Here is a 288,358-nt window from a genome sequence, read left to right on the forward strand (position 1 = left end):
ATAGAGTATAAAGCAACAATGAAAGAGGAAAATATTCATTTTTTAATAACATAATCTTCTAGGAAATCTAAGGATAAAAGGGTACCAAACTATTTAGATAACTTTCAACTCTTTAGGGAAACTTTTCCCATATAAACTATATCTATTTTCACTTTTGGTAGTTATAATAGAAACAAAACAACACATATAACAATAACAAAACAAAATTAAATTCTTCAATGATGATGTAAAACCAATCAACACATTGTGCTTTTGTTTATGTCAAATCATTGAGACATATATCATTGTAAATAATATTACAAAATAACATATGTTGTTGAAAATGAAATTTAGAAATTGCACAAGTTTTGGACAGCTGAAAACTTCATTAATAAGTTCAAGAAGAATTTTCTATACATATTATAACCTTCTCTCAAGTATAGTACAAACCGCTAGCTCTCCAAAACCCTGGCCAAGGAAAATAATGAAAACCCTTGCTCAACGAAGGAGCTACAATATGCAAGAATCACTCCAACAAGTCGTTCAAGGAAAAGTACCATCTTCTTTTCTTCTTCTTTACTAAATACATCCTAGGGTTTTATCACAAAACCCCAATCTCAAACCTCCATGTGATAAATCCTAAATCTAGACTTCTAAGATGCTCTAAGATATTGTAATAAGACTAGGATATTGTTGATGGTGTTCGACCCGCAAACATTAAGAGGATCACCCTGATATGAAGTCCCAACTAGACCTCACACCATTTGGAGTAGGAGTCCCAACAGTGGGTGGTAATGTTATGCCTTGACTGTGAAAACATGCAGAGTGAAGTATGGTAACTTTGGGTGAGAGCAAGTGTGTGACCCTGCAGAGAGTCAAGTGCGATGCATGAAGGTTCTAACACACGAAGGGAAAAGGAAGTGTGCCCTTGGAAGCCAGTAATAGTACACAACTATAAATGAATGCATGAGCATAATGACATCACAAGATAAGATGTGGAATAGTCCACAAGTTAAAGTGATGAATTAATACAACAACACGCATTCAACAAGATTCATACAAATGCAAACGAAATAGTTCATAAGCATAAGCGTAAGTTAAATAACATACATTGAAAATACAACAAGAATAGTCTTACTATATTCACAACATATGCATGAAAGCGTGTTGACTCTAGATTTATTATTATAAGTGAAAGTCACGTTCATATATACAATGTTGACGGACCATTAGCCCCAATAGTGGAACATTAAATTCAGGAACACCTGCTCCTCCAAAGAAGTATACTCGCCCTACGCTACAGAGAAGCCAAGGCTCTTTACAATACTCCCAAGCTCCTTCTAAGCCTAAGCCTAGCCAAAGGTTGGCTCCCAAAAGCCCCTTACATGAGTTATGAGGTTCTATTTATAACAAGAGGGGGTGACTCTTCAACTCCCCTCTGTGACCCTTGGACTACCCTCATGACTCTTCAACTTCTTTACAAAAATGACTCATCACATTACATAATGACTCTTCATATTCCAATATTGACACTTGGAATTTCACTTACAACATAATTACAAATAATATTACATTTTACACTTGTGCCCATATAAGACAACATAGGGTAGAGACAACTTGATAGCCTAACAAGACACAACTTGATAGCCTAACAAGACACAACACTATGATGCTTGAGTTTGGGAGAAATCTAGCTCAGCAACCTCCACTTGCTTCTTCTCGGTCACATATTGGTGCCAAGCTTGATACTGTGTGATGATGTCCCCAAACTGCGTGATGGTGTCTGGCTGGAAGCAAACTCTAGCCTCCATGGCATCCAGGTACAATGTCTTGGAACCAATTTTGAGTTCATTCTGAAGCATGAGCAACATTGTTCTGATTTGGACAGGACCACTGATGTAATTCTACATGTTCTATTTGTTCAGCTGTAAATCCTCCTTGGTGGCATTCTATCTTAGCTACTCCAAGTACTCATCGATCTCTTGTCGGACTTGTTTCCTAGATTTTGCTTTGGTGAGTGAGCCAACTGATGAAATTTGGTGTGTTCTCACCAAGACATCCAAACTGTTGAACAACCGTACATATGATGCTTGAATGCTACCAATAAATAAGGCAAGCTACTTGTTGTTCTATATCAACATCCGAACTTTTGCTTTCTCCAGCTCTTCCTATGGCTTCATTTTCTTCACTAAGTCAAGTGGTGCCCCTTTGTATCACATTGTCCACTCTTGCACATAGGTAATGGCAGCTTGTATGTTCTTAAGAGTTTTAACAAACTCTTTGCTCTACTTATGTAAGCCATGCAAATAGACATCTGCTTTATGTATGGTGATAAACCCCTCATAGAGCTTCTGCATGGTTTCTCCGAGTGTTGATACTTCAACAAGTATCGTTTCTCTCATCTACTCTAAGTAAACCTGTGCAGAAACTACATTCTCTGTTGTTGCGTGAAATTGTTATGCCTCTTGCTTGTAGCCTACAAGTTCTATGCCAATTACTCATTCTCGATCCTCAAACACTGAATGTTTGATCTTGTTGCTCACGCATACTCCAAGTTGGCTTCACCAATGGCATTTGGATGCTTCCTAGTGTCTAACATTATCACCCTTTCTCTAACGAATGCATCTGATGTGTGATCATCCAAAAAATTCTTTCTCTGTGCTTGTACAATCCTCTTTTAGAACTCATCAAATGACAGATTGTACACATCCATTAACGGATCAACATCCAGGGGAACAACACCCCCTTCTTCGCTTAGGGCTAGCGCTGTTGCTGGAGGTGGTGGAGATTGAGTGATTACCTGTGGTGCGCTCGACATTAGATCAACATCTTCATTCTGTTGCTCCTGTTCCATCTCCATGTATGTTACTTCAATCAAGTTCTCAATCTACTGAGCAAGATCTCGATCCTGCATCTGTTCACCTTCCTCCTCAGCTACTAGTTAGTTTTGTTCCTAGTCTTCTACCTATATTGGCATTGTTTCCTCTGTCATTACGCCTTTCCTTTGTTCTTCTACCTGCCTCTGCTTCTCTTCTTGTTCTCTCCTCCTTAACTCCTATTCTTCCTTCAGTTTCTGCTTTGCCTTGTGCAACTTCAGTTCTACTTCCTGCAACCTCTGTTTTTCTCTCTTCCTCTGCTCTGCTCTTTATATCCTCCTCTTCCTCTTTGCTTCTGCTACCAAAGCTTCTTTCATGATAATAGGATATGCTTTCATCTTGAAGCTTTGTTCTCCCTCTATACTGTCAGTAATCTCCCTCTTTCCCTTGTCTTGCATGGGATTTTTGCTTTATGTTGATGTTTCTTCCGAATTTGTTGTCGTCTGTGGAGCAGCCTGTGAAATCCCTTCTAAACTAACTCGCTCACAGAGTTTGGAGGCATTGTAGCAATTCCTCCATGGGTCCTCCTTTGCCAATGGAATTCCCCGTCGATCCACAGAAAGTAAACTCTCACACATTGGTCTTTACAAATACAACGGGGATCATACAGATTAAAGTCCCGAGTACCAAATTCAAACTTCACTATTTCCTTCGGCATCTGCAAATTTAAAGTTCTTTGTCTCGCATAATCTAATTTGCAAAGGAAGAGTGGGCCATGTTGCTTTCTTATTCGTTTGCAACATCGCTGACAATCCTGTGGCGAGGTGATACAACACTTCTTGCATGACAAGATTGTCGGTGGCATACCTTGGTAAAACATGTGGAGGCTTCTCTCCACCAAACACTCTAAGGAAGGTGCCACCTAGTGAGGCATACTAATATGCGATGTCTTGCTATCACCTCCATTGCTCCTCATGACATGTAAGGTGGATCTTCTTCAAAGATGAGCTTGTACAACGGGATGATGAAGTGGTTAGTTAGTTGTGCTATTACTCCTCGATAACTGCAATCTAAAAGCAACTTGCAATAGATATGTATGACAAGTTCTCATGGTGTCCATGTCCAGTTCATGCAAGGAACTATTGTTGTGCACATATTGCATCCAGTAAATATGCAGACATATAAAACTTTGCTCACTCACCATCAAGAGGACTCCGAGCCTGTGCTACATGGGCCTGCAATTATCAAGCCAATAGATATGACCAGTTAAATGACTTCCCCTCATTCACCACCTGGTCCAATAAGACTACTCACCCTTTAGGAAAGGTTTATGTGCTCTACTAACCATGGATCCTGCAAGCTAAGATAACCAAGAGTTGGTAGGCCTTCCTAAGGGACTTTTTCTTGTATACATGGGTGGGTGTCTGTCGAAACTTCGATGGCTCTTTCACCCAACCTTTGACAATGTATCTTGTGTTCACATAGTTGTGGGTCGCATAGAAAAGTGAGTCCATGAGATTCATTGGCTCAGGAAAGTGATACATGTGCTGATAGTCTTCTGCCCGAAAGGTAGCAAGCCTCTATCTGTTGGCACTGCTCAATGTCATAGTCTTATCATCAATGTGCGTGACAATCCAACTGATGACATCTACGCACGAGAAGGTTGGATACCGGCATGAAACCTTGTATATTATTGATTATCAGATGCTGAGATACACACATCGATCCTCTAAGTCTGCCTCAAAATCCTTTTCAAAAGCATCTTTAACCTACTGCCATGTCAGTGATGATCCCTTTTCTATAAACAACTGAGTGTCTACATATGCTGGTAAATCCACTGGTGTTTTATTAACTACTTCCCTAGTACTGCTTCCAGTGGTATCTTTTGAAGCAACTCTCTTTGGTGCCATGGTAATAGTGACTACTGGAGAGGTGCTTAACAACAGTTGTCCCTGTAGGACAAAAAAGACACTCATGGAAAGCAAACATCAATCTTTAGCAAATCTACTTTCAAGGCATGTTCAAGCAACAAACCGGGAATATGATGGGGAGGATTGCATAATTATCATTGACAAGAGGGACTAGCTTCCTGTGGGAATTGCACACTGCATAGTCCCAACAGCTAGAGTTCAATCTTGTGGCTTGAAACTGCATAATGAATAATTCGGCCTAGGCAGTGGTTTGGGGGAGACTGCGCATTACGCAGTCTCAGTGGCTAAGATGACAGGTTGGCTCCTGGAACTGTGCAGTGCGCAGTTGGGGCCAGCCAATATTGTGCACTGCGTAATTCCGAAGGCCAAGCTTGTGGCTTGAGCCTTAGGATTGCGCAATGCCCAGCTGGGTAAAGTGAAAATCGGCGAAGGAAAGTACAGATATGCCCAAAGGAAGTGTGGAAAATGAGTAGATCTAAGAGATAGCGTGAGCTTGAGTGTAGATTTGACTAAGTATGAGTAAATGCATGTAGATCAAGTTTAGTAATTAATGAAACAAAATAAAATCAAGTATGTGAGGGGAGTCGCTGCAACGACGACCATTGGTGCAAAAACAGGAAAATCAATGCGACACTTGTGAAAGGAAAACTAAAACTTAAAACAACACTTCTACAAGTTAAAATAAGTTGAAACGCCAACAACTATGAAGAGAAATAAGTAAAACAACACTCACACAAGCGAAACGATAAAAAGCAATAAAAGATTAAAAAAGCGAAACTCACCCAAAAAAGCAACAACACCACACCGAAGGTTCCTTGATCTCCTCGAGAATGCTATAGCTCCAAGATCGAATGTGAAAATGAGCTCTAGAGGCATCAATTAAATAGATTTGAGTGAAATAGAGTTTATGATGCACATGCCTCAAATCAAGGAAAAAGTGACACTTGGCAAAAGTTTCTAAAAATAACAAAAGTGCCTCCTTCAGGATACTTATGGATTATTTTTGCTTTTTTATAGCTTTTTCAGGAAAACTTTCCATGCACATTGTCGCAAAACACTGTGCAGTTCCGGGGAACTGGGCAACTTTCCGACTGAGTGCACTACACAGTTTCTGAGCTCAGTGATGGATTGTGCAATTTCTGGGCTCAATGTTGGGCTGCCTTCCATGACTACACAATTTATGAGCTCAAGGCTAATTTCTAGTCAAAATTGTGCAACTCCCATCATTAAGGATGCTTGTTTTGAAGGATTGCGCAGTTTCTGGAGGCAAGCCCGGAACTGCTGTGAGACCAATTTGGGAGATCAACTTATGACTTAGAAGGATTAGCTAAGTGTAAAAGTAAGAAAGCACAAGCAAAAATGAAAATATAAGTCTCAGTCGAAGCATGAATACTTGGATCAATGCAAGATGAGCTCGTGGATAAGAAGGAAGGCTCCAAAATTGAAGCATAGGCAAAATTTTGGAGGGTAGCTGCTACAACAGATACCCAAGTGACTCTGAGAGAGAGAGAGAGTACAAGTGAATACTAAGATAGATAGAGAGAAAGAGAGTACAGGTGAAGACTAAGATAAAGAGAGAGAGAGAAGACTAGTGCATACTCTTCTTTACGTCACATCTCAACTTAGGAGTGAATATAAAACTAAACATTGTGATATAAATGAGGACTCTCTCCTCCCTCTAATTTATGATAGGTAAGGGAGGCCAACAATATAATGCCAACCATAGCCCTTACAAGTAGGTTACAATGAGCACTTGTACACTAACACAAGTGAAAAGCTCCACTTTCAAGTATAAGTGTCATGCTCCAAGGTGGCACCATACATAATAAGGGCTCCAAGATGATGTAGCTACACAAGGCATGTCCACATCTCCCTATCCTAAGCTCACACAGATTTTGTTGTTCCTCACAAGTCACATACTCCTCTGGAATTGCCACTGCAAGAACACTATTGTAGCCAAGGTGTCCACGAGGCAACTTCAAGCCTTCAAATAAGAATTCAAGCAACCTCATATCAGCTAGGGCCCGAGGCCCTCCTACAATGTGCACAATGCCTCCTCCCAAGTGGGGTGTTCTCTAAGAAAGTGAACCTCTCCATGTATACAAAATGAAGGACATTCACGAAGTTTTCAAGAGAAATCCAATGCTCAAGGCAAGAATACCAAGCCAACACCTAATCAAGGTAATCAATGATTGAGAACATTGCCTCCATTATGCAAGTATATCATGGACCATCTCCCATGCACCAATCCATATCGAACCATCTAGGGGATGAACATACACTATGTACCCCAAATTTCATGAAGCACCCCAAAAATGGTGTAAACACTTTTAGAGTAACCTCAAAAGATAACGAGTTTGGTATGTTATCGCCCATAGATGTGAAGCATAAATTTTGGGGATGTTAGTTTGTTAAACATTGTTGGAGATATTTTAAGGACCAATATTCAACTTTACTTCAAGGCAAGACAAATTGGTGTTTTACATTGTTTGGACACTATTGTTCCCTTGTTCACATTGCTTTCTCTGGGATATGGTAGCAATTTAATATTTTGACATTATTCATTCTCTAAAAGATAAGGGGTAAGTCTATTTTTTAGAGTGAGGATAGGTCATTTTTTGCCTTTTGTTTTATGCGGAGATACACCAATAACTTGTAACATCCCAATTTATCTCCGTGGAAAAAAAATATTGTATTTAAGCTTGTTTAAAAGTATTCATTGATATTTTATTTTTTGTTATATTAATCACCATGTATACCTTAATATTGTAAACATTGTAAAATTTTTACTTTTGCAGTTAATAAAATGATGATGACCAAGACTAGTAGAACATTAGCGTCTATATGGCTATGATACCACAAGTGGGGAAAGGTAAAGGGGTCTAAAGGAATTCTCTATTATTCCTCTATCTATTCTACCTTATCATTTTCAACTTATTAGAGCTATGATTAGTGGAGAAAACTAATTCCTAAGTTAAGTCATTACTCATATACTTTAGTAAGGTGTTTCCTACATTCCTAGAACAAGAAAAAGTAGCGGGGGAGCTTCTTGTTAGGGGATAATGCATGGGAAAATTCAAATAAGAGAGAATAGACTAGGAGAAAAGGGAATATAAAAGAGTTCTAGAGATGAGAAGAGTGGAAAACAAAGTGCCATGAACATATAAACTAGACTAGCCATGAAAAGAAGCAAATATACTCATGGAAAGTACTAGAAAACTAGGAAAATCTACAAGAAGTTTTGTGAAATCATCTAGACCATTATATGCCTTCTTTAAAAATTACATGAAGAAGAGACTTGTGAGTGACTGAGAAGAAGAGAAGGAATTCCTTGTGTAATGAAAGACAGGTGGGACTGAGAAGTAGTGAAGGAAGTCCTTTTATGTAGTGAGAGATAGGTGGTACTGAGAAGTAGTGAAGGAAGTCCTTTTGTGTAGCGAGAGATAGGTAATGTGGGGTGCTTGTAGTTGCTTTTGCCTTGGAAAAACTTTGCTATGGAAGTCATCTTGGCTAAATTTCTTGTGGGCACGACTTAGAGCCATTTTTCCTACTTCACTTTAGTGGTATCATAGCCTGGATAAGGGGTGGAATTTTATAGTATAACTGCTTGGGTGGAAATTACTCAGTCTGTAGGCTTTTGCTTACTCTTATCATATTCAAATAATTTCTACTTTTACCGTTGTTAATTCATTATATTATTTTGGTTATCAATTTTAAGTACTTTATGCGTAAATAATTAGAGAATTTACTGGTTATAATTAGAATAATTAAGTTTGTCATTTTTGTTACGTCATGAGCGAAATAATGTTCATTTTATAACTTTATATTTCCTTCTTTGTATTCTCTATGGAATTGAGGAAATTATAATCAATATTTTAGCATAACGTTCTAGGTTTCTTCTCTTGTTGGTATGATAATTACTGAATTTGGGTATTTTTATTCTTGGTAGTTCCAACAAGTTTTGTTCCCTTCCCTGTGATTTGGTAAATATTATTTGAGGAGTGGTTGATTACATAAATAAGAGTGATTGTAGTCTATAAGCCTTTGAATATTATTAATGTGTATAAGTATTCTTTTGTGACTTGTTATTAATCTTAGAATTGGTAATGATTTTTGAAAAATTGGGTATTGGACTTTTAAGCCTTGACCACTGGTCAAATGGGCCAAATATGGGGTTGTGACCAAGAATTGGAGAGACAATGGGGCTAAAGGAGGTGGAAGTACGGAAGTTGGGACATTCAAAAAACTTTATGTGTCTTTTTTTTTTTTTAACCTTGGATGTTATATGGTGGAACCTACATACAATATAACCTAGAGTTGATGGAAATTTTGACATCAAGTGCCACAGGCCGGGCATCGATAGTTTTCATTTGATAGATACCAAGCACTGACAGACATCTAGAAAATATATATTTGAGGGACTTAATTAAAAATTCAGATCTAGATGTTGGAAAATAACTATTTTTATGTTAGTTACCAAGATTCTTTCTATTAGTTGACGGTACGTTAACCAACTTGGACCAAGTCAGAAAGGGGATGCGTTATGTATTCTATTGGTTTAGTTAATGAGAGTGTATATTGATAGAATTCAGATGTTAGTAGGTAGGAAACGTGGAACCATGTAACCTATGACATGGCATATGATGTAACTAATGACTTGTCACCAAAGACGTGGTAGATTGGACAAGGTTTGATGATGTTGATGTGGTGTACCAACATGATGTGCTTACATAGTGCCTACATGCCGAGGATGACATGGAGCATATGAAATGGGAACCAAAATTCGAAAATTTGACATATTGGGAAAATGACTTTTAATATTTTTTCCAGATCGAGATGTGATTGATAAAATTTGGATAAGAATCGGTTAGTTGCTTGATCAGCTGATCAATTTTAAGCTCAAAAATGAAAGTTACCAAAAATTCTTGAAACTAGTGCCAATTCGAAGTGCTCATCATTCTCAATCCAAGAACGTTCATTGTACCTCAATCTGACATGGTATGCTCAAGTTATTGCGTATTGACCGTTTGGTGAAACAACTAAAATTTGAGTAGGGCAGCGAATTGGGATTCCATACTACTGAGTCAGCAAGGTAAGCTCCAATGACAGGCTGACACTTGGTAGGTTCTGGTTCATTGGTTTTAGGTCACATTTGATTGGTTGTGCTTGTTTGAAGTGAACCTATGAATGAGAGCCACATGGCCCAATGGGAGGCCACCACGTGGCATCTCGGGGTTAGTTGGTTTTAGGGTGCATTTGATTAGTTGTGCTTGTTTGAAGTGGACCTATGAATGGGAGCCACGTGGCCCAATGGGAGGTTGCTATGTGGCATCCCGAAGTTAGTATAAAATTTTGGTTCATGACTGAACTAACCTCCATAGGAATCAAACTCATGACCTCCAAGTTTGCAGCACATCGCTTTACCGCAGCGCCATAGGTGTTCCTTGTTAAACTATAGTCACAAACTTATATTTAAAATTTTCACATTTTGTTGTTGGGGAACAGGGTTGGGGCTAAGCCCTGGGCCTCGGTCACCTCACCGCCTACATGATCGCAGGTAAGTGGGAGCCAAGGGCTCAGGCTTAGCCCCGACCCAAGGTTTCGACACCACAATTATTAACCACCGGACCAACGCCAATAGACAAGGGCGGAAGAATGGGACCAACCCACAGTTTCGGCATAACACATATGACTAGTGGCATCACAACGAAGGTGTTATGAAGTGGGAGCTAGCCTTGGGGTCACATGCCGCCCACAAGGCCACGCGCCAACATAATGGGGGCTACGATAGTTAGGGAAGATAGTTGGCTTGGCCCTTTGACCCATGGCTCCCCACATGACCACGTGCCAAAAATTTAAGGGCTTAACCAACAAGGGGTGGGTGTTAAGGCCCAACCCTCAGCCCTATGTGGCCCATATGGCCATAATTTTCGGACTTATGGGGTCATTGGGAAATTTAATCATCCAACAAAATGCACTGATAGAGGGAAAATTTGTCACTCAGTTAGCGAATTTCAGGGCAGATTTGTAGGACCGATAGACAAAAGGTCGAATTTGTAGGATGATTAACAATCAAGTTCATGGGAGAGCTTAGGAGCTCATAGATTTTGGAGTTTTTGACCAAATTGAGCTCAGAAAGAGTGCACTTAGGGGTTTTTGGATGTTTTGAATCCATTGGTGACCTCTAATTTCTTATCTGAGCACATCTAGATAGCCTTTTGTAGGTTTGAGACTAAAGGTGTGAGACTAAAGGTGTATGGATCAGTCAGGGTTTGGAAGCAGTTCTAGAAGGTATTTGGGCATGGAGAAGACTTTATAGGGGCATTCTCAACTTCAGAAGTCTACTGCAGCGACTATAACTTTTAGGGTTCAACTCAGGTTTAACTTTTCTTAATATGAAGTTTTGTTTATGTGCTTCAATGTGGAATTGAAGTGTTCACATATTTTTAGCTCATTTCAGTTGGAGTATGTCATGTTTGTAGGATATGCTTTGAGTTGTTGCTGTTTGTGAGAGTTCTTTATAGGAGAACATTACCTTGTAGGGGTAATACCCACATGTTTACCTACAAAAAACATTCACGTACTTCATTTGATACTGAATATATGAGTGGTCTAGTCATGTTGACAAGCCCAAAGATGTAGCGAAGGAGGGGTGAACTCTGTCAACAAACCTAGTGTTATGCTCTTTATTATGCCTGCATGGATTATATGTTGTTATGCTCATTATGTTAAGTTACATATGAAGACTAATTCATGATTTGAAGAGACGTTGGAAAAACATGTTGTTTCAAGACCCATTTTTACCTTGCAAAGTGTTGACATGGTCCTATTTTTGTTTTTATTTGATTTTGGAAAAGAGGAAGAAATCACCTAATCCAATTTTAGATCAGTTTGGTATTAGAGCACCAGTTGACCAAGTTGCAAGAATGGGCAGCAAAAAGAGTCTCCAAGAGCTAGAGGAGCAAAATTTGGCTCTTCGTATGGAGAACATAGAGTTGAGAAGGATGTTAGAGATAACTGAAGAGGAGAAGATGCACATGTGCTTTGTATTGCAATAAGTGCTTGATGAGAAAGTTGTAGAAAGTTCTACTCCTGTACCAACAAGAGAAACCTCCAGAATGAAGCCAGTATGTGGTCATGGTTCAAATAGTGGTTTTGGACCATATGTGGAAGATGTTGCATGTGCATTTTTCAAACATCTTCAAGAAGCACACCATATGCTAGTGGATAAGAGTGGGTGGCTAGAGTCATCTACAAGTTGGCCATCATCGTCATCATCAAAAGCTAAAAAGATGAATGACAAGTTTAAGGAGGTAATTAGCATCTCAAGTACCACTCCTTTCGTTATGTGCATAACACTTATTTTGCAGCGTTTGAGCAACATACCAAAGCCATAGGTATGATTTTGCTTTCAAAGATGGGTTATGAAGGTGGAGGCCTTGACATAAATGGCCAAGATATTACCAATCCAATTACGGTTGAGGAGAAATCGAAGTATATGGGATTGGGATATGGTCGAAGGGAGTTTGGAGAATGCTCCAAATGACTTGAGGCACATCAACCATCTCAGGATGAGATGTCACCACCTTGTGGCAACCATCAAAGCTGCAGCCCTAGAAACAGATATAACTCTCAAGAGTGTTTTCCAATCCATGGAGATTTTGAGTACTTATGGAATAAGTACCCTTGTACATTTTGTGATGCATTTGACTATTGCGTGGCTATATGTGAGCAATGTATGATAATGGTTAAAAGAATGAACCAAATTTTAGGCATCAAGCATAACGACTCTCTTTTGAATGAGAGAACTTCTATATCAACAAACAAGAGGAAGTTCTTCTGTACTCATTGCAAGGTACATGGATATGGCACTGAACGATGTTGGAAGTTACATCCAGAGCTTCGTTCAAAGAAAGTTAAAGAAATTGTGCTACATAATTCAAGGGAAACAAGAGGTGGCAAAAATGATTTGCAACAATCCTAAGCGACCTTCAAGAGAAAGATGATGCAAGAAGAGAACCCATAAGCCTAGGAGAGGCAAAGTTTGGGTAGACTTATTGTAAAGTTGTTTTGTAAAATTTTGTAATTACTTGTTGTCATTACATGTTTAGGTACTTTTGTAAAGTGAACAATCATTGTCACTATGTTCAACAAGTAGATGTTTTTCATTGATGTATGTATTGGCTCATTATAGTCCACATGTTTAAGGACTTTTGTGAATATACAAGATTGTCGTTCAAAGTTGTCTACAAGTTTGTCATATGTTCACTAATACAAGTATTCGATTTGAAACTTGTGTGAATAGAATATTTGTTTTCAAGATTGTATAAGATGACTATGTTTTGTAGGCAAGGCCAATCATATCATGGAAAAATTTGCAGTAGTGTACTTTTTATGTACAAGCTCAACTTAAAGACGTTAAAGCAAGTTTATTTTGCTTATGAATTCCAAGATGGAGTCAAATTTGTCTTCAACATTTTAACTTTAAGATGAAGTGTTTTTGAGTCGTGTAAAGATGAGAGTAAAGAGAATGTTTAGATTCCACCCATCATTATTTTTGTTCCTGCAACATTGATAAGAATGTTGGCTCAATTCTTTTATGGACAACAATTCTTCACGTAGAAGAAAGGTGAAGTACCTTGATTGGGGCTTGAAGGGCACCAATTGAAAATTATGCATTTTAGATTGAGCTTTTGGGTATTTTTGAGTTCTAGCCTCTTTATATTGACTAGGGAAGTAAAATTTTGGAGTCCAAAAGTTCCTAGTGGGGAGGTGTGATCAAGGATCAAATTTAAGCTCAAAAATGAAAGTGCCCAAAAATTCTTGAAACCAACACCAAATTGAAGTGCTCGTCGTTTTGAATCCAACAATGTTCGTTTCACCTCAATCCGACACCGTATGCTCAAGTTATCGCATGTTGACCATTTGGCGAAACAACTAAAATTTGAGCACGACAGTTGACTAGGATTTTGTACTACTGATTCAGCAGGGTGATTGTGCAGGGTATGAACTAATGGAAGGCTGACACTTAGCAGGTTCCATTTCATTGGTTTTGGGGTGCATTTGATTGGTTGTGCTTGTTTGAAATGGATCTATGAATGGGAGCCATGTGGCCCGATGGAAGGCTACCACGTGGCATCCCAGGGTTAGTGTAAAAATTTGGTTCATGATCAAACTAACCTCCATAGGAATCGAACTCGTGACCTCCAAGTTCGTAACACAACACTCTACCGCAATGCCACAAGTTTTCCTTATTAAGTCGCAGTCGCAAACATATATTTAAGTTTTTCACATTTTGTTGTTGGGGGATGGGGCCAGGGCTAAGCCATGGTCCCTGGTCACCTCATCGCCCACAGGACCATAGGCAAGTGGGAGCCGAGGGCTTGGGCTTCGCCTCAGCCAAAGGTTCTGACACCACAGTTATCAACCACCAGACCAATTCCAATAGACGGGGGCAGAGGAATGGGACCAACCCATGGTTTCGGCATAACACATACGACTAGTGGCATCACAACAAAGGTGCTACGAAGTGGAGGCCAGCCCTGGGGTCACATGCCATCCACAAGACCATGTGCCAGTGGAACGGGAGCTCCGACGATTAGGGTGGGCTGTTGGACCAACCCTTGGACCCGTGGCACCCCATATGACCACGTGCCTAAGATTTAAGGGCTTAACCGGCGGGGGAGGGCGTTAAGGCCCAACCCTTGGCCCTATGTGGCCCATATGACCATAATTTTCGGACTTACGGGGTCATTGGGCAATTTAATCATCCAACTGAATGCGCCAATGGAGGGAAAATTTATCACTCAGTTAGCGAATTTTGAAGTAGATTTGTAGGACCGATAGACAGAAGGTCGAATTTGTAGGATGATTAACAATCAAGTTCATAAGAGAGCTTAGGAGCTCATAACTTTTGGAGTTTTCGACCAAATTGAGCTCAGGAACAGTGCACTTAGGGGTTTTTGGATGTTTTGAATCCATTGGTGACCTCTAATTTATGATTTGAGCACATCTACAGAGCCTCTTTTTTTTGGTTCAGGTTTGAGACTAAAGGTGTATGGATTAGTCAAGGTTTGGAAGTAGTTTTGGATGGTATTTGGGCATGGAGAAGACCTTGTAGGGGTATTCTCATCTTTAGAAGTCTATTGCAACAACTGTAACTTGCAGGGTTCAACCCCGGTTTAACTTTTCTTAACATCAAGTTTTGTTTATGTGCTTCAATGTGGAATTGAAGTGTTCACGTGCTCTTTTTAGCTCATTTCAGTTAGAGTATGTCATCTTTGTAGGAGATGCTTTGAGTTTCTGCTGTTTGTGAGAGTTCTTTGTAGGAGAACATTACCTTGTAGGGGTAATATCCACATGTTTCCTGCAACAAACGTTTATATACTTCATTTTATACTGAATATATGAGTGGTCTAGTCATGTTGACAGACTCAAAGATGTAGCCCATGAGGGTGAACTCTGTCAACAAACCTATTGTTATGCTCTTCATATGCCTGCATGGATTATATGTTGTTATGTTCATTATGTTAAGTTACATACAAAAACTAATTCATGATTTGAAGAGACACTAGAAAAACCTGCTGTTTCAAGGCCCATTTTTACCTTGCAAAGTGTCGACACAATCCTTTTTTTTTTAATTTGATTTTGGAAAAGAGGAAGAAATCACCTAATCTGGAGAGTTCATATCTTTTGACCAAATTGGGATCCAAAGTCCATGAATATGGAAATCCAACTTTTTGGAGAATTGAATTATTAGGATTTTCCCATATCCAGACCTATTAGTTGTCATTTTTGTTGGGGTGTTTCCATCTCCTTAGGAAAGTCAAATCCATAATCTTTTAATCCAAAAATCTGGCTTTTTGGAAAACAATCTTTTAAGATTTTCTTTGGTTCTAGATGTGGTTGAGTAGTTGACATGCCTACCTTACGGAGGTGGCACAAGGTGATGACAACACATAGACACATAACCATCATGTGTTAGCCACATGTCATATGTCATGGCATAATATGGTGAAAACACATGAACGAGCTACCACATGTCAACCATGTGTCAAATGTCGACATGACATAAGATACTGAAACTTCTGAAGGCCATAGCTTTGTGTCTAGAGCTCATATTTAGATGAAGTTTATATTGTTGGAAAACTCTCGATGAGGAAAACACGAGGTTGATCTCATAAAAAAAAGTTTAAAGTGATTGAAAGAAGAGGAATTTTGATAACCCCATATCCTTAGGGTAAAGGATTGAGATCTAAATAGAACAAGAATACCATAACAAACAAATCGTGTACCAAGTTATGTATATTGTCATTCCTTGCTTTAAATTCGGTTATAATTAAGGTGTGTTACATAGCTCCTAACTTTATTCGTCAAAGATGCCCAATCTCTTGATCCCATTTTTTACTCTCATTCTTTCTCGATTTCAGTAGTCATATGGAAGATGTTACAATGTCCATAACATATACATTTCCCCCCCCCCACACACACACACATCAAATTACAAAGATAAACCCCTAAAAAATATGGTGTAGTCTAACTACTAGGTAAAATGGCCTTTCCCCTAGAATCGAGGATACAATTTCAGGCGAGATTGTGATTTGTTGTTATTTAAAATGTATTTTTGAATGCATAAATGGACTCGACACCTGAAAAACCCCTGTGTATTTGAACTTTGCAAATTAAATAATTTAAACTTACAATTCTTAAAAATCTCTATTGGATTGTGGCAAAATGAACTTGAAAAAAATACTTGACAAAAAAGCCATTTTATCTATTAATTAGACAATGCCAAAAAATAAGCTAATCATTAATTTTCTTTCTTAATTTGAGTGAAAATTAATCAAAAATATATAACAAAAAATTCACAAATATATTAAAATTAGCCTAAATCAATCTTAGAATAAAAACTAAAATATATGTAATTTTATTTTAATCTTTAATTTCATATCCTCTCCAAAACATATAACACAAAATTCACAAATATATTAAAACTAACCTAAATCCATTTTACATTTTATTTATCAATTTTATTAATATATAATTATTTATTTATTTATAATATTTAACTCCATATCCTATATTAATTTTTTCATATTTTATTGCTATCGGAATAAGTTTGCAAATTCGCATATTCACTTTATGCACCCTATTTTGATAATATATATATATATATATCACCTTATTCAAACTCTTTATTTATATAAACAATAGTATCATTCCTGCTCATTGGATTTTAAAAGTAATCCTCTTAGGGATTTGAAAGTCTTTAATGCCTTTTTAACGAGACAATCTAATTAACCTCTAGCCTTTAGGAAATGGAGAAGTTATATTTTTCACTATCACACCTTATTCAAGCACTTTGTTTATCATCACTGCCAATTGCTTTCTAAAAGTAATCTCCATAGGGATTTGAAAGTCTTTAATGCATTTTTAAACCAGGCAATCGCAATTAACAATTTTACCAAGAAAAAGGAGAAAATATAATTTTCATTGTCTGGTAACCTTTTCGAAGCTCAAGCAAGTTTGTGAAAGTTTTGTTGTTTTAAATGGCTGATACTCTTTTTCTCAAACTCTGTCCACAGCCAAGGGTACAATGAACGACAGTGCCTGTTATACATATATATGTTCTGAGGTGCAGTTGGAGACCTAAAGACACCAAGTTGTGGTCAGCCAATCAAAAATATATTTACCACTGCAAGTTAAGCGTGTATGTAGAATACGTGGTAACAGTGCGTTTGGATCCTTGGTCAACCTGGACCATTAACCCTCCATGCAAAAACTCATTGAAAGAAATCATCTCAGATAAGTGAAACCTGGCCCCACATATTGTTAACAGTTTCTGCTGAATCATGAGAGCTTCCGACCAAATATGCCATGGGGTGCACTCATAATAAATCTGTTGTCACTTGTGAATGTAACTTCGTACAAATGGTAAACTAAATGTACTACATATTATTGGTAATGCCTATTAAATTAGCAGGAAATTTCGCACTGACCTGTCCTCTTATGTGTGGGACAAATATCATATCCTCTACTGTGTCTCGGGCCTCGTTACCTCCCAATTCAATACCAATTTCACAACTTCAGCCTTTTGTCCTATTCAGCTTGCCAGCCCATGTGTGTAAATTCATTTGACTGGAAGATGAAGATGGATGCTTTAGTTTTTCCCATTTTCTTCTTCATGCATCGCCATCAATATTCTTTTTCTTATTGATGAAGAAGAGATGCAGAGTGAGCTGAGAACAGATACTGGGCGATGTCATTGGTGTGCGGAATCCCCTTGCTGGAATGTGTGTATTGCCTAGCCTGTGCGCGATGGGCGTGGAAGCGGTGCCTGCATACCGGCGAGCAAGACAGCGAGCGATGGGGCTATGCGAGGCGGGAGGAGTTCGAACCTGTGCCCCGTCTCTGCCGCCTCATCCTTTCCGTATACGAAGACGACATAAGGAAACCCAAGTGGGCTCCTCCGGGAGGTTACGGGATCAATCCGGAGTGGATCCTCAAGAAAGTCACTTACGAGCAGACTGGGGGCCGAGCTCCTCCTTATGTTATCTACTTGGATCATGAAAATTGCGACATTGTGCTGGCAATCCGAGGCCTGAACATGGCGATGGAAAGCGATTATGCCATGCTCTGGGACAACAAGCTCGGCCAGAAGATGTTCGACGGGGGTTTTGTTCATAATGGGCTCTTGAAATCCGCTGCCTGGCTTATCGACAATGAGGGCGATACGATTAAAGAATTGATCAAGGAATACCCGAATTACACTCTCACTTTTACTGGGCACTCGCTTGGGTCCGGTATAGCGGCTCTGCTGGCTTTGATCGTGGTCAACAACAGGGACTTGTTGGGTGAAATACCTAGGAATCAGATTAGATGTTTTGCGTTTGCTCCGGCCAGATGCATGTCTCTCAACTTGGCTGTCAGATATGCTGACATTGTCAACTCTGTTGTGTTACAGGTATGGTTTAATTTTTTCTTTTACTTGCATTATTTTTTGGTTTCAAACTATAATCACAATTATGCCTTCTCTGCCAGTGACAATCTGGAAGATGGTTTCTGGATGCAAGTTCTCGGGTTTGAATCTTGATGCGATATCATCTTCCATGGCTTGAGATGCGTATGTGCTTTGTAGGTTCCTTCCTTTTGATTGTTGTCTTTGTAATACCACCTTAATTGCAAGCTTACAGAAAAATCGAAGTGGCATATTCTATGTTGCAGATTGTTGTCTTTGTAATGCCACCTTAATTGCAAGCTTGCAATAAAAATCAAAGTGGCATATGCTCTGTTTCAGATTTGGTTCCACAGCCTAGATTAGATTTCATTCACCTTTGAGGTTATTGCCTATGTTGTATTCTGTGCGCATCCCCAAAAATAAAATCAATGGTATTTGGAAGAAGATCAGTTATTCTCATGCTCTACTCTGTGTGCACCCCCCAACACAAAATAAAATTAATGGTATCTGGAATAACTTATAAGTTCAGCTGATTCATGAGATCGAAACCCAATTTACCCATATTAAACTATAGCCACATTTACACGATCTCTTAATCGACCTAGATTGGGTCGTCCATGCATGGGATTATGGCGTATGCTGTATTTTATTGGAACCCAAAAAAAAATAATCATGATATTTTGAATATGATTAGCTGTTGTCGCTGACGAGATCAAAACCCATTTCCTCCAATATAATCTAAAACCACACTTGACACCGTCTGCCTCCTATAATGTATTTTGTGTGCACCCTCCTCCCCACAAAAGAACTCATGTTATTTGGAACAAGATCAGTTGTTATCAATCAAAAACCAGTTCATCCAAATTCACAGAATTTGACAAGTTCTTGTCTCTAGATTCTACAGCTATTCAATGCTCAGCACAGCTGAAGTTAGGAGATAGTTCTCAATGTGTCATGCTATTTGCTTTAATTTTCTTTACTTGGATTGGGTTTTGGTTTCCAGAAATCAATGCTACATTAAACTATAACCCCCATCACTCTGTAGGCCTCGATTGGGTTGCATCTACTTGTCTATTGTGGCGTGTGCTTTTTTCTTTTGTGCACCCCCAAAAAGCGTTCATGGTATTTGGGATAAAATCAGTTTTTATCCATGAAAGTCACTAAAATCGGTCAGTTTTTATCAGGCTTCTGGAGCAATCCAATGGGCAGGTGATTTAAGTTGCTCATGAATTAATAGTCACGTGACCTAAGTTGTTCAAGAAAAGTTGTGTAGGAGTCAGATCTCACGCTCTTGCGCTACTTTCTTGGATAGGTAGGAGAAGGCTATGGATGTAATAATTTCCATGTGTTCTATGAAGAGAAGACAATTGTTTTCCTTCAAGTAATATAACTATTGTTTTTATTTTTTAAAGGGGAAAAAGACCAGTGCATCCACTTGTGATATTATGAGCTACGCCGTATTTGTGTGCACTACCCTCCACAGAAAAAAAAATGTCAAAAAGAAAAAGGAGGAGGAGGATGAAGTCATGGTCTTTGGAATAACAATAGTTGTTGTTACGAACAAGATCCAAAACCCAACTTATCCTGAAAAATTACTAGAATAAAACAGTTCTCATCTAGATTCCTTAGCTGTTTAATGGTCAGCTCATTTGAGTTCTTTAGGAAAGGTTAGATGTAGGAGCTAGATCTCATGCTCTTGCCCTACTTGCTAGGGTAAGGAGTGTTGAAGGAAATGTAACTAGGTTCGGCCTTCATAAATGTACTTTTGATATTTGTATTTATCCAAGAAAATAAATATTACTCTTATAATATATGTCAATGAGTTTCTTGCTCATTGAAATAGGTCTAGCACTAGTTAAAGTGCTATAGGTAAGTTAAATAGTCAAAAGAAAAGGTTGAAGACCTTAAGGGCTTGTTACACCATGCAATAATATGTATTAGGGTCATACGAAGACCTCCACGTAAAGTCATAAGCCTCCTCCAAGCAATGGCACCATCAAAAGAAGCAATCTGAATTATATCAAGCAAGTCGGCCTGAAGTCTTCATGTTGGCCTCTAGTCGGCCTAAAAGGAGACAGATTCCTATATAAGGAGCCATTCGATCTCCTCAAAGGACAACGATATCATCTCTGAAATCAGCGAGAAAGAGGACGAGTAAAGGGTACGGAAAAGTCAAGGAAAGAGGTCTCCAAGTATAGCGAAGAAGGAGGAAGAAATACTGAAGCTTTGGAAGTCTGTTCTAGGGCTAAAAGACAGTCACACGTGCAAAGAAGGAGAGGGTCTCTCTGCTGTCATAGCAGCCCTCTATCACATTCACACAAACTTCATTATTTGGGCTAATATCATAGGCCTAAAGGGCCTCCCACTCAAGCGAAGAAGCAAGGAAGAATAAGCGAAGTTAATAGGGCTGATCTGAAGCATACTACAGTCACACGTGTGAAGGCAAAGAAGGCTATTCTGTTATCATATCGAACTCTCCTATTGCAGTGATAAAGGAGAAGTGTTTGGGCTAGAAAAGAGTACCTATAAGGTCACCCACTCAAGCAAGGAAAAATGATATACAAGCAAAGGAAGAAAAGGTCAAGATTCATCCTAGAGCATACAATCTAAGGTCTCTACAGTTGCTGGAAGAAGTGCTGAAAGGAGGAAGACAAAGTGCTTGAAGGAGAAGGACGAAGTGTTGCAAGAGGAGGTAATCTTGAAAGGACTTGACTTGTGCTTGGAGGATCTTCTTATCAAGGGTCTAGGGTTTGGCATTGATCAATAGAAGCTTCAATAAGAGAAATTCATGAAAGGGTTTTCCTCTCAAGAGAAGAGAGGTTTTGGCCCTGACAGAGAGCCAATATCTTGTGTTCTTGTTCTTATGTTTTGGTAGCAGTTTGATGAAGTACACACACATGCATTAATAATAATAAGAAGAAGATTAAGCTAACAAGAAAAAGTAAAAGGACTCCACAAATTGTTATCAAGTAACAAAGAATCACACTACACTTATTTGCCCTAGATTCTTCAACATGGTATCACAGGGAAGGTGAGACATCAGGGAAAGGGAAACTCAAGAACACTCATCAAGGAAAGTCATCTACAAGGTTGAAGCATCAAGCCAAATCTACTCAAGGAAAAGAAGGCCTATCACCTATCATTCACCAAGGAAGACTACAAAGCAAGAAGAGGAGCCTTACACAAAGGCACCTACAAGGAAGAGCTGATCAAAGAGGGACCTACCTCATCTACAAGTCACCAAGCAAATCTCATCACCAAGCAAGTCCAGTTGGAAAAGGCAACTTGAAGAACATCAAGATCCAAGGAAGGCAAGCCATCAAGTCTTCAAGGAGGAAGCAAATGCATTACATCTCAAAAATCTATCAAGTAAGTATATGCCCCCTTCTGAATATACATCGATATCTTTTTGCAAGGAAAGCAACAAATTGGTAGGTACCAATAACTTTCTTGCATGGAAGAAGCGAACTAATCTACTTCTCGAGGAGAATGAACTTCTAGAACATATCAAAGGGAATATCACTATCCCTGCTAAGGAACAAACTCAAGCCTTAGCTAAGTACAATAAAGATGAGACAAGAGCTCAAAGGATTCTAATAGAATCAATCAAAGGCTCTCTCATTCCTTATGTCTCCAAATTTGAAACATCGAAAGAAATTTATGATAAGTTAGTAGAGCTATTCTCGGTATCCACAACCGGAGAAGTAATATCTCTAAGGAATGAATTGTACAAGATGAAGATAACAAAGGAAGGAATAGCTCCCTACTTCATGAAAATCTCTGAAATGAGAGATCAACTTCAAGAACTTGGGGAGGTCATGTCTAACAGAGAGATGACAACTATAGTAGTCAATGCTCTACCTGAGGATTGGGGCAACTTCACATCAAGCATATATGCCAAGAAGGAAGCAACCACACTCAGTGAAATGTGGTCTCTATGCAGGACAGAGGAAACCAGAGTTAAAACAAAGGAAGATGTGGGATCAAAGGAGCAAGCATTTGCTACCATGGCCAAGAGAAAGGGAAAATTTGGTCCACAAAGAACGAACAACAAAGACATGTCCAAAATCCAATGTTTTGGATGCCAAGTGTTGTACCTTAAGAAACCAATTTCCTGGCTGTGGAGAAATTGTGCTTAAGACATTAATGATTATTGTTTGTTGTCACTTTATTGTTTGTTGTATTCTTAAATGAAGGACCTGGAAAACTTGGTCCCTAACCCTTAATACATATGTGATCCGAAAATCTCAGAATGCCATTTGTTGCTAGATATAAATGATGAATGAAGAAAGCTTGAAGGAGAAGTTAAAGATAATATGCTGCTTAAACACAAAACCTACTATCCGTCACTTAGAAGAATTATGAAAATGAGAACTGAATCATAGACAATATGCTGCTTGACATAGAAACTATTGTCTGTGACCCTTGGAGAAATTAAAGATAATATGCTGCCTTACACAGAAACTATTATCTATAACTTAGAAAGGAAGGTGAAAACTTCAAGTATAGGAGCGATCTTTTAAGGGATTTTAACTTTATTTACATAAGCAAATAAAGACCTGTAGCTTCATTACTATACTTGAAAGAAGAAAACATAAGATGACACATGACAGAGAAGTTACAAAATTATACCCAACAATTCATGGAAACTTCTGATTTTTTCATTAATCAACAGCTATACCAGGAATACAGTGGCTTAGTTTCCAGGTTCTCCAAAATTCGAATCTCTTCTTTGTAAATTTTCATTTTTTTATATATTGTGGAACAATTGTTGATTTATGAAACTGTCAAATTATTTAACTGCTTCTCTAACTATCTGAAGTAAAAACTATTACAAAATTTTACAGAGGGTAAAAGGCACCTCAAAGAACATGAAATAACAAGAAAATAACTGAATTTACAAGAGGACGATAACTGCTGGCTTGCTTTGTTAATCCGCTGCCGAGTTCCTTTGTATATGCCTTAATGATGTTTAATTCGTTTTAGCTGTAATGAAATGTGTTTGACTTGTGTAAACTTGGGCTTACATATGCATCGGGCGTTTTGATTGGCCAAAATACAAAGAAAACATACCCAATTTCCTTTCTCTTCAGATTTGGCTCTAACACTGATTTTCCTCTTTGCACAGCGAAATCAACGCAAACCTTTGATTAATACGGAACTAAAAAAGAATTAATCTTGCTTCATAAATCCGGCGGATCCGCTCGTTTAACGCTCCATTGACTTTGCGTCGCAAATCGCAGTCGGCCCTTTCAAATGTTATATCAATGTAAACCTTTACAATACGCGATAAGACGGACGCGCCGGAGTATTAAACATAATGTATATAATATCGGGTCTGGAATCTCCATCGCAAATCGCAATTGGTGAATGAACCAACACATATGCATAAGACGCTTTGCGGACCCGCCAGAGTTATTAAATGCAATATATATATTTTCGGGTCCAGCCAAGGGTGATTTCATATAAGTACTGCTGCATTTTGCGATTGCGATTTAATCGCATTGTTAACACATATATATATCAGGTCCATTCTCCACCGTAGATTTCAACCCTAGGATCCGACGGCTGATATCAATTTCGGGTGGACTACTTGCACGAGAGTTACTTGGCCGATATGAGCGGTTTTTCTCTCTCTTCTAGTTGCTACGTGTCAACCATTGAATGGAATTGGGCGCTTTCCTCTAAATACCATTTACCATTTTGCATCCGCCCGAAATCCCACTTATAGTTTTAAATCCGCCCTTTGTCTTGGTTAACGCCTGGACTTGTTTGTGCCCGATGACCGTAGATCTTCGACCATGGACGACGATGATGCACCTTCGGATTTCTCTTCCACCAGCGCTTCTGGTAATCTTCGCCGTTCATTCCTTGATTCCAATCTACATGATTTAGTCTGGATCGTTCATTCCCTTCGACCTCATCCGTTGATCTCCAAGATCCAACGGTTCCTGTGCGTTCATTCTTCATCTATCCACTCACTTTGACTTTGCACCATTTCTTCAGTATTTTGTGGTTTTGGGGTTTTCTTCAGGGTTTTGGCCTTTCATTTTCCCGCTGCTCAACTCTCTTAGAGCTTGACTTCTGCAGATTCTCACTTTGCTGTTATCCTTGGGCTTTACAGCATAGTATATATATATTTCGGTTATGGCTTTGTATAACCATTTATATTATGATTTAACTTGATTGCATGGGTATACTGGTAACGATTCTTTTACACTTGTTTCTTTTAGCGATTTCAATATGTAGTTACCACATTCTCTTTTGAAATATATCAAGTAACCTTGAACTATAATAGATGCTACAACACCAAGAATATGGACACTACAAAAGGAATTGTCCTAAGCTTAAGCAGGACAACAACAACAAAATCAAGAGGGAAGAAGCTCACATGACTCAAGAGGTGAAAGAAGAAGAAAATAAGCAAAAGAAGAAAGATCCTTCGGATCTCTGCTATGACTAGGTCAAACTCTTTACTTCAAGACTTCTTTCAAGGATTTGAGTAGGATAGGAGCATGTAGGAATAAAACAAAATTGCATGACTAGAAACATCTTCTAGAATCTAGAAGCATGAAGTACATAGAGTTCTAGATACTCATGAAGATGTAGCATTTATAATGAGAATAAAAATGCATGGGTAGAAATATCTTCTAAAATATAGGAGCATGGTAGATATAGCTCAATATATTCATATAGAAGGAGCATACCTAGTATAGGACCTCATCCATGATAAAAGAAGATTGATCATGATTAAGAATCTTAAAAGACCTCCATCATCAAAAGAAAAGAAACTTTTGCAAGGCAAGGGTCTTTAAGATCCTATAATGGAATCTTCAAAAGAAGGTTCATGAAACAAAGTAGATGTTTCATCGAGAATCCCATTCATGGGATTCAAGAAAAGGATGATATGCAGGCAAGCTAAGATGAAGCAAGAAGGGCCACACCAAGGACAATCGAATGAAGCTAAGAAGATCAAAGGAGAATCAAGATGAGGTATGTATGCATCAAAGTTTAGTCATGTTATCATTTGTATATTATTGAGTCATGGGAATAGTTCTATAACATGATCAAGTATGAAATAATCTCTTTCACCAAGAACATGCTCGAAGGCATGTACTACAATGCAATGAAGGTCAATGAAAGAATATGCTCACATAAGGAGTATAAGATTGCTGACTAAGAAGCAAGAAGAAATGCTGACTAGTCCAGGAAGCAAGCAATGAAGAAGTGCTCTCACAAGGAGCATAAGGTGGTTGACCAATCTATCTAAGAAGAAGCAAATGAAGAAAGAGATCAAGCATGTGAAGAACACCATGATCACCAAGAATCACTATCTGACAAGATACTTTGAAGATATCTCCCGAAAGAAGGTAGGACAACTCTGACAAAGGAAGGAAGGACCCTTGACACCTATGAAGGCCTTGGAGATATGAAATATGTAGATAATTGATTCTACTCTACAAAGATGTCGTGATGAAGAAGCCATCCAACAAAAGAAAAAGCAATGTTGAAGCAATATCAGGATAAAGTCATGATGGGCTACTAGGTCGAAGCATGTAAACAAGCAAATATGACAAAGCATCCATAAGAAGAGTATTCTGAAGCATGGACAGATGACAAAGGACTAGCTAGATGACAAGAAAACTTGATGTACGGTAAGAAAGACACTTTCCATGAAGGAAGCAATGACATGACAAACCAGAAAGGAAAGTGATTGATGGATGGTGCCCTACCTAGAAGAAGTTCGAACAAAGACTTCATGACATCAAAGAAAGGAAGGAGATCAAGCAGCTGAAGGACCAATGAAGAAGTTGCTAATGAATGAAAGAGTCCCTAGTTAAGAGGGAGCTCTGACAAGTCCCTGATCAAGAGGGAGTTTTGGACCACCCCTGATTAGAAAGGAGTGACAATTGTGTTTTTCCATTTCATGGGTCATGCACTAGGCCAAGACTAACATACATAAGTTTAGATGAAGGCCATTAATGGAAATGTAGACACAAGATAGACACAACATTCTTGTCTTCACTTGGGAAAAAAGAATGGGAGGATTAGGTAATCATCTGGCACCCGATACTCTTTGAGGATGTGTAGGGCATCCAAGACAAGAGTAGGCAAGAGGACTGATATTCTTTGAGGGCTAGGAACCCAAGATAAGAATAGTCCTAGAAGGTCATATGCAGAGAACACCCGCGTGGGTATGTACCTCGAGAGACAACGATGAAGGTGTCTATAAATCATTGGTCTTGCCAGCATTGTAGCTCATGATCTCATGAAGAGATGGAGCTGTTAGTCAAGGCCTTGCACTATGACAATGCTGATTAATATGATGCTATAACAGATGGATTACAAATCTGGTTTCTCTTATGTGAATTCTTCAGAGATTGATAATAGCCAAACACCTTGTAATGTTATATGAATACCTCCCTAGTTAAGAGGGAGTGTTGAAGGAAATGTAACTAGGTTCGGTCTTCATAAATGTACTTTTGATATTTGCATTTATTCCAGTGTGGAAAAAGTCCCGAAAAAATCGGGATTAATTCCTAAAAATGCGATTTTTTGGCCGAAACGATTATATCGGCCGACTTTTTGATGATTTTTTGAAAAACAAAAAAATCGCGATAAAATCGAATTAATCCCGATTTAATCGGGAGTCGATTGAAAAAATCGTTTGCATTATAAAATTTATGGCCGCGGGCATAAAAAGCCGGAAATCGTTCATTTAATTTTTCACTGTCTTTTTGCTTGTTCCGGATCCGCGCTGTGGAGAATCGAGGCCCGAGGGTTTCAACTTTGAGTTTTCGGTGTGCATTTTCCAGTTGCAATGTTGCCAACAGGAGCCCGCAAGCCTCGGCCCTCAAGGTTAAGGTATGCTCACTGCTCAGAGCCTCAGACGGTAGACCATACGCTGTTAAAAGTTAAAAGTTAAAACTTAAAATTGACGTATATTATGATTAATATATAATATATATTTCATATTTATTACATATATGGCTATGCGCAATGAGCATTGCGGCCCTGCGGGCAGCGGAAAGCCATGGCCCATTATCCAAATAACAACGTATATGTATTGTGCAATGTGTACACTGTATATTATATAACTGTTCAGTGTTCACTGTTAAGTTTCACTGATATATACCACAGTTGTGAGAGCATTTTGTCATTACATATCGTTCACATGAGCATAGGAATTTCTGTCTTATGTCACTGTTTATAATATATATATCATTGCCATACAGAACAAAATTATTGCCAAATCAAACAAGGTCAAGGTTATTGCCATGTCAAACAACGTCACTTACCATATCAAGGTACTAATATTTAGGAGTCCTGTTATCACTTAAGGTCATTCAGCCAGTGTTAACAACTTATGAGTTATAAGTTATGACCATTGTAAGATACGGTGATAACTGATACCCTCATCTCCAGATATATTAAATAGTAAATACCCAATAAATTTTCCAAAGTTTTGTGTAATCTGTCTCAGACTCCAGAGAACTTTCATCGAACAGTTTGAGTGAGGTAGGCTGTAGGTACAGTTATTAGGAACCTGGTGTTAACTCAGCAATGCAGACTCTAGCATATCAGTCCCCTTTTGGTGAAGGATATCAGTCCCACTTGAAGAATGCTAGCTCAGAAATTGAGCCCATAGTGTTAACATATAATAAATTAATAATAAATATATATGGCTTAAGTGTTCACTGTTCGAACTTCGGTGGGTCTAAAAATTTAAAAAATTAAAAATTAAAATTTAAAATCACTGTAAATTTGTAATTTAAATTTTAAATTTATTAATTTGTTTCTAAATTGAAAATTCTGAGTGCAATACAAATTACTAATTATATTTTGCTGATTTGAATTTGTTTCAATTTTTTTTGTGCCCAGGTTTAAACTTTAAATTCCAGCTCAAAGTTTAAAACAAAATGCCGAGGATTTTGGATTCTATGTGGGAGTTTGGTGAGCCTGATGCTACACCCGAAACTGGGGGGGTCAATAGAATGTATTTGACTTGCAAGTTGTGTGGCAAGCATATGTCAGGAGGCATCAACAGATTAAAATTCCACTTGGGGCAAATTCCGGGGCAAAATGTTGAACTTTGCAAAAACTCAACTCCCGAAATCATCCGACGGGCCATTCAATCATTGATGGATAAAGAGGAGGGAAAAGACACCAGGGCAGCAATAACAAAACAACTTGTAGGGGGCTCAAGAGTGGGGGGAATTGAGAGTGGCAGTGCTTCTACAACAGCATCACCTTCCTCACCCATGGGTACTCATCCTTCTATCTCATCTTTTTTTGTTCCTAGAACAACAACTGGTTCACAACCTGGGATCAGATCATCAATGAAAAAAAAGGAAAAGGCAGAAGCTGACAAGTTGGTCAGTAGGTGTCTTCTATGGAGTGATGTTCCTTTCGACATTGCCAAGACAAACCCATTCTACCAGCCTATGTTTGATGCTGTTGCTGTCGTTGGCCCGGGGTACAAAGCCCCCACCTTTGCAGAATTGAGAGGGCCTCTTCTTCAAGATGAAAAGACTGAGTGCACTGCTAGATTGGCAGAGTTTAGGGCATCATGGGAGCACACTGGATGCACAGTCATATCAGATGGTTGGAATGACCAGAAGGGTAGGACCCTTCTTAACTTCTTAGTTAGTTGTCCCAAGGGGACAATGTTTATGAAATCTGTTGATGCATCTGCACACATTAAAGATGCACGTTTATTATGTGAGTTGTTGGACCTCTTCATTCAGGAAGTAGGCCCAAGCAATGTTGTCCAAGTCATAACGGACAACGCTGCAAATTATGTTGCAGCTGGCAAGATGCTTATGGAGAGGTATCCTAACTTGTTTTGGACACATTGTGCTGCTCATTGCATTGACTTGATGTTGGAGGATATAGGTAAAATTCCTACTGTGAGGGATATTGTTGAATCAACCAAGAGCATAACAAAATTTATTTATAATCATTCATCTGTGCTTAGCTTGATGAGAAAATTCACCAACAACAAAGAGTTGGTGCGGCCTGCCATTACACGATTTGCCACTACTTTCATATCTCTTCAGTCTCTGTTGAATTCTATGTGGGAGGTGAAGAGCATGTTTCTCTCAGCGGATTGGCGTTCTTTATCTATTAGCCGCAAACCGGAGGGAGAGGGCATATGCAGACTAGTTTCATATGATCAGAGCTTTTGGGCAGGAGTAGAGGAGGTGTGTGCCATTTCAGAACCTTTGGTAAAGGTTCTTCGATTGGTTGATGGAGAGAAGCCCGCAATGGGCTACTTGTATGAGGTCATGGATAGGGCCAAAGAAGCCATCCGTGCTTATTATGCAGATAAGGGAGACGAGGGGTTAGAGAAACAACAGGTCATATGGAGAGTGATTGATCAGCGATGGAACAATACCCTCCATCGCCCCATTCATGCTGCAGGTGTCTACCTCAACCCTGCATTTTCTTATGCTTGTGGTTTCAGATTTGATGCCGAGGTGATGGATGGATTCTTCACTTGTGTTGAGAGGATGGTGTCATCTGAGCAAGAACGTGAGGAGATTTCTAAAGAAATGGAGGTCTATAGGATGAGAGGTGGCACATTTGGTTTTAACATGGCTATTAAGAATAGGACGACCAAAATGCCAGGTAAGCTTTAGTTTGTTTCAAACTTTCAAGTTTAGAATTTCAATGTTTTTTTTTTTATGTTTCTCATTTTTCTTTTAACTTGTAGATGCTTGGTGGACAAGCTATGGTGCCAGAGTACCCCATCTCCAAAAGCTTGCCATTCGAGTGGTCAGCGAAACATGCAGTTCCTCTGGGTGTGAGTGCAACTGGAGTGTATTTGACAAAATACACTCCAAAAAGCGCAACAGGTAAAAACTAAAAAGATTTCAAATTAAATTTTTTGAATTCGTTTGATTTATTTTAATATTTAAATTTTCTAAGTACTAATTTACAATCTATGACCCTAATACAGATTGGAATCCCAATGCCTCAATGACATGGTATACGTCTACTACAATCTTCGATTGTGGGTGAGACAACTTCAGAAATCTGCTGATGTGGAAGCCATCTCATTGGACAATATTGATACCACCGCTGCATGGAGAGTCGAGATTGAGAGGCCAATCTTGGACACAATCCCGGATTGGTTAGGTGTGGATCTAGAGGATGTAGCAGTTGCAGAGGAGGGAGAGCCAGAGATAGAGGAGGAGGAGGCGGAGCAACATCAGGGTCAGGAGGCAGTAGCAGAGCTGGATGAGGATGCTGAGGACGAGGTGACACCATCTAGGGTGGGCAGCAGCAGCGGCAGCGTAGCACAGAGGCCACCTCTTCCATTAGCTTCTAGAGGACGATTGAGTCCATTTCATTTTGTATCCCCAGGGGCAGGGTCTTCTTCCTCTAGAGGAAAAGGCAAAGCCATTCCCTATTCCCGTAAAAGGGGAAGAGGATCTCAGTGACTGATTAGTGATTACTTGATGACTTTTAGATGACTCATGATGTACATTTATTATATTTTTTGTTGATATTTTGACTCTTGAGAGTTGAGACTCAGACAGGACTCAAAATTCAGGAGTGGATTCACTATTTTGATATGTGATGTAGCACTAGACTTCATATACATATTATATATTAGCTTTCTTTACATGTTTATGTGGAAATGCATTTATTTGATGTTGTGGATACTCTAGATGTTAAAAAAATTTAAAAAAATGAATAATTTTGTGTTTTTTTAATTTTGCCGACTTTTTCGAAAAACTCCCGACTTTGCCGAGTTTTTCAACTTTTGGACCCTTGCCGAATTAATCTCGACTTCGACTTTTTCCACATTGATTTATTCAAGAAAACAAATATTATTCTTATAATATATGTCAATGAGTTTCTTGCTCATTGAAATAGGTCTAGCACTAGTTGAAGTGCTATAGGTGAGTCAAATAGTCAAAAGAAAAGGTTGAAGTCCTTAAGGGCTTGTTACACCATGCAATAATATGTATTAGGGTCATAAGAAGACCTCCAAGCAAAGTCATAAGCCTCCTCCAAGAAATGGCACCATCAAAAGAAGCAATTTGAATTATATCAAGCAAGTCGGCTCGCAAGTCTTCATGTCAGTCTCTAGTCGGCCTAAAAGAAGGTGACATACTCCTATATAAGGAGCCATTTGACCTCCTCAAAGGACAACGACATCATCTTTGAAATCAGTGAGAAAGAGGACGAGTAAAGGGTACGAAAAGTCAAGGAAAGAGGTTTCCAAGTATAGCGTAGAAGGTGGAAGAAATACCGAAGCTTTGGAAGTCTGTTCTAGGGCTAAAAGACAGTCACATGTGCGAAGAAAGAGAGGGCCTCTCTGCTGTCATAGCAGCGCTATATCACAGTCACACAAACTTCATTATTTGGGCTAACATCATTGGCCTAAAGGGCCTCCCACTCAAGTGAAGAAGCAAGGAAGAATAAGCGAAGTTAATAGGGCTAATCTGAAGCATACTACAGTCCCACATGCGAAGGCAAAGAAGGTTATTTTGCTCTCATATTGAACTCTCTTATTGCAGTGATAAAGGAGAAGTGTTTGGGCTAGAAAAGAGTGCCTATAAGGTCACCCACTCAAGCAAGGAAAAAGGCTATACAAGCGAAGGAAGAAAAGGTCAAGGTTCATCCTAGAGCATGCAATCTAAGGTCTCTACAGTTGCCGGAAGAAGTGCTGAAAGGAGGAAGACAAAGTGTTGGAAGGAGAAGGACGAAGTGTTGCAAGAGGACGTAATCTTGAAAGGACGTAATAGCAAGAAGAAGAGCCTTACACAAAGGCACCTACAAGGAAGAGTTGATCAAAGAGGGACCTACATCATCTACAAGTCACCAAGCAAGTCCACTTGGAAAAGGCAACTTGAAGAACATCAAGATCCAAGGAAGGCAAGCCATCAAGTCTTCAAGGAGGAAGCAAATCCATTACATTTCAAAAATCTATCAAGTATATGACCCCTTTTGAATATACATCAATGTCTTTTTGCAAGGAAAGCAACAAATTGGTAGGTACCAATAACTTGCTTGCATGGAAGAAGAGGGCTGATCTACTTCTCAAGGAGAATGATCTTCTAGAACATATCAAAGGAAATATCACTATCCCTGCTAAGGAACAAACTCAAGCCTTAGCTAAGTACAATAAGGATGAGACAAGAGCTCAAAGGATTCTAATAGAATCAATCAAAGACTCTCTCATTCCTTATGTCTCCAAATTTGAAACATCAAAAGAAATTTATGATAAGCTAGTAGAGCTATTCTCGGTATCCACAATTGGAGAAGTAATATCTCTAAGGAATGAATTGTACAAGATGAAGATAACAAAGGAAGGAATAGCTCCCTACTTCATGAAAATCTCTTAAATGAGAGATCAACTTCAAGAACTTGGGGAAGTCATGTCTGATAGAGAGATGACCACTATAGTAGTCAATACTCTACCTGAGGATTGGGGCAACTTCACATCAAGCATATATGCCAAGAAGGAAGCAACCACACTCAGTGAAATGTGGTCTCTATGCAGGACAGAGGAAACCAGACTTAAAGCAAAGGAAGATGTGGGATCAAAGGAGCAAGCATTTGCTACCATGGCCAAGAGAAATGGAAAATTTGGAAAATTTTGGTCCACAAAGAACAAACAACAAAGACATGTCCAAAATCCAATGTTTTGGATGCCAAGAATTGGACACTACAAAAGGAATTGTCCTAAGCTTAAGCAGGACAACAACAACAAAAGAAAGAGGGAAGAAGCTCACATGACTCAAGAGGTGAAACCCAAGCTTGCATCTGCCAAACCCAAGATTGCATCTGCCAACTCGTGCTCTGACCATATGCCACTGTTGGGAAGTCTCTCCCCTGGTGCATTGAGTCCCATCCAACTGTCTCAGGTGAGCTCCTTACACCCTGCTGCTTGTGCTGAGAGGGTTAAGGGATAACAACCAAATCCTCTGAGACTATGAGCAATATGAAGGAGAAATAGGCATTTGAGTCCGGATATGACCAGGAGATGCTCATTTGTGCCCTCATTGATCCTGGGTAAGCCAACCCCAATGGTACGCCTGTTGTCCCCGTTAGGAGATCTCTCTAGAGGCAACGCTCCAACAACTCGCTGTGCACTATCATACTTTGTTGCGCACAAACATGCACCCCCACACTCCTCTGCATAATACTGAACTCCTTGGCACAACTCTGTGTACCGCTGGGCACTAACGCCCATTGCCGTACTACCTAGTACCATTTGGTATCCCACATGTGCCAATACATCCACCACTCTGCTAGTGAACCTGCCATGATGTGAGCTACACCTCCTTATCTACCCTGGTAGTCCTAAGTGACCTAACTTTGCACATGCTAATGGGAATAACACTATTGTGCCGATCCTGAGTAATTGCAGTGTCCAATACACCGATGAGAGAGCACCATCTCCATACAATGCCCTGTCTGGTGGCCCGCCAATGCCACCTCCTCCTACTAGCGCGTGCTAGAGTATGCTATTCATCTTGCGACCCCACGCACCACTAACATGCCAAGACATCTCACAAGGTCTGCCTTGCCCCTGGTCAATCCAACTTGTCACTAGTACTGTTCAAGCATTTGATGAAGACCTGAAGTGTGCGTGTGATCAGGCATCGTATCCATCACGCCACTAACACCCTCACTAACCAAGTCCATGATGTGATAGGGAATCCCACTTGGATCCCAACAACAATCTGGCCTTAGAACCCCTCTGGTAATCCATGACCTCTGTTGAATTGTGACCATGGATGTATCAAAACACCTAGCCTGCTCCATGTGGTACTAGCTGATTACCTCTCGCCATCCAATCCCAAAGGAGGGAACGAATGCACAATCTCCTATGTATGTAACAAGCCCTCCATGTTGATGCTGTGCCATACTCAGTTCATGTCGCCTAATCCTGCTGACTTGGTCATCCCTTATGGTCTGTCTAGATAACTTCGCCTCTCTCTGTCCAATGCATAGAGGTGGGCTAATAATGCTGAACAGTGAAGCCCTGTTAGTGTGCCTTTGAAGCGAACTGTGCTAAAGTCCCAACATGTGCTCTCTTCGCTTCCCCTCATCAATGGCTAGCCCAAAAGATGACTGCGTATCCTCCTCCATCATGGACTCAACATGAGCTTCCAACTGCTCCTCCATAGACAACCCATCATGCAAAACATCCTCACCATTCAACTGTGTTGAAAATTGGCAGCTAAGGGATGAATTTCCTTGAATAAAAATTCTTTTATGACTATTCTAGAGTGACTTTCTAAAAATAGAAAGTCATGTCTATTATTGCAATCATGACTTTCCAAAATTAGTAAGTCACCTTGTTTCAATTGGTAATCATATATATGATGGAAAATCACTTATCTTATCCTTAATCAATCTCAATTGTTTAATTTTCACTTGAATCATCAATATATATTTTTATTATTAGCCTTATGATATTATACTATTATTAAAATGAAATTCCATGTCACCTCTCCTACCTGGCACTCAATCATGCCACTTCACATCTCTCTCTCCTTGAGGGCACATCGAACTCTCTCATTCAATGATACATTACTATGATTTGTAATAAATTTTATCATTTGTTTGCCTCTCTTATAAAAATCACCAATCCATTTGTATTGTTGGTTTTTGTTCTTAATAATATCATGCATCAAAAGGTTCATTGTGTGAACCAAACACCCATACCAAAATATGTTGGGGTATTTATCCTCAATAATTGCTCCAGGTGCCTTACAATTAGCAGCATTATCAGTGATGACTTGGATGACATTGTATGGCCCAATACGTTTAGTTGTTTCAAGTAATGGTTCTGCATTGTTGATGCCGGTCTTGAACTTATCTGAGTAATCATATGTTGAAAGGAAGATGGCACTGCACAAAAACACTTATCAATGGCTTGCCTTTTACATTCGTCCATCCATCATATACAATGGACACCCCATGCTTAGTGCAAGAATTTGTCATTTTACTCAAAGAGTGTGATATTTTTGCTTTTTCATGATCAAGTCCAATGGTTCTAACCTTGTCATACTTAGGGCTCTTGTATCCTTTGGGGGCATCATTTATGGAAAAAACCATTTCATGCCAATAAGGTGAGTGAAGAACATTGAATGGTATCCCACATGGATAGAGAAACCGGTAAATTTTTGAATCCACATCTTTCCTACACCTTTCGTCAAGGAAATCTGACATGGTTCTACACCTTAAAGAGATGTTTGTTCCCATGCCTCCATATCCACTGCCATGGGAGGATGCTGATGGAGTTCTTTGTGCATGTGATTGTTAGTTATGTTCAAAGAAACCCTTTGATTTTTTCGATTTGTATTGGGCTTCCTCCTCTTCCCTTATGTATTTGGCTTTTTCTGTTGCTGACACACTTACACAATTTTTAATTCCTATTGGTTTATCTCCATCCCATGGCCTTTTCCCACAGAGGTGCCTTCTGGCACGTGTGTATGAACCTGTGTAAATGTTGTTGCAATGGTTGCATGTAAATTTAGTGGTTCCACCCCCTTTCGCTACTTCAGACCTAGTAACATATTTCCACAATGGGGTTTGGTCTTGTTTAGTTTTTGGGGCCTCATCATGTCCACTCTCTTCCTCCTCACCAAGGTACTCCTCCCTAGGGTTTTTGTCAAATCCACTATAACCCACTTCTTCGTCATGATCAACCCTCCTTCTTCTACTCTCCAACACCATAATAACCAAAAAAGGAACCAACAACAAGAAAATGCCAAGCCATATAACCATGATGTTTGAAGTTTTGAGTCTGCAAAAAAATGGAGTATTGGGAATGGGAAATAGAGATTTTATTTATTTATTTAGCAATGAACGTATAAAAAACAAAAATGCTTGATTAGAGTGCAAATCCTACGTTATTGACCTTCAATCCCAAGCTCCAATCTCCCTTGCAAGCTCTCTCCAAGCTCCTCTCTCTTGCTCTCTCCATGCTCCTCTCTCTTGCTCTCTCCAGCTTGACAAATGGGTAAATAATGGAAGGGGAGAGGGCCTTTTTAACCTTTTCCCTTCTCCCTTTCTCTCCCTTTCCTCTCCCTTTCCGTCCGCCGGCCATTGCCTCCCTCTCCACTGCGCAACTTTTTTTCAGCATTGACAAGAGTGTTTTTTTTAAGAGAGTGAGCGGTCAGTAGTGATCGTTTGCCCTCTTAAAAATTGCTCCCGGAGCGAAGGGGAGCGGTCAAGGAGTGAACGCTCCCCTAATCGCTCCCTCAAAAACAGGGAGCAATTTTTTTTTAAAGGGAGCACATGTTGAAGAATCTAAGGCAAATGTAGTTAATGTGATTCTTCTTAGCATGATAACTATTTGTGAGGTGTTTTCAATTTTCTTCTTATTCCAATCTTCACTTATTATTATTAGAGTGTGTCTTTTTTGGTTCATCAAATAGTTATCAAAACAAAGAGACAAGAGCACAAGATGTGGGCATTCTGAAAGGCCAAAACCTCTCCCTTTTGGAGAGGAAAACCCGAACAAAATTATTCTTATAGAGATTCCAATTGACGAATACCAAGACCATGACCGTTGATCTACTAGGCCACTCCAAGACCAAGACACCAATCCTCTTCCGTGTCACTGCTGAGATCATCATCATCATTGCTATACCATGACTGCTCCTTCATTTAGACCTTCATCATTGCTGTGCCAATGCTACACCTTCATTGAGAACTTGGTGTGCCACTGCTTCACCTTCACCGAGAAGTTTATAACATCAATGAGATCTCCACTTAGAGGTATATATATATCTATATATATATATATATATATATATATATATATCTATATATATATATATATATATATATATATATATATCTATATATATATATATATATATATATATATATATATAGCTGTACCAAAATCTTCATCTTCGTTAGGATCATGACTGTTATCATGTTCACAGTAATGCCAAGGACATGCTGTGTCTAGGATATATACTACATCGAGATCCTTTCTCTATCAGGAATGCCGAGATTATGATTGTATTTTTGTCTGTACTATGATCTTCACCGAGATTGTAGCCCTGTTCTCCTTGCACCGAGGTCAAATGCAACTATACCGAGACTGTATTACAATTACCCTGTAACCAAGCCGAGATTGCAGTGAGATCACTGTACTTGTCATCGAGATTCTGTACCTTCCTTTAACCATTGGAGATTGCAGACCTGTTCAAGATTCTTGATTGTAATCATCACCAAGGCTGTACCTTCCTGCACCTCCGAAGTTACAGAGGAATCCGAAATTCTGTCTTGTCTTTTTTTGCATAAACCCTGACTAGGTATATATAGTGATTTGCCCCTGTATTTGAGCTGACATGTCCACTGAAGAGATGTGTCTCCATATGTGAGCCGACATGTCCACCGAAGAGATGTGTCTCCATATTTGAGCTGACATGTCCACCGAAGAGATGTGTCTCCATATGTGAGCCGACATGTCCACCGAAGAGATGTGTCTCCATATGTGAGACGACATGTCCATCGAAGAGATGTGTCTCCATATGTGCGCTGACTTGATGTTAATATTCATTTTGAGGCCGACTTAACTGTTCTCTTCATCATTTTGCTTGCAGTCTTCTTCGCTGGAGGATGGTGCAGCGGTGCTTGTCTTGGAGGGCTACTTGACACTAGGTTGACTCACATTCATGCTCAAGAAGAGCTCTTTAACATGACTTTGATCGTTTGACTTTCCTAGACCTATGAATGAGAAAGAAACTCATTCGAGTAATTTACAAAAATAATATTTCTTTTTCATGACAAGTACAAAGATCAAAATTACATTTACAAATACCGAACCTAGTTACACTTTTCTTCAACAACACCCTCTTGAAATTCGCTTCCTTCAGGAACGATTTCGGGAGCTCACTCCATAACCGCTCCCGAGCAGAGCGCGAATTGGGAGTGGATTCGGGCCTAGTTCTGCCTCACCTTTGGTTCTCCCTCATTAACTCTTCTAGTACTTGTCCTTGACCACCCCTTCTAGGCTGCTCATTATTCTCTTGGCTCATGTGTTCTCTTGTTTCTTGCATCACTAGGGTGTCCATAGTTTCACCAATCACTGTGCATACATGCCTAACACCTCCATGATCTTGCTAGCTTCCCCACAGTTGGCCAAGATCATGTTCTGATACCACTGAAATATTTTAAAGAGAGAATCCATACAGGTGAGTCAAATTAAATTAAAATGTTTATGGAATAACCTGTTCAGAGTTATTTAAACCCAACGTTTCAGACTTCTATGTGAGTCCATCTTCAGGGGAACGCACAGATTCTTTGAGAAGATTGGTATGGATTAGGGCAAGGAATAGGTAAGGATATATATACTGATAGATGAGGGGAATGGTTTGGAGTCGGCTGGTATAAATTTTTATTATGCTTTATAATTTTAATGCAATTCTATTAACTATAAAATTATGATATGAGAAAATTATTTCATTTAAATTAATTAATAATTAATTTTAAGTTACACTATTATCCAATGTATATATAAAATTAATGTTGAAGTGGATTGTAGAAAAGAATATAATCATTTAAAACCTAAATAATATGTATTACTTTTAATAATGATTTTGTTAATTAATTAATTAATTAATTTATTATTTATTATTATTATTATTTTTATTTTTTATTTTTTATTATTATTTTTTATACTTTTTATTTTTTATATTAAATTTACTCGTCATTTAAAATGTATCATTATTGTGAGTTGAAATGTTTGGTTTAAGTTAATATGAAATTTAATGAGATTAAATTTATTGCTAATGTTTTAAAATTATTATTGTTAGAAGTTTTGTTAAGATTAATTTATTAGGAGTTGTATTATGTGAGTAATATTTGATTATTTATAATACTCAGATTCTTACCTTTAAAGGTATGTAGTTTATATTACTTAAATATATCATCACTACTAAGTTTTAATCCTAACAAATTTACTAAAGCTAATGTGTAATAAATTTTCTCATTTAATATTATGAGTTAAAATAATAAATCTAAGTTAATATGATTAAATTTTTTATTATAAGTTAATGTTCATATTATTAGAATTGTTGTTATGAGAGGTATGGTTTATTAAGGGTTTCCACTGAAATATTTCAACTAGGAAATAACAGTGAAAATCAAGAACATGCACTAAGCTACAACAATTGATAATTTAAACATGCATGCACAATCAATAACTCAAGAAACTGGGCAAGAAGACTGAGCCATTTCATTAAAATATCTGGAAGTTGGATACATAATATAGGAAGAGAGATAGAACCTAGGCTTGCTACTGCAAGCCATGCAAAACCTAGTTTAGAAAGTGATGATTAGGTGCTGGAAATGTCTCCCTCAAATATCTGCAAATTGCATAGAAAATACCGCTGGTGGTGGTGGAGAAGAATTGGAATTTTTGCCCTCGAAACTGCTTAGAAAATTCTCCAAAATTAACTTGGAGCTCCTTACACCAAACCCATAAAAACCCAGGAAAATCTTGGGCTAATTCTAGCTGACCCGACAAGCCCCAAAAAGTGCAATAGAAAACATTGTCGTTGATGCTGCTAGCGAAGAAATGGAATTTCTACCCTCAAAACAGCTCAAAAAATTATGCAAATTAACCCGGAGCTCCTCACACCAAACCCACAAAAACCCAAAAAAATCTTGGGCTAATTCCAATTATCCGAAAAGCCCCCAAAAGTGCGAATTACCTAGAAAATATAGTTGTTGTTGCTGGAGAACTTGAATTTCTGCCCTTGAAACTACTCAAAAAAATCTGGGTGGGGGGCGGGTGCTCCCCCGCAACCCTGGTTCTGCCTCACTAACTCTTCTAGTACTTGTCCTTGACCACCCCTTCTAGGCTGCTCATTATTCTCTTGGCTCATGTGTTCTCTTGTTTCTTGCGTCGCTAGAGTGTCCATGGTTTCACCAATCATTGTGCATACATGCCTAACACCTCCATGATCTTGCTAGCTTCCCCACAGTTGGCCAAGATCATGCTCTGATACCACTGAAATATTTCGACTAGGAACTAATAGTGAAAATAAAGAACATGCACTAAGCTACAACAATTGAAAATTTAAACATGCATGCACACTCAGTAACTCAATAAACTAGGCAAGAAAACTGAGCCATTTTATTAATATTTGGAAGTTGAGTACATAATATAGCAAGAGAGATAGAACCTAGGCTTGCTACTGCAAGCTATGCAAAACCTAGGTTAGAAAGTGATGGCTTAGGTGCTGGAAATGTCTCCCCCAAATATCTGCAAATTGCCTAGAAAATACTGCTACTGCTACTGCTAGTGGAGAAGAACTGGAATAACTTGGAGCTCCTCACACCAAACCCATAAAAACCCAGGAAAATCTTGGGCTAATTCCAACTGACCCAGAAAGCCCCAAAAGGTGCGATAGAAAATACTGCCGTTGCTGTTGCTAGAGAAGAAATGGAATTTCCACCCACAAAATAACTCAAAAAATTATGCAAAATTAACCCAGAGCTCCACACACCAAACCCAAAAAAACCCAAAAAAATCTTGGGCTAATTTCAGTTGATCTGAAAAGCCCCAAAAAGTGCGAATTACCTAGAAAATACTGCTGTTGTTGCTGGAGAAGAACTTGAATTTCTGCCCTTGAAACTACTCAATTTTTTTGCAAAATTAACTTGGAGCTTCTCACACCAAACCCATAAAAACCCATAAAATCTTGGATTGATTCCAGCTGACTGGAAAGCCCCCAAATAGTGTGAATTACCTAGAAAATAGAAAAATTCGGCTCAGCAAACACCCTCCACTTCATCCCTGCAAAATGGTACTAATCTCTGCCTTCAACAAAGGGAAATACTCTTGTAAATGCCCAAAATCTCTAATCAAGGAAGCTGCTCCAATCAACTAATACGAATTGCCTTCTACGCCCAAGATAACACACAATACTAAGTGTAACTTTTGCAATTTAGCTCAAGGAAAGCATTGAATTGGACTCCCAAATTCTTCACTATGGAGACCCTCGAAGTTCTCCGAAATGAGGGTGGAATTTCCACTTGGAATTCTTGTGCTAAGCAGCACTTCTCTTCTTGTGCTCAACAACTCCAAGAGAGTTCAAGTTCTGAAGATAGATAGACAAAAGATGATCAACAAATGAGTCCATCCTCCTTTTATAATTTCTCCCCATGCTTCTAGACTCCTTATTTAATATTATTTTATTGGTGGGGGCCATTTTCCACTTAGTGACTTTTGCCGCCATTTTAATAAAATAATAATTTGCCTCCCTTTGCCAATAAAATAATGTTTTTCCATCATTTTGCAATAAAATATTATTTTGCCGCACTTTTCTAATGAAAATAACATTGCCTCATTTTTTCCAAAAATTGCCAAAACTCCTTATTGATTTTTGTACTCACAAAATTGGGAACATTACATAGCATGTTTTTCACTTTTCTTAGAATCATTTTTTCCATTTCCAATGAACATCTTTGGGTCTTGACATAAGTAATGAAACAACCCCAAGTACATAACTCAAAGCTAGTGTGGTAGTAATACGTTAGGTCGGGCTTCCTTACTTGACATATGACGTTGCGTTGATTGGTTTTGAATATTCTCAGGCTACTCACATTCTTGTTTTATTAGGAGCTTCTATTGTCTTACAATTCGACATATCAAATCTTTTAAATATTTTTTTGTGCATACCTTATTCAGGACATGAGGATCTTGCCATTGATGTGCCATACATTCAGGACATGAAGATCTTGCCTTTGATGTGCCATATATTTAGTCCTAAAAATAATTTAGTAGGCTTAACGATGTCATTTGAAGGATTTTATTCAACTCAAATTTTAGTTCCCTAATCATCTCTATATTGTTACTTGTGATGATAGATCTTTTTTTGGGAATTACCCATTTAAATTATTTATGTGCGGGTTATAAGTCTTTGTGATATTTGTGTTAGGAGGTATGTGTGTAAATATAAGTTGCATGATACAAGGAAATGAAAACGTATATCCAAAATAGAAACGTGTCCCCTCAAACATTCAGAAACAGGGAAACACGATATATACCCATTTAAATTATTTATGTGTGAGTTATAAATTTTTGTGATATTTATGTTAGGAAGTATGTATGTAAATTTAAGTTGCATGATACGAAGAAATGAAAATGTATATCGAAGATCCATCTTAATTCTGGATCTACCAAGAACTGAGAGGGATCAAATCTTTGGAGATGCAAACCTTTTTTCGAGTGAAAAGAGATTTGGTCCCTCTCGGCCCTTGGTAGATCTGGAGTTAAGATGGATCCAGGCTTGTATAAAAACATTTCAACTATGATATCAACTTAATTTATATATCAGAAATGTTTGTTGTTTTTTATTTGGATAAAATTGACCTCACACAAAAATATTTTAACTATGATATCAATTTACATATTTATATATCCAAAACACTTACTAATTTTCACTTGGATAAAATTTACCTCACACAAAAACATTTTAACTATAATATCAATTTACATAATTTATATATTTGAAATACTATTTGTTTGTGGGTCCCAGGCCCAAATTTGTTTATAGAAACACATTATACAGATTGAAGCACATTGAATGGATGCTGAAACACCCTTGAAACATGTTTCTGTCAGGGTGAAATGTGTTTTAGAAACATGAAACACTTTTCAGGGTTTTCTCACCAAAACGAGGTTGGTGGTACTGGGAGGGTGGTGGGGTGGGGGTGTCGCATTTCTTGCAACTTTGGTGTAAATGTTAAAACAAGTGTTGGATAAAGAGGACATGTGTCCTATGAGAAAGGAAGAGGCAAGGGATATCGAAGATCAAGGGTCAAGTGTCAGATAAAGAGGACAAGCGTCATATGAGAAAGGAAGATGCAAGGGATATGAAGGATCAAAGGTCAGGTTGAATGTAATATCTCAATTTATCTCCTTAGAAAAGTTTGTAATTAAATTTGTTTAAAACTACGCATGGATATTTTTATTTTCTATCATACTGATGATGATGACTTATACCATGGTGTTGTAAACATTGTAAATATTTTACTTTTGTAGTTAATAAAAGGATGATGACCAAGACCAACAGACCATGAGTGCCTATAAGGACTATGATACCACAAGTGGGGAAATGTAAGGGGGTCTAAGGGATTTCTTTATTATTCCTCCGTCTATCTTACCTTATCATCTTCACCTTATTTAATTTATGAATAGTGAAGAAAACCAATTCCTAGAGTTAAGCCATCACTCCTATACTTTAGCAAGGTGTCTCCCCTACATTCTTGGAACAAGGAGTAGTGGAATGCATGGGAAAATTCAAATAGGAGGAAATAGACTAGGAAAAAGGGAAGAAAAGAGAATATTTAGAGAGGAGCAAAAAAAAGTGTCAGGAATATATAAATCATACCAGCCATGAAAATAGGTCTATCTACCTATTGAAAGAGCGAGGAAAATTGGGAAAATCTGCAAGAAGTTTTGTGACATTAGGTAGACCATTCTATGTCTGAAAAGTACATGATGAAGAGACTTTTTGTTAATTTTCCACTATTATATGCTATTACAATCACTTAGCCCAATTCTTTCTTCTATTAGCAATTACTTTCAAATCAATTTAATCTTCCAGTAACAAATTACAATTGTAGATAGGATAGTAAGTGCAATGTACAATAGAAGACAACCAAGAGCAATAATGAGAGACACAAGATTTGGTCAAAGACCAGGGAAAAACCCCACAAGGGGGAAAACCCTTTCAAATTCTTCTTCTATTATATTGTCATCAAATATTCAGTGGAGAGATTACTATGTTTCAATTCATCAACCAAGAGTCAAAGTCAAACCTTTGACTAACCAACAAAACCAACCAATCAATATCCAAATGATGAGCCCAATAGTCAAATCTGGTCAACAAGTCAAATCTGCAATTCTGGTCAAAATCAATAGCAGCAATAGTCCCAAATGGTCAATGGTCAATTGCCTCCAAAAGAGCTCGGTCAATTGTCCAAAAATGCGGCCTTGAATGCTAGTCAAAATGCAGTTAGAACAGTGCCAAAATATTCCTCCAAAATTGCTCAAAGTTAAAGTCTATTGAAACCCTAGTTGTAGAACTACAGTCAACCAAGGTCAAAGTGCCTAGAAATATTTGTCCTCCTTGCCAAAGAATTAGGCCTAAAAAATAAATCCAAAAACTCAAGTCAAACTCTTCCCAAACACCAAAAGTCAATGCTGTTTCAAGGCTGATCAAAGACAAAGTTTGGCCCAGTCAAAGAGACTCTCTCTCCTCCTCGCACATGTGGAAAAATACCTGCAATTTCAGAATTAGTCGAACCTCCAAAGAGAAGAAGGAGATGTGTGCGATGATGTCCAAATGAGGTTGCCTTGACTTGTATTTATATGTGATTTTGGAGGTGGTTTTTCCCTGTCCAGGCTGACTTGTACTTTTGTGTCCTTGTGGGTTTCCCATTAAAAATAATATTTTTCCTTGACCAAATTAAATTCTTCCAGGGGCAACAAAGGTATTCTCTGGATGAGGAAGGCTGTCCAAAGGAGGCAATTTGTCACTGAGCTACCAAATTAACACTTTTGAGCTAAGTCACATGACACGAGGACACGAGACACGGAGGACACGTAAATACGAGTATTCTACACGACACACAACGACCCCAAAAACAAGACACGAGGGACATGTTTTATATATAGATATATAATACCGAAATATAGTGCCTGATCCATATAGATATGAATCATGATAATATCTATTTAGTATTTAGTATACACTATTTACTAGTTAGTTTATTAATTTACTACATCAATGATATTCATAGTTCAATGTTCATTGTTCATGTTATAACTTCTGTTATTAACTTCAAACAGGTTCGATCATGTTCAAACTTCACATAAGGTAGTTTATAAATTATAAGTTTATGTGTTCAAACTTCACTGTTGACCAGAGCGTTAATCGAGCTTTCCCTCCCTTTAGACCTTGAAGGTGAAGTGAGCAGTGAGCATATGACGGGGAGGTGGGATTTTTATTTCAACACACGATCTATACGTGATCACTGGTCATAAAATGTGGTCACAGGTGTATAATAAAGTTAAGTTCCATAGGCTATAACATAACTTACAGGAAATTTAAGTGCTCCAAACTCTCAGCAAAGCATGCGAACGCTCGTCTCCTGCATCTCCAAGTCCAGGTCGATGTGAAGTTGTGAACTGTGCTCTCAATGTGAAGTTGTGAGCATTTCGCTTGAATATGATGGAATTCCTCACACTGCACAACAAATTTGATTTTGGCAGCGAGCAAACTCAACTTCGGCGACAAACAATGACAAAAAAACCCAAAAATAAACCATGTTATAGGTTTTAAATTTCACTTTTGATGGGACACGTGTCTTAAGAGCCAAAAATGTTAGGGCACGTTTTTGCCACGTCCAAAACACATGTCTCGATTGGAGGATACGAAGAAAAACGTTTTCGACACGTTTTAGGGCATGTTTCGTGTCTGACACGTAAAATACGGGACACGAGACCCTGAGGGATGTGTCCTCTGACTTAGATTTTGAGGGATTTAGAAATAGAGAAGGAAGTCCTTTTCTGTTATGAGAGACAGGTAGTTTGGGAGCCTATAGCTGCCTTGTCCTTTGCAAAAATTGGTAGTGGAAGTTATTTGCAATATCCTTGTGTTGATTATGACCTTTATAAACATTTTTGTATAATTGAGAATCCCAGCGTGATATTTGATTGCTAGCAGAAATTTTGTTTTAATATAATATAATTATTAATGTTGGAATTCATTTATTTCATGATCATGGAACCAAAATGTGTGAATGCTTGTTCAATGTTAATTATGCTTTAATGCTATACCAAAATCAGAGTGATCATGTATTAATGCTTAAAATGGATTAATTAAAGATTTATGCTTTAATTAATAATATTTTTTCCACAGAAAAAAAATCTTAATTTCTCATTAACTAATGAAAATTTACATTTCGCTGATGCATGTTAATGCATTTGGTATATTTGTTTGTGGGCTATGAAGATTAGACAAAAAAACAAGCTTGTGAAGAGCCCTTAATTTATGAAAAGTTGTTCATGGCATAATTTACGTACATATTAGAGTATTAAGCTACAATGTTCATCAGATTAACATCTATAAACATTAGTCAAAGAGATATATATCAGAGAAGGCTCTGTCTATCAATTATGTGCATTGTGGATGCCATCTATATATAACCAGTGATAGAATTCCTGTATTGTATCTCTTATCTGTTCGACGATTTTCCAAATGCCGTAATTTTGTTGAGTGCCTACTTTAGATAGGGTATTAGTTGTTGTGTTCCATTTCATGTAAATATGGTGACAGGAGATCTGATCAAAAGATAGTTTCAATAGAAAAATCTCCTCAAGAATGGGTAGCAAGGTATAACGGTGACATCTTTGAGTTTGGTTGAACCAATTGACAACATTCATAGAATCTCCAAAGAACTGCAGAGAGCGAACTTATTTTTCAATAGCGAAACATAACAACAATTTTAAAGTTAACAATTCAACATAATTATTATATCCCATGCCCAGGTCCCTCTGTAGTTGGAAAGAATGATGCTCCTGTAGATAAAGAACAACCCTCCCCCGCAAACACCATTTTAAAGGGAGGCTCTGTCAAAGAAAGCCCATGGATAGGAGTGATCGATAACTTCGAAAAAAATAATTCTAGGATTGTGTATAGAGTTTGAAGATGGAATGAGGGAATAAATAGCAAGACCTTGTGCCGCATCCTTGTCAGGGGAGGAGGGCTCATCTTGAAAAATAACCTTGTTCCTAGCAAGCCAAACTCCCCAATAGATGAGAGGGGGGGAGTTCCCAAGCTATTTGACATTTGATTGGTCCCACTAAAATTTCCAAGCCTCGTTGAACGATACCCCCTGCCAATCCAAGCCACCATTAATATTGTTCATGCAAATAGCCCATACATGCCGAGTGAAGGGACAAATTCGAAACAAGTGTCTGATCGATTCCTCAGTATTCAGGGGCATTTAGCTTAAGATCCTTGGGTTAACTTGATCCCTAATCCCTACCAGGGAAGCCTCCCTTGTGTTGGATTGTGTCCTTCACTAAAGAGACAAGAGTAGTTGCTGAGGTGATAGTGGTAACACTCTTGTGTGTTGCACTTTGTCTAGGTCACGTAGTGACGCTTTGCACCTATCCATTCCACAAAGCTTGGACAAAGATAAATCAATTTTATTCCAAATCTTGGGAGTTCTTTCGCTCACACCTACAAATGGAGAATAGTAAACCCTTATATATGTTTAAACTCTATCTCCTTTTACAATAAACAAATATTTGTTGTCCTAGATCCATTTTTTTCCGAAGAAAAAAGCCGAACTTTTTTATTAGAGAAATAAAAAAGTTACAATCAGATGAGTGAACATTCAGCAAGATTCTGCTTGAGGCATAGAGAAACAGCCTCCTCTGTGTTGCCATCAACATGTCTGAAGCAAAAACTAAAAGTTCTTCTGTACCCGGCCTGAACAGCCATATCAAAAAATATAGTCAAACTGTCTCGGTGGAACTGGGTCTCCTTTTAAGGAAAACAACCCATAGAGTATGCATAAGAACAAAGATGTCTCTAGTATGCTCTTCATACAGTAAAGAGAAAAACAGAAAAGGGAAAATAAACACAGATTTTCAGATGCTCCTAGTACCAGATAAAAGACCACTGATAACTAGAGCATTACAGATGGATTCAAAATACATTAAGTGTAAGGGGGATGATTCGACACACGAATCTGGTCCTGAAACTGCTCTGTTATCCTCCACGAGCCCAAAACTTGTTGCAGACCTGCTTTAGAATACCTGTCTGCCTCTTCATTTTTATCCCTGTAAATATGATCAATGGAGAAAATATTAAAATAAAGCTTTAAATTTTGAATTTCCTCAAATAGTGGCATCAACATATAATTCTGGCATCTATATTTCCCATTGACCCAATTTACAACATTCAACGAGTCACCAAAAATCTGAACTGTGAGGATATTTTTGTGGATGAGCCAACAAAGGAGAAGTTTTAAGGCTGATAGTTCTGCAAAATTGTTTGAGCCCATCCCAAGGCCCACTGAGGCTTTTAGCGAGTGTGTGGTTGTCCTAGATCCATTAGTCCTCCAAGGAATAACAATAAATTTATAAAATAACCCTCTCAACAACTTATTAAAAGTAGCAATAACTCATTGAAATCAATGTTATCAAAACCATACCAAAGTCAACAAAACTAGCTAGTCTGGCCAATTTTGGGGCCATTCTAGTTCGGTTTGTGGTTTTGAACCATTTTTGGTCTATTCCATCCCAAACCAATTGGTTCCATACGATGTGGCTAGGGATCAGCAAAACCTAAATTATAAACAAAAAAACAATAAGTTATTTGCCAGCACATTACCTAATCCCAGGGCCCTACTAATGCTATTTAAAGAATCCATGATAAGAAAATTCCATGCAACATATAGTAAAATTCGCCCTAGTGTTACTATCAAATCTCCATCTTCATTTGGGTTGTTGTGTGCCAACCATAGGGGGTTGTCCCTAATCTTAGCAAGTGATGTGTTCACCTATAAATCTGCAACATAACATGTAAAAAGACAGCTAATGGTTGTTTGATCAACAAGGTAGTGACCAAACAATTTTATAAAGTACTTGGCGTTTTAATAAGTGGAAGATATCTAGCGATTTGCTTTTTATATGGAAAATAAAATATTAGAAAGTGTATTTAAATGGTGGATTTCACCAAAGAAAATACCTTAAAAACTTTTACCACATTGCATAAGATACCACTAGGACATTGAACAAACGTAGAGAGGTAAAAGAGATTATAACCAAGCTTTATTTTACAAAGGCCAAAAGGCTGGCTGCGCCAAGATGAAAATTATAGAACTGATGACAATAATATTCAGATACTATAAAGTAGAAGCTAGAAGAGATAAAACAAGATAATGGAGAAGGCAATATAAAAAAGAAAGAAAGAATATGGAGACAAGAGAGCAGTGTTGCTGCTTGCTGAAGACAAATCTCATTTTGGCCTCCACCTATATTTATAACCTCTCCCCCGAAGAATCCTACAACAAAATCACTAGATAATCATATGACGAGCTAGGGTTTTGTAGTGGATGAAAGAGTAAGTTCAAAACTCAGGTTCAAAAGGCCTATGGGTCAATCTAAAGGCTAGAGTTAGAGTAAGGAGTCTCAAATGGGTTATCTTAATGCATCGAATCAAGAAAACTCAAAACTACTGTAAATTAGCTTTTTAGGTCAACAAATTGTAGCAAAACAAAGCTTATAACAACAACAAATTTCGCTGTTGAAAATATGTAAAAATAATATGGAATTAAGGTTAAATTTAAGAGTAAACAAAAGATAAAATTATAACCAATTTTGATGGTTAGGAAAATATATAATAGCTAATAAAGTTTGATGTTAGCTCTAGAAAATGGCTGCAAAATGCATGAAAACTTCAAATTATATTATCGAATGCACTATCAAACAAGACTTTACCCTAGGGCATACATCAACAATTCATTAAATGCTAAAAATACAAGATTTTGTTGTAATTTAACCCTACTTTACCATAAAACAAAAAGAAAAATGTTTTTATGGTTTTAAAAAATGTCAAAAATGGGAAAGACTAGTGCCTTCTCAATCTAGGGCAAATGGAGTCTAGGATACAAGTTTTTCAAGGGTTTCCTTTGGAGTGATTCTAAATCCAAACAAAACTAGGGCAAATATACTTATCCTATTTGTAGGGATCATCCCTAAGACGCCAATTTTTTTTTAAAACCTACAGGTAATGGAGTTAAGTTTTGAAATGCAATTATAAGCAAATAAATATTTTCATTTTAAATTAAGCATTCTCTAGCAACATCCATTACGAAAATCACATGGTACTTTAAACACGCATCAATGTTGGAAACACATAGATATTAAGGCATATAGATAAATAGTCCATAATTACAATTCAATCCTCATATCATTTAATTTTACAATTTAAATAGCCTATAATTTACAATTTAAATAGCCTATAATTTACAATTCAATACTCATATCATTTAATTTTACAATTTGGTAATTATTTATACAACAATACACATGTTATAGAACTTTTATAGAAACATGAGGTACCGTTCACCAAGGGTGGAGATTCGTTCTTGGCTTTATTACTTCTTGCATTTCTTTGTTGCTATCTACGTACATGTGTGAAGAATGTTGCGTCCTAACCGAACGTCGTTGACTCACTGGTTGACCTCCCAACGTACTCCTTGGGAACTCTTCTTCCCCATGGACCCCCGAGCTGTAATGGCTCTGTACAATACAGAAAGAATACTAGCTGATGGAGGAGAGCCCTCTTAGCTCAAGAGTCCCCTCTCTAATGACCTCCGCCTCACCAAACTCACTACAGGCTTCGTAGTCACTCACAATAGCATTATGTAATCCATCCGACAATAGGGCAAAAAGTGCCCCCTCTCCTATAGCTTGCTCCTTTTATAGGAGGCTTCATAGGTGACACTTGTCGCTTCATTTTTATTAGTTTAGAAGTTTGATTATTCACCCATGCATGTGTCAACCTCTCACCAAGGCTCTCCTAAAATACTTAAATTCTTATTTAAAAATAATATTTTCCCTCACCCCAACATGACTCCCTATTTCTTCTCCTAGTTGTCTCTTGATCCCCCTTTTATACTCCTTATTTTGTGTTCATTACTGAAGTCAACTAGTAGGTCTTAGATTTGGTTCCCCAACTACACCCTAGTTTATCTCAAATTGACTCTTAGATGGAGATCCTTGTGTTGGCTCTTGCCACATGGAGGTTCTCTCATGAAACTAAATTTCTCTAATTTAAATTATTATTCTTTATTTTCATTCACCACCCTCTTTTCTTAATGAGGTTAAACTATACTAGGATTAATGTTTTTAATTAACTCTATGTCCTTTTCCCCTTTTTTGCTTATTAAAACCTCACATACTTTGGAGTTGTTTTATATGCACATTATCTACCTAAGATTTTCCAAAGGTGGGAACGGTAGAGTTCTTAATTGTTCCAATCTTTTATTTCTTTCTATTCTTCCTTTACCTCAAGGTTTACTCTTGATTTAGTTAACTTGTCCTAAACCTCACATACTTTGGAGTTGTTTTATATGCACATTATCTACCTAAGCTTTTCCAAAGGTGGGAAGGGTAGAGTTCTTAATTGTTCCAATATTTTATTTCTTCCTATTCTTCCTTTACCTCAAGGTTTACTCTTGATTTAGTTAACTTGTCCTAAACTTCACATACTTTGGAGTTGTTTTATATGCACATTATCTACCTAATATTTTCCAAAGGTGGGAAGGGTAGAGTTCTTAATTGTTCCAATCTTTTATTTCTTCCTATTCTTCCTTTACCTCAAGGTTTACTCTTGATTTAGTTAACTTGTCCTAAAATCTCACTTACTTCATTATGTGAATTAGTATGATTACCATATCTTAATTATATTTAAGTGGTTTCTTGTTGATGCCAAAGGTGCCAACTTGGTCGTGCCCTTCAAGAACTTATCTTGGAAGTTCCAAGGGTGCCACGCCAATCAGTTTCTTTTTGATGCCAAGGGTGCCAAGTCGGTCGTGCCCTTAAAGAACTTCCCTTGAAGTTCCAAGGGTGCCACGCCGCTTGCCCTTTAGGCGTCTAGTGACTATGAGGGGAAGAACTAGGTGCAACAATGGGGATTGCTATCCTCTCCTATGTAGCCCTCTATAGTGAGACTAATGGTGTCGGGGATCAAGGAATCTGCCTTGATGCGCACCCCCCATTAAAATCTTTGTGAGCGACCTAATTCGAGGTCTGTTCCCACGACATCGTGATCTTCAAGGCGAAGGTATTCCAACACCTTCCAACCTAAGTCATAGCGGGAGTGCTAGCGGGTGGAATTAGAGACACTGTCCCACCCCTCCCATGAAGTTCCATCTATCTGTACAACCCCATCACCCATTTTAAATTTAACTTTATTTTTTTTGAGACAATAGTATGTAATTCAAACCAAAATAGAGGTTGCTGGCTCATCACATGCAATTGCATTTGTGTAGTTTCCTGCCACACTCAATAATCATTAGTAATACTTGATTCATAATATTAGTCACCAATATAATTTTGTATTCTAAATCATCATCATGACATAACCATCAACATCTTCGTAATTGTGAGCAAGAACTAATGTAAACAAACACATAATGAATCCATCACATGATTAGACATAGTCATAAAACATGCACATCACAATTATTATCATCATAACCTCAAACTGGAAAAACAATTATTATCACATCACTCATAGTAAGAGTCAAATATCCGGATCCTCAACCTGAGGTCCTCAAAGAATAATGTATCAAGGATATTGTCATATCAAGGTCAATCAACTAGAATGGGGCACTACACTATGGTTTACAATTTAGGTTCCTGATTTTCTAGATGATTAAGTGAAAGAAAAACCTATCTCTATTCCTCAAATACTTGTAGGAAAGGCTTAGCTCAACAAAGGATAGTGGTGCAAATACCAAATAAACTAACTTAACACAAGGACATGCATCGCATGGAACATAAAACTGAGATAAAGCATAAAAATAACTTACTTCAACATGCATCATCCAAGATACACCATAAGCATCTATGAAAAGAGAACATCGCATCACATCATCCACCCAAGAAAGTCGCTCAACTAAGCCTCCATTGCTCCCTAGAGAGAAATATCACTAATGAAGAGTTGTAATAATCCAAGTGTGACAATGATCCTAGAGAAAATTGACTCCCTTATTTATATGAGGGTAGCCAAGTTGATTATCCTAAATTTAGACTAAAAAGCCCTAAAAATTATAAAATCCATGATACTAGGTGGATAGGTGACACACCGACCCTCAAAGATAGCCAAATCAATGAAATAACATAAAATTAAGCTTCAGTTAGCCCACAAATGTGCGCCTAATGTCCTCCAGGGGTGATGTAATCATCGAAAAAGGTGTCTCTTCATGAAAGTTGTAATGAATAACTTAAGGGATGTATCTTATCCCATCAGTCATGGATATTCACCAAAATGAGCTGGCACATCACCAACATAGCTCTCCAAAATTGACATCATCCTCCAAAAGGCTCACATCATCATCAAATGGAACTAGGATGACATCATCAAACTAGTGCATGATGTCATCATGGTAAATAGTGCATCTACCCCTCCAAAGGGATCCTAATTGATAACACCATCAATCACGATTAAGAGAAGTGCAACATCCATCAAGAAGGCACAACGCTAACCTGTGGGCACCCTAACATCTCTTGGGTACACTTGACCTCAAGGGCAATGTCCAAGCCTATATTGTCAACAACCAAGTACCTGAGGTCGAGGAAGCGTCTCAATTTGTGCTATCTTTAATAGGGACAACGTTCCTGAAAGGAGGTCCAATGTCCATCATCAAGTATCTTGTGTCATCAAGGAATGTAGCTAGACATCCTCTTCAAAGCATTGAAGAAACATCACTCATCCCTCAAGGGCTCCTAGTTGCACATGTAGGAATTGTGTAACATATACTCAAGGAATATAGTAAGATCAACATCATGGGTACAAGTACCATAAAAGCATTGAGGTGGAGCGCATTCAATGTTAAAGCCATCAAAGTACTTCTCACAAGCATCATCTTCAAATGTCCTACTAGCTTCCGATTGTGAACAAGTTACCTCACTAAGGTATGAGAAAGTTATCACATGATCTTATTAGGTGCTTCCGATCCTAACATGAGGAATAGTTCCTATGCAAGCCCTTTCAAGTGATAGGTGTTATGGCTTTGGGTTTACTTCATGAAAGGTGCCATAGTCTTATACTAGGTTATGCAAACCTTTGTTTGTGGGCATCTTTGTAGAGGGAGTGCTTAGCTACTTGAGTTACCTTCCCTCGCCTTTGTTTTTCCAAGCCCCCAAACTTTCCTTTTTATCTCTTGGTTTAACATGGTTTGTTTAACAAGATTTATTGTTTTTTCAAGTAATACTGATAATATAAGTCCCCTTTAATGATGGGCCATTTATCACTTCACTAGGGTCAAGATGTTTAGAGAGAGTTCCTTTAATTTGATAGGTGTGATATGCTTGGATACTCTCAGGGACTAGTGGCGATATAAGAGGGGGTATAACTCAAGCTAAGTTTGGTTTTGCTTGCTTTGCCATTCTTTTACATTTTGACATTTGGATCTTGCTCTTTCGTTTCTTACAATTGCATCAACCATGGGTATTTACAACCCCTACGCATAGGACAAGGCCAACAGGGAACCCATACAAGTGTTTAACAACAATCAATTGAAAGATGCAATAACGAACATTGGGGAATGATGACAAGTGTTAAGTATGAATAACATGGAGCACTACCACCATTAGAGCCTCCTATTTGTGTCCTCTTAGACAATGAAAGGAAAACCTTAATAAAGGTCACACTTGACTAGGGACACATAATAACCACCAAGGTGAAAAGTAAGGGAACAAGTACACAACCAATAACAATCTATAATTCAGTTTCAACTCGTGATCCATATTACATTGCCTTAAACATTAAATGAAAGCACTTTAATGCAAAAATGGTTAAAGTACCTCAAAATAGATGACCCATCTTCAATAGATGATTGGGCTAAATCAATGAGTGCGCTGACCAAAAAATGGATGAGAGGCATGTAAGGCTGGATATCTATTGGTTGTTGTTGGATTGCTGGTTGGCAAGTTGCAATGTAGGAGATTTTTTTTATCCTAGGGTTACCCATGTATATGGATGGGTAGCAATGCACATGTTAGGGCTTCACTCTCTCTTTGTATATAAAATATTATATATAGGTGTTTCCCTTCTTTGTATTTGATTCCCACCCATCAGTGAAATCTGCTTCTTTGTTCTACCAATAGTGATCACTTGGAGTAGTCTTTAGGGGCATTCCACCTTGGTTGTTTGTGTGACTTTGTTATATATTTTTGGTGAATGTTTTCTTGAATAATTATACATTTTTTGTTTTTGCCTTATTAGTAAACTCTATTTCTGCTTTTATTTCAATCTCATTTGTATTTGCAATAACAATGTGCCATTTTTGTATATTGACGCATTACAACCATGGCTTGTAACAAACAAATGAAAAGTACGAGGTAAACTATTAGTGTTATAGATAATCGATCAAATCCTAGTTTTCAATCTGATACCCTGCAACAATCAATGGATTCCCAGTTTCTTGAGTCCACTGAGGTGATATTCTTAGTGAAACGCTGTAATAAATTTTTCTTGAAAAATATTGAAGAACCTGTTACCGCTCAAACTAGTAGGAGACCTAAAGGGCATCCCTAAAGGGGTAAATGCTAGACCAAGGGCAACAATTGGAGACTTAGCCCACTGTCACCTCAGCGAAGGCTCCCTACTATTTACGGACTTTCAACGATGGGAGGAGACCTGGTATATATGGAGTCACAAATGAAGGATAAATCAACAAGTGGATATAGAGTGACCCAAATAATCCCTTTTCAGAAGAGGTTGAAGAATAGAGCTTGCTTGCTTTCTAAGCAAGGTACAATGTTTTTTAGGAGAAAGATGGGAGGATTTGAGGGTTAGGTTTAGGGAATATGACTTGTGAAAGAGTTTTCCAATCCCAAAAATACTTATTGAAGTTGGTATCTCAAATGGTCTTTTCAAAGGAATGGGACCACACAAGACTAGGTGGACCCAACCTAGGTTAGGAGGTAAGAGTTTAGCAACCAACGATATTCTTAACCCAGGCAAGAGGGAAAGGATCAAGGAAAGGATTTTCATTTAAAGGTATTGAATTGACCATATGAGGCACTAGCCTTGGGGATACCAGGGAAAAGTTTGATCTCAAATCTAGGGCTTGGCTTTTCTCACAACTCCACGATTGGAATGGATTCAAAATTGGAGAAGGCCTTGAGGAGACACCTGCGCAGGGGAGGCTAGGAGATTGAACTTTTTGGAGGGCTATTTTGTTGGGAAAATGATGCCCTAGGTGACCTAACTTGGATAGACCTAGGAAAAGGTGAAAAATAATTGATTTTGGGTGACCACCTCTTGGTAGATCAATGCCTTAGTCTTGGGAGAATGGAGTCTATGATAAATATGAATGAGGACTTTGTTTCTTAGTCAAGGAGGCCTTAAGACTACCTCGCTAGCCTTCTAGGGCAAAGGGAAGCAACCTTACAACTTTTATACTTCAACTTGCAAAAGGTGATGGCTTATCAAGATGAATTCATTGGCTTATCCATAGGAAATTTCATTCAAATTACATGGTCCATACATTGAGAGATGCTATATAGAGACAAAATTCTGCAATTTAAGCATTAAATGCATGCAACAATTAGCCCTAAAAATAGTGAAAATCCCAATCCAATGTATATGACAAAGTAAAACAAGAATAGCATTAAAAGCATGTACTTACATGTAATAGAACATATCCAGCCATCCACAATTTGACAATAGAGAAGCTCCAAAATAAGATAAACCAAATCCAAACATCGAAATTCATCCATAAAGCTTCAATCCATACTCCAAGAAAAAAAAGTGTGAAATTCTCAAGGGAGAGGAGATCCAATCCAAAGTGATGATGAGCAAATGAACTCATCTCACTTGTATTTATACACTAATGAGGAGTTCGAATTAGTCTCCTTGGCCTACATAAGCCCCCAAAATAAAATAATGTGCTAATAATCTAACTTTTGGTGACAAGCCCACCAAACTAGCTCACGAATGAAAGAATAAGCCTCTTAAGAGGTCAGAGGATTAATAATATATGTCGTAGGGCCCTCCAAGAGGCCTGATGAGGTCCAGAGGTGCCATAATGAAGAATAAGACCCTCAAAGTGGTGGACAAGGGGTGCTCCCAGTGGGTGTGGGGGCACAATAATAACCTCATGGGTCTCCAAATGAGTTGAAGATGCTTGTAAATCATTTGGAAGGGTTCTGATGATGGTGTAGGTGATGCCACATCATCCTACAGGTCCTGGGTTAACTGCCAAGTGTATGGTACATCTGTGGGGCTAGTTGGGCAAAGGTGAACCGAGTGCATCTTCCTCGTCCAATAGGTGAATATCGAGCAATCTTTGAACATCCTCAAGGATCCATGGGGTACTGTTTACTGCTGTGGAGGCCAATGGCTCTCAACACACACTCTACATGTGCCAATGTAGCCCTCTGGAGGATTAGTACCTCGTATAGGGAGACCAAACCCAAGATGGAGACCATCTGCAATCCTGCATAAGATCCAATGCGTCCCCTAGCCTTCCAATACAACAAGTCACTAGAGACATCAAGCAAATGAGCTTACCAACCATGGACCACAGGTGGGTACTTCACAATGGCTTGCCCTTCCATAATGGGCTTCAGGATGTGCCAATGTCTCCTAAGCTCCAAATGGGGTTAACCAAGTATCCTATTAGGTGGTTTCTACTTCTAAAGGGGATAATATGTTCAAGGGACATCCTTCAAAAGGTGGTGGCATGTGCCAAATAGGTGAATGAAGTAGGGGATGAGAAGAGGCAGCCCTGGGCCACACGCTGGGGTACAAGGGTAGCTAATAAAAGGGTAACCCACATTTGGGTTTATAATTTATAGGAGGGAGAAATCATGGTATATGAGGTGCCCCAACCTTGATTTTTCCACCCTTTTTTATATGCCTTTTGCCTTTTTATGATTTTCTTTGATTAACTGCTAGGGGCTTAAGGGGTAAGAGCATTATGCTTAAGATATAGCAATGAATACCTGCTTTTAAGGTAGGGCAATTCATTGTCCACCAAGGGTTGGGACAATCATGGGTTCCTATATGATGAAGGAGGCTCATAGAACCTGTAGGAATTAGGGTGATGGCCATGATGATGAGGTAGAGCTCATTTATTAGCTTTTGTCCATGTGCTAAATGTGTTTGTCTCGACCATCTTTTGCATTTTGTGGTACATTTTCCCATTGAATGTGGCCAAATATGCTTTTATCTTTCTTTTTAGTTGCATCAACCTTTGGGACATCATTCCAAGGTCGACCCAAGGTGCAGGCAAGGGGAAGGGGTGAGCCAACCCTATGTGGACCCAGTGGAGGAATGTGGACCCAGGTGAGAGAAATGATGAATGGGGTAATAATGAGTGGAGAGGGGCTAATATAAGCAGATAAGGGAGTGGGACCACACAACCAAAATCGAGGTTTCCCGTGAAATACCATCCCTAAAGTCAAATGGTTAATAAAAGAGATCTCACGGGACTAGAATTCAATGTTAATATCCCAGAGGGGTCTAGCGGACAAGAGCACAGACCTAGCCCATTCTTTTCACTGAATCCTCCCATTAATCCTTTCCCAGAAGTGTCCATGATAAGCAAACAACAATACACAATTACCAAATGACAAGGCATGCCTTTAGTTTCGGGAGGCCCACATTCAAACATACGATCATGGCAGATGGTTGAGGGACCACATGGCTGGCTCAAGTGGCGAAGAAGTGGCACAATGAGCTAGCTGGTGGCTATTGGCTGAGGACCATCTTGGGGATTTTTTTCCTAGGGATATCACCCACAAAATGGTGGGTAACATCTGGCTCCAACTGAGACGTGATCCCTTGTAGAAGTGGGTGAAGCTACTCGAACGAGAGGTCACGAGAACTCCAATAATCTCTTGGTTACCATAGACCTGTCACCTGCACATATAATAGATGAAAAACACGGGGCAACATGCTTTCGCAACGTCTCATGATCGCACATGCTATATGTTAGGCCATAAAATCAACAAAAAATAAAATATGCAAATATGCATCTATCTACCATGAGAAATATCATATGACGTTAATTCTAATGCAAAAATCATCATGCGATGCATCCTACTTTACCATGTGTATGATACAATGTCAAGTCTTGGGATATTAGTCCTTTAGGAGTTGTCCGTTTACGGGGAGGGGAACAGACTCTCCATCTGGAGTTTCTAAATGATATGAGTTTATTCCTACCACATCACTTATCTTGAATGGACCTATCCAAAGGTTGTCCCACTTCTTGTGCATGCCAGGTTTTTCTCTTCTTTTGTCCCACGATTGTTGATTTTTGTGTAGCTTGGGAGGTACTCCAAGCCCTAGTGTTCGAGGGTTGGAGGTCAAAGCGCCATAAGTAGGCTTGTGGGCTTAGAACCCAAGCTTGGGGTTTTTGCACCCATAGATGTTTGGTCCAAAACCGTGATGATTTTTCGACATGTGATGGATGAGGATGATAGCTCTTGGCAAGACAATTCTAACGCAACAAAAATCATTCGATTTCGAGTTGTTGTTGAGGAGGTATGAATTTTTGAAGGTTAATGATGGGTTTGCACTTGTATGTCAAGGTCGGCCTAAGGAGTTTTAGGCATGTGACAAGTTGTGGAAGCCCCTAGATCATGACGTTTTGGAGCCCCTCTCTTTAGTATAAATAGAGGGTGATGTAGAGCCTTAAAGGGTATCCATTTGTGTAACGCATTCTCAAAAGGAAGACTCGTTGGAGGAGGATTCTCTTGTGCCCTAGCCGCAACAATAAGGAGGAAGGAACAACATGGAAGGAGGGACTGTCTTAAGGGTCTAAGCTTGTTGTTTTGGGGGTTCGAGTTGCTGGTAGAGGGGTCGAGGTCCCTTGGAGGAAGGTCGAGACTACTGGGAGTATTGCAGACTGTTTTAGGGCCAGTATGGGGGTTGTTTTGGTGGGCTGTAGGAGAGCCGCAACCAGCTGAGGTAGGCCGCAGGCCTAGCCTCCCAAAACAAGCCTAAAGTTGGGTTGTTAAGGGCTGCCAATTGCCCAGAACAACAACCCACAAAGAAGGTGTACCTCCTGGCCTAGGCCGCAGCAAAGAGAGGGTTGTCAAGTCGGTTTATGAAGGGAAGTTGCAGCATGCACTTGCCCTAACCAGGACAGCAGTACAACAATATTGTAGCAATGTGGGAATGTGTGTTGGATCCACGTTCTTGGATCAGTTTGGATCAGTCTACATTGCAGATTGTTGGGAGCCATTTGTTGGAGTTGCCTTGGGCTTGAAGGAACTCCAACTAGGAGCAGATCCCGCTATGGAGTGATGTAGGTGTCCTAGTGTGGACAGAGTTGTTGCAGCTTGTGGAAGCCAAGGAGGTAGGGCTAACGTGGCATGTTAGAAGCCCTAACCAGTGGGCAGTTTCACAGTGAAGTTTGGAGCCTAGATTTGTGCAATAACTCCTCTATTGCAGAGCAAAGGGCGGACGTAGAGAAGTCTGTGGGCAACCGTGTGTAAGGGTCTCATAGGTGTCAGGATGCCCTAACTAGGTGTGGATGCTACAACGTGGACTTGGTCACTCGTGCACTGTTGGAGAGCAGCGTGAGAGTGGACCAAGTGTGAATGTGGATTAGGCACTTATGGTTTGCTGGAAGATAGCGTGATAGTGTCCAAGTTGGAGCCCGGTGAGCAACATCTTGATGGACAAAGGTAGTTGCGAGAGAGGCAGTTGATGAGCTCAAGGGTTTGATTAACCAGGAGCAGTTTGTGTGGAGAAGGACATCTATAGTAGAAGATGGGCAATCCTCTTAGTCCATGTTCATTGTGGGAGATGGATATCTTGCAGTGATAGGTGGCAGCCCTCCGTGCGCTTTGTTGGTCTTCATCGGTGCAACGCAAGAAGACCATAGTGGGCTGAAGTCCTTGAGTAGCTGAGGAGCAGTAGTGGGTAGTTGAGAGTTGTTCACAAGTGGAGCTGTGAACAACTTGACAGGAGTTTCGATGTGTTGTGGCCTTGATGGACTAAGGCACAACTAGAGAGCAGATTGGATAGCCGAGATTCAGTGGCCAGATGGACTTGGAGCTCTATGCAGATTGAGAGCCGAATAACCGGGCAGATATAGGGTATGACTGAGGGGAGCTGAGAGAGTCGACTTCATCAGCCAGATGGTTAGAGTATCTTGTTGAGGCTAGATTGGTCGTTGATGGACTGACACCAAGCCCTAGTTTGTATCTTGTACTAGTGGATGTATGAGGGCCATTATCCCTGGTACGAGAGCCTAGGAATGTTGTATTATATGTTGTTTAATATAATGAAGATGGGTTGAAAATTGTAAAAAGTTTTCTATATTTTGTGCATGTGTGATTTACTGTTGTTTATATTCCGCTATGCAAAGTAGTATCGTTGAGATTCTTGGTTTGGCAGCGTCAGAGATTTTAAGATTCTATCCTAGATCCAAGTTCGTGGAAATTCAACAACGAGTACTAGATCACCGGGTTTGAATGCTTTGTCCTGGCTATATTTAAAGGCGACTTTCATTTTGTCATGACTACAGACCATTTGGTCAAAAGCTTTCCTTCTATTTTCATCAGTTTCAATTATTTCATCGATTCAGGATTGTATGGCATCTTGTTGATTGGGGAAATCTTTTAGGCATTCGAGGATGGGTAGCTGCATTTGGATAGGTAACTTGGCCTCAGAACCATAGACTAATTGGAATGGGCTAAAACCAGTGGAAGCCTTTACAGTTGTTCGGTGGGCCCATAGGGCATACTTGATCTTGCTATCCCAATCGTTTTTATTGTTGTCAATAGTTCTTTTGATAATTTTTGTGAGGTTCTTGTTACTTGACTCCGCCTGCCCATTTCCTTGAGGGTAATAATTAGAAGAATGTGATAAGATTATGTTGTACTTGTTACACAAGGATGTTAGAGCCATGGAATCAAAAGCTTTGGCATTATTAGTGACAATCTTGGTGGGAACACCAAACCTGGTAATGATTTTATCCTCAAGGAAATCCATAACCACCTGGTCAGTTGCCTTCTTGGTTGGTATTGCTTCAACCCACTTGGTGAAATAGTCAGTCACTGTGAGGATCCATCTATACCCATTGCTAGAATTGTCTTTGAATTCACCAATAAAATATAGGCCCCATTGTTGGAAAGGTGCATCGATAGCAACGTTTTTCAATGGCATAGCCGCAAGGTGTTGCTTTCCAGCGAATAGTTGGCAAGGTTGGCATTGTTTTACAAAGTTGAGGGTGTCGGCAAAAATGGTGGGCCAGTAATAACCTACCCTCAAAATCTTATGAGTAGTGGTTCAGGCAGCATAATGTCCACCGCAAAAACCAACATGGAATTCGTTCATCAATTTTTTAGATTCTTCCTTGCTAACACATCAGAGGATCACCCCATCGGGACTTATCCATCCAAGGCCATCTTGGGTCAAGCAAAACTTAGATGCTTTCAGTCTCAAAGCCCTTCTCTTGTGATCAATGAGGTTGGGGGGGGGGCAGATGGATTGCCTAAATAATAAACAATGTCAGTCTACCAATCGTCGTTTTCGAGCTCAGTGGATGTAGCGCATAACTGCTCCCCCTCTCCTTCTTTAATGGCTTGGTTGTTACTTTTGTAAGAATTTCAGCGAACCCTTGTCCCTTGATGACCTTTTTGGGATAGATATCGAGGTCGTATTCTTGGATTTTGGACAACCATTTCCCCTAGACTCGAGACAATCAAATTGTGATAGCACATCCCTCACAACGGGGTAGGGGACATATGCATATATCTTGTTGTACCCTACATAAGCCCTAAAGTAATTAAGGGATTTAACAAGAGCATATGCTTGTTTTTCAGTGATAGTGTATCTTGTCTCGGCATCCCACAGGTCTCTCCCCTCCTTCCTCATCCTTTTGCATGAGGATACCAACAATAGTGTTCTTGGATGCGAAGGAGTATATGATAAAATCCTTGGAGTAATCGAGGCTGATGAGGATGGGAGCAGAGGAAATTCTTTCCCTAATTTCTTCAAAGGCCTCATTTGTTGGTTGGCTCCATAAGTAGGGAGTACCCTTCTTTAGGAGGTCATTCATAGGTTTGATGATTTCAGCAAAATTTGGCACAAATCTTCTTACAAAGTTTATTTTGCCGAAAAAGGATCTTAAGGCACTTTGATCCTTAGGAGGAGGGATGCTTTTGATGGCTTGAATTCTTTCATGGTCAATGCTAATCCCATCCTTAGAGACCACGTGCCCTAATAGTTTACCTTTGTCAACACCGAATATCGACTTCTTAGGATTCAGGGAGATGCTATATTGCCTACACTTCTCAAATACCTTTCTCAGGTGCTTGTAATGATCGTGTCTTTGTTTAGTGGCCACAGTCAAATCATCTTGATAGATCTCCATGATCTTTCCAATAAGGTTTCTAAATTCAAAATCCATAGCCCTTTGGAAGGTGGATCCAACATTAAGGAGGCCAAACGACATCCTAAGACACATGTATGTTCCCCATGGCATGGTGAGGGCAGTTTTGTCAGGCGATCTTCCTTTACAATGACTTGGTTATATCCCGAAAAACCATCAAGGAGTGACATCATTTGGGACCCTGTTATTCTTTGCAGGAGATTCTCCATATTGGGCAAGGGATAATTGTCCTTTAGACACACGATTGAGATCCCTAAAGTCAATACACATCCTAATGTTACCAGTCTTTTTACGGGTGATCACAGGATTAGAGATCCAGGACAAATGTCGTATAGGGGCTATTATCCCTGCATCAACCATTCTTTGAAGCTCTTCCTTGACCAAAGGTGCAAGCTTGGGGTTTATTCTTCTTAATTTTTGCTTAACAGGCTTGGCACCCTCCTTGAAAGGAATAGTATGTTGGATGACGTCAGGGCTATAGGCTTTCAAATCATCATAAGACCAAGCAAACACATCCTTGAATTCCCTTAATAATTTCTCGAGCTCACCCCTTTCTTCTTTGGATAAGTTTTTCTCGATTTTGACCTTTTGAGGAGAGGTTTCGGATCCAAGGTTGAGATCTAACATGTCAGGCGATTGTTGATGATCATTTTTAGTGGTAGTAACGTCATTCCTATCAAAGTGCTATTCACTTACCAAATCATTACCTTTCCTATTGGGATCTTCATGGTCTTGAAGGAATTTGGTTGTCTTGATCATCTTCAAAAACAGGCCAATGTTCCTCTTAGTCGGGGACGGAGGCTGGTGGATTGTGTCAACTATACACTTCCCCCTCCTGGTGATATCACTACTAATGATCGAGGATGTGGATGCAGCTATGGCTAGGGCGTTTGCCATGTCATTGAGACATCAATCAAGGGCCAAGAAGTGTAGCTCTTTAAAGCCTTTGATCATGCTAATGATTCTTTCCCTATAAGGTTTCAATTTTTCATCCTTTGTTTCGAAAGTCCCCCTTATTTGTGAGATGACAAGGTCAGAGTCTCCAATTATGATTAATTGTTGGATCTCCCTTGATCGGGCTGCCTCAAGTCCTAATAGGAGGGCTTCATACTCAGCTATATTATTGGTGCAAGTGAATTGGAGTCTCAAAGAAAACAACAAGTACTCCTCAGAAGGGGATATGATGACAATGCTAGCCCCTGATCCAACCTTAGAGTGAGCTCCATCAAAATACATTACCCATAGCCCAGGGAGAGGGGAGGTCTTGATATGCTCACTTTTGAAAATCCTCCATTCCCCAAGTTTATTATCTTCTTCTTCTAAGTCATTATCAGATTCTTGAGAGGTGGCAATCATTGGGGCAGAGAATTCTTGCCTAGGGATGGATACATAGGAGTTTTCTTTCCAAGGGAGGTATATAGTGGAGCTATCCTCACTGATGGACAAGTTAAGATCTTCAATGAGTTGCTTTGATAGAATCATACCCCATGTTGGATTTGTTTTGATAATGATAATGTTTATAGAGAATTCTTTCTCAAGGTATGTATGGAAAAAGATCTTTCTACCTTCTACCAACCCACATACCTTGAATTCTTCATAGTTTAGAATCACCTTGCCCTGACACTTCTTTGATAAGGTAATCCCAAGTTTTTTCATAATACTCAAGGGCATGATATGGATAGGGCTCCTGGAGTTTAGGATGCAATTTTTCAAAGTATGCCTGTTTATTCCCATAGTTACATAGAAAGGGTCAGTCATGCTTAAAATCAATCTTAGGGGAATTCTTGTAGTGGGGTCAGGAGGTTCCTTTGCCTTGTTGTCGATTTTTTGCAACATGGTTTCTTTGTGATAGGGTATACTTTCACTTGAGAGGGGAGGCTCATCTTCGATTTGTAGCATGTTGGTGGAATTATGCCTCATGGTTTCATCAAGGTCAAACATCATCTTTTGAGTTTGGAAGAGACTAGAGGGGTTTTTATTTTGGACATCGAACACAAACTTCCCTTTGAAGGCATTCAGGTAAGCGACCATGGCTACATCCTTTGGGGGAGACATTTCTTGAGGGATAGAGTGAATAATCATATTGAATCTTTGGTTGAACTCAACAATGGACTCATCCTCTCTTTTTTCACTAGACATGAGTCCTTTGTATATTTGGACCATGCCCTTTTTGGGGAACCACCTTCTTCTAAAAGTTTGGACAAATCTTTCCCATGTAGAGATGGATGATGAAGGAAGATTAAAATACCAATCCTAGGAGTTTCCTATCAAGGTTGTAGAAAAGGAAATCATTCGGCTATACTCATTATATAGTTCATAACATGTTCGATATTCAATTTTTAGAAGATGTTCTTGTGGGTCTTCTACCCCTATGAACATAGGCCTTTTGGGGTCTTCAGGTTTTGCACAAAAGAGAGCCTCAGTCACGGAGGAAACGTCTAAAAATGTTGTGTATCTTTTTCAATTGATTGACCTTCTTGTTAAAGAATGGAGGATGGGGTTCATCATCTCTTCTTCGATGGTAAGTCATAACCTCGGGATTTTCCATCTAGGGAAGAGAACGTGGAGTCGCCAGAGGAATGCTTTACAGATGTTGTCAATGAATCAATTCCTCAATGATTCACTAGGGAGGTAGACCTTATTCCTCCTCGACAACTACGCCAAAATGTTACCGCTCAAACTAGTAGAGGACCTAAAGGGGATCCCTAAAGGGGCAAATGCTAGACCAAGGGCAACAATTGGAGACTTAGCCCATTGTCACCTCAACTAAGGTTCCCTACTATTTATGGACATTCACTGATGGGAGGAGACCCGGTATATATGGAATTACAAATGAAGGATAAATCAACAAGTGGATATAGAGTGACCCAAATAATCCCTTTCCAGAAGAAGTTGAAGAATAGAGCTTGCTTGCTTTCTAAGCAAGGTACAATGTCTTCTAGGAGAAGGACGGGCAGATTTGAGGGTGAGGTTTAGGGAATATGAATTGTGAAAGAGTTTCCCAATCCATAAAATCCTTATTGAAATTGGTATCCTAGATGGTTCTTGAAGAATTGTCTTTTCAAAGGGATGGGACCACACGTGACCAAGTGGACCCAGCCTAGGTGAGGAGGTAAGAGTTTAGCAACCAACGATATTCTTAACCCAGACAAGGGGAAAAGGATCAAAGAAAGGATTTTCACTTAAAGGTGTTGAATTGATCCTATGAGGCACTAGCGTTGGGGTTACCAGGGCAAAGTTTGATCTCAAAGCTAGGGCTTGGCTTTTCTCACAACTCCACTGTTGGAATGGCTTCAAAATTGGAGGAAACCTTGGGGAGACACTAGCGCAGGGGAGGCTAGGAGATCGAACTTTTTGGAGGGCGATTTTGTCGGGAAAATGATGCCTTAGGTGACCCAAATTTGCTAGACCTAGGAAAAGGTGAAAAATAATTGATTTTGGATGACCACCTCTTGGTAGAGCAGTGTCTTAGTCTTGGGAGAATGGAGTCTATGATAAATATGAATGAGGACTTTGTTTCTTAGTCAAGAAGGCCTTGACTACCTTGCTAGCCTTCTAGGGCGAAGAGAAGCAACCTTACAACTTTTATTCTTCAACTTGCAAAAGGTGATGGCTTATCAAGATGAATTCGTTGATAGAATTATCCCTAGGAAATTTCATTCAAATTACATGGCCCATATATTGAGAGATGCTATATAGAGAAAAAATTCCACAATTTAAGCAGTAAATGCATGCAGCAATTAGCCCTAAAAATAGCGAAAATCCCAATCCAATGTATATGACAAAGTAAAACAAGAATAACATTAAAAGCATGTAGTTACATGTAATAGAACATATCCAGCCATCCACAATTTGATAATAGAGAAGCTCCAAGATAAGATAAACCAAATCCAAACATCAAAATTCATCCATAAAGCTTCAATTCATCCTGCAAGGAAAAAAAGTGCGAAATTCTCAAGAGAGAAAAGAGATCCAATCCAAAGTGATGATGAGCAAATGATCTCATCTCATTTGTATTTTACACTAATGAGGAGTTCGAATTAGTCTCCTTGGCCTACATAAGCCCCAAAAATAAAACAATGTGCTAATGATCTAACTTTTGGTGACAAGCCCACCAAACTAGCTCACAAATGGAAGAATAAGCCTCTTAAGAGGTTAGATGATGAATAATATATGTCGTAGGGCCCTCCAAGAGGCCTAATGAGGTCCAGAGGTACCATAATGAAGAATAAGACCCTCAAAAGTGATGGACAATGGCTTGGCCACTTGTTCTCCAAACAATAAACCCGTGGTGCTCCCAATAGGTGTGGGGGCACAATAATAACCTCATGAGTTTACAAATGAGTCGAAGATGCCTGTAGATCATCTGCAAGGGCTCTGATGATGGTGTAGGTGATGCCACATCATCCTACAGGTCCTAGGTCAGCTTCTAAGTGTATGGTACATCTATGGGGCTAGCTGGGCAAAGGTGAGCTGAGTGCATCTTCCTCGTCCAATAGGTGAATCTCAAGCAATCTCTGAACATCCTCAGGATCCATGGGGTACTGTTTACTACTGTGGAGGCCCATGGCATTCAACACACACTCTACATGTGCCAATGTAGCCCTCTGGAGGATTAGGACCTCGTATAGGGAGACCAAACTTAAGATGGAGACCATTTACAGTCTTGCATACGATCCAATGTGTCCCCTAGCCTTCCAATACAATATGTCATTAGAGACATCGAGCAAATGAGCTTACCAACCATGGACCACAGGTGGGGACTTCATAATGGCCTGCCCTTCCATAATGGGCTTTGGAATGTGCCAATGTTTCCTAAACTCCAAATGGGGTTAACGAAGTATCCTATTAGGTGGTTTCTACTTCGAAAGGGGATAATATGTTCAAGGTACATCCTTGAAAAGGTGGTGGCATGTGACAGATAGGTGAATGAAGTAGGGGATGAGAAAAGGTAGCCCTGGGCCACAGGCTAGGGTACAAGGGTAGTTAATAAAAGGGAAGCCCACATTTGGGTTTATAATGTATAAGAGGGAGCAATTGTGGCACATGAGGTACCTCGACCTTGATTTTTCCACCTTTCATTATATGCCTTTTTCCTTTTTATGATTTTCTTTGATTAACTGCTCGAGGCTCAAGGGTAAGATCATGATGCATAAGATATAGCAGTGAATACCCCCTTTTAAGGTAGGGCGGTTCATTTCCCACTAGGGTTTGGGACAATCATGGGTTTCTATATGATGAGGGAGGCTCATAGAACCTGTAGGAATCAGGGTGATGGCCATGATGATGGGGTAGAGCTCATGTATTGGCTTTTGCCCACGTGCTAAATGTGTTTGTCTCGACCATCTTTTGCATTTTGTACTACATTTTATGTTGAATGTGGCCAAATATGCTTTTATCTTTCTTTTTAGCTGCATCAACCTTCGGGGCATCATTCTAGGCCTGACACAAGGTGTGGGCAAGGGGAAGGGGTGAGCCAACCCTATGTGGACCCAATGGAGAAATGTGGACCCAGGTGAGAGAAATGATGAATGGGGTAATAATGAGTGTAAAGGGGGTAATATAAGCGGATAAGGGAGCGGGACCACGCAACCAAAATCGGGGTTTCCCATGAAATACCATCCCTAAAGCCAAATGGTCAGTTAAAGAGATCCCACGGGACTAGAATCCAAAGTTAATATCCCAGAGGTGTCTAGGGGACAAGAGCACAAACCTAGCCCATTCTTTTCGCCGAATCCTCCCATTAGTCCATGCCCAGAAGTGTCCATGATAAGCAAACTACAATACTCAATTACCAAATGACAAGGCATACCTTTAGGTTCGGGAGGCCCACCTTCAAACACACGATCATGGCAGATGGGCGAGGGACCACATGGCTGGCTCAGGTGGCCGAGAAATAGCACAATGAGCTAGTTAGCGGCTGCAAGGGGCTGGTGGCTGCCGATTGAGGACCATCTTGGAGAAATTTTTTTCTCCTAGGGATATCACCCACAAAATGGTGGGTAATAGAACCTTTGGAGAGACCCTTTTATAAAGGCCCTTATTAAACAATACTTCAATACTTTTTGAATTGAAAATCAACTTTAGAAAAGGGATACTTGAACTGAAATGTGCAACGATATGTTACCTTTATAATGTTTGACTGTAGAAAAAATTCATTTTCCTCTTACTCATTGATTTTGACGTCAAGGGTGCTTCTTTGAATACATACATTTGGTGTTGACATTGAGCGACAATGATGAAGAGAAGACTGACCTAGGAAATGACTTCAACAGTGACAAGTCACATTGTTTTTGTCACGATCCCTCCTTACCAAGGATGTGATAGGTCCACTCTTTTAAGTGACATTTATATATACACTTCTTATCTAGAATGCTTTTTTATAATTGGGCATCAGTGTTCAAGTGATGTCTCTTTCACTTCTTTGTAGCTGAATTGTTTACGCCTTTTTTGTATCTAGCATCCTTTTCAGGGGAGTGTTCTCTTCCCTTTGTTGATTTCCTTAGGTTGTGCAAAATTGACATGTTCTCCTTTGAATTGAAATAGATGTCTTCTCATTGCTATGTTTTCACAGTAATGAAACTCAAGGCACAGATTTGCTGAGAGAAAATGATAAAAAAAACAAAAGAAAAATTTACAAAGAATTGAATGAAAGAAAAGGTGTGGACTACAGACACATGCCATGTGTAGCTATTCATATTGTCACGACACACAATGCACAATCATCTTATTATATGCCATTAAACTGGGGTAGGAGTACGTGAAAACCTCTTTCCAGAACTCTGGTTACCTTGATATCGTGGAATCAAAATCACTAACCAAGTCAACTATTGTTACCAAAAATGCAATATTTTATTCACCAATATGTGGCTAGGGCATTTGACATATACCATTAATTATTCCAACACTGAAGATGTCTCATCTAGAATCAGTTTGAATTTGATGCTTTCCAGTATTCTTATCAGAATTGGTAAAAGTTTAAAACCATTTGGTCAGTCTGCTTTTGGGAGGTTTCTGGTCAGAATCAACCTTGTAAATGAAAAATGATCGGTTTTGGTCCTGAAGTGGTCTGAACCAGTAAAAAATGACTGGTTGAAGACATGACTCGTCAGAATTGGATGTGGTTTGACTAATTTTGTTCAAGTGCATTTCCTTTCCCCAAAAAAACAAAAAATAAAATTTGAAACACAAAAAAGTAAAACTCCACAACTACCCTAAAACCAGAATTAGATGTGATTTGACTGGTTTTGTACAAGTGCATTTCCTTTCCCCAAACAAACAAAAAATAAAGTTTGAAACAAAAAAAGTAAAACTCTACAACTACCCTAAAACCAGAGTTGTATGTGGTTTGACTGGAAACAAAAAATAAAATTTGAAACACAAAAAAGTAAAACTCTACAACTGAACTACCCTAAAACCAAATTTTGATCCATTTAATGATGCCTCCCTACTATCGTGAATGGATGTACTAGGGATGTCTTGCAGTGGCTTCCACCACCGCAGAGTACGGACATTGTTGTTGGATCTTCAAGGGCATTGAATCAAGATGGTAGAGAATGTAGAGAATCTAAATTTGGATGACTTCGTAGTTTGATTTGCTTGTAGATTGTTTTTGGACTTAGCAAGCATTTTAGAACCACATTGTTAAAGTACTGTGGCTGAGATGCATATTGCACTCAGTGCCTTTTTGCTATATTCACCCTTACAATGATATATCTGAATCCAACTGCTATTTCTGGGAGAAGAGGGTCTCCATCTGGAATGGGCATTACATATTCTATCAAATCCCATCTTTATGTATCATTGTGAACATGGTTATGATATTGTGGCAATTTGTGTTGGCACCATTACTTATTTTCTTTCATGTTTTACATCGCGTGCCATGGTTGAAAATTGAAATGCCCAAGGGAGGGTCATTAAGTCTAGAATGTGGTGGACATGAAAGATTATAGTGGGATGATATAGTATCCACATGGACCATCTAGAGGGTTAGCCTGCTTGTTTATTTCTAAATCAACCGTGAGTGAATAGGCTTTACACTTGGGTGTGTGTATGATGGAGACTGTATCAGTATGAATATATTTGTTACCCAGATTTACCAGGTTGGATGTAACATATAATTCCAGCTAGTTGGAGGGAAGACTCACACCCTACTTGTTATCTGCTCTCTCTAAGAAGGATGTGCAATAGGCTCGGGGGAATTAAAGAGAGCCATTTCATACCTGTGGGTTTATGGTAGACAGTAGGATATGGAGTTCATGTCAAGCTACATGCTTGTTTCTTCCACGTCTCCATTGGGCAGTTTCGGAACTGTTCCATAATGTGGAGAACCACCCACTACATGGACAATGCATTGCATGCTAAGCTCTATAATCTAGTGTTCCATAGTGACACATCCCCAAGGGTGGGTGGCACAGTCCCCATGTTTCCCATGCTCTAGTGGGGTGGGGTGGAGCGGGGTGCGGTGGGGTGCCTGGGGAAATGTTCCCCCACATCCCCCTTTTGGGGAAACTTGGGGGAAACATTTTACCTGTGTGGGGGATGCCTTTCTCCAAAAGGGTGGCGTTTGGGCATTCCCTTTGATATTTTGTTTAACAACCCTTTAAGATAGAACAAAGATTGGGGATAAACCTTTGAGGAGCTTGTGATTATGCTAATTAATGGTAATATTAAATTTCCCATGCTCTAGGGGGGGTGGGTTAGGTGGGGATTTTTGGGGGAGAGGGGGTGCCTGGGGAAATGAATGTTTCCCCAGATCCTTCTTACGGAGAAGCATTCCCCCAATGTGGGGGATGCATTTCTCTAGAAGGGTGGTTTTTGGGGATTCCCTTTGATATTTTGCGGTGTTGCGAAAATCGCGATTTTTTTGGCATGGTGATTTTTTCCAAAATGAAAAAATCGCTATAAAAATCGTAAAAATCACGATAAAATCATAAAAATCGCCAAAAAATCATAAAAATCATGGATGTTTTAGATACTTAAAAAATTGAAAAGAATTTGATTTTTTAATATTTTTTTTAATGTTGCCGATGTTTACGATTTTTTCCTTTTTTGGACTTGTTGACCCTGCCGCCTACACCTACCTACAAGTCAGTGAGAAAAGCCTTCAACCCCACAAGGTGTGGTTGGTGGCAGGGAACTAAGAGAAGGGGCTGTCACACTAATCCCGACTCTCTCCGTTTAAGCTATCTCCTAGGTGAGCTAAGGGGGGTGGTCCTTAATGAAAAATTAAGTCAAAAAGAGATGTGAGTTTCTAGGAGAATTGATTATTTCTTTAAGATTTATAAGCAAAAACTGATATGAGCAATAACCATCATAAGATAAGCATGAAATACATAAACAACCAGTGCCTTCCAAGTATTTTCTCTTTAAGAAATGAAATTGTATTTTGCTTAAAACAAAAGTAGAATGCTTCAAAAATTGAAAGCAAAGCAATCCTGAAATAGAGACAAAGATGACAGGAAATAGTCAAAATTGTAATCTACAATTAGTATACAAGAACTAGATCAAGACATGCAAGTAGAACTCCATACTTGTCTAGTTAAAACAATGCTCTAGATAGCAAATAAAATCCTTGAAAGCACAAGATATTGATCAAGAAAAATATTTAATTTAAATTTATGTGATCTTAGTAGGCTAGAGGAAAGGAAACTCCCTATTTCAAAATCGTTTGATGAGATCCTTGAGGCAAACCGATTGGGTCCTTCTATTCTTGATCTTGGGAGTTAGTTCGTCTATTGGAGAGCTACCCCACGCCCAAGTAAATCCTTCAACCAAATCTAAAGATCTCTACACACTTGGAAAAAGATGTCAGCGATCATAAGGGATTAGATTATACAATGGAGGAGAAGGCTAGAGATTTCACCAAAAATCTTCTAGTGCTTCTCTTCCTAGAGTATTTCTCTAACCCAAAAACCATACAAGATAGCTTGCATATGTTAATCCAAACAAGTGGCAAAATGATAACTAGCATAATCCAACATACATGTAGAATGTAAAGCACAACAATTGAAATAACATCACCTCAAGAAATGGAAGGAGAACACCAACACAATAGTTCCCGAAAGTCACTTTTATTATATGAAAGATGAGTACAAAATCCAGCAGAGTCTCTGTAAGCCCAATAGCTCGTTCTATGATACAATATGAGAGCCCATGGCTCTATTATATAGAGAGTTTGGAGCAAATCCCAATGAAGAATGACAATGACAAATGGCATTGGAGCCAATCCCAATGTAGATGTGATTAAACAAGTGGCATGAGGTGACAATCCCAAAGAGAACTTCGATTTTGTTGAATGGAGCTCCAATGCCAAGTGTAAAATTCGAATTCTGGCAAGTGGACATCATTTTCTTCTTCCCTAATGTGCCAAATTCGAATTTTATGATAGAATGACTAGTGTATATGGGTGGTAACCCATGTGGGAACAATTTCCCACAAAAATCTCCACCAAATATTCTCCCAAATCCTCCCAAATGTGCATTAACTTCACAAATTCGTATTTACAACTAAGCAACTTTCTCATTTAATGCTAGAAATTCGGTTTTATTTGAGCACATGTCCTTTCCTTGATTTTAGGAGTCCACATCTGAGACTTCACTTTAACCCCCCCATAATTTTGCACCTTATTTCCACAACATTTAGCATGTGTGGATATTGATTTTTCTCCATTTATTTAATTTTTGGCTTAATTAGTTGCCAGATTTCCCACTAAACTTAGGAAAAGTCGGTTTTGATGGTTCAAAACACATTTTTAACCCCTCAAAGTGTGTTAGAGTAGAAAATTGAGGGTGAGGTGAAAATTTCATTACTCATACCCCATATAACTTCTCTAGACATCACTTATTACATTACAAATACAATTTTATTAGCAATTTCTGCAGTGCGGAAAATCTAAAAATTAAAAAAAAGATTATTTAGACCTAATCAAATTCCACGAATTTTTTGTGTGATCTAGTATGGTAATATACATCAATTCTAAACACTAAGATGTATTAGGGGCTCAACCTTCAAACTGTCACCTCGGCTTTGGGGTAAAACGTGAGTGAAAAAACCCAAAAAATTATCCGCCTCTGAAAAAGAAGGGATAATTAACCAATAAAAAAAACACCCCAAGGTGTACTCGTTTGCTGATTGAGTCCCAACATCGTAGGCCTGTTACAGACTCAAAAACCCATAATTACTAGTATCACTTATTACAATTCCCCGCAGGGTGTGGAATCTGGGTACAAGAAAGATGATGAGAAGATAGAAGTAGAGTTAAAAAACTTTGTCGACTTATGATATTTGATGGTACAAGTGTCTTTGGATCATCTTTGGACGATCATCAAGTGCCATTCCAGTGATCAACATTTGGCTCCATATGGGGATGCATGCTAGATATGAAGCTATGTTGCACGAAACTTCTAGGAACCCGATGTTTCAGGGCGTACCAGTACCCGAAACTCCGAAACTTGGCTGAAACTCAGCCGAAACTCGACCATCTTGTAATCATATATGAGAGTTAATATAGGCATGTTTTTCCTTCTAAAATGTCATCTATGGGTCTTATTCTCTTTTTTCTTGCAAGATGATGTGTTATTCACTTATTTATTTCTATATATATTTTTATATATACATATATGATGTTTCAGCTAACGTTTCGACCAATGTTTCCATTTTTGGGAGGTGACGTTTCTAAACATACCCATTTCAGAAACTCCGAAATGTTTCGGCGTTTCGTGCAACTTAGATATGAAGTGATGGTGTACAAGAACCTGGCATCTGCATCCATCGACAAAAGACATATATCAGCAATATCCTTTCTAAAATATCATCAAGTACATAAATGAAGCAATGGAACTTTATTCTAAGAGCATAAATGACAATTTATTCTGAAATAAAACTAATTAAACAAAAATGACAAGAGATATGGTTAGAAATATGATACGAAAAGATGCCCCATAACATTAGATGTCCTTAATGAAGTTCTTGCTGAGAACCTGCTTACTTTCAGGCAGATCCATGGGTTGTTTTTCTGATGTGCCCTGCCCAATTTTGAATATCTGAGGACTTTGATCAATCCCAACATTGTGTTGTACATGGCCATTAGATTTACCAAATCATTTCCGCTTTTTTCTTTTCTTCTTAATAGATTGTGATGTTGATGTTGAGGTGATCAAAGTAGACCTTTTTCCTTGAACTTGAAGATTTGAAGTATCCAAGACTTCTTTGACTTGCCTTTGTCCATTTTGCTTCTGCTCTGACATGGGTGATGGATCAATCTCATAAGTATAAACCTGATTCCCCTCAGTTTCATTGCTATCCAAGTCTCCATCAATTATCCATTTTTGAATGGAGTAAATGACCTCCTCATAATGAGATGAAGATTGCTTCAGTGGACCAGGAGGCTTATGATTTGTTTCTTTGTTCTCTTCCCATTCGTCATTTAACCTAAGTTGGAATTTTTGTGCCTGTAATCTTTCCATTTCATCCAACCTATTTTGAAAAGTGACTTGATTAGCCTTCATAACACTTATTTCCTTAGCATGATTTATTTCCGTAGTGTTGATTAATTGCACTTGTTTTTATTCCATGGTGAGTAACCTACTTTGAAAAGTGGCCATTTGCTTAGAATGATTGACTTCCATGGCTTTTATTTCTTGTGCATGATTTTTCTCCATGGTCTTAATGAGTTGAACTTGGTTGAGTTGCATATCCTTAATCATTCTAGTCAACCCCTTGATGAGATCCTTATCATTCTCATTTGCTTTCGCTTTGATCTTTTTTTCATCTCCATATTTTTCTACAAAGGTGTCAGTGATTGATTCTAGAGAATCAAAATTGTTAGCAGGGAATTCTATGAACCAATCATTGCATTTCCATCTAATGAAAAGATGAAAAGTCTCATTTTGACGTCCTCATGGTTAATATCATGGCATCATTTGCTCACACATAGGTGGAAATTCCTAAGGTGAGTTTCAATACTAATGGCATTGTTACCTAGAAAACTAGGCAACTCTTCAATAGCCTCAATGGCTTCATCCGTAATGAAATTCAGATAACTTGAAATGTTAGTAAAATCACAAGGGGCGAACAATTCATTCATGATGTCATGCTCACTTGACCCTGAAAAAGCAAATGGATACCAGAGAGAGGCTCTTGTCCAAGATTAGCAAGAAATCTACAAGAAGCAAGCTTCAAGCAGAAATCCTTGCAGAAAATGAAATAAGTGGAGTCGCCACTTGAACAAGAATCTAACTCTAAAATCCAACATGCAAAAACCAAAAGTTAGTTGTATTTCCTAGGTAGAAGAAGACTTGTCCCTGACAACGGTGCCAAAGATGTTGACCTTGCCACCTACACCTACCTACAAGTCAGTGAGAAAAGCCTTCAACTTCACAAGGTGTGGTTGGTGGCAGGGAACTAAGAGAAGGGGCTGTCACACTAATCCCGACTCTCTCTGTTTAAACTATCTCCTAGGTTAGCTAAGGGGGGTGGTCTCTAATGAAAAGTTAAGTTAAAAAGAGATGTGAGTTTCTAGGAGAATTGTTAGAGTTAAATAGATTATTTCTTTAAGATTTATAAGCAAAAACTGATATGAGCAATAATCATCATAAGATAAGCATGAAATACATAAACAACCAGTGCCTTCCAAGTATTTGCTCTTTAAGAAATGAAATTGTATTTTGCTTAAAACAAAAGTAGAATGCTTCAAAAATTGAAAGCAAAGCAATCCTGAAATGGAGACAAAGATGACATGAAATAGTCAAAATGATAATCTACAATTAGTGTACAAGAACTAGATCAAGACATGCAAGTAGAACTCCATACTTGTATAGTTAAAAAAATGCTCTAGGTAGCAAATAAAATCCTTGAAAACACAAGATATTGATCAAGAAAAATATTTAATTTAAATTTATGTGATCTTAGTAGGCTAGAGGAAAGGAAACTCCCTCTTTCAAAATCGTTTGATGAGATCCTTGAGGCAAATCGATTGAGTCTTTCCATTCTTGATCTTGGGAGTTAGTTCGTCTATTGGAGAGCTACCCCACGCCCAAGTAAATTCTTCAATCGAATCTAAGGATCTTTACACACTTGGAAAAAGATGTCAGCAATCATAAGAGATTAGATTATACAATGGAGGAGAAGGCTAGAGATTTCACCAAAAATCTTCTAGTGCTCCTCTTCCTAGAGTATTTCCTTGACCCAAAAACTATACAAGATAGCTTGCATATGTTAATCCAAACAAGTGGCAAAATGATAACTAGCATAATCCAACATACATGGAGAATGTAAAGCACAACAATTGAAATAACATCACCTCAAGAAATGGAAAGAGAACGCCAACACAATAGTACCCCAAAGTCTCTTTTATTATATGAAAGATGAATACAAAATCCAGCAAAGTCTTCGTAAGCCCAATAGCTCGTTCTATGATACAATATGAGAGCCTATGGCTCTATTATATAGAGAGGTGGGAGCAAATCCCAACGAAGAATGACAATGACAAATGGAATTGGAGCCAATTCCAATGTAGAAGTGATTAAACAAGTGGCATGAGGTGACAATCCCAAAGAGAAATTCGAATTTGTTGAATGAAGCTCCAATGTCAAGTGTAAAAATAAAATTCTGGCAAGTGGACATCATTTTCTTCTTCCCTAATGTGCCAAATTCGAATTTTATGATAGAATGACAAGTGTATATGCGTGGTAACCCATGTGGGGATAATTTCCCACAAAAATCTCCACCAAATATTCTCCGAAATCCTCCCAAATGTGCATTAATTTCGCAAATTCGAATTTCCAACTAAGCATCTTTCTCATTTAATGCCAGAAATTCAGTTTTATTTGAGCACATGTCCTTTCCTTGATTTTAGGAGTCCACATCACCTTGAGACTTTACTTTAACTCCCCCATAATTTTCCACCTCATTTCCACAACATTTAGCATGTGTGGATATTTATTTTTCTCTATTTATTTAATTTATGGCTTAATTAATTGCCAGATTTCTCTCTAAACTTTGGAAATGGGTTTTGAGGGTTCAAAACACATTTTTAACCCCTCAAAGTGTGTCACAGTAGAAAGTTGAGGGTGAGGTGCAAATTTCATTACTCATACCCCGTACAACTTCTCTGGACATCACTTATTACATTACAAATACAATTTTATTAGCAATTTCCGTAGTGTGGAAAATCTAAATTTAAAAAAAAAGACTATCTAGACCTAACCAAATTCCACGGAATTTTTTGTGTGATCTAGTATGGTAATATACATCGACTCTAGACACTAAGATATATTAGGGGCTCAACCTTCATACCATCACCCCTTCTTTGGGTTAAAACGTGAATGAAAAAACCCAGAAAATTATCCGCCTTTGAAAAGAAGGGATAATTAACCAGATAAAAAAACACTCCAAGATGTACTCATTTGCTAATCGAGTCCCAACATCCTAGACATGTTACATACTCAAAAACTCATCATTACTAGTATCATTTATTGTGTGGAATTTGGGTACAAGAAAGATGACGAGAAGATAGAAGTAGAGTTAAAAAACTTTATTGACTGATGATATCTGATGGTACAGTGTCCTCTGGATCATCCTTGGGCATGGAGCCTTCATATAATCATTAGGTGCCACTCCAGTGGTCAACAGGACCCTTGTTGATTTTATCTTGATTACGATTTTCGCAACATTGATATTTTGTCCAACAACCCTTTAAGGTAGAACAAAGATAGGGGCTCTAGATAGAGCTCTGAGGAGCTTATGACTATGGTAATTATGTTGAAAATATGTAGTTGTGGTCAGTGTTTAAAGTCAATAGGTCGACTCCACCACTTGAAGGGGTTTGACCCTTGGTCAAAACCCATCTAATTGGACACATAAGTTGACTAGAAAGGCTCCTCATTTGGCATCCATCCATCACAAACATTTCGACCTATTCTAAGAAGCTCTGTTCACAAGTGTGAAGGAGAAGGAAGAGAAAGTTGACTAACAAAGTTTTACTGGACTCTTATTTTATTCGACCAATGTTGACTTTGACTTTTCTTCTACTGTTTGACCGAATCTTTGAATGAGGAAGAAGGATAAATATTTTGGAATCTTTTACTAGACATTGACTATTTTTCTTGGCAGAATCACAGAATTGATGTTCTCTGTTTTGACTGAGTTTGAACAAAGGTCAAACTAGGGAAGTTTGATCAAAATTTTTGAGTAGCAGGACCAAATTTTGGCTCCCTTTGACTGTGGTTGACCAATTGCAGCAGGGCTGAAATTAAGCCTCTTTACCATATTTGACTTTTGAGTAGATCTTTGACTCTCTCTTTTGACTTGGATTTTGTCATGGTCAATGGGATGATATGTTGACTAGATTTCATATGTACAAATTGATATGAAATAGACAATTTCTCATAAGAAAGGGTTGCTCGGTTTTTCCCTCAGTTTGGGGTTTCCCAAGGTAAACTTTGTGTCTTTGGTGCATCTTTATTTTATTGTGATCTCTACTGCCCTACTGTATTTGTGGTTAAAATTCTCTATAGTGTAATTGTTTATTGATATGAAAGTGTTAAAGAAGTAATCGTATCATTGGAAGTAATTATCTGGCATAAAATTTGTGCTTGTCTTAATTGCACTATAAAAATCTACATGGTATCAGAGCTTTAGTGAAGGAAAGGGCATTGAGATCACTCTTAAGAGACCTTCCTCTACAATCTGATTATTGTCCAAATTTGACTTATATATGACCATGAGTTCCTATACTAAGACAAAGAACAAGTTGGAAGGTGCCTCTAACTTCAAGGCTTGGAAGAAAAGGATTGATCTTATTCTTGCAGAGAATGATGTCTTGGATTATGTTAAGGGCAATGTGATTGAACCATCAAGACAATGATGGAAATGAAAGATTCAGGAAGAATGAGATCACTGCCATGAGGATCATTGTTGGGTCCCCATTAGAGATCACTTGATCCCATATATTTCAGATTTTGAAACTCCAAAAGCTATGTATGATGCTCTAATAGGATTGTCCTCCATCAAGAGCATTGGTCAGAAAATGAGCTTGAAGAATCAACTCCGAGATGTTTGAATGACAAAGGATGACACTATGGCCTCTTATTTTATATGGATCTCTCAATTAATAAACCAACTTAAAGCTCTTGAAGAACCCGTTTCTAATGTAGAGCTCATGACTACAACACTCAATGGTTTGCCTCTTTCATGGGATGCATTTGCAGTTGGTATTAGTGTAAGAAAGGAAACTCCAAGTTTTGATGAGTTATGGGCCTCTTGTACTCAAGAAGAATCTAGACTTGTCTCAAGAGGGAGGATTCAAAAACCTCAAGATGGTGATCAAGCATTTGCAACTCAATGTAGGAATGGAAAAGGAAGGAGTTTTGGAAGATTTCAATGGAGTACAGGAAAAAGGTCCACTCTAAGAAGAAGACCTCCTCCCTCTCAAGGAAGGATATGTCAAGAGTTCAATGTTTTCGTTGTCAAAAGTATGGTCACTTTCAAGACAATTATATTGAAAGGAATGATAACAAGAAGAGAAGGGGCAAGCAACATGCCTCAGCTGCAAATTTGAAGGCCAGGAACATATGAAGAAGCCAAAGAATGATGATGATAACTTTTTCTTTTATTCTTCTCTTACAACTATTGCTAACAATGATGTTTGGATGGTCAATAGTGGTGCTTCTAGGTATATGACAGTGTTAGAAATAAAAAAGGCAGAAAGATTTTCTTATGTTGACATTTACTTGTGATATTCTTATGTTCTTATTAACTTTATTATGTTCTTCTTTTATCTTTGTTCCATCAAGCAATTATCAAAAGCAAAACATGAAGACCAGGGACACTAGATTTAGGGGGACAACCAGGGCTAAAACCCCTATATAGGGGAAAACCTAGTCAAGAACTCTTCTTTCAGTAATTCAAATTGAGATGGACCAAGACCCGACACCGATAGACTTTCCTCCTCCACCAAGTCAACCTTCTTATCCAACTGCTCCAATCCAACAACAATCCATAAATTCGACTCCCCAGTTGCATAATTTCGACCCCTAGAAGCAGAATTTCGACCTCTAGCTACTACAGAATTTCGGTCCCTTTCCAGCAGCAACACAACTTCACACGAGTGGGAAAGAGAGAAAATTTCGACCTTTTATGCTTGAGAGAGACCCTCTTCTTCGCTGTCCTTCTTATCTTATTCCATGAAATTCACACCTTTTTTGGCCCCATAAGTTGCAGATCAAACTTGTTGTGAGTGAGTACCAAATGAGGTTGAGTCGCTGTCTTTATATAGTGATTCTGCTGCCCAGTTTAGGCTGACATGTCCAGTTTGAGGCCGACTTGGTGGAGGATGCCTAAATGACCTATTTAACAATAAAATAAATTTCTTCTTTGACAAATAAATCCCAAGAAGGATTCTTTTCATTATGACATGGGCAATGACACTTGACACAAACCCTGGAAGCCTTCAATGGAGGCTGACCTAAAAATAATTGACCCAAGCATGAAACCCATGATTTAGTAAGTCAATTTAATAATAATAAAATTTCATTTTTCTTTCTTTTGACAAATACATTATGTTGTGACTCAAATATATTTGTGAAGACCGAACCTAGTTACATTCTTCAACAGATAGGAAGTCATGAAAGCCTCATTGAGTTGGTGGAAAGAAGACTACAAAAAGGGTGGAGCTTGGTGACGAAGGCAAATATGCAATCGAAGGCATTGGTTCTGTTGTCGCACAGATTGTCACGACAACGCTCAGACCGGGGGCTGTCACTCTTATCCCCGATCTCTCCGTTTAAGCTTGTCTCTTGCGGCTAAGGGGGGTAGACCCTGTAGGGAAATGGATGACCAACAGTGAACCAGTTGGGTTGGAAGACATGAAAGAACAAGCACTAAAATGATTTGTTAAATAAATAGACTAGTGCCTTATAAAGTGAATGATGAAACGATTATTTATCAAATGCTGCAGAAATATGAGCTCATTAACAGTCATTTACCATCAAACGACAAAGATTAACTTTTACCACATGCGAGATAATCAATAAATGTTTAACGGCTTAATGATACTCCAGCAATTTAAAACTTCGAAAGATAAAGCTCGATGCACAACCACTTAATTTTTAAACGCTAACCAGATATCACATTCACGCAGTTAATCTTCAGATAAACATTAAATCATATTAAACACTAATTCTCACATCAAAATTTTAGCCTCAGCATAAAAGATGAAACCTAAGAAATTCCCGAGCCAAGACTGAAATTGGCAAAAAATTTCCCAAATTTTTTTTATATTTTTAAAAATTTTAAATTCAAAATAAAACGAAACTAAAAAAAATAAAGATAAAATCTAATCTAAAACTAACCTAATCTATAAACTAAAAGAACTTTTTTTATGCCTTTTTTGATTTTATAGTTTTTTTCTTTTTAATGAATTTTTAATAAAATAAAATTTAACTAAACTATAACAAAAATAAAAATTAAATCTAAATCCTAAAATAAAACTTAACTCTTTTTAATCTTTTTTGTCTTTATGAAATTTTTATTTTTTATTGATTTTTTGATTATTGTTTAAAATAAAACTAAACTCTTTTTATTTAAATTCTAAATGAAACTTAAATCTAAAAAATAAATAAAAAAACAAAAAAAAACTTTTTATGATTTTATTATTTATTTGATTTTTATGATTTTAAAATTCTAAATGAAAAGCTAAAATCTAAGTTAAAAAGAAAACAAATGGAAATCGATTTTTTAAAATCCTAAGCTAAACTTTAACCTAAATTTAAAATAACTTAAAGACTATGCGAATTCAGCTAAGCCTAACTCCCAAAAAAAAAAGAATTAAAACATCACTACATATATATCAGAAATAAACAAAAATCGAAATTTTTTTTATTTTAAATTTTTATAAACAAAAAGAAAACTTATGTTAATCCTTGCTCATGAAATGAAATCGAAAACGAAACTTACTGCTCGACACAAGGGAAGACTTGGCCCGTAAAAAAAAATTAAACGTGGTTTCTTACAGTTTGCAGGTTCTTTGGACGGCGGACGGAGGATGCTCTTCGAGTTTGCAACCTCCAGCAATTTTTTGATGGCGGAATGCTCTTTGGCGACCACAGTGGGAGAACCCTGAACCGTATTGAAACTAAAAAATTACCTGACGCCCACGAGAAACACATGATTCTTACGCCCAGCAATTTATGCGTTGATTAGATGCAGGCCAGCGGAGATTTGACGCAGGTGATGCGTGGCTCAGAGTGAAAAAGCAGAAGTCTGGAGCAGCGGACGAACGTCTTCAAAAAAAATAAGATCGAATTTTGCTTTGCCTGTTGTTTGTAGGTATGGTGATGTTTGGTAGCTGTAGATGAGTGTGAGAGGTAGCAAGAGAACATAGTGACAGTAATGGAAGAGCGAGAATGTGACTGCACGGATGGAGAAAAGGACAAAAACAGCGAGGAATGGCTGCGGAATGAGGACCAAGGAATGACAGCGTTTTATTTGCAGCAGCGAACAGGCAGTTGGCCAAGCGGCAAGGGGTTTGCCCAGGTCACAAACATTCTCGAGAAATTTCCTCCTCAAATACAATTGAAACCCTTAAGATCTGAAAACAACTGGTATTTGAAACCCTTGTACAACAAAACAGCTTGGGTAAACTCTCGGAAATCTCCAGAAAACCCTGCAACCTGTAATGAAAAGACACCCAAAAATAATATGTGCAAGGATTAAAACCTAAAACCCTAAAACCCAGCTAATTTTTTTTTTTAACAGTATTTACAGATTTTCGACTCTTTATCAGCCAAATTTGTCAATAATCCACAGTAATATTTTCAGAATATAAGTTTAATGTAAGACGCTTCAGAAAACCATGCATGCATTCATAAAAAAAATTTGGAATGATTAGCCCGGGATCAAGAACTGGCTGGGCTCTTTTAGAAAACACAATCCGGGAGTTGGCTGGTTCAGCCGAGAACTTCCCCTAACGCCTGGTAATCAGAAAAAGGGATTTCTTGCACAGCTTAAAATCAACCATTAACATAGAGGGAGAAAACAATAGTGAAACCCCGATCAAATGGAGATACCTGCCACTATATTTCAGAATCTAAACTATCATTCAAACCCCAAAGATCAGACAAGATACCCATGCCTAGATCAATCTTCATTAAGCTATCATCAATGGCTGAAAATAAAATTATGCAGAAAAAAATAGAACAATCTTACAACATTTTCAGAAGAGTAACACCAGCAAGATTTTTAACCCCAAAGTCTTCTTTATTGCACAAAAAAAAATGACTACAAGAGAGCTTTCTTTAGCACCAGACTCTCAGATCAAATCTGATCTCAAATGACCCCTAACACCCTATTTAAAGGAAAAATACCCAACAGCTAGTTCGAGTGATCCATGTCAAAATGATCTCGACTGTCGATGAGGATCAAGATATCTCTTAATCTCATCCGTCGAATTTTTAATGCATTAAAAAATTGAAATTCTGCATTTATTTACTCAAAAATATTATTATTTTATTATTTTTAGGTTTTTACTTTATTTTATTATTTTTATTTATTCTTTTAATTTTTTTTATAAATTTATTATTTATTATTTTTTAAAATTTTTATTTTTAGTTATTTTTTTAATTTTTAATTTATTTTTAAATAGATCCTCGAACTTAGCCTTTGGAAAAATCACCTAGGACCTAGGACTTATGAGGGGATTAAAACATTTTCTAACCCTCAAGACACTTTACATCATGACTTTTACAACTTTACATCTCAAGGGGGAGAACCCATTTGACATAGACCCTCATAAACCACCCAGTTGTGCGACACAACTATAATCTAGCAGATTAACATACTAGGATTCTCCTAAGATTCTAATGACAAAATCCATTCCGGCTTTGGGGTTAGGCTGAAGAAAAACTCTGCCGATCATAGATCGGTGAGACAAAAAACCTTCCGGAACGTAGATTATCACTAGGAAATTAGGTCCACCTAGGCAATTTACATACATGACTCATATCTGCTAAGATTATTTACAATTCACACATGTAGACTGGGTTTACAACAAAATATGATTAAGTTGTCGATGACTGTCGAATGGCACGGACACGTCAATCAAGCGCTATCCCTTTTGCGAAAAAGGGGGTGTACTGCTATAGATAGTTGACACGTAGTGGTCAACATCTGGCTCCACTTGGGGACATGTTGCTGCACTGCAGGAATGTGAGAATCCAGAATCTGCATCCACACAATACACAATAAAACATAAGTAGCGTCCATCCAAAAATCATGATATAACGTTAAGCACAGGAAAAATATAAGCTCTTCATTTATTACTTATCTAGTAACATGAAAAGTAAATCTAATCCTAAAACATAAATGAAAATGCTGAAAAAACAAGGAGTAAGGTTAGAAATACAGGGGATGCCCCATGGCATCAGATGTGTTCAATATAGTGTATACTGAGCATTTGCTTGCTTTGAGGCAAATCTGTCGGCTGCTTGTCGGATGTGCCATGTCCAATTCTACATATGGTAGGACTTTTTCCTATCCGAAAATCAAGCTGCTCGCAGCCGTCTGATGCATCAAATCTTCTTCTCGTTCTCTTTCTTTTGCACTTTTTCTTCCTGGCAGGCTGTATCACTGATGACATGGAACTTTCTGCTTCAAAGCTATCAGCTGAAGTATGTAAGATATGCGTGACATGTCTTTGCATCTGATCTTTATCGTTTTTAACTTTATCTGGATCACCTTCAATTAACCACCTTTCAATCGAACCAATGACCTCCTCATAATAAGATGGAGCTTGTTGCAGCAAATGAGAAGGCTCCTGATCTATTGATATTTCATGGTTTCTCTCATCCTTAATCTGCTGTTGAAATTTATGCTCCTGTATTGTAATGGCATTTATCTGGCTAGAATGTTCAACTTTCATAGCATTGATTTCCCTGGCATAATCTTCTTTATGGTCAATAACTTTTTTTGAAGACATATCTAATTAGCTTCCATATCTTTTATTACTTTATTGTCTTTTTCCTTTATGGTCATTAAGCAATGCTGCATAGAGTTTATCTCTTCCTTATGATTTGCTTGCATGGTCGTCATTTTTTCCTCTAAGCTTGATAACCTGCTTTGCATAAAACTAATTTCTGTGTCATGATTAGTCTTCATGGCCACAATTTCCTTAGTATGCTGATTTTGCATGACTTTTATCTCCCTATTACGCTTCTCCAGGTGGGTGCATAAAATTCTTACATCATTGGCGTAATTAGTTTGATTGATCTCCATATTTTTTACCAACAACATTAGATCTTGTATAATTTACTTATGATCTTCCTTTTCATTGTCAACACTGTTTTTACAATTTGTTTCTACTTTTCCACTATGATCTGCAATGGTACAAGTGGATGGCAAATTCTGATATGAAGCATTGTCTTGAAATCTTTCATCGACCGCTGAACCTTTTATAAGATTACTTTCATTCTGTTGCACGATTTTAGGGGCACAAGGCGAGCTATCTGGATCACCATATCTATCTTTAAAAGCATCGACAATGTCTTGCAAAGAAATGAAGGAATCTTCAGGACAACCATTAAACCAATTCAAAGCATCATCTTCTAAGGAAAGGACAAATAGACGCATTTTGACATCTTCATGATTATACTGAGGAGATCTACAATACATGATCATTATACGAGTAAACCAGCTTAGATGCTTTTTAACAGCGACTGAATCACCACCCGAGAACACACGTAATTTAGAAATGGCCACCTCCGGAATATCATGGCGAACACCAGTGAAATGACATGGTTTAAACGAATAATCCATGATGAATAATAAGGGATCAAATGGATGATAGAACGAGATCTCTGCTCAAGAAAATCAATAGATGAAAGAAGTGGAGTCGCCACTTGAACAATGAATCTAATTCTAAGATCCAAAAGAAACCAACAAGCAGATATGAGGAAGGCTTCTTGTCTGGGAAAAATAAGAAAATGGAGTCGCCACCCAAACAAGAAACAAACCGAAGAGAAGCTGCTGATATGACGAAAGATAAGGCGATAAAAGATCCAAATGATAACCAAAAATGTTGAATCTGCCAGCTCAAATGAGAGATGCGAAAGATGAAAGAATGATGAGAAATGAGAAGATGAATGTCGTTGAAACGCCAGGGACAGAAAAACTCTTTCCCCGGCAACGATGCCAAAAAATATTGTCGCACAGATTGTCACGACAACGCTCAGACCGGGGGCTGTCACTCTTATCCCCGATCTCTCCATTTAAGCCTGTCTCCCGCGGCTAAGGGGGGTAGACCCTGTAGGGAAATGGATGACCAACTGTGAACCAGTTGGGTTGGGAGACACGAAGGAACAAGCACTAAAATGATTTGTTAAATAAATAGACCAATGCCTTATAAAGTGAATGATGAAACGATTATCTATCAAATGCTGCAGAAATATGAGCTCATTAACAATCATTTACCATCAAACAACAAAGATTAACTTTTACCACATGCGAGATAATCAATAAATGTTTAACGGCTTAATGATACTCCAACAATTTAAAACTTCGAAAGATAAAGCTCGATGCACAACCAGTTTATTTTTAAACGCTAACCATATGTCACATTCACGCAGTTAATCTTCAAATAAACATTAAATCATATTAAACACTAATTCCCACATCAAAATTTTAGCCTCAGCATAAAAGATGAAACCTAAGAAATTCCCGAGCCAAGACTGAAATTGGCAAAAAATTTCCCAAAATATTTTTGTATTTTTTTTAAATTTTAAATTCAAAATAAAACGAAACTAAAAAAATAAAAATAAAATCTAATCTAAAACTAACCTAATCTATAAACTTGAAGAACTTTTTTATGCCTTTTTTAATTTTATAGTTTTTTTTTTTTAATGAATTTTTAATAAAATAAAATTGAACTAAACTATAACAAAAATAAAAATTAAATCTAAATCCTAAAATAAAACTTAACTCTTTTTAATCTTTTTTGTCTTTATGAAATTTTTATTTTTTATTGATTTATTGATTATTGTTTAAAATAAAACTAAACTCTTTTTATTTAATTTCTAAATGAATCTTAAATCCAAAAAATAAATAAAAAAACAAATTTTTTTTTTTATTGATTTTATTAATTATTTGATTTTTATGATTTTAAAATTCTAAATGAAAAGCTATTAAAAAAAAAACAAATGGAAATCGATTTTTTAAAATCCTAAGCTAAACTTTAACCTAAATTTAAAATAACTTAAAGACTATGCGAATTCAGCTAAGCCTAACTCCCAAAAAGAATAATAATTAAAACACCACTACATATATATCAGAAATAAACAAAAATCAATTTTTTTTTTTTTTTTTTTTTTAAATTTTTATAAACAAAAAGAAACTTACGTTAATCCTTGCTCATGAAATGAAATCGAAAACAAAACTTACTGCTTGACGCAAGGGAAGACTTGGCCGTAAAAAAATTAAACGTGGTTTCTTACAGTTTGCAGGTTCTTTGGATGACGAACAGAGGATGCTCTTCGAGTTTGCAACCTCCAGCAATTTTTTGATGGCAGAATGCTCTTTGGCGACCACAGTGGGAGAACCCTGAACCGTATTGAAACTAAAAAATTACCTGACGCCCACGAGAAACACGTGATTCTTACGCCCAACAATTTATGCGTTGATTAGATGCAGGCCAGCGGAGATTTGACGCAGATGATGCGTGGCTCAGAGTGAAAAAGCAGAAGTTTGGAGCAGCGGATGAACGTCTTCAAAAAAAATAAGATCGACTTTTGCTTTGCCTGTTGTTTGCAGGTATGGTGATGTTTGGTAGCTGTAGATGAGCGTGAGAGGTAGCAAGAGAACACAACAACAACAATGGAAGAGCGAGAATGTGACTGCACGGATGGAGAAAAGGACAAAAACAACGAGGAATGGCTGCGGAATGAGGACCAAGGAATGACAGCGTTTTATTTGCAGCAGCGAACAGGCAGTTGGCCAAGCGGCAAGGGGTTTGCCCAGGTCACAAACGTTCTCGAGAAATTTCCTCCTCAAATACAATCGAAACCCTTCAGATCTGAAAACAACCGGTATTTGAAACCCTTGTACAGCAAAACAGCTTGGATAAACTCTTGGAAATCTCCAGAAAACCCTGCAACCTGTAATGAAAAGACACCCAAAAATAATATGCGCAAGGATAAAAACCTAAAACCCTAATTTTTTTTTTTTTAAATAGTATTTACAGATTTTCGAGTCTTTATCAGCCAGATTTGTCGATAATCCACAGTAATATTTTCAGAATATAAGTTTAATGTAAGACGCTTCAGAAAACCTTGCATGCATTCATAATTTTTTTTTCGAATGATTAGCCCGGGATCAAGAACTGGCTGGGCTCTTTCAGAAAACACAATCTGGGAGTTCGCTGGTTCAGTTGAGAACTTCCCCTAACGCCCAGTAATCAGAAAAAGGGATTTCCTGCACAGCTTAAAATCAACCATTAACATAGAGGGAGAAAACAATAGTGAAACCCCGATCAAATGGAGATACCTGCCACTATATTTCAGAATCTAAACTATCATTCAAACCCCAAAGATCAGACAAGATACCTGTGCCTAGATCAATCTTCATTAAGCTATCATCAATGGCTGAAAATAAAATTATGTAGAAAAAAATAGAACAATCTTACAACATTTTCAGAAGAGTAACACCAGCAAGATTTTTAACCCCAAAGTCTTCTTTATTGCACAAAAAAAATGGCTACAAGAGAGCTTTCTTTAGCACCAGATTCTCAGATCAAATCTGATCTCAAATGACCCCTAGCACCCTATTTAAAGGAAAAATTCCCAACAGCTAGTTCGAGTGATCCATGTCAAAATGATCTCGACCGTCGATGAGGATCAAGATATCTCTTAATCTCATTCGTCGAATTTTTAATGCATTAAAAAATTGAAATTCTGCATTTATTTACTCAAAAATATTATTATTTTATTATTTTTAGGTTTTTACTTTATTTTATTATTTTTATTTATTTATTTTTAATTTATTTTATAAATTATATTATTTTTTATTTTTTAAAATTTTTATTTTTCAGTTATTTTTTTTTAATTTATTTTTAAATGGATCCTCGAACTTAGCCTTTGGAAAAATCAACTAGGACCTAGGACTTATGAGGGGATTAAAACATTTTCTAACCCTCAAGACACTTTACATCATGACTTTTACAACTTTACATCTCAAGGGGGAGAACCCATTTGACATAGACCCTCATAAACCACCCAGTTGTGCGACACAACTATAATCTAGCAGATTAACACACTAGGATTCTCCTAAGATTCTAATGACAAAATCCATTCTGGCTTTGGGGTGAGGCTGAAGGAAAACTCTGCCGATCATAGATCGGTGAGACAAGAAACCTTCCGGAACGTAGATTATCACTAGGAAATTAGGTCCACCTAGGCAATTTACATACATGACTCATAGCTGCTAAGATTATTTACAATTCACACATGCACACTGGGTTTACAACAAAATATGATCAAGTTGTCGATGACTGTCGAATGTCACGGACACGTCAATCAAGTGCTATCCCTTTTGCGAAAAAGGGGGTGTACTGCTATGGGTAGTTGACACGTAGTGGTCAACAGGTTCAACATCCTTTTCGCTGGAACCAGGAGGTAACATTTTCTTAAATGATATATTATATGTACGTTGTTTGAAAAAGAATTTGGTCTCTACTTCATACTTGGAAGATAAAGGGTATAGAATTGCCTTTGTTGATGGTCAAGTACTAGTATGGAAGAAAGGCTCAATCATAGATTCTGCTAAAGTAATTGGTGTGCGAGGAGGCTTGTATAGACTCCTGGGTCGTTCATTTCAAGCAGTGATACACAATGATACTGATCTTTCTAAATTATGGCACTGAAGATATGCACACATTCATTACAAAGCGTTGCCTAGAATGAAAGAAATTGTTACAGGTCTACTAGAATTCAAGTTTGTACATGAAGGAGTTTGGAAAGGATGTGCACATGGGAAGAATACCAAAGGTCCAAAGGAATTTTAGATCTTGTAAATTATTATGTGTGTGGGCCCATGTCTGTGAAATCCTTGGGTCACTTTCTGTACTATGTAACTTTCATTGATGATTTCACCCAAAAGACATGGATTTATTTTTTAAAGACCAAGGATGAAGTCTTTGACATGTTTCAGGAATTCAAGGCTCAAGTGGGAAATTTTACAAGAAGAATCAAAATTTTGGGGTTTGATAATGGTGGAGAATATACCTCCAAGGAAATTATTGCTTTTTGTAGGGATGCTAAAATTAAGAGGGAGTTGATAGTACCCTACAATCCACAACAAAATGGGATTGCAAAAAGGAAGAACAAAACTATTATGGAGGCTGCTAAAGCCATGATTCATGATCAAGCCCTGCTTATGTTTCTATGGGGAGAAGCCTCCAAGATTGTTGTTTATGTTCAAAATAGAAATCCTCATTGAGTATTGGGGAATAAGACTTACGAAGAAGTGTTCACAGGTGAGAAGCCGAAAGTTGGACATTTGAGTATCTTTGGTTGTCCTGTCTACATTTATGTGGCCAAGGAAAAGAGGACCAAGTTAGAACCTTCAAGGAAGAAGGGAACATTTCTTGGATAGAGTGAGACATCAAAGGCCTACAAAATTTATATTCCAAGACATTGAACACTTGAGATTAGTAGGGTTGTTACTTTTGATAAAGATGTTACCTTCCGGATATCCAAAGGATCACATTTGGATACTGATGATGAGGAACGAGAAGCTCCTAAGGATATGAGTTCAGGACCTTTGGAACAAGGACCTATGGATCATCCTCAAGATCAATAAGAAAAGTTTGAGGGACCTAATGAACCTGTGGACCCACCAAGGGTTATTGTACCAGAAAGTAGGAAGAGGCCAACATGGCTTGATAGAACATTACAGGAAGCTGAAGGACATGTAGCTCCTCATGGGAATTTCAGGGAATCCAAATGCGTCAAGAAATACTCAAACTGTGCAGCATTGATGAGAAAGATAATTGAGTTCGAGCCATCCAACTATGAAGAAGCAAGTCAACAAGTTTGGAAAGATGCTATGTTAGAAGAGTACCAATCTATTATGAAGAATGATGTATGGGAAATCGTGCTGAGACATGGAGGGAAGTTAATAGTGACTTCCAAATGGATATACAAAATAAAGCATGTAGTTGATTGCAGCATAAACAAGTACAAAGCAAGATTCGTGGCTAGAGGGTTCTCCCAAAAAGAGGGAGAAGATTATGAAGACACATTTGCTCCAATTGTCAGGTGCACTTCCATTAGATCTATTATTGCTACTTCTATTGCAGGTTGGAAAATACATCAAATGGATGTTAAAACCGCTTTCCTCAATGGATTGATTAAGGAGGAAGTGTACATAGAACAACCTCAAGGATTTGAGGTTCATGAGAGGGAGCCTCAGGTTTGCAAATTGAAGAAAGCTTTGTACGGACTTAAATAGGCACCTCAAGCATGGCACTCACATTGGTGGATATTTGATGAGTCTTGGTGTTACCAAGAGTGATGCTGATCCAAATTTATACTTCAGAGTTGTTAAAGGTGAGCCTGCGATTTCTCTATTATATGTTGATGACTTGTTTCTGACAAGAGTAGAGAAACTTATAGACCAGTGTAAGAGGGAGCTGATTTTTGAATTCGAAATGAAGGATCTTGGTTTAATGCATTATTACTTGGGACTAGAAGTATGGCAAAAGTCGGGTGAAATTTTCCTTGGTCAAGGAAAGTATATTGTTAAGATCCTTCAGAGATTTGGGATGATGGACTGCAAGTCCATGGATACTCCCATGGTGACTAATTTGAAGAAGCTGCGAGACTCTGATTCTGACTTGGTTGATCCCTCTATGTATTGCAAGCTGATTGGCTCATTAAACTATCTGGTTAACACCAGACCTGATATTTGTTATGTAGTAAACACTCTTGAGTTAGTTCTTGGTTGAGCCCAAACATGTACATTGGATTGCAACAAAACATATATTGAGATATTTGTGTGGCACTATTAATTATGGATTGAGATATGTATAAAATGGTGAATTACAATTGCATGGATTCACTGACTTTGGTTGGGATGGAAGCGCTGAAGATAGGAAGAGCACCTCATGATGTTGTTTCAGTTTGGGCTCCGTTATGATCTTATGGATGAGCAGGAAGCAAACATTTGTTGCACCAAGTACTGCAGAAGCGAAATATATTGTTGCTTGTTTGGAGAATTATGAAGCAGTGTGGCTTCGGATGTTACTCGCAGGATTGTTTGATGTTGTGTTGGAACTGACTGTGATATATTGTGACAATCAAAGTTGTATGAAGCTTTCTGAGAACACAATTTTCTATGACAGGTCGAAGCACATCAAGGTCAAGCATCACTACATATGGAGCATTATTCAAAAGTGAGTGGTGAGGCTCCAACACATCTCTATTGATGAGCAGATTGTTGATATTCTTACAAAGCCTTTGCCTCAGATAAAGTTCATATACTTCAGGGATAGGCGTGGAGTTGTTGAGAATCCCTCCATTGGTGAAAGGGAGTGTTGATGTTATAACATCTATTTGCGAAGAATCTCCCTTAGGTCATGGAGCTTTACTAGGAAACCATGGTTGATGGTTGGGGAGATTGCCCTAGACTGTTGCCTTGGGTCATGGGGTTTGACTAGGAGACCATAATTATGGTCGGGGAGATTGGCCTTATATGTATCAAAGCTTGGATTGCTTCCTTAGGTCATGGAATTTGACCGAGAGACCATAATCATGGTCAGGAAGATTGGCTCTATGAGGATCAAGCCTGGAATGCTCCCTAAGCCATGGAGTTTGGCTAGGAGATTAGCTCTATGTGTATTGAGACCTAGAATGCTCTCTTAGGTCATGGTGTTTGACCAAGAAGCCATTGCTTATGTTTGGAGAGATTGGTCCTGTGAGTATTATATTGCCATGAATTCTTTTGGCTAATGGATTGAGCTTGATGATAATGTTTTCAACCTTTTATTATGATGAAATTTTATTCATAATATGTACATCTGCGGAAGTCAAGAAGAAAATACCTCCCTGGCTAAGAGGGAGTGTTGAAAACATGTAGCCGCGGTTGGTATTTAAATTCAACAAGTCAAAATAAAATTATTATTATGATGATGTTCATGTAGGCTCCAAAGCTGGCAGGTTGGCCACACCACTTGAAGGGGTTTGACCCTTGGTCAAAACCCACTTGATTGGACACATAAATTGACAAGAAGACCTCTTTTGGCAACCAACCATCACAGCAATTCGACCTGTTCACATGTGCGAAGGAGAAGAGAAAGTTGACCAATGAAGTTTGACTAGACTCTTATCTGCTTTGACCAGTGTTGACTTTGGATTTCCTGTTGCTGTTTGACTGAATCTTTGACTGAGGAAGAAGGCTGAATATTCTGGAATCTTTGACTGGATGTTGACCATTTTTCTGGGCAGAATCACAGTGTTGACTTTCTCCGTTTTGATTTGATCGCAGGTCAAACTAGGGCAGTTTAACTGAAATTTCTAAAAAGCAGCAGGACTGAATTTCACCCCACCTTTGACCGCAGTTGACTAGGAGCTGCAGGGCCAAAATTCAGCCTCTTTAACCAGATTTGACTTGTTAGAAGATCTTTGACTTTCTCTCTCTTTTGACTTGGTTTGGCTTGGATTTTGTCATGGTCAATGGGATGATATGTTGACTGGATTTCAGATGTACAAATTGATTTGAATTGAACAATTTCTCATATGAAAGGATTGCTGGGTTTTTCCCGTGGATTGGGGTTTTCCCAGGGTAGACTTTGTGTCTCTTGTGCATCTTTATTTTATTGTGATCTCTACTGCCGTACTGTATTTGTGGTTGGAATTTTCTGAAGTGTAATTGCTTAATGATCTAAACGTGTTAATGAAGCAATAGTATCATTGGAAGTATTTATATGGCAGAAAATTTGTTTGTCTTAATTGCAGTATAAAAATCTACAAATTAATTGTATTAAATTCTTAGAGTGAAAGTGGACATTCTCCTATATTTTACCTTTCCTGTCCTTTTGACATTCTCCTTTATTTTAACTTTTCTATCCTTTTACAACAAATCTTTAACATTACCATTGATCGCTTTAGGATGTTTGGGAGTTGTTGCAACTTCATTGGATTTTATATTGAGAAAGTAGAATTTATGTCCTGCTCAAACTTTAGCAGACCTAACGATTTTCAGGATTTTAGGATTGGCGGGATTATAGCATTTCCACTGGATTGCAGAATGATGAATTTACAGGTGATGAATTGTTTTTGTTGGTATTTTATTATTATTATTTTTGTTTTATAATTTTAGAGACCGGGACCCCTATGCTAGGGACCCCTGACATCCCCCCTATCTCCCATGAATTTCCCTAAAATTTAGGGGTGCTCCCACACATCCTATGTGTGTCTTCCTGCACCCATGCACCCCTGTCCTGGATACTTGGTGGAACATTGTTAGAATCATATCCTGTTTATGATTTATCTCAGGTGTGGAGAACTGATCCTCCAACAATCTGACAGAGACACTTCCTGTTCTTCCATTTAAAGTGGCAAGGCAAACCTGCATGTGGGAATGAAAGTCTCAATAAAGTTTGTTGACATAAAAGGACAGTGTCAATAAGTTTGATGGCTGCTAGTAAGATTTCAGACTTGGAATTTGGATCATGTTTGCATTTTTCACTGGAAATGAGAAGTATGGAAAGTTGTAAATTAGCAGGGCTGTACTTCAGGCTTCAGCTGAAGTGCTAATAATGAGGCTTCCTTTCCCTACAGAAATAAGAAGACCATCATGTTGGCCTACCCTCAATTTCAATTCAATACAAGATCTATTTTCTTCAAGAAAAAGAAGATTGTAATTCAGGTTTATTCTACATGATTTCCTTACAGCATATAGATTCTGTAAGAATTTCAAGCTCTAGGTGATTAATGTCCCAATCATATCAATCAAACAAGTAGATTCCTGAAGTCAATTAATTCTGAAATTAAATTTCAGGCCATAGCATCAATCATACAGTTGCTAGAATTTAAATATGGGAAGCAAGAAAATTAGTTTCACACATACATCAGTAATTACTCCTTCAAATAAACTTTTCATTCCTTTGAAAAAACTCACAAGGAAACCTCCACACACTGCCCAAAAATGTAGTGCTGAATGGATACCAAAAACACCCTGACTGAACTTGTAAAGCTTGCTGAAAATACTAGAAACAGCATAAAACCGCTGTACGACCTGCAACACAGCCTATGCAGCTTATCAGTATGACTGTATGGAAACGTATGGTGCTGTTCATATGACAATATGGATCCATATGGTTCTGTATGTATGTGTATGGAACTGTACGGGACTGCTTGCTGTTGGAAACATCTCTTTCCTCATTGCCTGCTTGCTCTCCTCTCCCTCTCTGTCTTGCTGAACTGCCCAATGTGTTGAAACCAGTGTTGTTAAAATCGCGATAAAATCGCGATTTTATCGGAAAATCGCGATTTTTTCACCTTGCCGATCAAATCGCGATTTTTATACGAAAAAATCGCCTACTTTTTTTTTGCCGATTTTTACTGAAAAAATCGCGATTTTTTCGAAAAAAGCGGATTTTTAACGAAAAAACCGTGGGGGCTCAGGACAGCATAGTTTTATAACTTTTTTTGGGTTTTTTCATGCAATGTTTTTTGAAAGAAACAAATAATTTTTGAGTGGGATAGCTTAATGATCAAGTCTAGGCCCTAGTATGGATATGCTATTCATGGTAATGTTAAATTCTTAAAGTAAAAGGATGAAAATGAAGATTAAGGAGAGAAAATGAAGATTAAGGAGAATGTCACTTTTACTTAAATTTTTAACATTACCATGAAATGACTCAGGATGTTTGAGAGTGGTTCCAGCCTCATTGGATTTCATATGGAGAAAGTAGAATTTTAGATTTCATTTAAAATTCAGCAGACTTATCAGTTTTTCAGGATTTCAGGATTGGGAGATTGTAATGTTTCCAGGTGACACCACCTGCCCGGGCTACCCCTGCCACCAGTAGAGGACGTGGTCTACCTCCTATAGCTCCTACTTCTAGTTCTTCAACGTCTAGAGCACATCAGACTCCACTGCCATTTCCACCTGCACGGGCACCTACATCTAGAGGGAAAGGGAAAGCTGTGGCATTTTCTCGCAAGAGGGGCAGAGGAAATCAATAGGATTAGACTTTCATTTTATTGTATATGACATTATGACATGATGAGATACATTATCATATTTTTTGTTGATATTTTGAGGCTGAGTTGGGACTTAGGAGTCAGGACTTACTATTCAGGACATGATTCAATGTTATGTGTGATTTTAGCGCTAGAAATGATATTAAACATCTTATATATTAGTTTTTTTATCATATTTATGTGTCAATGTATTTATTTTATGTTGTAGATGGTTTAGATATTAAAAAAATTGAAAAAAAATGAATATTTTTGTACCAAACGATTTTTTCCCGATTTTTCCGATTTTTTCCGATTCGTTCCCCGCGCCGATTTAATCCCGATCACGCTTTTAACAACACTGGTTGAAACTTCAAAGCCTCTACCTTTCCCTGTCTTATTATTTTAGTGGAGAATCTGTTCTTAAGATTTCACCTAGTCAAAGTCATGTATGAGATACAATTTTAGACTTATTTGTTAGATATAAGACTTTCACTTTTTGACAAAAGTGAATTACAAATTGGAAATAATTTTCGAAAAATATAATTAGTTTTAAAAATATCTCGAATACTACTCACATGTTCACAATGAGCATGTGCAAAAGTTCCTGTCTGAGCTATAAATCTCAACAGATTCCATTATCTATATGCTATGCACACAGGCTAAATTCTTAAGGAAAGTTTTCTGTTGCTACATTGTTAATACTAATTAGTAACTCTAAAGGATAAACCCATTTCATTATAAGTTCTCTTATGAAAGACACTAAATAACCAGTTGGGTTTGTAGTTTGTTGGTTTTGTTTCTTACCTAAGCTTCCATTGAATACCAAAATCATACTTGGGCCATAAAAATGTGTGAGGGTATTTGTTATTGGGCATGTGGAATGCCAAATCTGAATCATATGCTCTCTTGTCTGGTTGTTGCACCCTCTAATTGACTCTTAGAGATAGCCAGAGAATGGCACTCTCAGTTTTCAGTTCTTGTGGTGATTTACTTGGAATCTCTTGGTTTCTAATAGTAATCAGTTTACATTCCTGATATTTTAGTAGTCTGAATGGTATTTGCAGTCTATGCTATAGCAACTCTTTTAGAACTATTGTTCTAAGCATAAAATGGTTTATACTTACTGTCCTCTTATTCAAGCTAATTGTTCCAGGATGACTTCTTGCCAAGGACAGCTACGCCTCTGGAAGATATTTTCAAATCAGTATTTTGGTATGAATAGTTTTGTTCTTCGGCCATTTTCTGATATGCAATCATCTTCGATTTCACTTTTCCATTCCTTGACATCTTTTATATTAATACCCTAGTAGCTGTCATATTGAATGATGATGTTGTAATCATCATACAAATTGCAACTGTTAAGAATTTTTGATGTTATTGTTCTCTATAATCAGTAGTCATGGTAAAATATTCTAATCCATTTTATTTGGCAATATTTCAAACCTGTGGCATAGATCTTTCTTTATTGGATATTAAAGGTTTGTATGCCTTTGGACAGCTTGCCTTGTTTACTCTGTGTCAAATGCATGAGTGATACATGTATACCAGAAGAAAGGATGCTTGCAGATCCACGGAGATTATATGCTCCAGGACGGTTGTACCACATTGTGGAAAGAAAACTTTGCAGGTAACTAGGCACTCTATTATAACCAATATGAAAGCACTATAATTATATGTAATGGTTGTTTCATAGGTGAAATTTTACTTTAAATGCTACTGATACTGCAGTCAACTTTTGGTGTCATAGTTAAGAACCTATGAGATGCAAGTCAACGTATGATGTATCTTGTATTGTACCTCCTTGGAATATCTTAGACTTTCCCTTTGAGTTTGTTTGGTTTTTGGTACTGTGGACTTTTGTCAAATAGTTTGTATACACATGACTGTAGGTGAACTTTTTATAATTTGTCTCAAATAAAATGAACACAGTAATATTAAGAATGTGTAGCTATGGTTGGTATTCATAATTTTCATTGTACTTGAGAAGAACAAAATTATTATTTTATTTATATTTTCAAGTGGCTCCAGTAGTGTTAAGTTGGATCACATGATGGCTAGAAACTCACTAAGTTGGATCACATGATGGCTAGTTGGCTTGCCTAGAAACTCACTCATTTGAATATATAGTGATCCGTAAACTACCGTGGATATTCCACTGGATAGTTTGTCACAACAAATCTGATAATATTATATTAATTTTTTTTTTGAGATTCTACACTATTACAATTTTATTAAACTTTAAGATCTGTAAACTTAACTATAATTAGTACATGCATGTGAATAGAAATTATGCAGAAAAGTAGAGAACGACAAAATAAACTCACACACACACACACAAGACACATATATGTTCTCTGGGAAACCCTTACGAGAGAAAACCCAACTGGAAGGTGAGGCTGCTTCGCTCTCTTTCTTTGTTTGGAAAAATATGGCTGCAAGTACAAAGAGGTAATGTTTTTGGCCCGTGGGTTGCTACAGTGCACAAATCCTCTCTATGTTCTCTACCTCCTATCTCTCTTGGCTATGGAAAAAAATGCTCTCGAAAGAATGGAATGCCTCTTCCTATTAGTGGCCCCGTTATAACACAGCCCGATAGCTAAGTTATCGGAAACGTTGCCCCCAACTCTCGAAAGTGCGTATGAAACGACATGGAAACGTTTCCGCCACGTTTCACTTTTTTGAAAATGACCAACCTGAGAAAGGAAACATTTCAAAGGAGTTTCAAGAAAATTTGATACGTTTCCAAAAAAATTGGATACATTTCTAGAAAATTTGGATACGTTTCCAGAAGATATGGATATGTTTCCAAGTTTCCAAGTTTCCAATTTTCCAAGTTTCCAATGCTCTAGGCATTTTATTGCAAGAATATATTCTAGTTTTGTTTGCCCAGAGCATGTAAATGCAGCGGAATTCTTTGCAGACCTTATATCCATTGATTACAGCTCATTTGAAAATGAACATTTATCTTGAAAAAGGATTCATGACATGATAGAGGTATTTGCCAACAAGTTTTCAACAATGCTAGATCTAAAGGATGGAAACCTGGAATTTGGAATGGAAACTTATAAGGTATCTATGAAATCAAGAAGGAAAGTTGTTACCCACAAAGTTGGCTGGTGGAAGTTGTTTCTTTGCATTAGGTTAAATTTCTTAGCGTTTCTTTACTAGTATCATACTTCACAATACCTAATTGCTTAAATTGTGGCATCTTGATTCTTGGTCATATGATCTTAGGTTGCGAATAAATAAATCTAGCTTACTTCTTTCTATGAATTTCAAAACATCTCCTGTTGTAGCTACTAGAATACAGTGCAATTTATAATGTTTACACATTGTTATTTACAATGATTAAATTTACATTATATTTGGTGACACTAAACAATATTTCTATGTCATGACTCCTTTAGAGTCTAGACCAAGATACTATGCAACATACTATTTATAAAGTAAAATTCACTATGTTGCCTCTGTGTTAGTGCTGTCAAATTCATTAGAAAAATATATAATTTCATGAAGTATGATGTGACTCTGAAAACAATCTCATATTCCTTTAAACTGTGATTGGGTTTTGACATTTTAATCAAAAGTGCTAACTTGAATGTTATAATAATCATTGATGATTATGATGACAATGTTTATACTGAATTGATGATGATGATTTGTTTATGTTGAATTCATGATGATGATTATGTATTTTTAAATATAGAATTTAGATTCTAAAGACTAAAAGATGAATGATAATATGAAAATTTTATTTTATCATATATATGCGCGCGTGTGTGTGTGTGTGTTGTTTCCTTGTCGTATCGTATTTAGATTTTTGGAAAATTTCCCGTATCCATTTCAAACCCCGTATCCGTATCCGTATCCGTATCAGTGCAACTTAGCCCAATAGCCTACTAGTGGTTAGTTTTGAGTCTTGACTACATCAACTCTTAACAAGCGTTACAATATGGACTCTTCTAGAGTCTTTTACATCATAATCACGTGGCTAGCTAATGGGGGCTAACGTGGCATCCTCCCAAACTATAGGTGTGAAAACAAGAAGGTCAACTTCCGAGTGGCATAACTTTTGCATACGGACTTCGATTGATGCACTTGCGCCGTTGGAAAGATCTCTGTGTAGAACAACGTGAAATGGTGTTGTGTTAAAGCAACAAAATTCTACCCCAAAAAATGCCGTTTGATGCCTCAAAACGCTCCTGGAAGGTTTCAAACCCCGTTTCGCCAAACTGGGTCCTGTTGGTAAAAGCGGTCCCGTGAGCTGATTCCTCCACTTTTTTCCACTCCAAATGCAACGAGATGGATGACAAACAATATAATGATCCAATCCAGATCACACCTCCCTATTTTGGGAGGCTTTTGGTCCCCAAAAGCTTCTATTGGATGAGGTGAGGAAATTTTTCCTCCACGTTCTCTCTAGTGTACCATTTAGCTTTTCCTGGAAGTTGTCCCTTCAACCCAATCTGCCAAAGGTCATGCTGCCCCTGTCTTGTAGTTCTAGACCTCTTCTGCAAAAATGTATCAATAGTCAACTCTACCTGAGCAGCTAGTGCCAAATCCTCCACAGAAAAAGCATGCCGGTCAATTTGTTGGTGCTGCCCTTCTTATACTTGACCACCAAATGAAACTGTTGTAAAAACTATAGGTTTTAACCTTGTACAGAAATTATCGGCAAACGAATTCTTAAAAATTAGAAAACATACAATGGCAAGAAACACACAACAAATACACAAAGATTTTCCCCTAGATCCTAAAACTCGGACTACCAGATTGATTTTTCATTATGTTCCTTTCAATGTTACAATATATATATATATATATATATATATATATATACATGCGGAAGCATTCATAAACCCCAATCCATTAACCCTGGATTAGAACATAACCGTAGTTCCCTTGACCGTATATACAAAATTCCATGGACAGAAAACCACCATGCCCAAAACCATGTGCGAAACCCATGCAAAAAACCATAGGTAGGTTTGCCCACCTAATGTAGGGTCCATTTTTTTTTTTTTGACGGGGCGCTGCCTCGGACCCAAGGGGGATATTGCTCCCCTACAACCCCCTCGATAGGGGGTTGTGCCCCCCTATGAACCCCCTTGCTGTGCCCATCGCAACAAATAGGGGGGACTGTCGCCCCCCTGTGCTTGCGACTAGTCGTGGAAAGAATATAACACACACTCAACAAAAACCCCATCCGCTTGTAATGCCTGGTCTATTGTAGCTTACTCTGGGCCTGTAAGTACAGTAGCTTACTTCTTCATAGCTTGCACCATGGCATAGAGCTCCTTATTGTAGGTAGGGTAGTTAAGGACTGCCCCATGAAACACTTTAGAATGGTAGCATACATGCCTTCCTCCCTGCATCAAGACAAATCCCATAGCATAACCACTTGCATCTGTCTCCACTTCAGAGTGTTGCTGCAAGTTTGGTCATGCTAGAACTGGTGCTTGACTGATCTTCTTCTTTAACTCCTTGAAAGCCCTTTGCTGACCTTTTCCCCATTGGAAACTCTTGCCACTTGCTGTTATGGCGTGGAGTGGTGCTGCTACTGCTGAAAATGAGGCTATGAATTTCCTCAGGTACTGTGCTGCCCCAATGAAACTCCTGACCTCAGAAACATTAGTAGGCACCAACCATTTCATGATGGCCTCCATCTTGGAAGGATCTATCTTTAGTTCATCTCCAATGAGAACATACCCCAGATACACCGAGGACTGTTGCGCAAACTCGCACTTGTTGAGATTTGCTAGCAGTTGGTGCTTCTTCAATGTTTCCAGCACCTGCGTCAAATGTGAAATATGTTCCGCCCAGGTAGCACTATATACCAGTATATCATCCAAATACGCAATAACAAATGAATATATAAAAGGGCGTAGTACATCATTCATTAATCTCATAAATGCTGCTGGTGCGTTACATAGGCCAAATGGCATGACTAACCACTCATACAAACCTTGCCTAGTTTTGACGACAGTCTTTCAGGTATCTTCTTCTTTGACTCGAACCTGGTGATATCCATACTTAAGTCCAGCTTGGTGAAGTATTTTGCTTGCTACAACTAATGCAACAGATCATCTATCCTGGGCAGGTTGTATCCATTCTTGAGCATGATTTTGTTCAACGCCTTGTAATCTATACACATCTGCCAAGTCTCATCCTTCTTTGGCACAATGATGATGGGTGACCCACATGGTGACGTACTTGGTCGAATGACACCCTGTTCCAATAGCTGCTGCAACTGTTTCTTCACCTCACTTGCTTCTATAACAGATTGCCGGTACAATCCAATATTTGGCAATGGGGAGTTTGACAATAGTTGGATCTCGTGCTCCACTTCTCTCTTAGGTGGTAACCCTTTAGGCTCTCGGAACACATCCTTGTATGCCTATAACAACCCCTCCAATTGTTGTTGTTTCTCAGTACACCCCTCTAGGGATGCCTTGCCTTCTATTGACTCCTCTTTAGATTGACTTTCTCTTAAAAACAATAAAACATACTTCTTGCTGGAACTGATCAATTTTTTGGCTTAGTTGGCACTTAGTAATGAAATTTTTGACTTGCCTTTGTGCGCGTTAATGATGAATGATTTTTCATCCTTGATGAGCTAGTACTGATTGCCTCTCCTCATGAATATTGCATCTCACATATACATGTATGGACTCCCAAACACGACTCCACATACATCAAGGGAAACCACATCTAGATCTACTTCATCAATAAAATCAGCGCTGGTAGCAAGTCTAATTTTGCACTGTTTAGTTACCTTCAGCTCTGCATCCTTATTTACCCATCACAATGGATATGGGTTTGGATGATCACGAACTCCCAACCCCAACTTCTTGACCAGCTCTGCTGCAATGAGATTCACCTGCGATCCTGAGTCGAATAGAGCATCAATCTTTGTCTTCTTGACCTGTATCTTTATATGGAAGAGTTTGGTCATTTTTTCTCTTCGTGTTGTTGAAGGCTACTCATATTCACCTCCTTTTGCACTGACGTATAGACGATCTTCTCATCCATGTCCGAGCTACTTTCAACTTGGTTGCTCATATCCGTGGCCATGTGATTCTTCTTGTTATCTTTCTTCTTGTTCATCGGGTTTAGCTCTGGATGCGATTTTCGACACTTCTCCTCTGTATGGCCATCAATGTTGCAGTGATTATAGTGGTTGCTAGGATCTTTGCACTGGTGTGTTGTGGCCACCGTCTTTTTATCTTTTCCCCGTTTTTGCTTCTTCTTCCCCTCCTTAGAAGCTTCTTGTTGCTCCTTCTGCTTCGATCCACTTGATTGCGCTTTCTTTAGGTCTATGTTCTCCAGGTATTGTGCCTGTACACAAGCCTCGTCCACTGATTTGGGCTTGAACAACATCACTTGCTCACATAGATGGCAGTGCAGACCCCCCAAATACTTGAGGAGTACATTTGGGTTATTTGGAGAGATGCCCAACATTATAGCCATCTTTCTGAATTCTGTGGTGTAATCCTGCACGCTTTGGCTCGACTTTTGCCTGAAGTAATGCCATCGGATCCACTGGTCCTCCACGTACCTGATGGGATAGAACTGCAACTTAATGAGGGTTTTGACATCCTCCCACTTAGTCACTGGAGGTTCTCCCTTCAACCTCAAGGCTTCCGTGTGGCTCTCCCACCAAGTCAATGCACGAATCTCTATTTTCAGCCACACGAATAATATCTTTTGCCCTTCCTTGTGTAGGAATTTACAGGGTAAGTTCCTCAGACAGAACACCAAAGGACACCGCTCACAAACAGATCACAGATCAATACACCAGTACTTTTGACGTGGTTAAAGCCCTAAAAGAGGGAAACAGTCCACGGCCTGAGCCAACGCGACCACTTCAGGCAATTTATTAATAAAAGAATGAAAATTTACACATGCTTCTCTCATAGACGGATTACCCTACAAATGACCCTCCATGCGCTTTAAATAGAAATCATGGACCAATCGGGTGCTAAGCCACGGATCAAGTGTTGGTAATACCGAGGAGAGAATGAACCGTCGGATCACTACATATCGTGACCGTCAGATTGTAAGTTACAAAATGTACATAGTAAAGAAACACACTTTACCTAACTCTATACCTAACTCTATACTAGACCAAGTTGTACTTAACTATTTCCTATGTGTCGGAATATCCTAACATCCCCCCTTAAGAACAACTTGGGATAGGATTGAAGGATTTACAAATATGACACAATAGGAGAAGGAAGGAGGCACTAGAGCCTATCCCCCCTTAGTGACAACTTCCTGAACTCCAACCATAAATCGAAGTTTAGTGAACTTCACCTCTGTGAGAGCCTTTGTAAAGATGTCTGCAACTTGATCATCTGTTGAACAATATTGCACTTCAAGAACATGGTCGTGAATGAGTTTTCTGATGAAGTGCATCTGCAGTTCAATGTGTTTGCTGTGCTGATGTTGGATTGGATCTTTGCATAGCTGAATGGCACTTTGATTATCACACCAAAGTGTAGTCGGATGCTGCTGCTGAAAGCCAAACTCTGACAAGATCTGACGAAGCCACAAGGCTTCCTTACTAGCTTCTACGGCACCACGATACTCTGCTTCTGCTGAAGAAATAGAAATGGCACCTTGTTTCTTGCAAGCCCATGTAATAGGTCTTGAACCAAGAGTGAACACATAACCTGCAGTAGACTTCCGATCATCAGGGTCACCAGCCCAATCGGAATCAGTGAAACCAACCAATAGAGGAGCTGCTTTGGCACTGTAATGAATCCCAAACTGAACTGTACCTCGAACATAACGAAGTATTCTTTTAGCTTCTTTCCAATGACTTTCACGTGGGTTTTGCATAAACCGAGCAACAAGGCCAACATCAAAGGAAAGGTCAGGACGAGTATGGGTTAGATACAAAAGTTTTCCTACAAGTTGACGGTATAAGGTAGCATCAACTTCAGGAGAAGTACAAGTGACTGAAAGTTTGACTCCAAACTGAAAGGGAGAAGGGGCTGGCTTACAGTCTTCCATGTGAAAATGGCGTATAATATCACAGGCATACTTGGACTGAGAAAGGGAAATACCTTCCTTGGATTGCAAGACTTGAAGACCGAGAAAATAATGTAAGTGTCCTAAGTCTGTCATTTCAAACTTCCTTTTAAGGCTAGACTTCACATGGTTTATAAGGTTGGGATCACTACCAGTCAGGATAAGATCATCAACATAAAGAACAAGAATGATAAGAGACTTGCCCACTTTCTTGGTGTAGACAGTATTGTTAGAACGGCACCTAGAGAAGCCAGATTCTAAAAGAAAGTTATCCATTTTGGCATACCAAGCTCGAGGAGCTTGCTTGGGACCATAAAGAGATTTCTTAAGCCGACATACAAGGCTGGAGTCTGTTTGTATAAAGCCAATAGGTTGTTCCATATAGATTTCTTCATGCAAGTCCCCATGCAAGAAGGCGGATTTAACATCCATCTGATGGACTTCCCATTTGAAAGAGGCAGCAAGGGAAAGAACAAGGCGGATAGAGTTCATTTTGGCAACAGGGGAGAAGGTTTCAGTATAGTCAATGCCTTCAACTTGTGAAAAACCCTTAGCAACAAGACGAGCTTTATGTTTATCAACTTTCCCATCTGGTCCATACTTGGTTCTGTAAACCCATTTGCATCTAACAAGTTTTCGTCCCTTTGGTAGAGGAACAAGATCCCATGTATCATTTGCCAATAATGAATGATATTCTTCATTCGTAGCTGCTTCCCAATCTGGATGGCCTGAAGCTTCTGCAAAGGTGTCAGGATCATAATTCACTGACGCTTGAGCCAGTAAAGAAGAGGCTCTCTCGAACTGAGAACGTTTACGTTGCTGATCTGTAGGATCACCGGCAAGATCACTTGCTGCATCCCGAGTAGCACGGACCCATTTTGGAAGCTGAGGAGTTGAAGGAGGATCCTGAGAAGGTGGGGGAGGATTTTCATCCTCGCTTTCATCATCTGAAGAAGAAATATTTTCAAAAGTAGAAGAGATAGGGAGAGGTGGCACATCCGCCGAACTAGGCTCGCAGGCCGATATATTTTCATCAAACTTTACATCTCTTCTAATGATAACATTTTTGGACTTAAGTGGAATAAGTCTATATCCTTTGACATCTTCAGAATATCCAACAAAAATACATTTTTCACTCTTTGGTTCTAAAGCTTTATGTTTCTCATCTGGAATATGGGTCCATGCTTCACTTCCAAAAACACGAAAGTGACTTACATCTGGTTTGTTTGATCTCCATGCTTCTTCTGGAGTGATATTCTTTAAAACCTTAGTAGGAGTACGATTTATTATGTAATTGGCACAATTAATTGCTTCTGCCCAATAATTAAGACTAAGTCCTTTAGATTGAAGCATACAATTAGCCATTTCCTTTAAGGTGCGATTCTTCCTTTCAGCTACACCGTTTTGTTGTGGAGTATATGGAACAACATGTTGCATTTGAATTCCATTCTCAGTGCAAAAGTTGATGAATGCGTTTTTAACATATTCACCACCATTATCAGATCTTAGCTTAAGAATTTGATGTCCAGATTGTTTTTCAACAAAGGCCTTAAAGGCCAAGAACATGTTAAATACTTCAATCTTGAGTTTTAAGAAGTATACCCAAGTGCGTCTGGAGAAATCATCAATGAAAGTTAAGAAATACTTGTAGCCAGAGAATGAAGCAACTGGAAGTGGACCACATAAATCACTATGCACGAGCTGTAAAGGGGCTAAGGCGTGCCAAGAGACACGTTCTTCAAAACTGTCCCGATGATGTTTTCCGAGTACACATCCGGAACAAACACCATCTCTGCAAGATACCATTGGAAGACCTGTCACCATATTTTCTTTACATAGATTCTGAAGAGAGCGATAGTTTAAGTGACCAAATCGCTCATGCCAAAGTTTGCTCACTTCATCATTATGAGCAACAAATACTGAGGGAAGATTTGACGACCCAATGTTGTGAAACTTATACAACCTTGTAGAATCATCAGCAATGCCAGTAGCTAAAATCTGTCTAGGATCTCTTAGGTCCTTAATTACAACATCGTGAGGTGAAAATTCAACAATTTTACCTTCACCTGAATGCGTTATCTGATATACAGATAGAAGGTTGCAGGACAAAGTTGGAACACATAATACATCATTAAACTGACCATTGTCTAGATGAACAGTTCCAGTCCCTACAACACTAAGAGATCTATCATCACCAACATATATATTTTTGGTGTTACAATCATTTAAAGAAGAAAACATGGCTTTGTTTTTGGCCATGTGATAAGAAGCTCCAGAATCAATGAACCACTCATGAGAATGAGAAGAAGAAGATACATTTAGTGCATAGCCAGATCGAGATGCTTGACAACCACATGCAGAAAGTGCCATTCCTGAAGATGAAGTTGAAGTTGAAGATTGCTCGAAATGGATGTTATGCTTCTTCATTGCTGCTTCCAAGGCTTCCATCTTCTTAAAGCATTTGGATTCTAAGTGGCCATCTCGATTACAAAAGTTGCAATGTCTATCAGTCTTCTTCCCTTTGTTTTTATTTGTCTTATCATTTTGAGGCTGAAATTGCTTAGGACCCTTGTTTGGTTTAGGACCATTCTTTTTAGGATACAACTTCTTAGGATTCTTTGGATTTGGTTGCTGCTGGGCGGCTAACGCTTTCTTAGAAGAGTTTCCAAGATGAAGAAGACCAAGGTGTAAGAGTTTTTCTTGTTCTCTTATTAAAGAATCACAAAAGGAATCAAAGGAAGGGGACTTGTAGGTTTGTCCTTGAGAAATGAAGGCTTCTCTTGTAGAATCGAAGGTGGAAACAAACACAGAATAGGCTGGTCCCAACTTAGTAAGAATGGAGTAGATAAGGCTACTATCTTCTTTCTTAACCTTAACAACTTCCAAGAGAAGTCTAAGGGTCTTGAACTTGGACAAAAAATCTTCAATGCAAGAAAAATTATTGGGGTCCAATGTAAGCAATTCATTTTCAAGTTGATGGGCTTTAAGTTCATTTTTAATTCCAAAGACTCTAGTAATTTGTTGCAGTGCTTCATCAGGAGTATCAAGTTCTGCAATATGGAATCTAAGATCTGGAGAAATAGACATCCCTATCAACCCACGTGCTTGGTCTTGCCTATTTTCCCATTTAGCTGCCTTATCTTCATTTTTCGGTTTGGTCTCTTGGCCTGTGGCTATTCTGTAAAGACCTTTACTTCTAAGTAAATCCACAATGTAGGACCACCATTGGAAGTAGTTAGTGCTATCAAGAATGACTTGCAATGGACTTTCCATTTTAACAGAAACTGAAGCTGTAGATGCTGAAACTAAGTGTACCAATGGAAAGATCTCGAAAAATTAGGCCGTTTAAAAAAAAACGGTTCTGAAAACGACTTCCGGATGAAGAAGTTATGTTTTTTTGAAAAAAAAAAATTGACGAAGTCGCCGACGAAGTGCGGGAATGTGCGGAAATGAAAAAATCTGCCCCCACAAAATGGAGACTTGAACCCAAGACCTCTACTCTCATAAATTAGCTTTGCACCAAGTGAGCTATACAAAAAATTTGAGAGAGAGAGAGGGGGGTTGATGCTTTGGGTTGCGTGCTTGCTTTGAGAAAGCTCTTTTTCCCTACAAAACAAAAAACACAAAACCCAACACGGACGTACAAAAAAAAAGAACCTTGCGGCTCGAAGTTAGCTTTAGCCGGAAACTAAATATTTTCCTCAATGTTTCTGATTTTCCGAGATCACACTAAGGCGCAGCGGAAAAGAGCATACGCATGAGAAAAATCCTTCCTTTCTGTTTCTGATTTGCCTAGATCGCACAGAGTTGCAGGGCAAAGAGCATAAGCAGAAATGAAAGGTATAGATCCTGTAATAAAAAAAGGCTAAATAAACCGAAACCGAAATAAACAGAGAGAAAATGACTGTAAACTGCAAATGAACACTGTATACCTCCAGATCTTAAAAATGACGCAGCTAGGGTTACCGGAAACCTTTTCGCGTGAAACGAAAGGGGTTCTTCGCTGGAACAGATGCTCCCAACACAACAGAGCAGTTCTCTCGGCCCGAAAGTAGTCAGAAACAATAGATCTAGGAAACGGTTGTTGGATGCAGTTCTACCGGCTTCAGATTTGGATCACCAACGGACGCGGCCCTCAAATAGCTCTGATACCATGTAGGAATTTACAAGGTAAGTTCCTCAGACAGAACACCAAAGGACACCGCTCACAAACAGATCGCATATCAATACACCAGTGCTTTTGACGTGGTTAAAACCCTCAAAGAGGGAAACAGTCCACGGCCTGAGCCAATGCGGCCACTTCAGGCAATTTATTAATAAAAGAATGAAAATTTACATATGCTTCTCTCACAGACGGATTACCCTACAAATGACCCTCCATGCGCTTTAAATAGAAATCATGGACCAATCGGGTGTTAAGCCACGGATCAAGTGTCGGTAATACCGAGGAGAGAATGAACCGTCGGATCACTACATATCGTGACCGTCGGATTGTAAGTTACAAAATGTACATAGTAAAGAAACACACTTTACCTAACTCTATACTAGACCAAGTTGTACTTAACTATTTCCTATGTGTCGGAATATCCTAACACCTTGATCTAATGGACACTGAAATAAACTTCTAGTTGCTGCAACTAGTGGTTCAGCTTCATAGCATCTATTTCGCCATGGTACGACTTGATATCGACTTTTGCTTCCATTTTAAACAAGGATTGATTCACGACACTCGAAATGGGTTGATCTTTTCCAGATTCTTTCTTTAGCTGGTTATTTGTGTCTTCCTGATCTCCCTTCTGATTTGTCCTCTACATTCAAATCCCTAGGATCTCCTCAAAACACCCAAAGAAACTCGCTCTGATACCAAATGATCCATAAACTACTGTGAATATTCCACTGGACAATTCGTCACAATAGATATGATAATATTAGATTAAAAAATATCCGAGATTCTACACTATTACAATTTTATTAAACTTTACGATTTGTAAACTTAATTGTAATTAGTGCATGCATGCGAATAGAGGTTATGCAGAAAAGTAGAGAACGACAAAATAAGCTCACACACATACATAAGACACAAGATATGCTCTTTGGGAAACCCTTTCAGGAGAAAACCCAGCTGAAAGGTGAGGTCGCTTTGCTCTCTTTCTCTGTCTGGAAAAATATGGCTGCAAGTACAAAGAAGGTCTATGGCCCGTGGGCTATTACAGTGCATAGATCCTCTGTGTGTGCTCTACCTCCTATCTCTCCTAGCTACCTTTGCTCAACTATGGAACAAAATGCTCTCGAAAGAATGGAATGCCTCTTCCTCTTAGTGGCCCGATTATAACACAACTCGATAGCCTACTAGTGGTTAATTTTGACTACATCAACTCTTAACTAGAGTTACAATGTGGACTCTTCTAGAGTATATTACATCATAATCACTTGGCTAGCCCCTTTTCCATGGATAATGGGGGTTGACGCAACTTTCTCCCGAACTATAGGTGTGAAAACATGAAGGTCAACTTCTGAATGGCATAACTTTTGCATACGGACTTCGATTGACGCACTTCTTGTGTTGTTGGAAATATTTGTGTGTAGAATAACGTGAAATGGTGCTACGCTAAAGCTACAAATTTTACACCCAAAAAACGTCTTTTTATGCCTCAAAGCGCTCCTGGAAAGTTTCAGATCCCGTTTCGCCAAACTGGGCCGCACTGGTAAAAGCGGTCTCGTGAGCTGATTCCTCTTTTTTCCACTCCAAATGCATTAAGACGGATGACAAACAATATAATGATCCAATCCAGATCATATAGAGAGGTTAATTCACTCTCCTTTGTAAGTAAGTGGAACACACATACCTTGCTCATCCACTCTCCTATGTGAAATGGTTAGAGATCTGTAGATCTTCTCATTACATTTATGATCTGAAATCAGTGATTAGAGATTTGTTCATTATACTTATGATTTGATGTCAGAGGTTCGAGACCTGCTTATTATTATAGTGATCTGAAGTCTAGGTCCGAGATCTGAGCCTAGATCCAAGTTCTAATCTGACTGTGATATTATTCAAGGTCCAAGCTTTAGTGTTGAAAAATGTGTAACTAGGTTCGGTCTTCATAAGTATGAAATATATTCTTGTAAATATAAAATGAAAAAGAAATTATTATTACTAGAGCATGGGTTTCATGCTCAAGTTCTTTTATTTTATAGGTCAAGCACCCATTGAGTGCTTCTAGGATTTGTCCTAGGTAGAAGAGTCATTATCATATATGGAAGACCCTATGGGCACATTGTAAATTGTAAAGAAAAAATTATTTTGTCTTGAAAGTGTCAAAATACCTCCAAGATCAAGTCAGCCTAATGAGCTGTCAAGTTGGCCTACATGAAGAGCCACGTCCACACATGAAGAAGCCTATATATACGAGGAAATCGTCCTCCATTTGGATCACTCACTCACTTATCTCTTATGTGAAGAAACAAAAGAAGAAGAAGTCGGAAAGGGAAGTGCGAAGAAGAAGTTGAAGTGTTTCTGGGCCTTACCTATTCTTCTAGGAAGATCAAAGTTAGGGTTTCTACGTTGGATCTTCTAGAGTTCGATTTTGGAAGCAGAAGAGAAGGGAAGGCAAGCGAAGGTCTCTTAGGGCATCTTACTAGCCCTAGGACTCAAGACAAGGTAAGCGAAGTTAAGAGGGAGGCTATTAGAGGGAGATGGAAGTCTCCTAGAGAAGCAACAATAGTTGTAGCAATTACTGGGGAGCAAAATTTTGGATCTACTGGGATGGTCAAAGATATTGCAGCAGGAGGTCGTGGTAAACTTGATCTTGGAGGGTATTTGTCTGTGTCTAGGTCATGGTATTCGTCAATTGAAAGATTTGAAAGATAAGAAGAGATTTTTGGGTTTGGTAGCTGTTTGATGTATTGCACATTGGAATAATAACGAACAAAGCTAATAAGTAAAAGCTAACACAAACAATTATCAAGTTAATAGAATTAACATATTCATTGCCCTATTGAATTTTCAACATGGTATTAGAGCTTTGGTTCTCTAAGGGCATCATGAAGATCTCCTCTAAAATTGTTTAAGTTATGGTATGTTCTATGCTTATAACAGTTTACTTCTTTTCCTTTTTATATTCCAAAGATTAGCAATCACACGTACATAAAGTAAAGTGCAGATAGAACATTAAACGATCGACAGAAAACAAGCCAAGACAAGAGACACAAGATGTGGCGGCTAGCCAGGGACAAACCCCACAATGTGTGGGGAAACCCTTTGATCAAATCTTCTTTTATCTTCAATAATTCAGCAGAGAGAAATAGTACAATAAATCTGATTCATATCAGCAGTAGCAAACCCTACATCAGCAGCATCAGCATTAGCGACTTCATTATCAAACTAGGGTAGACCATATCTCACAAACCGATCGTTGGATTGACTTCATTCCACCACCAAAAGTTTCAGCGTCCAGAGGAGGTTCAGATGAACCTACAACGTAGTTCAGATGAGGAGATCTTCTAGGCCACGCAAGTCAATCTTTACTTCTGCAGTTGCAGCTTCAGTTTCAGCAGTTTCCGGCTTCAAACTAGGGCAGTCGATATCTTGCGAACCGTTCATCGGATTGACTTCATTCCACCACCAAAAGTTGCGGCTTTCAGAGGAGGTTCAGATGACCCTACAACGCAGTTCCAAAGAGGAGATCTTCTAGGCCAGGCAAGTCAATCTTTACTTCTGCAGTTGCAGCTTCAGATTCAATAGCTTCCGGCTTCACGTGTGAGAGAGAGACCCATTTCAGCGCAGTAGAGAAGAGACTCATTTCTGTGTAGTAGAGAGAGAGAGATGTGATGAGATGAGTGAGTCCAAATGAGGAAAAGTCCTCTTATATTTATACACAACGTTGGTGGGTGAATAGATGCGACTGTTGGGCTTCTGAGCCTACATGAGTTGTAGGTCGGCTTGATAATAATTCCATAATCAAAATAAATTCATATCTCCATGAATACTTATCGGAATCGGATGATCTTTATATCAATCCTACACCTCTCAATGAGAGGAATCTAATAAAAATATTATCAGCCATGAATAAGATGACCCACATGAAGTTTTGCCCTGGTTGCCAATTTTAACACTCCCTCTCAACCGTGGAGAACTTCATCTCCAATCTGTCTATCGGTCGTTACTATTCATCCATCAAATGCACTGCCCTGTACAACTTGACCCTTGCCCTGCTCTGCTCTATTCTGCCTGTTCTGCTTTGTCTTGTTTTGCCCTGCACTGATCTGTATTGTTTTGCTCTGTTCTGCTTTGCTCTTGCATTGTTCTGTTCTGCTCTGCTTTTGTTCGAATTATGAAGAAGAAGAAATGATCGAGGATGTATCGTACTGACTCAAAGTCAGTCTGAGAGTATGTACCACTGGTCCCAGACCAGTCTCAACCAACCCGAAGTCAACGTCATAGTGAGTACAACTCCACTGGTCCTAGACCAGTATCATCCTCCACTGACTCAAAGTCAGTCTCAGAGTGCGTACCACTGGTCCCAGACCAGTCTCAGCCGACCCGAAGTCAGCTTCATAGTAAGTACCACTCCTACCACTGGTCCCAGACCAGTATCGCAGTTTCAGAGAGTGTACCACTGGTCCCAGACCAGTCTCAACCGACCCGAAGTCAGCGTCATAGTATGTACCACTCTCACTGGTCCCAGACCAGTACTGCACTGACACGAAGTCAGTCTCAGAGTATGTACCACTGGTCCCAGACCAGTCTCAATCGACCCGAAGTCAGCGTCATAGTATGGTACAACTCCTACCACTGGTCCCAGACCAGTATCGCAGTCTTAGAGAGTGTACCACTGGTCCCAGACCAGTCTCAACCGACCCGAAGTCAGCGTCATAGTATGTACCACTCTCACTGGTCCTAGACCAATACTGCACTGACACAAAGTCAGTCTCGGAGTAGTCCCAGACCAGTCTCAACCGACCCAAAGCCAGCGTCATAGTATGGTACAACTCCTACCACTGGTCCCAGACCAGTATCATTGATCCCAGATCAATGGAGGTCATCCTAGCATAGGGAGTACGGTAGATACAACGATGCGTCCATCGGTACTACTATGGTCCCTAACTTCATTTCCTTGCTCATTGATCAGATGAGAGGCACTTCCCATGAGTCCCAGACTGCATGGGTAGGATGCCTTGACAGGAGAACTAATCAATCCTGTCCTCACAGGAGAACACATCAATCCTGCTACAATCGTCGTGGAGAACACATCAATCCAGGCTGCCATGGAGAACACATCAATCCAGGCCTCACAGGAGAACTAATCATCCTGCTACACAGGAGAGCGAATCATCCTGTTCCACAAGAGAGCGAATCATCTTGTCCCACAAGAGAGCGAATCATCTTGTTCCAGTGTGCACCACCAGGGGAGGGTGAGTCACGCTGTGGTCATATGTTGCTCCAGTAGGAACTGCAAGCCCTCAGAGCTCCCAGAGCTCAATGTATGCAACATGCAGGACCCTTGTACAAGGGTTTCTTGCCGACTCCAAGTCGTATGGGAAAATCACAGATTAGATCTTTCCTCGGGGCTTTGACAAGGTGAATCAACCTGTACATCATCTTAATGTGATGGAGCTTCCTTGCTCATAAACTTACCATATCCCAGATGATGTCTATCTGCTGGAGCAATTGACGAATACGAGATTCCTCAATAATCGAATCCCACTTCTGGTTGTTACAGAGAATCACAGTGGTATCCATTGTAAATCCAAACAGCTCGCTGAAGAGCTTTCACAACTAGACTGCCTCACACGAGGTTATGCTAGCAACAATATACCCTGCTTCGGCGGTGCTCAAAGCCACCGACTTCTGCTTCCTGCTCATCCAGGATATCGAAGCAGATCCCAAGGTGAAACAGTACCCGGAAGTGCTCTTACGGTCCACCACACTGCCTGCCCAATCAACATAAGTATATCCAAGTAGTCTCACATCTCCGACAGTGTATCTTAATCCATGAGAGAATGTGTCTTGAAGACATCTCAGAAGATTCCTGGCATCAATCCAGTGAGGCTCAACCAAATATGAGCTCACAATGCTGACTGCAAAACATATGTTTAGACGGAGGTTCACCAAGAACATCAATGCGAATGAGTTTTTGAAACTCAGAGGCATTTCCCAAGTCTGGTCCGACATCACTACCATATAACTTCTAAAAGTTAAGATCCTCGAGGTAGTCACAGGCTTGCAGTCCATCATACCGAATATTTCCAATATCTTTACCACATATTTTCCTTGAGATAGGAAAATTTCCCTTGGCTTCTGCCACACTTCAAGTCCTTGGTCCTTCATTTCAAATTCAGAAGCCATCTCCTTCTTACATTTGTGAATGAGAGGGTTTGCACCTGTTAGAAAGAGGTCATCCACATACAACACCAGTATGAGAGGCTTGTCATCTTCAACCTTAAAGTAAAGGTTAGGATCAGCTTCACTCCTAGTGAATCCCGACTTCATCAAGTAGCTATTGATCCTCTCATACCATGCTCGGAGTGCTTGCTTCAGCCCATAGAGAGCCTTCTTCAACCTGCATACATGAGATTTTCAATCATAAATCTCAAATCTTTCAGGTTGCTCCACATAGACCTCTTCTTTGATAGAACCATGCAAGAACGCGGTCTTAACATCCATCTGATGTAGGTTCCATCCTTGTGAAGCCACAAGGGCTATGATCAAGCGGATGGTCATATATCTGGCAACAGGTGCAAATATCATAGTCTATACCTCCCTTCTGGGATAAACCACGAGCAACAAAATGAACCTTATACTTTTCCATACTTCCATTTGCTGCATGATTTATCTTGTAAAGCCATTTTGAAGTAACAATTGTCTTGTTCAGGGTCTGGGAACTACTTCCCAGACATCGTTCTCCATAATAGACTCATATTCTATGGTCATAGCATCCTTCCATAGTTAATGCTTGATGACATCTGAGAATGATGAAGGTTCATTTTGTATGATCGTGCTCATGATGGTCAGGTATCCCTGATACCTGTTAAGTTTCTTACTTTGATGGAAGGTTCCTCAGGGTGCAGCATGTCCTTCAGCATCATCAAGTATCCCCTTAAGCCATGAAGGCCTCTTCCTAGAAGAGGAAGGCTCATGTGGATGAGGATCAATCGGATCCATGGGTTCTTCTACATTAGGCATTGATTCATCATCCTTTTCTTTCGGTTCCCTGGTGTCGGTTTCTTGAGAGCTACTCAAAGTCAGCAGATTGTCCACCTTGCTGAGAGCCATATCTTTGTCAAAGGCGACATCATGACTAATCACGACTTCCCTTTGACCGGTGGTGAATATTTCTTCAAGATTTTAGGAACCCAATGCTTGATGAGGGCATCGATTTTGTACATATACGGCGGTGATTGTAGTTTCAGCCCATAGAAACTTTGGAAGTCTTTGATCATGTAGCATGGCCTGGACAACTTCCATCATCGTGTGGTTCTTCCTTCCCACCACACCATTCTGCTCAGGAGTATGTGGTGTAGTAGTCTCCCTCTTAATGCCAACCTCAGGTATGCCTGAGTAAACCAATTGTAATATATCGGAGGTCTTGCTTTGGCTTGAGGGGAATGGTCCCCTTTCGAGCTTTCCTTTGGCACATCCCGGACATACACCTTCTTTCTCTACTTGGAATTCGGGCATCCCTGTTACCATTCGTCTTACATCGGGTAGAGATTTGTAATGAAGGTGGGAAAACCTCCGATGCCAAAGTTCGGACTAAAGAGTTGTGTCACAAGACATGACACCTAGCGGACTTCCATCGACCTGATATAATGAATCAACACTAAACCCAAGAGTAAAGGCATCTTTAACATTATTTTTCCATATACATACCTTGCCATTGCTGAAGGTTACCTTGTAGCCTCTGTCTTCCATTGCCAAGATGGACACTAGGTTCCTTTTGAGGTCAGGTGCATTTAATGAATCAACACTAAACCCAAGAGTAAAGGCATCTTTAACATTATTTTTCCATATACATACCTTGCCATTGCTGAAGGTTACCTTGTAGCCTCTGTCTTTCATTGCCAAGATGGACACTAGGTTCCTTTTGAGGTCAGGTGCATTTAATAAATCCTAGAATTTCTAGCCTTCTTGAATGCTTGTCCTCTTCCTTGATTCCCAACTCTCCTCTTACCTTTGCTGTTGAATTTGTCATTCCTTTGATTGCCATTAGAGGGATTTCGAGTTGCACCACTGCATACTGTACCATGCTTCTCTAATCATGATTATCATCATGCTGCCCATGTCCATGATTTTATCCATCATAATGCTGCTCAAACTAGTGTGCATCATCATCATGCTATCCTATATGTCCATGATCGCATGTTGCCCTTTATGTCCATGATCTCATTCATCATGATGCTCATGATCTCATACATAGTGACTTGCTTTATCGCAAATGTAACATCGTCATTTTCTTCTAGCCTTAGGTCCAGCCTTTCCTTTTGATTTAGTCCCGGAATTATTTCTTTTCTTTGCATGAGAAGAAAAGGCAGCAGGAGGACCTTTAGGCATGGGCATTTCTTGCACTTCTTCCCTTGTTTCTTCTTGAATGCATCTAGCCATTAATTCCTCGAAACCAGGAATTACATTATAGTTCAAAAGGGTAGTCCTGAACACATACCATTCAAATGGCAATCCTCCAAGAGTTGTGAGTGCCATTTCTCTGTCAGTAATAGTTTCCCCAATAGATAGGAGATCGTTCTTGATCTCAGTGATTCTTAAGAAGTATGCTTGCATACTTTCATCTTTACCCTTCTTGATTTCCCTTAGCTTATTTCTAAGAAACAAAACTTGATTTGCATCATTAACTTTAAATAAACTCACCAGTCTATCGTAGATTTCCTTGGAGGTGTCCAGTTCAGAGATGTAGGCCACCAAGTGCTTGTCGATAGAGTCCCGGATGATCTTCTATTGTTTTGACTTCTCCATTTTTTCATTTGTTCCAGGCAGTAGCGGATGCATTTGATGGAGGCTCAACAATATTGCCTCTTACATGATCCAACACTCCTTGATTCTCAAGGGTTAGATCGATAGACATCTTCCATCCGTGATAGTCAGCTTTCTCACAGAGCTTGTCTTCAGCAGGAAAGAGTGTTGAGGACCCCATAGTTCTTTTAGGATAGCCTTGCCAATATTCTCTTCGATGATTGCTCTTGCTCTTGCTCGGGCTTTGTCTTCACCTCAGTTCTGATACCATGTTAAGTTATGGTATGTTCTATGCTTATAATAGTTTACTTCTTTTCCTTTTTATATTCCAAAGCTTAGCAATCACACGTACATAAAGTAAAGTGCAGATAGAACATTAAACGATCGACAGAAAACAAGCCAAGACAAGAGACACAAGATGTGGCGGCTAGCCAGGGACAAACCCCACAATGTGTGGGGAAACCCTTTGATCAAATCTTCTTTTATCTTCAATAATTCAGCAGAGAGAAATAGTACAATAAAATTGATTCATATCAGCAGTAGCAAACCCTAGATCAGCAGCATCAGCATTAGCGGCTTCATTATCAAACTAGGGCAGACCATATCTCACAAACCGATCGTCGGATTGACTTCATTCCACCACCAAAAGTTTCGGCTTCCAGAGGAGGTTCAGATGAACCTACAACGCAGTTCAGATGAGGAGATCTTCTAGGCCACACAAGTCAATCTTTACTTCTGCAGTTGCAGCGTCAGTTTCAGCAGTTTCCGGCGTCAAACTAGGGCAGTCGATATCTTGCAAACCGTTCATCGGATTGACTTCATTCCACCACCAAAAGTTGCGGCTTTCAGAGGAGGTTCAGATGAACCTACAACGCAGTTCCAAAGAGGAGATCTTCTAGGCCAGGCAAGTCAATCTTTACTTCTGCAGTTGCAGCTTCAGATTCAATAGCTTCCGGCTTCACGTGTGAGAGAGAGACCCATTTCAGCGCAGTAGAGAAGAGACTCATTTCTGCGTAGTAGAGAGAGAGATGTGATGAGATGAGTGAGTCCAAATGAGGAAAAGTCCTCTTATATTTATACACAACGTTGGTGGGTGAATAGATGCGACTGTTGGGCTTCTGAGCCTACATGAGTTGTAGGTTGGCTTGATAATAATTCCATAATCAAAATAAATTCATATCTCCATGAATACTTATCGGAATCGGATGATCTTTATATCAATCCTACACCTCTCGATGAGAGGAATCTAATAAAAATATTATCAGCCATGAATAAGATGACTCACATGAAGTTTTGCCCTGGTTGCCAATTTTGACAACAATGAAGAAATTCATCAAGCAAATTGCAAGCCATCTCAAAGGTATCAAGGAAGCATGGAGTTTCTTATTCTCTTCAAAGAAGACATCAATCAATGAAAGGTATGAAGGTCTCTTTTCAACTCTCTTAGGTACATTCCAAGACGAAGACATCTAGGTAATTGATAGTGGTGCATCAAGGCACATCACTGGTCACCCCAACCAATTGAAGACCTTATCAAAAAGAAAATCCGCTTAATCTATGGAACTTGGAGACAACAAAAGCTACTTGGTGGAGGGCATTGGATCAACTTCCATAAAACTTAAGGATGGAAGCAACATCTACCTCAACAACATTCTATTTGTTCCAGGTTTGCACAAAAATTTACTTTCTATTTCAAGTTTAGAAGATAAAGGAGATAGGGTAGCCTTCATTGATGGAAAAGTAGTTGTTTGGGGAAAAGACTCAAGCATAGATCAAGCTAAAGTTATTTTTATCCGAGAAGGAAGGCTTTATAGATTACTATCTCTCGTAAACCAAGCCCTAGTTCACACTGAAATTAGTCCATGTGAACTTTGGCATCAAAGGTTTGGTCATCTACATTTCAAAATACTTCCATCTTTAAGTTCCATAGTGGATGGAATCCCGAATCTAAAGGAAGATCATGAAGGTGTCTACAAGGGATGTGCATTGGGTAAGAATTCCAAGAGACCATTTGGAAGCAGTGCTTCACAGTCGAAAGAAATTTTGGATCTCATTCACTCTGATATGCGTGGTCCTATGGCTGCAAAATCACCTGGAGGCCATCTATACTATGTCACATTCATAGATGATCATTCAAGAAAAACATGCATTTACTTAATGAAAACCAGGGATGAAGTATTTTCAAAATTTCAAGAATTCAAGGTTGAAGTGGAAAACCTTACTGAAAGAAGAATCAAGATACTGAGATATGATAATGGAGGAGAGTATACATCCAAAGAGTTTATAGCATTCTGTAAGGAGTCTGGGATTAAGAGGGAGCTGATAGTCCCATACAATCTTGAACAATATGAAGTCGCAGAAAGAAAGAACAGATCCATTGAAGAAAGTGTAAAAGCAATGTTACACGATCAAGATCTAATTAAGTCTTTGTGGGGAGAAGCAACAAAGACAATGGTTTACATTCAAAATCGTTGTCCTCAGAAATCGCTAGATAACAATACTCCGGAAGAAGTGTTCACTGGGAAGAAGCCATCTGTAGATCATCTCTGAATCTTTGGGTGTCTTGTGTATATTCATATACCAAAGGACAAAAGAAAGAAGCTAGATCCTTCCGGTATGAAGGGAATATTTGTTGGGTATAGTAACTCATCAAAGGCCTATAGAATCTATATGAAAGATGGACATCACATTGAAGTTAGTCGTGATGTCATATTTGATGAGAGTATAGCATTCAAGAAGTCAAAAGATCTTTCCATAGATTTTGATGACAAAGAACTTCCTATATTTGAGTTGGAAGCTGATAAGGAAGGAGAAGGATCTTACCATGAAGAAGAAGGGCCAAGTGAACCTGTTCAACCCGTGGTCATTCTCGAAACAAGGAAAAGACCTAATTGGTTGAAATCCACACTACTTGATGTAGAAGGTCATGGGGCAGCACAAGGATCATTTAGAGAAAGTAAGAGACCCAAGAAATATTCTGGGTATGCTACATACATGACAAAATTAATAGAAGCAGAACCATCCACCTTTGAAGAGGCTGTAGAACATCGAGAATGGAAGGATGCCATGAATGAAGAGTATCAATCTATAATGAAGAATGGAGTTTGGGAGATCATACCTAGGCCTGAAGACAAATCTGTGGTTACTTCCAAGTGGATCTATAAGATCAAGCATGTAGCTAATGGAAGTATAGATAAGTATAAAGCAAGATTTGTGGCTAGAGGGTTCTCTCAACTTGAAGGCATCGACTATGAAGAAACATTTGCTCCAACAACAAGATATACAACGATTCGATCATTAGTCTCTCTGGCAACATCGATGGGATGGAACATCCACCAAATGGATGTCAAGACTGCGTTTTTGAATGGCACTATAGATGAAGAAGTCTATATAGAACAACCCTTGGGATTCGAAGTCAAAGATAGGAAGGCATATGTTTGTAGATTGAAGAAAGCATTATATAGCCTCAGGCAAGCACCAAGGGCATGGTATTCTAGAATGGATGCATACTTACAGAGAATAGGCTTCACAAAACGTTTTGCTGACTCGAACCTTTATATTAAGGTTGTAAACAATGAACCTGTAATTATTCTTCTGTATGTAGATGATCTTCTCTTGACAGGTGTAGAAGGTCGAATTGAAGAATGTAAGAAGCAACTGGAAACATAATTTGACATGAAGGATCTTGGGTTGATGCATTACTATTTGGGACTAGAAGTCTGGCAAGGGCCGAATAAAGTCTATTTGGGTCAAGGAAAGTATGTGATCGAGATACTCAAGAAGTTTGACATGATGGACTATAAACCTATGACCACTTCGATGATCACATACTTGAAGAGACTAAGGAGTTCTGAATCAAGCCCTATGGATCCTTCCAGATATTAAGAACTCATTGGCTCATTGATGTACGTGGTGAATACTCAACCGGACATATGCTTTGCAGTAAATGTATTCAGTCAATTCCAAGTGAAGTCGAAGCATGATCATTGGATAGCAACAAAGCATATTCTGAGATATTTGCAAGGAACCATCAACTACTGTTTGAAATATGATAGAAGGAATGATGTCCAATTGATTGGATATACAGATTCCGATTGGGGAGGTAGTGAACAAGATGGTAGGAGCACTATGGGAGGATGTTTCAGTTTAGTATCCTCCATGGTCTGATGGATGAGCCGAACGCAAGATACCGTTGCTTTGAGTAATGCTGAGGCTGAATATATTGCAGCATGTGAAGTAAGCAGAGAAGCAATATGGTTAAGGAAGTTGGTATTCAACTTGTTTGAAGGACCGATGAACCCTACAATGATACTTTGTGATAACACCAGTTGTATTCGTTTGTCTGAGGATCCAGTGTTTCATGGAAAGACAAAGCACATCAACAAGTATCACTATATTCGAGAGCTAGTACAAAATGGTGTGTTGCAAGCATGGTATAACTCCACTGATGAACAGGTAGCTGACATATTGACGAAATCACTTCCGAACAAGAAGCTTGTATACTTAAGATACAAGCTTGGTTTGGTGGATTTGTCCTCCCTAATTGAGAGGGAGAGATAGACACTACATTCTTGTCTTCACTTGCGAAGAAAGAATGGAGGATTGCGTAACCATCTAGCATTCGATACTCTTTGAGAATGTGGTAGGGCATTCAAGACAAGAGTAGTCGTGGACTGATATTCTTTGGGAATTAGCTACCCAAGATAAGAATAGTCCAATGGGAGGTCATACTGTGTGAACACTCAGGTGGGGTATGTACCTTAGGAGACAATGATGATGGTGTCTATACATCATTGTTCTTGCTAGCATTGTGCTCTGATCTTGTGGAGAGATAGAGTTGTTAGTCAAGGCCTTGCTATGTGACAATGCTAGTTAATATGATGCTAGACAGATGGGTTACCAATCCGACTCTTCTTATGAGATCTCTTTAGATTGAGAATAACCATGTGCCTCTTATGAATACCTCCCTAGTTAAGAGGGAGTGTTGAAAAATGTGTAGCTAGGTTCAGTCTTCATCAGTATGAAATGTATTCTTGTAAATATAAAATGAAAAATAAATTATTATTATTGGAGCATGGGTCTCATGCTCAAGTTCTTGTATTTTGTAGGTCAAGCACCCATTGAGTGCTTCTAGGATTTGTCCGAGGTAGAAGAGTCATTATCATATAGGGAAGACCCTATGGGCACATTGTAAATTGTAAAGAAAAAATTATTTTGTCTTGAAAGTGTCAAAAATACCTCCAAGATCAAGTTGGCCTAGTGAGCTTTCAAGTCGGCCTACATGAAGAGTCACACCCACCCTTGAAGAAGCCTATATATAAGAGGAACTCGTCCTCCATTTGGATCACTCACTCACTCATCTCTTATGTGAAGAAACAAAAGAAGAAGTCGAAAAGGGAAGTGCAAAGAAGAAGTCGAAGTGTTTCTAGGCCTTATCTATTCTTCTGGGAAGATCAAAGTTCTTCTGGAGTTCGATTTTGGAAGCAGAAGAGAAGGGAAGGCAAACAAAGGTCTCTTAGGGCATCTTACTAGCCGTAGGACTCAAGACAAGGCAAGCAAAGTCAAGAGGGAGATCAAAGTCCCCTAGAGAAGCAACAACAGTTGCAACAGTTACCGGGGAGTAGAATTTCGGATCTACTAGGAGGTCAAAGATATTGCAACAGGAGGTCATGGTAAACTTGATCTTGGAGGGTATTTGTCCGAGTCTAGGTCATGGTATTCATCAATTGAAAGATCTGGAAGATAAGAAGAGATTTTCATGTTTTGCCCTCAAGATGAGGGGTTTTGGACTTGGCTTGCAGCCTATATACTGTGTCACTATTCTTATTGTTTGGTAGCTGTTTGATGTATTGCACATTGGAATAATAACGAACAAAACTAATAAGTAAAAGGTAACACAAACAATTATCAAGTTAAGAGAATTAACATATTCATCGCCTTATTTAATTCTCAACATTCAGGAGGTCTATCATCCAAGCCTTGTCTTTTGTGATATGATGAGAGGATCAACCTTTCGGTGGTGAACTCATTGGACAAATTGTTGACATTGAGTTGTAGACATGCACACTGGCGACTTAGCACTTGTGTACGCCATCTTGTGGTCAGTATTGTCTATGTCTTGATGTACTGTTGAAGGATCTTTCTAAGAAATAGCTTGGTTGGGTTTTCCCCTTTGTGGAGTTTTGCCCAGGTCTTTGACCTAAACATTGTTGTCTCTCGTTATTTGTGCATTGTGATCTCTTCTTTTATTTATTGCTATTGGTTGAATTTATGAAGTGTGATTATTTGATGAAGAAGAATAAAATTGTAAAGAATATCTAATAAATTCACAAATAATTATCAGTAGTTCAGAAATAATGCTAGTACACTTTGTACTTGATTTCTCAACAAGTACCACAAATTTACCATGAAAATGATCCAATCCAACAATACAAGAGTTTTATTAAACTTGAAAGGGGTACATACCACTGATAAGCATACTCCAGGAATATGAAGGAAATAAAATGATAAATACCAGCAGTTCTGTGATGAATATACAGCTGTAGATAACTGATAGAATACTCAGGAAGATACTAGCATTACAATACTCTTTCAACAGTGACACAACATGTGCTCTGCTCTGCCCCACAATTTAACGTATGTAATTCAGAGAATGCCTCCTCATCTACAACAGGTCCACTCAACCACGAAAACAAGGAAGTCGACCCTCTTAATATCAACAAATTGTCCTCCAAATAACTGGCTATAACTCGACCTCAAGATATGAAGAACTCAGCCTACAAACAAACTTTATAAAACAACTAACTCCGTCAATGATAGAAATGGTTCTTGCCCTCTATTATCATGTATGAATGCGGCCCAATTACCAACAGAACTCAACCTTAGATAAGCAAGCAAACTCGACCCTCTTACAATGATAAACTTGGCCTCTTGATAGTTCTACTCTCAACAAGTAACTCTTCCCCATTTAAAAGAATCTCGGCCACTTAGTTGTAGAACTTGGCCACTCCAAGCAATGACTTCGAATAGCAAGGGAAAGTGGCTTTGGTTGCTATAAGATAACTTAGATTTGGCGCTCAACCACCATAGATAACTCAACCTGAAAAGAGATTACAAAATGCCCAATACTAGTAGATAAAATCAGCTGATAACACTGTGAACTTACTTCTTTGTCCAAAATCTCCTTCTCCATTGAAGCACCAAGTCATAATTTGAGTGATCCCGCTCCCAAACTAACTAGGGTGTATAGTTTCAACACCGAAATTAGCAACCATAATAAGAGTTTCCCAAAAACCCTAGACTCTTTCTCAAGAGCTCTCCAAAATTCTAATTTTCAAGTGAGCAAATGCAAGAATGAGGAGAGACTCCTCATTTTCTCCTTTTTATAACTTATTTGCCACTTTTGCCACATTTTTACCCTTTATTTTAATAAAGTCACTTTAGTTGATTTTTTCACTTTATAATTTAAAAGTGACTATTCATTAGCTTAAGTCCCATGCCCCCCTTTTCATCACTTTAGCTTTTGTAATGTTTTCTCCTAGGCGAATCATATTCCCTTGATTAATTTTTCTCTTACTAGCATACAAGAACTTTATTAGGCTAGCAGATCCCGTTCCTTATCTCATAAGCGAATGGGGACATTACAATCCTTGTTGCGAAGATTGCTTTCCTTCAAGCAACTTTAGTCCTAGATGTTGGAGCACCTGTTCACCTTCCCATGTGGCATCTTCAATAGGCAAATCTTTCCATTTCAGTAGTAGTATTGTTTCTTAGCTTTTGCTCCATTACCTCTAAAATTTCCTCCAAATCTAGAATCAACTCCGCTCCCTTGTCCAATGGTGGAAACTCGGTAGAAGTGACTACATGCTATCCTAGGGCCCTTTTGAGGCTAGAGACATGGAAAACATTGTGAATCTTACACCCCTCCAGAAGCTCTAGCTCATAGGCCACCTCCCCTACACACCTCACAATCTTGTAGGGCCCATAGAATCTGGGTTTCAACTTTCATGCCCCTTTCATTTTGAGTGATGACTACCTGTACGGTTTTAGATGATGATACACCATGTTCCCAACCTCAAAGCTACGCTCTTCTCGATGCTTGTCTGCATAGATTTTCTGTTGGTTCTGAGCCATCTGCAAATTGTCTTTGAGGACCCGCAGTATGTCTTGGCTCTCCTGACCTAATCCTTAGCTAGAGGAGCTCAACTATCCCCAAATACCTGATCCACAAATGTTGGAGCTTCATATCCATACAGGGCCTTGAAGGGTGTCATTCTAATTGACATGTGGTAAGTGGTGTTATAGCAATGCTCTCTTAGGTGTAACCACTATACCCATGCCTCCTGTTGGCCAAATACATAGTTTTTGAGATAACCCTCCAGCCATTTGTTAACTATCTTGGTTTGTCCACCAGTCTGTGGGTGTTAGCTAGTACTAGGCGTTAGCTCCGTCCCAACCAGCTTGAGCAACTCCTGCTAGAATCCTCCCATGAATCTGTTGTCCCTGTCACTCACAATAGTCTTCAGGAACCCATGCAATCGGAAATTGGAATACCTCTTTGAAGACCAACTCTACCACTTGTGCTGTTGAATATTTGGAAGGTATGACGAAGAAGTGTGCAAATTTCATGAGCATGTTGACCACCACATAAATACAGTCCTTCCCCTACACCTAGGGAAATCCCGTGATGAAATCTATGGAAACACTTTCCCATTTTTGCTTTGGGATGGGAAGCGGTTGTGAGACTCAGAGTTCACAATTGACAATTTTAAATGATATTAAATATCTAAAAATAACTGGTGAAACCCTAATTTGGGAATTTAAAAGGGAATAATTAATACAATTTTCAGAATATACTACTCTACAATATATGTACAAAATTCACTAGTTTTGCTATTGAGTATCGACCTGGGGTTCTGTGGTTGAAGATGTCTCTGCTCTATTGTGGTTCTCGCTCCCGTTTCCGTTACCAAAATGACCAAAACCTCCCTGCCAAACTGAGCACCACTTCAGTACCCTGCTCCAAAGCACTTCAAATTTGAGTTACTCTGGCCCCCGTGCCCAAAATTTCAAGAACAATTGAGCTCAAACTTCGTTCTATTAGTGACATGGAATTTCCTCCTTTCTGTAATTTCCATTCTATGTAATTCTTCCTCTCTGTAATTCCCCCCCTTTTACTCGGTTTTTGTGTGCTCGGATAAATACTTGTTCCTAGGGGGTCGCCACCCTCTTCCACCGCCCTCATCTGATTTTATGCATTAGTCATCTGTGTTACGTGTTGCCTCAAGGTGAGGTACTTTAATATAAAGTGGTTGATGAGTTTAACCTTTAATTCATTTTTTAAAATTATAATATTTAAACAAAATGAATATTAATACATAACTTTAATTTATAATATTAGAATAAATGAATAGTTATCCATATAGATATATCAAGTGTTTGATATATTAAAAAATGAATATTTGTACATAGTTATATTAAGGGGATTGAAAGTGTTAATTTTATTTAATAACCTTATAATTACAAAATATTTAATATGTATCTTTTGAGAGTGTCGAATTTTAGGTAATACCTTCCCTTCTTAAATAATTTAGGTACTTGAACATCTTTCATAATTATTTAATAAGTATATTAGTGGAAGGCATGCGATGTATGCATTTGTAGCTAGCTATCATATGCATACACCGTATACATGCTAATACCCTTTCGCCTGTAAACCGAAATGGGTCATTACAGCCACTGAAGCAACCCTATTAGATGAGTATGCTCTGCTTTGTTTTGTTGGCAAATGTTGTATTCTCTCACAAATCTCAACATATCTATCTTGAGGCCCTTCCATGTGAATCTCTCCTTGATCTTCTTATAGGTCTTCAAGTACCCAGGGTGCCTTGATACGGGTGAGTTGTGCGCTGCTTGCATGATCTTTTCCTATAGTTGAGACTTTGGTACTGGGTAGATCCGATCTTTGTAGTAAATAATGTCATCTATGACACGATACCTATCATCCTGGATTAAACCATCAAGGATTTCGCCAGCAAATTTGCTTTTGGAGTGCTCCACCAGCAGGAGGGATTTCCAGTCACTAGTAATTTCCATGAGAGAGAGGGTGGATGGCATTTTGGAAAGGGCATTTGCTACCACATTGTTCTCGCCCTTCTCATATTCGATCTCAAAATTGTATGCCGGTAGTTTGCTGATCTAGTTTTGTTGTCTCTCACTCAATTCCTTCTGCTCCATGAAGAATCACAAATTATTATGATCAGTGTTCACTTTAAACCTGTTCCTCACTAAGTATTGCCTAAACTTGGCCAATGCATGCATAATGGCCAACATCTGTTTATCATATATTGAGTAATGCCACTCATAATCCTTGAATTTGCGCTCTCAAACGCACTGGGGAGGTGATTCTTCATTAACACTGCTCCTATCCCTGCCCCCAAAGCGTCACACTCAAGCACGAATCGCTGAGTGAAGTTTCGTAGTGCTAGCACAGGGTATGAACTCATTACCTGCTTCATTGTCTCGAAGGTTGCTTGTGCCTTATTAAACCAACTGAAAGCTCCCTTCTTTGTGAGGTCTGTAAGAGCCGCTAGCAGTTGTGAGAACCCCTTAACAAACTTCCTGTAATATGTGCAAAGGCCCAAGAAGCTCTTCAGTTCAGTCACATTCTTTGGGGTAGACCACTCAAGATAGCAAGTTTGATGACATGAGTGGAACAGTAAATGGAGAAGTATTGGTTGATAAGCTTATGGATGTTTTCTATATTCACTTTTAGGTTAGAATGCTATTTCCCATTACACCAACATATTAGAAATACATCGAGTTGGATGTGGCTCACATAAAGATGGTATCATATAATTATCCAACCGGATCTGAATGGGAATGGTTGACTAATTTTGCTCCTTAAATTTCTCAACCTCTTCAACAAAATTCAGCTTGAAGAGGACATATGACAACTCATGATCGGATCATGGAAGACATTTTCTATTTTAATGATTAGATCCTAAATTTTTGTTTTTGGAGCAATAAGTTGTTTTTGTAATTTTGTATAGAAACTGAAAAACAACTCATGTAGAGGGTTCACTTTTGTAGAGAAAAAAATTGTATTTTGTATTCAAAGACATTACTTTCAGAAAGTTTTGATCAAAAGATTCTTCTTTCAACATATTGTAGTTTGTTATCTTTGTGAATGTTTGTTTCCTGTAAGTTTCATACTCTATTTCATATGAACATTTTGAAGTTATATGAAACGGCTGAGAGGTTAAGCTAAGGATCAACTTCCCTTATATCTCCCAGCAAAGTTATATTATACACTGAGATCTATGATATGATCAGGTTGTTTGTATCATACCTCTGCAGACATATATTGTTGCCTCAATTTCATGTGACTATTTCTATTGTTAAACGATTAGAATATCATTGTGTGCATTTTCTGCTATATCAGATAACTGATATACTTAGGTGAATATTGAAGAAATTTGTTATATTTCTTTATTCTTCTTTCATTACTTTCAATTCATTTAGTATCTGTCGTAGTTGGAAGTAAGCCTTTTGGTTAAACATCTAGAGTGGGTTGTCTTTCACATCTAAGTGAAGTTTTGAATCCATAGGAAACTTCCTTTTAAAAAATCTACATGCTGGTGCCTTGGCATAGTTTCCTAGCCAAGAAATATCTTCGAGGAACAACACTTCCTATAATTTGGGGGGTTGTTTACACACATCCCCTAAAAAGGCTTCCCCGTGTTGATTTTTCCTAGTACTTCAGAATCAGGGCTATGTATAAAACACGATCACAAACACACTAAAATACACACAACTCTAAGCATTTTGCACAACGGAAATGTAACAATAGTGAATCAACAAAGTACACAATGATTTTGCAGACCCAAAACTTGTTTATATTACAACTTTAATACAATAAGGCTCGCGTACTAGGATTCATGGCCCTTACAATTAACCCTGATACAAGGAAAACTAGGGCTTGAGGTCAACAACATTTGACTCTCAATTTACCCAAGAACAAGAACAAACTTGACTTGCTGAGGAAGCGCTTGACCACAACCCTTTCAGTCCACTTGTCTTTGGCACACTTGGCAGGTCCTTTGACAACTATCTCACAAAGATCTTGTTGCTCCAAAGTCTCTGCACTCAACTACCCACAAGGGTCTCTTGTCCTTCAGATTCTCTTGCACAATCAGCTCAACAAGTCTGCCTTCTCTCACTGACTATGTTGTTCCAAAGTCACTAAACATAGGCTCAACCAATAACCTTCTCAAAGTGAATAAGCTCACTAAATCACTGTACATAGGCTTCCAAATCAAGCTCTGCAACGATCAATGAACTACCATTCATATCACTGATCATTTGCTGTCAAATAGTGCTGCCCAATCCCTTCTTTCATGGATAGACTTCAATCCACATGCTCAACAATCATTCTACTTAATATATCAACCCTACACACTGTTATCTTTTTGCTTGTGATACCTCACTATCTCTACTCCAATCTGAGGCTTATTTGACCTCCTTTAGGGTTGACCTAAACCACAAAGTTTTAGCATAGCTTCCTGAAGAAGTTTGGACCTCACAACAGATTGAACTTAGGCCTTTTAAGCCTCTTTCAGGGTCCTAGCCCTCTCACCCAAGCACAAAACAGAGACGACCTTAACAACAGAGAATTCGATGCCTTGAACATGCTTGAACAGACCTACAATAGGGCTTCTTCACATGCAAAATCAGCATTGTTCTTTCCTCCCAATCTCAGTCTGAACCAAGCCCTTTTAGGGCACAAAACCTCCATAGAAACTCAGTCTCAATCTGATCAAAACTTGACCTTCCCTAACACAGAAAATCAATCCATAAGACTTGCTCTCCAAGGCTGTGGCTCATCCTGAGGTATGTGGCTCCATTCTAGGCAGATATCTCACAAGAATGATTGCTCAACTTGTGTGTTGAGACCTTTTCTAGGTCTCCTATATTTATTCTTCTCTCCAATCATTGACTTATGGCTTCTTAACCCCATAAAAGTGCCTTCACACAACAATAAAAATTAACAAATCATTCTTTTGGGTCTTTAGCCTACCAACTTGGGTACACAACCCACAAAGCCACTTTTTTGTGGGTCAACTCTACACAAACCTAGCACCCCAAGGGTTGTGGGAGTACCTCCCATGCTACACTCCTCAACACTCCCTCTTAGCGAGGCAAGTACTTCCACTACTCAAAAGTAACTTGTTAGCGACACTAGCCCAATCTTTGGCGTCCACCACTATAGCATACCTTGTAGAATGAACACCAATAGCGTCCCTACCACCAGAAGCCTCTCGCTTTTTCTTCTCATGATAGGCCTTCAGCCCATTCCACGGTTCCTTCTTGTCCGCTATAGAAGTATCCTTACTCCCCACTGACCATGCGCTCTTCTTGGGTTGCATATTCTCCCTCTGAACTTGCAAACTCTCGCTAGAACTTGAATCCCTCTGAGTTTCAAGAACCTTCTTCTTCCCTTGATCTATAGGCTTGCCCATCAACCTGCATAGACCATGTTCCCTAACTTCAATGATTGCTCTAGTAGAATTAGAGCCTCTGGGCCTGAGTATTGCTTTCCCATCTCGGAATATCACCTCAAACTCCTTCACCTCGAACTCCTTCACCTCGATCTCTGAGACAAACAACACGTTGTACTTGAGCTCTAGTATCCACAATACATCTTGAACTTGTTGCAGCCCACGTGACTCCATCCTGAATGGCACCATGACTGACCCTCTGACAACTTTCTGATTCTTATCGTCAATCTCCATGTTCAATTTTGTGTCCCATTTAGCTAGAGTCTCAAAAACTTCTCGCGAACCTATAATATGCTTCGAGACTCCACTATCTACATACCATGCACTCCTATCAATGGTACCCTCAAAGAAATGAGAAACCATAGCAATGTCTTCCTCGAGCCTTCTAGAGAAGTCATCCAACTCACCTGAAGATGTAGCAACTGTAGCTATTTTCTTCTTCTTCTCATTGTCTCCCTTCTTCCGACGTGGACACTTACTCGCATAATGACCATGCTCGCCACATGTATAACACTTCAACTTTCTCAAGTCCTTCTTCGCTTTGCCCTTCATCTTTCTTGCAAGAGCCACATTATCTTCAGTAGACTTCTTCTTATGAAGATCCTCGTCCCGCAATTCTTCTTGGATGAAGTCGTCCCATAACCTATTCCAATCTGGCAACTTATCTCGAGCGACAATCCCTTTGATAAATGGCTTCCATTCCTCGGAGAAGCCCTTCAAAGCAGTCCTCACTAGCTTTGACTCTGGAACATTATCTCCAATGGCAGCTAGCTCATCACAAACTTGAGAAAGTATCATAAGATATGGAGCCACACCTTTGCCATCCAACATCTTGGTGCTCTTCAACTTCTCTCTCAATACTAACAGAAGGTTCTCGTTCTTATTTTGGAACAAGTCCTGAAGAGCCTTCCACATCTCTCATGCAGTGTTCTTCCCAGTTAGATGAGGTATCAAGTGATCTTTGACACCATCTAGGATGATGAGCTTAGCCTTCGCATCCAACTCTTCATATGCTTCCAACTCCTTAGGGTCTGTTGGTTTTTGAATCTCCTTGTCAACAAACTCCCAAATCTTGTTCACCAACAAGACCAACTTGATCCTTCCCTTCGAAGAACTACAGTGGGACAAGCCATCCAATCTATCCTCATACCTTAGACTAGTGACCAACTTCACCATGCTGCTAGTCCTTCAACACCATGGCAACCAACTCCCTCTTGAGTTGTTCATTGTGCACGCTTTGATTCAGTCGTCCCTTCAAAGTAGCTCTGATCCCATGTTGATTTTTCCTAGTACTTCAGAATCAGGTCTATGTCTAAAACGCGATCACAAACTGTTAAATTTTGATTAACATGTTCTTACTAAGGATAGCTACTTCAACCTTTCATAGACATCAATCCATTTCCATTAGAAGCACATCGATTATTATCACGTTGATATTAATTGAGGCAAGAACATAACTAAATGATACTGAGGACAAGCCAAGACAAGAGAACACATGAATATGGCACAGGCCAGGGAAAAACCCCAAGAAGGGGAAAACCCTTGATCAATTCTTCTTATTATTATGATCAAATGTTCAACAGAGAATGGGAGAGAGTATACATAAAGTGTTAAAATTGGCAACTAGGGCAAAACATCATGCAGGTCATCTTATTCATGACTGATAATATTTTTATTAGATTTCTCTCGTCGAGAGGTGTAGGATTGATATAAATATCATTCGATTCCGATAAATATTCATGGAGATATGAATTTATTTTGATTATGGAATTATTATCAAGCCGACCTACAACTCATGTAGGCTCAGAAGCCCAATAGTCGCATCTATTCAAACACCAGCGTTGTGTATAAATATAGGAGGACTTTTCCTCATTTTGACTCACTCATCTCATCACATCTCTCTCTCTCTACCACGCAGAAAAGAGTCTCTTATCTACTGCGCAGGAAAGGGTCTCTCCCTCACACATGTGAAGCCGGACGCTGCTGAAACTGAAGCTGCAACTATAGAAGTAAAGATTGACTTGCGTGGACTAGAAGATCTCCTCATCTGAATTGCGTTGTAGGTTCATCTAAACCTCCTATGAAAGCTGCAACTTTTGGTGGTGGAATAAAGTCAATCCGACGGATGGTTTGCAAGATATCAACTGCCCTAGTTTGAAGCACGAAGCTGCTGCAACTACAGAAGTAAAGATTGACCTGCGTGGACTAGAAGATCTCCTCATCTGAACTGCACTGTAGGTTCATTTGAACCTCCTCTGAAAGCCGCAACTTTTGGTGGTGGAATCAAGTCAATCCAATGGACGATTTGCAAGATATCGATTGCCCTAGTTTGAAGTCAGAAGCTGTTGAAACTAAAGCTGCAACTGCAAAAGTAAAGATTGACCTATGTGGACTAGAAGATCTCCTCATCTGAACTGCGCTATAGGTTCATCTGAACCTCCTATGAAAGCTGCAACTTTTAGTGGTGGAATCAAGTCAATCCGATGGACGGTTTGCAAGATATCGATTGCCCTAGTTTGAAGCCGGAAGCTGCTACAACTACAAAAGTAAAGATTGACTTGTGTGGACTAGAAGATATCCTCATCTGAACTGCGCTGTAGGTTCACTTGAACCTCCTCTGAAAGCCACAACTTTTGGTGGTGGAGTCAAGTCAATCCGACGGACGGGTTGCAAGATATCGACTGCCGTAGTTTGAAGCCGGAAGTTGCTGGAACTGAAGCTACAACTGTCGAAGTAAAGATTGACCTGCGTGGACTAGAAGATCTCCTCATCTGAACTGTGCAGTAGGTTCATTTGAGCCTCCTTTGAAAGTAGCAACTTTTGGTGGTGGAATCAAGCCAATCCGACGGCCGGTTTGTGAGATATCGTTTGCCCTAGTTTGATGATGAAGCCGCTAATGCTGATGTTGCCGATCTAGGGTTTGCTAATGCTGATATGAATAAGACTTATTGTACTATTTCTCTCTGCTGAATTATTGAAGATAAAAGAAGATTTGATCAAAGGGTTTCCCCACACATTGTGGGGTTTGTCCCTGGCTAGCTGCCACATTTTGTGTCTCTTGTCTTGGCTTGTTTTTTGTCGATTGTTTAATGTTCTATCTACACTTTACTTTTATGTACATGTGATTGCTAATTTGTGGAATATAATAAGAAAAATAAGTAAACTATTATAAGCATAGAACATACCATAACTTAACATGGTATCAGAGGTGAGGTGAAGACAAAGCCTGAGCAAGAGCAAGAGTAATCACCGAAGAGAAGATTGGCAAGGCTATCCTAAAAGAACGATGGGGTCCTTAACACTCTTTCCTGCTGAAGACAAGCTCCGTGAGGAAGCTGACTATCACGGATGGAAGATATCTATCGATATAACCCTTGAGGATCAAAGAGTGTTGGATCATGTGAGAGGTAATATTGTTGAGCCTTCATCAAATGCACCTCCTGCTGCCAGGAACAAATGGAAGAACGGAGAAATTAAAGCGAAGAAGATCATCGGGGACTCTATTGACAAGCGCTTGGTGGCCTACATCTTTGAACTAGACACCTCCAAGGAAATCTACGATAGACTGGTGAGTTTATTTAAAGTTAATGATGCAAATCAAGTTTTGTTTCTTAGAAATAAGCTGAGGGAAATCAAGAAGGGTAAAGATGAGAGTATGCAAGCATACTTCTTAAGAATCACCGAGATCAAGAACGATCTCCTATCTATTGGGGAGACTATTACTGACAGAGAAACGACACTCACAACTCTTGGAGGATTACCATCTGAATGGTACGTGTTCAGGACTACTCTTTTGAACAATAATGTAATTCCTGGTTTTGAGGAATTAATGGCTAGATGCATTCAAAAAGAAACAAGGGTAGAAGAGCAAAAAATGCCCTTGCCTAAAGGTCCTCCTGCTACCTTTTCTTCTCATGCTAAGAAAAGAAATAATTTTGGGTCTAAATCGAAAAGAAAGGCTGGACCTAAGGGTGGAAGAAAAGGACAATGTTACATTTGCAATAAAGCAGGTCACTATGCAAGGGAATGTCCTGATAGAAAAGACTATCACCGAGACGATGATCAAGATCCCTCTCACGACAATCAAAGGAATGGAAAATTCAATAGCAAAGGTAAAAGGAGCCCCAGAAATCAAAGAAGAGGACAACCATTCAAGAAGGCTTGAAATTCTAGGATGTATTAAATTCACCTGGCCTCAAAAAGAACCTAGTGTCCATCTCGGCAATGGAAGACAAAGGCTACAAGGCAATGTTGCACGAAGCGGAAGCGCGGAAGCGTCTGCTATATATATATATTTTTATATTTTTTTGCATTTATAGTATATACTCAAAACAAACATCCCAAATACCAAATTAATTGTAGAAGACATGAAAACATGCATATTTTTGCATAAATCAAGATAGATATGGCATCCATGATTCCATTGTAGTTACTAGTATGTACAACAATCATCTATATTCTAGCTATTACAAACATACATCAAATTTTTAAGCATATTATAAAACATAAAACATTTAAGCATATTATAAAACATAAAACATAAAACATAGAGCATATTATGATTTATCTAGCAAGTGAGCAACTGTCAACATTTGTCATGTCCAAAATTCAAATAATAATGTTTACAAAATATGTCACTTGGTCACCGCCAAGCCAAAAAGGTTCAAAATTCAAATTCACAAGTCTACAAGTCTAATGAGTAATCTATGACAAAAAGTAGTAGATTGTGAATATATCTACTAATCTCTCCTCCTTCCACCACGAATAGAACGTGGTGGCGGGCCTCCACGTGGTGGCAATGAAGAAGATGGTGCCTGTGTAAGTCGTGGCACTGAAACTGATGAAGAAGAACCCCTGCTGTTGGTGTTGAACCATGGAACCTAGGAACCAAGGGACCATATGGGGGTGGGGGTGGTGGCATATCAACACGGTCATCATCATCCTAGAATCGCTCAAAAAATTCATGCAAAAAAAAAACACTAGTTAACAAAAAAATTAAAAACATGAATTAGAGAAATGCTTTATAAGGGAAAATTGGAAAATTAATACCACAATGGACATACCTGGAAAAGAGCATCCTCTAATTGCTCTAGTCGCAACACTCCATCCTCCAAATTGGGCTCCTCTGGATTCTTGTCCCAAATCAACAAGTCTTTATTAGACTTTGCATCTTCACAGTAATGGGACAACAATCGCAAGTTGTAATGAACATAAACCAAGCTCTCTGCCCGGTCTAAACTCAACCTGTTCCTTTTAACACTGTGGATGAAAGAATAAGAGCTCCAACACCTCTCTGCAGAAGAAGTGTTTACCACCTGTGATAGCACCCGCAATGCCAAACTCTGTAGAAGTGGAGTACCCCCTCCATGCATGTTCCACCACTCAAGAGCAGAAAAAGTCTCTCGATCTTTAATTGCATGCATGCTCCCAAATGGACCAGTGTTGAGCGTATAGTTGCTCACCTGTCTCCGTACCAATGCAGCGTCCTCCTCATCAGGGATTAATTTACTCAATGCAGCCATATATTTTTGGTGAACCTCTTGATCTTGGTGTGGTTTTCTCCTGCTTCCCCCCCAGGTGCTGGTGTTGAAAGCCATGATGGATGATAGTATTTAGGTGTCAAAACATATGCTAATGCATGCAATGGAATATTTAGCATTTCCCATCGGTTTTGCACCTCTACACGAATATAATTGTACAAGGTGGTATCTCTAGGCTCAACAATGTCTTTAATCTGCCCCAACATGCTATCCATTTGCTCATACACCTCCCCAATTACTGGTCGATCTGAATCTGCAAACTTGATCATGTAATAAATTGGTTTGGTGAATTGCAAAACATATTTAACCTGTGACCAAAAGTAATTGTCAAGAACAGTGTCCTTGACTGCATTAGCACCATCTGTGTCAGTGTTAATTTCATCCCATGTTTCAGCACACACCAGATTAGTTAAAGCTTGTCTCACCTTCACTAGCCGCCTAAAGGTGAGGTAATAACTAGCAAATCTTGTCTTTGCAATTTTAAGCAATTGCAACTTGGAGTAAGTGCCATAGAAGTAGTTTACCCTTGTATGCCCTGTGATGAATTTAATGAGCTGCTTCCCTTTCCTGTAAACCTCAGCAATCCACCCACATTCTTTGTGTTTCACAATATCATGCATCAAAAGGTTCAATGTGTGAACCAGGCACCCAGACCAAAAGATGTGTGGATGAGTACGCTCAATAATTTTTCCTGCTGCCTTACAATTTGCTGCATTATCTGTGATCACTTGAACCACATTATTCGGACCAACATCTTTGATTGATTTCAATAGGAGATCTGCAATGTTTTGTGCAGTTGCAGTGATGGAGGAGGAGTCATGACATGCAATAAATACTGCACCACTAGAAGAAACACCAAGAACATTTATCAAATGTTGGTTTCTAATATTTGTCCACCCATCTGATACAATGGATACCCCAGAATCTACCCACTCATTTGTAAAACGTGTCAAAGCTCTTTGAACCTTAGCTTTTTCTCTTTCTAATAACACTGTTCTAGCTTTCTCATAGTTGGGGGCCTTGTATCCTTTTGGGGCTTCATTGATGGCCTTTACCATGTCATGCCAATAGGGAGAGCGAAGCACATTGAATGGTACACTGCAAGCACAAAGAAAACGGACTATCTTTCCATCCACATCATCCCTCCCAGCAACATTAAGGAAATCCCCTATTGTTCTTCTACCTCCAGAGCTTGCAGAAGTACCATGAGGAGATGAGCAACTACCAAATTTAGAGGTTGCACTTGATTCAGAATGAGTTTTTTGTTTCTTGTTTTTTTGTTGTGCAACCATCTCTATTTGGATGTATGTTCTTCTTTCTTCAGTTGAAATGTTTGGGCAAATTTGTACCCCCACAGAACCCTTTTTTTCATCACTGTCCAGCACCCCACAAAGATGCCTCCTAAGACGGGTATATGAACCACAATATGGTTTTCCTCCATGACAACCATGAGGGCACACAAATTTGTAAGATCCACCACCCTTTCCCCCATCAAGTTTGGTCACATAGTTCCACAAGGATGTTGATGTAGCTTTCCCATCTTGTGTTTCAGTGTCCCCTTCAAGTTCATCCCCTTTCTCTTCAAACCCTTCCTCCTCATCATACATTGGGTCACTACTATTAGGACCATCACCAATGTCCTCTTTTGTTTCTTCCCTTCTATTCCTCACCCTTGCCATCATTAAAACCAAGAGTGGAATGATACATAGAAGCCAAAAGAACACCATCTTGGAATATGGATATAGGTGGTGGACAACGGCAACCTGTAAATAAAGGAGCAAGTAGAAACAATGGGAAAGAGTAGGAGAGGGAGGAGAAAAATACAATTTTTTTTTCAAAAAAACAAGGGAGTTTGGGGTTTGAACTTACCTCTTTAGCTCTTGTAGATGAAGTCCTCCAAGCTCTTGCTCCAAGCTCCTCCTCCTCCTAGCTCCTCCTTCTTCACTCCTCCAAGCTCTCCTCTCTTCTCCTCTCCTTTCCTCTCTTCTCTTCTCCTCTCCTCTCTTCTCTTCTCCAACTCTCATAAACTCAAAGTGAGAAAATGAGGAATGAATGGGGGCTTTATTCTTTTCATTCCTCACCTTAAACTCACCCTAACCTCACCCTAACCCACTCCCTTAAGCTTTAGTTAACTTAACTTTAAAAAAAAATAAAAAAAAAAATTGTTTTTCTCTTGGGCGCTTCCCTTTCCGCCGAAGCGTACGGAAGCGTGCGTGAAGCGCACGCTTCCTGCTCCGAAGCGTGGCGCTTCGGCGGCCCGAAGCGCCGTACGAAGCGCGCTTCGGAGCTGGCGCTTCGGAAAAACCAGGAAGCGCAATTTTTTTTAGGAATCGCGCTTCCTAATTTCCGAAGCGCGCTTCGGAAGGCGCTTCGTACGGTGCTTCCGTACGGGGCGCGCTTCTGAGCTTCGGAGCGGGGGGGGGGGCGCTTCCTGCAACACTGCTACAAGGTAACCTTCAGCGATGGCAAGGTACGTATATGGAAAATTAATGTTAAAGATGCCTTTACTCTTGGGTTTTGTGTTGATTCATTACATCAGGTCGATGGAAGTCTGATAGGTGTCATGTCTTATGGCACATCTCTTCAGTCCAAACTTTGGCATCAGAGGTTTGCCCCCCTTCATTATAAAGCTCTACTCGGTGTAAGACAAATGGTGACAGGACTGCCCGAATTCCGAGTAGAAAAAGGTGTATGTCCAGGATGTGCCGAAGGAAAGCTCAAAAGGGGACCATTCCACTCAAGCCAAAGCAAGACCCTCGATATATTACAATTGGTTCACTTAGGGATATCTGAGGCTAGCATTAAGAGGGAGACTACTACACCACATACTCCAAAGCAGAATGGTGTGGCATCGTATGATTGTGGACACTGTCTCTATGGGTAGATGATGTAACAATGCCTGATGTGGAAGAACCGATGGATCCTATTTATCCACCTGAGCCTTCCTCTTCTAAGAAGAGGCCTTCATGGCTTAGGGGGCTACTTGATGATGTTGAAGGACATGCTGCAACCCGAGGAACCTTTCGTGAAAGTAAGAAACCTAATAGGTATCAGGGATACCTGACCATCATGAGCACGATCATACAAAATGAGCCTTCATCTTTCTTAGATGCCATCAAGCATCAAGTATGGAAGGATGCTATGACCGAAGAATATGAGTCTATCATGAAGAATGATGTCTGGGAAGTAGTTCCTAAACCCTAGGACAAGACAGTGGTTACTTCCAAACGGATTTACAAGATAAAGCATGCAACAGATGGTAGTACAGAGAAGTATAAGGCTCATTTTGTTGCTCATGGTTTCTCCCAGAAGGAAGGTATAGACTATGATGAATATTTGCACTTGTTGCAAGATATACGACCATCCGCTCGATCATAGCCCTTGCCGCTTCACAAGGATGGAACCTACATCAGATGGATGTCAAGACCGCGTTCTTGCACGGCTCAATCAAAGAAGAAGTCTACATGGAGCAACCCAAAGGATTTGAGATTTATGATCGAAAATCTCATGTATGCAGGTTGAAGAAGGCTCTCTATGGGCTGAAGCAAGCACCCTGAGCATGGTATGAGAGGATTGACAACTGCATGATGAAGCTGGGATTCACTAGGAGTGAAGCCGATCCTAACCTTTACTTTAAGGTTGAAAATGATAAACCTCTCATACTGGTGTTGTGTATGTGGATGACCTTTTTCTAACAGGTGTAGACCCTCTCATTCTCAAATGTAAGAGGGAGTTCGCTTCTAAATTTGAAATGAAGGACCTAGGACTGATGCACTATTTCCTAGGACTTGAAGTGTGGCAGAAGCTAGGGGAAACTTTCCTATCTCAAGGAAAATATGTGGTGAATATATTGGAAAGATTTGGTATGGTGGATTGCAAGCCTGTAACTACCCCGATGGAGCTTGACTTCAAGAAGTTAAGCAGTAGTGCTGCTGGACCTGTTTTACAAAATGCTACAGAGTATCGGCAACTCGTCAGAGCATTAATGTTCTTAGTGAACTCCCGTCTAGATATATGCTTCGCAATCGACACGTTGAGTAAACATATGGTTGAACCCCACCACATACATTGGATTGGTGCCAAGAATCTTCTGAGATATTTTCGTGGCATAATTACTAATGGGTTAAGATACACTGCCGGAGATGTGAGACTAATTGGATATACTTATACTGATTGGGCAGGCAATGTGGTGGACCGTAAGACCACTTCCTGGTGCTGTTTCACCTTGGGATCTGCTTCGATATCCTGGATGAGCAGGAAGCAGAAGTCGGTGGCTTTGAGCACCGTCGAAGTAGAATATATTGCTGCTAGCATGGCGTCTTGTGAGGCAGTTTGGCTGCAAAAGCTCTTGAGTGAGATGTTTGGATTTACATTGGATACCATTGTGATTCTCTGTAACAACCAGAGGTGGGATTTGATTCTTGAGGAATCCTGTATTCGTCGATTTCTCCAGCAGATAGACATCATCTGGGATATGGTAAGTCGATGAGCTAGGAGGCTCCATCGCATTAAGATGATGTACAGGTCGATACACCTTATCAAAGCCCTGAGGAAAGATCTAATCTGTGATGTTCCCAAATGACTTGCAGTCGTCAAGAAACCCTTGTACAAGGGTCCTGCATGTTGCATACATTGAGCTCTGGGAGCTCTGAGGGCTTGCGGTTCGTACTGGAGCAACATACGACCACAGGGTGACTCACCCTCCCCTGGTGGTGTGCACTGGAACAAGATGATTCGCCCTATTGTGGGGCAAGATGATTTGCTCTCTTGTGGAATAGGATGATTCGCTCTCCTGTGTAGCAGGATGATTAGTTCTCCTGCGAGGCCTGGATTGATGTGTTCTCCATGGCGATTGTAACAGGATTGATGTGTTCTCCTGTGAGGCCTGGATTGATGTGTTCTCCATGGCGATTGTAGCAGGATTGATGTGTTCTCCTGTGAGGCCTGGATTGATGTGTTCTCCATGGCGATTGTAGCAGGATTGATGTGTTCTCCTGTGAGGACAGGATTGATTAGTTCTCCTGTCGAGGCATCCTACCCATGCAGTCTGGTACTCATGGGAAGTACCTCTCATCTGATCAATGAGCAGGGAAATGAAGTTAGGGACCATAGTAGTACCGATGGACGCATCGCTGTATCTACCGTACTCCCTACGCTAGGATGACCTCCATTGATTTGGGATCAATGATACTGGTCTGGGACCAGTGGTACATACTCTGAGATTGACTTCGTGTCAGTGCAGTACTAGTCTAGGACCAGTGAGAGTGGTACATACTATGACACTGACTTCGGGTCGGTTGAGACTGGTCTAGGACCAGTGGTACACTCTCTGAGACTGCGATACTGGTTTGGGGCCAGTGGTAGGAGTGGTACTTACTATGAAGCTAACTTTGGGTTGGTTGAGACTGGTCTGGGACCAGTGGTACGCACTCTGAGACTGACTTTGAGTCAGTGGAGGATGATACTGGTCTGGGACCAGTGGAGTTGTACTCACTATGACGCTGACTTCGGGTTGGTTGAGACTGGTCTGGGACCAGTGGTACATACTCTGAGACTGACTTTGAGTCAGTATGATACATCCTCGATCATTTCTTCTTCTTCATAATTTGGACAAAAGCAGAGCAGAACAGAACAAAGCAGAGCAACGCATAACAGAGCAGAGCCGTATAGATCAGTACAGGGCAGAACAAGACAAAGCAGAACAGGCAGAATAGAGCAGAGCAGGGCAAGGGTCAGGCTGTACAAGGCAGTGCATTTGATGGATGAATAGTAACGATCGATAGACAGATTGCAGATGAAGTTCTCCCTAGTTGAGAGGGAGTGTTAAAATTGGCAACTAGGCCAAAACTTCATGTGGGTCATCTTATTCATGACTGATAATATTTTTACTAGATTCCTCTCGTCGAGAGGTGTAGGATTGATATAAATATCATCCGATTCCGATAAATATTCATGGAGATATGAATTTATTTTGATTATGGAATTATTATCAAGCCGACCTACAACTCATGTAGGCTCAGAAGCCCAATAGTCGCATCTATTCAAACACCAACGTTCTGTATAAATACAGGAGGACTTTTCCTCATTTAGACTCACTCATCTCATCACATCTCTCTCTCTACTGCGCAGAAAAGAGTCTCTTCTCTACTGCGTAGAAAAGGGTCTTTCCCTCACACATGTGAAGCCGAAAGCTGCTGAAACTGAAGCTGCAACTGTAGAAGTAAAGATTGAACTGTGTGGACTAGAATATCTCCTCATCTGAACTGCGCTGTAGGTTCATCTGAACCTCCTCTGAATGCCGCAACTTTTGGTGGTGGAATCAAGTCAATCTAACGGACAGTTTGCAAGATATCGACTGCCCTAGTTTGAAGCCGGAAGCTGTTGAAACTGAAGCTGCAACTACAGAAGTAAAGATTGACCTGCGTGGACTAGAAGATCTCCTCATCTAAACTGCGTTGTAGGTTCATTTGAACCTCCTCTGAAAGCCGCAAATTTTGGTGGTGGAATCAAGTCAATCCGACGGATGGTTTGCAAGATATCGACTGCCATAGTTTGAAGCTGGAAGCTGCTGAAACTGAAGCTGCAACTGCAGAAGTAAAGATTGACCTGCGTGGACTAGAAGATCTCCTCATCTAAACTGCGCTATAGGTTCATGTGAACCTCCTTTGAAAGCCGCAACTTTTGGTGGTGGAATCAAGTCAATCCGACGGACGGTTTGCAAGATATCGACTGCCCTAGTTTGAAGTCGGAAGCTACTGCAACTACAAAAGTAAATATTGACTTGTGTGGACTAGAAGATCTCCTCATCTGAACTACGCTGTAGGTTCACTTGAACCTCCTCTGAAAGTCACAACTTTTGGTGGTGGAATCAAGTCAATTCGACGAACGTTTTGCAAGATATCGACTGCCCTAGTTTGAAGCCGGAAGCTGTTGGAACTGAAGCTGCAACTGCAGAAGCAAAGATTGACCTGCGTGGACTAGAAGATCTCCTCATCTGAACTGTGCAGTAGGTTCATTTGAACCTCCTCCGAAAGCCGCAACTTTTGGTGGTGGAATCAAGCCGATCCGATGGTCGGTTTGGGAGATATCGTCTGCCCTAGTTTGATGATGAGGCTGCTAATGTTGATGCTGCTGATCTAGGGTTTGCTAATGCTGATATGAATCAGACTTATTGTACTATTTCTCTCTGCTGAATTATTGAAGATAAAAGAAGATTTGATCAAGGGTTCCCCACACATTGTGGGGTTTGTCCCTGGCTAGCTACCACATCTTGTGTCTCTTGTCTTGGCTTGTTTTTTGTCGATCGTTTAATGTTCTATCTGCACTTTACTTTTATGTACATGTGATTGCTAATCTGTGGAATATAATAAGAAAAAGAAGTAAACTGTTATAAGCATAGAACATACCATAACTTAACATAAAGTCAAACTGACTTGTCAATATGTTGAGTAAAACATTATCTAGATGGCAAGGAGATAACCCAATCAAGTTTGCTTTTCTGAATGATGCAGCCACTTACCAGACTTCAATCTTGAATATGTATGCAACCTTCTTACCAGATTTCAATCCTGAATGTGTATGCAGACTCACAACCCTCCTCCAAATAGTGGTGAAGGGTTCGACCTTCAGTACAGGACAACGACCTTATCTCACAAAAAATACTTCAAAAACTAGACCCAAAACATGCCCAGACAGTCCACAAATCATCCTCTACTATTCGGCCCAGTTGTGAGGTTAATTTGGTATTCAAAAAGGCTCTAGAACTCGTCCTCTCCTCTTTGTCTAGGATGCTCCCAATCTGCGACCAAACAAAGATGCGAGTTGCTCTTAGGATCATGACTATATGAGGGTGGAAGCACCCCTATTTATACAATTCGGTAGAGGATCAAGGGACGCGTCTATTGGATCTGTTGAGCCGACATAGAGATAAGGCCGACCTTGATAATATTTGTGTGAGAGAATAAATTCAAAAACCCACTTTTACTTATCCAAATTTGACAATCTTTAGATCACTTTTGGTCCCCTCGAAAAGGGGAATTTAATGCTGCAATTATCTTCCTCAAACGAGCTGTCCAGAGTGGAATTTGGCCCTAGTTGCCAATTTTAACACTCCCTCTCAACTAGGGATAATTCCACTTGCTAATCCATCCATCATCATGCCAACTTGTCGTCGTGAACCATCTATGTACCTCATTTCTGCTCTGGTCTGCTCTGTTGAACACTAATATGAATAATAAAGAAGAATCGGTCGAGAGTGAGTCACAAGATCTTGCCACTCTCCATTGACAAAAGTCAGTCCTCACAACCATCAGAGTCGATCCCAAGAAATCAAGTTGAAGAAACATCATACGTCCTAGACATAGGGAGTACGGTATTACGCGATGCGTCCATTGGTAGTGCTATGGTCCCTATCCACTTTTCCCAACTGATTGGCCAGATGAGAGGTACTTCCCAGGTATCCCGGACTACATGGGTAGGATGATACTGAATCAATAGCAGGGAAAGAATGTATCACATCTTGCTCACAACCATACGTAGGGAAAGGACGAACCACATCCTACAATTACACGTCACAATCACATGTAGTGAAAGGGTGAACCATGTCTTACGAACATAAGTTACAATCACATGTAGGGAAAGGATAAATCACATCCTACATACACAAGTCACAATCACATGTAGGGAGAGGATAAACCACATTCTACAAACACAAGTCACAACAATCAATCTTAGGAAGGATCCTACACATGGGGAAAGGATGAACCACGTCCCACCGACATGCCAACCGTCAAACGTAGGGAATGAGCATCTTGCATGTGTGGAAAGGATGAACCACGTCTCACTGACATGTCAATAGATGCCTATATGCATCTCTCACTTGGGTATCCACAGGAGAAGGTGAACCACTCATCGTGCTCATATGCCATAGGAGAAGGTGAACCACTCATCCTATGCATATATCATCAACAGTAGGGGAAGGTGAACCACTCACCCTATACACGTGTCAACAATCGTAGGGGAAGATGAACCACTCACCCTACACACATGTCAACCATGGGGTAATCACAGGGGAAGGTGAACTACTCACCCTATGGTCGCTCATAGCTCAATAAGTACCCCAAGCCCCCCAGGTGTTCCCACAGCTTAATGTTCAATCTTAACCAAAGATTCCTTCATGTAGGGAATGGTGCCAGGCTGCTTTCTGAAAAATCAAGACTAGATTTGAATCATCAATAGCTCCATCCAGCAGCATATATATACATATATACTTACAGCAGAGATCAGTACTTCACAATCCTCTGCTTTTTGCATATTATGATAACTGTTCTTACTCCTTACTCAGGGAGACCACGAGCCTAGGCTTGTCTTTCAGAGTGCAAAGTGTCTACCTGGAAGCCTGCTCATCATAAGATCCATCCATTTAGTATCAATGTAGTGACAAGTTATTTCATAAACAGGAATGTGCTTTGCTGTACCATATAAAGCGGTGTCTGTTAATACGATATTCTTTGAATCCTTTTCTGTACTATGTTTATAAATGACTGCTGTAGAGTTTACTTAAATGGCCACGCTGGCTGCTTAATTCATGCAGACTTAAGCAATGATAGATAGTGCACTAGTTAGTAGAATCACAGGGATATCTCAGCAAGCAACTGACCATCATATGAGGCTTATCTATAGACATAAACAGGAATCAACAGCTGAACAATGCAACATGGTAAGGTCTTCCACCTTGACTTTAAGAGTCAACTTCTTATATTGATAAATATGTGGATCATCATTGTATATTTATACTCTAATTGACATATCTCTTCTATCCTTCTGAGGTGAGAGAGATTATGGGAGTCATCATACCCAACTGACATAGCTTACATTTATAAGAAAAAAGTTGTTTGGTACAATAGGTATACAGAGATTTTGTTGCTCCCTCTGAAGCCTTGTTTCAATTGATCATCTAGCCTTGAATCATCAAAATGATTTCTTATCCAGGCATTTGTATCTTTCTTTTGATTTCTTGTACATAGGAGTTGTTACAGTAAACTTCCCAGATTACCAAAGGTACCAAAATCACTATGGTCCCAGGAAACTGTCCAGATTACAGAAGGTACCAAAATCACTATGGTCCCATCAGGTGCTAGGCTTCTTTATACTGTTCCCTTTTTAATAGTCTTTGATCTCTGATTAGAACCTCAGACCTTATTCTGAAGAAAGCTCTGACGTTACTGAGAAAGATCCTTTCCAAAGGTATTCATTATATTTCTTCCACAATCATCGTTTCTTCTATCTCAGATGCAATTGCTAACGAAATTGATGAAGATGAGACAGTCATAGAGTCCCCTCATCTCTGTTTCTTTACTCCAGAAGATTTATACATCTTCAGTGGTTTCTAGGCACTTTATGGGTATGGATCTGATTTTCCAATGCAGGCTAGTTTCTGAGAAGAGTATGGCTACAAAGATCGTTCTGTTCTTTAACTTCTTAAGGCAGTATTTTGGTAGCATATGTGCCTACAACATACCTCAGTACCAACAATCTGTGAGGACATATGAAGAACGACATTCTAACAGAAGAGGTCATACTAGACTTAGTTCTGTCTTGAGTATGATCAAAACAACATATGCACAACCACGATGCCCTGTAACAGAATTAAAAATAAAATGCTCAAAAGACTTATGCTGGACTTAAATCACCTCCAGGTTACAGGCTTTGATCCGACTATAGATTTGATGCAGCTACATACAAGGAGATTCTCCTTTCGCTGTGATTATCCCCTCATTCTGAATGTTGGAGATGAATATTCTGTGAAGATTTGCTGTAGACTAGAACAAAATCTGTGCAATATGAAGTGTTCAAAACAAGGAGTAATACAACTTCCCCATACTTCTCATATCAACCGAAGATCCAAGTACAAATTAATATTGATGAATGATCAATCTTCGGAAGTACATAGGTCAGGACTTCACATAAACTCTGCTTGATAATGACTTACTGTTGAGGGCTTTGACTACAAGAATAAAAAACATACCTTGGATGCTAGAAGACACCACAAGGAGTGCGTGTAGTGGTTGAAGTAACGTAGCAAAATTTTCTTCAGCAAAAGACACCTGGAGTTTGCAATATTATCGTGTGCCCTAACAGGTTGAAGCTTTCAAGGGGGTTACCTCAGGTATGCAACAATATATGGGACCCAACATCTTCAGATTTAGGTGCCTTCTTTTTATCAATGTTAGCACTCTGTATTTCCTAAGACTGTGAAAGAAATACAAAGGTAACCACAAAACCACTTTGGAAGTTGGGATCTAGCCTTGCCAGCTTCAGAGAGGGATCTCTCTTTCAGATTTAGATTTGTTTATATTGAGATATTAGGCTAGATATGAAGGTTTAATAGTTTGGTGTTTGATTTGGTTTGATTGTTTGGTTGATAATGTAACAAGATACCATTGGGCAATGGAGTCAATTTACTTCGAATGGATTTATTTCAGCATTGACAGACAGATCTAACAGGGCAAGGTAGGCAGATTTATTGGATCTTATATGTTTGATTAGATGGAAAAAGAAGAAATGATCAAGTGTCCATTAAGCAAAGAGCAATTAAGAATTCTATTGCTTAACTTCAGTAGAAAACATTGAAATTGTTCAAAAGACAGAATTGAGTGTACTTAAACAAATTCAGATTCATAATTTTCTTTGAACAAAATAGATTAGAAAACACATATGAAATTACAGAGAAGAAAAACACAGCTACAAAGGAGAATATCACTTCACCAAAAATATGACACAAGAATCCTGTAAGAGCTTCTGTATTACTGAAATGTGTCCACTGGAACTTTGTGGAACAACTTTACATCAATGGTCCTTTTCTTTTACATAAACATCAACCCCTACTACTTTGAATTATGAAGTACTTATAGAAAATAATTACAAAATATCTTGATGTCAAAAGATCAAGACAGAATCCTAAAATATCTAAAATTGATTACACAAATAGTACAAAAATTTAGGAATTTGGAACCGCTGGAGTTGCTGGCACTATTGTCGAGGATGGCTGAGGTCCCAAAAAGGTGTTGCCTCGCTGTCTGAGATAAAATATGTTTTACTCAAGTAATTCACACAAGTGATCCCATTGATCTTCACTAGGGATAGAAAGTTTTATTAGCTTTCTATATGTTTCATCAACTTCAGTATATTTCTCAAATGTAGGCTTGTTGATGAAAATGTGTTTGATCTCATGTTTAATGATCAAATCAAACTCTAAAGCCTCTAGGAAAGCTTTTCCTATAATACTTCCTTTTACCCCTGCAAACTTAGACTTATCTTGGGCAATAGTAAACAGTTTGTGGTTGTAGTCACTCAAACTGATCAATCTGTCATTCATTGCTACCAACCCTGGTAGCCCTCTCTGATTTAGTAAATTGAACTTGGTATGAAACCTCTGAATAACAGTTTCCAGAGTCTGACACTTATTCTCTAGTTGTATCATAAGGTTCCTCTTCTGTAAAACTTTCTTTATCTCCAAAATGGTTTTTGTTCTGTCTGCAATTTGAAGCTCCTCTAGTTCTTCCTTAGTTTTAGAATTCAAAACTTTGATTAAGGCTGTTGCTTCACTTGGTTTATCTCCCAACATTTCTCTTACCTCCTCTATCACTGTTTTTGATCTCTGCATCAATTCTTCCTGTTCAAAGATGATTTGAATTGATGGCCAAATTTCTGTTATGGCCTGATTTATATCCACCCATATGTTTTCTTTGGCTTGTGCTAAAGTTTGAGCCATTACTGACTCACTCTCTAAAAAATCTATTCTTTGAGCAAGCCTGTGAGATTTTTGTAATTTTGCTACATAGGAGTTGTCTATCTTCAATTTATGTTCTTGTAAATTCTTTAGCTGATCTTTTAACTTCTCAATTTCTTTTCCCTAAATGGACATCTCCTGCATGGCTTTAATCAATTCGTTGGAAGAATCTGTGGTTGGTGCTGGTGCTATTGTCGATGTAGAAGCCTCTGTTGTTCTTGCGACTGAAATAGGTACTGCAGTCAGTGGAACTAAAGCCAACTGTGAGGACTGTTCTTTCTCCTTGAGCAATTTTTCTAGTTCCACCTCCATTTCTCTGATCTGGACATTCTATTCAATTATTATCTTGAACATGTATTCCTTTTTCTTTTCCAGTTCTCCCATTTCCTTGGTTTGTGGATCCTCTGTAGATAGCAGCTTGAGTTGCTATAGCTGCATTCTTTTTTCTCACAATCTCCTTTACTGCCTTTACATCATTGGGGTCATAACTGAGCTTAATGACTAAGTCTTCTAGTGATTTAATTCTAGTATCCTTTGCCAAAGATGAGACCTTCTCCAGCTTCAACTGTGACTGTATGTTGCTGATGGAGGCCTACAGTTTTGAAGTTGTCATGGCAGTGTTAGTCAATGTGGAGAATAACATCTCTCCAGTCTGTTTGTGCATATCCATCTGATCAATCGGATGGATTTGATTAGTGTCAAAGGAGAAAATTGTCTTCTTGTAGTCTGCTGGTGATTTTGGGAATGGAACTTGTGCCTGTAGAAAAGCCATTTGCATTCTTCCCTTTTCAGTATCAAAGGCTGACAGAAGCCTGTGTTGGGAAGAAGCAATTTGTTTCCAGAATTGAGTATATGTACTGGCCTTTAGCATCTCATTTTTCTGCTTGATTGCTTTGTACTTAGCAAAAATATTTGGCTCTGTTTGGCCTTGAGCCAACTCTGTTGTCTGTGCTGAATCTGGAGGATCTTGTGAGGTTGAGGAAGATGGAGAGCCTACAAAAATATCTTCTTGTCTTGTACCTGCAAAAATGTTTTCTGGTCTTGTAGAAACATGTGGACCTATTGAAACTATAGTAGCCTATCCTTCATCATCCTGCATGAAAACTGGTTTTGAATTAGTTTTCTGCTTCTTTTTATATATTAGGAATTCCTTGGCTCCAATTTCTGTTACTGTAGGAGACTCTTCTTCTCTTGGCCTTTTGTCATGCTTCTCCTGAGGTACTGGAGTCTGTGAAGTGGTTGTAGACAAAACCTGTTCTTCAGCTTCTTGCAAAGTGTTCTCCTCCCACTGATCCTGGTTCATGAATTTTTCAATCTCTGGCCTAGGAGTGTGAGTGTAAGGAGTGGTCTTCTGTTCCACTCTTAAACTAGAAATGATGCCAAAGGGGTCATATGACCAAGTAAAGCTTAATTGGAAGTTCATTTGTTTGAGAAGTGCATCTGCCTCATTACCTGCTGCTCTGCTGTTGCATATGAATGGCCCCACCTGTGTCTTGATCTTGAATTGTGCCTTCTTTTTAGCTGAAACAAAGTGTAAGTCATCCATGTTGATCATTTGCCTTATATATTCCAATGAGAAAATTCTCATAGGAACATATTTTGGCAGTTTGTATGGTGGAAACTCACAACCATACACTCTAATTTCTGTGTAGTTCTGGTACAAGTACCAGTCTCCTGTTTTAACTTGTTCACTAAGGTGTAAGGTTCTTTGTATCTCAGAACCTATTCTAGGTTCCACATTACTGTTAAGAAGGCATGCAACTGTATAAATGAACTAGTCTATGAAGTCACTGAAACTGAAATTATTTGAATTCTTCCGCACCAAAGAGGTCCACTGGATGACTGATTGTGCATTGCCTTGTTCATCTAGTTTCTGCAAAGCAATTGGGAATCTTTTTGCTTGGTAAAATAGAAACATATAAACTAGCACTGATGCATGTTTAAACATTCCTTCTGTGGTAATCTTGAGAAATTGCTCATGGATGTTGTTTGCAAGGAATTGATTGAAATTAAACATTACAAAAGATTTTTCTTTTGTGGAAAAGATGGACAAAAAACCTAGTATAGGTTCATCCACTGTTGATTTGGGGTAGCATCGGATGTGCTTTAGCCACAAAATTTGGTGGAGAGGATGGGGCACATGAGATCTCCAATACGCAGAAAGGGGTTGGGCAGATTCTAAACAGATCAGGAGATATTAAAATAATTAATATTTTTAATGGAGTCCCTATGTCTAAACTTAGGGAAAATAAAATATTAATGTGTATTAATATGAATCTATGTTAGAATGGTCCAAAAGACATGGATCAAGCCAGATCTAATCTTAGCCGTTGATTAGGAACTTAATCTCGGCCATTGATATGTCAACAGGAAAAGTATAAGAGGAGGCTTGAGGGTCACTTGGAGAATACACCAGAGTGATCAGTCATTCTATTCTCTAGAGCGGGGTTTGCTAAGAGAGATAGAATCAGTGATTGGAGAGCAGCTGAGGGGCATTGAGTACAGAGAGACAGAGAGGCAGAGATAGTGCCGGGAGAGCAGCTAGAGAGAGAGACGCTGGAGAAGCCAGTGCTCACGCAGGGCCACACAGAGGCAGCTAAGTGCTGCGCAGAGCACTAGAGGGGCCAGCGTAGCTGACGCAGAGGCAGCTAAGTGCTGCGCAGAGCACCAGAGGGGTTAGCGTAGCTGATGCAGAGGCTCAGAGCGTTGACGCAGGGCCTCCTGGCGCTGACACAGGCCAAGATAGGCTGACGCAGAGGCTCAGAGAGCTTACGCAGGGCCTCCTGGGGCTGATGCAGGCCAAGATAGGTTGACGCAGGGCCAACGCTGGGCTAGGAAAGGCTGACGAAGTTCAGATTGGGCAGACGTTGGGGTTTCTAGGGCAGATTGGTGCTGAGTAGTTGCCGGAAGGATTATCCGGGGTTTCAGCCAATAGATTTGTCAGAAACTGAGAGGTATTACTACCAAGGAAATTCTCTGTTGGGTAGGCCAGTTTCGACACCTAGATTGTACTATGATATTGCTTAATAAGAAAACCCTCAGATAGCTGCACCGGTTTTCCCGCATTGGGTTTTTTCAGGGACGTTAGTCCAAAAATAATGATGTCATATGGTGTGTTTGTTCTTGTTTCTTTTAGTTGCTGATCTGTAATATGTTGAGCATGCACTAGTGTTTATTTTCAGTATTTACATTGTAAATAACTTGTTAAGGAAAATAACAAGTAGGTAGGAATAGATCAGATAAAGTGCATGGAGGGTTTCTAACTAAGTAAACTTAGAAACTTCAACATGGTATCAGAGCGTGATTGCAGATCACAGGAGGACTAAATGACATCAACCGAGCGGAGCAATAGCAACAGAAAACAACTATCCCGAGGTGACAAAAGCTGTTTCTAGCAACGAAGAAGCCAAGGAGTGTGACACAGAGCCAACCAGGGCCACACAGAGGAAGCCAGGAGTTGCGTAGAGCCCTAGAAAGGCCAGTGTTGCTGACGCAAAGGGCCAGAGGGCTGACGCAGCGTCGCAGACCCATTTGGGGTGATGCAGAGCCAGCGTGAGGCAGAGAGGGGCTGACACAGTTCACAGAGAGGCAGTTGCTGGGGTCTAGAAGGCTGCAGGAATATTGCAGAGTGGAGCTGGTGAGGTACTATAGTCAGAACAATACCTGACAGAGCAGGGCTAGAGGAGTTGTTATCGAGGGTTTCTAGCCGAGGAACCCGAATCAGAAGTGCAGTTGCACAAGTCGATCAGAGTAGGGGGTATCTCGACAAGCGGCAAAAGGATTTCCAGGAGGGAAATCAAGACTGAGGGGGAGTCCAGAAGAGAACTTCCAGATGGGAAGTAGAGACTCAGAGGAGTCGAACAGAGAACTTCCAGGAGGGTAGTATAGGAGCATCATGGCACTACACGGGGTAAGAGACGAGGATAGACTGAACGGAGCATCAATTTCGTAGTCTGGAAGGCCAAAATCTTATCAGTGCTTGACAGGAATCGTGTCAAGAACTTCGCCTCTAAGGTAATAGCTGTCCTAGTCGACCCCAATGATAATGACAGATATGAAGAGGCGATGGCGAGGGCCAAGTGCATTATCCTTGACGGGGTCAAGGATCATGTGGTATCACATATAGTCGAGAAGGAAACAACATTTGAGATGTGGGAGGCTCTCAAGAAGCTGTACCAGCCTACTTCTGTGCAGAGAAGAATGCTGCTCGAGAACCAGATGAGGTTGTATCAGATGAAGAAGGGTCAATCGATTGACACCTTCCTCGAAGGACTGAATGAGATTCGAGACTAGTTGATTGCTATAGGAGCGACACCGGATCAGGAGCTGATGGTGAGGACAACCCTGAATGTTGTCTTAGAAGATTGGGAAGTATTTGTCCAGAGTATCCTAGGCAGAGGGACTCTCCCACCTTGGGACGATATGTGGGCAGCTCTTAGCTAGGAAGAGATCAGACGACAGTCCAAGATAGGTAGCAACAACAAAGGGATCAAGGTCAAGCAAGAGGAGGAGGATGTGGCCTTAGCATTTGAGGGAAAGCAGGAAAAGAGGAAGAAGAAAGATCTCTCCAAGATCAAGTGCTTCCACTGTGGGGAGCTGGGTCATTATGTGGCCCAGTTTCCAAGGACGAGGAGTAAGGGAGAGTCTTCCGAGACTAAGGCAGCGCCAACAAGGGCATAGAAGGAAGTTTTGACAAACGATGATTGTGTCGTGAGTGCACACGCACCACTTGATCGGAAGTGGGGAGACATCGAGCTACAGTTAGGAGGACTATAGGCGATGAGGGGCAGGATCCTCGAGGTACCTAGCCTCTTGGATTAGACCTTGCTACGGGAGCCCCGAAGAGGAGTAGCAAGACTGGATGATGTGGGTAGAGACGGATGCGGATAGAGCGGCAGAGAGAGCTACAGTGCGGGAGTCCTGAGACAACGCAAGGCTAGTAGGCTGTAGCAGTGCAAGAGGCACAAGAGTGTTGCACCAGTGCAGGATGGCACAGAGAGGTGTGCAACGGTGCAAGATGCAGGGAGTTGTTGCAGCAGCGCAGAGGTCAGAAAGGGAGCACTTGTCAGCGGTAGAGGGAGCTTCAACATCAGTGGGTGTCTCTAGCTCAACAGGGAGGTCAGTTGGGAGATCAGTTACTTACTTCTCAGTAACTAAGTTGCAGTGCAACAGTGGACAGCGCGATGCAACATGATGAGAAGAGGTGCAGTGCAGATGCAGTGCCGGGAGAAAGGACCAGCAGCAGCACGGATGCAGAGGGAGCTGTCGTACAGATGCAACAGTTGCAATGGCAGAACCATGGGCAGTAGTACAAGATACAACAATGCAAAGGATGTTGGGCAGGAAGGCCTAGCATCAGCATAGGTACCGATGTCGGATGATCAGAGTAATATTCAGTAAGGAGTATTGCTAGAGCACAATCCTTGCTAAGAGGGAGTGTTGATTTGGGGTAGCATCGAATGTGCTCTAGCCACGAAATTTGGTGGAGAGGATGGGGCACGTGAGATCTCCAATACCCAGAAAGGGTTTGGGCAGATTCTAAAGAGATCAAGAGATATTAAAATAATTAATATTTTTAATGGAGTCCCTGAGTCTAAACTTAGGGAAAATAAAATATTAATGTGTATTAATATGAATCTGTGTTAGAATGGTCCAAAAGACATGGATCAAGCCAGATCTAATCTTAGCCATTGATTAGGGACTTAATCTCGGCCGTTGATATGTCAACAGGAAAAGTATAAGAGGAGGCTTGAGGGTCACTTGGAGAATACACCAGAGTGATCAGTCATTCTATTCTCTAGAGCGGTGTTTGCTAAGAGAGATAAAATCAGTGATCGAAGATCAGCTGAGGGGCATTGAGTACAGAGAGATAGAGAGGCAGAGATAGTGTTGGGAGAGCAGCCAGAGAGAGAGACGCAGGAGCAGCTAGTGCTCATGCAGGGCTACGCAAAGGCAACTAAGTGTTGTGCAGAGCACCAGAGGGGCCAGCGTAGCTGACGCAGAGGCAGCTAAGTGCTGCGCAGAGCACCAGAGGGGTCAATGTAGTTGACTCAGGCTCAGAGAGCTGACGCAGGGCCTCCTAGGGTTGATGCAGACCAAGATAGGCTGACGCAGGGCCAGTGTTGGGCTGGGAGAGGCTGACGCAGTCCAGATTGGGCAGACGCTAAGGTTTCTGGGGCAGATTGGTGCTGAGTAGCTGCCGGAAGGATTATCCGGGGTTTCAGCTAGTAGATTTGTTAGAAATTGAGAAGTATTACTGCCAAGGAAATTCTTTGTTAGGTAGGCCAGTTTCGACACCCAGATTGTACTCTGATATTGCTTAATAAGGAAACCCTCAAATAGCTGCATCGATTTTCCCGCATTAGGTTTTTCCGGTGACATTAGTCAAAAAATAATGGTGCCATATAGTGTGTTTGTTCTTGTTTCTTTTAGTTGTTGATCTGTAATATGTTGAGCATGCACTAGTGTTTATTTTTAGTATTTACACTGTAAATAAATTGTTAAGGAAAATAACAAGTAGGTAGGAATAAATCAGATAAAGTGCATGGAGGGTTTCTAACTAAGTAAACTTAGAAACTTCAAAATCCACCCATTGATCTGATTGATACCCTAGGAGACAAGATACTAATGAGACAATTTGCTTGGTCTTTTCTGGAAACATGGAGGTTGGATATGGTGGATTCTTCTTTGGAAGCTGGACATCTTCTGGCAAGAAAATTTCAAATATTCTGGCTCTTTGAGGGAGGTTAGCTTTTGGTAGAGTTCCATGAGGGAATCTACAGAGAAAGGGCTCAAAGAATCATTCTGGGGGACTTGAAGCATCTGGTTAATTGACTTTGAGGTTATAGTAAACAGAATGTCTCCATTCTGGGCCATAATGGCTCTTTGGCTGGGGATATACCTGGCTTGACACCATAAAACAAATTTGGGAAAGGGTGAGTCTGGGGAAACATGAATTGTGGCAAGAGGGATTCCCAGAGGTTGATTTCATCACTCTAGTCTAGAAAGGTTTGCTTGAGCCAATTGTGCAGTTCGAACAAGTCGAACTCACAATTGGTCTCTGTGATTTTATATTGCTGGTCAACTAGGGGTAAATGGTCTAGGTCAATGGCAAGAGGGGTCATTGGGTTTTCACTAGTTGGTTTCAACTTTCCCTTAGGTGCCATTTTTTAAAAATTATTAGGAAAAGAGGTGAAGAGCCAATGGTTTTTACCTGGGAAAATTCGGTTGCTTGCTGAATAATTTGCTTTCTGTAACAGGTACCTGGCCAGGAAACAATTATTTGGAATTTGCAGTGGGTGATAGAGCAATTTGGTGGAGGAAATGGGGGTTTTAAACCACTATACCTGTTCTCTGAAGTAAATGGGAAGTGGAAAGGGGGCCACACTGAACAACTAGGAGGTTTTTATAGGCAATTGGCAATCCCCGTTGTGTCTGACCGTTATGGAGCGGGTCCGTTGCGATTTGGTGCACGTTGTGGAGAAAATGGTCATCGTATAACGGACATGGTGTAATGGGAAAAATAGGTGTCAAAACAGGGAAAAGAGATGGCAGAAGGGAAAGGAAACGGTATGCGGGAGCGGGGAGGACGCGTGGCATGATAGGAGTGGAGGGGGAGCAAAGATGTGGCAGGTGGCACTGAGGTGACGGGCGCTTATAGACGTTGGTGGGAGATGGAGTGGTTTTCGAGGGGGGGTAGGTGGTAAGAGGTTTTGAGCGGGGGGGGGGTGAGGGGGGGGGGGGCGAAATGCTGAGCGCCCGCCACGTAGCGTGGGGCCAGGGAAAGTGAATCCACTTTTCAGACCCCCCTGCTGATAACGATAGAATGGATTGGGGGGTTCGAAATCGATCTCTCGCCGTTGATCCAGGTGGGGTAGATCATAGCGGTTGGATTATGCGCCCACTATACCACAAGCCGACAAATTAAATTTGTCCCTTTTGACTTTATCATAAATTAAAACTTTAGTGCCAGTAACTCATTTACAAATTGTTAATCGTGTTTAAATGACATGATTAATTTATTACAAGCAGGATTAATTATTCTAAAACACACTTAATTTACCCTAAGGGTGCATTTAATCTAGCAATCCCATTTTTATTTTTTCCACAAGGTTGTGCAACTTCTATTCTAATGCTTATTTATCAAATTTAACCAAGCTTAAACACTTTGGTTAATATTTCTCTAATCTACCTAATTAATTTCAACCAAGATTAAACTGGATGGTTGATTTATTCACTAACCTAACCAACCTTATTTAACTCAGTTCAACCATGATTAAACAGTATGATCAAACTTAGGAAATCTATTTCTATGTGGCATTTAAACAAACTGCACACTTTATTTGAAAATTTCTAAAAGTATCTTTGATGCATTTTTGTTTTTTAGTGGCATTTAGACTTGCTCACTTGCATACATATTTTTCTTTTTTGGGGTTTTTTCATTCTTCTCATTTTTCTTCCTTTTCTTTTTCTTTTTCTTTTTTCTATTTTTCTTTTCTCATATACATTTTTTTATATCCCCTTTTTCCATCATCATTTTTTTGTAAATGATTTGCAGAATACAATATTATTTACAATTTCTATCAACTGAAAGATAATAGCCAATCATCATTTGATCCTATGAATTATAGGACCCTAACAATAAAAAAGGAGTCTTTGTCACTAATATTACAATTGCCAAACAAGTGCCACAAGTGGATGCCTTGAGAGGGGTCGATTCAAGCTTCATGGTGAGGAATACTTGCACAAAGTTTAGGCTTAAGTTGTCTTACAGACCAACCCTTGAAATATTGGCACAAACTTCACCATAAGATCAATATTCTGGAAGATAACATTACCACAAATGTTTGATTCATACTACAGACTAGACTACCCTATCTCAGATCCACCATAGGTCAGTAACCTAGATGCCAATGAAACCTTTGACAAATGAAACCCCACACATAACTCCTTTAGTAAAAACTCGCAAGGCTATACTCGGTTGTTGGCATATGTTATTAGGCCACTTTTTGAGTCTGAGGTTTGTATAAACAGTAGATCCGAAACTTCTTTGGAGGAAGCCCTAATAGAGGGCTGAAAATCATAGAAAGTGTTAAACCCTAAGGCACAAAACACAACTTCAGATAAGCAAATTTCTTAAGATTTTGTGAGAGAAAGGCTAGGCTGAATAAGTCCTTCAACAGACCATCTTGAAATCAGTTTCGAAGGAGCGAAAATTCATCCCTTGATTGTCATGCAAATTTCCTGGACAGACTTCAGACCTGCTTCAAATTTGTCCATTAGTTACAACCTCAAATTTATTGTAAGAAGGTTAAATAGCAACCAAAATCTTCAATGAAACCCTTGCAAGAAATAAACATAACCATGAAGCCATAACAGGGATATCATGGTAAGATCCTGTGCCATTCATAGTTAATGGTCCATGCCATGCGAAAATTAATGAACACTGCTATGTAAGGATAGGCCCTAGTGCCAAGTCATGCAGATTTGGTCTCTGAGCTAACCAAGTGAAGATGCCATAGATCATAAGCGAAATTTGACCTCAAACTGTACCATACGAGCTGATCAAAATTATATGACTGATTTTGACGAGAAAGGAGCCCACACAGAATTAGTGATCGATCTTACTCTTGTTTGGGCTTGACCTCACCTAGCTCTGATACCATGTTAAATTTTGATTAACATGTTCTTGCTAAGGACAACTACTTCAATCTTTCATAGACATCAATCCATTTCCATTAGAAGCACATCGATTATTATCACATTGATATTAACTGAGGCAAGAACATAAATAAATGATACTGAGGACAAGCCAAGACAAGAGAACACATGAATATGGCACAAGCCAGAGAAAAACCCCAAGAAGGGGAAAACCCTTGATCAATTCTTCTTATTATTATGATCAAATGTTCAACAGAGAATGAGAGAGAGTACACATAAAGTCAAATTGACTTGTCAATATGTTGAGTAAAACCATTATCCAGATGACAAGGAGATAACCCAGTCAAGTCTGCTTTCCTGAATGATGCAGCCACTTACCAGACTTCAATCCTGAATATGTATGCAACCTTCTTACCAGACTTCAATCCTAAATATGTATGCAACCTTCTTACCAGACTTCAATCCTGAATATGTATGCAACTTTCTTACCAGACTTCAATCTCTTAACTAAAGAAGAGGATGGCAAAAACATTGTCCAAATATGACCTCTGTCCAAATTGATCCAAAACATACCTACATGCTTCACTGTTCAGGTCAGCTTATGGTCTCGGCCTGGTTAGGGCTAATCACCAGACATCATCAACCCTGATCTACGGCTCAAGAATACTTCTAGCATTTGCGGCTACCTTTAGTGATGCTCCTCTTTATTTCACTGGCAAGAAGGGCTACTCCCAGCCCCCTGTGCAGACTCACGACCCTCCTCCAAACAGTGGTGAAGGGTTCGACCTTCAATACAGGACAACGGCCTTATCTCACAAAAAATACTTCAAAAACTAGACCCAAAACATGCCCAGACAGTCCGCAAATCATCCTTTATTACTTGGCCTAGCATTGAGGTTAATTTGGTATTCAAAAACGCTATAGAACTCATCCTCTCCTCTTTGTCTAGGATGCTCCCAATCTGCGGGCAAACAGAGATGCGAGTTGCGCTTAGGATCATGACTATATGAGGGTTTATACATTCGGTAGAGGGTCAAGCTAAATCATAGGACATGTCCCTCGGGGTCTTGTGTCCCATATTTCACGTGTCGGACACTAAACATGCCCTAAAACGTGTCAAAAACGTTTGTCTTCGTGTCCTCCAATCGAGACACGTGTTTTGGACGTGGCGAAAACATGCCCTGACGTTTCTGGCTCTTAGGACACGTGTCCCATGAAAAGTGACATTTAAAACTTGCAACATGGTTTATTTTTGGGTTTTTTTGTCATTGTTCGTTAGCGAAGTTGAGTTTGCTCGCTGTCGAAATCAAATTTGTTGTGTAGTGAGGAATTCCATCAAATTTGAGCGCAATGCTCACAACTTCACATTGAGAGCACAGTTCACAACTTCACATCGACCTGGAGATGCAGGAGACGAGTGTTCACGTGCTTTGTTGAGAGTTTGGAGCACTTAAATTTCCTGTAAGTTGTGTTATAACCTATGGAACTTAACTTTATTATACACCAGCGACCATGTATAGATCAGTGTTTTAAAAACCGTTTTTAAAAACCGGTTACCTTGCTAACCGGCCGGTTAGCAAGCCTGCCAGTCTAAACCGGCCAAAAAACCCGGTTTGAATGCTGACTTCTCCATTTTTGTGCCCTAACCGGTGAAAACCGGCCGGTTTTAGGCACAACCACCATAAAGTTAAAAAAACATGTTTTTGACTGTGTTTGAGGGGTTTTGGGGGGGGGACTAAGGGTGTTTCAACCCTAACAATGTTGGCAATTAATGGTAATGTTAAATTCTTAAAGTAAAAGTGACATTTCCTTTAATTTTCATTTTCATCCTTTTACTTAAATTTTTAACATTACCATGAAATGACTCAAGATGTTTGAGAGTGGTTTCGACCTCATTGGATTTCATATGGAGAAACTAGAATTTTAGATTTCACTCAAAATTCAGCAGACTTAATGGTTTTCAAGATTTCATGGTTTGGGGGTAAACAATAAATGCAATTAGAGCTCCAAATGATGAGAAAAACTCCTAATCTAGATCCCATTGTGTTGGACGATATTGATCCAACATCAGAATGGGTGGAGGAGACTGAAGAACCTGTGTTTGAGGCTGATTTTGATATCGACATGGCTTTGGCGGGGGATGAAGCAGATTATGTGGTGGCATCAGAACCAGGATCAATAGTGGCATCAAGGAAAGGCAAAGAACCAATGGAAGGCACTAGTCATGCAGGTCGACAAACTCGTGCTTCCATTAGGTCCACTTATATTGTCATTGGTGGCATTGATACTGAGGTTGCAGATCAGGCTGAGGCATCCTCAGACTCTGAACCAGATGATGTCTATGTAGCTCCTGATGATGATCTTGTGTCTAGTAGTGGTAATGAACTTGATGATTGATCATGTGTATACCGTAGACTTGTAGTAGGCCAATGGCCTCATAGCTTGCAACAATGTTTTTGGACTTTATAGGCCATTTAGAGCCTCATTTGTTAGGTATTTTGCTATTTTGTTGATGATATGTATTGCACTCGGTGCCATTTTGATGTATTCACCTTTACATGGTATATAAATGAGCAAACTTTGCATATTTTGTCTCTATTGGCTTGGAATCATGGTTTTACATCTTAAAAATAGTTTTGTCTCATTAAAAATTAATTATTTAATGTATTTTTTTAAAACCGGTTCGTTTAGACCAAACCAGTGCCGGTTAGACCGGTTCTGGTCGGTAAACCGGTTCATTAGGTGGACCGGTCCGGTCACCGGTTCCGATTTTAAAAACATTGGTATAGATCGTGTGTTGAAATAAAAAGACCAGCTCCCCATCATGTGCTCACTACTTACTACACCTTCGAGGTCTAAAGGGAGGGAAAGATCGATTAACGCTCTGGTCAACAGTGAAGTTTGAACACATATAAATTTATAATTTATAAAACTACTTTATGTGAAGTTTGAACATGATCGAACCTATTTGAAGTTAATAACAAAAGTTATAACATGAACAATGAACATTGAACTGTGAACATCACTTATGTAGTAAATTAATAAACAAACTAGTAAATTACTAAATAGTAAATAGTGTATACTAAATACTAAATAGATATCATCATGATTCATATCTATATGGATCAGGCACTATATTTCAATATTTTTTTAATACATATACATACACACACACACACACACACACATATATATATATATAAAATGTGTCCCTCGTGTCCTGTTTCCCGGGTCCCTGTGTCTCGTGTTGAATACTCGTATTGATGTGTTCTCTGTGTCTCGTGTCCTCGTGTCATGTGACTTAGGGGTCAAGGGATGTGTCTATTGGATCTGTTGAGCCGACATAGAGATAAGGCCAACCTTGATAATATTTGTGTGAGCGAATAAATTCAAAAACCCACTTTTACTTCTCCAAATTTGACAATCTTTAGATTGATTTTGGTCCTCTCGAAAAGAGGAATTTAATGCTACAATTATCTTACTCAAAGGAGTTGTCCAAATTGGAATTTTGCCCTAGTTTCCAAACACTAAAATACACACAACTCCAAGCACTTTGCACAACATAAATGTAACAACAATGAATCAACAAAGTACATAATGATTTTGCCGACCCGAAACTTGTTTATATTACAACTTTAATACAACAAACATAGGGTTCCCCATACCAGGGATCATGACCCTTAAAATTAGCCTTGATAGAAGGAGAGCTAGGGCTTGAGGCCAACAACATTTGATTCTGAGTCTTCCCAAGAATAAGAAGAAGAACAAACTTGACTTACTTGCTGAAGAAGCGCTTGACCACAACCCTTTTAGTCTACTTGTTGTTGGTGTACCTGGCAGGGCCTTTGCCAACTATCTCGCAGATATCTTTCTACTCCAAAGTCTCTGCACTTAGCTGCTCACAAAGGTCTTTGCTCCTTCAGATTCCCTTGCACAATCAGCTTAACAAGTCCGCCTTCTCTCAATGACTATGTTGTTCCAAAGTCACTAAACATCGGCTCAACTAATAACCTTCTCACAGTGAATAAGCTTATCAAATCACTATACATAGGCTTCCAAAACAAGGTCTACAACCATAAATGAACTGCCCTTCAGATCACTGATCATTTGCTCTCAGATAGTGTTGCCCAATCCCTTCTTTCATTGACAGACTTCAATCCACACGCTTAACCATTATTCTACTTAATATATCAACCCTACACACTGTTATCTTTCTGCCTTTGATAACTCGCTATCTCTGCTCCAATCTGAGGCTTGTTCAACCTCCTTTAGGGCTGAGCTAAACCACAAAGTTTTAGCACAACTTCCTGAGGAAGTTCGGACCTCACAGCAGACTAAGCTTAGGCATTTTAAGCCTCTTCCAGGGTCTTGGCCGTCTCACCCAAGCATAGAACAAATACAACCTTAACAACAAAGAATTCAGTGCCTTGAACATACTTGAATAGACCTACACTACGGATTCTTCACACACAGAATCAGGGTTGTGGGGGAGCGCCCCCCCCCCCCCCCCACACGAATCCGCTTCCAATTCGCACTCCGCTTGGGAGCGAGTAGGGAGCGACCTCGAGAGCACACTCCTTTTAAAAAAATTTCGCTCCCTGTTTTTGAGGGATTGATTAGGGGAGCGATTAGGAGTGTTTGCTCCAACGATTTTTTAAGAGGGAGAGCAGTAGAGGAGTGATCGCTCCCCCTCTTAAGAAAATGCTCCCATCGGCGCTGAAAAAGGCTGTGCGACGGAGAGGGAGGCAACGACTGGCGGACGAAGAGGGAGGCAACGACTGGCGGACGGAGAGGGAGAGGAAAGGGAGGGAAGGGGAGGGGGGAAAGGTTAAAAAGGCCCTCTCCCCTCCCATTATTCCCCCGTTTGTCAATTTGGAGAGAGTAAGAGAGAGTTTGGAGCTTGGAGAGAGCAAGAGAGAGGAGCTTCGAGGAGCTTGAGGAGCTTGCAAGGGAGATTGGAGCTTGGGATTGAAGGCCAAAGAGGTAGGATCTACACTCTAATCTAGCATTTTTGTTTTTATATATATATATATATATTTTTTTTTTTTTTTTTTTTTTTTTTCTCTATTTCCCATTCCCATTCCTCCATTTTTTTGTAGACTCAAAACTTCAATCGTGGCTATATGGCTTGGCATTTTCTTGTTGTTAGTTCCTTTTTTGGTTATTATGGTGTTGGAGAGTAGAAGAAGGAGGGTTGATCATGATGAAGAAGTGGGTTATAGTGGATTTGATGAAAACCCTGGAGAGGAGTACCTTGGTGAGGAGGAAGAGAGTGGACATGATGAGGCCCCAAAAACTAAACAAGACCAAACCCCATTGTGGAAATATGTTACTAGGTCTGAAGCAGGGAAAGCAGGTGGAACCACTAAATTTACATGCAACCGTTGCAACAACATTTACACAAGTTCATACACCCATGCCAGAAGGCACCTTTGTGGGAAAAGACCATGGGATGGAGATAAACTAATAGGAATCAAAGCTTGTGTAAGTGTGTTAGCAATATAAAGAGCCAAATACATAAGGGAAGAGGAGGAAACTCAATACAAATCTAAAAAATCAAAGGGTTTCTTTGAACATAGCTAACAATCACATTCACAAAGAACTCCATCAACATCCTCCCATGGTAGTGGATATGGAGGCACAGGAACAGACATCTCTTTAAGGCGTAGAACCATATCAGGTTTCCTTGATGAAGGGTGTAGGAATGATGTGGATTCAAAAATTTACTCGTTTCTTTATGCATGTGGGATACCATTCAATTTTCTTCGCTCACCTTATTGGCATGAAATGGTTTCTGCCATAAGTGATGCCCCCAAAGGATACAGAAGCCCTGGGTATGACAAGGCTAGAACCATTGGACTTGATCATGAAAAATAAAAAATATAACATTCTTTGAGTAAAATGAAAAATTCTAGGACTCAGCATGGGGTGTCCATTGTATCTGATGGATGGACAAATGTAAAAGGCAAGCCATTGATAAGTGTTCTTGCTGTGTCTGTTAGTGGTGCCATCTTCCTTTCAACATATGATTACTTAGAGAAGTTCAAGTTCGACATCAACATTGCGGGACCATTACTTGAAACAATTGAGCGTATTGGACCATACAATGTCATCCAAGTCATCACTGATAATGCTACTAATTGTAAGGCAGCGGGAGCAATTATTGAGGATAAATACCCCAACATATTTTGGTCTGGGTGTTTGGTTCACACAATGAACCTTTTGATGCATGATATTATTAAGAACAAAAACCAACAATACAAATGGATTGGTGATTTGTACAAGAGAGGTAAACAAATGATAAAATTTATTACAAATCATAGCAATACCCATGGGCTTTTTTGCAGTCACTCAAGATTAGAGCTATTGAAGATTGCAAAGACTAGATTTTCTAGCTATTACCTCACCTTCAAGCGCCTTTTGTAGGTAAGAGAGTCATTGGCTAGCATGGTATCAATTCAACACTGGCAGGTATTAAAGGATAGGGCTACAAATGCAGTTGACAAGCAAGGTTTTGAACAGGTGGAGGAGACCGCTCTTGATGGTTTGTTTTGGGCACAGGTGAGGGAAGTATTGCAATTCACCAATCCCATTTATAGCATGATTCGTTTTGCAAATACAGATAAGCCAGTGGTTGGGGAGGTGTATGAGCAGATGGATACCATGTTGGGGCAAATAAAAGATATTGTTTAGGAAAATGATCCCAACTTGTATACAATGATTCACAATTGTGTGTGTACACAGTGGAATAAACTTAATGTTCCACTACATGCTTTGGCATATATCCTTGTGCCAAAATACTACTCTCCATCTTGGTTGGGCAAACCTGCACTTGGGGGTGGGTTAGGGCCAAAACCAATACAGATCTAGAGGTACAAGAGGGATATATGAAAGCATTAGACAAGCTAGTCCTTGATAGGGAGGAGTGTGTTAATTTGCGTCTTGAATTAGGCCAATACTTTAGTTTCACTGGTTTGTTTGGTTCATTGCATGCAATGGAAGATAAAGACAGTTTTGTTGCTCTCACATGGTGCGAAGCATATGGCCGCATGGGAATTTTGCCAAAATTGGCAAAAGAAGTTCTCTCACAGGTTGTAAATACTTCTTCTGCAGAGAAGTGTTGGAGCACCTACAACTTTATACAAAATGTGAGAAGAAACAAAGTTACAAACTCAATGAAAACCGGGCAGAAAGCTTGGTTTATGTGCACTACAACTTGAGGTTGTTGAGTCATTATTGTGATCGAGCTTATGAGGATCCAATATATAAAATTTGGGACAACGACCCAGAGGAAGATAATTTGGAGGATGGCTCTATACATCTTGAAGAATTGGAAGCATGCCTTTTGAGAGATGATGATGAAGCAACAACAACCATGCCACCCCCACCATCCAGTAGCAGTGGCAGTGCTCGAGTTACAACTATTTTTCCTTTGCTGTCGCCGTCTCCATCTACATCCTCACATGGAGGGCATGTGCCTTCTGGTTCTGGTTGTGTGACTCCTAAAAGAGCACCAATACCACGACCTGCTCATAAATTAGACATTTCTCGCGGCAGCAGAAGGAAGCTGTAGATAATAGATTTACTTGTCTTTTCTAGTTTCTAGTAGTTTTTATAATTGTTGACTCTTTCATTTATTATTATTATATTTTTTGTAAACAATATATGACAATTTAAGTTTGAAGTTTGAAGTTGGCAATTATAACTCATTGGTAATGAATTATGAATATGATCCTTCGTGAAAGTTGAAAGTTGTTTCATTTCATGTTAAATATTCTTTGTTGTAATGGTTACGCTTAGCTTACAATTACAACTTTGGTGATTAATGATGATAAATGTTATATATTAAATTTTGAAAGCTTGAAACTTTAAGATTGATGAATCATGAAACTCAATATGTTGTTTGTTACTAACTTGTGGACGTGGTTGATGAAGATTATAACTTATAGATGATTGATGTTATATGGTTCAATCTATGTGTTTATGCTTTTTATATCTAATTCATCATTCTACATGCTTTTGTTGACATATATGCATCAAAATATAAAAAAATATATATTATATAAAAATTCGCTCCCTGTTTCGCTCCCAAACCAGGAGCTTCTGAAAATGTCGCTCCCACTCCCAAGTAGCCTTGCACAAAATCAGAGTGCTTCTTTCCTCCCAATCTTGGCCTGAACCAAGCCCTTTTTGGGCACAAAATCTCCACAGAAACTTGGCCTCAATCGAGCAAAACTCGGCCTTCCTTAACACAGAAAATCAGACCATAAGACTTGCTCTCCAAGGCTGCAGCTCATCCTGAGGTATGCAGATCCCTTCTAGGTAGATATCTCACAAGAATGATTGCTCAACTTGTGTGTTGAGGCCTCTCCTAGGTCTCATATATTTATACTTCTTCCCAATCATTGACTTACGGCTTCTTAACTTCATTAAAGTGCCCTCACTCAACAATAAGAATAAACAAATCATTCTTTGGGTCTTTAGCCCACCAACTTGTGCCCAAAGCCCACCACTTGGGTACACAGCTCACAAAACCACTTTTTTGTGGGTCAACTCCACCCAAACCCAGTACCCCAGGGGTTGTGAGAGTACCTCCCAAGCTACATTCCTCAACACCCTGCTCTTGCATCCCCATGTCTTGGCAAGTTGGTGGAACATTGTTTATTTTATGTTCTTTAAGTTGGTTGACTTTACCAATATGTTGATGTCCCGAGTTCATGATCCCTGCCAATTTTTTGTTGATGATGATTTTTCAACATTGATATAGATAGTTGATAACCAGCCATGGTATGAATTGGTATGAATCAAGTACCAAACATCGATGGTATTGGATCATCAGATTATCAAAGACTATTTTGGGGTGCTCTGTACTCATATTACAAATTGTGTGTTCAGACTCTGAGCTTTTTATGTTTCTTTTGTGCACATGGAGTTAATCTTCTAACAAAAACAAATGAAACTCCTGTAAACTCAATAGTCTGGCCTCTAATCAAACTTTTCCGTAGGGGTTGTCTCAGAAGTTGTCTGCCACTTGTGGCCAATTGTATGATTGATTTGAATTAGAGTGTGATTTGTATTATATTTAACAATTTAGTTTATACAAGAATTAACTTACATCATGCTTAACTGTGGCACTAAAACTTGTACCTTCAGCACAAAAAAGTAAATTCAATGATTAACATAAGTTAGCATTTTGAGCAATTTTAATGCACTTTCAAGGATTGCAAGATAAATTAAGATATTATAATTTATGAAACAAATAATAATAGAAAGGGGTTTAGATATTAGAAATTTACATAATAAGAACTGGTTAGATGATATTTGTGCTTTTTCAATACTCTAGAACTTATCTAGGTTTAAATGGGAATTATTTTTGCTTCCTTATAAAATTCATATATTGATAGAAGATTTTGAAGCACGAGCCTTGAATTGTGTTGTTGAAAGACAGGGCATCAGAACTGTCGATACTGGAAGCGTAAACAACAGTTGCTTCTCAATGGCATTTATTTGAGAAAATTTTCTTTGTTCATAAAAGGGAAATAATTTCATCTAAACCTATTTAGAACAAATTGAACTTCTGGAGTCTGGAATCCTGGAGACTCTTAAAATCAAAGATGCTTCGTCCAAGTAGCTTTTCTTACCTATTTGAAGTTTTAACATAGGTGTGTCTGCCCTTGCACGAATTTTGAGCTATTTGAATTTAGCTCTCTATTTAGAAAATTCTAGTATTCACATATGTTGTTTGTAAACAATTTAGTTTTGAATCGAAATATCTAGGTATTGTGGAGATTTTTTTTATTGATCTGTGGCCTCAAAAGAAGAAACTGTAATTTTTTTATTTTCTCATATTCTTATTCAAAAACAGTTATTGTACATTAAGGATAGGAAGGTAGTATGAGTTTGTATCATCTTTTTCATCCATTTTTTTTCTTTGGAGCACAAAATCAGTATTCTTGTATTGGAATGAATGTTGAATGAGGTCATGTCCTCGTCTCTATGCAGTTCATTTATTGGGGGTTTATATGATGCAGATGTGGAAGGTTTCCACCAGTTGTGAAAACTGCTGTTCCAGTAGAGGGGAGATTTGAGCACATCATCATTTCATGCAATGCTACATCAGACCATGGAATTATCTGGATTGAGAGGGAGTCACAAAAAGCACTAGATGTATGAGCAATTATTAAACTCTTCTGATTAAATATTTAGAATTTGATTGTCTTGTTACCTGTTTTAACTGGTACCTGAGTTATGCATGCAACCTAACATAAAATCAGACTAATATCTATATGTCAAGATGAAGGATTCCCTATAGAGAGACTTCCCCCTTTTGAACTGTTATGGCTTTCTGCTACTGCGAAACTGAACATGTTTATTAGAAAATAAAGTAAAACTATCATTGTAGACTCATGGCTTCATTGTTGGCTGACATGTGCTATGTGTTATCTAGATTGGGAGAGACTCATGAGAGCATTCGTGTTACGTATTCTGCTTTCTTGCACATCTGTGAAAGCAATGTGACAAGAGGTTTTAGTGAGTAAAATTAATGTCAGTCTACCCTGGGTTTTTGAAACTTTTGGCCTGAAATGTTACCTGCACAATGTGATTTATATGTGAGACATTACTGGGAACTTGGAAGTCTCCTATTGTAAGGATAGGAGACTATTCCCAAGTTATGAAGAGGTTAGTGAAGAATGAAGATTTATGATCTTATAGGATTAGAGCATAATCGACGGATCGAGCATATAAGTGGACAACTCCAATTCATGTATGTCACCTTCTAGTAACAGAGGGAGTTGTAACACTATCACCTCAATTCAACTTCCTCTTCACCTTTGACTGGTTCTCAAGAGGCCAAAGGGGTTATCCTGATTCCTGACAACTTAGTGACTTAATGCACAAATCCACACCATCCACTTATATTCTTTAGATGAATAAGAAACGAGTGGATTACGTCTCAAATCTGATTTATCATATATGCGATAGATAGAGATATTTCAGATTTGCAAATTATGATTACCATCCCAAATCAATGATCAAACCTCAAAGAAGTTTTTAACAACAATTTAATGAATGTAACTTGTAATGGATCCAAATTGTAATTTAGAGAACCACTTTCAGTCGAATATAAGCAGAAGATATGTAATTTTAATATTGGAGCACAAATTGACCTAGATAATTTGATGTTTAAGAGCAAATCCAATTAATGCTTAAACAAGGACAAGCCCAAGGTGAACCTGGCTTCTCTTATGTTAGCAAATCTGCTTTATGTGTTTAATTATGCGTATTCCAGATTTGTAATACAGATAGATCAACCCCAGAAAGTAAGTGAGCAGTCTAAACCATGATGTCTAGGGTTAGAGCATCAACTACATCTTCAAGATACTAAAGAAAGAAGCAACCCAATATGCTTGCAACAAGTCTAGATCAAAAGTTATAACAATGAAATAATATACTTGAATCGAAGTGTAAATTAGGGTTTTTATGAATATTATCTTTGATTTACTTTATCAAATATTTCTACAAGTAAAAGATATGCAAGTGAAATAACTCAAGGAAAGCATACAACTAGAATTTAGAGATGAAACTTTAAGAGAACACTTCTAGGCATGAATTTATGTCAAGTCTATATCACTTCTTCTAAGATGTTGTATGTATGCAATAAGTCAAGACTCGAGCTGATTTATGTTGATTTTTCAAGTGCAATTAAGACAAGCACAATTCTCTGCCACTGATAATTACTCCCCATGATATAATAATATCTTTTAGCACATTCCAGATTATTAAGCAATTATACTTCAGAAAATTTCAGTTATAAATCCAGTAGGGCAGTAGAGATCACATTAAAATAAAGATGCACAAGAGACACAAAAAACTTTTACCCTGGGAAAAGCCAACCATGGGAAAAAACCCAACAATCTTTTATTATGAGAAATTGTCCAATTCAATCAAATGTACAATCTAAATTTTCCCAGTCAAACTTGGTCAAACTGACCACTACTTCACATAAGTCAAACCTGGTCAAAGGAGAGGAGATTTCAGACTTCTGTTCAGCTAGTCAAATCTGGTTGATAGGCTGAAGTTTGGTCCCTGCAACTCCTGGTCAAATGTGGGCAACCAGGCTGAATTTCAGCCCTGCAACTTCCTCAGAAAATTCAGTCAAACTGCCTCAGTTGATCTGTGGTCAAAGCTGGTCAAATGGGTTTGGTCTGTTGATCTAAAGATGATCTGAGGTTGTCATTGATGTCAACCCAAGCAGCACTAAGGATGACCCTGAACTTCCATGGCACATTGGGCATCATCATTCATGATTTCTCGTCTCATAACCATTATAGGAATACTCTACTCAAAAATATCTTTCTATCGGTATATAGCTCTCCTCGTAATTCCTCACAGTTTGTAAGTTATTCAAGATTGAAGTTAGTAACCCCAATTAGTGGGCTAAAATCCCACTGGGTTGTGGCATGGCATTTATCATTGATTTTGGTCATTGAATAGTCAATAATTAATAATATTTTAAGCTCCTAAAATCTCTCCAACATTCTCTATAGAAGCCCCTCTCAACTCTATAAAAAAAATCTCATATATCCTCCAAAAGTAGTGATCGTGTCATTTTTGCTATAACTTTATTTTTGCAAAGTGTTAGATGCTGAAATTGAAACCCTTTTGAGCCGAAATCCTGATGAACGTTGTGACCGAATTTCAGATCTTGGTTCACTATATTTTTGGAGATATGATTTGTGGAAGTTAGGGTTTTTGCAGGCTCCCGAATTTCATCTCAAAGAGGTGACTTTGGGAAAATCGTCATAAATCTCTCTCTGAGAAGCAGATTGGAATTCTGTAAAAAGTGGCGGATAGTGCACGGACTGTAGTTTTCTGTGTATCAATTTCAGAGCCGAAGGAGGAAACAGTGACACGTGGCACACCGTACAAGTTCGCTCTACTGAACTAGTCCATAATTAGGTCATTGTGAGAGATTGGGCATAACTTTGCCTTGAAGAATCCAAATCGGGTCAGACCTGTGGCATTGGAAGAAGACTCAGATAGTTACTACAGGATCGAAGATCACATATTGGGGATTTGAAATCACAGAGATACATTAGATTCAATATTGTGCTCCTAGAAGGCAAGAAAAAAACTAGATCAAGTGTTGTCAAGGGGTGCAAAGGACCAGACTTTCTAGGGTAGCAAAGAGCAAGGTGCAATGCAACAGAGGTAAGCTCCAGGTAAGTATCTTTTGTATATGCATATTCATCTCTTAATTGCATTAGGTTCTTTGTATTCTAATTTGTTGTTTTTGTTTAACACTGACATATGCTCTGCAGGATGAGGTAAGTTTTGCTATTATCATGTCATGGGTATTTCCTTGAAGACTTTTTGCAGGTATTATATATTCATCAAGAGAAGACTCAATGCATAATCTAATGTTCTGAAGAGTGAGAAAGGGTAGCATGACAAGAGCAACAATCAAGGTGCAGAACAACAGTAAGAAGTTCACCACATGAAGTCTTCAAGTGGGCAACACTGCATACAGTCATTGTAAAAGTATCATTGTACAGAGTCATTGTAAAAGCATCATTGTAAAAGTTGTACAAGTGTCTATCTACCAAGAGTTGAAGAGGCAGTGTCAGGAGGTCTAGGATCATCATTAGGTAGGTGTGTCATAGTTGGGGCTATGGTCTAGTGTCTTCTTCTTCTACGTCATTCTATATCATTGTAAAGTGGATAATTTTTCCTGGTACGGGAGTCCATTCTTCTTTTATTCTTCTATAGGGTGGTGCTAGGCTGGTGCATGAAGTCAACAACAGGTTCAAGCCTATGAAAACTTCAGGGTGGTAGGGTGGTGCTAGGGTGAGTTGTAGCTCATTGGGTGTTGGGGCATTCGTTTAGTTGACTACTGAAGAATCTCGGACGTTGGAGCATCCATCCAATGGGAGCTGAGAAGAATGCTTTTCTAGATTCTAGGAAGTTGGAGCTTTCTTTTCAATTGGAGTTGAAGATTAAAGAATTATTAGAAAAGCGTTTAGGTGGTTTTTGTCCCGGAGGGGGTTTCCACCTTAAAAACTGTGTGCATTTGTGTTCCTTTTGTTTATTGCTATCATTGTACAAACACTGATAATAATTGAAGATTAACTAATGCTCTGAAAGATTAATAATAATACTAATTGAAAGGAACACTGATTCACCCCCACCCCCCCCCCCCCCCTCTCAGTTTTCCAACAATTGGTATCGTAGCTTGGTTCCTTCAATTGTAGTTTAACAACTGGAAGGAGATCTTGGAGCATACCAAGAATGGTGTACCTTAGTTCAATGAAAATAATTATGCACTCTGGAAAGGAAGAATGGAGGTCTATCTCTTGGTGCAAGGTTACGAAGTATGGGACACTATTCAAAATGGCTTTACACCAACCGCGGATGAATAAGGTAAGAAGAATTTGGTAAATGATGCAAAAGAAAAGAATATTATTATCAGTGGACTTATTGAATCTGCTTATCATAAGGTGTTGGGTTGTAAAACCACCGAAAATATATGGGACAAGCTTGAGAGTATATATGTAGGTGACTCAAATGTCAAAGATAGCTCATCATCTGATGAAGACAGTGACAGTGAAGAAGAAGCCAATGAGAGAGTACTGTTTATGGCCAAGCACAATAAACAAGAGGTATCAAACAACGAAGAAGGGTTGACCATAGAAGAATTTTATGAGGAAATCAAGCTTATAAAAGAGCTCAAGGCCGAGAAGATTCGTTCCAATACTCTTGAAGAACAAGTTCAAGGTCCCAAAATTGAAGTTGAAGAACACAAATGTATTGAAGAGTCACTCCAAAAGAAGTTGGAAGAAAGTAACCGAGAAAGGGAAGCATTAGAGGCCGAAGTAGTCTCGTTGCTTAAGGAAGTGAAGAAGGGAAACACTGTCCAAAACTATGCCAACAGTTCAAGGGCGTTGGAAGAAATCAATAATACAGCGACATGACACCTCAAGAGAGAAGTCCAACAGAAGCAACAAGAACTCGACACAACATTTGTAGAGATTAGTAGGATCACACAATAGAGGCAGGGAGCAGAAATTGAAAGGAAGGAATTTGATCAAAGATACATATCCGCTGTTGACCAAAAGCAAAAGGAATTAGAAACATCTTCAATAGAAATAAGCAGGCTCAGGATTGAAAATGAGAAGCAGAAGGAACAGATACAGGTTCTCAACAGAGAAGTAGAGAAGACCACTCTTCTCAAGCTACAGGTTGAGGAGGCTGAGAAAAGAAGGAAGATCTTGAAAAGTTGGTTTCAAGAAGATCTTGCTCAAAAGCAAGAAGAACTTGATGCAACTCGTGATGAGATCAACAAACTCAAGGGATCGCAAAAAGAATACTTACAAGATAAGACATATGAAGAAGAAAAAATGAAGGCAATTAAAGATGGTAAAGCTCTAGTTGATGAAGGTACAAGCTCCACAACTTCACAGGATGATTCTAAGAAGGAAGTTGATCAAAGTGAAAAGCCAAAGAAGAATGTTGCAACTCCAAAGAACAAGATCAAAGCAATCAAGAACAAAGGACCACAACAAACTAGAACACCGCCTCTAAAGAAGAATGAAAAATCTTCTAGGTATGTTCGTTTATTTAATGGTTATTGCTTTTTATGTGCTAGCTATGGTCATATGGCTAGGGATTGTGAAGTTTTTGACAGGTACAATCATTATTTGCAAAACCCTAGAAGCAAGTTTGCAGGATCACGAGACAGGTTCCACGATGATTTTGTCAGAAGAGAATACGTGCTAGATGGGCCAAATATTGAATGTTTCAAATGCCATAACTATGGCCATAGCGCTCGCGGTTGCATGTATCAGATGGAATTGCCTATGGACATCATTGAATGCTTCAAGTGTCATAACTATGGGCACATGGCTCGAGATTGCAGGAATAAGAAGGTCTGGAAAAGGAAACAGGAGGAGTCTATGCAACAATATATGGCACAAGTCTACGATTGATAGGAAGGTAGTTTGAACAAGATGGTAGTTTCATTAAAGGTTTAGGGGGAGCAAAACAGTTGAAGGATTACAGGTTAACAGGAACAAGGCAAGATTAGTCTGCAAAGGATATGCACAGTTTGAAGGAATCAATTTTGAAGAAACATTTTCACCAGTTGCCAGAATGGAAGCCATCCGTATGTTTCTCGCCTATGCATGTTCAATAAAAATAAGAGCCTACCAAATGGATGTTAAGTCAGCATTTCTGAATGGTGAATTAGAAGAAGTTTACATCGAACAACCTGAAGGTTTTCTACTATCAGAAAAAGAAGACTATATTTGCAGGTTAAAGAAGGCTCTGTATGGTCTCAAGGAGGCTCGCAAAGCATGGTATGCTCGTCTTGATGGATATCTACCTCAACAAGGGTTCAAGAAAGGTACTGCTGATAGCAATGTTTTAAAAACCGGAACTGGTGACTGGACCGGTCTACCTAATGAACTGGGTTTCGAACCGGAACCGGTCGAACTGGGACTAATAAGGTCTAAACCAACCGGTTTTAAAAAAATACATTAAATAATTAATTTTTAATGAAAAAAACTATTTTTAAGATTTAAAACCACGATTCCAAGCCAATAGAGACAAAATATGCAAAGATTGCTCATTTATATACCATGTAAAGGTGAATATATCAAAATGGCACCGAGTGCAATACATATCATCGACAAAATACATGAGCAATGAGGCTCTAAATGGCCTCTAGAGTGCAAAAACAAAGCCTACAAACAGTGGGGCCAGTGGCCTACTACAAGACTCAAGTCTACATATATGATACTAGTGATCAACATTCTCACTTGAAACTTCTCATGAGTCATCATGATCAAACTCAGTTGGTTGAGTATCGACTCCCAAACTTTGCAGTCATAAACTTCTCTATTGGTTCAGTGACTTGAGTCTCAAACTTCTGAAGGTATTCTGCCCTAATATGCCCTATTACTTCATTTGGTGCTCCACATGGCTTTACATGGCCTCCTATCCCAGCCAAGTGTTGCTTGAACCTGTTAATACCCCCTCCTTCAATGGATTTTTGGCAATATTTGCAGATCATTTTGCCATCAATCATATCACAATGAGCCCATGCAATATCTTTGGCTTTTGGAGGCATGATGACTGCTACTTAGCTTAAACTCTCTGCTATTCCACTACTCTAGCAAAAACTCAACACTCTCCAAGCTACCAATCAAACTCACAAATACTCCAAATGAGATGTGTGAAACAAATGAGAGGGAGAAGGGCCTTTTAAAGGCTTGGAGAGGGTGTTTTTGGAGGGAAAGAACCCTTAATTTCCTTCTAAAACACCCTAAAAATTTGGAAAACAATGCTGTGTGGGTCCTCCGCGGCCATGGCAGCTAACCGGCTGGTTTAGGACAGAACCGACCGGTTTGACCAGTTACCGGTTCAGACCGACCGATTTTTAAAACACTGGCTGATAGCAATCTTTACATACTAATATATAAAGATAATTTAACAATCGTTGAGGTATATGTGGATGATATAATCTTTGGTAGCAATGATGATTGACTAAGTAAGAACTTTGCTACAAAGATGCAAAGTGAGTTCGAGATGTCTTTACTTGGTGAGTTGAGATACTTCTTAGGGCTTCAAATATCTCTACAAGAGAAAGGAATATCTATATGTCAAGCCAAGTACATCAAGGAAATGCTCAAGAAAATTCAAAATGGACGATTGCAAACCCGTCCTTACTCCGATGGTAACAGGGTGCAAACTGAGCATAGACGACTCATCTAAGGATGTGGATCAGAGGTTGTACAGATCTATGATTGGTAGTCTTCTATATGTAACAACGTCTCGACCAGATGTTATGAAAGCAGTTGGACAAGTAGGAAGATTACTAGCAGCACCAAAAGAATCACATATTATTGTCATCAAAAGAACTCTTCGATATCTAAAGGGCACAACAGAATATGGCTTGTGGTATCCCAAGGGAAACAATCTCATTATTCAAGCCTTTACAGATGCAGCTTGGGCAGGAAGCATTGATGATCATAAGAGTACTAGTGGAGCAACATTCTATCTAGGTGGTTGTCTCGTATCATGGTTGAGCAAAAAGCAAACCTCAATCTCGTTATCTACAACGAAAGCATAAGACATTGCAGCGACAACTTGTTGTACTCAAGTCCTTTGGATGAAACAAACTTTGCAAGATCTTCAAGTGCATTCCAGTGAGCCTATTCCCATCTTCTATGATAACACCAATGCCATCAACATCTCCAAGAATCCTGTCATGCATTCTAAAACAAAACACATTCCGATCAAATATCATTTTGTTAGAGAACAAGTCATTGAAAAGAATATCAAACTTGAATATGTTAGTACAAAAGAATAGATCGCTGATATCTTCACTAAACCTTTACCTCGTGAAGCATTTGAATATCTTCACTAGAAGCTTGGGATTCTCCCATGTTCTCATTAGATTTTCCTTATTCAGAAAATAAAGGGGGAGTGGAAGTGTGTACAGGTCCGCAGGATGGTTGTGTGTCCAGGGGAGTTACCCTTTGCCATTGATGTCAAAGGGGGAGAGAAGACAGTAGGAAGAGGTGCCCTGATCGCAGGGGGAGTACTTGTGTTTCCATCAATGCCAAAGGGGGAGATTATTGATCTAAAGATGTTCTGAGGTTGTCATTGATGTCGACCCAAGTAGCACCAAGGATGACCCTGAACTTCCATGGCACATTGGGCATCATCATTCATGGTTTCTCATCTCATAACCATTATAGGGATACTCTACTAAAAAATATCTTTCTATTGGTATATAATTCTCCTCGTAATTCCTAACGATTTGTAAGCTATTCAAGATTGAAGTTAGTAACCCCAATTAGTGGGCTAAAACCCCATGGGGTTGTGGCATGGCATTTATCATTGATTTTGGTCATTGAATAGTCAATAATTAATAATTTTTTAAGCTCCTAAAATCCCTCCAACATTCTCTATAGAAGCCTCTCTCAAATTTATAAAAAGAAATCTCATATATCCTCCAAAAGTAGTGATCGTGGCATTTTCGCTATAAATTTATTTCTGCAAAGTCTTAGATGTTGAAATTAAAACCATTTGAGCCGAAATCCTGATGAACGTCATGACCGAATTTCAAATCTTGGTTCGCTATATTTTTGGAGATATGATTTGTGGAAGTTAGGGTTTTTGCAGGCTCCCGAATTTCATCTCAAAGAGGTGACCTTGGAAAATTGTCATAACTCTATCTTTGAGAAGCAGATTGGGATTCTGTAAAAAGTGGCAGATAGTGCACGTATTGTAGTTTTCTATGTATCAATTTCAGAGCCGAAGGAGGAAACAGTGACACATGGCACACCGTACAAGTTCGCTCTACTGAACTAGTCCATAATTAGGTCATTGTGAGAGATTGGGCATAACTTTGCCTTGAAGAATCCAAATCAGGTCAGACCTGTGGCATTGGAAAGAAGACTCAGAGGGCTACTACAGGACCGAAGATCACATATTGGGGATCTGAAATCACAGAGATACATCATATTCAATATCATGCTCCTAGAAGGCAAGAAAAAAACTAGATCAAGTGCTGTCAAGGGGTGCAAAGGACCAGACTTTCTAGGGCAGCAAAGAGCAAGGTGCAACAAAATGATGCAGCAAAGGTAAGCTCCAAGTAAGTATCTTCTGTATATGCATGTTCATCTCTTAATTGCATTAGGTTCTTTGTATTCTAATTTGTTGTTTTTGTTTAGCACTGACATATGCTCTGCAGGATGAGGTAAGTTTTGCTATTATCATGTCATGGGTATTTCCTTGAAGACTTTTTGCAGGTATTATATTCATCAAGAGAAGATTCAATGCATAATCTAATGCTCTTAAGAGTGAGAAAGGGTAGCATGACAAGAGCAGCAATCAAGGTGCAAAACAACAACAAGAAGTTCACCACATGAAGTCTTCAAGTGGGCAGCACTACATACAGTCATTGTAAAAGTATCATTGTACAAAGTCATTGTAAAAGCATCATTGTAAAAGTTGTACAAATGCCTATCTGCCAAGAGTTGAAGAGGCAGTGTCGGGAGGTCTAGCATCATCATTAGGTGGTTGTGTCATAGTTGGGGTTATGGTCTAGTGTGTCTTCTTCTTCTACATCATTCTATATCATTGTAAAGTGGATCATTTTCCTTGGTACGGGAGTCCATTCTTCTTTTATTCTTCTATAGGGTGGTAGGGTGGTGCTAGGCTGGTGCATGAAATCATTAACAGGTTGAAGCCTGTGAAAAATTCAGGGTGGTAGGGTGGTGTTAGGGTGAGTTGTAGTTCATTGGGTGTTGGGGCATCCGTTTAGTTGACTACTGAAGAATCTTGGGCATTGGAGTGTCCATCCAGTGGGAGCTGGAGAAGAATGATTTTCTAGATTTTAGGAAGTTGGAGCTTTCTTTTCAGTTGGAGTTGAAGATTAAAGAATTATTAGAAAAGCGTTTAGGTGGTTTTTGTCCCGGAGGGGGTTTCCACCTTAAAAACTGTGTGCATTTGTGTTCCTTCTATTTACTGCTATGATTGTACAAACACTGATAATAATTGAAGATTAACTAATGCTCTGAAAGATTAATAATAATACTAATTCACCCCCCCCCCTCAGTATTTCCAACATGGTCAACGCCCATAATCTTGCCCAGAATTTTGGTCAACAATTCAGTCAAATATGCAGGCAAATGCCTAGATAAGTCTAGGTCAATGCAGATCAGAAACAACATAACAATCCCCCAGTTAACGTTGGTCAATGAGTGAAACATCAGTTCAGATTTTGTTGGTGAAACCTCAGACTTCTCCTTGCTCCTTTGCATGTGTGAACAGATGACTAATTGGTCTTGTGTGTGATCCTAATTGATGCCAAGTGAGGAGATCCAAACTATGTTCCACCAAGACTTTGGGATGGGGGGACGCAGGTGCCGGGAGACGCACAGTGGGGACTTGTGGGAGTACCCTCAAATTTTAGGGAAATTTAAGGGGTACAGGGGGATGTTAGGGTATATATATATATATATATATATATATATATTCAAATTCATATTCAATAGTGAAAGTATAAATACATTGACCCATACATAATTGAATTAAATAATGAAATACACTAATCCATACTCATGCATGTATCATTCATCCATACAACACGAGATTTAATAATGAAATACATTGATCCATATTCATCATTCTAGAATCTAATTAGTACTGTGCAAAATATACTATAGTAGATACTGAATTTTGAAGACTAGAATAGTAAATTGATATAACTCAAACTCAAAAATAGTAAAGGGTGATGAGTCGATGAATCAGTCTAAAGTCATTGATATCTAGAGACAAGACTCAAAAGGTGAAACTAAAAATTAAAAATGGGCAATGAGCATTGAAGGAGCGTCACAGGGGAGGATGTTGAAATATGTAACTAGGTTCGGTCTTCATAATGACATATGTAATATTGATTTTATGTATTCAATGAAAAGAGAAAAATAAACTTATTATTATTCTTGAGACATGGGTTTCATGCTCAAGGGAAATTTATTTTAGGTCAAGCTCCCATTGAGAGCTTCTAGGATTTGTCATTGAGTCTATCAAGTCAAAAGAGTCATTGTCATGCATGAATAGCTCTTCTTGGGCATGTTACATATTGTAAGAAAATTATTTGAGTCAAATTAGAGTCAAAAGACCCTCTAAGAGCATGTCACACGTGCAAGCATCAAGTCGACCTAAGGACATGTCAAGTCGGCCTAATAGGAGGCTCAAGGAAGCCAATATATCGGGCACTCGACCTCATTTGGAGACACTTAACTCACACACAAGTTCGATGAAAAGGACAAGAAGAAGTGCGAAGAAGAGGAAGAAAAAGAAAGGAAGAAAAATCGATCTATTTTGGATTTGTTTTTGGGCTACTTCTCTCCACATGTGCGAAGAATTAGGGCACATATTTCTGCAGTGAAGCCGAGTTACATAAGTGAAGTTGGGTCATCAAAAAGAGATGTTTTGAAAGTCGAGTTCTCTAAGAGAAAGAATCTACCCAAGCAAAGAAGAAAAGGTGTAGTTTCTAGGCAAGTCGAAGTTGTAGTTTTTGGGCAATTGAAGTTGCAGTTTTTAGGCAGTCGAAGTTGCAGTTTTTGGGCAAGTCAAAGTTGCAGTTTTTGGGCAAGTTGAAGTTGCAGTTTCTAGGCAAGTCAAAGTTGCAGTTGCAGAGTAGGTTGAAGTTGTTGGAAGGAGAAGTTATTCAAAGAGGAAGCATTGACTTGGTGTTGGAGGGATTCTTGGTCAAGGGTCTAGGTCTTGGAATTCGTCAATTAAAGATTCTACAAGAAGAAGAATTCCGGTGGGTTTTCCTCTCATCTTAGAGAGGTTTTGGCCCTAGCTGATCGCCTACATCTTGTGTCCTTTGTCTCATTGTCCTTTATGGTTTGGTAGTTGTTTGATGAAGAAAACACTAATAAGAAACAAGCTAAGAAGAATTTAATTAAGAAAAGTAAAAATACATCACAAACAATTATCATTGTAAGAGAAATCATCTATTTTCGCTGCCCCTAGATTACTCAACAAAGGAAAGACAACAATTAACTGGTAAGTCAGATAGCACTTTATGGTAAGCCAAGTAGAGCTAAGCATGGTAAGTTGAATGAGCGTGTTAGGGATTGCAAATTAGTTTAGGTTTTGATATTTGTTATTTATTTTTCTTTCTCCTTTTAGTTTTAATTAATTAATTAATTAATTTATTTTAATTTCAAGGGTTATTAGACAAAATTGAGGAGGAAATGCCCCCCCCTCAAAAGGGGTGATTTTGGGCTTGGTGCTCTAATGATTAAATTCTAGTTCCAAACCCTCATACTTGATAGAATCCAATGGAAACACTGCAATCTCCCCAATCCTGAAATCATGAAAACTGTTAAGTCTGTTGAATTTTGAATTGGATATGAAATTCTATTTTCTCCATATGAAATCTGATGAGGTTGGAACCACTCTCATACATCTCGAGTCATTTCATGGTAATGTTAAAAATTTAAGGATGAAAATGAAAGATAAAGGAAAATGTCACTTTCACTTTAATAATTAAACATTACCATTAATTCCATAGCATTGGTAGGGCCCTAAGCTTCCCCACTCATGAATTATTGTTTTAAGAAAAATTAAGGGGGGGTAGGGAGTGGGGCACCTAGTCCTTTCTGAGGGGGGATGCCCAAAAGCACCTTTTTTGGGGAGTCGCGTCTCCCACACTGGGGAAACATCACCCCCTGCGTCTGCCCAAAAGGGGGACGTGGGGAAATGTTTCCCTAGACATCCCCCCATCCCAAGTGCGTGGGGAAATGTTTCCCTAGACATCCCCCCATCCCAAGTGCGTGGGGTGAGAGAGGTGCTTGCACCCCACATTGGGGGACACATCCCCATGAAACACTGGGTCCAAATGTCAATATATATGAGTCAAATCAAATGGGTTTTGATTAATCGAGGGTCAAAACCCTTCAATTGATGGAATCAACTTGTCAGATTTGGAGCCTACCTGAATAATAAAATAATAATTTATTTTCACTTTGACTTTGTTGACTTGAATACCAATCAAAGCTACAAAAATTCAACAGTCCCTCTTAGTTAGGGAGGTTTCAACTTGACTTCCACATATGTACATTTGTTGAAGAATTCTCCATCCCAAGAAAAGATTCAATAAGCTAGCTATGCTGATGTATGTATCCACTTAATGTTCTATTCCAGAATCACATGGAAAACATCTTGCATCAACATCATGCAAAGGGATCTAGTCACCAACTAGTCACATACCCTTTGCAATTGGATCTAGTCACCCACTAGACAAAACCCATGGCAATATGGTCAAAACCCATTTACCGAGGTCAACAAGACTAGTCCTTGGGTCACCAATCTACCAAGTTGTTGTTTGGAGTCATGTTAGCTACCCACTTGACTCATGGTGAAACCTTTGGGCCCATTTACGATTCCCACATGTTGTCACATGTCATTGATTGGTAAAAATACTTGCCCGATGCTATAAGGAACTTGCTCAATCCACTAGGCAAAACCCATGGCAATATGTTTAGGCCACCCTTGACCGAGCGAGCATTCAGGCCTTGATGCTACTTGGGCTAATCTCCCTAGCCACATTACATGGTTCCCGGTCAATACCCATGACCGAGGGAGAATATCTACCCCTTGATGCTACAACATGAACACTCCCTTTTTAACCAAGGGAAGCATTCTCAACCACTGCAAGCTTGTCCCTGAAGTATACAAACTTCATCTCAAGATCGAGGCTTTGTGAGAATGTCAGCAACCTACTCGACCATAGAAATACATTGGAGCTTCACTGCTCTCTTCTGTACCATGTCCCAAATGTAGTGTATCATGTGCTTCAACATGTTATCTCACACTTGATCAAACAATCTTGCGAGTAGCTTCCGAAGCCACACTGCTTCACGACTCACCAAACAAGCTGTAATATACTTTGCTTCAGTAGTGTTGTCAGCTTCTTGCTGATCATAGCAAGCCCCAAGCTAAATCATCGTCTTGATGTGCTTTTCCAGTCTTTTGCATTCTTTGTCTAGTATGAATATGGATATCTTAGTACTTGTACTTTATCAAATGAAATATGTCTCAATCGATATCCAATTGTACCATGTCGGTACCTCAACACGTGCTGCATGCCTTGGCTCAATCATAACTTGATAAGATTCCTTTGCTAGATCCATTATTACAGCTACTTTCAGGGTACCTTGGCAATCTTGGTTGCTCCCTTTGCAGTCCATTATCTCTAAAGGATCTTAATAATAAACTTCCTTTTAGGTGAGGAAGATCTCACTCGGTTTCTGCCACACTTATAGTCCCAAGAAACAATTTATCCAACCAAGGTCCTTCATCACGGACTCAAAGGTCAACTCGCTCTGTCTTGATTACTCCCTCTTGTTGAAGGAAATGTAACTAGGTTTGGTTTTCATAAATGTACTTTTGATATTTGTATTTATTCAAGAAAACAAAATATTATTTTATAATATGTGTTAATGAGTTTCTTACTCATTGAAGTAGGTCTAGCACATGTTAAAGTGCTATAGGTAAGTCAAAAGGTCAAAATAATTATGTTAAATACATTAAGGGTATGTTACATTGTATAAGAGTCAAAGAAGTAACCTCCAAGCAAAGTCAAGTCCCCTCCTATGCAAAGACACCATCAAAGAGTCTCCTTCAAGCATGTGATACCACCAAAGAAACCATCCAAAGTAAGAATAACAAGTCGGCCTGCAAATAATCTACATGTTGGCCTTCTAGTCGGCCTAAAAGGAGGGACAATCCTCTATAAATAGAGGTTGTCCACTCCATTACAACGTCCACCGAGAAACTCAGAAATCTGCGAAGAGAAGAGGTTAGAAAAAGGGTAAAAAAGGATGAAAAAGAGGTCTTCTAGGGCAGCGAAGGAAGGAGGAGAAAAGCCGAAGTGGAAAGGACTGTTTTCTAGGGTTAATACAATCACACGTGCGAGAAAAGATAGGACAATTTGCGGTTATATCAGCAGTAAGGTCACAATCACATGTTCATCATTGTTTGGGTTAGAAATTAGGCCTACAAGGCCTCTCAAGGCAAGCGAAGAAGACTCTCTCTCTATCGAAGGTAAAAGGACCCTAATTCTCTAGGGTACCTCTCTCACGTGCGAGAATTAGGGCTGCAGTGCTGTCACACTAAGCCTACCACCATACATCAAGAAGGAACTCGGATGATCAAGAGAAGGAATGAGTATCCTTAGGTGAAGGATATCACTAAGTAAAAGTATCTCTTCTAGAAGATCTACTAACAGTGAAAGGAAGAATGAAGTGTCGAAAGGAGGACGAAGTGCCGGAAGGAGGTGAACAAAGTACTGGGAAAACATAGTGCAGAGAAAAGGAAGGAATTGACTTGTGCTTGGAGGATCATCTAGTCAAGGGTCTCGGGTTTGGCATTGATCAAGAAAGAAGCTTCAATAAGAGAAAACTTACCGAAGGGTTTTCCTCTCAAGAGAAGAGAGGTTTTGGCCCTGACAGAGAGTCAACAGCTTGTGTTCTTGTTTTATGTTTTGATAGCAGTTTGATGAAGCACACATACATGCATTAAGAAGAAGATTAAGCTAACAAGAAAAAGTAAAAGACTCCACAAATTGTTATCAAGTAATGAAGAATCACACTACACCTAATTGCCCTAGATTTTTCAACACCTCTATCACGAAAGCAAATCCTCGTACGACTTTTGCTGCCTCTAACATGTGAGTCCTACTTCCATTAGAAATAAGTCATATAATAACAAGATCTACCATCAATTCGAGAATACCATGCCCAAGGTTCGTAAAAGGTTTTCTTTAGTATGCAGACATGAGATTCCCTCTCATGTACCTCAAGACCCTGAGGTAGCTTTATGTACACTTATTTCTCAATTACTCCATTGAGAAAAATGGTCTCCGTATCCACCTGATGTAATTTCCAGCCCATAATAGAAGCAACTGAAATAATCATTCTAATAGGAGTGTACTTGACAATTGGAGCAAATGTCTCCTCATAGTCCTTTCCCTCTTCCAGGAAGAATCATGACTTTTTACTTTTCTATGTTTCCATCACTATTGCATTTCCAAAGATTGCGATATAATGACATCCTTCAAACTCGTTGCCCTGCCTGCTTCCTCTGAACGAGGAGGTCTTCTGGTCGTACAATTTCTCCTCCCTCTTGAACACAAATTACTTTAGCTCGACCTTGGGAGAGTCCTCTTGCCACAAACTCTGCTTTGTTCTACCTGATGCTTCCATTTGCTGCTAGAGCCTTGGCAAACTTCACGATGTACTTGCAACCCTCCTTAGGAGGTCATGGAAGAAACGATTATAACCCAACAAAAGATATTAAGGCGAGAGGCTTAATAATAGTAAACCAATAATAACCAAAGAAGAGAGATATGAAGTACTTATCTTTTGAGGATGGTAGGGAATTATCAACTCCCTCTTGATCTTTGCCTTCTTGCAACTTCATCAAGATAGAAATGCTCATCTTCTTCCTTATCAGCTACTAATGCATGTTGTTTTCCTTCCGTTCCTTGTATGAGTGATTTCAATTTGCTAGATCTAGATCTAGGGTTTTATCCCCAAATCGTAGGGCTTTCTAAATCATAACTTCAAATCTCTTCCTAGGGTATACAAAGCCTAAGTCTACTAGCTCTTCCAAGGAGGGGTCGTCTTTAGCATGAGAGTTAAGGCTCTCTTTGCTTTATATGAGAAAGCCTTTCTCCTTAGCTCCCTCAAGCTCCTGGCCCATTCAAGCATATCCTGTAGGTTTCAATCCTGTACATAAATTACCTGCAAAATAATTCTTAAAACTAGAAAATATACAGTGGCGAGAAACACAAAACAAATACACAGAGATTTTCCCCTGGATCCCAAAACCGGGACTACCAGATTGATTTATTCATCATATTCCTTTCAATGTTACAATACATATATATACATGTTGAAGCATTCATAAATCCCAATCCATTAACCTTGGATTAGAACATAACCGTAGTTCCCTTGACCGGATATGCAAAATACCATGGGCAGAAAACCATCATGCCCAAAACCATGTGCGAAACCCATGCACAAAACCATAGGTAGGTCCGCTCACCTAATATAGGGTCCAAAAAATTTTCCCGGGGCGCTGCCCTAGACCCCATATAGGGGGCCTACCGCCCCCCTGAAACCCCCCAATAGGGGAGGTGAGGCCCCCCCTGCTGCGCCCGACACAATGAACAGGAGGGGCTATCGCCCCCTTGCACGTGTGATTGGTCATGGAAAGAATACACACACCCAACATTCTCCCACTTGTTTTCTTTTCCACACAGGGGGTCACAAGAGAGCTTAGTCATTGGTCCAACCCTGCAATGCCCATTGTTTCTCTACACCAAAAAAACTTCTTAGTGCTCACAGACTTCGTCAATGCATCTGCAACATTCTTCAAAGTGTCCACCTTTACCAGCAACACCTTTTTATCCTTAACCATATCCCTCACAAAGTGATACTAAACATCAATGTGCTTTGTCTTTGAATGATAAGCAAGGTTCTCTTCCAAGAAAATTTCACTTTGGTTGTCACAGTTTATCCTTATAGCTCGTTCTAACCCCATACTTGAACATAATCTCTGCAACCAAATTGCTTCACAAACCATATTCACTAGTGCCACGCAAATACCTGAAAACCCACTTCACTATTGTCCAATGCTCCTTCCCTGGTTTTGACATAAACCTGCTCAATATTTCCATTGCATGTGCAATGTCTGGTCTAGTACAGACCATTGCATACATTAGGCTACCGACTGCACTTGCATATGGAACACGGGACATGTTCTCTTCCTCTTCTTGTGTCTTGGGACACTGTTCAGCAGATAAATTTACACCTACAAGAATAAGAACCTTCACCGGTTTACTATCCTGCATATTAAACCTATGCAATATTGTTTCGACATACTTCCTCTGGTTTCACCAGAGCTTCCTCTTTGCCCGATCTCGTTTAATTTCCATGCCCAAAATATAGTTTGCAGCACCAAGAACCTTCATGTCGAATTTGAAGGACAATGGTCTTCGAATCCTGGATAATTTCTTTGTCATTTCCAATCAACAACATATCATCCACATACAAGACCAGATAAATAACACAATCACCAATTAATTTAAAATACACATTGATCCTCTTTGCTTCTGGTGAAGCCAAGTCGTCGTATATATGTATCAAATTTCTGATACCACATCCTTGATGACCATTTTGACCCATGTAGAGGCTTTTTTAACCTGCATACCAGTTATTTCTTTCACTTAACCGCAAAGCCTTTAGGTTGCTTCATGTAGATCTCTTCTTCCAGATCCCTGTGAAGAAACACTGTCTTCACATCCATCTTTTTTACCTCAAAATCAAAAGCAACAACAACAAATATAAGTAATCTAATAGAAACTACCTTGGCAACAAGAGAAAAAATATCACCAAAATCAATTCCCGACACCTAGGAATAACTTTTTTCTACCAACCGAGCTTTTTATTTCTCCACCTTTCCTTCTGCATTCATCTTTTTCTTAAACACCCATTTGCTTCCAATGGGTTTCCTTCCAACAAACAACTCCACCAAATCCCAAGCCCCATTTTTGTCCAAAGATGCCATTTTATCAACCATGGCCTCTTTCCAGAGTTTGCCATCCTCTGAATCTACTGCCTCCTTGACAATTATGGGATCATCATCAGTGATAGATAAAGAAAAAATTGAATAGAAAACAGATGGACTATACCTTTCTGGCTGCCTTCTTTCTCAAACTAATCTTCTCACAGCTGGTATTTGTGGCTCTTCATCTTCTGATTCCTATTTTGCTGTAGAGTCTGATTCTTCCCACTTTAGCTCAAACTCTATCTTCTCAAGTTCCTTTGGTAGGACTTCATGTTTAATAACATCTTTCACCTCTCTAAACACCACATCTCGGTTGTACACAACCTTCCTTGTTTCTGGGTTCCAAAGCTTATAACCTTTTAAACCATACTTCTACCCAATAAATATGCACCTTTCAGATTTACTATCCAACTTGGTTCTTTTCTCCTTTGGAACATGTACATATGCATCACAACCAAATACCCTTAGATGTGAAAGAGAGGGTTTTTTACCAGTCCATACAGTCCATACATCATGTGGAGTCTTATCCTCCAACGCTGATGAAGGTGATCTATTAACTAGGTAACATGCTATGAAACTGGATTCGTCATATTTTCCTCAAGTGTCCAAATCCTAGGACTCAGACATGATTCGCCCTAGTTCGAATCCCGAAAACGGGATTTGAATCTGGTGAAAAGGAACCCGCAAGCCTTTAAAAACAGCGCATTCCTAATTTTCTTTATCATTTTCACTCATTCCTTTTGCAAACAGTGAGCTTTGGGTTTGCTGTTAGAAGTTTGGAGCAAGGAGCCAAGGGTTTGGAGTGCTTTCAAGGAGATTCAAGCACCATGTAAGTGCATTTCATCTTTATATTTTTGCATTTGTATTACAGCAGTTTGTATATGCATTTCTTTTACAAATTTGTGCATGTTTTGTTTATTTTTTTTACAGTATTCATGGCTCAATCAAGGGCAGCAGGTAGGGGGCAAAGGAAGGGGAAGAATGTCCCCGTTGGAGATGCCCCTCCTCCGCCAATATCATCAGAGTTTGCTGCAAGTAATGTTGAGGGAAGACTTCCTCCTAAAGGCAACATTGAGAAATATCCTTGTGGAAATATGTCACAAGAGGATGGGCCAAGCACCAAGGGGAAGGGAGGAGGCAATGTGCATTAGAGATGCAACTTTTGCCACAATACTTTCACAAGCACATATTTTCGTGTAAAAAGCCATTTGTTGGCTTTACCAGGTTGTGGAGTTGGAGCTTGTACAACTGTTCTTTTACAAAAGAGGAAAAAAATGGAAAAAGAGTTCACTGTTGGCTACAAAATCAAGAAAAACCAAGAATGATGACCCCCTTCCATTTTTGAGGAAAGGCACCACCAAATTTCCATTTGAGAGTTCTATTGGGGGACAAGCAACAAAAAGAAAGGCAATTCACTTGGTCCAATGGACAAGACTTTTCAAAAAGAAAAACGGGAAGAGCTTGATCTCACGATTGCCTTCTTTTTCTATCAAAACTTCATATTCTTTAATGTTGCACGCTCACCTCTATTTATTGAGATGTGCCGAGCTCTAACTCACGGGTCTCCATCATGGTATGTGCTTCTTGGTTTAGAGAAGCTTAGAACCACATTGTTGATGAAGGCAAAAAAAGAGGTGCAAAAAATGCTTGAGCCTATTAAAGCATCATGGCCAACATCTAGGGTTAGCATTGTTTTTGATGGATAGATAGATCCAACACGACACCCACTCATCAACTTCATGGTGTCTTCCTTGAATGGTCCAATTTTCTTGAAAGCAGTGGATACTAGTGTGGAAAAACTCTGCAATAAATCAGGATTAAACCCTAAAATTGCGATTTTTTCAACAAAATGATTTAATCCTCCAATTTTTTGCAGAGTTTTTCAGAAACGAAAAAATCGCGATTTATTTGTTATATGCCCCATTTTATCGGGAGTGGACCCAAAAAGTCGGCCATCCTCCCATGCCGTGGATAAAGAGGCCAAAAATGATATCATTTTCTTCTATTTTTTCTCCCATTCGGTGAGACAACTTCAAACACCTACTGATGTGAAAGCCATCTCATTGGACAATATTGATACCACCGCTACATGGAGGGTCAAGACTCAGAGGCTGATCATGTACTCGATCCCGGATTGGTTAGGTGTGGATCTAGAGGAGGTAGCAGTTGCAGGAGAGGGAAAGCCAAAGGTAGAGGAGGAGGAGCAACATCAGGGTCAGGAGGTAGAGCTGGTTGAGGATGATGAGGAGGAGGTGACACCATTTAGGATAGGCAGCAACAACATAGGACAGAGGCCACCTCTTCCATCGACTTCTAGAGGACGACTAACTCCATTTGTATTTCCAGGGGCTGGGCCTTCTTCCTCTAGAGGAAAAGGCAAAGCCATTCCCTATTCCCGTAAAAGGGGAAGAGGATCTCAGTGACTGATTACTTTATGACTTTTAGATGACTCATGATATACGTTTATTATATTTTTTGTTGATATTTTGACTCTTGAGAGTTGAGACTCAGAGAAGACTCAAGATTCGGAGTTGATTCACTATTTTGATATGTGATGTAGCAATAGACTTCATATACATATTATCTATTAGCTTTCTTTACATGTTTATGTGGAAATGCATTTATTTGATGTTGTGGATACTCTAGATGTTAAAAAAAATGAATATTTTTGTGTTTTTTTAATTTTGCTAACTTTTTAAAAAAACTCCCGACTTTAACGAGTTTTTCAACTTTTGGACCCTTGCCGAATTAATCTCGACTTCGACTTTTTCCACATTGGTGGATACACTTGGAGAATACAAGGATGCACAATTTATGGGTGAGTTATTTATTAAAGCTATTGAAGATGTAGGTGTTGATTCTTGTGTGCAAATCATTACAGATAATGCACCTGTTTGCAAGGTTGTTGGCATGATTGTGGAAGTTAAATATCCACAAGTGTTTTGGATGCCTTGCTTTGTCCATTCATTGAAAGCACTTAAATCCATTACTTATGATGTGTTTTGGATTGGTAACATTATTGAGGATGCATGAAATATCCGTAACTTTGTGCAAAATCATACAAATGCCCTCACTATCTACAAGGAGTACAAAAATCTATCATTGTTGAAGATTGCTGATACACGGTTTGCCTTTTCATTCATCATGTTGAAGAGGTTGAGGGAGGTCAAGACCGCTCTTGGAGCCATGGTTATTTATGAGTTTTGGTCTTTTTGGAAAAAGACAGATCAAGTAGCCTCTAAAAGAGTGAAGGACACAATGCTAGATGATGCTTGGTGGGAGAGGGTAGATCTAATTATTCAGATCATGGACCCTATCATTTCTTTGCTTCGATTTGCAGATATAGACAAACCCATCCTAGAAGAGGTTTATGAGGGATGGGATTCCATGATTGAGTCTGTGAGGAGCATTATTCTACAGAGTGAGTGCCTCGAGTATGAGACATCACTAGAGGCCTTTTGTGGTACTATACAGAATATTCTTGTCAGCGGATGGGACAAGAATTGCACACCTTTACATTGTTTGGCTCACTCATTGAACCCAAAATACTATAACCATGAGTGGCTGAATGGTGGACCTTCCCACAGATTCCCTCCTCACATGGATGGTGAAATCTCACAGGGGAGGAAAGATGCATTCAGGCGGGTTTTTCAGGATAAAGCATTGCTTGATGAGGTGGAGGATGCCTTTGCAGAGTTTTCCACTAGCATTGGTCGATTTGCAGGATATGATGTGATTAGAGACAGAGGGGCTAAGAAGCCCTATTCTTGGTGGGCAAATCATGGGGCAACAAGCCCTCCTCTTCAACAGTTAGCCATGAGGCTCCTCTCTCAGGTGACTTCATCCTCTTGTTGCGAGAGGAATTGGAGCACATATGGGAATTTGTATAGTGTGAATAAGAGCAAGCTTGAGCAGTCCAAGGCAGAGACAATGGTGTATGTGCACACCAACCTTCGCCTTATTCATAGGCAGAGGGAAGAATGGTTGAAGGGAAAGACAAAGATGTGGGATGTATTTCCTGATGATATGGGCCTAGACAGTAGTGTTGAGTTGGCATCGGCCAACATGGATCTCAATGATCCAGTGCTAGAGCATGTTAGATTTGATGACGGTGATATTGTAGAAGGGTCATCCTCCACACCAACAGATGTAGAGGCGACTATGGATATAGGGGAGGAGGAGGATGCAAAGGAGAGCAGTGGTGACCATGATGATGAGGACATTGATGCTGATTTTGATGATGACTATGAGGATTGATGACTCATGAGTCATGGGCTACCTACTGCCTTGAGGCTTGTATATCTGTAGTTGTTTTATATTTTCTATTTCTATTTGCCATTGGCATTGCACTACCTATGTAACACATTTTGATTTGATGACTTAATGAGAAAACTACAGCTGTCAGTGTCTTTATCTTACTATCTTGTCTTTCTCCTGTTGGATCATTAATGAATTGTATATGTATTATGATTTATCATTTATGATTTATGTGACAACGACATGTATTTGAATTTTGTATGTACTATGCATGCTATAATGTTACTAACTTACTTTGTAAACAGTAAAACTAACATCTAGATGAAGATCTATGTTTGAAATCAATGAATTTGTATAGTTAATGAGAATGTGTAAGAAATATCTAATTTTTAATATATATATATATATATATATATATATATATATATATATATATATATATAAAATAAAATAATATATAACGAATCCTACGTGTCCTGTTCCAGGGGGTCAATGTGTCCGAATCCGACACTCGAATCCCCGTATCCTACGAATCCCGAATCGCCGTGTCAGGTTACTTAGGATTACTAATCTCCACCGCCTCTGCCATGAATTCATGTCCTAACTCGGCACCACTGAGCATGTTTCTTGCCATTTCCATCAACATCTTGTTCATTCTTTTTGCAACTCTGTTTTGCTGAGCTGTGTATGGAGTAGTCTTTTGTTGTGCTATACCACACTTTTATAGAACTCTTCAAATTCCTTCTTGCAGAACTCTCCACCATTATCTTTTCTTAGCACCTTTATCTTCTTCTCTGTCTGGTTTTCCACCAAAGCCTTAAATTCTTTAAACTTGTCAAAGACTTCAGATTTCTTCCTGAAGAAATATATCCATGTATTCCTTGAGAATTCATCTATAAATGATACATGATAACAAACTTACCCAATTATGGAACCGACACAGGTCCAAACACATCATTGTGCACAAGCTCTAATATCCCTTTTGCCCTCTTAGCACCAGAGGGGAAACTCACCCGATTTTGCTTCCCATATACACAATGTTCATAGAAATTGAAATCCAGAGAGCAATTAGACATACCTTCTACTATACCATTACCATGAAGTATTCGACGACCCTTCTCTCCAATATGTCCAATCCTTTGATGCCATAGCATTGTTAATCTAGGTTGTCATTGATGTCAATATAGCAGTGTTTGTGATAGAAAATTCTTTGATACATGATTGTTCATTGATCATAATGCTCATAGTGATGAAAGTTTGATATATGATGATATGATGAGATGGAGGACCCAAGTCAATTGAACAACAATTGAACAACAGGAGGTCAATTGAACAACAATTGAACAACAAATGACGCAGGAGGTCAATTGAACAACAATGAACAACAACTGACGCAGGAGGTCAACTGAACAACAATTGAATAGTAATTGAACAACAACTGAACAACAATTGTACAGATAGAATAGAAGCAGTAGATCGGTGAAGCAACAAGAGAAAGAAACCAAAGAGGAGAAGCCATTGTGAAGCCAAGGAGAAAGATGAAGTGTTTATCGAAAGCCATCAAAGAAGCAAGTCATCAGAGCAAGAGAAGCAGAAAACGGAGCAACAACGATAATAGAGGAGTAAAGAAGAAAACAAGGAGCAACAGTTATCGGAAGAGCGGGGGTAGGAGTGTACCTCTGTTTTGATCGTGGCTAAAGGCCCATACTAAATCCTAGCCGTCGATCTCATTTTCAACGCTTATGTCACAGTCAACGGCAGGGGTTAAGCCTGTTGTTAACCCGTGTGCTAGTTGAAGACTCGCAGGCCGTAGATTTGATGACCTCGTATATCCAATGGATATCGGGTCACAAAATGATCAGATGTTAATCTCAAGAACGGACCCGAACTTTTATAGATCAAGGATTTATAATCCTTATCGGCTCCGTAAAGGCGGTTAAGCATTGCGCAAGTTCCCCGACCGATATCATTGTGAACCATTAGATCCAATGTGCCTTGATCAAATGGTGGAGGATCGACGATTGGGTGGATCAACAACCATCGAATTAATGATGATATCAACGGTGGAGAATTAATCCGATAAGACTTGGGACTAAGTGGACCTGAGAAGTTTATGGACACAAGTTTAATTTTATTTGGGGTCTGGTCTTGTGCATTCAGGTGGGACCAACGTTCATTTGCGGGATTAAAGGAATAACTCCGATTTTTCATGAAGTTGCGATTGTGATTAAAGGTAATGATGTGGCATGTGGGACCTCCATGTGGGTATAGAAGCTCTTATATGTTTTTCCGTGAATAATCAAGTCTATGGATAAAAGACTCTCCAATATATATTTTTAATATACAAGTCGGCCTCACTCCAATAGACGTGTCCTTTGGTCATTGGTGAAACTCGTATAAAGGTGAGTTAAAACGCTTCAATTCTGAGTAAGCCGAAGAAAAAGGAAGCCGAAGAAACAAAGGAAGCCGAAGGAACGGAAGAAGATGAAACCAAAAGGTCAAGCGAACTAAAGAAGAAGTCGAAAGGTCGAGAGGCCAAATGTCTGGCAGATGAAGAAGGTACAAAATAAGCCAAAGATCGAGTGAGAGATAAAACCAGAAGGACAGAAACTAGCTGTAGGTCCAGCAGGACAGAAGGAAGTCGAAGGTCATAGCAGGAAGAAGGAAGCTGAAAGGGCCAGCGGAAGACGAAGATCTGTTTGACCTCGAACCAACGAAGTAAGATTTCATCAGTCATTAGTTGAAGGGAGCAGTAGACAACACCAGCGCTGAAGTATTTGTGAGTTTATTTCTTGGAAAGCTTAGTGCAGTTCATTGTAGACACATTGAAGTTGTGTAAAGACTATTGTAGATCATGATGGATATTTGAAATCATCATGAGGTAACTTTGCAGACTCTGTGTGGGCAATATGAAGAGTTGTGAAGACTCCTTCATATGAAGACAGGTTGTCATTGATGATGTAGCATGGAGACTACAGTGAAGTTGTAGATTGACAGAATTCAGTGAAGAAAATGTTGGGAGCAGAGAATAACTACCAAACATATCTAGACAAAATATAGCAGTGGGTTGGAGCCCAGAGGGTTGGTGCCCTGAAGGTTGGAGCCTCAAACAAACAAGGTTGGTGCCTTGACAAGATAGGGTTGGAGCCCTTGGGGTTGGTGCCTCAGAATTGGAAGGATTGGTGTCCTTGGAGTTGGTGCTCCTAAACACAAGGTTGGTGCCTTGACAAGATAGGGTTGAGCCCTTGGGGTTGGTGGCTTAGAATTGGAAAGATTGGTGTCCTTGGAGTTGGTGCTCCTAAACACAAGGTTGGTGCCCTAGAGGTTGGAGCCAAACAAAAGACCAAGTTGGTGCTTGGCAACAGATTGGAGCCTTATATATATTGTACTTGTTTTATTGTAAAGATTATATTAATAAAAGCATTTATTCCTATTGTTTATTTTTGTGTTCTAAATATAAATGATTTAACTGGTAAAAATAACAATTGAAAAGGAACACTGATTCACCCCCCCCTCAGTATTTCCAACACTTGGTATCAGAGCCATTATCTTCACTCAAAAGCCTAACATCTTGAAGGTTGATCATTAGAACACAAATGGCGAAGCCAAGGAAGAAAGTCTCCAATCCTCCTAAAGATGTGTCTCCCTCTACCACTAAAATAGAAGTCAATCAATTTGTGAAGGCTCCATGGTTCAATGGAAACTTTGATATATGGGAAGCAAGAATGAGGAATTTCTTAAAGACTTAAGGCATTGAAATCTGGGAATCAATAATTATTGATAACATGATGAATGGAGAATCCAAGGAGTACAATGCAAAAGCGATGAAGGCAATCTTGAATGGGCTATCAGATTCTATAAAGAAAAAGTTAGGAAAATGTTCGTCAGCGAAGGGTATATGGGACAAACTTCATGATCTTCACTCAAAAGGAGCATTGACAATGATCTCTAGTCAAGAAAATGATGGAAAACAAGAAGAAAATCCAGAGCCCGTCAAGGAAGCTAAAGATAAGATTGATGACATCAAGGCTAAAGAAGACCGAGAAAATGAAGAGAATGAAAAAGACTTTGTAGAAGATCTCCTCATTCAACTTATGGCTGCCATGGAAGAGATTATCAATTTGAAAAAGGAAAACGAGAAACTTAATAAGAAAGCATTAGCTGGTGACCAAGACCAAACAAGGAAGAAAGTTGACCTTGTCAAGCTTCAAGTACAAGAAAGGGATGAAGAGCTTACCAAGCTTAAGAAGAAATTTCATCAAAGCAAAAGAAAACATCATGAAGAAGTCATATCCATGACAAATCAATTGGATAAAGCAAAGAAACAGGAAGATACCTTGTCAAGTCAACTTGAACAAAGGCACAAGAGCTTGAACAAACTTGAAGAAGAGATTGGTTAGTACAAGGTAGAGGTCTCCTCTCTCAAATCTCAACTACAAGAAGCAAGAAAGTTAGCACAAGGAGCTGAGAAGACAATGGAAGCATTGGTAATCATAGAAGGACAGGTTGATGAAGCAGAAAAGGAGAGAAACACCATGATATGTCAACTAAAAGCAAAGGATGGAGAAATCTTCAAATTAAAATCTAACATCAACCTTCTCAAGATCGAAACATGTAAAGCTGCAAGAATCAAGGAAGAAATGGAGAGCAGTCTAGCAAAAGAAAATGAAGAAATATTCAAAATGAAGTCAAATATCATCTCCCTTAAAATAGAAGCAAATGAAGCTACTCGTATCAAGGAAGAAACTGAGAAACAACTTGCTAAGAAGAATAATGATTGCGAAAGATTGGAAGAAGAGATTGTCTCCCTCAGGAAAAAGGTTGAAGGGATGGACAAAATCTTGAAGAGCTCTCAAGCCTTGGATGACATGCTCAGCCATCAAAGATCTCCATTTGATAAATCAGGTCTTGGCTATGAAGGAGAATCCTCAAGCAAGAGTGATAATGCTTCAAACAAAAAGGATGTGAGGAAGCCAAAAAAAAATGTTGATGCTCCCAGTTCCAGCAAACACAAGGATAAGAGTCAAGGCAACAATGAAGGAAATCCTATTCCAAGAAGAAATGCAGATGATGTCAAGGATGCAAGAAGAAATGGTTATAATCAAAGGATCTCAAGGTAGAAAGGCTTCAGAAGTACATCAAGGAAATCTCCATCTCCCAGGTACCAAAGTTTATTTCTTGGTTATTGTTATTCTTGTACAAACTTTGGACACATGGCAAAAGATTGTAGGGCATATCACAAAGATAAATATAATGGTCCCTGTCAATCTCCGAAAAGCAATTTTGCAAGAAGAAGTCATGAATTCTTATTCAAGAACAACATAGAGTGCTTCAAGTGTCATAACATTGGTCATATGGCATGTAATTGTAACTTGATTTGGACACCTTCTCAAGTTAGAACTATGCCAGGAAAGAAAGTTATACAAGTATGGAGAAGAAAGCAAATACAATATGAAAATCTCCTGAGCTCTCCAGCCAACAACACATGTTGTTGACTTGATGAAGATATTCTTGATAATTCGAGTGTTTGATGATGGGATTCTGCCAAAAAGAGACCATGTATACAGTTAGGGGGAGCTTGTGATTCTTGATCATTATTGCAGAAGCTATTCATGAAAGAGTCCTTATGAAATCCTTGTTGAACTATATTAACAATCATCCTTTGATAAAGATCATTTCTTAGGAGCACTACATTGAAGAACATGATCTTGTAACCATTCTTTGGATTGTTGTTGAAGATGCTTTCCACTTGATCACTGAGCAGAAATTGGAGTAGCAGAGAAGGCCATCCAATGCTAGAGAAATAGGGCTAATAACTATGTTGTTGGTATTACAAAAATTGAATGTCTCGACTCAAGGATATAATGTGAGAACAGGTAAATCAAGGATAGTAATAGAGGCTTTGTTTGAAAGGAAAATCAGCTCATAGTTTTCAATTTTGTAGCAGTAACATGAAACATTCCGAAGTATAGAAAGTGCCAGTTGATAGAAGGACTATAGAAAGGAGAATGTTGTGCAGTCGAATATAGCTCAGTAACTTAAGGAGAAGCACAGAGATACAAAGGAACTTGGATATGAAGAAAGATAGAAATTTCAGTGGCGTCTTCTCCTGATTCAGACTATAAAGACTCCTTAATTCTGACTGTGAAGACAACAAAATTCGGATTCCAGAAGCATAAAAACGTGGACTTGAACATTTGGTTTATGGCTGTTTGGAGTTTATTTGGAAGCATTGAAATGGAGCATCTTTAAGCATTGTTGAAGCCATGATAAAGTAGTTTTTGAGACATAAAGAAGGGATAATGTGCTAGCTAATGATGAGGCAGCAATCCTTCTATCTTGAGTAAAAAGAAGAGCACCACGACAGGGGGAGTAACATACCCATGAAGATCTACTATTCATAAAGAACAAAAGCAGTTTGATAGGGGGAGTCCTTGTGCACTCCTTTGCCATTGATGTCAAAGGGGGAGAGAAGAAGAATATTGCCATCAATGACAAAGGGGGAGATTGTTAATCTAGGTTGTCATTGATGTCAATATAGCAGTGTTTGTGATGGAAAATTCTTTGATACATGATTTCCCATTGATGCCCATTGATCATAATGCTCATAGTGATGAAAGTTTGATATATGATGATATGATGAGATGGAGGACCCAAGTCAATTGAACAACAGGAGGTCAATTGAACAACAATTGAGCAACAGGAGGTCAATTGAATAGCAATTGAACAACAAATGACACAGGAGGTCAATTGAACAACAATTGAACAACAACTGAACACAATTGTACAGATAGAATAGAAGCAGTAGATCCGTGAAGCAATAGGAGCAAGAAGCCAAAGAGGAGAAGCCATCATGAAGCCAAAGAGTAAGATGAAGAGTTTATCGAAAGCCATCAAAGAAGCAAGTCATCGGAGCAAGAGAAGCAAAAAACAGAGCAACAACGATAACAGAGGAGTAAAGAAGAAAACAAAGAGCAACAACTATCGGAAGAGTGGGGGTAGGAGTGTATGTCTGTTTTGATCATGGCTGAAGGCCCGCACTAAATCCTAGCCGTCGATCTCATTTTCAACGCTTACGTCATAGTCAACGGCGGGGGTTAAGCCTGTTGTTAACTCGTGTGCTAGTTGAAGACCCGCAGGCCATAGATTTGATGACCTCGTATATCCAATGGATATCGGGTCACAAAATGATCGGACGTTAATCTCAAGAATGGACCCGAAATTTTATAGATCAAGGATTTATAATCCTTATCGGCTCCGTAAAGGCAGTTAAGCGTCGTGCAAGTTCCCCGGCCAATATCGTTGTGAACCATTGGATCCAGTGCACCTTGATCAAACGGTGGAGGATCAGCGATTGGGTTTGTTGATCGGGTGGATCAACAACCGTCGGATTAATGATGAGATCAACGGTGGAGAATTAATCCGATAAGACTTGGGACTAAGTGGACCCGAGAAGTTTATGGACTCGAGTTTAATTTTATTTAGGGTCTGGTCCTGTGCATTCAGGTGGGACCAACGTTCGTTTGCGGGATTAAAGGAATAACTTTGATTTTTCATGAAGTTGTGATTACGATTAAAGGTAATGACGTGGCATGTGGGACCTCCATGTGGGTATAGTGGCTCTTATATGTTTTTCCGTGAATAATCAAGTCTATGAATAAAAGACTCTCCGATATATATTTTTAATATACAAGTCTGCCTCACTCCAATAGACATGTCCTTTGGTCATTGGTGAAACTCGTATAAAGGTGAGTTAAAACGCTTCAATTCTAAGTCGAAGGAAGCCGAAGAGTCATGAGAAGCTGAAGGAACGAAAGAAGATGAAATCGAAAGGTCAAGCGAATGAAAGAAGTCGAAAGGTCGAGAGGCCAAAGGTCTGGCAAAGGATGAAGATACAAAAGAAGCCGAAGATCGAGTGAGAGATAAAACCAGAAGGACAGAAGCTAGCTATAGGTCCAGCAGGACAGAAGGAAGCCGAAGGTCCAGCAGGACAGAAGGAAGCCAAAGGTCACAGCAGGAAGAAGGAAGCCGAAAGGGCCAGCGGAAGACGAAGATCTGTTTGACCTCGAACCAACCAAGTAAGATTTCATCAGTCATCAGTTGAAGGGAGCAGTAGACAACACCAACGTTGAAGTATTTGTGAGTTTGTTCCTTGGAAAGCTTAGTGCAGTTCATTGTAGACACATTTAAGTTGTGTAAAGACTATTGTAGATCATGATGGATATTTGAAATCATCATGAGGTAACTTTGCAGACTCTGTGTGGGCAATATGAAGAGTTGTGAAGACTCCTTCATATGAAGACAGGTTGTCATTGATGATGTAGCATGGAGACTACAGTGAAGCTGTAGATTGACAAAATTCAGTGAAGAAAATGTTGGGAGCAGAGAATAACTACCAAACATATCTAGACAAATTATAGCAGTGGGTTGGAGCCCAGAGGGTTGGTGCCCTGAAGGTTGGAGCCTCAAAAAAACAAGGTTTGTGCCTTGACAAGATAGGGTTGGATCCCTTGGGGTTGGTGCCTCAGAATTTGAAGGATTGGTGTCCTTGGAGTTGGTGCTCCTAAACACGAGGTTGGTGCCTTGACAAGATAGGGTTGGAGCCCTTGGGGTTGGTGCCTCAAATTGGAAGGATTGGTGTCCTTGGAGTTGGTGCTCCTAAACACAAGGTTGGTGCCTTGAGAAGATAGGGTTGTTGCCCTAAAGGTTGGAGCCTCACAAAAGACCAAGTTGGTGGTTGGCAATAGATTGGAGCCTTATATATATTGTACTTGTTTTATTGTAAAGATTATATTAATAAAAACATTTATTCCTATTGTTCATTTTTGTGTTCTAAATATAAATGATTTAACCGGTAAAAATCGCAATTGAAAAGGAATACTGATTCACCCCCCCTCTCAGTATTTCCAACAAGCATGGTCTTTTCTCCATAGACCACTAGATTTTCTGCACCACTTTCAGGAACCACAAAACTGTTGCACCCATCAATAAAAGTACTACCCATAAGCTTGTATAGAGTTACAATCCGAACTCCCTGCATCAATACAAGTTCTCCTTGATGTGAAAATTCTATTACTGCAACAACTGATTTATTTTTCCTACTTATTCCCAATAAGTTATTTTCAAAAAACTTTCAGTAAACATTAAAATAAATTTTGCTGCAGATATCACACCATAATACAGAAACAAACACATGCACAAGAATCAACACATCAACACAGATATTTTGGACAAATGTCTGTGGAAAAACCCAATGCGGGAAAACCGTTGCAGCAGAGGAGGATTTTATTATTCAGCAATTCTTCAGTACAACTGGGTGCCAAACTGGCTTACCCAACAGAGAACAAATTCTCCAACACTTCTCCCTATCTTAGCGTCAGGCTTACTGGCCTCTACGCAGCTCCCAGACACTCTGTGTCAGCTCCTGCCTCTCTACGTCACCCAGTGACTGCGCAGTCTGCTGCCTCTATGTCTACCTGAGAGGCTCTGCGTCTGCCTCTCCAACCTCTACATTGGTCTTCTGGTGCTGTTCCTGACTCTCTATTCTGTACCCGCTGCTCTCTAGACCACTAGTTCGAATTTCTCAGCTAACCCCGCCCCAGAAATTGAATTGGCTTGTCTCCCTCAGTGTCTCTTCCAACTAACCCTCAAGCCTTTTCTTGTACTTTTCCAGTTGGTCCTTCAACGGCTGAGATTAAATCTCTAATCAACGACTAAGATTAGATTTGGCTTGATCCATGACTTTTGGAACCTTTTAACCCAGTTTTATATTAATACCCATTAATATTTTATTTTTCTTAGGTTTAGACTTAGGAACTCCATTAAAAATATTAATTATTTTAATATCTCCCAAACCGGTTAGAATCTGCCGAAACCATTTCTGGGTCTTGGAGATCTCATGTGCTTTAGCCTCTCCATCAAGTTTCATGGCTAGAGCACATCCGATGCTACCCCAAATCAACACCTAAACCATCTTGCAGGTATCTTTCTCGAACACTGTTTTAACTCCTGCATCATCCATCTTGCTTATAGAAATCAGGTTTTTGGCCAATGCAAGAATATGCAGGACACCCGGAAGTGTTCTAATCCTTCCACCTTGCAACTTCAACTTGATTTTTCCGCGTCCGACGATTTTAGCCGTCTTGTCATCCCTTAAGAGGACATGACCACTATCATATTTCTCATACTTGCAGAACCACTTCCTGTGGGGAGTGAAGTGAAAGGATGCACTTGAGTCAATTAACCATGCCTCATGATCTACATGTGTACTTGAAGAAGAAGCCAAGTACACATCCCCACCTTCATTTGAGGTGGTTTTTGCCTCTGCAGAAGCAGCATCATCAGATCCCTTTCCTTTCTCAGGAGCTTTAGATCTACAGTCCTTTTTGTAGTGCCCTTCCTTTCTGTATTTCCAACACACCTTTACAGGTTTTCCTGCAGATTTAGATTTCCCTCTAGATTTAGATCTCCCACTCGAGGAATTATCTTTGTTTCTGTTCTGGGATCGTCCTTGTACAGGCAAGGCATCTCCATTCTGGCTCTCCATATTTTTCCGTCTCATCTCCTTCGACAACAAGGATGAGACTATTTCATCAAACTTCAAGGTAGTTGTATTGCTACCTATAGCAACAACCAGACTATCCCATGAATCTGGTAGAGAACACAACAAACTGATGCACTTATCTTCATTTGAAATTTTTATATCAACAGATAACAACTGGCTTACCACAATATTAAAGGTGTTCAGATGCTCTGTCACTGAGTCTCCATCCTTCATCCTCAGGTTATACAAATTTTTTCGCAGGAACAATTTGTTCACCAGAGACTTAGATTGGTACAAAGTCCCTAACTTGACCCACAAATCCTTCGTTGTAGCTTCCATTGAAACATTCAACAACATTGAATTTGAGATACACAACCGTATTGTGCTTTTTGCCTTCCGATCTAGCTTCGCCCAGTCTTTTGCTAACATTGTTGTTGGTTTAGTACTCGAATTTACCGCGATCCACTGATCTTTATCCACCAACAGATCATCCATCTTGAGTTTCAAAACTATGACCATTAAATTTCTCGATCTCTATCTTTCCATTGCTTGCGATCTTCTTTCACTGCAAGAATCAATCCCGCAGATCTCCCACTGAACAGGGTCTACCACAGGCTCAAGCAAAACCCCTTAGCAGCAAAGATGTCCCCTTGAAGCCGATATGTAGGTTTTAATCCTGTACAGAAATTACTTGCATACAAATTCTTAAAAATAGAAAATATACAATGGCAAGAAACACAAAACAAATACACAGAGATTTTCCCTTGGATCCCAAAACCAGGACTACCAAATTGATTTTTTCATTATATTTCTTTCAATGTTACAATACATATATATACATGTCGAAGCATTCATAAACCCCAATCCATTAACCTTGGATTAGAACATAATAGTAGTTTGCTTGACCCGATTTGCAAAATACCATGGGTAGAAAACCATCATGTCCAAAACCATGTGTGAAACCCATGCACAAAACCATAGGTAGGTCTACCCACCTAATATAGGGTCCAAAAACAATTTCCCGAGGTGCTGCCTCGGACCCCGTAGAGAGGGGGGCTGCACCCCCCCTGTGACCCCCATACTGCGCTCTACGCAACGAACAAGGGGGGCTATCACCCCCCCATGAACCCCACGCATGCGACTAGTCGTGGAAAGAATATAACACACACCCAACATATCCTTGTCCTCATCATTATATGTTTTGTCATACCTTGATTTCTTCTATTATGGATACTCATCATTAATATTTGTTGCTGAAGCAACTTACTTGCCTTTCCTCTTTCCATCATCCTTCTTTTTAGGACACTTGTCTTTATAGTGACCAAACTTTTGACAATGGAAATATTGAATATGCTTCTTCTTTTGATCCCGAATGGGAGCAAGACTTCTACTTGTATTCCTCTTTTGAAATTTACCGAACTTTCTTCTTTCTTTACCATTCTTAGAATGAGTTGTAAATTCTTGGAACTCACCATCTTGAGGTCTTTGAATTGTTCCCTTTGATAACAGCCTAGACTCCTCTTGGGTGAAGGAGATCCATAGTTGATCAAACATTGTTACGCAAATGCTAGATACAAAAGAATTCCATGAATCTATCAAGCCATTAAGAATTGTAGTCTCACGTTTTGATTCATCAATAATTTCCCTAATGTCCTTGAGTTGATCTCTCAACTGAGAGATCCTCATAAAGTAGGAGGCCATAATGTCTGGTCTAGTCATTTGAATATCACGTAGCTGACTTCTCAATGTCATTTTCTATTCAATGTTGTTGACTGTATATAGCCCTACTAGGGTATCATATATTCATTTTGAAGTCTTCATTCGTGAAACAAAAGGAATCAAGTGGTCTTTGGTGGATTCAGCAAGAATCCTTTTGGCCTTGATTTCCATTCTCTTGTGCTGAATATTGTCCTCATTATCTTGAGGCTCGAAAACTTACCTTTCACATGTTTCAAGACATCATTTTTTCTAGCCTTCCAAGCCCTGAAGTTTGATGCACCTTCCAACTCATGTTCAGACTTGATAGAGGAACCCATGGTCAAAGATTAGATTGTAGAAGCGTCTTCAAGAGTGATCTCAATATCCCTTCCTTCACCAAAGCTCTAATACCATGTTGATTTTTCAAGTGCAATTAAGACAAGCACAATTTTTTGTTATTAATAATTACTTCCAATGATATAATTTATAATTATATCTTTAGCACATTCCAAATCATTAAGCAATTATACTTCAGAAAATTTCAACCATAAATCCAATAGGGCAGTAGAGATCATAGTAAAATAAAGATGCACAAGAGACAAAAAATCTTTTACCCTGGGAAAACCCGACCTTGGGAAAAACCTAGCAATCTTTTCTTACAGAGAAATTGTTCAATTAAGTCAAATGTGCGATTTGAATTTTCCCAGTGAAATTTGGTCAAACTACCACTACTTTATATAAGTCAAACTTGGTCAAAGGAGAGAATTTCAGACTTCTTTTCGGGTAGTCAAATTTGGTCAATAGGCCAAATTTTGGTCTCCACAACTCTTGGTCAACTTTGGTCAAGTAGGCCGAAATTCAGCCCTGCAACTTCCTTAGAAAATTCGGTCAAACTGTCTCAGTTGACCTGTAGTCAATGTTGGTCAAACATGTTTGGTCAACACCCATAATTTTTCCTAGAATTTCGGTCAACAATTCAGTCAAAGATGTGGTCAAATGCCTAGATAAGTCTTGTTCAATGCAGATAAAAAACCACTGAAGGATCCTTCAGTCAACGCTGGTCAACAAGTCAAACTTTAGTTCATATTTTGTTGGTGAAACCTCAGACTTCTCCTTCCTCCTCTCATGCATGAACATATGACTATTTGGTCTTTTGTGTGATCCTAATTGATGCCAAGTGAGGAGGTCCAAATGTTAATATATAAGAGTCAAATCAAGTGGGTTTTGACCAAGGTTCAAACCCCTTCAACCGCTGGGGGTGACCTATCAAATTTGGAGCCCACATGAATAATAAAATAATAATTTATTTTCCCTTTGACTTTGTTGACTTGAATACTGACCGAAACTACAAAAAATTCGACAATTTAATTTATTTTTTTTATGTCCTTTTTATGTAATATTCAAATATACATAAATAAATTAAATAGCCCAAAAATGAAGAAGAAACTTGAAAATTGCTAGATCTAGAGCTAATTTATGATTAGGGTTTCGAGAAAATAACTTTAAAATCATACCTAGTAAGTCTAGGAAATTAATATGTTTTAAGCATCTAGACTTTGTAGAGTAAATCTAAACTAATGATAGTGCAATATTTTTGTTTAGATTTCCAATAAACAAAAAAATAGGTGAAAGGATTTCGGGTTTTTTCTATATTTTGGAGCTTGATGGGAGAGGACAAGTGCCTTATCCAAAAGGCTTATGGGGTCAAGAAGAAACACTTCTTTTAAATGTTTTGATGTATTAGAGTAAAGAGACTCAATAGTCTCCTATCTAAGCTAGTTGGAAAGTAAAAAGCAAGATCCTACAAAGAAGGGGTCTTAGAAGGACCACCTTCACAAGGAATATGAATTATGGCTTAGCAATTGAAATCAACACTCTTGTTAGGGTTCGTAGAGGACATGCAAAGCAAAGAATTAATAAGCAGTTACAAACTAACTAAGGAAAAGAGGGGAGCAATTACTTCAAAGCAATTTCCTTCCTAGTTGTAGAGTTTGCTAGCTTTGTAGAAGACTTGAATTGCACATCCAATCTTGAACATAAAATAGATACCAAGGAAGAAGAGCTTGAAGACTCATGACAGAGTAGTTCAACAATCAACGCCACTAACATCGAGATACATAGAGGGCTTGGTCCTCTTAATTAAATGCTAGTTCCATACCCTCTTGCATGACAAACTCCAATGGAAATGTTGCAATTCCCCCCAATCCTGTAATCCTGAAAACTATTAAATCTGCTAGATTTTGAGTGGGATCTAAAACTCTAATTGTTATGATATTCTGACACATAGGAAATAGTTAAGTATAACTTGGTCTAGTATAGAGTTAGGTAAAGTGTGTTTCTTTACTATGTACATTTTGTAACTTACAATCCGACGGTCACGATATGTAGTGATCGGACAGTTCATTCCCTCCTCGGTATTATCGACACTTGATCCGTGGCTTAACACCCGATTGGTCCATGATCTCTATTTAAAGAGCATGGAGGGTCATTTAGGTTAACCGTCCATGAGAGAAGATTATGTAAATTTTCATTATTTTATTAATAAATTGCCTGAAGTGGCCGCGTTGGCTCAGGCCGTGGACTGTTTCCCTCTTTGAGGGTTTTAACCACGTCAAAAGTACTGGTGTATTGATCTGTGATCTGTTTGTGAGCGGTGTCCTTTGGTGTTCTGTCTGAGGAACTTACCCTGTAAATTCCTACATGGTATCAGAGCTATTTGAGGGCCGCGTCCGTTGGTGATCCAAATCTGAAGCCAGTAGAATTGCATCCGACTGTCGTTTCCTAGATCTATTATTTCTAACTACTTTCGGGCCGAGAGGACTGCTCTATTGTGTTGGGAGCATCTGTTCCAGTGAGGAACCCCTTTCGTTTCATGCGAAAAGGTTTCCGGTACCCCTAGCTACGTCATTTTTAAAATCTGGAGGTATGCAGTGTTTATTTGCAGTTTATAGTTATTTTCTCTCTGTTTATTTCGGTTTCGGTTTATTTAGCCTTTTTATTACCGGATCTATACCTCTCATTTCTGCGTATGCTCTTTGCCCCGCGACTCTGTGCGATCTGGGCAAATCAGAAATAGAAAGGAAGGATTTTTCTCATGCGTATGCTCTTTTTCGCTGTGCCTTAGTGTGATCTCGGAAAATCAAAAACATTGAGGAAAATATTTAGTTTCTGGCTAAAGCTAACTTTGAGCTGCAAGGTTCGTTTTTTTTTGTATGTCCGTGTTGGGTTTTGTGTTTTTTGTTTCGTAGGGAAAAAGAGCTTTCTCAAAGCAAGCACGCAACCCAAAGCTTCCCCCCCCCTCCCCCTCTCTCTCTCTCACTCTTTCAAACTTTTTGTTTAGCTCACTTGGTCCAAAGCTAATTTATGAGAGTAGAGGTCTTGAGTTCAAGTTTCCTTTTTGTGGGGGTGGATTTTTCATTTCCGCACATTAACGCACTTCGTCGGTATCTTCATCAAATTTTCTTCAAAAAGCCATAACTTCTTCATCCGGAAGTCGTTTTCAGAGCCGTTTTTTTGAACCAGCCTAATTTTTCGAGATCTTTCCATTGGAACACTTAGTTTCAGCGTCTATAGCTTCAGTTTCTGTTAAAATGGAAAGTCCATGCCAAGTTATTCTTGACAGCACCAACTACTTTCAATGGTGGTCCTACATTGTGGATTTACTTAGAAGTAAAAGTCTCTACAGAATAGCCTCAGGCCAAGAAACCAAACCGAAAGATGAAAATAAGGCAGCTAAATGGGAAAATAGGCAAGATCAAGCACGTGGGTTGATAGGGATGTCTATTTCTCCAGATCTTAGATTCCATATTGCAGAACTTGATACTCCTGAAGAAGCAATGAAACAGATCACTAAAGTTTTTGGAATTAAAAATGAACTTAAAGCCCATCAACTCGAAAATGGGTTGCTTACATTAGACCCCAATAATTTTTCTTGCATTGAAGATTTTTTGTCCAAGTTCAAGACCCTTAGACTTCTCTTGGAAGGTGTTAAGGTTAAGAAAGAAGATAGTAGCCTTATCTATTCCATTCTTACTAAGTTGGGACCAGCCTATTCTGTGTTTGTTTCCACCTTCCATTCTATAAGAGAAGCCTTCATGATTCTCAAGAGAACAAGAAAAACTCTTACACCTTGGTCTTCTTAATCTTGGAAACTCTTCTAAGAAAGCGTTCCTCAAAGAATCCTAAGAAGTTGTATCCATGGTCCTAAACCAAACAAGGGTCCTAAGCAATTTCAGTCTCAAAATGAAAAATCATTTCAACAAAATGATAAGACAAATAAAAACAAAGGGAAGAAGACTGATAGACATTGCAATTTTTGTAATCGAGATGGCCACTTAGAATCCAAATGCTTTAAGAAGATGGAAGCCTTGGAAGCAGCAATGAAGAAGCATAATATCCATTTGGAGCACTCTTCAACTTCAACTTCATCTTCAGGAATGGCACTTTCTGCATGTGGTTGTCAAGCATCTCGGTCTGGCTATGCACTAAATGTATCTTCTTCTTCTCATTCTCATGAGTGGCTCATTGATTCTGGAGCTTCTTATCACATGGCCAAAAACAAAGCCATGTTTTCTTCTTTAAATGATTGTAACACCAAAAATATATATGTTGGTGATGATAGATCTCTTAGTGTTGTAGGGACTGGAACTGTTCATATAGACAATGGTCAATTTAATGATGTATTATGTGTTCCAACCTTATCCTGCAACCTTCTATCTGTATATCAGATAACTCATTCAGGTGAAGGTAAAATTGTTGAATTTTCACCTCACGATGTTGTAATTAAGGACCTAAGAGATCTTAAACAAATTTTAGCTACTGGCATTGCTGATGATTCTACAAGGTTGTATAAGTTTCACAACTTTGGGTCATCAAATCTTCCCTCGGTATTTGTTGCTCATAATGATGAAGTGAGCAAACTTTGGCATGAACGATTTGGTCACTTAAACTATCGCTCTCTTCAGAATCTATGTAAAGAAAATATGGTGATAGGTCTTCCAATGGTATCTTGCAGAGATGGTGTTTGTTCCGGATGTCTACTCGGAAAACATCATCGGGACAGTTTTGAAAAACGTGCCTCTTGGCACGCCTCAGCCCCTTTATAGCTTGTGCATAGTGATTTATGTGGTCCACTTCTAGTTGTTTCATTCTCTGGCTACAAGTATTTCTTAACTTTCATTGATGATTTCTCCAAACGCACTTGGATATACTTCTTAAAACTCAAGAGTGAAGTATTTAACATGTTCTTGGCATTTAAGGCTTTTGTTGAAAAACAATTTGGACATCAAATTCTTAAGCTAAGATCTAATAATGGCGGAGAATATGTTAACAACAAATTCATCAACCTTTGCACTGAAAATGGAATTCAAATGCAACATACTGTTCCATATACTCCACAACAAAATGGTGTAGCTGAAAGGAAGAATCGCACATTAAAGGAAATGGCTAATTGTATGCTTCAATCTAAAGGACTTAGTCTTAATTATTGGGCAGAAGCAATTAACTATGCAAATTACATAATAAATCGCACTCCTACTAAGGTTTTAAAGAATATCACTCCAGAAGAAGCATGGAGCTCAATTAAACCAGATGTAAGTCACTTTCGTGTTTTTGGAAGTGAAGCATGGGCCCATATTCCAGATGAGAAACATAAAGCTTTAGAACCTAAGAGTGAAAAATGTATTTTTGTTGGATATTCTGAAGATGTCAAAGGATATAGACTTATTCCACTTAAGTCCAAAAATGTTATCATTAGAAGAGATGTAAAGTTTGCTGAAAATATATCGGCCTACGAGCCTAGTTCGGCGGATGTGCCACCTCTTCCTATCTCTTCTACTTTTGAAAATATTTCTTCTTCAGATGATGAAAGCGAGGATGAAAATCCTCCCCCACCTTCTCAGGATCCTCCTTCAGCTCCTCAGCTTCCAAAATGGGTCCGTGCTACTCGGGATGCAACAGGTGATATTGTCGGTGATCCTACAGATCAACGACGTACACGTTCTCAGTTTGATAGAGCCTCTTCTTTACTGGCTCAAGCTTCAGTGAATTATGAACCTAACACCTTTGCAGAAGCTTCAGGCCATCTAGATTGGGAAGCAGCTATGAATGAAGAATATCATTCATTATTGGCAAATGATACATGGGATCTTGTTCCTCTACCAAAGGGACGAAAACTTGTTAGATGCAAATGGGTTTACAGAACCAAGTATGGACCAGATGGGAAAGTTGATAAACATAAAGCTCGTCTTGTTGCTAAGGGTTTTTCACAGGTTGAAGGCATTGACTATACTGAAACCTTCTCCCCTATTGCCAAAATGAACTCTATCCGCCTTGTTCTTTCCCTTGCTGCCTCTTTCAAATGGGAAGTCCATCAGATGGATGTTAAATCCGCCTTCTTGCATGGGGACTTGCTTGAAGAAATCTATATCAGTGTTGATAATATCGGTATCGGGAAAATATCGGCGAGGGTCCGGAAAATATCTTATCGGAAATATCGGCGAAAATATCGGAAAATATCGCAAATATCGCAAGCATAAAAAATGCATAATATATTCATTTTTTTCAGATTTCTAAACATATAAAGCAATAACAACATGAACTAAGCACATTGGCACATAAATATGAAGAAGGCATTGATATATATGATGTCAAATAGAAATGATACATCAAACTTCAAAGGCGATACCAAATCCTGCTGATCCCTGATAATTGTCCAATCAAGGACTCAAACAAAATAACATCACATATCCTGCTGATCCCTGATAGTGATAATTGTCCAATCAAGGACTCAAACAAAACAACATCACATATATAAAACTTTAAAAGTATTTCATCATCATGAGTTATAAACTTATATGTAGCAAAAGTTGCAAAACAAATAAAACTAGCAGCTATCTATCTGAGACCATTGGCCTCTCCCTAGCAGCTTTCTTTCTGTCTTGTTCAGCAATTGCTTCACGAGCTTTTTGTATAACCTCTGCACTAGAAACCATACAAGGCATCACATCTGCATCATATGCAGAGAGTTTAGCCAGATGGTATTTCAATCGTGTAATCCCTCCTGACATCTTGGTCCCACACAAGTTGCATGATATATATGCCTGATTTGCCCCACCAACAGCCTCCCCATACTCCCAAAATGGGTCCAAGGCTTTTGGCATATTTGACATTTGTAGTGAACTAATTCAAACCTAGGGCACAAAAAAAACAAAAAATTGGCATTAAATGAGTATAACTATACAGTGCCCAGCAAACACTCAAGAAACTATTTTAATTTTTAAAGCAACATCTTCATGTTCAGAATTTAAACAACAAAAGCAAGCATAAAAAATGCATAATATATTCATTTTTTTCAGATTTTTAAACATATAAAGCAATAACAACATGAAATAAACACATTGGCACATAAATATGAAGAAAACACTGATATATATGATGTCAAATAGAAATGATATATCAAAGGCGATACCAAATCGTGCTAATCCCTGATAATTGTCCATTCAAGGACTCAAATGTGGAGAGCCAATACAAAATAACATCACATATAATAATAAAAGTATCTCATCATCATGAGTTACATGCAGCATAACAAATAAAACTAGCAGCTATCTATCTACTGCCCTCTCCCCCTTTTACGGGAAAACATGATGGGCTGTTTGCCAGGCCTGCCCCTAGTAGTAGAAGGCCCTGACACTGCCTCTGCACCTAATGTCAAATAATGAGTGATAGGCATGGAGCTATGCTCTCCTATATCTATAGCAGATGGTGTTGATGCTGATGCTCCCGCAGTGTCCTCCTCCTCCTGCTCCTCCTCTAAGTGTTGCTGCTCCTCTGACTCCGAGTCCTCCTCTTGCTGCCCCTGCTCTAATGGATCATCTACCACTGGCTCTAACCATGAAGGTGACTCCTCCAATATGGGCTCCTGAGACTCCACCCTCCACGGAGACAATACATCAATATTGTCTAAGGAAATGGCATCTGGATCCACTGGTGATTCTATTTGCCTCACTCGAAGTCGGATGTTGTAATGCACATACACCAAATCGTTGAGGCGTGCGAACTCCAACCTGTAAGAGTGTCAAAAAAAGTATTGAGTCTTGACTCTTGACTCTTGACACTTGAAGGTCATAAATTAAAAATTAAAAATTACAATAAGTGTAATTGCTCAACTGAAGGCTTGAGTTCAAAGTTATACCTGTTGCGCTTTTTGGCGTGTATTTTCTCAAATACACTCCAATTGTGCTCACACCCTGAAGAGCTACATGTTTGACTCAAGATTTGTATAACCAAATTTTGCAAATTTGGTACCCTTGCACCATAGCTTCGCCACCAAAGATCTACAACAAAATAATGAAATAAAAAATTCAAAAACTTAAAAGTTAAAAGTTAATTATGTTTTAACTTAAAACATAATTAAATTCAAATTTCTAATTTCTAATGAGTGATGACTTGTCACTTACGTGGCATGAAGAGGGCCCTTTCCTTAATGGCATCATCAAAGCCAAATAGGCCAACACAATCCTGATAACTCTGTACCTCGCGCTTGATTTTGCTACGAAGCTCAGAATCAGGTACCATCCTCTGAATACAGGAATGGAGCCCTTCCATCACCTCGCCATCAAAACGAAATTTGCATTTGTATGCAAATGCAGGGTTGAGGAAGAGTGCTGCTGCATAAATGGGTTGATGAAGCATCCCTGTCCACCGACTATCGATCACATCCCATAACATCATCTGCCTATTAAGGCCAGCAGAACCCTTGTTTGCATAATAGGAACGAATGGCCTCCTTGGCCCTATCCATGCCCTCATACAAATAAGGCATTGCAGGCTTCTCTCTAAAAGAATGTTGAATGAATTAATTCACAAAGAGCAAACAACTCTATGATAATACAAAGATATTTACAATAATAGAAACATCAGGTTTCTATGTACAAACAGTTTCATCTAAGAAACTGCTAAAAGAATAAAATTAGCAACAGCTAGAAGACTGAGCATTAAATACTAAATAGACATATTCTAATACCCTCCCTTAATGCTCAATCTATTTACAACACCAATAGACCCTCGGAATTTTACAAATTTATCAGGACCAAGCGGCTTGGTGAAAATGTCGGCGAGCTGCTCTGTTGTGGGAACATATTGCAACTGAACTGAGCCGTCTTCAACCAGCTGGCGAATGTAGTGGCAATGAGTTTCCACATGCTTTGTTCGTTCATGAAAAACTGGATTCTTGGCAAGTTTGAGTACTCCCTGATTATCACAAAACAAAGAAGTAGGCCCTGTCTGGAAAACATGCATATCTGCAAGCATACGGCGAAGCCAAACTGCCTCACAGGATGCCTTAACTGCTCCCCGATACTCTGCTTCTGTTGAGGAGAGAGCCACTGCCTGTTGCTTCTTACTAGTCCAAGTAACAGCACCAGATCCTAGACTAAACACATACCCAGCTGTAGATTTACGGTCATCAACCGAACCGGCCTAGTCAGAATCAGTGTAGCCACTGAGAATAGGATTGGAGCTGCGAGTATATAAGAGGCCATAATCAGAAGTACCACGCACATATCGTAGCACCCGCTTTGCAGCTATCCAATGATCAGCTTTAGGAGCTGACATAAAGCGAGAAATGTAGCTTACTGCAAAACTGATATCAGGTCTGGTAGCAGTAAGATAGATGAGACTGCCCACTAATTGCCTGAATAAAGTTTCATCCACAAGAGGAGAGGATGATTGTGCTGAAAGTTTGAGCCCTGGTTCCATAGGAGTCGTGGCCGGTTTGCAATCCTGCATTCTGAACCGTTCCACGAGATTGTTGGCATACTTGGACTGAGAGAGAAAAATCTGATTTTCAGTCTGCCAAACTTCAACCCCCAGACAGTAATGAAGAAGTCCCAAGTCTGTCATCTCAAAAGTTCTGCATAGATCTTGTTTGATCCCATGGATCAAATGTGCAGAGCTGCCAGTAATGATGAGATCGTCCACATAGACAACAACAAATAAGATATCAGCACCAGTATGCTTGATGTACAGGTTTGCATCAGATGGGCTCCGCTGAAAACCCTGATCTGTCAGATACTGATCAATTTTCATGTACCAAGCCCGAGGAGCTTGTTTCAATCCATAGATTGCTTTAGCTAACCGGCACACTTTCTGTTCTTGACCAGCAACCTTGAATCCTGGAGGCTGCGTCATGTAGACTTCTTCCTGAAGATCACCATTTAGGAAAGCACTCTTTACATCCATCTGATGAACTTTCCAATTGAACTGAGCTGCTAGGGCAAGAACAAGCCTTATGGTACTCATCTTGGCTGTAGGAGCAAAAGTCTCCTCATAATCGATGCCTTCCTTCTGTGAGAACCCTCGAGCCACAAGACGAGCTTTATACTTGTCTATGGTTCCATCAGCTTTGTATTTTACTTTATACACCCATTTGCAGCCTATGGGCTTTTTTTCGGCAGGAAGATCAAAAAGAGTCCAGGTGTGATTCTTCTGAAGACTCTGGAATTCGGCTTCCATAGCCTGTTCCCACTCAGATGTACCCTTAGCCTCTGAATAGGTTTGAGGCTCAAAAATACTGTGAAGGTTAGCCATAAGAGCAAAATTGACTGTAGACTGTTGTCTGTTCCTATGCCTAGAAGTTCTACCTTCAAGGAGCTCATCATCCCGGAGATCACCTATGGTTTTAGCCCACCATTTAGGCCGAAGAGAAAAAGAACCAATATCAGGATTAGAGGAACCAATATCAGGAGGAAGAGAAGAAGGCTCAAGAGCAATAGGAACAGCAAGAGGAGGATTAGCTTCTTGAGGAAGCTCAGATAGAGTAGTATCAAATCCTGATGCTACATCATCCCTCCCATCAGATGGACTGACTGGGAGAAGAACACTGTGAGGCGGATCCTCAGAACGCTGCTCAGAAGAAGAAGACTGAAAGAATCCTCTGTCTTCATCAAATACTACATCTCGACTGAAGCTAAGTCGACCAGTGGCTATATCTATCAGCCTATAGGCCTTGTGATGATCACTGTAACCTGTCATCATGAGTTTCTGACTTTTGGAATCCAACTTAGAGCACTTAGCAGATGGAATCCAAACATATGCAACTGAGCCAAAAACTTTGAGATGACTGATCTTAGGCTTACGACCAGACCACACTTCTTCAGGAGTCTTCCCTTTAACAGCCTGAGTAGGGGATCTGTTAAGAAGGTAAACAACAGTAAATACTGCTTCAGCCCAGAATTTGTTTGAAAAACTCCGGTGTTGTAACATGGAACGAGCCATTTCAACAACTGTGCGGTTGCGACGCTCGACAACACTGTTCTGCTGGGGAGTGTAAGGTGTGGTTAATTGACGTTTGATGCCATGAATATCACAGAAGTTGGCAAAAGCTGAGGAACAAAATTCCCCCCCATTGTCGGTCCTAAGGGTCATGATATTACAACCAGATTCGTTTTCAACTAATGTTTTAAACTTCTGAAAGGTACTAAGAGCATCAGATTTATTTTTTAAAAAATACACCCACATCTTTCTACTGAAGTCATCTACAATAAGTAAAAAATATTTGCAAGCAGTGATAGAAGCTGTATTCATAGGACCACAAATATCAGCATGAAGTAACTGAAGTACCTTGGATGCGCGCCAAGATTCTCCATTTTTGAATGAAGACCGATGTTGCTTTCCCGCTTGACAGGCGCTGCATACCCCCAACTGCTGAGTCTGAATATCAGGTAATCCTGACACAAGTCCCTCCCGAGAGAGCTGAGAGAGATACTGCATATTGAGATGCCCATATCGCTGATGCCATAAAGTACTGATGGAAGAGACACGTGCTGCTAGAGCCACTTCTGGAAAGTCACCGGTGTCAAGTAGCCTGTATAGACCATGGTCCTTTAGGCCAGTAGCAACTGTTAGACTGGTCTCCCTGTCAATGATGGAACACTTGTGTGCATTGAACACAACATCAAGCTGAGGAGAATTCCTCATTATTTGACTGACAGAGAGCAGATTAATCTCCATACCAGGAACATAGTATACATTTAGAAATATGAGCGTGCATCCACCAGACTGAATTTGAACCGTACCCCTGCCAGCTACATTGTACTTTTCACCTCCACCAAATACCACTGAATCACTGAAAGGTGAGAAGTCAATAAACCAGTCACGCCTGTGAGAGAAGTGGCGCGATGCACCAGAATCAATGTACCATGCAGAGGAAGGAACATGTTCTGAAGACCTTTTAGCCATAAAGGCATAAAAGGCAGAATCTGTCTGCTCGGAATGTTCTGCAACATGCGCTGTCTGATGTGGCCCTCCCTGTTTCTTTTGTTCAGAAGCAATCCTCTGTCGGCAATCTTTCTTCATGTGACCAAACCTGTGACAGTAATTACACTGTACACTTTTCTTCCTGGCAGGATCAAAAGACTGAGGCGAGCCTTTCTGCTGAAAAGACTGAGAGGACTGATATTTTGCAGCAAATGCATTTTCTGAGGACACTGATGAAGTACCACTACCAAACTGTTGTTTCCACCTATCTTGCTGCAGAAGTTTGGTACATAAATCTGGAAACTTCAGATGAACATTTGTGGTTGTAATGTTGAGTGTTTCGATGAAGTGTTCATAAGATTTCGGTAGACTTTTCAGAGTAATGACTACCATATCTTCTTCCTCCATGGTCCGGCCAATAGCTTCGAGCTGATCTCGAATGTCTTTAATTTTGTTGAGATGTTCCTGTAAAGACATATGGTCATCCATCATGATGGAGAACAACTGATTTTTGAGAAAAAATGCTCTGCTTTTGTCAGATGTCTCATGCAGTTCTTTCAACTGTTGCCAGATTTCGGCAGCGGTCTTGCCAGAAGGAATCTGTGGTAATTGATCATTAGCGACAGAGAGCTTGAGAAGCATAACAGCCTCTCGATTTCGATCATCAAATTTATCTTGATCGGTCCCAGCTGTACCGGGACGAAGCTCTTTGCCCAAAATGAGCTGATCAAGACGCCTGTATTAAAAAATGGTCAACATTCTTTGTTTCCAAATGTTATAGTTGCTGCCATTAAAGCATTGATTTCCTTCTAACATCAGATTGGTGAGCGTGGCCATTTTCTTAAAGAAAATACAGAAGTCTGATACACAAAAAGAATGTAGCTGCCTGTTTATCCTGATGTAAATCAAAACAGATTTTGTTCTGGAAAAAAAATTACCCAGCAAAAATATCTCTCCCTGTCTAAAAAATAGCAATACGGCTGTAGCTGTATCCTTCTTTAGGTAAATACCACAGGACAGAACTTTAATGAATGTAACAGGTCCAAATCATAAGATAAAGCTTGAGATTCCTTTCTCTGTCCAGTTCTGAGATTTGTCCTAAGGTAAGCACAGGTCTGACTGCTGCAATGTCCAAGCTATAAACAGGTAATTTTCCTTCAAATCTGAGTTGTAATGGAGGCTGTCAGGATCACTATGGAGAAAAAATTCGCTGACTGGAAAACAACTGCCGGCAGACAAGACTGTTTGAAAATTAAATACGTAGATTGAAACAAGGAAATGGACCCACGTCTTCTTCACGGCTTCACGTCCACAGTTCTACGGTATATCAGCTATGATTTTAAGTTTTTTTACGGCTCACAAAACAAAAAAAATGGACCCACGTCTTCACGTCTCAGCCACGTTTTAATTTTTCACGGCTCACAACAAAAAAAAAACCCACGTCTTCACTTCGCAGCTATGATTTAATTTGTGTTACGGCTTCACGTCCACAGTGCCGCGGTATATTAAATCGACAAACAATTTCCGCTAAATCGAAGATCGAACAGCATAGATATGTGAAGTATATACTAACTGAATATTCATCCACGCATTTCTAAGATAGTTTGACCATGAAAATGGATGGGTTTGAGCATACCGAGGCAAGAATTTGAAGCACTCGAAGCCGAGAATGCAGAGGTAAGAGCAAACGCTGGACGCCGTGAGGGTTCAAATATCAATATACGAGAGCTTGATTGAATATCCGAAGTGTATCCACAGGTTCCACAACTTCGAAGCAAATAACCGGATTCGCCAGCCAAAACAAAATCCCGCTCCCACGAAGAAAAAAACCGGATATGCGTGCGATTCCAGATATCGTGACAGAAAAATACTGAGATGTTACGTTCCCGTGGTTATCGTCTCAGCTGAGGATTTACCGTGAAAACGTTGGTACGAGACTAGGGTTGAATACTGAGAATTCACGGGCCACAAAAATAAACAAGACTTCAAAACAGATAAACTGTTCAACCGACAAATCGACTGCTGCCCCCAGATTCAAAATGCCGGATTTAATTTCAAGAGAATTTCACGATCCCGAGTATCGCCACAAAGTTAATTCCTCATAATAAAGATAATGCAGGAGCAGAATCCCTTTCTGTATCGAGATTGACGACTGTAAGCTTTTATCACAATGAGCAAAGCCGAAGCTAAGACTCAGTGAAGGCTACCTGGCTTACAGAGGGCTCGACCTTAGAAAGAAATGAAGAGGATAGCTGATCAAGAAATCTACAAACCCTGAGAGCAGTTTCGAAATGAACTCCTGAATTTTTCAAACTATGAAAAATTATTTCGAAAAAAATCCCTGTGCTCTGATACCATAAAAGAATGTTGAATGAATTAATTCACAAAGAGCAAACAGCTCTATGATAATACAAAGATATTTACAATAATAGAAACATCAGGTTTCTATGTACAAACAGTTTCATCTAAGAAACTGCTAAAAGAATAAAATTAGCAACAGCTAGAAGACTGAGCATTAAATACTAAATAGACATATTCTAATACTCTCCATCCACCAATCTAAGAACCTTTACTATAGGTTCGCTAACTGCACATGCTTCTTGTACTCCACGCCAAAATGTCTCAGAGTACACCATTTTTTCAATGGCTCTCCCATCAGGTCTCCTGCTGTATCTACAAGCACGCCAATCATCAGACACAAACATTTGCTTCAACTCGAACTGACATCGAAGCAAACACTGAAGAGTAATAAAGGTTGTGGCAAAATGTGTGATGGCAGGACGCCGCAACTCCTTGTTTCTAGTGAACCTCCTCATAAGGCTAAGAACAAAAGCATGGTTATAAATAAACTTGGGGATGCTCCTAGCCATATCAACTGCCTCCTTGATGAAGGAGAGTTTCCCCATATCCTCAAGCAACAAATCAAGACAATGCGCTGCACATGGAGTCCAGAACAATGTGGGATGCCTCTCCATAAGCATTCTGCCGGCAGACACATAATTAGCTGCATTGTCTGTTACGACTTGCACCACATTCTGCACACCAATCTCCTGAATGAACCCATCTAACAACTCACATATCGTTGCTGCATCTTTGATATGTTCTGATGCATCCAACGATTTGATAAACATGGTACCTTTAGGACGATGTACCAAGAAATTTAGAAGGGTCCTACCCTTCCTATCTGTCCAACCATCAGACATCACTGTGCATCCAGTGACTTCCCATGTCTGTTTCAACTCCGCCAATCTAGAGTTGATGTCCTGTTTTTCTGCTTGAAGAATTGGCCCCCGCAACTCCTCATATGTGGCACTTTTGTACCCTGGGCCCACAACAGCAATAGCATCACACATTGGTTGCCAAAATGGATTGGTTTTTGTGATGCTGAGAGGTAAGTCGCTCCAAAAAATACACCTCCCCATGACTCTATCTGCTTCTTGCTTCTCCTTTTTTTTATAAAGCGATTTTATGCCAGGTTGTGCTCCAGCTCCTGTTCGTGGAACAAAAAATGATGACCTCGCATTCACACTAGCAGTAGCGCTAGCATGTGATGGTGTGCCAGTTGTGGAGCCCCTCCCACTAGGGCCAGTAGGGCCACTACCTTGAACATCAAAATCAGGAGAAGATATCCCAAAAGATCTACCTGCACGTTCAGCTTTGTTTCTTTCTGCCTCTTCCTTCTTTCTGTCCTTTTCTTCAATTGCCTCAAGAGCTTTTCGTATAAGCTCCGGACTAGAAACTTGACAAATGCCAACATCATGTCCAGTGAGTCTAGCAAGATGGTATTTCAGTCGTGTAACCCCTCCTGTCATCTTGTCCCCACACAATTTGCATGAAAGATATGCACGATTTGTCCCACCATCAGGGATCCCATACTCCCAAAATGGGTCCAAGTTTTTTGGCATATTTGTATTTTGTAGTGGGCTAACTCAAAAGGAAACCTACAGCACCAAAAAAAATTTGGAATTAGTAACTTAATAACTTAACAAGTAATACGAATTTACGAAATTCCATGGGTGCAGGTCTCAATATCAAATCCTCATTCTTCAAAGACAAATGGACTAAACTTTAACAAAGTTCTACAGGTGCATTTGAGAATCTGAGATATCTCTGTGTTATATTGAGACAAGAGTAGACAACAGATAATAACTCCCAACTGGAATAATAGAAGGAAATTATAAACCATTCATCATTATGCAGAGTTCCAATAGCTGTTCCAAATCAGACCATAAATCAATCACCAATGGCTGTTCTAGATGTGCAAGACTGATCATTAAACAATATATCTGTATCATAGGTTATTATGCTGTTTATTATGTTCAAGTTTTAATGATTAACCAGATCAAGTGCTTTAGATATCATTCCTTAGGACAGCAACCTCATTTCACATGAAAATAGTAAGGGGTTGTTACATTCCAAGATAAAGGAAACCGTGAAATTCAATGAAAGAAATGTCTGTAATCTCAAACTGGATATTTAGATCAGATCCAACTCATTTAAAAATTAAAAGTTTAAAACCATTGAATGGTAACTTGTTTAAAGCCCTTGGTCTCAGTATTAGATTACAAGCAATTTTGAATCTAGAGCAGTGGCATACTATTCTCACTTAACTCTATAATATGCAGAATAGTGATGAGACCTCCTGGGAGGGGTCCATCTTTTGTTGAAGTTCTAGAAGAGAGTAACAACAGAAAGAAAGTTGGAAACTGTCCTTCAATTCTTCTCCAATGATTTTTTGGGGATTACTTTGTATTGGCAAATCCCTCAAGTTAAATGTTGCAACATTAAATGATCATTGCAGGCAACATATTGTATCATGGCTTAGTCATTGTCCTCTGGAACAGGTGTACAAGAAGACTTCAAATTCTGGTGTTTTTGAAACTTGAGTAAAGGGAAATATTTAAAAGCTTTTGAAACTTACAGCAATAACACATCTAGTCAATACCGTGTCACCAAAAGATCTGGCGGAAGGACCATCTACAGTGCTGAGACAGATCTTCTTTGTATGTGGTGAAAAGCACTGTTGATTACCATTAGACAACCTTAAGCTCTGTCTTAGAATGGTTTAGATCACCATATATACCAGCAGTGTGTACACTGTACAGTGTAAACATTGAACAATGTTCATTGTTTATCATGACAAATGTTAGACCTTGGCACGTATTGTTATAGCCTAGAACTAGAAGAAATAGTGGTTAACACTGAAGTCAGCCTCCAAACAACGAGAAGAACTCATGTCGGCTCACCTCAAATATTTAAAAATTAATAGACAGCATTTACACCGTCAAAAATTCAGATATACGGTTATACCTATGAGATTTTCGGATGGATGTAAGTTTGTAACAGTGATAAGTGGATAGATCTGTGTTTTGGGTGGATAGATACCTGTTCTCGGCAGCCAAACCCTCCGCAGCCAAACCCTCGACCGGTTCCGTCTCCAGCGACCACAAAAACGAAATGACGCGACTTTAAAAACTCATAAACCGTTTTATACAGGCCGCCGGCGATATTTGCTGTCGTCTCGCGATATTTTAGAAAATATCGCCGATATATCGGAATTCTCGCGCGAAATTAAAAACAGGCAAATATCGCGATTTTTCGGGGGCGATATTTCGGCTCGCCGAAAATATCGCGATATTTGCGAATATCGCCGATATTTCGGCGATATTATCAACACTGATCTATATGGAACAACCTATTGGCTTTATACAAACAGACTCCAGCCTTGTATGTCGGCTTAAGAAATCCCTTTATGGTCTCAAGCAAGCTCCTCGAGCTTGGTATGCCAAAATGGATAACTTTCTTTTAGAAAATGGCTTTTCTAGGTGTCATTCTGACAATACTATCTACACCAAGAAAGTGGGCAAGTCTCTTATCATTCTTGTTCTTTATGTTGATGATCTTATCCTGACTGGTAGTGATCCCAACCTTATAGACCATGTGAAGACTAGCCTTATAAGGAAGTTTGAAATGACAGACTTAGGACACTTACATTATTTTCTTGGTCTTCAAGTCTTGCAATCCAAGGAAGGTATTTCCCTTTCCCAGTCCAAGTATGCCTGTGATATTCTACGCCATTTTCACATGGAAGACTGTAAGCCAGCCCCTTCTCCCTTTCAATCTAGAGTCAAACTTTCAGTCACTTGTACTTCTCCTGAAGTTGATGCTACCTTATACCGTCAACTTGTAGGAAAACTTTTGTATCTAACCTATACTCGTCCTGACCTTTCCTTTGTTGTTGGCCTTGTTGCTCAGTTTATGCAAAACCCACGTGAAAGTCATTGGAAAGCAGCTAAAAGAATACTTCGTTATGTTCGAGGTACAGTTCAGTTTGGGATTCATTACAGTGCCGAAGCATCTCCTCTATTGGTTGGTTTCACTGATTCCGATTGGGCTGGTGACCCTGATGATCGGAAGTCTACTGCAGGTTATGTGTTCACTCTTGGTTCAGGACCTATTACATGGGCTTGCAAGAAACAAGGTGCCATTTCTCTTTATTCAGCAGAAGCAGAGTATCGTGGTGCCGTAGAAGCTAGTAAGGAAGCCTTGTGGCTTCGTCAAATCCTGTGAGAGTTTGGCTTTCAGCAGCAACATCCGACTACACTTTGGTGTGATAATCAAAGTGCCATTCAACTATGCAAAGATCCAGTACAACATCAGCGCAGCGAACACATTGAACTGCACATGCACTTCATCAGAAAGCTCATTCACGACCATGTTTTTGAAGTGCAATATTGTTCAACAGATGATTAAGTTGCAGATATCTTTACAAAGGCTCTCACAGAGGCGAAGTTCACTAAACTTCAATTTATGGTTGGAGTTCAGGAAGTTGTCACTAAGGGGGGATAGGCTCTAGTGCCTCCTTCCTTCTCCTATTGTGTCATATTTGTAAATCCTTCAATCCTATCCCAAGTTGTTCTTAAGGGGGGATGTTAGGATATTCCAACACATAGGAAATATTTAACTATAACTTGGTCTAGTATAGAGTTAGGTAAAGTGTGTTTCTTTACTATGTTCATTTTGTAACTTACAATCCGACAGTCATGATATGTAGTGATCCGACGGTTCATTCTCTCCTCGGTATTATCGACACTTGATCCGTGGCTTAACACCCGATTGGTCCATGATCTCTATTTAAAGAGCATGGAGGGTCATTTGTAGGTTAACTGTCCATGAGAGAAGCTTATGTAAATTTTCATTCTTTTATTAATAAATTGCCTGAAGTGGCCGCGTTGGCTCAGGCCGTGGACTGTTTCCCTCTTTGAGGGTTTTAACCACGTCAAAAGTACTGGTGTATTGATCTGTGATTTGTTTGTGAGCGGTGTCCTTTGGTGTTCTGTCTGATGAACCTACCCTGTAAATTCCTACACTAATTTCTCCATATGGATTCCGATGAGGTTAGAACTACTAAACACCCCGAGTCAATTTATGGTAATGTTAAAAATTTAAGTAAAATGATGAAAATTAAAGATAAAGGAGAATGTCACTTTTAACATTACCATTAATTGCATAGCATTAGTAGGGCCTGGACAAATCCACTTTCCAACACTTGAATCCCTTCTGAGTTCTAACATTGCTTAATCGTCTTTAGCTACACTCCAAAACCTATGACTGAATTGTGTGAGAATGAGGCAATAAATCAATTTTAAGGTTTTTTTTCCTCTGGACGCATGTCCAAATTTCGGGACACTAATAGGGCTTGTGTTCGACACCAATCAAACTCGTATCCTGCATACAAAACACGAGCCGAACTTGTGTCGAACACGTCACCCAAGTGTTGTGACCGACATGTGATATAATGTGACACGGGGGGGTAGGACATGTCATGTTACTTAGCATGGCAGCAATTAAAAATGAAGAAACGGCAGTATATCAAGCACATATAAGAAATTCTCACCGTGCATAACATCAACCAGATAATGGATACAGTGATATTACTTGGGGAAACCCCAAAAAAAGAAAAACCCTAGAATCAAATGGTTTGTTTAGTCATATTTTGGCAATCAGATTTACAATGCAGTCAGATGGTTCTCTTTTCATCCTCCTCTTCTTGGCCAGCAATCAATAAAAATTCTGACAGTGAAATTACAAAGAGGGAGAGCTGGATTCTGGAGTAACGGAAGAAGGCCAACAGGCCTGACCTTTCATTTCCCACCTCGGTGTTTCTCTCCTATTATCATTTTCTACTTTCATTGAATTCTTTATTTTTCCTCTCATTGATCTCATTTAAATTTGCATTGTCTTGTGTCCTATCTAATCTTCATTAATTGCCAAATTACATTTACATACTAATTTTAACAACGATTGTCTTGGTTTGGATCCATTTCAGACCAGAAAAGGAAAGAACACTGAAAAAAATAGAAAAAATATTACCTCAGGCCACGTTCTGCAGTTTTGGATTTGGCAGTTTCCTTTATAAAAGAAAAATGTGCAATAAATGATGAGATTCCTAGAATGCCAAAAGAAAAGACACATGCTACTGCTAGAGCAATTGCAAGGGAATAGAATCTGGATAAAATAAAGTTAAAAACAGATATTTATTTTAGGGCAGCCTGTGGCCAACATGCTTGGGTTTAAGTTCAATTCCTACCCATGTCTCTCCCTTTGGGGTACCTTCTACCATCATGTTACCTACTTTAATGATTTGTATCTGTAGTTTCTGTATGTTTTTTACCAGTAACATGTATCACTCACTTTGTCCAACTAAGGGGCTTCTTCTAAGGCCAATTGGCACCAACCATTTTTTGTGGCTGTCTACAGGGGGTCTTAAGGGCAAATGGCTATATCCAATTTATCATTAATCAAATGGGTTTTTTGACATTGGAATCGGGGTTCCAATTATCTCTCCACAAGTTGACTATGGTTTCTCAGGCCTTTTCACATTTAAATTTTAACCATGGTAAAAAATAAAACCATAGTTAACAGATGTTATGTTTGGGCAAATACCTGTGCATATGCACGTGGACCAATGCTTACGTGTAGGTAAATCCTTTGGCTGCAACTACCAAGTGATCCATTAACCCAATCTGCAGACGTAATATTAGTTTGCTTTTCAAATGAAGTTGTCCTCTTATGCATCTTTAGTTATTTGAATCGATAGTTGCAAGCAGAAAGTATGTCCATTCATGAATCTCTATGATATTTTAGCTTTGAAGCATATGGACTTCAACCTACTATTCCTTCAACTTGAATTTTGAACTGCTGATTTGAGTGAAGGCTAGCTGCAATATTCTTTTGCATTAAACCATCTACTATTGATCTGTGCCAATGCGCAATTGGGTCTCAGAAATTGTATGAATTTTCTCGTGACATTATAAGAGACCTTTGCATCTGGTCATATTTTGTGTGTTCTATTGTAATTAGATGGATTCGTGGATGCTTGTTTGCAGTATGACCATGTTTTACTCTTTTCTTTTCATCTATTTGAAGTTAGAAGCAGTGATTTTACTGTTGTTAAATTCAACAGGGAGCTTAACAGCATACAGGTTTACACCCAAAAAATATTATCAATCAATTAAATTAGGAAAACCGAGTCATGTACAATCAGCTATCCTATTTGAGACTTCATTTTCCACTATTTCTTGTGATATTTTCTCCAATCCGATTGTTTCGATTATGGTCTATGAGACCCCTTTGGCTTTATGTTTGGGATCCAGTTGCTGTATCTATTCTCCAAGTTGAATTCTTTAGGTTATCCTGCTTTGTGATATTGCCCTTTATCTCTTCTGGAACTTCAACACTAAATTTTTGAAAAACTGTTTTTGCAGCTAATGATTGAGAGGGAGAGAGCCTTGGAGATACCTTCGGAACAGAAAATGCAGAGACAACAGACGCTTAAAAATGAACATGATAAAGAGTACAAGGCTGCCATTGAGAGGGCTGCGACACTGAGAATGGCCCAGGCATACTCTCCATCCTATGGTACTTTTGATACCGTCTTTGATAACAATGACAATGAACGAACTGAACTTTTAATTGAACACGGGGAAAATTTCTCTGAGACATCTGAAATTGGGGAGCCTTCAGTAACAACTAAGAGAAAATCCAAATGGGATGAAATGATCAATAAACTTATTAAGAAAAGATAAGACTCATGAGTTAAAGAAGGGGGATGGAAAGTTTGTAATGATTTTCCATTTCCATTTCTGCATGTTAAATGCAGGTTTGGTTCTTCAATTTATTGTTTTTTCATTCCCTGAATTGTATTATGCTTTATCATTTATGGAGATATGAGTAAGCGCGCAGGTTGTTTTGTTGATTTCTTTATTAGTTTACATCCAATATTGGAACTAACATAAGGAATAGAACCTAAAATGCACAGGTTGATTCAGAGATAAGTTTCAGGGCCCATGCCTATATTTCGTTTGCATTTCGATATTTATAGATAGGCTTGATCATTCAAGTCAAATAAAAATTGTCATTGGACTGGTCTTCCCCCATTGTCATGTAAATGCCTTCGTACATCGAATGCCCCAATATAGACCTGGTGAGTCAACAGTCCGTCCGGAAAAAGCTTTAAAATTTGACAAGACCTTATTCTAATTTTCTCTGTCAAATAATGTAAGTTAATATATTAGCAGATACAAGGTCTGACCAAAACAGCCATTAATCTAAACAGATTTCAAACTTAGTTATCTTTTAGGGGTTTGGAAAAAGGCTTCCGTCCGACATAAAACGGGTCCAACTTTGACAGAGCCACTATGGAGATTTGATCGCAATTTTGTCTTAGGCCACTGGTTCAATACCCACGGGCCATGAGAAATCCCCACTTGTTCATTTAATTGCTCAACTTTTTCCAAGATGAAGCCAGACGATGGTCCAGGCCTTTTCTCCTCTGTGGAATTCCAAGTACTTTGGATTCCGATCAAAGTTTGTGCATTTGGGTTAAACAATATGAATCTAGGTTGTCGTGTTTTAATGAATTTTACGCGACAGATGGCTTTGCAAGGATCGAACTCATGATGCCAGTTGCGAATACAATTTATTCTGATAATTTGCATTAGATGGACATCGACAACTTTCTATTAGTAAGTTATAAACAAAAAAATATCCAAATTTGGGTGGATTTGTTTTTGTAAGTCCCCAGCTTGCCTCCATTGCATCTTCGCAATTCCTCGAGTAGAGCTAGCTTGTGCTGACGGTGTTTTTTCAAACTCATTATGAGCATAACTAATCTACCGGTTTGGACTGTGTTCGTGGAAATTATGATCCAAATTTGATGCACAAAACAACGGAGTTTCACATTTTAACTAAAAGCCAAGTTACCCAAAACGTCTACGAAAAGGCGGATACGCTGTATTAAAAAAAAATTCGAAATGTTCTCAAGCCATTTCAGTATGTTCTTGAAACTTTTTGTTTCCAGTTAGAAAAAAAGTAATTTCTTTGACATGAAAAACACAAATAACTAATTCAAAGGTAAATTATAAAACCCTGATCCTAAATTGACATTCAAAATATCGATTACACAGGAAAATTTGAAACTCTTCCTCTGAATTGATAAATGGTAATTTGAACTTTTATGATGGATTTTTTCACTTTATTTAAAAAAAGTTGATAGACCTATTTTTATTTGAAGAAAAAAAGAAGATATTTTTATATTTTATTGTATCATATGTTTTTGTACCGTTGTAATATGATGTAGAAGTACAATCATTGTGTTTTATTGTTTTTTTTAAGTATTTGTACCAAATCTTCAACTTTACTGCAATAAACTTGACTTGTATATGTAATAAAACAATTTGCATATCAAAATTGAAATGGATAGTAATAAACTTGACTTGTATATGTAATAAAACAATTTGCATATCAAAATTGAAATGGATAGTTTGAGAATTTCACAAAAACAACCCATTATTTTTATGAAGAGTTATATGGGCCAACACTTGTTTCCAATAGCCTTCTTGTACACATCAATTTTTTCCTTTTCTTTTTTGAACTAGTGTTTTTTCTTCTCCTTTTTTGAAATAGTGTGAACTTTTGACCTATAATAGTGTGAACTTTTGACCTATGACCTACTTTACTTCACAAATACATTCTCATGCCCTTGTGGTTGTGTTGGTTCATTCAAGTTAGTCCCAAACATGGAGACAAGCCTATGAATTTAAGCCCTTTATGTGTTCATCAAATAATCAACTGACTTTCACAATGCCCAATGGATTATTTAAACAAGTGTACCAATCTAAATAAACTTCAATTAAATCATCCATTAACCTTCAAAATCTGGCTTAATCAGAAACTCCAACACTTCTAGAGGTGCAGTTGTATTCTTTTGTGTGCCTTATTTTCTTAGATGCTAACAATTGAATTCAAGCTTTATTCACAATTGGTGTTACTTTTGTTAAATGCTAACATAGGATTCATCCTTTGAATAATTTTAATATTTAGAGGTCGATGTTTAGAAGTGGATGGTATGTTCTTAATTAGATGTTTAGTATAGGTTGGTTTATGTATGGCACTTAAGATAGAAGAATATTATCTATGATAATATTTGAGTTTTGCTAATTTCAATTGCTATAAATGAAATCATTCCATCTAAACCTAATTGATTCTAATTGATGAATGGTGATTTCAATTATGTATATCTCATTGTGTGTGTGTGTGTGTGTGCGCGCGCGTGCATGTGCTTGCTATTTCCTTCCTTGTCATATCGTATCCAATTTTTTTGAAAATAATATTTGTTCATCAAATAATCAACCGACTTTCACAATGCCCAATGGATTATTTAAACAAGTGTACCAATCTAAATAAACTTCAATTAAATCATCCATTAACCTTCAAAATCTGGCTTAATCAGAATCTCCAACACTTCTAGAGGTGCAGTTGTATTCTTTTGTGTGCCTTGTTTTCTTAGATGCTAACAATTGAATTCAAGCTTTATTCACAATTGGTGTTACTTCTGTTAAATGCTAACATAGGATTCATCCTTTGAATAATTTTAATATTTAGAGGTCGATGTTTAGAAGCGGATGGTATGTTCTTAATTAGATGTTTAGTATAGGTTGGTTTATGTATGGCACTTAAGATAGAAGAATATTATCTATGATAATATTTGAGTTTGCTAATTTCAATTGCTATAAATGAAATCATTCCATCTAAATCTAATTGATTCTAATTGATGAATGGTGATTTCAATTATGTATATCTCATTGTGTGTGTGTGTGTGCGCGCGCGTGCATGTGCTTGCTATTTCCTTCCTTGTCATATCGTATCCAATTTTTTTGAAAATAATATTTGTTCATCAAATAATCAACCGACTTTCACAATGCCCAATGGATTATTTAAACAAGTGTACCAATCTAAATAAACCTCAATGAAATCATCCATTAACCTTCAAAATTTGGCTTAATCAGAAACTCCAACACTTCTAGAGGTGCAGTGGTTGTATTCTTTTGTGTGCCTTGTTTTCTTAGATGCTAACAATTGAATTCAAGCTTTATTCACAATTGGTGTTACTTTTGTCAAATGCTAACATAGGATTCATCCTTTGAATAATTTTAATATTTAGAGGTCAATGTTTAGAAGTGGATGATATGTTTTTAATTAGATGTTTGGTATAGGTTGGTTTATGTATGGCACTTAAGATAGAAGAATATTATCTATGATAATATTTGAGTTTTGCTAATTTTAATTTCTATAAATGAAATCATTCCATATAAATCTAATTGATTCTAATTGATGAATGGTGATTTCAATTATGTATATCTCATTGTGTGTGTGGACGCGCGTGCACGCATGTGCTTGCTATTTCCTTCCTTGTCATATCGTATCCATTTTTTTTGAAAATAATATTTGTTCTCCCCTATATTTGTACTTGTTGTCATATGTGTTTCAATGCAACTTTAAAGTGTAAAACTATCTCAGTGTGTCATGAACCTTGTATCGTCAAAATGATAAGAAATCAACGAATACAATCCTCTTTGAGGATGAAACCACCTTTTACAATCAAAGAATATATGACAAGTTGTGATGATCTTAAGACTATGTCTCCTTGGTATACTTGTATGGAACAAAGGGTCAAATTATAATAAAAGGGTACAATGAAAAGTTATGCCCTCCATAAAAATTTAACAATATAAATGTAATAACCTAATATCTCAAGCTTAATAAGGGGTTTTGGGTTGTGCCCCTCCCCTTTAAACAAGTATTGTCCTTGACACTAGGCTAAATGTGGTTGTTTTTGCATTAACTCATCTTCGCATATCACCTCTTTCATTGGTAGATTCTTCCAGTTGATGAGGCACTCAATAATTGTTCAAATTCTTGGTTGCATAATCCTTGTTTCAAGAATTATTTTTGGTCTTATTATGATCTTCCCTTCTTCATGAATCTCTGGTAAAATAATTCATATAATGATATTGTTGTTGATTGCTTCTTTAAGCAAGAAACATGGAAGATTGGATGTACATGTGAAGATGGAGGTAACTCTAATTTGTAAACCATACTTCCAACTTTTGAAACAACTTATAGGGGTCATGATATCTTGTTGTTAATTTATCTGGATACATATGCCATGAAACATCCTTTTTTGTAACCATCATCATCAATGAAGAGAAAGCACTTGGGTTAGGTTGAATGATGTCATCCTCTTTTTTTGAATCAAATGCTCATTTTCATTCTTCTATGCATATGGATACATGTAAGGCCTAATGTTAGGTGGTACACTTCTAGGTTGCAAATGAATATCATGCTTATGATCTCAAGAAGATGGAAGACCTTTAGGAATCTGTCGAAATACCTTAGAATGATTGTTAATAAATTTTCAGAGATCCACCATAGTAGAGGATATAAATGTTTATCTAGTGCCCCGCTCTAGTCGACTGACAATGATATGACATTAATATTTAGTTAGCCCTAAGGCCCACACTTTATTCTTTGAGGACCTCAGGTTGAGGATCCGAACACATGACTCTATTATTATTGGTTGTGATGTTTATGTATGTTATCCATTGATATTATGATTAAGATAACATTAATGGTTATGTATGTTATCTATTGGTACGATGATAATTGTAGCATTAATGGTTATGCGTCCTCTATTAATATTATGATTATTGTAGCATAAATGGTTATGTTTGGTTTCTATTGAATTTATGATGATGATAGTAGTAAAGGATATGTATGCTCTGTAAGGACCATATCCAGACTGTATACTTTTTTTTTTTTTTTTACAGCAAATGCAACCAGAAAAGAAACACATTGAATTTCAACCTTCATTTAACTCACACATTCCTGCCACTCATTCAGGAAACATATCATAACACTTTCATACTTTTGACTAGGATCAATAGTAATGAAATACATATGTACCGTTCACCAGAGGCGAGACTCCACTTGCTCTGCTGTCGCTGGTATTTCCTTGTAGCTGGTCACCTCCGCGAGTGAATGATGACGCACTTGATCCGAATGCGAAGACCCACAAGTTAACCTCCCAACCTACTCCTTGGGTACTCTTCTTCCCCGCGGACCCCCGAGCTGCAATGGGGTTGTACAATGGAGACAAGCACTAGCTAGTAGAGGAGAGCACACCTTGGCTCAAGAGTCCCCTCTCTAAATCCTCTACCTCACCAAACTCACTATAGCTTCGTAATCACTGCTCTGACATCTCATCCATCCACCAATAGGGTTCCCAAAAGTCCTTTCTCCCATGGCTTGCCCCTTCTTTTATAGGAATCCTCAGGTGACACTTGTCATGTCATGCATAATTAATTATTTTTTTTTATAATTCAATAGCTTGATTATTCACCCACCCATGTGTCATTCTCATATCAAGGGTCTCCCAAAATTATTTACTTAAATTTTTATTTAAAACTAATATTTTCCTCACCTCAACAAGATTCCTATTTCTTCTCCTAGTTGTCTCTTTATTCCCTCCCTTTTATTCCTTAATTTGTGTTCATTACTTGAAGTCAATTAATGAGTCAAGATTTTATCCCCAATCTACTCCTTAATTTAACTCAAGTTATCTCCTAAATGGATATTCTTATGTTGGTTGTTGACACATGGAGCTTCTCTATATTTCTCTAAATTTAATTTATTACTTCATTTTAATTCACCTTTCTCTTTTCTTAATTAGGTTTAAATTAGTTTAGGATTAATCTTTCTTCTTACCATTATGTTTGCCTTTCCCCTTTTTCCTAATTAAACCACATAATCTTCCTAGTATTTTCTAAAATGGGAAGGGTAGAGTTTTTAAGGTACTCTATTTTAATTCTTCCTATGATCCTCCTTACTCCAAGTCTTATTTTTGATTTAATTACATTTGTTTCTAATCATCATTTACCCTTGGTGTAAATTTACCTAGTTTTCATTCCTTGCTTATATTTATTTATTATTATTTATTTTTAATGATTCCAAGGATGCCAAGTTTGGTTGTGCCCTTCAAGAACTTCCCTAGAAGTTCCAAGCGTGCCACACCTAATAGCTTATTTGTGATGTGAAGGGTGCCAGTTGGTTGTGCCCTTCAAGAACTTCCCTAGAAGTTCCAAGGGTGCCACACCTAATAGTTTATTTGTGATGCCAAGGGTGCCAAGTTGGTTGTGCCCTTCAAGAAATTCCCCTGAAGTTCCAAGGGTGCCAGACCACTTGCCCTTCAAGCATCCAGTGATTACGAGGGGAAAGTATAGTGCAACGTCATAGACCACTATCATCTCTTATGTTGCCTGCTATAGTGAGACTAATGGTGTCGGGGATCAAGGAATCCGCCTTGATGCGCGCCCCTCGGTAAAATCCTCATGAGCGACCCAACTGTGGAACCTGCCCTCATGGCATCATGATCTTCAAGGCGAAGGTGTTTCAACCCTTCCAGCCCAAGTCACGGTGTGAGTGCTAGCGGGTGAGATCAGGGACTATGTCCCACCCCTCCCATGTAGTTCCATCCACTTGTACAACCCCATCACCCATATGTGAGTCATTCGGTCAAGTAACTAATCTATGCCTGCAACCATTAATATATCATCAGAATATAGTTAAACATATATGGAAGATTCCAAGATCGTCTTAGACTTTCAAAGATAAAGTAATATAAATTTTCATCAAACCAGGTGTCATCGACATGTCATATGCGAGTGCCTCTGATGGTTTCCTGCCATACTCAATAATCATCAATAACAAGGTTTCTCAATGTTAGTCAATTATCATAATAACATCATTAACGATTCCTGGTCATTCACATCATTGTTCATTGTAAGTCTGAACTAAAGGAAGTAGGTAACATAGGGGACACATCCCTCATGGCTATCATCAATAATCATCAATGGAAACATACATATTCATTAAGCGATCAACATCGTAACATCGTAGAAATATACCTATCCATAAAATTTATCCTCATTATGCTTTTAGTAGAGCGCATACATATTCTTTACTACCCTCGTCATAATTTCAAATAGAGACCAACTTAACTATTTAATATTGAAATCATCATAATACTGATAGATAAGATACATACCCATTCATGCTACTATAATATCAATGGAAAGCGTTCATAACATCACAACCATGAATATCTCAATCACTAATAATAGTGTCATGGGTCCAGATCCTCAATCTGAGGTCCTCGAAGAATAGAGTGTCTAAGATAATGTCGTATTAGGGTCAGGAAACTAGAGTGGGCACTACATACACCCTCTCTTAACAATGGACTTCATCCCGAAGTCCTTAGAACATAAAGGAGAAACGACGACACATAATCTTAGGAACCCTTCCTGAAACTCTTGCCAACCTTCTGGTGGGCAGGTTAAATTTTCCCAAGGTATTTGTAACACGAATTCCGTTATAACTGAAGGACTATATCTGGGGAACATTGCAACCCACTTTTTGTATAAATGTACAAAACATACATTATAGATATTATTAGAATTAATAGTTAAAGGAAGCGCCATACATAAACTTTTCCAACAGAATCATCATAATCAAAATCACAACTTAATATCATATACCAAGTGGAAACTAGAGTGGGCACTACATTTATCATAAACTTTAAGTGATACATTTCTATAACTGATTTAACAAACAAGACATAATCTATAAGGAATATAGATATGTTTGGAAGGCAGAGAAAGAGGGAAGTAACCCACTAGGAAATTATATATGTATTTTGCACAATTATGTTAAAATCCAAAATGTCCAAATAGAAATCGATATAATCAACGAGTACATAAGGATTGATATTTAGGTCTCTGTGTACCGTTCAAAAACAATATAGTGCTATTTTTCAAGATATAAATCAGATGATAAATACAAAATGAAACTGAGAGAAAACAACCCTGGGAAAGGAAAATGACATCAAAAAGAAATTATGAAAAATGGATAGAATTTCTAACCAACACTATTATGGATAATGGGTAGAATTTCAAACCAACACTATTATGCATAGATTCGGAAAATTTTAAATGCAAATAAAAAAAAAATGTTGATAAGACTTCATACTATCAATTGTATTTGCCAGAAGAAAGAGAAAATATAAAAAAAAAGACAATGTCATAGAAAGTGCAGCACTTGGATAAGGGTTTTATATAAAATGATTATTACAAGTTTTCATTTAAAGCCAGAATGAATAGAATTAGTGAAAATATACTGTCAAACCAGTGGAATTAAAGAGTCATTCTCTGCATTTGATAATGAAATTAGTTTTTGACTAACATATGACGCTTACACTAACTTCTGTATGCTGATTAGTTTCACTGGCAGCTTTGAGTTTAGCAGATGTGATGTGTCCTTTACTAGCTGTCCAATGTGTTTCCTAGTCTTATTCTTGCAAAACATAAGTTCATAACAAGGTTGCTTGAAAGGAAGCTAGTAATTGATTATGGTAGCTCTAGAACACATGAAAATTGTAACAACTATACAACAAATTTGAAAACTATACATGAGAATAACTAATTGAAGGTGAACATATAGTATTCCAAAGTTGAGTTTAACCCGAGACCAAGAGGTCTCCACTTTATTTACCTACTCCAGTGATATCCAAAATAACGAGAAACACACCCACAATTTCTCACCGTAACTTATCTAAATAGCATAATAACGCATATTCAGTTTGGTATGTGAAAATAACTTATTACAAAAATGCCTAATTAGCTGGCTTCCATGCTTGTTTACTCACAGGAAGTGCTCAGTAGATTTTAGAATAGATGAAAGGACCTCTGAAACAGTTTCAGAAACTTGTTTGTTGATGGTAGAATTATAGAAATATGGTTATAATAATTACCTTTTATTGTCATTTAAGTGAAAGGTAAACCGTGGAATCGAGCTTAAAGGTGGGCTTCCTAATGGTAAAACAGGACTTTAGTGAAGCTAAAAGGAACCAAGTTGTCCTCACAACCACGAGCTGTGCACATTAGGATGATAGAAGAAAACTTGGAAGTAATTGAGAAAGGACTGATAGTGACCATACCTGTGAGATTAAGGCAGGTAGGGATGAAAAACATAACTTGAGGAAATGTTTCAAAATGTTGGTTAAGCAAATCCCTCGTATAGACAAGGAAAAATAGATTTGGGCCGTGTGAGTAGAGACAACAGAACAAATTTTCTAACTTCATTAATAACGAATATGAATATGATTGTCAAATATTTGGCAGAAGGTAACCCGACCCAACCCATGCAATATATTGCATCAATTTAGAGATAATGCAGTAACGCCTTTCGGACAATTGTCACTTTTCATATCTCTACAGGCTATTACATCAACCAACACATGCAGATGCCCTAAAACACGAATGTGATAGCTGAGTAAATAGATTTGGGAACTGGAAACAGAGAATTAAGGCAGGACCATAATCTATTAAAATCGAGGCAAAAGCTTGAGGAAGAATACATTAATTTAACCTTAGCAATGCCAATCCGATCTAATCTCCATATCTGTTAGGAGTTTGGCATCATTAGGGCAACATGCAAGCCAATGCATGCGAAAGCCTTTACATCAAAACACTCAACCAAACCAGTTTATTTAATATATTAATGGAAGTTAATCAGGAAACATCAAAAAAATGATATACTCTGAATAAAAACTAATTGGCATATTGGTCATGTTCTTATCACTAAAGCTTTTCAACCAACTTATTAGGTTAATTTTCATCGATACCCTAGGAGTGAAGATTTTCTTCGATACCCTAGATTTGCTAATAAGCCAGTAATATGTGAAGGGATTTGCTAATAAACCAACAAAATATGATCCTTTTCTCCACGCCCTAAGAATTAAGATTTACTAATAAACCAAAAAAATATGATACCTTCATACATGTCTTAAAAATTATGATATACCATTTTTATGTACAAATATCTTACTTTAAGTCATGACAAATACAATCACCTCCCTCGAAATTAATGACTGCCAGATCTACCAACTTCTTACCCTCATTGGGCCCTAAAGCACTGAACGTTTTTCTCCATTTGTCCAAAACAAATTTGCATAGATCTTGAGCATTGAGTCAAATCAAACACTTAACAAACAAGGCTAGACAACGCTTTGCTGTAAATAACGAATTCATAATGATCTCTCTTCTCAGAAAACGTGTGGAATGTCATGTGCTAGACCATGGAAGTAAAGCTATAACCTTGTCCTCCAAACCTATTGGAGTTCATCGACAAGAACATCCTTAAAAACAAAACCATGTGAGCAAAAGCGAGAAGGATTTAAAGTAGAACAAAACCGTTTTTAATATCTAAGGGTAAGATGAATGCAGCGTATATTCAGATGCCCTCAAAATTCTGGAAGGCTCACCAATTCAAAAGCCACCTCAAGTTCACAAAGCACAATGTGCAAAGTTTATATGAAATTCTCGAGATCATCTAGAACAAATATACTGAAACAAATAATGAGGAATGAGAACTTTAACATAATATTAATGTTCAAGAGGCAAAATTAATCGTCTCATATGCTCTGACATCTTGATCCATGGACTGCTAGACGACAGTTATATGTAAAGGTGTGTAAAATCTCTTCTACTTGATCTAAATCCACAAAAATCTTCTCTTTCCATAATTCATGCATCCCTTCATAGAAAAACATCTCTTCCAACCCAAAATAACTGCATATAGGCGCATTTGAAAAGGCATTCCCAACCTTTCAGTTGTCCATGTCCCATAAAGTTCATAGTGATAAACTTTTCCAGCATGCAACAAATTTAAATAATACTCCTAACATATTCAAACTTCCCGAATTTTGATAAATATTCCATGAAGAAAACTTCCTTATCACTCCTAACATATTTACCTTCCTAATCTTCACTTCACAACTTGCCTTTAGAAATTTAAATAATACTGATATAAAACCGACTTTCCAATCATTTTAGCTATTACTGAAACTCAAGTCAACTTTATTTACTATATATATATATATATATATATATATATATATATATATATATATATATAATTTTATTTATTCATTTATTTTATATTATTCAATCATGAACTAATACAATATAAAAGTATATAAACCTTTCAGCAAAGCATCAGTTATCTCTTTGGGGAAAAATTATCCCTTGGGAAAAGGTTCTCTTTGGAATAATGAATAGTCAGTTCTCTCTTTGGGAAAAGTTATCTCTTTGGGATAATTTATTCAGCAAAAAGCCAGTTATTTAATTGGCATAATTTATTCAGCAAAGATACTCCTGAGATAATTGAGAGAATTTATGTGGCAAGGAGACTCTCGAGATAATTTATGCAGGCTAAGAGACCGCTGAGAAATGTAAACTTTGAGACAGAGACTCTCGAAATAATTTATGCAGCAAAGAGACAGTTGAAAAATGGAGTACTTAATAAGTTATTCAGCAAAGAGACTGAACTGTTCATGGTATAATTAACCTAGCCATGAGACCATTTGAGGGGATTTGTTAGCAAAAAGACGGTCGAGATAATTTATTCTACAAAGAGGAAGCGAAGAGACTGGCGAGGTAATTTAATTAACAAAAAGCAATTTGCGAAGTGGAATATTTTATTGAGCAAGGAGAATACTTGGGATAACTTACTCAGCAAAAAGACTAACTGCTCATGGAGTACTTCATCCAGCAGAGGGACTATTTGGGCTAAGTCATTCAGAATTTAGACTATTGAGAAAATTCTATTTGAGATAAATCATTTAGCAAAGAGACAATTGAGGAATACTTCATCCAGCAAAGACCCTTGGGATAAGTTATTTAGCAAAGAGACTGTGCGGATTATTAGGGACAACACTGAATTATGGAAATCGCCGATTCCTGAAGTCTCGCATCAAAGTTCTGGATATTGTCAATTGTCAGTGGTGATGTTAATAAGGCGATTCCAACTGCAGATGAGAACTCAACAGTTCTGTGGTAACAGATGAGATTGGATACTCACTAGTTTTGCGATTAGCAACTCCGACAGTTTCGCTTTGAAGCATAGAAAACGCCAAATTATTGTGGCATATCGAGTTAAATGGTTGATTCGATATTGGACAACCAGATCTGGTGACTATCCATAGTGTTATATTTTGAAAATAGCGATTTGGGAGAATCGATGATTGACACCATATCAGCGCAGATTGAAGGGACCGTATACCGAGTGGGTGTGATATTGCATTGCAATAGTTAAAACATAAACTTGGGCGCATACTGAATCTCCAGGTGTGAACGTATTTAGCTGGCAGAACCAGACCTGTGGTAGCGATATATATAATATCTATTGATTAACAGTGTTCAACACCGTTATGAAGGTTTTATGTTAGATCTGCGTTTTTCTAATTAAGAGAATAGAAATCTTCCCGGATTATTAACAGTCTTGATTCTGATTCATATAAAGGGCTTTATTCATTAGATTGTATTACTTATCTAAGGTGAATTGGGAGTGTTCTTAAAACTAATAAAGCTGGTGTTGCGTCAAGGTTGATCTCTTCCTCAGGGGAAAAACTGCACACGATTGATGGGAAAGGGCTAAAAACTGTCAATAGCTAGTGGCTGGTTAGCAGCTCTACAATCTTAAACAAGCCATGTCAACAACAGCTTACGCACTACGCTGCTAACCAGCAGCACAAGTGGAAATATACAGGCCTCTGCCCCAAATGTTATTTTACAATTTCGGACTATTTACGAATTGCACAGTATATGCTCATAGTATACAGTCACAATCAGCGTGTCCTCTCAATTTCAGATTTTTAGAGACCCATTTAAGAGGACCAGGCTGGAGATTAACGAGTTCTTACAAAACCACTACAGCGTAACCATGGGATTTGGCAGGACCCGTCGCAAATACAACCAGAAAAGTAACACATTGAATTTCAAATTCATTTAACTCACACATTCCTGCCACTCATTCAGGGAACATATCATAACGTTTTCATACTTTTAAGTAGGATCAATAGTAATGAAATACATATGTACCATTCACCAGAGGCGAGACTCCACTTGCTCTGCTGTCGTTGGTATTTCCTTGTAGTTGGTCACCTCCACGAGTGAATGATGACGCACTTGATCCGAATGCGAAGACCGACCGGTTAACCTCCCAGCCTACTCCTTGGGTGCTCTTCTTCCTCGCGGACCCCCGAGCTGCAATGGGGTTGTACAATGGAGACAAGCACTAGCTAGTAGAGGAGAGCACACCTTGGCTCAAGAGTCCCCTCTCTAAATCCTCTACCTCACCAAACTCACTATAGCTTCGTAATCACTGCTCTGAAAACATCTCATCCATCCAACAATAGGGTTCCCAAAAGTCCCTTCTCCCATGGCTTGCCCCTTCTTTTATAGGAATCCTCAGGTGACACTTGTCATGTCATGCATAATTAATTATTTTTTTTTATAATTCAATAGCTTGATTATTCACCCACCCATGTGTCATTCTCATATCAAGGGTCTCCCAAAATTATTTACTTAAATTTTTATTTAAAACTAATATTTTCCTCACCTCAACAAGATTCCTATTTCTTCTCCTAGTTGTCTCTTTATTCCCTCCCTTTTATTCCTTAATTTGTGTTCATGACTTGAAGTCAATTAATGAGTCAAGATTTTATCCCCAATCTACTCCTTAATTTAACTCAAGTTATCTCCTAGATGGATATTCTTATGTTGGTTGTTGACACATGGAGCTTCTCTATATTTCTATATCCAGACTGTATACATTTTTATTTTTATTTATTTTTATTTTTATTTTTTTTACAACAAATACAATCAGAAAAGAAACACATTGAATTTCAAATTCATTTAACTCACACATTCCTGCCACTCATTCAGGAAACATATCATAACGTTTTCATACTTTCAACTAGGATCAATAGTAATGAAATACATATGTACCGTTCACCAGAGGCGAGACTCCACTTGCTCTGCTGTCGCTGGTATTTCCTTGTAGCTGGTCACCTCCGCGAGTGAATGATGACGCACTTGATCCGAATGCGAAGACCCACCGGTTAACCTCCCAGCCTACTCCTTGGGTACTCTTCTTCCCCGCGGACCCCCGAGCTACAATGGGGTTGTACAATGGAGACAAGCACTAGCTAGTAGAGGAGAGCACACCTTGGCTCAAGAGTCCCCTCTCTAAATCCTCTACCTCACCAAACTCACTATAGCTTCGTAATCACTGCTCTGACAACATCTCATCCATCCAACAATAGGGTTCCCAAAAGTCCCTTCTCCCATGGCTTGCCCCTTCTTTTATAGGAATCCTCAGGTGACACTTGTCATGTCATGCATAATTAATTATTTTTTTTATAATTCAATAGCTTGATTATTCACCCACCCATGTTTCATTTTCATATCAAGGGTCTCCCAAAATTATTTACTTAAATTTTTATTTAAAACTAATATTTTCCTCACCTCAACAAGATTCCTATTTCTTCTCCTAGTTGTCTCTTTATTCCCTCCCTTTTATTCCTTAATTTGTGTTCATGACTTGAAGTCAATTAATGAGTCAAGATTTTATCCCCAATCTACTCCTTAAATTAACTCAGGTTATCTCCTAGATGGATATTCTTATGTTGGTTGTTGACACATGAAGCTTCTCTATATTTCTCTAAATTTAATTTATTACTTCATTTTAATTCACCTTTCTCTTTTCTTAATTAGGTTTAAATTAGTTTAGGATTAATCTTTCTCCTTACCGTTATGTTTGTCTTTCCCCCTTTTCCTAATTAAACCACATAATCTTCCTAGTATTTTCTAAAATGGGAAGGGTAGAGTTTTTAAGGTACTCTATTTTAATTCTTCCTATGATCCTCCTTACTCCAAGTCTTATTTTTGATTTAATTACATTTGTTTCTAATCATCACTTACCCTTGGTGTAAATTTACCTAGTTTTCATTCCTTGCTTATATTTATTTATTATTATTTATTTTTAATGATTCCAAGGATGCCAAGTTTGGTTGTGCCCTTCAAGAACCTCCTTAGAAGTTCCAAGCGTGCCACACCTAATAGCTTATTTGTGATGTGAAGGGTGCCAGTTGGTTGTGCCCTTCAAGAACTTCCCTAGAAGTTCCAAGGGTGCCACACCTAATAGTTTATTTGTGATGCCAAGGGTGCCAAGTTGGTCGTGCCCTTCAAGAAATTCCCCTGAAGTTCCAAGGGTGCCAGACCACTTGCCCTTCAAGCATCCAGTGATTACGAGGGGAAATTATAGGGCAACGTCATAGACCACTATCATTTCTTATGTTGCCTGCTATAGTGAGACTAATGGTGTCGGGGATCAAGGAATCCGCCTTGATGCGCGCCCCCCGGTTAAGTCCTCATGAGCGACCCAACTTTGGAACCTGCCCTCATGGCATCGTGATCTTCAAGGCGAAGGTGTTTCAACCCTTCCAGCCCAAGTCATGGCGAGAGTGCTAGCGGGTGAGATCAGGGACTCCGTCCCACCCCTCCCATGTAGTTCCATCCACTTGTACAACCCCATCACCCATATGTGAGTCATTCGATCAAGCAACTAATCTGTGCCTGCAACCATTAATATATCATCAGAATATAGTTAAACATATATGGCAGATTCCAAGATCGTCTTAGACTTTCAAAGATAAAGTAATATAAATTTTCATCAAACCAGGTGTCATCGACATGTCATATGCGAGTGCCTCTGATGGTTTCCTGCCATACTCAATAATCATCAGTAACAAGGTTTCTCAATGTTAGTCAATTATCATAATAGCATCATTAACAATTCCTGGTCATTCACATCATTGTTCATTGTAAGTCTGAACTAAAGGAAGTAGGTAACATAGGGGACACATCCCTCATGGCTATCATCAATAATCATCAATGGAAACATACATATTCATTAAGCGATCAACATCGTAACATCGTAGAAATATACCTATCCATAAAATTTATCCTCATTATGCTTTTAGTAGAGCGCATACATATTCTTTACTACCCTCGTCATAATTTCAAATAGAGACCAACTTAACTATTTAATATTGCAAGCATCAGAATACTGATAGATAAAATACATACCCATTCATGCTACCATAATATCAATCGAAAGCGTTCATAACATCACAACCATGAATATCTCAATCGCTAATAATAGTGTCATGGGTCCAGATCCTCAATCTGAGGTCCTCGAAGAATAGAGTGTCTAAGATAATGTCATATTAGGGTCAGGAAACTAGAGTGGGCACTACATGCTCTTTATTTATATCATGATGATGATAGCTTTGATGGATATGTATGTTTTCTATTGATGTTACGATGTTGATAGCTTTTGATGGATATGTATGTTTCCATTGATGTTATGATCATGATAACCATGATGGATGTGTCCCCTATGTTACCTATTTGCATTAGTTCTGGTTCACAATGAACAATGATGTGAATGACTAGGTGATGTTGATGATGCTATTATGACAATGATTAACACTAAGAAACCTTGTTACTAAGGATTATTGAGTATGGCAGGAAACCACCAAAGGCACTCGCATATGACGAGTTGATGACACCTGGTTTGATGAAAATTTATATTATTTTAAAATTCTAAGTCAATTTTGAAACCTGCTATATATGTTTATCTATATTTTGATGATATGTTAGTGGTTGCATGCACAAATTAGTTGCTTGGCCGAATGACTCACATATGGGTGATAGGATTGTACAATTGGATGGAACTGCATGGGAGGGGTGGGAGAGTGTCCATGATCTCACCCACTAGCACTCCCGCTGTGACTTGGGCTGGAAAGGTTGAAACACTTTTGCCTTGAAGATCACGATGTCATGAGGGAAGGTCCCAAAGTTGGGTCGCTCATGAGGATTTTACCGAGGGGCGCACATCAAGGCAGATTCCCTGATCCCCGACACCATTAGTCTCACTATATCAAGCAACATAAGAGATGATAGTGGTCTCTGTCGTTGCACTTATACTTTCTCCTCGTAGCCATTGAATGTTTGAAGGGCAAGTGGCGTGGCACCCCTGGAACTTCAAGGGAATTTCTTGAAGGGCATGACCAACTTGGCACCCTTGGCACCCTTGGCATCACAAATAAACTATTAGGCATGGTACCCTTGGAACTTCAAGAGAATTTCTTAAAGGACACGACCAAACTTGGCACCCTTGGAATCATTAAAAATAAATAAATTAATAAATATAATCAAGATATGAAAACCATGTAAATTCACATCAAGTGGTATATGATGATTAGAACCGAGGTAATTAAATCAAGAATAAAACTTGGGTTAAGGGGATCATAGGAAGAATAAAATATTTTACCTTAAAAACTCTACCCTTCCCATGTTGGAAAATATTAGGTAGATAATGTAGTTTAATTAGGTAAAAGGGGGAAAGAGGGACATAAATGTAAAGTCAAATATTAATCATAAAATAGTTAAACCTAATTAAGAGAAGAGGATGGTGAATTAAAATAAGATTAATAAATTAAATTTTAGAGAAGTATAGAGAACCTCCGTGTGGCAACAATCAACATAAGAATATCCATCTAAGAGATAACATGAGTTAAATTAGGGAGTAGATAAGGATCAAATTTTGACTTATCAATTGACTTTAGTAATGAACGCAAATTAATGAGTAAAAAGGGGGATCAAGAGACAACTAGGAGAAGAAATAGGAATTTTGTTGAGGTGAGGAAAAATATTATTTTTAAATTAAAATTTTATTAAATAATTTTGGAGATCATTGATGAGAGAGTGAAACATGGGTGGGTGAATAATCAAACTATTGGATTACAAAAAATAATTAATTATGCATGAAAGACCAAGTGTCACCTATGAGGACTCCTATAAAAGAAGGGACAAGCCATGGGAGAAGGGAATTTTTTTACCTTACTGTTGGATGGATGAGACCATGTCAGAGTGGTGACTACGAGCTATAATGAGTTTGGTAAGGTAGAGGACTTTAGAGAGGGGACTCTTGAACCAAGGAGTGCTCTCCTCTATCAGCTAATACATTTCTCCGTTGTACAATACCATTGCAGCTCGGGGGTTCGCGGGGAAGGAGAGCCCAAGGAGTAGATTGGGAGGTCAACTAGTGGGTCACTGCATTCAGATTAAGCACGTCGACATTCACACTCGAAGGCGACCGACAACAAAGGAAGACAAGCAGCAGCAAGTCAAGTTTGAATCTCATCTTCTGGTGAATGGTACCTATGTTGTTATAATATTCTTTTACATGACTTCATTATGGCTTTAGTTAAATATATGTAAATTAGATGATATGTTCAATGAAGTGAAATTCAGGGATCAGTTAAATAGTGCTTAATAAATTTGAATTCCCAATGTTATTCTCTTCTGGTTGTATTTTTATTTTGAATTAATATATATATATATATATATATATATATATATATATATATATGGTTGGTCCTACACTTGGTATCAGAGCTATGTTGAACCCTTAAGACCTATGGGCCCATGCATGCATGACTAGTTTTGTTAAATATCTACTACATTGTATGCTTCAGTCTCCTCCATTGATTTCGCGCTTCGCTTCCTGTTACTCCTCCAACGATGCTCTCACTTTCTCTTGCAGCACTTGGCTTCCTTTTTTGTAAAGAAGGAAGTCCACCATTACCATTACTATTAAAATAGATGATCCCATCTCCATCATGAGAACCATCAAATTTGTTCAAACTTTTTAGATCCACGCTACCTTTCCGATCTACCCCAACTCCCTCTTCTACTGCCTCTACTTTGATGTAGTTAACGGATGGATTAGACTTCTTACCTTTCCGATTCAAACGGGTAGGCATGGTGTTGTTTCCCCAACTGCTGTCTGTTGTCCAGTTGATCCCACCATGTACCTGCCAGTACCATTTTCCTTGCAACTATAAGTAGACAAAGTCTCAAAACGAGGAGGAATCTGAGTCACCGTCAATCTTCCCATTTTCTTTAATTGTTTTTCATTTTTCATATGAACAATCACTCACGTCAACGTTTCATTCATTGCGACACATGTTTCTCAAATGAATCCAAACACGTCGTTCAGTAGAACGACGACTCTGGAGTCTGAGCCCCTGGAATTTCCCCATTTTCATTTATAGTTTAATATAAACAATCCTCAGCCACATTGACGTTCCAATCATTACAACAGTTGGTCTATGCCTTCATGATGCTACAAAAAATTGATTCGAAAATTCGTAAGGGATGCTAATAAGGGGACAAAGCATCGTTAATCCACCCTGCGTAAAGCCAAATCAGTGGCCTGTATCGATTTTGCCAATGTGTTGTGCATATGAACCTGAGATCAATTAGCAAATGTATAAAATTTCTAGATTCGCTCTCCAGATCCGTAAATGAAGTTGTTGGAGCTCAACCATTCGCGTGAAGCATGGTAAGGAGCAGTGACATTGGAACTCGATAGATAGTTGTGTTATTTTTGTGAATACCGAGCCTGAGGAAGCCTCCAGTGTGGGAAATCAGCGTAAGCACCCACCTAAGGAGCGTTGGATTAAAGAATTGCATTACAGGACCAACTTTGAGCCAAAGGAATGACCAGGGTTTGAAATGCAGCCACCAGGCACCAAAACCAGGGCAGAGTGAAGCATAATCGTAAGCATGTCGTTTATAACAAGACCACCTCGTCAGACCGATTATGCCCTCATTGCAAATGAATTCCCTATAGTCATGGAAAATGGTGCCTTCAATTGCCGCATTGGGTGGGCAGGGGAAGCCGAACCACGTTTTCTGTTTCAAAATATCCTTCAGAGGCCCTGTCACAAAACCTCCGGTAAATACTTGCAGCCTATCTCATTTTCTTAATAGCTTACCTGAACATTAATGTCGTGTAATATTTAACCTAGTATACTCCGAGCTCACAATATAATCAACTTATTTGATTGACTGTTCAATTAGTGAAATGGCTGATATATGAGCCTAGCACAATCTTCTGAAAACCACAATATTTAGGGTAATTGTATTACCTCCTTGAAGTGGGTACATTGTCCTCACTACTGTTTCAAAACCCTCGCCCATAATTTCCTTTTTTTTGGTGCTAATGAGGATGTGATATATATTTCACCATTTTGATATATATATATATATATATATATAAATATATAATCCATATATAATGGCTAATATATATAATAAGTACAAGGAATACTAAACACTGGTCATAAAACTAATAAACTACCAAGAAGTACAAGGGGACTGCCAAAATAAACATTGTGGAACCATAGAGAGTCGAGAAGAATTAAATGGGCGAGGGTTAGAAGGGCATCGACAAAAGAGTCGAATACCAACAATGCTATCATCCATAAGCTGTTCTAATATCTAAAGCCAAGAAAAATTATGCACCGAGATTCATGTTTTCAATAGTTGTATGTCCCGAAGTCTATGCTTCTGACTCACCTATTATTGGAGCTTTGCACATGATGCATCTTGTATTTGGAACTCTTAGAGGTTGGACATAAGTTGATGAGCTTGGAGGTGCATTTAAGAGCTGCAAGAATACTCTTGATTGTGATATGTTTCCTTTCATTTTACAACATTTTTTTTCCTGCTTGGTTTTACTCAAAAAAGTAATTTTAGTAGTTACATTGCATTGGAGCAGGTGAGGTTGTAAATATTATTGGAGATTTCGATCTTGGATTGATGAATTTCTTTGATTTTACACGCTTAACGCTACGATCAGCTTTTGATAGCAATGTTGTGTATCAGTTTGAGACAATGGAATATGATTCATTGGTGAACCATGGTTAGAAGAGGTACAAGAAGAAGTGGGGCAACAATTAAAGAGATAGAGGTGGCAGCAAGGGGAAGCAATTAAAGAGATAGAGGTGGTATCAAGGATATTTTTGTTTCTTTATATTTATTAAAACAATTATTTTTTCTAGTCAAATATTTTTGGTTTTTATATTTATTAAAAAAAAAAAGGAATGGCCAAGCTTCTTGTGATAGCAACGATATTTCTTCTTCCCATTGCTAGAAGTGGAATGGGCCAACCCTTAATTTGGCCACCACTGTTGTGTGCATTCTTTGTGAAGAGGTAGAAGAGGGTGAAGAAAAGAAACGTATTCACGTAGGGATCTTCTTGTGATGGTTGATGACTGGTGAATAGACCTGGGAGATCCATTACATATCTTGGCTTAGAATTTAAATCAATTTGAAGGCATTCTCCAGCAAAGTGACCTCAAATATCTCTGATTTGCTTTTGAAATGAAGAAATAAGCCAGAAATTAATTTTATAGAGAGTCTCTTATGGGCCTTCTATCCTTAGTTTGATGGATAGTTGGTTCAATGAGTCAATGTATTGTTGCATAGATTGACATTCTAGGTGTCAAAACTGCAACCATTGTGCTAACATGGAGTCCTTGTAACCAAGGGCGTATAACTGCTTCAGAAAAACTACTTTGAAGTCGTTCCATTGCTAGATAGTTTGTTGACTTGTGGTAGCCAACAACTGAAAATAGGATGCCCATCATGTGAGTGCTTGGATGTCCAAGTGAACATCAACAATAATGATCTTTTACAAATCTTGTTGGGTCCTGAAATATACTTCATTCTCCTTATCCATGTGTCCTATTTGCTGCCATTGAATCATTTGTCAAAATGAGGTAAGATGATTTTTGTGTTCAGCATGAAAGTGGATTGTTAGACTGGAATGGTTGTAAGTATATGCTAGAACATTGAAATCATGATTCATATCCTACATCAAATTTGCTTGGGATTTCTTTCGTTGGTTGATCTCAAAACTCTACAACCAGGAGTTACACTAGGTCTCAGTATAAAGTGAATAGCTAAACTGGTAACCATCACTCGAATTATTTGTGAACACTAAATTTTTCTCAGAGAATTTATTTTATAAATAAGAGAAGTCCATGTTTTCTTTCAACCAAATAATAGGAATCAAGATTTCTTGTGTATATTGAATCCTATTTACTATAGAGGCTCTTATTCATTAACAAAAATATACTACTTCATACTCGACAGTCAAATGCAATTCGTACTGTGTGGACATCTGCTCCCCAGTGAACTCTTATGTCCACTCCAAGACTATCCACTCGAATGAGAAATGCCTCCTCAACATGAAGGCCTTTCCTCTTCCACAAAAAAGATCTAAGATCACGTTTTGTTTCACCCCCACCATTATCTACACGATCTATAATTTATGTAGCAGAATATACAAGAATATATAGCTCTGTGTGTTGAAAATCTGTCAAGTTGACAATTGACTGATTACCATAAACAAAAACTAGCTGAATGCTAAGAATATCAAGCTTGTATATTGACGAGTTCATATCAAATTCTTCTTATCCAAGTTCCCAAGGAATACCATCCTCAGGTAACATCATGGACACTAAGTCGGGATTATTGTCCTGTGGAATAGAGGACCCCGTGAACAGTTCATCACTCAGACTAGAATCTGTCACATCCAAATCTCTTGAATCAGACATATTCTCCAATTCAACAATACTTGCAATTTATGCTGGTCTTGAGTCTCTCACAACATCATACGGTGAACTTGGTTCACCAGATCCATTACTGACCTCGTCTTCTTCTGTATAATTGTCATCTCCACTTGAGTAGGATGGGCTATATAAAAACTTCCGTAAATAAGAATCTTCCTCCACATAAGCAGGTCTTAGAAGTCCAATAATGGGAATGCCATTTGACGGCCTATCCATCTTTACGAAGTAGTCTGTAGACACCACCTTGGCTATCTTTTCTGCAAAGTTAATTGGATGAACTGTGTTTGCAGTATCTAGTTTTTCCCAATCCCTTGAGGACTCGGAAATACTTGAGTCATCTCCACTACTAATAGAATTCCTTTCCTCTTCGTCATCCTTATTGTCAATGCCACCAATGTCTTCATTGTTAATCTTATTGTGATCTTCCGCTGCAACAATATCTTGTTCTCCATATTTATGAATGTCATCCACATCCAGTCCTATGAAAACATTCTGGCCACATTGCAAACCAAGTTTGAAAACATTGTCCATGGAACTTTGCAGACAAAAATATCAAAGCCTTTGAAGAACACAAGCACAACCAATGATGATATTTTTCCATTAACTGCGATCGCCATGGGTAATCCTATTGTTGATGCTGTTAATCCAAGGAAGGGTTGGGTTGTCTATTGATGCAAGAAGGAAGAGTAATAGCTTATGCATTAAGGAAACTTAGAACCCACGAAGAAAACTATGCAACCCGTGATTTAGAAATGGCAGAAATTGTTTATGCACTAAATATTTGGAGACACTAGCTTCTAGGAAGGAACTTTGATCTTAAGATTCACCATTGTGGGCTACAACACATATTCACTCAAGACCACTTAAATGCAAAACAAAGACAATGGTTTGAGCTAATTAGTGAATATAATTTTGATATCACTTACATAAAAGGAATGGTGAATAGGGTGGCTGATGCTTTAAGTAGGAGGCCTCAGATATTTTCAATAAAGACAAATTTGAAGGAGAAACTACTTGATTTAAAATTTAAAGACACCTGGTATCAAGAGGTTAGAAAAAGTTTGAGGGAGGATGAAACGAGGGTCCCAAAATATGAAGAATACTCCCTTGATAATGATGGGCTACTACGATTTCGGGGAAGGATATATGTACCACCGAATGAAGATATACGCCAGCTAATCTTGAATGAAGCACATCGTGCATTATACATGGCACACCCTAATGTTAAAAAGATGAGTGCGAACTTGAAACCGCTCTTCTTTTGGAAAGGGATGAAGAAGGACATCGTGAACTTGGTAGCAAGATGCTTAGAGTATCAACGAGTAAAAGCTGAACACAGACATCGAGCAAGATTATTGCAATCACATGAAATACCAAAATCTAAATAGGAAGTTATATCAATGGACTTCTTTGTGGGACTACCAATGACCTCAAGAAGACATGATTCCATATTTGTAGTGGTAGAAACGTGGACCAAGAGCGCCATTTCATACCAGTTAAAATTACATATAAGGCACCATAAATAGCCAGAGTTTTTATTGATGAGATTATGAGAATGCATGGATTGCCTAGGAAGATCATATCTAATAAGGGAGCAGTGTTTACAGGAAGGTTTTGGACCAGTTTCCAAGAAGCCTTGGGAACCTTGTTCAACTTCAGTGTTTCTTATCACCCTGAGACATATGGGCATACAGAGAGGACTAATAAAATCCTCAAGGACATGCTTCGGATGTATGTGATGGACCAACAAAAGAGATGGGAGGAGTTTTTACCCCTCATGGAATTTGCTTACAATAATAGTTATCAGAGTTCCATCAAGATGACACCATTTGAGTTCTTATACGGAAGACCTTGCAGAACACCTCTCAGTTGGGACCGACTAGAGGACCGAGTATTAATAGGACCAGAAGTGGTGCAAGAGATGCAAGAACAAATGATTATAATTAGAGGAAGGCTAAAAGAAGCACAAGATCGACAAAAGAGCTATTTTGATGCTCATCAAGTACACTGAAGTTATGAAGTGGGAGATAGGGTGTACCTGAGAGTAAGGCCCAAAAAAAAAATAGCTCTATAAGATTTGGAAAGGGAGAAAATTTGTCTCCATGGTTTGTGGGACTTTTAAAATCTTATAAAGGAAAGGGCCGGTGGCATATAGGCTTGCCTTACCTCCATCTTTAGCACATATGCATGATTTGTTTCATATTTCTGTTTTGTGTCATTATATTTCAGATCCTTCGCATGCTATTGACTTTGGTCATTTGTGTAGTGCCCACTCTAGTTTTCTGACCCTAATATGACATTATCTTAGATACTTTATTCTAGGAGGACCTCAGGTTGAGGATCCGGGCACATGACACTATTATTAGCGATTGAGATATTCATGGTTGTGATGTTTATGAATGCTTTCCATTGATATTATGATAGCATGAATGGTTATGTATCTTATCTATCGGTATTTTGATGATTGCAACATTAAATAGTAAGTTTGGTCTCTATTTGAATTTATGATGATGAGGGTAGTAAAGAATATGTATGCTCTCTACTAAAAACATGATGATGATAAATTTGATGACTAGGTATATTTCTATTGATGTTACGACGTTGATAGCTTAACGAACATGTATGTTTCCATTGATGTTTAATGATGATAGCCATGATGGATGTGTCCCCTATGTTGACTACTTTCTTTAGTTTAGGCTTACAATGGACAATGATGTGAATGACTAGGAATTGTTAATGATGCTATTATGACAATGACTAACATTGAAAAACCTTGTTACTAATGATTATTGAGTATGGCAGGAAACCATCAGAGGCACTCGCATATGACGAGTTGATGACACCTGGTTTGACGAAAATTCATATTATTTTATCTTTGAAAGTCTAAGTCGATCTTCGAATCTGCCATATATGTTTAACTATATTCTGATGATATATTAATGGTTTCAGGCACAGATTAGTTGCTTGACCGAATGACTCACATATGGGTGATGGGGTTGTACAAGTGGATGGAACTACATGGGAGGGGTGGGACAGAGTCCCTAATCCCACCCGCTAGCACTCCCGCCGTGACTTGGGCTGGAAGGGTTGAAACACCTTCGCCTTGAAGATCACGATGCATTGAGGGCAGGTCCCAAAGTTGGGTCGCTCATGAGGACTTTACCGGGGGGCGCGCATCAAGGCGGATTCCTTGATCCCCGACACCATTAGTCTCACTATATTAGGCAACATAAGAGATGATAATGGTCTATGACGTTGCACTATACTTTCCCCTCGTAGTCATTGGATGCTTGAAGGGCAAGTGGTGTGGCACCCTTGGAACTTCAGGGGAATTTCTTGAAGGGCACGACCAACTTGGCACCCTTGGCATCACAAATAAACTATTAGGTGTGGCACCCTTGGAACTTCTAGGGAAGTTCTTGAAGGGCACAACCAAACTGACACCCTTGACATCAAAAATAAGCTATTAGGTGTGGCACCCTTGGAACTTCTAGGGAAGTTCTTGAAGGGCACAACCAAACTGGCACCCTTGACATCACAAATAAACTATTAGGTGTGACACCCTTGGAATTTCTAGGGAAGTTCTTGAAGGGCACAACCAAACTTGGCACCCTTGGAATCATTAAAAATAAATAATAATAAATAAATAGAAGCAAGGAATGAAAACTAGGTAAATTTACATCAAGGGTAAATAATGATTAGAAACCAATGTAATTAAATCAAAAATAAAACTTGGAACAAGGAGGATCATAGGAAGAATTAAAATAGAGTACCTTAAAAACTCTACCCTTCCCATGTTGGAAAGTACTAGCAAGATTATGTGGTTTAATTAGCAAAAAGGGGAAAGACAAAGATAATTGTAAGGATAAAGATTAATCCTAAACTAATTTAAACCTAATTAAGAAAAGTGGAAGGTGAATTAAAATGAGGATAATAAATTAAATTTAGAGAAATGTAGAGAAGCTCCATGTGTCAACAACCAACATAAGAATATCCATCTAGGAGATAACCCGAGTTAAATTAGGGAGTAGATTGGGGATGAAATCTTGACTCATTAATTGACTTCAAGTAATGAACACAAATTAAGGAATAAAAGGGGGGAATAAAGAGACAACTAGGAGAAGAAATAGGAATCTTGTTGAGATGAGGAAAATATTAGTTTTAAATAAAAATTTAAGTAAATAATTTTGGGAGACCCTTGATGTGAGAATGACACATGGGTGGGTGAATAATCAAGCTATTGAATTAAAAAAAAAAAAAAAAAAAAAAATTAATTATGCATGACATGGCAAGTGTCACCTATGAGGACTCCTATAAAAGAAGGGGCAAGCCATGGGAGAAGGGACTTTTGGGATCCCTATTGTTGGATGGATGAGATGATGTTAGAGCAGTGATTACGAAGCTATAGTGAGTTTGGTGAGGTAAAGGATTTTAGAGAGGGGACTCTTGAGCCAAGGTGTGCTCTCCTCTACCAGCTAGTGCTTTCCTCCATTGTACAACCCCATTGCAGCTCGGGGGTCCGCGGGGAAGAAGAGTACCCAAGGAGTAGGCTGGGAGGTTAACAGGTGGGTCTTCGCATTCGGATCAAGTGCGTCATCATTCACTCGCGGTGGCTACAAGGGAATACCAGTAACAGCAGAGCAAGTGGAGTCTCGCCTTCTGGTGAACGGTACACATGTATTTCATTACTATTGATCTTAGTTATACGTATGTAAATGCTATGAAATGTTTTCCTGAAATGAGTGTCAGGAATGTGTGTGCTAAATAAATTTGAAATCTCAATGCGTTTCTTTTCTGTTGTATTAGCTGTAAATGTAAAAAAAAAAAATAAATAAATAAATAAATGTATACAGTCTGGATATGGTCCTTACATTTGGTATCAGAGCACAAGTTGAACCCTTGAGGCCTATGGGCCCATGCATGCATAACTAGTTTTTTTTGCTATGTGGGTATTTCTCTAAAAGTCAAATTACTCAACTTAAAAAAAAAACAAAAAAAACTAGCACTTCAACCATAGACCATCAGCAGGCTTGTACCACATCCTCGCACCACGCGATTCCCAAACCCTACCTAGCTGTTACAACCTGACTGACGGATCAACGCTAGATTCTACTCTGCAACCTCGCTGTATAAACCCAAATGAAACAATTTATAAACCCAAATGAAACCCTATTAGATGCACAGAGCATCAAAATTCGCGGGGATTTCTCTGTTATTTAAAGACTTTCAGTTAAAATTATGGCGGCTGATATGGCGAGGGAGGTAAAATTATGGAACGATAAACGCGAGCGTGAAATGTATGATAATTCCGTAGACCTCTTTGCAATCATAAGAACTATGGAGAAACTGAAGAAGGCGTATGTCCGTGACATAATTTCCTCAAAAGATTACGAACCAGAATGCACAGAGCTGATTGCCCAATTTAAAACCCTAACAACTTCTCTGAAAGATACAGTCCCAAGCGTTGAGGGATTCATGGGAACCTACAAGATGGATTGCCCTGCTGCTGTGAATCGCTTACTTGTTTCCGGGATTCCGGCCACCGTTGAACACAAGGCCTCATCATCAGACTTGGGCACAGCCGCTGCTGTCGCCGAATGCGTACAACATTTTATTACCTCAATGGATTCTCTGAAGCGTAATATGGTGGCGGTGGATCAGTTATATCCCGCACTTTCAGATCTTTTGTCGGCCCTGAGTAGGGTTCCTCAGCTTCCACCGGACTTTGAGGGTAAAGTGAAAGCCAGAGAATGGATTTCGAGGTTGAAGAATATGGGGGCATCGGAGGAGTTAACCGAACAGCAGGCCCATCAGTTGTTATTTGATCTGGATTCTTCTTATAACGCTTTCATCAATTCATTGCCTAAATTGGCTTAACATTGCATGGGGGCGCAACTTCTGGATGCCATCGGCTTCATATTTAAAAGCAGAGGATTCTCAGCGAACCCCAACCCCAGTCGGCTCGGAAGCTCCACGATTTGCTGCAATTGCAAATCCAAATCGCCTTAAATTCATTAGACTCGTCGACCCATTTCGAGTTTCCAAGGTTGGAGTCTGCAGAAGGTTCTTATTCTTTGTCCCACGGCTGGGTTTTGCTTATTATTAGAAACTCTAGGTCTCGGGTTCGAATCGAGAAAGGTTTTTGGTATAACTCGTTTTTTTGGGAAGTTTTTGGCATCTTTTGTTGTAATTCTTGGCAGCCGTAGGTGTCAAGGATCAAATCTGGGGGCGATTTGCTCTTTCTTTAGTTCTGCCCCACTGCTGTTTGAAGCCATAGGTCCAAGATTCAAATCGGAGGGCGTTTTAGGCGTTGGATAGATGTGAAGAGCTCTGCATGACCGAAGATTCTGAAGATTTTGCGTTTTAGTGTAGCTTACATTTTCTCTGCTTCTCCAAGGCTCCCTTGTGGTATTGTGCGGGAATATTCGTGTTTCGTTGTGCAGTCTGTTGTATAATTTTGTATTGTATTGCCAGAAGATAGATTCTGCTGCTTGTAAAGGTTTAAGCCGTTTGGTGCAGTTTTGAAGTCTCTTGTGGTTCAGTATTTTTGTATCCGACGGGATCCGCGATTTTGAGATTTATTTAGGGCATATTTGGTAAGAAGCTGCTAGATTGGGATTGTAAGGATTGAAATCTTTACAGATAAGGTTTAGCGACGTTTAGTAGCAGTTATTGGGTTATTGGGGTCAAACAGTGCTATTATAAGCTGAAATAAATCAAGATGAATGACTTCGAAGACGCCGAAGGCACTCAATCGTCTGATCTGATGGAGGACACAAAGGATCTGAAGACTTTAGCGGAAGAGCGTGCCCTTATTGACCGGTTTGATGCATCACAATATGCATTTTTGGAAAGGATGTTACGCAAGAGGTAGAGCTTGGAGGTTTAGAAGACGAAGATGATACTGGGAAATTGGGGACTCTTGAAGATGACGAATATGGGTTGTCCTCCGTTTGTGATAGAGAAGAGGCTGAACAGTCTGAGGTTGTATCTGAAGCTGATAATATGTCAGAGCTGTCCAGCTCCTTTATGAGGATGAACAGGGTCTCTGGGGAAACCAGGCTTCTAGCAAATATTGGAGACTTGGGATTTGGAGCTAGAGAATGTATGTATATTTTCACTGTTTTGTTATAAGTAGAAAATAGAATGCAATGACATAGCAACGAGTGAAACTGGACTAACACAGCAAGAAAATATTTCTTTTGGATTGGTTTTAACTTTTTATAGGAAGAGACTTCTCATGTGTGAATTTGGAATAATTGCAGTAAGAATATTATTGCATTTAATGAGATTGGAAGTTGTTAATCTATTTATTTCATGTGTATAATGTTAATTGTTTCTGCTCTCCATGCATTGAATTTCTCTGCACATTGTTGTGAAAAGTTAGTCATCTTGTAAAAATTAAGCATTGTGTCTGCAATGTTGTTCATGGAGATAGCTGTGCTTGAAACGAGCTAGAAATCTTATAAATGAGATGTGATGAAGGGGACTAATGGAAAGAATTGCGCTGTGTTTTCATAGTAGAAGATTTAGTTTTAGTGAAATCCTCTTGGAACTGTTTGGATTTTGAAAGCTGTTTCCATAGAAAATTTGATTTTGCGTTTTTTTATTTACACTGTAATATCTGATTTGTTTTCTTCAGAATTTCTTGAATGAGAAAATTTTCCAGTGAGATTAATTACGAGTCGAAATGAATGGTTGGTAAAATTAGCTGTGTTATTGGTGTAACAAGCTTTCAAATTCGTTTTTGGTATTGGGTGGTTTACCCACTTAGGCTTTTCAAAAGCCTAAACATACAAAACACAAAATTTTGAGATAAAATATATGTTAAATGGTCATGCTGTTGTTGTGACTAAAGAAATAGGGACCTACATTCTTAATTATACAGAGAATTTCATTTGTTTCAAAAAGGATGCATGATCCACAAGTCTAAGGCATAAGAACACCTTTGACAACTAATAATGCAGCTCACAAGCCATGCCAACTGTATTTCAGTTTCAGATTTGATAATTTGAGTTGTCAAATGACCCAACCAAATTTCTAGGGAAGCAAATCATGACAGTATAGAATATGAAGGGTCTTTCTGAGTGTTTTGATGATAGGGATCTAGCACCTCAATTAGCAGAGTTGGAATGGACATGTTTTCTCAGACTAGATCTGGCTCGAGAAATTGAAGATTGATGGCTAAGCAACTTTAGGGGATTAAATATGAGAAAAGTGTTAGGCATGTGTGAAACAAAGTCACTTATATAAACCTTGGAATATTGTATCATTGTCATTAGGATTCTTTATTAACTTTTACAACTTAATCCTTTGGTTATTGTTTTTGGTTATATTGGGGTTTCAGCTTGCTTCTTCAAAGCCATAGTGAAAAAAAATGCAGAGTCTTCTAGGTATTTTGGTTCAAACACAGCTTGGCTCTGCTGCCAAACTAGGCCCAAGTCTGTCTCTGGCAGGTGACTCAAACTCTCCAGCAGTGGGTGGAAAAATTTACGGATCTCAAGTAGAAATGCCAGAAAGGAAAAGAAAAAACCCTCATTTTGAATGATTATATTTGATTAAGTTTTTTTTTCTATGTCGAGTCCAATACTTGTACCCTGGTCTTGTGGATTTGTTCTGAGCTGAAGCTTTCAACATTGGTCTCAGCTTTTCATTGAATCATTTGCAACATGGCTGCATGCTGTGAATTTATGTCTATGTAGACAATTAATTCAATGCGTTAACCATCCTTCTAAGATACATTATAAGAAAGGGATTTGAAGAGGATCTTAACGATATGATAATTGGGGTCTGATGTGTCTATGTATTGTGTTGCATTGCACTTAAACGGACCCAGTAACTTTGTAAATGAATGCATATAAAGTGGTAGTTGTCATCTTGTAGTGATGGGTTTACATTTTTGTTCCCCTATTTAAGTATTTATTGCAGTTTTGTTAGAAGTCCATTTTTCTTGTTTTCTTGCCTTAAAGATATTTATTCAGACATTAAGAGCACATTGGTGATACATGTGCAGTAAAAATTCACAAAAATACTGCCTCATTTATTTTCCTCGCATATCTCACCTTGAACAACTTCCCTAAGCCTTACAACAGGCTTCTTGCTGCTCATTTCCATAGGTCTGTTTTTGTTAGCTCTTGAGGGTTTGGCATCATGCTTGAATTTAGAAAGGGTTGATTCTCGACCATCAGAGCGCACTTTCTGAAGCTCTTCAAATGGAATGTTTGCAAGATGCTCTTGTAAACTAGACGACACCCTTGCATACATATGAAATTTTATGAACTGTTGAAAGTCCACCACATCCGTAATGTGACTAGTTACTGAAACACACCAGATTCTCTAATAAAATAGATTTACAGCCATGCATCATGAGTATAATCTGAGACAATGCCCTCACTGTTTAGAAACATGCTAGATTCTGTGTTCCAACCTTGTTCCATCTTTAGAAAGTCCATCAACAGTCCTATTCCCATCCCTGTGGATATGTGAGAAAATTGATAGAAGAGAATGAATGATATTATACAGTTATTGTAATGTGAAATTACTCATTGTTATTTTCTTCCACATTCATTGAATAACTAGTAGGGAATTTCCAAGGATTTGAATGTTTCATGCATTAGTGGCAACCTCATGAGTCAGTCTCTGGACCAATATGAAAACCATTAATTCACAATAATTAATTGTTTCTTGGCCAATGCATATTTTAAATTAATTTTTGAAGCTATGTCCAATATTTTAAAATACCAATGTCAATATATCTAGACTAATTCTTTGTGATGTTATGATTTGTGACGTTATGCTTTATGACCTTAGGAACAAAAGTCGTTTTATATGAATGTTGAGATTTGCATTTCTTTGTGACATTATGCTTTATGACGTTGGGAACAAAATTCATTTTATATGAAATCTGAGATTTCCATGTTTAGATTTATGCAACATGAATTACAATAAACTTAAACATGGGTTTCAAAACAACTTAGAATATTAGTAGGGTGTTTTTTTTTAAAAGGTAAGCATTTTAATCAATATTGAGGGAAGATATAAAAGGATTCTAGAGAATAAAATCGTGGTTCATAAAATTGCTCTTATAACGAAAATTATGAAGTTATAAAAATAGTTTTGGTATTTTTATAAAAATATATATAGTATAGCACTGGTCCATATGATTTGCACCTCAAACATACTCATTTTATGCGAGACACTACTATAATTTGAAAACTATTCCAAGAGTGAGAAGCTTTCTAGATAAACATTACAAATTTAATTCTATAAAAGTACTTGATTTTTGCAAAATCATTTATTAATAGTAAAAAAAAAAAAAAAAAATTGGACCAAATCTATGAAGACACTAAATAGCACTGGAAAGTACCAATGGGACCCTTTCAATGAATTTAACCAATTGAAAAAGAAGCTTTATCTATGAATTAATGGATTATGGAATTTATTTTACAATTTCTAATACACATATTGAATTGCTAAAATTAAAGGATTGGAGACTTTGCTTAGGGTGGTATTGAAACATACAGTTGAGAAGCACTCATCCTTAAAATGCACTGGTCAATGCACATGTTTGCTTAATATATTTATAACAATTTAATAATTAACAATCACCAGAAATCAATAACAATAAAATAAAACCTACAAATAAGTTTGACTAATGAAACTAGTTCCATATCATTTCAATAAGTGGTCTTTTCATCGTATAATATCAAAAACTTAATCTTGACTTTGTCATACGCAAATTTTCTTGGTCTAGGCTTTATGAGTGGTTGGATGTGAAGCATTTTAATGCTCTAACCATAATCAAGCCATTCTTTTAAAAATTAATAACAAGTTAAAAGTGCCACATTATAAATTGACATATGGAAATTATGTTTTATGTAGTAATATCTTGGTTAAATTTAATATTTACATCAATTGCATAGATTTTTTTTATTATATATTGGTATGTGTTAAAGAGAAGTCAATAATTAAATATTGATTGCAAAAAGATGTTTCTTTTTATGGGTACATGAAAAATTAGGAGTGTGTTTTTAAAATATTATTAAATTATTTTGTGTTGAAATTGTTAATAATAATTTGAATTAAATTATAGTTTTCATAAATCCAGTGATTGATATAAAAATATATTATAATTGGGATATCATATTTTAAATGGGTTGCTATGATCATTTGATAATTTATGCATGAGTAAGTGAAGTGGAGTGGTCACTGGTCACAAGTTGTGATCACTTAAAAGTATCCTTGGGTTTTCTTTGAAAAAGGTTCGGATCTTTCTTTGGAGATAAACTTGAGCGATAGAAAGGATGTCACTATCTCTTTCTTGATAGGTGAGGTGTGGAAGGTGTTATAACCAATTTGATTCCTCTTGATAGTTTTTATGTAGCTAAAACAAAATTTTACCACATTTGCAAATAGAAGACAACTTCCTTGGATTGGGAAATATGTTTTTGTTGATAGGCATAACTTCCTTACTTAGAGTATTCTTCTTTATGCCCAATTCAATGCTCAATATATTATTGGCTGAATGTTTAGATTCTTCCATTGCTAGGTCACGTGCCTCGTCATCTCTAACTAGTTGAGACACTAACATCATCACTTACTAGGATATTATCTATAAGTAAGTAATGGGGTGATGTTTCAAAGAGTTTCTTGGTTGGATGAACTCCTAGGAACTATTCATAGAACACTACACCTTGACGCACAATCACTTGCTTTGTAATGTATCTAATTATTTATTTATTTACAATTGCTAATAAGAATATTTTAAAATTTTAGCACTTTTGACATCAAAGTCCTTCATCTTTTACTAGCTGGTGAGCTTAAGTTCACCATTTGAATTTCTTATTCTTACTTGTCCACCCCTTTCGACATTTTTCCGCCTATGGCCTAAATACAATGCTACAATTATCATTTTAGGGAATATACTGACAAGGGTCCAAAATGACACTTATTGAGATATTGGGGAAAAATATTGCAGAATTATCAGAAAAGATAACTTAGAATTTAAAACTTTTTGAAAAATATCAAACGTATGGATAATTTATATGATCTTTTCTTCTATGACAATATTATTGCAACATCTATGACAGTGAACTCTACCATATGCAATGATGATCATACAAATCACTTTGTGTACCCGACATTGTCACTTATAGCGTCATGTAGACGTAGTTTGAAATGAACGACTATAATTGGAAGCTACAGGAGTACAAGGAGTGGACGACTTTACTTGGTTGGAAGCATAAGATTTTCAGGAAGGGTTCTTAGGATCGTCGTTTTCCTTTATATTCTAAGGACTTCGGGACGAAGTCCATTGTTAAGAGGGGGTGTATGTAGTGCCCACTCTAGTTTTCTGACCCTAATATGACATTATCTTAGATACTTTATTCTAGGAGGACCTCAGGTTGAGGATCCGGGCACATGACACTATTATTAGCGATTGAGATATTCATGGTTGTGATGTTTATGAATGCTTTCCATTGATATTATGATAGCATGAATGGTTATGTATCTTATCTATCGGTATTTTGATGATTGCAACATTAAATAGTAAGTTTGGTCTCTATTTGAATTTATGATGATGAGGGTAGTAAAGAATATGTATGCTCTCTACTAAAAGCATGATGATGATAAATTTGATGAATAGGTATATTTCTATTGATGTTACGACGTTGATAGCTTAACGAACATGTATGTTTCCATTGATGTTTAATGATGATAGCCATGATGGATGTGTCCCCTATGTTGACTACTTTCTTTAGTTTAGGCTTACAATGGACAATGATGTGAATGACTAGGAATTGTTAATGATGCTATTATGACAATGACTAACATTGAAAAACCTTGTTACTAATGATTATTGAGTATGGCAGGAAACCATCAGAGGCACTCGCATATGACGAGTTGATGACACCTGGTTTGACGAAAATTCATATTATTTTATCTTTGAAAGTCTAAGTCGATCTTCGAATCTGCCATATATGTTTAACTATATTCTGATGATATATTAATGGTTTCAAGCACAGATTAGTTGCTTGACCGAATGACTCACATATGGGTGATGGGGTTGTACAAGTGGATGGAACTACATGGGAGGGGTGGGACAGAGTCCCTAATCCCACCCGCTAGCACTCCCGCCGTGACTTAGGCTGGAAGGGTTGAAACACCTTCGCCTTGAAGATCACGATGCCATGAGGGCAGGTCCCAAAGTTGGGTCACTCATGAGGACTTTACCAGGGGACGCGCATCAAGGCGGATTCCTTGATCCCCGACACCATTAGTCTCACTATATTAGGCAACATAAGAGATGATAGTGGTCTATGACGTTGCACTATACTTTCCCCTCGTAGTCATTGGATGCTTGAAGGGCAAGTGGTGTGGCACCCTTGGAACTTCAGGGGAATTTCTTGAAGGGCACGACCAACTTGACACCCTTGGCATCACAAATAAACTATTAGGTGTGGCACCCTTGGAACTTCTAGGGAAGTTCTTGAAGGGCACAACCAAACTGACACCCTTGACATCAAAAATAAGCTATTAGGTGTGGCACCCTTGGAACTTCTAGGGAAGTTCTTGAAGGGCACAACCAAACTGGCACCCTTGACATCACAAATAAACTATTAGGTGTGACACCCTTGGAATTTCTAGGGAAGTTCTTGAAGGGCACAACCAAACTTGGCACCCTTGGAATCATTAAAAATAAATAATAATAAATAAATAGAAGCAAGGAATGAAAACTAGGTAAATTTACATCAAGGGTAAATAATGATTAGAAACCAATGTAATTAAATCAAAAATAAAACTTGGAACAAGGAGGATCATAGGAAGAATTAAAATAGAGTACCTTAAAAACTCTACCCTTCCCATGTTGGAAAGTACTAGGAAGATTATGTGGTTTAATTAGGAAAAAGGGGAAAGACAAACATAATTGTAAGGATAAAGATTAATCCTAAACTAATTTAAACCTAATTAAGAAAAGAGGAAGGTGAATTAAAATGAGGATAATAAATTAAATTTAGAGAAATGTAGAGAAGCTCCATGTGTCAACAACCAACATAAGAATATCCATCGAGGAGATAACCTGAGTTAAATTAGGGAGTAGATTGGGGATAAAATCTTGACTCATTAATTGACTTCAAGTAATGAACACAAATTAAGGAATAAAAGGGGGGAATAAAGAGACAACTAGGAGAAGAAATAGGAATCTTGTTGAGGTGAGGAAAATATTAGTTTTAAATAAAAATTTAAGTAAATAATTTTGGGAGACCCTTGATGTGAGAATGACACATGGGTGGGTGAATAATCAAGCTATTGAATTATAAAAAAAAAAAAAATTAATTATGCATGACATGTCAAGTGTCACCTATGAGGACTCCTATAAAAGAAGGGGCAAGCCATGGGAGAAGGGACTTTTGGGATCCCTATTGTTGGATGGATGAGATGATGTCAGAGCAGTGATTACGAAGCTATAGTGAGTTTGGTGAGGTAGAGGATTTTAGAGAGGGGACTCTTGAGCCAAGGTGTGCTCTCCTCTACCAGCTAGTGCTTTCCTCCATTGTACAACCCCATTGCAGCTCGGGGGTCCGCGGGGAAGAAGAGTACCCAAGGAGTAGGCTGGGAGATTAACCGGTGGGTCTTCGCATTTGGATCAAGTGCGTCATCATTCACTCGTGGTGGCTACAAGGGAATACCAGTAACAACAGAGCAAGTGGAGTCTCGCCTTCTGGTGAACGGTACACATGTATTTCATTACTATTGATCTTAGTTAAACGTATGTAAATGTTATGAAATGTTTTCCTGAAATGAGTGTCAGGAATGTGTGTGCTAAATAAATTTGAAATCTCAATGCATTTCTTTTCTGTTGTATTAGCTGTAAAAGTAAAAAAAAAAAAAATGTATACAGTCTGGATATGGTCCTTACAATTTGCAGGTTTCAAACGAGGGAACAGTAATGGTTGAACCAGTTTGCATACTGGACCAATGAACCTTGCAGCTTAGACGACGGTTAGTGGCCCAGGTTAAGGTCCAGTGGGACAACTATAGTCCTAGTTCAGCTACTTGGGAGGACGCCGAGGAGATGCATCACCGTTTTCCTTACCTATTCCAAGGACTTCGAGACGAATTCTATTATTAAGAGGGGGTGTATGTAGTGCCCCGCTCTAGTCCACTGATAGTGATATGCCATTAATATTTAGTTAGCCCTAAGGCCCACACTTTATCCTTTGAGGACCATATGTTGAAGATCCAGACATATGACTCTATTATTAGTGATTGTGATGTTTATGTATGTTCTCCATTGATATTATGATGAAGATAGCATTAATGGTTATGTATGTTATCTATTGGTATTATGACGGTTGTAGCATTAATGGTTATGCATGTCCTATATTGATATTATGATTATTGTAGCATAAATGACTATGTTTGGTCTCCATTGAATTTATGATGATGATAGTAGTAAAGGATATGTATGCTCTCTATTTATATCATGATGATGATAACTTTGATGGATATGTATGTTTTCTATTGATGATACGATGTTGATAGCTTTTGATGGATATGTATGTTTCCATTGATGTTATGATGATGATAGCCATGATGGTTGTGTCGCCTATGTTCCCTACTTGCATTAGTTCTGGTTCACAATGAACAATGATGCGAATCACTAGGTGACGTTGACGATGTTATTAGGACAATAACTAACATTGAGAAACTGTGTTATTGATGATTATTGAGTATGGCAGGAAACCACCAGAGGCACTCGCATATGATGAGTTGACGACACCTGGTTTGATGAAAATTTATATTATTTTATCTTTGAAATTCTAAGTCAATTTTGAAACCTGTTATATATGTTTATCTATATTTTGATGATATGTTAGTGGTTGCAGGCTCATATTAGTTTCTTAACCGAATGACTCACATATGGGTGATGGGGTTGTACAATTGGATGGAACTACATGGTAACGGTGGGAGAGTGTCCCTGATCTCACCCACTAGCACTCCCACCGTGACTTAGGCTGGAAAGGTTGAAACACCTTCGCCTTGAAGATCACGATGTCATTCGGGCAGGTCCAAAAGTTGGGTCACTCATGAGGATTTTACCAGGGGGTGCACATCAAGGCGGATTCCTTAATCCCCGACGCCATTAGTCTCACTCTCACTATAGCAGGCAACATAAGAGATGATAGTGGTCTTTGTCGTTGCACCTGTACTTTCCCTCGTAGCCACGAAATGCTTGGACAAGTAGTGTGGCACCCTTGGCATCACAAATAAACTGTTAGGCGTGGCACCCTTGGAACTTCAAGAGAATTTATTGAAGGGCACGACCAAACTTCGTACCCTTGGGATCATTATAAATAAATAAATTAATAAATATAATCAAGATATGAAAACCATGTAAATTCACATCAAGTGGTAAATGATGATTAGTATCGAGGTAATTAAATCAAGAATAAAACTTGGGTTAAGGGGATCATAGGAAGAAATAAAATATTTTACCTTAGAAACTCTACCCTTCCCATGTTGGAAAATATTAGGTAGATAATGTAGTTTAATTAGGTAAAAAGGGGAAAGAGGGACATAAATGTAAGGATAAATATTAATCCTAAAATAGTTAAACCTAATTAAGAAAAGAGGATGGTGAATTAAAATAAGATTAATAAATTAAATTTTAGAGAAATATAGAGAACCTCCATGTGGCAACAACCAACATAATAATATCCATCTAAGAGATAACTTGAGCTAAACTATGGAGTACATAGGGGATCAAATTTTGACTTATCAATTGAATTTAGTAATGAACACAAATTAAGGAGTAAAAAGTGGGGTCAAGAGACATAGGAGAAGAAATATGAATCTTGTTGATGTAAGGACCACGATTCAGACTATTTACTTTTTTTTTTTTTTATTTAACAGCAAATACAACCAGAAATGAAACGCCTTGAAATTTCAAATTTATTTAGCACACACATTCCTGACACTCATTTCAGGAAAACATATCATAACATACATTTACATATGTTTAACTAAGATCAACAGTAATGAAATAAATGTGTACCGTTCACCAGAAGGCGAGACTCCGCTTGCTCTGATGTTGTCGGCATTCCCTTGTAGCTGGTCACCTCCGCGAGTGAATGATGACGCACTTGATCCGAATGCGAAGACTCACCGGTTAACCTCCCAGCCTACTCCTTGGGTACTCTTCTTCCCCGCGGACCCCCGAGCTGCAATGGGGTTGTACAATGGAGACAAGCACTAGCTAGTAGAGGAGAGCACACCTTGGCTCAAGAGTCCCCTCTCTAAATCCTCTACCTCACCAAACTCACTATAGCTTCGTAATCACTGCTCTCACAACATCTCATCCATCCAACAATAGGGTTCCCAAAAAGTCCTTTCTTCCATGGCTTGCCCCTTCTTTTATAGGAGTCCTCATAGGTGACACTTGTCATGTCATGCATAATTAATTATATTTTTATAATTCAATAGCTTGATTATTCACCCACCCATGTGTCATTCTCACATCAAGGGTCTCCCAAAATTATTTACTTAAATTTTTATTTAAAACTAATATTTTCCTCACCTCAACAAGATTCCTATTTCTTCTCCTAGTTGTCTCTTTATTCCCCCCTTTTATTCCTTAATTTGTGTTCATTACTTGAAGTCAATTAATGAGTCAAGATTTTATCCCCAATCTACTCCCTAATTTAACTCAGGTTATCTCCTAGATGGATATTCTTATCTTGGTTGTTGACACATGGAGCTTCTCTACATTTCTCTAAATTTAATTTATTATTCTCATTTTAATTCACCTTCCCCTTTTCTTAATTAGGTTTAAATTAGTTTAGGATTAATCTTTATCCTTACCATTATGTTTGTCTTTCCCCTTTTTCCTAATTAAACCACATAATCTTCCTAGTATTTTCCAAAATGGGAAGGGTAGAGTTTTTAAGGTACTCTATTTTAATTCTTCCTATGATCCTCCTTATTCCAAGTTTTATTTTTGATTTAATTACATTGGTTTCTAATCATCATTTACCCTTGATGTAAATTTACCTAGTTTTCATTCCTTGCTTATATTTATTTATTATTATTTATTTTTAATGATTCCAAGGATGCCAAGTTTGGTTGTGCCCTTCAAGAACTTCCCTAGAAGTTCCAAGGGTGCCACACCTAATAGCTTATTTGTGATGTCAAGGGTGCCAATTTGGTTGTGCCCTTCAAGAACTTCCCTAGAAGTTCCAAGGGTACCACGCCTAATAGTTTATTTGTGATGTCAAGGGTGCCAGTTTGGTTGTGCCCTTCAAGAACTTCCCTAGAAGTTCCAAGGGTGCCACACCAAATAGTTTATTTGTGATGCCAAGGGTGCCAAGTTGGTCGTGCCCTTCAAGAAATTCCCCTGAAGTTCCAAGGGTGCCACACCTCTTGCCCTTCAAGCATCCAGTGATTACGAGGGGAAAATATAGTGCACGTCATAGACCACTATCATCTCTTATGTTGCCTGCTATAGTGAGATTAATGGTGTCGGGGATCAAGGAATCCGCCTTGATGCGCGCCCCCCGGTAAAGTCCTCATGAGCGACCCAACTTTGGAACCTACCCTCATGGCATCGTGATCTTCAAGGCGAATGTGCTTCAACCCTTCCAGCCCAAGTCACGGCGGGAGTGCTAGTGGGTGGGATCAGGGACTCTGTCCCACCCCTCCCATGTAGTTCCATCCACTTCTACAACCCCATCACCCATATGTGAGTCATTCGGTCAAGCAACTAATCTGTGCCTGCAACCATTAATATATCATCAGAATATAGTTAAACATATATGGCAGATTCTAAGATCGACTTAGACTTTCAAAGATAAAATAATATGAATTTTTGTCAAACCAGGTGTCATCAACTCGTCATATATGAGTGCCTCTGATGGTTCCCTGCCATACTCAATAATCATCAGTAACACGGTTTCTCAATGTTAGTCAATTATCATAATAGTATCATTAACAATTCCTGGTCATTCACATCATTGTCCATTGTAAGTCTGAACTAAAGGAAGTAGGTAACATAGGGGACACATCCCTCATGGCTATCATCAATAATTATCAATGGAAACATACATATTCATTAAGCTATCAACATCGTAACATCGTAGGAATATACATATCCATAAAATTTATCCTCATTATGCTTTTAGTAGAGCGCATACATATTCTTTACTACCCTCGTCACAATTTCAATTAGAGACCAACTTAACTATTTAATATTGCAATCATCAGAATACTGATAGATAAGATACATAACCATTCATGCTACCATAATATCAATGGAAAGCATTCATAACATCACAACCATGAATATCTCAATCGCTAATAATAGTGTCATGGGTCCAGATCCTCAATCTGAGGTCCTCGAAGAATAGAGTGTCTAAGATAATGTCGTATTAGGGTCAGGAAACTAGAGTGGGCACTACATACACCCCCTCTTAACAATGGACTTTCACCCGAAGTCCTTAGAACGTAAAGGAGAAATGGTGACACATAATCTTAGGAACCCTTCCTGAAACTCTTGCCAACCTTCTGGTGGGAAGGTTAAAATTTTCCCAAGGAATCTATGACACGAATTCCGTTATAACTGAAGGACTATATCTGGGGAACATTGCAACCCAATTTTTGTATAAATGTACAAACCATACATTATAGATATTATTAAAATTAATAGTTAAAGGAAGCGTCATACATAAACTTTTCCAACAAAATCATCATAATCAAAATCACAACTATTTAAAGCAACAATTAATAACACCCACCTTCCTTCGAATGACAAATTGACTAATTTAGGAGAAATCTCTCTAGTTTTATTCATTCAATCATGCAATTAAGATAGCAATAATTTTGCATTAACTCAAATTCATAGGGGATGCCTATGCCTTTTTCATAGGAGGAACTATCCACCTTAAGCTTGGACTTCAATATTTGTAATGGTCAATAACATATATTTCCTTAAAATGGGAATTTTTTTATTACAAGGAGATAACTAGAATTGAGTTACTTGGTCATTATGAAATTCTAAATCCACTATTTAATTACAAATTTAATGAAATATGTGTTCAATAATAATTGTGTTAATTATTGTTTGATATTTCACCTATGACGTAATCCACCTTTGTTTACCATGTTCAAAATCTTCAATTTTGTTAGGAACCACAATTAGTACTTTGAAAATAAACATATGCCACTGCTTGCTAGGGGGACCTAACAATGCCTACTACACCTTCTTAGAGACTTGATTTACCTTCATGATCCATGTTCTGAAAGCTCAATGTTGTACAACTACCATTTGCACTTTAAAGTAAATGCGTACCACTCCTTTCTAGCAGATACCTAATGGTACACACTATCTAGAGATAAAAAGATGTTAACTACATAGAACGTAATCATCACTTGCAATGAATGAGTAGTCCAAACCTTCATCCCTTCAAACCCAGCTACCCTACTTCCTTTCGCTAGGGTAAGCGAGTGAGGTTATCTGGGGCCTATCTTCATTTAATCCTACTGAATCTAATGATAAGGAGTGCAATATTGTTGCAATCTTTAAAGGTGTTGTGACTATTAAGGCTCTTAATTTCCTGGTGATGAGGAATGCATATTCTCGTAGTTTGGCCATCCAAGCTAATGGAAGACAAAGCATATAGCAAGTTTTCACTAGTGACCAAAGATGGCAGGCAGACATCATTTACCAGTCTTTGCTTGATTCCAAGAAGAACTAAAAACTATATGGATTGAAGCCAAAGATATGCACAGACTGTAAAACCATAGAGAGAAACCCATGTCTAAAATGATCATTGACTGTATCGAATGGCATTGGTAGAAGTATGGTGCTCCGGATAACCATAAACCAATACTATAGCTCTATTTCTGCATTACGAACTAGCAAAGAATCCAAAAAGTCATAAAGGCAAAGTTTTCTTGTTACATTACAAAACATTGAACAAAGAAGTCAATCAAATCAAACAAAGAGAAGCTCAAACTCCCTGTGAGATTACAGGTAGAGAGCAGAGAAAGAACAACTAAGTTTGGTATCTAACATTCAAGGTGATGTAATTGAAAATCTGCTGCCTATGGTGGCCAATTTTGAAATAGCCAAACACAGATTAAGATATAAATCATAAATATTACAATGTATAATATTATCATGATTGTAATATACTTCTATGTTGCTTCTTGTTGTTCTGGTCCATTTTCAATTGTTCTAATTGGAATTAGTCTCAGTTAATCCTTTACCATTGATAAACAATAAGACCTATTTAGACATTGCATGTACATAATCACTCTTTGCTGGATCATTCTTTGTTGTTAAATCTTAAATAAGGCTGAACTCTTGGAATCAAACTTCATCTACCAGCAAGGGGTTTATTCCATTATAAATTTGATAAATTCTTTATAGAAGTTTCAAGAATAAATATAGTTCTATTACTACTATTATGATTTAATTTTATATATTAGATTACTTTTTATTGAATCAATTTATAGGGAACCAAAATGAGCAAGCTAAACATCAAGAGAAAAATCACAATAAGTCAAGAAAGTTGAATACTTAATAGAAACTAAAATAATTAGAATTACACTGTAAATTTTTATTGGAAATTTTATTTCAATTAAAAATAATACCTTCAATATATCTCACTTAAATTCTCCATGGCAAAACAACCTGCTCGAAAACATTAAAATATCAAATAATTTACAGACCAAAATACTTGACCAACTGCACAGAATCCATAAAATTGTAAATGCAATTGAAATGGAAAATCGTTGCAAAGAAAATTGAAATACAAATATCGAAGAAAGATATTTTTAAATATTCTAGATTCACCCAATTTTAGTGAATGGAAAATGTCGGATGTATATGATTACATGTTCCATGTTTTAATGAATGGAAAAGGCTTCTGAATACTCTTCAACAACTTTTTTTTTTTTTTTGCCAATAAAGCAGAGAAACAATATATGTAGGACTTAATTGTGACAACTGAGAGTTCTACGTCGCCATATAACTAGTAAACCCAGAATACAAAGAGATATATGTTCAAGAATTCCTTAAAAAGAAAGCCAGTAAGATGGCTAATGTCAGGCAATTGGAAAATTGAATTGAAAATATAGAAACTGTTTAAGATATGCCTTGAACCCCTGTTATTTTCTTAAACTGTTTAAGATATGCCTTAAACTTTTTTATCAAATATTTTTATAATGCTTATTATTACTTTTATGAACCCCTGTACGAAAATAGTTTAGCAATGTAGGCACGAAAACAATTTAGAAATGAAGGAGTCATCAATCCTATCATTTCAATTTACTTTACAGATTGGCTTCCATTAGACGCTAATAATGCTCCTAATTTGCCTGGAGTATTTATAAACAGTTCATAGAAATCATGAAAGGATTTAATGTTAATGTGGTCAATACTGTTGGAAAACCATTTGATCCCATGCTACACGAAGCAATTATGCGTGAGGAAGAAGACTGTCACTGACTACCATTTTTATGAACAAATATCTCACTTTAAGTCATGACAAATACAATCACCTCCCCCGAAATTAATGACTACCAGATCTACCAACTTCTTACCCTCATTGGGCCCTAAAGCACTGAACGTTTTTCTCCATTTGTCCAAAACAAATTTGCATAGATCTTGAGCATTGAGTCAAATCAAACACTTAACAAACAAAGCTAGACAGCGCTTTGTTGTAAATAACGAATTCATAATGTTCTCTCTTCTCAGAAAACGTGTTGAATGTCATGTGCTAGACCATGGAAGTAAAGCTATAACCTTGTCCTCCAAACCTATTGGAGTTCATCGACAAGAACATCCTTAAAAACAAAACCATGTGAGCAAAAGCGAGAAGGATTTAAAGCAGAACAAAACCGTTTTTAATATCTAAGGGTAAGATGAATGCAGCATATATTCGGATGCCCTCAAAATTCTGGAAGGCTCACCAATTCAAAATCCACCTCAAGCTCACAAAGCACAATGTGCAAAGTTTATATGAAATTCTCGAGATCATATAGGACAAATATACTGAAACAAATAATGAGGAATGAAAACTTAAAAAAAAAATATTAATGTTCAAGAGGCAAAATTAATTGTGTTTCATATGCTCTGACATCTTGATCCATGGATTGCTAGACGACAGTTGTATGTAAAGGTGTGTAAAATCTCTTCTAATTGATCTAAATCCACAAAAATCTTCTCTTTCCATAATTCATGCATCCCCTCACAGAAAAGCATCTCTTCCAACCCAAAATAACTGCATATAGGCGCATTTGAAAAGGCATTCCCAACCTTTCAGTTGTCCATGTCCCATAAAGTTCATAGTGATACACTTTTCCAACATGCAACAAATTTCCAAGCCAATCAATGTAATTAGGAAGAGGGAAACCTTTAAAATTAGAGCTAGGACATGAAAACAAAACTGCAGCATTTTGGGACCCATGAGGAGTTAACAGAACATCCGCCTCTGCTACCAGCCTAACTTGCTGACAGACCTCGAGTGGTCCAGGTTCAATTACTTTTACTGCTAGATGCATTTCTTTTTCAAGCAACTCCTGCATTTCTTTAAAATTAGCTATATTTCTTGGAGAATTAGGCCGATTGCATATGATAACATCCAACAAAGGCCTTCTAGCATTCATACAAGGAGGTTTTTTTTCAGAAGTCATAGGAGCCACTTTTTGTTATAGCAAGCCATCGTTTGATTCATATCAAATAAAAGTGTTGATACGTGAGCCATTGCAAAGTGATGCAACAAAAGACAGAGAGCCTATGTGGGTTTGTTTGGACCACCAAAGGATGTTGAGTAGTGTACCATAAATTACAGTAGTCCAAACTATGTGTTACCACTAAACAATACTTTTGAACCATATGATCTCAATAATATGTATAATGCGAGCTTCTGAGAATTATACAATCCACAGATCATGTGATCTACAAAGATATGTCGTAGATTCCAAAATTATGAGAGCTACTACAGGTGTGAGCCAAGAGTGAGCCCATAAACATATATGACCTGAAATATGGTCAAAGTAAAGAGTCTTTTACAGATGCGAGTCTTCGAATAGACTGAGCCATCGAGACATATAACAAAGTTGCAAGCCAACTCTCCGAGACAGATGCCAGAATTTATTCCGAGACATATATAATTATATGTAAGCCAGAGATGCATCAATGAGATACCATTGCACCTCTGTCAATGTGATACAGACAATGAACGGACTTCTTGAGTGTTATCACAAAATTTTCCAGCCCAGAATACGAATTGTCCCTAATTTCAACAGAACGAGAATCTCCAAGGTTTTTCGATCCAATTGAGTGTGATCTTTAGCTATTTCAGAATTTAGCAATAAGCACCCAGTAATAAAATTTCAACATTGGGATATCAATGTTTACATTTTAATCCAATGGTGAACATTCCAACATTTTTTTTTTTCTTTTTTTTTAATGTTCATTTTCCTTTCATGGTTCGCTACACAAGCTACTAAGTATTAAAAATGAGTTGCAGAGCAGAAGAGGAAGGAGGGGTAGCTACTCAGCTTCAGCCGCTGCTTATTTACTCAATATCGGTGCGTGCCTTTAAGTCCTTTGAACGGAAAATCAAGATCTTTCCTCTGACGCCCTTCGCATGCATTTTCGGTCCCAATGGCATCGGCAAGAGCGTCATCGGCGAAGCCCTGACATTTGCTCTCGGGGCATCGCCCAAAGCCCTAAGAGTCAATGCCTTTTCTTCGCTCGTCAATCATCGTTCGGCTTCAACTTCAGCTTCTGCCAAGGTGAGTGTAGGCTTGGAAAAAAAGCGATGGCAGTGAGAAGGTGAAGATTTACAGGGTTTTCTCTGGATCCACCACTAAATTCTACTGGAAGGATGATAATCAAACCCCCAAGAGGGAAATTTCATTATTCGAGTTGAAACAGAAGCTGGCTAGTTTCAGTATTCCCGCCAATAATCTAGATAGGTTTATAGTGACGCAGAACCGAGTTTCTGCAAAAATTAAACAACCGCAAGAGTTGATCAAGCATTTGGAACTTGTGATCGGAACGACCCACTACGAAGAGGAGATTAAAGAAGCGGACGAACAAATTGGTACACAAATCACCGAGCTGGAATGTATGCAGCAAAGCTTGTCGGAGATTGAATTGAAAAGAAAAAAGCTAAGCCCCGAAGTCGAGAAATGGAAGGGTTTACAGAAAAATGGGATCAATTCTGCGAGAGGAAGGTTCAGTTAAAAGAAGCTGAAAAGGAGGTTGCCCTGCAGAAAGACCACGATCAGAAGGAACAGAAATCTCTTGCAAAGCGTGAGAAAGAAGTCCAGAAAGAAATTAACTTGCTTTCTATGGATATGAATGAGATTGAAAGGAAGAAACAAGTGATTTGCAACGAAAAGGAAGAGTCTGAGCAAAAACGAGAACTGATTTTAAATTCAGGGTCAAATAACTTGAAACTTTATGATTCTACTGTACAAGAGGAAGCTTTCCTTACCATGAAGATTGCAAGAATGCAGGAACGACAAAACATCTAAAATCAGAGGAGGAGAGACAATATTTCACGAGCTGCACAGTTAACATTGGAGGTACTGTTTGGATTACTGATTTAGAAAAGCTGTTTTAAGAAGCCAGGAAGCCATACTTTACGGGCTTCCCTAAATGATTAAGATTGAGATCTCAATGAAGGCTTTGGAAGAATGGCATAAGTTCGAAGAGGATCATGAAAGAAAAGTTTCAGCCACAAGAACTAGATTATCTCAACTGCAGAGAGAAATCACCTTGATATATGATCAGAAGCTACCTAGGTTGAGAGAAGAGATTAGTAAGAATGAAGTGGAAATGAAGAATTTACTAAAGAAGCGAAAAGATATTCAAAACAGAGCAGATAAGTTATCTCTAGAAGAAAGAAGTGGGGAAAACTCTGTATGCCAAATCTGAACCCTCCGCCAAGAACTTGTATAATAATTACGAGCCTGTTGTAGAGAAATGGTAAAGAGGATTTTGTATGAGCTGCACAGCAGCCCAGTTTTACTTGAAGATACTGGTCTAGGCCTTGCAGAAGAGTGCTCAACACTAGGTGACTGTCGGACAGGGACAGCTAAAGTCACTAATGTTTATGACCTACCTGCTAAGAGAATGATACACAGTTGGCCCCAAAATATGCTTTAAAATACCATATTGTTACAGAAACCCAATTTTTTAATAATGAATACAATTTAATTGAAAAGCACATACTAACATCATTTTCCTAGGTCCGAGAGTTTGAACTTGGCTCTGATACCAAATGTAAGGACCACGATTCAGACTATTTACTTTTTTTTTTAGTTAACAACAAATACAACCAGAAATGAAACGCCTTGAAATTTCAAATTTATTTAGCACACACATTCCTGACACTCATTTCAGGAAAACATATCATAACATAAATTTACATATGTTTAACTAAGATCAACAGTAATGAAATACATGTGTACCGTTCACCAGAAGGCGAGACTCCGCTTGCTCTGTTGTTGCTGGTATTCCCTTGTAGCTGGTCACCTCCGCGAGTGAATGATGACGCACTTGATCCGAATGCGAAGACTCACCGGTTAACCTCCCAACCTACTCCTTGGGTACTCTTCTTCCCCGCGGACCCCCGAGCTGCAATGGGGTTGTACAATGGAGACAAGCACTAGCTAGTAGAGGAGAGCACACCTTGGCTCAAGAGTCCCCTCTCTAAATCCTCTACCTCACCAAACTCACTATAGCTTCGTAATCACTGCTCTCACAACATCTCATCCATCCAACAATAGGGTTCCCAAAAAGTCCTTTCTTCCATGGCTTGCCCCTTCTTTTATAGGAGTCCTCATAGGTGACACTTGTCATGTCATGCATAATTAATTATATTTTTATAATTCAATAGCTTGATTATTCACCCACCCATGTGTCATTCTCACATCAAGGGTCTCCCAAAATTATTTACTTAAATTTTTATTTAAACTAATATTTTCCTCACCTCAACAAGATTCCTATTTCTTCTCCTAGTTGTCTCTTTATTCCCCCCTTTTATTCCTTAATTTGTGTTCATTACTTGAAGTCAATTAATGAGTCAAGATTTTATCCCCAATCTACTCCCTAATTTAACTCAGGTTATCTCCTAAATGTATATTCTTATCTTGGTTGTTGACACATGGAGCTTCTCTACATTTCTCTAAATTTAATTTATTATTCTCATTTTAATTCACCTTCCCCTTTTCTTAATTAGGTTTAAATTAGTTTAGGATTAATCTTTATCCTTACCATTATGTTTGTCTTTCCCCTTTTTCCTAATTAAACCACATAATCTTCCTAGTATTTTCCAAAATGGGAAGGGTAGAGTTTTTAAGGTACTCTATTTTAATTCTTCCTATGATCCTCCTTATTCCAAGTTTTATTTTTGATTTAATTACATTGGTTTCTAATCATCATTTACCCTTGATGTAAATTTACCTAGTTTTCATTCCTTGCTTATATTTATTTATTATTATTTATTTTTAATGATTCCAAGGATGCCAAGTTTGGTTGTGCCCTTCAAGAACTTCCCTAAAAGTTCCAAGGGTGCCACACCTAATAGCTTATTTGTGATGTCAAGGGTGCCAGTTTGGTTGTGCCCTTCAAGAAATTCCCTAGAAGTTCCAAGGGTGCCACACCTAATAGTTTATTCGTGATGTCAAGGGTGCCAGTTTGGTTGTTCCCTTCAAGAACTTCACTAGAAGTTCCAAGGGTGCCACACCTAATAGTTTATTTGTGATGCCAAGGGTGCCAAGTTGGTCGTGCCCTTCAAGAAATTCCCCTGAAGTTCCAAGGGTGCCACACCTCTTGCCCTTCAAGCATCCAGTGATTACGAGGGGAAAATATAGTGCAACGTCATAGACCACTATCATCTCTTATGTTGCCTGCTATAGTGAGACTAATGGTGTCGGGGATCAAGGAATCTGCCTTGATGCGCGCCCCCCGGTAAAGTCCTCATGATCGACCCAACTTTGGAACCTGCCCTCATGGCATCGTGATCTTCAAGGCGAAGGTGCTTCAACCCTTCCAGCCCAAGTCACGGCGGGAGTGCTAGTGGGTGGGATCAGGGACTCTGTCCCACCCCTCCCATGTAGTTCCATCCACTTGTACAAGCCCATCACCCATATGTGAGTCATTCGGTCAAGCAACTAATTTGTGCTTGCAACCACTAATATATCATCAGAATATAGTTAAACATATATGGCAGATTCTAAGATCGACTTAGACTTTCAAAGATAAAATAATATGAATTTTCGTCAAACCAGGTGTCATCAACTCGTCATATACGAGTGCCTCTGATGGTTCCCTGTCATACTCAATAATCATCAGTAACATGGTTTCTCAATGTTAGTCAATTATCATAATAGCATCATTAACAATTCCTGGTCATTCACATCATTGTCCATTATAAATCTGAACTAAAGGAAGTAGGTAACATAGGGGACACATCCCTCATGGCTATCATCAATAATTATCAATGGAAACATACATATTCATTAAGATATCAACATCGTAACATCGTAGGAATATACCTATCCATAAAATTTATCCTCATTATGCTTTTAGTAGAGCGCATACATATTCTTTACTACCCTCGTCATAATTTCAATTAGAGACCAACTTAACTATTTAATATTGCAATCATCAGAATACTGATAGATAAGATACATAACCATTCATGCTACCATAATATCAATGGAAAGCATTCATAACATCACAACCATGAATATCTCAATCGCTAATAATAGTGTCATGGGTCCAGATCCTCAATCTGAGGTCCTCGAAGAATAGAGTGTCTAAGATAATGTCGTATTAGGGTCAGGAAACTAGAGTGGGCACTACAGTTGAGGTGAGGAAAAATATTATTTTTAAATTAAAATTTTAGTAAATAATTTGGAAATCCTTGATGAGAGAGTGACACATGGGTGGGTGAATAATCAAAATATTGGATTATCAAAAATAATTAATTATGCATGAAAGGCCAAGTGTCACCTATGAGGACTCCTATAAAAGAAGGGGCAAGCCATGGGAGAAGGGACTATTTTTACCCTATTGTTGGATGGATGAGACCATGTCAGAGTAGTGACTACGAGCTATAATGAGTTTGGTGAGGTAGAGGACTTTAGAGAGGGGACTCCTGAGCCAAGGAGTGCTCTCCTCTACCAACTAACACATTCCTCTGTTGTACAACTCCATTGCAGCTCGGGGGTCCGCAGGGAAGGAGAGTACCCAAGGAGTAGGTAGGGAGGTCAATCGGTGGCTCACTTCATTCGGATTAAGCATGTTGACATTCACACTCTGAGGTGACTGACAACAAAGGAAGACAAGTAGCGCAAGTCAAGTTTGAATCTCGTCTTCTGGTGAACGGTACCTATGTTGTTATAATATTCTTTTGTATGACTTCATTATGGCTTTAGTTAAATATATGTAAATTATATGATATGTTCAACGAAGTTAAATTCAGGGATGTGTTAAATAGTGCTTAATAAATTTGAATTCCCAATGCTATTCTCTTCTGGTTGTATTTTTATTTTGATTTATATATATATATATATATATATATATATATATATATAGGGTTGGTCCCTACAGTTTGAATGAACAAAATTGTGCAATTACCCCATGGCATCCCTTTTTGTGTACTTTTGTCATGCTAATAGATCTTATAACTTTGGAGGGTTTCCCTTAGATAACTCTATGTTCAAATTCTTTGCCTTGTGGAGAAAATTTCATGAAAAGATTTTGAAAATTAAGGTCCATTGTCCCTAATGATTGTAACCATTGGACCCCAAATACAACATCATCACCACCCATTTGGATTGCAATCATGGGACTATCCAATAAATACTCCCCCATATTATGTTTAAAACTATGACTCTTCCCTGAACAATTTATTGTGCCTCCATTTACAATCATTACTTGTAATTTTGGCATTAGAAATACAAAACAATTGAGAAGTTTTTCCCATTTTCAATTGATGAAGTTATGGGTACTATTATAATCAATTAGCATTGTTAGCTTTTTTTCTTTTTGATATATTCTTCTAGCTTGAGGGTTTGTGGAGTGTTAATGCCGACAAATGCATGACAAGATATTGTTGTAGTCTCTTTTAGCTCTAGATCTTGTGACAATTCCAATTTTGGATCTTATTCCTCTTCATGATCTATGTAGAATTATTTCTTATTGCCGCATTTATTCCCCTTATTGTACTTGTTGTCATAATTGAAGCATAATCCTTTTTTCTCTTCTTTCATCTATTTGTTGAGGTGTCAACCTTGTCAGTCAAGTGAGGTCAAAAGAGGGAGCTTGGTATTCTCTAAAATTTTAAGTGACCACTCTTCTAGTCAGGATGTTTTTACTTTCAACTTTCCTTACTAGATTGAAAGCATTCTCTAGGGATGTAGGTTCAAAGAGACACACCTCATGTTGAATTCTTTCGATCAAAGTTCCCGAGAGGAGGTTTAACAAATTGTTTTTTGAAATGTTCTTTACCTTGAGACTCAAACTTTGGAATTGTTGAATGTGCTTTGTAGTTAGACTTGTTTGCTAAAAATTTACCAATTGATTAAAGAATGTACTTCTCTTAATATCCACATAATGTGCTATTAATTCCACTATAAAAATGGACCAAGGTACAAAAAATTATTTTTCCTATCACATAGCCATTGATACTATACAAATTGATTTTGTTCTAAATACGTAGATGTAATATTTACATTTTGTGAGGTCATCATTTGGTGTAGTTAAAAGTATTATTCCATATGGAATATCCATTTATAGTATTGTTACCATCAAACTTCCTCATATCGATCTTTGAAATGTAGTAGTTCCTTGGTGTTGACTTGAATCCTTGATTGTGTGGATCTTGGATTGAAAATTCATGATAATGGTTCTATGATTCAATATTTGTGCTCTCCAATTGAGATAAAATATCTTGATATGTGATTGAGTTTCAACATAATTGTTCTTTTTATTTTCATTGTTTTCTAAGATTTCTATATCCTTTTTAGAAAGCCTCCTTGAGAGAAGTTTTTTCATGGAATTTATAGATTTTTGTAAGTCTTCCCTGATGGATCTTTGTATTTCTTTGTCGTTTTCCTCCATATTTTGTTCCATGTGTGACAATTGACTTTCCAAATTTGATACCTGATATTGGACATCTTTTTTCTTCATGAGTCATGGAATAACTTTTTAAAAGTTTAAGTGGTAAAGTAACTTTTGAAGCACCCTTAGGAGCCACGCGAATAAACAATAGTGCTTCTCTTTTTTCTCTTTATCAAAATTTTTGAATCACAAAAATAAATCTTCTAATCAAAAGTTATACCAATTGTAAGTATTATAAATTCAAAACCATAATTTGTATACTATTTGGATGGTTGATCTTTATCCTGATATATCTCTGAAATTTGAGCCATTATGAATCTAAAAATTTGGCCTGTAGTACTCTAATGTGTATTTTATGTAATTCCATAGGTTTGTCCAAAATTTGATGTGCCAAGTGAAATTTATGGTAACTTTCCCAAAACTTGTTGATTTGTAGCCTCTTCCTAAGCACAAACTAGTATAGTATGCCACATGTTCTAATTTTTAAATATTCTTATAAAATTTTCACCTGATGTACCTTGTACGTTTACTCAAATTCCTGAAAATTTCACAATCCAAAGCTTCTCTAAGGGAATATGTTATAGCAAAAATTCCAAGATCACTCTTTTAAAAAGGATTTAGGACTATTCACGAACCCTAACTTCCACAAAGTATATCTCCAAATTGTAGTGAACCATAACCTAAATTTTTTACCAATTGTACCCCAAGATATCCTTAGTCTCTTAAAAATTTCATAGTTTAAAGTGTTCCAAAAAAATATTGTAGCAAAAAATGGCAAGATTACTTGTTTGAAATTAATTTTTAATATCATTCATAAACCCTAACTTCTATAGGGTGTATCTCTGAAAGTATGGAAAACCATAATTTGAAATTTTAATCAAATATATTTACAAATCTCTCTTAAATCATCTCAAAATTGCTTGATCTAAAAAAGTACCTAAATATTTTTATAGTAAGAATGCCACAATGACTTGTTGGAAGTAGTGAAACCCTAGGTTCATATGCTCCGATATCAAATGTTATGAACCTTGTGCCTTAAAAATGATAAGAAGTCAATGAATACAATCCGCTTTAAGGGCATAACTTCCTTTTATAATGAATACGATATAAGACATGATATCATGACCCTAAGACTAAGTCTCCTTAGTGTGTGTGTGTGTGTGTGTGAGAGAAAGAGACAGAGAGATTCAAGTTGGATCATTATATTGTTTGTCATTTGTCACGATGTTTTCAAAGTGGAAAAATTAGCAAATCAACTCACATGACCATTTTTATTAACATGACCTAGTTTGGAAAACTGGGGTCTAAAACCTTTCAAGAACGTTTTGAGGCATTAAATGACTTTTTTGGGGGGTAAAACTTTGTTTCTCTAGCACAATACCTTTTTTTCATATTCTAGACACAAAGACATTTCTAACAGTGCAAGCATGTTAGGTCCATATAATACTAGTGTAGCCCCCATATTGTTATTATTTGCCCCATAGAAACCCACTAATGTTATTGTTGTTCCCTTACATTATTATTATTATGTAGGACCTAATTATTTTGACCCTTTAGACTCCTATATATACCAAGGATGTTTTGTCATTTGAATTATCCAAGAACCGTTCATTTTTGTGATGTAAAGGGAGGTTTCCATCTCGAAGTGGCTTATTATCTAGTCGTTGATTTATCTTTTCTTATGTTTCTTTGCTATTTTCTAATCTAGATAAATAACATTTGGTATTAGAGCTCTTGATTGTAGGGTTTCCTTGCTTCAAACGGTCCTTGTGGCATTTTCGCTCTAACTCTTTTTTTGTGAAGTTTCAAACGTGAAATTGCTACCACGTGGAGGCAAAATATTGATGAACATTTGGATGCAATTTCAGACCTTGTTCGATATATTTTCAAAGGTATCGTCTAAGGAAGTTAGGGTTTCTGTGTGTTCCAAAATTTAGTCTCAAATAGGTGTCCTAGGGAAACTTGTCATAACTTTTTCTTTGAGAATCAAATTTGAATTTCATAAAAAGTGGATGAAAGTGCACAGACTATAGCCTTTCAAGTATTAGTTTTAGGGTTGAAGGTTAAACTAGTGACACGTGGAATCTCTTACACGGTCTCTCTATTGAACGAGTCCATAATCAATTCCTTGTGGGAGATTTGGCATAACTATACCTTGAAGAATCCAATCTTGGTCTAACTAGTGGGGCTAGAAATAAGTCAAAGAGTTACCACATGATGCAATTTTAGACCTTGAGAGACTAAAATCACAAAGATACAATAGTTTCAAGGCAACCTTATCAACAAGCTTAAAATCAAACTCTTAAAAGGTGTGTATTTTTAAATTTGCATAACTTTTTTTTCAAAAATCAGTTTGAAGTGATTCAAAGGGCATAATGAAGCATAGATATCATCAATTGATTCCAAAATTTCTCCCAAACAAAAAAATTCTACACCCATTAACCCCTAGGAAATTTCTACTATGACTCATGAAGAAGAATAAATACAACATGATTTATCAAAATTAATGCACCAAGTGCAACAATTTTCTCTTTGACAAAGAATAACCAAAAATGAATTGGAAGCGATGATGAATGTTAAGATGGATGGTTTAGAAGTAAAAATAAAAGGGGACATGGAAGGTTTGAAAATTTTTTAGAATAAAAAATGGAAGGTTTGGAAAAGTTGCTACAAATGCCTTCTAGTGGTGATAAGGTATTCCATGAAACTCATGATGAGAACAAAATGAATGTGATTCATGATTTTAGAGAATTCGACTTTGGGTTGAAGACCCACCACATTCCAAAGATCGATATAAAGAAGTTTAACGGCAAGGATTTGGTAATATGAATGCTACAAATTGAACAATTCTTTGATCTACATGATGTGCGACACACACAAAAGATATGCATTGCATCTTTGTATTTAGAAACCAATCAATTTGTGTGGTATCAATGACTTTGTTCTCGTAAATCACTTGTCACTTGGAAAATTTTTACAAAGGAATTGATAGCACATTATGAGGATACAAAGAGAAATATCTTCTTTAGCCAATTGATATATCTCAAACAAAAGGGTTCAATGGTGAAGCACATTAAGGACTTCCAAATATTGAATATCAAGGTAACTGATATTCTTGAGGAGCATCTGATTGATGTCTTCATAGGGAGTTTAAAAGATAATATCCAACACGAGGTTCGCCTTTGGGAACCTAATTCATTGCAAAATGCATTAAGGGTGCACGAAAAGTTGAAAGCAAAGGTATGGCAACATGGAGATCTACCACTCACAACTATAAAGATGGAAGTTTTTCTCCTCCCAACCTCTCGCAACCTACATGATTGACACCACAACAATTGGAAGAAAAAAAGAGCAAAAGGGATTTGTTACGGTTGTGCTAGAAAATACACTAAAGGTTGTAAGTGTGTTGAGAATAAATTATTTTACATAGATTGTGAAGAAGAGGAAGAAAATGAACACAAAATATCAAAAGAAGAAGATATACACTAGGAACCAACCCCAGGGGTTGAAAAACAAGAAATGAATATGAACATATCTTGTAATGCATTGGTGGGAATTACCACTTTAACTCTCAAGATAGAAGGATATATCAAGAAGAAATAGGTAATAGTACAGATTGATTCAGGTCGTACCCATAATTTTATTCGTTGTAAGATATCCAAGGATGTTAATTGCTTTCTATATCCAACACCAGAGTTCCAAGTGCTGGTTGCAAATGAACTATAAACTGCTCAGGGAAGTGTCGTAATATCAATATAACCGTGGGGGATATGTATTGAATAGTCTAATTATTTCCATTCTAGTGGGTGGTGTTGATGTTGTATAGGAGTCCGATGGTTACAATCTTTGGTGACGATAACTTTTAATTTTCAAGAACTTTTCTTGAATTTTTTTTGGGAAGGAAAGAAAATTCAATTAAGGAGTATTCTAGGGAAACCTGGGAAGATAATCCACTTTAATGGCATGACAAAGCTTTTGAATAAGGAACAACTAGAGGTAATTGCACAGTATGGTCACTAAATGTTCAAACATCTAACTCATCCTTTTTTTCAAATCTCCAAAGAGTCCTTGATAAGCATTCCAAGGTATTTGAGATCCCAAAGGAGTCTCCCACCTATTCAAGATCATGATCATGTTATTCACTTGATTCCAAGTGGTGTTCCTCTAAACATTATACCTTAAAGACATCCCTATGCCCAGAAAAGTGAAATTGAACATATGGTTGCAAAAATACTAGAAGTGGGTATAATTGAACCTATCCAAAGTTCTTTCTCTTCTCTAGTAGTATTGGTACATAAGAAGGATGGATCATGGCATATGTTTCAATATTATAGAGAGCTAACAAGCTCGCCATTAAAGATAAATTCCCCATTACTGTCATTAGTGAATTGTTGGATGAGCTATATGGAGAAATTTACTTCACCAAGCTGGATCTTTGGTTAGGATATCATCAAATTAGAATGAAGATAGAAGACATTCCAAAAACAACATTTAGAACTCATGAAGGTCATTATGAATTTTTGGTCATTCATTTTTGCCTTGCTAATGCACCTTCCACATTTGAAGGTTTGACGAATTCCACTTTCAAACCCTTAGAACATTTGTGTTAGTATTTTTTGATGATATGTTAATCTACAAAAAGTCCTAGAAATATCATGTTCAACATGTTGGTAGGGTGCTCATGCTATTGGAGGAGAAAAAATGTATGCAAAACCCTCCAAATGTTTCTTTGGGGTACAAGAAGTGGAATATTTGGGTCACATTGTATCTCAAAAGGGTGTTAAGCTAGACCCTAACAAAATTAAATCCATCAAGGAATCAAAAATCCCCACAACCTCAAGGCATCTTTGAACATCTTAAAGAG

At 38.6% G+C, this 288,358-nt stretch overlaps 2 protein-coding genes and 2 pseudogenes across 2 annotated transcripts; 3 read left to right on the top strand and 1 right to left on the bottom strand.

Moving 5' to 3' along the window:
• Positions 1–17,731: 17,731 nt before the first annotated feature.
• On the top strand, positions 17,732–229,747 carry LOC149150256 (uncharacterized). Its single transcript, XM_089440431.1, has 5 exons — positions 17,732–18,689; positions 99,240–99,298; positions 99,585–99,713; positions 171,670–171,805; positions 229,321–229,747. Exons 1-5 carry the CDS (start codon positions 17,985–17,987, stop codon positions 229,639–229,641), a joined length of 1,350 nt encoding a protein of 449 aa, XP_089296557.1. The 5' UTR covers positions 17,732–17,984; the 3' UTR covers positions 229,642–229,747.
• On the bottom strand, positions 214,894–228,631 carry LOC149150257 (uncharacterized). The gene is made up of 3 exons (XM_089439130.1): positions 228,559–228,631; positions 215,491–215,632; positions 214,894–215,362 (listed from the first exon to the last, which is right to left on the bottom strand). The coding sequence occupies exons 1-3, from the start codon at positions 228,629–228,631 to the stop codon at positions 214,909–214,911; spliced, it is 669 nt and encodes a 222-aa protein (XP_089295256.1). The 3' UTR covers positions 214,894–214,908.
• Positions 229,748–257,344: 27,597 nt separating the features above from the next.
• LOC149150258 (vacuolar protein sorting-associated protein 28 homolog 1 pseudogene) lies at positions 257,345–258,221 on the top strand (annotated as a pseudogene).
• An 18,624-nt stretch (positions 258,222–276,845) lies between these two features.
• LOC149150259 (uncharacterized) lies at positions 276,846–278,298 on the top strand (annotated as a pseudogene).
• The last annotated feature ends 10,060 nt before the right edge of the window (positions 278,299–288,358 follow it).

The sequence above is a fragment of the Pinus tabuliformis genome, chromosome 9 (assembly GCF_031772625.1).
Source record: "Pinus tabuliformis cultivar Carrire ecotype Pingquan chromosome 9, CPIR1, whole genome shotgun sequence".
Taxonomy (NCBI): domain Eukaryota; kingdom Viridiplantae; phylum Streptophyta; class Pinopsida; order Pinales; family Pinaceae; genus Pinus; species Pinus tabuliformis.

What these genes read in the sequence shown, in the direction of transcription:
- LOC149150257 (XM_089439130.1), bottom strand. Translation starts at nt 228,631, where the DNA reads ATGCATAAGAGGACAACTTCATTTGAAAAGCAAACTAATATTACGTCT. An exon ending in TTGGGTTAATGGATCACTTG is followed by an intron (nt 215,633 to 228,558) that starts GTAGTTGCAGCC and finishes ATTTTGTTGTAG; the next exon opens with ATCTTTGGTGGCGAAGCTAT. An exon ending in CACGCCAAAAAGCGCAACAG is followed by an intron (nt 215,363 to 215,490) that starts GTATAACTTTGA and finishes ACACTCTTACAG; the next exon opens with GTTGGAGTTCGCACGCCTCA.
- LOC149150256 (XM_089440431.1), top strand. Translation starts at nt 17,985, where the DNA reads ATGTCATTGGTGTGCGGAATCCCCTTGCTGGAATGTGTGTATTGCCTA. An exon ending in GTGGAAAGAAAACTTTGCAG is followed by an intron (nt 99,714 to 171,669) that starts GTAACTAGGCAC and finishes TATATGATGCAG; the next exon opens with ATGTGGAAGGTTTCCACCAG. An exon ending in AGTCACAAAAAGCACTAGAT is followed by an intron (nt 171,806 to 229,320) that starts GTATGAGCAATT and finishes CTGTTTTTGCAG; the next exon opens with CTAATGATTGAGAGGGAGAG.